Below are 288,358 nucleotides of genomic sequence, written 5' to 3' on the forward strand. Positions count from 1 at the left end.
ACAGGGACAGGGGAGAACTTTAAGCAGAATATGAAGTTGAGGTTTTAGCATGGTTTTAGCAAGTCTTATATTAAGCCAAATGTGACTGAAAAGGATTGAGATGTCGTGAAGGGAGCCCTCTACCCACGGCAAAAGGAGAATTCAACAGTGCATGGGCAGCATCAATTACTGAAAAATGAAAACCATCCACCGGTGTATGTTGTCTATACTTCAACAACAACTGGTTAACAAGGCCCTTCAAGATGAGATTCCTGCCCATGTTTGTGCCTCCTCCTCCACCACCTCCTCCTCCATCTCCACACTTCACCCTTGACTCTCCCACAATTCTTTGTGCCTTCCAGAATGTGCAGTGTCCTCTCAAGCTTATATGCCTTAGCTTGTCCTGTCCTCTCCGCGTAGGATACCTTTCCTCTCTCTGTTTGCCGAACTCCTACTCATACTTCAAAACCAAGCTCAAGCACCTCTTCTGTCTTGAGTGCTCTCTGTGTTCTCATATGCCCCAAAATGTAAGCACTTTCTATGTCTCCCAGCACTTACTGCAGCACAATTTTACACTGATTTGATGGCAAGGAGATAAAAACTAGGAAGATGCAAAAAAGGGACGAGAGGGAAATTTTTCACTGTGCATATTTTTTATATTGATTGATTTTTGAACCATGTGAATGTATTTCCTACATGAAGAAAATTAAAAATACAATATGATAAAATACAAGGATTGTTCTAGCTACTGTGTGGAGTATTCCTCAGCTACAAAAAAGGAAAGAATTATTGATACACAAGAACTAATCTCAAAAATATAAAAAGCAGATCAGTGGTTTTCTGGGACATGTGGAGGGTGAAAGATTGACTGAGAAAAGGCATCCAGAGAATTTCTTGGAGTGATGGAATGTTCTATATCTTCATCTCAGTGTGGTTGCACAGGTGTACACATGGATCAAGACTCAGTGTACTGTACATTTTAAACATGTGCATTGTATTCCACATAAATTATACATCAATAAGGTTGATTGAAAAATAATGTAGGCAAAAGAAAATCCAAGGGTACCTGGAGCTTAGAGTTGTGCAATGCATCCGTTGTATTTGTGACCCAACTTAAGATGGGCTTGCAGGATCTAAGCGGAGAATGGTGGATTCCACACAGCTAGAGTGAAGGGCTTGAGCAGGCTGGGACAGGGAAGATCCTCTTGGGGAGATGTATTGCAGCCAAGTTGTGGTGGCCTTTACTGCCAGGCTGGTGTTTAGACTTCAGTCTGTAGATAATGAGGAATGAATGGACAGTGTTCAGCTAGAGAGAGGCATTGGAGGGAGGCTCCTCTGGCAGCATTGGGCTTGGAAGAGGAAGAGATTGGAGGTGTGGCAACACTTCCGTTACTCTCAGGCCACATATAAACCTCAAACAGTTTCATAAGCAACCTTCTCCCTATCTTGAGTTGCTGGAAACTGGATTGTCCAAAGCCCTGAACTTTCACCGGCCCTTCCCCTCCCCATCTGGCTCGATTCCTTATTTGGCCCCGGGCTTTATAAGCACCTCAGTCTCTGCTGTCACCTTCAGTAAGGGAGATTCCTACAAAGAGATTCTGACCAAACTCTGCCCAGGAAAGATTAGAGGACAAGGATGATGACCAGACCGTACTGTGTGGTAGTGGCCCTACTGCTGCTGGCAGAGGTCTGCAGGTTTGGAGAAGGGGCCTCTAATCCTGGGATCTTGGCCAGGATCACTAGAAAAGGCCTGGAATACGGTAAGGGGACTTGGTTATTCCTTCTGTTACCCATTGTTGCCCTCCAGAATGACATGGTAACAAGGACAAGGAGTCACAGGCTGGGATTCTGCCACTGCCTGGCCTAGAAACCTTGGATATGTCACCCTCTGGGCTTCAGTTTCCCCATCATGAATATCAGAGGGTAAATATAAAAGTAGATCAGCATTTTTCCCACATTAGGATTGCTGAGATAATGTTAAAATATAGATTCTGGGGATCCACCCAAGATTGACTGAGATTGTGCCTAGCAATCTGCATTGCTAACATATGGCCCAGGCAATAGTGAAAAACCCTAAGGTTTGACCACACTGCAGCAAATGATTCCTCAGAAGCCCTCCTGTATTCCATCATTGTTTCCAAGATCTTGCTGAATGAATAAATAACAATGATTGCCATTTACCTGGCACTTTGAGTTCATGATCAATTTTAATTCTCAGGGTCAGGTCAGTATCATTATTGTTACCATTTAACAGATGGCAAAACTGAGGCTCGGAGAATTTAAGGGACTTGCCTGGGATTACACCAATAGTAAGTGGGAAATCCTACATATAATCCCAGTGCAAGAAATTCAAAAGTCCAGCCACCCAACTGTTATGCTAAGCTATCTCCCAATGAATGAACTAACTCAAAGATCTCTTTCTCCCCAGCCCACCAGTATGGAGTTGCCATCCTGAAGAAGGAGTTGTCTACCATCAGATTACCTGATATCTCAGGAAGTTTTCAGATTGGTTGGGTCAGAAGTGTGAGCCATGAGTTTCACAGGTGAGGTCTCCTTTCTCCATCACAGGCACAGCAAAGGAGGAAGGATAGGGGGTCACAGGGGAAGGGGATGAACATGAAGTTATTACTTGGACTAAAGACAGAGGGATCATGGCCAATTCTTGTGAAGTAGACAAATTTCTTGTCCTCCACTTATATTAATCCTTGTTTTAGTTTTACAGCTAAAATATGTTGGTTGTAAGGAATATCTAAAGGTTATGTAAAGGGTTAACAGCTCAATGCATTTCTAAGCTCCATGACTCTGCAGTTTGCCAACTTGTCAGCTCTTCCTGTATGGATGAGAGACTGGGTTGCTCTCTAGCTCGAGTTGCAGAAAGCCCCTTAACCACATCCCCCATCTCCGTGACCCAGTTTTGCCCACCTGGTGAAGCCCCCTACCCAAAGTCCCTTACCCACCTTTAACCACCTGGCAAAGACCCCAATTTGGGTGACTCTGCCTGGATACCGACAGAGCCAATAGAAAAGCTTGCTTGCTTGCTCAAGAAAGGTATATAACCCCAGTTCTCCCTGCATTCTGGGCACAGGTTTTTTGAACGTGAGTTTGCCTGGGACTGCTAGCACAATAAATCATCTGCCTTCTCTGTTTCTCTGAGTGTCTGTGTTTTCCTTGGCGACTTTTTCTGTTACACTTGTGGGGCTTCTGGAAGGTGTTATGCATTTCTTGAATCATCAGGGTAAAAGAGAGACCCTTAGAAATCATTCACCAGCTTCTAGGTCAATCCTGCAGAGACTGTAGCCCTGGAGAGGTTATCTGGCAGGAGCTGGCCCCACCACGGAGGTGTAACCACTGCCAGAGACATAATTCCTGACAGAGAGAGAGAATAAATACCCTGGCTTCTCCCCTCTTCCCATCCACTGATGCTTCCCATTGGCCAATCCTAATTAGAAGCCAGGGCAAAGGAGCCTGGGAAATGTAGTTTGCACAGGTCAGTCCCATCCGATGTAGGTCAGAGCAAGGGAAGGACAAAGAATGGATCTGAGAGCAAAGAGGCAAATGGTGAGTGTGGTGCTTACCTGGAGGGCACCTGCCCCATTTAAGGGGGGCAGCTGCTACTCATCTGCAGTTGATTGATGTTATAAGGGATTTTGGTTTTTTTCAACAGAAGCTAGAGATCCAGTATTTCTGTTTTTTTTTTTCACATATTTAGTGTGAAATTTCCCAATCTTAAAATGTTGGCAACTAATTAAAAATTTTTAACACTATGTAGAAAAAGAAAAGAAAAAGAAACAGGATGCATGATGCAAAGCCAGCTCACTGGGTCCTCGAAGTAGTGAGGGTCCTCGAGGTGGTGAGGGTCCAGTTAGCAGGACTGACAGGAGCAGCTAACAGGGTGTGTGTCAAAGAAGAGAGGAAAGTCTCTGGTCTTGGGAGGTTGGGGAGGGCTTCCTGGAGGAGGTAGCACCTGAGCAGACCCTGGAAGATGTAAATGAGATGATTTGATGGTCCTTTGTGGTTTAGGACAATACATTAGAAAGAGAGTATGAGAGGCTGGAGGGGACTGTCGGGAATCCCTCAGGGAACCGACGTGCCCCTGGTTTTTCTGGCTTTGATAGTCTTTCTTCCTTCCCTAGCCTGAGGATCCAGCACTTCGAGCTCCAGAACTCGAACTTGAGTCTACTCCCAGAGAAGGGTATAAGAGCCTCTCTGTCCGATAACTACGTGTCTGTCAGTGGGAACTGGGAGGTGAAAAAGGCTTTCATGTGAGTAGCACTTGAATTAAAACGTCCCTTAGCTTTGGGCAAGAGCATGTCCTCCCACCTTGGACTTCCGTTTCTGGGTTCTTAAATGTCTGGTCAACAAAGGACCCAGATCTCACTGCCCTCAATCTTCAGTTTTATTACCTGTGAAATGGGGTTAATAACAGATGTTTATTTAGCACTGTGCCTGGCACACAGCAAATACTCAGTAAACACTGGCTGTTTTAATTAATGATAAGTTGAGGCCCAGACAAAGTACACAGCAACTTAGCAGAGATCTGGGAGGCAAACCTGGATCTGTATTCTTTTGGCTCCTCTCCCTGAAGGTAACCCTGATTATACAGCAATTCGCTTCTCATTTCTCCCAACCAGCACCCTATGCGGCACCTTTGATCTGACTGTGGATGGCATTTCCATCCTGGTTTCTCTGAACTTGGGAAAAAATGTGTCTGGACAACCCACCGCCTCCGTGGCCCAATGCAGCAACTCCATTGGCCATGTCAGGATTGATATTTCTGGAAGCTTAAGGTAAGTGACTCCATACAGTCACTGGAGATAATCAGAGCTGCCTTGGCGAACAGCTCACCCCTAACCCAGCTCACCTAATAGGACATAAAAGCAAGATCCTGAGACCTGTCGAGAACAGAAATTAGCAAACTATGGCCTACGGGCCACATCCAGCCTGCCTTCTGTTTTTGGTGAATAACATTTTATTGCAACACAGCCACATTCATGCATTTACATTTTTGTCTACAGCTGTGTTAGCACTACAACTGCAGAGTTAAGAAGTTGCAACAGAGCCCACATGGCATGCAATGCCAAAAATATTTACAATATAGCTGATAACTAAAAATTCTGCTCTGACCAGGTCATCTACTTTATAGTGCCTTGGAGGATCTGGGGTAAGTCAGGAGTCACATCCACCTACGCTAAGAAATGTTATCATAAGACCGTGGTTACTTAGAAACAGATAGGATGGCACCAGAAAGCCACAAAATGAGCTAGAATGCTTCTTGTGACCTTTACCCCAAATCCCTGCACATAGGATGTAACCTAGTAACAATCCCAAATCTATATGTGATGTACAACCAATAGAAAACCTGATGAAGTAGTCAGGTGGGGCTTTCTCTCTCTCTCCTCTTTGATCCTTCCCCCTTCCTGTGATTATAAAATGCTAAGCTCTGCTGGCCCTGTTTGGAGTGCATTTCTCAGGGCGACCTGACCTATGCATCTCCCCAGTTGCAATCATCATATTGGCTCAATAAATCCTTGCAGTATGTATTTTGCCTCAGTGCTGGGATAGAATGAGAAAGTTCAGATCCATGGGTGGTCATCCTCTTGGGAGTCTCGGTTAATCATAAAATGGATCCTAACCCTCTTTCTCTTTTCTGCGGCTGGATCCTAAACCTCTTCCATGAAAGAATTGAAAACAGTATCAAAGAGGTCTTGAAACAAAAGGTAAACAAAAAATAAGCAGATTTATAGTTAGCACACAGATCATTGACATCTATACATCTGATATTTAGAAATGGCCTTTTCTCTTAAGTATGTTGCCATTTGAATTGGTTTAGTGAAGTCTTCCTTATTCGTGGTGCAAATGCAAACTTCAAGGTTTTCCCAAGTTGGTATGATTATATAAGCTAAATTGGCATTGGGAACCAACAAAGTGTTATTTGATTATCTAATCATAGGCAATATTAGAGAGATATGGGGAAAAATGACTTTGGATCCCTCCCTCACACCATACATAAGAATCAACTCCAGGTGGTCTAAGGATATAAATGACAAAACAAATCTTAAAACTTTTTAGGAGAAAACCTAGGATATTTTTCTCACCTTGAAGATAGGAAACTGTTTTCTAAATAAGAGCCCCCAAAAATGTATCATGTTGAGAACAGCAATGGGGATGGCCCTCAGTACCTGTCACTTCTGGAAAAAGTTTTGGTCTGTGGAGGCGGAGAGGTGCCTCTTCCATGTACCCTCTCTGTATCTTGGGGCAAGTTGATGCACCCCCTGGAATCTCCATCTCCTCATTTGTGAAATGAGGACAATGACCCATACCTTGAAAGGGGTTGGTGAGGATTCGATTAGATAGCCACAAGGAGTCCCTGGGACACAAGTTGTGTTCAGAGCACTCACCATTTTTACTACTTCAGAGCCATTTCTCAGCTGGATTCACCTCCTTGACTCTTCGTTGTTGAGCACATGAGCTCTGCACTCAGACACTCTGGATTTAAATCCCAGCTCTGCCACTTTTCTGGCTGTGAGGTCTTGGATAACTGACTTAACCTCTCTGAGCCTTAGGATTCTTATCTACAAAAGAAGAACAATCATAACATCTACCTTGCAGGGCTGTCTTGAGGACCCAATGATGTGATATGCATAGGCACTTACTAACACCTGGTACAGAGTAAGAGCTGGGAAAATGGGAGAAGTTCATCCCCTTGCCATTTATGCTCCCCAGTATCCCCATGTGGGTGGTGTTTTCTGCCTTACAAATATAGAAAACATAGGCTAGAAAAATCTAGATACCACACATCCAGGGAGAGTCAGGTGCCAGGGAGGCTAAGCCCACAGAATTGATTGTTTCAGATGTGGTCATTGACTTCAGTCCCCATGGGACTGTGAAAAGTTCTGGGTGGCTCTGCAGAAAGAGGACCTCTGGCTGAGGGAGGACATGTAATGCAAGCCCTGGGAGGGCTGACTCCCTGAACAGTGCTGCTATTCTTGGTGCTCCAGCAGAGGCCAGGTCAGGCCCACCTGACAGCCTTTGGCTAGCTTGGAGTTTGCACTAAAACAATGCTTTTCAAAATGGAGAAACATCCCATAAACAGGGAGTTGATTTTAACTGATGCGAATCCTTAGTGTTAAATTATGCAGAATGACAGAATGAACAAGTAATTCCCTTTACGGTCTTCTTTCTCTTTCTTCTTGTCAAAGGGGAAGTCTCAGTTTGGGGCTAAGGTATTCTGAACACTCTTTTTTTAAAACAAAAAAGAAGCATTATCTAACGAGGCAATAGCACCAAGCCAGATTTCCAGAGCATTTTTCTTTTTTTTTTTCTTTCTTTAAAGATGACTGGTAAGGGGATCTTAACCCTTGGCTTGGTGTTGTCAGCACCACACTCTCCCAAGTGAGCCATGGGCCGTCCCAGAACGTTTTTTCAATCCTTCATACTCATTTACCCAGTTACATCCTATTTATGCCAAGGGATGCCAGTTTTCCATTGATAAGAGTGATATAAAGTTACCGTATTTTTTATTAAAAGTATACAATTTTTAAAAGGCCACTTGGTACAGAGAACATATTAGGTAAATAAGAGACAGGTAAAAGGTAAGAAAGTCAAAATCATGCGGATGGTGTAGGAATTCCTGAAGTTAAGGAAGTGAAAAACTAGGGGCTTCTGGGATCTCCCCAACCTGGAATTCCACGACTTACCTGGGAGTAAGTTGATGGCCAAGGAATGGAATTTCCGGATTACACTCTCCTTCTGGCTTTGCTCTGGTTCCCTCTGGTGGCCCTAGTCAGTACTGCCTGCAGGCCACATGCCATGATCTTTTATGGATCCTTCTTATTGCCGGACGGCCAGGTAATGGTGAGATTTCAGGAACCTGAGTAGGAAGAGGAGGCAAGGGGCTGGCGAATGTGGGGTGAAGCCTCTGGGTCAAGAGCTGCCTTCAGCACCTAGGAGCTCTTCTGCTTGTCCCCTCTGCTCTCTAATAGATACATCTATGTGCTGCATTCTGAGGACTGTGACAATAGCAGACCCTAGGGCAGTGCCAACTTTACCACTATCCACTTTTAACGTGGGTTCCAGAAAAATCCAGGAACTTGAGCTGGGCCAACCTGTGTGAAAGGCCAGCCCAAATGGGACAGTGACCAAGTGCTGTGTATTAATGAGGACAAAGGCCTCATCTTCCTTTTCACTGCACTCCCCACCCACACCCAACACACACACACGCACAGGTACCTATGGGGTGGGGATAGAACCCATGGTTCCTGGAGGTGGAATTAGGAAAGGTGAGGGGCACTGCCAAGGAGAGAGGCGGAGGGGGGACTCATCTGGCTTTCTCACCACTTTTGGCAGATCTGCGAAATGATCAGGAAGTCAACCACCTCACACCTGGAGCCCTATCTCCAGACTCTGCCAGGTTTGAGCCCCCTCACTTCTAGGGGTACCATAAGATGCCATGGCACTGGGTAATCCTGGAATCATCATCCCCTGAGGCATCCCAGGGAGAAAATCCCCCCTCCAAGTATCTCTCCGTCCTACAGAGTTAGATAAGGGGTGATCACCTTGGGGTCTATTCTCTGGAGATGGGGGAGCAAGAAGATCAAGGGTGGTGACTCAGAAACCTTCTGGGAGCATGAGGCAGGCAGAGGATTATGAACGCATGGAGGAATCAAGTGTTGGCTATGCTGGATGCTTTAACAAAAGAGGGGTGCTCTCAGCTCCCTGGGTAGGGCTGGGGGCTCTCCCAGCCCTGCCCCTCTGGCTGCCACAGGGACCTTTTACAATCACACATCAGAACAGGTTACTCCCTCTTCTTGAAATCCATCAGAGACTCGTCTGACTCTCAGAATACTGAGCCCAACCTCAGGTGAGAAGGCTGTGTTTGGTCTGGCCCTGCCCACCACACCCTGGTCTCCAGCTTCATCTGGCCCCAATTCATCCAGCCACACCAGGCCCTCTTAGTGCCTCTAATATACCATGCTTCATACTGCTGCACAATTTTTGCATGTGTCGTTCTCTTTGCCACCTCCACTCCCCTGCCCCACCTCCACTTCTCTTTACCCAATCAACACCTGCTCCTCCTTCAGATCTCAGCCCGAGCAACACCTCCTCTGGGAAGCCTTCTTTGACTCCCTGTTTCAGTCAGGCTGCCATCCCCCACTTTACCCCCTGTTATAGGGCTGGCTTCACCCTATGGACTTTTGCTACCTAACAGTTGCAATTTTACATTTATTTTCTCAAGTATGTGTCTGTTTCAAATCTGGAATCCGTGAAGACAGGGTCTTTAACCATCTCACTCAGAGGAGTTTCTTCAGCCCCTAGCATCATGCCTGGCATATAGCAGGTGCTCGATAAAATGTTGAATGAATGAGTCAATGAATGAATGAATGAATGAATGAATAAAGCAATACCTCTCTGTGGCTGAAGGTATCATGGATCAGTCCCAGCCCCATTTTCACTCTCTGAAGGTTAATTGTCCATGTGAATGGAGCTCCCTAGAGTTATGCAGTGCATGACTTGCACAACTGTGTTTGGCTACCCTATTCATAAGTCTGCCTCTTTCTTGTTTCACAGTCACTGTTATGATTGACCAGATTGCTGGCATTGACTGCAGCTTGGTAGGAGCTCCCCAGGTGGCCTCTGAAGGCTTGGACCTGCCCTACAAGGTGAGGGGCTGTGGGGACAGGGCCTTGGGGCTGAGGACTAGTAGGAAATCAGTTTCACCTCCTGGAGTCAGCTCTTCCTCTTCCTTTCCAGTCCATCTGCCTGTTAGTTCACATCCTGACCAGTGACCACAGTGGGCAGATACTAGGCACATGTGGTACTAGGCACTGCAGACCAAGACCTAAGACAGGGTCTGTGAACCAATATGGTAAATCTTTCTGGAGTCCAGAAGACCTGAGCTCGAATCTTTACTCTACCACTTATGTGCAAGAGAACCTTGGGAGAGTTACTTAACCTCTCTGAACCTCTATTAGGAATAGTAATAGCCTTACCTCATAAGGTTTTGCAAGAATTAAGTGAGGTGATGTGCATAAAGTGCTTAGCAAGTGCCTAGCACATACTAATTTACAAGATAGCACTATTATTACTACCTGCCTCGTCCCCTATAGTAGACTGAATAACAGCTCCCTATAATGTCCATGTTCGAATCCTCAGAATTCGTAAAGGTTACATTACATGGCAAAGGGGACTTTGTAGATTTAATTAAGTTGAGGATCTTGACATGGCAAGATTACTCCAGCTTATCCAGCTGGGCTCAGCGCAATCACAGAGGTCCTTAGAAGAGTGAGGCAGGAGATAAGGAACAGAAGGCAAAGTGACAAAGGAAGCAAGAGGTTAGGGTGATGTGAGGGAAGGGCCACAAGCCAAGGAATGCAGTTGCCTCTAGAAGGTGGAAGAGGCAAGGAAACAGTTTCTCCCTTGAAACTTCCAGAAGGGGCGCAGGCCTGCCAACACTTTATTTAGGCTTCTGACCCAAAAACTGTAAGCGAATAAATTTGTGCTGTTTTAAGCCACTGAGATTGTGGTCATTTGTTGCAGCAGCCATAGGGAACTAATACACCCCCTCTTCATTCCCATTGTCCATTCCACAACTCCCTGTAGGTTGAGCCAGGCCGTGGAGTTCCACCTCTCCAATTTTATTTATATAATGAACATGTATATGCTTCTTACTATGTGTTAGTGAGCGCTTGTACAAATATTAACTTATTGAAATTTCATACACTTCTATGAAACAGAAACTATTAGCTTCATCCCCATTTTACAGCTGAGGAAGGTGAGGCACAAGGAAGTTGGTGATTTGCCCAAGGTCCCAAGGCTAGTAAGATCCAGGATGCAAACCCAGGCAGTTGAGCTCAAGAGCCCATGCTTTCCACCACTGGGCTGTGCTTCCTCTCCTATGTCCTGTCCTGTAAGGAGCTCAGATCACACCTCCTACTGCAAAGGGATGACGCCATAATAGGGGGATTGCAGACAGCTCTCAGGACCTGGATGTTGTGGGGCCAGAGGGAATCTTTCCGCATCCCTGGCCTCACATTCTTGAGAGGAACTGCCACCCCAGCTGCCTCCCAGGGCACAGGAGGCCTCCCTTAGGCAAGCTTTGAATGCATCTGTCTAATACTCTCTCTGGTAGGAACCGTGTGTGCCTCACATGTCCTCTGTCTCCAGGGTGAATTTTTCAGCCTAAGCCAGCACACCCCCATGCCTTTTGATGCTCCAGCCATCATGCTACCCCAGCAACACAACTGGGATGACCGTATGATCTACGTTGCAGTTTCTGAATATGTCTTCAACACAGCCAGCTGGGTTTACTACCAGGGTAGGCCCAAGAACTTCACCATTCATGACAAGCATGTGAGTATGGGGGGGAAGAAAGCTGGGGATCCCAGGAGAGAGCTTCAAATGGGACTGTAGACTCACTGTAGGTACTACAGTGGGCCTGGGGAAGAATGTGCAATTGGAAGCTTGCCAAAATGGGTTAGAACCCAAACTGTGCCTCAGTTTCCCTGTCTATACTTGTGGATCCTAATAGTGCCTATTCCCAGGGATTATATGAGATACTGTCTGTAAAGGGCTTGGTGTCTGATGCATAATATATATTAGCTAATTGTTAGCAGTGCTTTAAAAAATAAGACTATGGTATATCAAATCAAGTCCTCCAGGAAGCAAATACCAAGACAGCATTAGACTTGTAAGAAATTTATTAGAACAAACCCTATGAAGAATAAAGGAGAGAGCAAGAAGTAATAGGTGGGGAATGCCTCAGGCTTCAACACAATACTGACACCTGTGAAGGAAGAGAGGGAAGGAAGCAGGACGGGGTAGGAGGAGCCTCAGGCTGCTGCAGAGCTCCAAGAAAGTCTCAGCCAAGATGATGGGGAGCCACAGAGCAAAAATGGCTTATTAGAGGAGTCCCATCTCAAACAGAAACGTGGAATCTGGCTCCAGGCTAAAATCATATGCATGATCTTTTATGCCCAACCAAAGGCAATTACAAAGATATACCTGGCGGGTCTCACCAGACCAGACTTGGTGCATGGCTAAGACACTGCAGTCTTTGGAGGAAGCTGCAAGCAAAGACTCAGACCCTCACCCCCACCCCCAGCCCAGGCCAGCCAGGCACTTCTATCTGCAGTCCTAGCCCAGGCACCTCCTTTCACAGGCCTCCTTATTTGGGGGGGGGAGGGGGTGGCCATCAGCTGAGGTGCTGTTCAGGTGCCCCTGCCAATACACCTCTTGGGGGCCCTGAAGATGGTTTTTCTCCACTCTGACTCAATACTCTTTGCTATTAGACTCCTAGCCTTTCCCCTTTTCCCTTACTCCCCTCTGCCCACCCTTCATAAAACAGCAGATGCCTTTTGTTTGGGGCTCCTTGGGCAATGAGATGATCCCCCCATCTGCCTGATACAAACCCTGGCCAGGTACAATTCTGTGGGGGGCAGTGGAAAATGGGGGGAGCCAATGCCCTTTCCTCTTTCACTTCTTACTTATACTATCATAGTAAGCGAATGAAGTCTTCATTGTTACTTGCATTTTGGCACGTTGTCTTAGTTGACCATCTGGACACCTGGCAGCTGTCTGACAAAATTACCTAGCTCACCCCTGCTGTGCTCAGTCATGGGCTGGGGGCCTTCTGGAGAGCACGCAGCCTCAGCGTGAATGGTGTGGGGGTCTGAACGTGAGGGAGCTGGGGGCTGTCAGCCAACTGCACTCCTTGCAGCTGGTCCCCCAGAAGGGAGGTCCGAGCAGCGTACCTCCACCACCAACCACTGCGGTGAGTGCTTAGGAGCAGCCCAGGTAAAGCATGGGAATCTTGAGGAAGGAGTGCGCTGTGACAGGTCTAGACAGGATTTGCCAGGCTGAAAGATCAGCATCCCATAGGGTGGGTAGAGAATGGGCACCTTGAGAAATGGCTAGAAAAGGAGTTCAGGGAAGTCATATTGAAAAGTACATTAAATGCCAGCTTGTGGAGGTCATTGGCTCTAGTTGACCCCTTGGGGGATCATCCTGAGAAATAAGAAATAACAATAATAGACATTTACTGGTCACTTACTATGTGCCAGGCACTGCCTTTACTACCTTACCCATATACTGTGTCATTTAATCCTCATGCCATTGTGAGATAGGTGCTATTATTATCCCCATTTTACAGATAAAGAAGCTAACAAAGTTTGCTAACAATGAGTCACCTGAAAAATGGCAGAAGCAGAATTTGAACCCAAGCTGTCTGACCTCAAAATCCAGATCTCTAACTGTAGGCATGTATCACTTACGAAGGGGATACATTCTGAGAAATGTGTCATTAGGCGATTTCATCACTGTGCAGACATCAGAGTGTACTTACACAAACTAGATTGCTATAGCCTACTACACATTTAGGCTTTTTGGTATAACCAATTGCTCTGACTGCTGCTGTGTATGTGGCCCGTTGTTGACAGAAACATCATTGTGCAGTGCGTGACTTTACCATGGTGTCCTGCTTCTCAAGTAACTTCCTGCTTCTTCTGCCTCAGATTCCCCTGGACTCTGTAATCCACCTGAACACAAGCTCATTCCGGACCATAGTTCCTCAGGTAAGCCCTCTGCACACTCATCACAGAGGACAGACAAGCCCCTTGACCTAGGCCAAATTTGGAGATTATATTTGGACATTGATGGGTTATGTGTGGGTCAAAATAAAAGCTATTAAACTAATTTTTTGTATGAAATTCCAATCATTCTTTGGCTCCTTGTGGCACAAAGATGCAGGATCTGAATTCAGATTGCCTGGGGTTGTATCCTAAGTCTGCTATTTTGTAGCTTTGGAACTTAACCTTGCTGGGCCTCAGTTTTCTCATTTGTCAAATAGGGATGTCAATTGTATCTGCTCTTCTGTGTTTCTAGGAGGATCAAATGGAAAATAAAAGCACTCATCCAGTGCAGATGTACAAAGGTCCTTCCAGGGCACAGACATGGGCACCCTGAGCAGGCTAATAGTTGGGTGCTAAGCCAATAATCATCAACAGGTGTGTGATGCTTATCCAGAGGCCTAGCTGGAAAGTGGTGGGGCAGAGTGACGAGCACTGAGCCTCCTCCCTTTTGACCCAGGCAATTCCACTCTAGCCCCAAATTTGCACACCAGTCAACACAAGCTGGCCTGCACAGGAGGCAGTATGGTAACCGTCCATTGTTATTTGAACAGGCCCATTGTTGTGTCTTGCCTACCCCACACACTTTATCAAAGTGCCCCTTCCAACCACGACAGCCATCTCATGGAAAGAAATTCTAGAAAATACAATTTTCTCCATCCTGTGATATTTCCTCTGCTGATTTAGAGCCCTTAGAGATTTGGGCCTTGGGGACCTGCCCATGTGGCCTTCTGAGTACAGTTCAGGTCCCTCTGTTTGTCTGCCCTCCCCTGAGTGTCTGCCCTGTCTCTCTCTAGCTGGCCAAGTTGTACCCTGATACAGAGATAGAGCTTGAGGTGTCATCTGAATCAGAACTGTTTGTAATGTTCACCCCTGGAAATGTCACCCTCATGCCTGTGGTGGACATCCGAGCCTTCGTTCTTCTGCCCAACTCCTCTGACCGTGACCCTCTCTTTGAACTCAGGGCGGTAAGTCTGATCCTGACCAGAGTGGCAAAGAGCCATGCTTGCCCTGGGTCTAAGCCCCTCCCTCAGATGAAAGACCAAGAGCCCACACAGTTGACAGATGCTGAAGGCTATTTACTTTTACCAGCAGCTATAGTGGGCCCTACCTTTCTGGTCTGCACAGCCTGAGCACGTAGTTCATCAAATTATATACTGTCAGAGTGGCGAGAAGTATAGTCATTCACTCCAGCTGAGTTGATGATTTTAACTTTCTAACTGTTGTATTTACTATTAACAGTTTTGTTTTTTTTTTTAAAGATGACCAGTAAGGGGATCTTAACCCTTGACTTGGTGTTGTCAGTACCACGCTCTCCCAAGTGAGCCACGGGCTGGCCCCAACTATTAAGAATTTTTTAACCTAAAGTATAACTGCATTTAAATTGTTATAAATAAAAATCAACAAATTACGTTTTTAAAGAGGGTATAAAGAAGGTGTCAGCATTTGGCAGTATTCTCTAAATTGATTTACAAATTTAGCATGATCCCTATCAAAATCTCAGCTGGCTTTTGTGCCAGCTGACAAGTTGATCCTCCAATTTATATGGAAATTCAAGGGACCCAGAATAGCCAAAACAATCTTGAAAAAGAAAAATAAAGTTGGAAGACTCATACTTCCCTATTTCAAAACATACTATAACTTACTAAACATATAGATCAAAGGAATAGGATTAAGAGTCCAGAAATACACGCTCATATTTATAATCAATTGATTTTCAACAAAGGGACCAAGACAATTCAATGAAGAAAGTACAGTCTTTTCAATATAATGCTGGGGCAACTGGATATGCACATGCAAAACAATGAAATTGGACTCCTTCCTTATACCATATGCAAAAAATTAGCTCCAAATGGGCATAGACCTAAACATAACTGCTAAAGTATAAAACTCTTAGAAAAAAACATAGTAGTAAATCTTCATGACTCTGGGTTAGGCAAAACTTCTTAGATATGACACCAAAAACACAAGCAACAAAGTAAAAAATAGATGGACTTCATCAAAATTAGAAACATTTGTGTTTCAAAGGACACATTCAAGAAAGTAAAAAGATAATCCACAGAATGGGAGAAAGTATTTGCAAAACATATATCTGATAAGGAATTTGTATCCAGAATATATAAAGAACTCTTACAACTCAATAATAAAAATAGACAAATAACCCAACTTAAAAATGGACACTTTCACTTCTGGGAAGATACAGTAAATGTACATTTCCCTATTCTTCCTGCTAAGTTCAACTAAAAACCCTGAACATTATATATCAAACAAATATAAGACAACTCTGAAAGGCAGAGAGAAGAAGGCGGACTGGCTAGGGACCTTAGGTTTAAGATCTTAAGAACAACCGGGTGATGAGTACACTGGGTTTTCTTTCTGCCTCATATACCTCCAACTGGGGCTGAAGAAGTCAGCAGCCCTGAAATGTCAACAGGCACATGGAATAAAAAGAAAACCTCTTGTCTCTATCCAAAGGACCAGGAAAAGGAGAGCCAAGTAAGGCAGACAATAACTGCTCTACTAAACACCAGAGAAAAAACTGTGGTCCCCACCCCCACCCAAGCCAACAAAGGCCAGTAGGGAAGTGTAGACTTCCATTCCCACAGGCTTTAATGAGGAACCCCCAACAACCCTAGAAGTGTGGTGTCAATGGGACAAAGGAAAGAATAAGTGAACTAGAACATGGAACAACAGAAATTACCCAATCTGAACAACAGAGAAAAAATAGACTGAAAAAAAAAATAAAATGAACAGGACCTCAGGGACCTGTGGGACTATATCAAAAGATCCAATATTCAAGTCATCAGAGTCTCAGAAGGAAAGGAGAAAGAAGGAGGGACTGAAAAATCACTAAAAAAAAAAAAAAAAAAAAGTTTGAAAACTTACAAAATTTGACAAGAAACATAAGCGTACAGATTCAAGAAGATGAACAAACTCCAAACAGGAAAAACCCAAAGACATTTATGCCAACACAGAAAATAATTTAATTTCTGAAAACTTAGGACAAAGAAAAAATTCCTGAAACCAGATGGAGAAAAATAACACCTTACCTATAGAGGAAAAATAATTTCAATGCAGCATCTTTTCCATCAGAAACCACAGAAGCCAGAAGAAAATGGCACAATATTTTTCAAGTGCAGCCTTAGCTCAGACTGCCATAACAAAATACCATAGACTGGATGGCTTAAACAACAGAAATGTATTTCTCACATTTCTGGAGGCTGGAAAGAGAGCAAGGTGCCAGTCAATTCAGTTTCTGGTGAGGGTTCTCTTCCTGGCTTGCAAATGGCTGCTTGCTGTGTCCTTACATGGTGAAAAAAGAGAGATCACTGGTATCTCTTCCTCTTCTGAAGAATACTAGTTCTATAGGATCAGGGCTCTATCCTGAAAGAAAGTGAGCCAAGACGCCACGTACCATTCAAGCTTTATTAAAGGAAAAGAATCTGCCAGCCTGCACTCAAAGTGACGGGCAGCCTGGATGGGGGACAGCACGAGGTGTGGGGGTAGGAGAGCTTATACAGTGTGCCAAGGGCTGGCTGATACTATCAAGGAGGGGCATTATGCTAATGAGGAAACTATGAGACCAGGGTGGAGAACTGCAGCCTTGCAGAGGTAAAAGGGTTTCTGTTTAAGTCACGAGGCTTCTCGCAAAGGGAAGGGGGGAGGAGTTTGGTGCCAGAGTGGAAGACAAGGCCGCCAACTATTTTGTGCTTATTGTGTGCACAATGGCTCCGGTCACGTCCAAGATCCATCACACCCTTATGCCTCATTTAACTTTAATCACATCCTTAAAGTCCCTGTCTCCAATATAGTCACATGGGGACTTAGGGCTTTAACATATGAATTAAAGGGGGAGACACAATTCAGTCGATAGCAAGTGCTGAAAGAAAAGAACTGTCAACTCAGAACATCTAGTGTTCCTAAGCACAAGAAGGCTGTGATGTGCCTTAGAAAATACGTGTGTTAGATATGCTTCATTAAGGTGGGAGTTATAGTGCTGTTGGCCATGAGTTCAATGTTACGGAATCAACAATATATTTAGTCATGCATCACCTAACAATGGGGACAAATCCTGAGAAATATGTCGTTAGGCCATTTCATTGTTTTGCAAATATTGTAGAGTGTAGTTACATAAATGTAGATGGTAGCAGCCTACTACACATTTAAGCTATTGTGATACAGCCATTATAATCTTATGGGACTGTTGCTATATATGCAGTCTGTCTTTGACTGAAATAGAGTTATGCGGTGCATGACTCTATTAAATAAGGTGTCTTTAAACAGAAACACACATAAAACAAGATTATGTATTGGTCAGTTGATAAAAATATGATCAGTGGCTCACAGGAACTTAAACCTGTATTTCCTATAAGAGCAATAACTCAGTATTTAATGATTCTGTGTTCATACCAATTTATAGAACTTAACTCCCCCAAATAACAAGAATTGATTGTAGTTGGAGACTTCACACTCCCTCTCAACAACTGATAGAACAACTAGCAAGAAATTCAGCTTGGATATAGAAAAACTCAACAACACCATCAACCAACAGGATTTGATAGACGTTTTTAGAACATTCCAGCCACAATAGTGGAATATACATTCTTTTCAAATGCCTACAGAACATATCCCAAGGTAGACCATATCCTGGGCCATAAAGCAAACCTCAAAAAATTTAAAAGAATCGAAATCATACAGACTGTTTTCTCCAATGGCTATGGATCAAACTAGAAATCAGTAACAGAAAGATAACAGGAAAACCTTCCAACACTTGCAAACTAAACAACATACTTTAAGAACTCTGTGGATCAAAAAGGAAATCTCAAGAGAAATTAAAAATACAAGGAATGGAATGAAAATACAACATATCAAAATTTGTGGTACACATCTAAAGCAGTGCTGAGGGAAATATATAGCACAAACTGCAGAGATTAGAGAAAAGTTCTCCAATCAATAATCTAAGCTACCAACCCAAGAAACTAGAAAACCCAAGTATCCATGAACTGATAAATGGACAAACAAAATGTGATATAGCCATACAATGGAATGTTACCCAGCAATAAAGAGAAACGAAGATGCATACTACATACTGATACATACTACAACATGAATAAATTCTGAAAATACGGTAAGTGAAAGAAGGCAGTCACAAAAGGCCACATACTATATGATTACATTTATATGAAATGTCCATACTAGGCAAATCATAGAGACAGGAAGTAGATTAATGGTTGCCTTAGTCTTGGGGGTTGGGGAGAATAGGGTTTGAGTGTTAATGGATACTGGGTTTCTTTTGGGGGAGATGAAATGTTCTAAAATTGATTGTGGTGATGATTGCACAAACTGTAAATATACTAAAAACCACTGAATTGTACACTTTAAGTGGGTGAATTATATCTCAATAAAGCTGTTTTTAAAAAGTAAATAAAATTAAAGAACTCAAAAAACCTAGTTATGGGCCAGTCCCGTGGCTCACTTGGGAGAGTGCGGCGCTGCTAGTGCCGAGGCTGCGGGTTCGGATCCTATATAGGGATGGCCGGTGCGCTCGCTGGCTGAGCGTGGTGTAGACAACACCATGTCGAGGGTTGCGATCCTCTTACTGGTCATAAAAAAAAAACAAACCTAGTCATAATCAGGCATATGTAGATAGGGTGGGCTAACTGCTATGATAAATCACCTCCAAATTTTAGTAGTCTAACCCAACAGAAATTTATTTCATACTCACATGAAGTCCAATCAGACATTTTTTATCGGCAGGTGGCCTTCCAAGTGGTTATTTCAGGACCTGGGCTCCTTCTATCTTGTGACTTCTCCCTCCTCTAGGGCTTTGGAGTCCTCTCCATACAGTCAATGAATAGAAAAAGTGAGTGGAAGATCGTAGAGGTGTTTTCACGGGCCAGGTCTGGAAGTAGTATCAAACATCATTTACGACCACATGCCACTGGCCAGACCTCAGTCTCATGGCCACACCTAACTGCAAAGGAGGCTGGGAGATGTAGTCCAGCTGGGTGCCCAGGAGATAAAGGGAATGAGTCTTGGTAAACACATAGCAGTCTCTGCCACAGCACCTTCCTTGTCCTTTTTCAATACTTCTTGGTCACTACTCAAGCTGATATTGACCTTGTCCACACCTGAACAGAAGCCAGCCTCTGTCCTTTGTCTGGCACACAGTTGTGTTCCCTTTTTCCTACCACAAGTCTCTGGGACATTAATTATGTTTCTAAGTAGAGCTGTTCAATGATGCCTCCACAAGCACTCAGCTAGGTGTTGCAGGTAAGAGCTCACCTCCTGGTGAGAAGAAGTGGACTCAGGTAGAACAGCTACCACTGTAGATGGGACAGAGCTTTAAGAGGTCTCCAGATTCAGTTACCTGGTTCGACCCTATCCCTCAGTGGGCTAGTCCTCACCCTCAAAGACAGGTGTCAGTTGGTGGTGTCTTTAAATTTCTCCAGAGCTCAGGGGCTCTCTGAATGTCCCTCGGTGGCTTACTCCAAAGTTTTCAGTAACTCTTACAGGGAGAAGGTATCCCTATTCAAACACTCCATGTTTTCAGTTGGGGCTTATTCTCCCTTCTTGATGCTTCCATTAAAATGGAGACCTCTGAAACCTCAAGCTCACCTTTCCTAACGTCAGCTGTGGAGTCACCTGCTTCCTGTACCCTCAGTCCATAACCCTTGGGCAGCTGCTTTTCACTTAGATATCCCACATCTGCTTGGAGTTACTATTTCCAGAGATCTGACTCCTGGATCAGGAGCCAACAGGATGCCTAAGTAAGTTGAGACATCTGGGTCATTTCCTTTTTCTTTTCTAGAAAACCAACATCTCCGCCACCATCCATGTGAGCTCCAGTAAGATCACTGGTTCAGTGACCTCAGGAAGGTAAGAGACCACAGGTCAGGGGAGGAATGTGGGTGAAATGGGGACATCCTGACAGTGGCCAGAGAATCTAGCCTGGTTCACTGACAGGGCTGAGGGTGACCCTTGGAAACAGATCTCCACCAAAGCTGGGTCATCCTCTAATTCAGGAGCCCCTCTGGAAAAGGCATATTGATAATGCCTTGGGAGGGGGGAACCAGAAGGTGAGAAGAGGTGCCAGGTAACAGAGATTGCCTTCAGGCCCCCTCTCACCCTGGGCTCCTGACTTCCCTCTCTCAGGCATCAGTGGAGGCTGTAATTTCTGCAAAGGCAGGGACTTAGGCAAGATAGTCTAGCTGGGGGAGGTGGGGCTTGAAGCTGTGTTTGCAAGGAGTTTACATCTAAGATTGAAAAAAACTGTCAATTGCACACATCAAAAAGTGGTGGAGATTTTGGATAGAGGATTAAAGCACTTCAAGCCACTCCTTACTGCTCTGCTGCTCAGGTACCCAATCAGTATGCTGTACTTAATCAGTGAGTCAGTGGGGAAAGAGTTTGGGCTTTGGGCAGCAGGGACTATACCACCCAAGGCCCTGGTGGTGTCTTCTGTGCCCATGTCTTACCTTCTCCAGGCGCTGCTCCCTGCTGAGGTACAGATGAAATGGGTTTATCAGATGAACTACTTCCTGGCCTTAGGGCTAGATGCCTGTCGACTGATAGAATGCCCTAACCCCATTAAAATGAACATCTCCTTTAGAGGTCTTTAAAAAGAAGCTAATGGTGAGCATTTGGGGCAGTGTGGCAGGCTAGTGGGGAGCTATTTGGGGCCTGATGGACTTTTGGAGGCCTCTGGAGTTTGCATTTATGCATAGGCCTCCTGGCCTGGGGGTCTCTGCAGTGTTAGGAGGACAGCCAAGGGCTTAGACTATGAGGAGACAGCAAAGTGATAAGGATTTGAGAGGATCTCACGTGATGATTTCATGAAGGAATTATAAAACTACTCTGTCCCATGAGAAGAAAGCAAAGAGATCTGTCCAGGGTCATTAGAATTCCTGAAGAAAGGAACCAGGTCAGCAGCCAAGAGGAAAGTCTATCAAGAAGAAGATCAGTGGGGGAAATTGGGGTTTAGCTTCTACAGTGACAGGGACCCAGTACCCTGAATCACTCTGCCTTCCTTTACTCCAGTGGATGCTTTACCATTTGTATTATCTCTTTCCATATGGTAAAAATAATGCATGCTCATTGTAAGAAAAAATTGGAAATTACAAAAGTATATAAAAACAAACAGAATCACCCATAACCTTGCCACATAGAAACTATCACTGTTAATAGTTTCATGTGTCCTTCCAGTCTTCTTTTAGTACATTTTTTACATAATTGGAGACATTGTACTCCACTTTTTCAACTTAATATTTATATCATCATAATTTCTTCGAGTTATTATAATGCTCAGCAAACATTACTTTTAATAGCAGCACTTCTTCAATCCCAGTACATGCTTAAAGCCTTAAACCCCCAAGCAACACATTGCAGAAGAAGCCCTGGGTGCCTTTTCCCTCAAGCACTGCACACGCCACTGGGGTGTGGAGTGATAAAGTATCAGCCATGACCTGGTGAGCCATGCTTCTCTCTTTCTAGACACAGTAAACTGGAACTCGAACTGAAACATTCCAACGTGGGTTACTTCAATGTGAGTTCTTTTCTCTTAGCATCTCTTGAATTTCTTCTCCAAGCTGGGTTTCATGGGATTCCAGGAGATGAGGCGAGGTTCCAGATAGAGATACCCTGCAGGCTCGAAGAAAATGGGACACCCACATCTGAAAGTTAACCACGCATGAAGTGCACTGTTTGAGGGCTAAATGGGTGACAAGACATGGACATTAAGGGCATGAACTTTGGAGTAAGATACGAGCTCTGCCACTTGCTGGCTGTGTGACCATGGGCAAGTCACTCAACCTTCCTGAACCTCAGTTTCATTGACTGTCAAATGGAAATCATAATAGGATCTACCTCAAATGGGGGCTCTAATATGAAGCGAGACAGTGAATTAAGTAAGACACCTTGACAAAATGTCCCCACACAGTAAGCTCTCAACATATGTTCATTATTGGAGTAAGAGTGACCCAGTCACACGATCCCTTATCCAAACCCCTGAAGAGTGATGGGTTTAAGCACCATATGTTATTTAACACTTCCAGCAGGATCCAGGGAAGCAATCTATAATCAAACCCATGAATATTTCTGCAACAAAATTTTTAAGTAGTCACTTAAAGTGGAACCAGGTAACACTGAATAGCCTCCTGCTGCCCCATAAAATAAGCTTATGTTCATGTGTGGAGAACGAAGCTCAGAGATTTGGGTTGGAATTGTGAATAAGGGGCTGTTCATCTGAAATGGTGGTAGTCATGGTCAACATCTATGTTTTAAATGGGATGACATGTCCATGTTTCTGGAGGTGGGGCCAGGTGTTCCTTCCTTTGGCTCTCGTTTTGATTCATGTCTCCTGTGATGCCTTTGCCCTGGCCCCTCCTCTGCTCCAGGTGGAGTTGCTGGAAGCCATCTTAAAGGACCACGTGCTTAATATCACACACCCGTCTCTCAGTGGTAAGAATAGCTGCTACTGGCTGATCCATGCAAAGACTGAACTCTGCCCTTTCTGTAGGATTCATGGTTCATTCATTCACTCATTCATTTAACACATTTAGCCTCTCTTCTGTGCCTCCTGGGGTATTGGTAATCCACAATCCTTGCCCTCGTGGAGTTCACACTCTGTTAGGAAGGCAGACATATAAGAGGCAATGACAAAACAGTGTGATAAATGCCACGATGGAAGGATGTACAGGGGTGTCTGCAGGAGCTGGGAGGAGGCACTGAACACAGACTTAGAGATCAAGCAAGGCTTTCAGGAGGTGAGGGCTAAGCTGAGTCTCAAAGTATAAGGAGTGAGGTCAAGGAAGGAGGAACATTCCAGGTGGCGTTGGGCAGAACACCTGGAGTTAGCACCCCTGGGCTCTGGGCCAGGTTAGATGACCTTGCTGGGTGACCTTGGTGGAGGTAGTGCCTGGAACAGTGGCTGCCTGAGAATCAGCCTTGTCCCATCGCAGAACCCTCTTCAGCTGACCTCACCATCTGCCTTTTACGACCAAGAGATAGGAGCAACAAAATTGGTCTGGATAAGAGAAAGTGGGGGCACAGTGTTCCTCGGGGATGAGTACCTGAGTGCAAACACTGCACACCCCAGCCCTGGCCCCTAGGGGTGGTGGGTAAGGGAGTGCTTTTGAATGGGCTGGCAGAGGCTGTAAAGGCTGTCCACATCAATGCACTCCTGAAGAGGCTGCATTTCCCAGGCCTTTGCCTCAATGCCCCCCAACTCAGCCCTGAATCCAGTACCCAGCAGCAAATGCCATGCTCTGTGTCTTCACACCCTCAAGTCTTCACTGTCCAGCCCACTTCTCTCTACTGTTTACCTTCCAGCAATGCTTGAGAAGGGCTTCCTGCTCCCTCTTCCAAGGGACGTACATCTCAAGAGCACGGAGCTCCAAATTCACAAGGTCAATAAGAAGTGGGGTCTGGGTGGGGACCTGCTAGGAGGACTGCTTTAGGGGCTGGTGGATACTAGGGGGACCCCTGACACCCATGTACATCTTGAACCTAATTTTATAGAAAAAAAAAATTTGAGGCAGAGGTAGAAACAACCAAAATACACTTTATGATATAAATCCAGAGGTTCTAGTTTGCCAATGTCCTCACTGTTCATAATATGTTCTTACTCCAAGGTAATCCTGGGCAACACTCTCATAAATTAACTGTGTGAGGGGAGTGAGGTCAGGAAGCACCCAGGTGTGCCTTGTTTTCCTGGGAGAAAAAACTTTTGGAGGAGGAAGGTGACATCTGTGGATGTCTTCAGAAATCACCAGTTCAGGAAATGCAGATAAAATCATGGGGGCAGGCAGCTGGTAGAGACAGTGCATTATAAAAGCCTCCAGGCCCATGGACTTGGTTTCTGCACTGACCTGGTTTTTGGTTCGAGTTAGAACTCGCCTCTCTCAGTCAAGGTTTCCCTTGCAGGAAACTTGTGTGGCTCAGGAAACGATCTTTTTGTCTTTTTGCCTTCTCTCTAGAACTTCTTGCTCTTGGGGGCTGACATTGATAAGGTTGAATTTTGAGGAGGAGGAGCAATTGTGGCTGGAGCAGTGGACCACGCTACAGCTGGACCTGCCCGTGACCTCGTGGAGGGCCAAAGGCTGTGGCCATTCTGCTTCCTCTTCCTCAGTTTTAAAGAAGCGTGAGCAGTAGTCAATCACCATGCCACACAAAACATTAGATGCAACACTAAACATGTAAAATGACTTAGTTGTACAGTCATGTGTCACTTAACAACAGAGACACGTTCTAAGAAATGAATCATTAGGCAATTTTGTCATTGTGTGAACATCATAGATGTACTTACACAAACCTAGATGGCGTACCTACTACACACCTAGGCTATACGGTATAGCCTACTGCTCCTAGGCTACAAACCTGTACAGCATGTGACTGTACTCAATACTGTAAGCAATTGTAATACAATGGTATTTGTGTATCTAAACGTATCTAAAAATAGAAAAGGTATAATATAGTATAATAAGGAAAAGAAATTAGCATACCAAAAAGAAATCTTCACCCCCATGTTTATTGTACACTATTCAACAATAGCCAAGATATAGAATCAACATAAGTGTCTATTGTCAGATAAATGGGTAGAGAAAATGTGGCATATATGCACAATGGTATAATACTACTCAGCCATGAAAAAAATAATGAAATCCTGTCATTTGTGACAACATGAATGAGCCTGGAATACATTATGTTATGTGAAATAAGTCAGGCACAGAAAGATAGATATGCATATGTGGGAGCTAAAAATCATAAGTTGAACTTTTAGAAGTAGAGTGTAGAACTGTGATTACTAGAGGCTGGAAAGGGGATGGGGAGGGAGAATAGGGAAAGTTGGTTAATGGACACAAAATTATAGCTAGATAGGAAAAATAAGTTCTAGTGGTGTATACAGTAGTGCCAGGCATCTAAAATTAACAGTAATTTATTGTGTGATCTCAAATGGCAAGAAGAGAGGATATCAAATATTCTTGTCACGAAGAAATGATTAAGTTTTGTGATGATGAATATGCTAATTACCCTGATTTGATCATCATACATTGCATATATATATATTAAAACATAATTCTATACCCCAAAATATGTACAATCAACACATTCAATTAAAAATAAAATCCTTTAAAAAATACAATATTATAATTTTATGGAACTACCATAGTATAGGTGGTTCATTGTTGACCGAAATGTTGTTATGCAGTGTATGTCTGTATATATCATTTAATGTCATGACAAAGGGAAAATAATAGATTGAAACAAGATATGTAAACTGCTCAGGACAGTTCTTGGCTCATACTGAGGTAGGTCAATAAATTATAGTTACCATCCTCATCAGCATCATCCATTCCTATTAAAGATTCATTAGGGGCTGGAGGAGTCTGAGGGGGAGGGGGATGAGAGAGATGGGGGGGTTGAGAGATCCTGACGGGGGAGGCACCTGGGGCTGGTGGGTTCAGGGGACCACAGCAGATGGGAGATCGTGGGTGGGAAGATTCCCCCCCAAAATTCATTAATACACCAGGAGTAGAATGACACATTTTCTGATTTAAAAAATGAAAAATCTCTCTTAAACCATCAATCAATATTATACATAATAGAGGTCTGCTTTTATGGTGGAAGGACCAGGAAATTAACCAGCGATGTCTGATGACCTTGGCCAGGAAAACCAAATTTTTCCTTGTGAAGAAGTGAGATGGTAAAAGATAATGAACCAAAGCAAATATCATCCTGGAATGCTCAATTAACCGGTGAAGAAAGTTACAATTTTTTTTCCTGCAGATTACTGTATCTACATTATTGCCCTGATCATGAGCCATAGGAAAGAAAATAATTTATCTCATAAAAACTGCCCATCAGCCAGAATTATCGTGACACCAAAGCCAGGCAAAGACATTACAAGAAAAGAAAACTACAGGCCAATATCCCTGATAAACATAGGTGCAAATATCCTCAATAAAATACTAGCAAACCAAACCCAATGGCACAATTAAAGGATTATTCATCATGATTGGGTGGAATTCATCCCTGTGATGCAAGGATGGTTCAACACATGCAAATTTATAAATGAGATATACCACACCACATTAACAGAATGAAGGACAAAAACTATACGATCATCTCATTAGATGCAGAAAAAGCATTTGACGAAATTCAACATCCTTCCTTAATTAAAGAACTCTCAACAGATTAGGATTAGAAGGAACATACCTCAACACGATAAAGACCATCTATGACAGTCAGCCTGCAGTTAACATTATATTCAATTACAATTAAAAAGTTGAAAAGTGAAAAGTTGAAAGCTTTTCCTCTAAGATCAAGAGCAAGACAAGGATATCCACTCTCACCACTTCTATTCAATATAGTATTGGAAGTCCTAGCCAGAGCAATTAGGCAAAAGAGAAATAAAAGCCATCCAAATCAGAAAAGAAGAAATGAAATTGTCACTGTTTCCTAACAACATGATTTTATATAGAAAACTAAAGACCCCACCAAAAAAACTGTAAGAAGTAATAAATGAATATAGTAACTTTATCCACAAAATCAACATATGAAAATTAGTAGCATTTCAGTACACTAATAACAAACTATCTGAAAAAGAAAATCAAGAGAATAATCCCATTTACAATAGCTACAAAAAAAAATACTTAGGAATAAATTAAACCAAGGTGATGAAAGATTTATACATTGAAAACTACAAAACTTTGATGGAAGAAGATACAAATAAATGGAAATATATTCTGTGTTCATGGATTGGAAGACTTACTATTATTAAAATGTGCATACTAATAAGCAGATTGTATAGTAGTCTAAAAAGTGATAAGTACTGTCTCCCCACCCCCACCTTCCCTACTAGAATGTAAGCTCCCTGAGAGCAGGAAATGTTGTTTGTCTTATTCACTGATGTCTCTCAAGGCTTAGAATAAAGCCTACCACAAAAGATAGATAGATAGATAGATAGATACATAGATAGATAGATAGATAGATAAAAATGTGCATACTACCCAAAGTGATCTACAGATTCAATGCAATCCCTATCAAAATTTCAATATCACTTTTCACAGAAATAGAAAAAACAATCCTAAAATTCATATAGAACCACACACACACACACAAAACCAAAACCAAAGAGCCAAGGCAATCTTGAGCAAAAAGAACAAAGCTAGAGGCATCATACTATTAGACTTCAAACTACATTAAAACAGCATGCTACTAACACAAAAATAGACACATTGACCAATGGAACAGAATAGAGAGCACAGAAATGAACCCACTAATTTATGGTCAATTGATTTTCAACAAAGGTGCCAAGAATATACAATAGGAAATGGACAGTCTCTTCAGTAAAAGATGTTGGGAAAACTGAATATACACATGAAGAAGAATGAAATTGGAGCCTTATCTCACACCATATACAAAAATCAACTCAAATTGGATTAAAGACTTCAACACAACACCCAAAACTGTAAAACTACTAGAAGAAAGCATAAGAGGAAAACCACATGGCAATGGTCTGGGCAATGACTCTTTGGATTTGACCCCAAAAGCTCAGGCAACAACAACCAAAATAGACAAATGATGTTACCTCTAACTAAAAAGCTTCTGCACAGCAAAGGAAACAACAGAGTGAAGAGACAACCTACAAGAGTAGAAGAAAATAGTTGCAATTCATAGTCAGATAAAGGATTATTATCCAAAATATACAAGGAACTAAACTCAACAGCACGAAAACAACCCAATTAAAAGATGGGCAGAGGCCGGCTGGTTAGCTCACTTTGGAGAGCATGGTGTTGGTAACACCAAGGTCAAAGGTTTGGATCCCTGTACCGGCCAGCTGCCAAAAAGAAAAAGAAAAAAATAGAACAAAAAACGAGCAAAGAATCTAAACAGACATTTCTCAAAAGAAGACATGAAAATGGCCAACAGATATATGAAAAAATGCTCAACATCACTAATCTTCAGGGAAATGAAAATTAAAAACACAATGGGACATCACCTCACACCTGTCAGAATGGCTATTATTGGGGCTGGCCGGTTAGCTCAGTTGATTACAGCACAGCCTTGTAACACCAAGGTCAAGGGTTCATGTCCCCATACCGGCAAGCTGCCAAGAAATAAACAAGTAAAAGAACGGCTACTATCACAAAAATGAAAGATAAGTGTTGGTGAGGAAGTGGGGGAAAGGGAACCCTTGTACACTGTTGGTGAGAATGTAAACTGGTACAGTCATTATGGAAAACTGTATGGAGGTTCTCAAAAAACTAAAACTAGAACTACCATATGATCAAGAAATCCCACCTATGGGTACATATCCAAAGGATTTGAACTCACTATGTCAGAGAGATGTCCGCAGTTCCACGTTCACTGCAGCATTATTCACAGTAGCATTATAGAATCAACCTAAGGGTCCAACAATAGGTAGATGAAGAAAATGTGGTATATATACACCACGAAATACTATAAAGTATTTTATATTTCCCTCCCAAAAGAGGGAAATTCTGTCATTTGCAACATCATGGATGAACCTAGAGGACACTATGCTAAGTGAAATAAGCCAGGCACAAAAAGACAAATATTCATGTTCTCACTTATATGTGGAACCAAAAATAATCAAACTCATAGAAGCAGAAAGTAGAATTGTGGTTACCAGAGGCTGGGGGGTGGGGCAAATAGGGAGATGTTGGCCAGAGGGTACGATGTTTCAGTTAGACAGGAAGAATAAATAAGTATTTGAGATGATAGATATGTTAATTAGCTCGATTCAATCATTCCACATTGTGTGTATGTATACATATATACACATATCACTTTTTACCCCATAAATATATACAACTATAATTTTTCAATATTCAATAAAATACATTTTTTAAAAAAAATTGTCCACCTGGCTCCTCAGCCTATATTATATATGTATGCATGCAGATTGACAAATGAGGGCTGAGCCGCCGAGAATGGGCTGTGTTTGAGAGCTGTGAGGCTGACACAAACCTTCATTTAAAGAGTTCAGAGGGTCACCCTGATTGCTGCATTCCTCAGCTGGCTGGGCCAGTGTCACAGACAGGCAAGTCTTCCTAAAGAAATTCAACATTTGCTGGGCCTCATGCAAGGATTGGGCCCATAGTAGAATACACTAATAATAAGTGGTCATGTTTGGCAAGCTTAGAACAACTCAGCCTTTTAGCCATAGTGCTTTGAGTTGTAGGTGACAGACATTCACCTTGACCAGGTGTATGCAGAAAATAGGAGGCTTTATCAGAAAGCTTATGTAAGCAAAGTTGTGGAAGGCAGGGGAAAAGACGAGCCTCCAAGACAATAAGTACCAGGGATTGGAACTCCACTAGGACTCTGTCCTGCAGCTCTGCCTCCCTGTGTGTATGTGAACTTCTTCTCTCACACCCACTCCTCTTTCCTCCTGTGGAGCACAGTGCTAGACTCAGCCCAGGACACGCCTCCATCCATCTTCCAAGGTGGGTAGGCAGGACTGCCACATGTGGTTGTGCAGGTTGTGCGCTGCACTACGCTTGGGAGCACCATTCACATCATGGCCTATAGTTGAGATGCAAAGATGCCAGGGGCAACACAGAACATGTTTGACTTTGACCAATGTTTCTCAGCCTCAGCACTATGGATACTTTGGGCTGGATAATTCCTTGTTGTATGGAAACTGTCCTGTGTAATATAGGATGTTTAGCAGCATCACTAGCCTCTCCCCACTAGATACCAGTAGCATACACATCCTCACAGTTGTATCAACTAAAAATGTCTGCAGACATTGCCAAAAGTCCCCCTCAGGTGGGTAAAATAGCACCCTGTTGAGAACCACTGACTTGAAAGAGGTTCTCCTAGCATATGCTCCTCTGGTGGAAAAGGGTGGCCCTATGTTAGTCCATCCCAGGGGAGGACAGAGAATCCCAACCTAACCTTTAACTGGCTGACTTAAAATTTTAGGGGCTGGCCCATGGCTCACTTGGGAGAGTATGGTGCTGATAACACCAAGGCCACGGGTTCGGATCCCTATATAGGGATGGCCAGTAAGCTCACTTGGGAGAGCGTGGTGCTGACAACACCAAGTCAAGGGTTAAGATCCCCTTACTGGTCATCTTTTTTAAAAAAAAAATAAAAAACAATTTTAGGAATGAAAAGTTTACATAGGACAGAGCTGGGATTAAAAAGTTAGAATAATATGGATTACTTATTGCCTATAAAAGTGTGAACTTTGATAAAATGAAAAAAAAACTTTGATAAAATGAACTTTGATAAAATGCCCCTGCTTTATCCATCTTAAATCTTACACGCTCATTACATTGGCAGAGAGGCTGCACAAGGCTCTCCAAAAAAGACTTCCTCTAAAGAAGGTGTCCCAGAAACACTCTCCTTTCATAAAATGAGCCTTAAACTCCTCATCTCCTGGACCAGTGCTGTCTGAACTTCTTGCAATGATGAAAACACTATGTATCTGCACTGTTCAACAGTGGCCCCTTGTGGCTATCAAGAACTTGAAATATGGCTGTTGCAACTGAAGACCTTGATTTTAAAATTTTATTTAAATCAATTAAAATAGCCAGATGTGGCTAGTGACTTACTATAAGGGACAGCAGTTCTAGATAAGCTCCATGCGGCACCCTGTTTTGTTCAGCTATATCCCCAGCACTTACACAGCAATGCCTACCAGTAGTGGATAGATACTCTAAAAACATTTGGTGTATGAGCAGCCATTATTACCTATACACTTATCTGGAATCATCTTAAGGGCACAGATTCACTCATGCTTGTATCCCTATTTCTAGCTCGGTGTTTGGCTTATAAGCAAATGCTTACTGTTTTTTGAGTAAATGGATCTCATTCTGTCCAGCTCTCCATTCTCTTGGCTCTCAATTCTGCTATGGAATCTCTCATTAGCTGCTTCTCCAGGCCCAGAATATTTCCCTGCAAGAATCATGGCTTCTTAACTTTAATCTTGGCTCTTGGGTCACTTTGGTCAATGGAATGCTCTTCTCCAATTTCCTCTGGCCCTGAAAACTTGATGAGAGGCATGGGTGCCGGGTGTCAACATGCAGACTTGTGAAGACTGGCCTATAGTCTGCTGCTATCCCCTCCCCAGCAGCAGATATTAATCATCAGTCACAGCTGTCTCAAGTGGACCCAGACTCCTCCTCTTGGCATCTTTTCAGGCAGCTACAACCAGTTGACTAAAGGTGGCAACGAACTCAGAGGATAGTCCGTGAAGAACTGGGCAAAGCAGAAAAAGAACCTTTGACTTCCAGATGCTCTGCCAGGAACTGGGTGGCAAGGTGGAGCACTTCAGCCATCAGGAATGCCTGCCCCTGGCAGAGGAGACCATCAAAGTGCCAAACTCATCATGGCAAGCTTGACAGCTGTAATTCCACCCCAGCCCCCGCCAAGGTAGTTTCAATTTCAAATACAGAAATGGGGGCAATTTACTCCACTCTTTCATCACGACCCTTGGGACATTTGTCCTCTATGTAGACCCTTCCCTCTGTAAAATGGGGGTGAAATGGTTCATGCATGTGCATCGTGAGTACATCATCTCATTGCTGCAATTATTGTTTTTCTTTTTAAATTTTTATTAAATCAAAATTGATTATACATATTTTGGGGGTTCAACGTTGACATGTTGGCAAAATCAATATTACTAGCATATATATTGCTATGAATCATATTTATTCTTTATGCCCCTTGTCCAATCTCACCCCTTCCCCCCTCCCTTTCCCCTCCCCCCTCTAATTCCACTAGATTTCTTCTCTCCTTCTGAAAGAATAATGGTTACTCTGTTGATTTGTTGCCTAGACGATCTGTCCAATGATGAAAGGTGTGATCAGGTCCCCCAATATTATTGCAGAGCAGATGATTCTTCTGTCACTCTGAAATGGGCTTTGTGGAGAGATATCCTCTTCTTTTCTTTCTCTCTGCTGGTTACTCTCCTTGTGTGAATGCACTCCAGGGTTGACGGACCACCTGCGTGGTGGTTGTGGTGTCTAGCCACTTTCATAGCAGCCATGGTTATTGTGGTAGCTGTGGTAGGCCACCCACATGGAGGTGATGTTTTTGGAATGCTCCTTGGCGCTGGTGGTATGCCTGGTTGTGGGGTGTGTCTGGTCCCCTTCTCCATGCCTCTGGTCCATGGATGGGCCCTGAGGTGCTGGCACTGTGCCTGGTCGTGGGAGGGGGTTCCGGTCCCTTTTTCAATGCCCTGGGTCCCTGGATGCACCCCAAGGTGCTGGCATGGCATGCTGGTTGTGGGAGAAGGATCCAGTCCCATTCTCCATGCCTCGGGTCCCCAGGTGGGTCCCAAGGCACTAGCACAGTTTGCCTGGATGTGGGAGTGGGGTCCAGTCCCTAGCTTGAAGCCTCAGTTCCCAGGCAAGCCCCAAGGTGCTGGTGGTGTGCCTGGTCTGGAACTAGTTTTTTGTCCTTTGCTTACTTCTAATATGGGGGAACTTCCTGTGGGAACCAGTACTTGAGCTGTGTGGATGAGTTAAATTCCTGCTTTACTGCTGTTTCCCTCAGGAAGGCCTTTTGTGCAGCTCACGGTTTAATAGTTGATCTTATAGGTACTTCTGGCTCTCCAAAGACCCAGTGGATCTGGGTTGTGTAGACACTCTTATCTGGGCCTGAGTTTTTTATCAAACTGCACCCCATTCAATTCTGCATTCCCAACCAGTCTTCTCTGAGTGATCCTGTGCTGATTGAGGGGCAGATTGGCTGTCCTTGCTGAGCCCATGTTCTCCCAGTGGGCCCGTCACCCCCACCACCCGTGCTCCAAACACTTCCCATGGGACGGTCCCTGCGCTGATCCCTTGTGATGACTCACCGGCCTCTGAATGGCTCCCTTTTTTCAGTTGTTCTGGCTCCTTGCTCCTGCGTGGGTCCAAGGGAACCCCAGTAGTGGTCTTGCTGTCCTGGGGGCCGCCAATGCCCTCTTCTCCCCTGCTGCCTCCAAGTAACTCCATCTGAAGGGCACAGCTGCGGCTTCTGCCGGCTCCTGCTCCATGCGCTCATCAGCTCAAGCCTTAAAGCAGCCACAGCCAAAACGCTCAGAGCAGTTTTTTGTTTGTGGTTTCTCCCAGCTTCATGAACTCCATAGGGTCTCTCCTCCTCTTCCCTCGAGCTCCAGCGGCCCCAGCTTGGCTGTTGTTACGTTTTTGTAGTTGTAAATTGGTTGATTTGTGGGAGTGATGATGGGAACCCTCTATTCTGCTATCTTGACCACGTTGCTGCAATTATTGTTACTCCAATTATCTCCAAACTTGACCCTGGGGACACCCCTCAATGGCAGCTGCTCCAGGTTCACCCTACTCCCACTTTACTCACCAACCTGTCCTCCCAAGCTGGCACCATGTATTTTACATTCCACATAGGCTGACAAACTCACCCCACTTTCCTGGTTTAAGTAATGAAAAATCCCACTTCCTGGGAAACCCCTCAATCCCAGGCAAACTGGGATAGATGGTCACATAAGTAGGCATTTACTTATGAGCCAGGTCCCAGAACTCCAGGGCACTCCAGCCTTCCTTAAAGACATCAGACCCATCTCACTCCATAGTCCATTCTGACACCAACCACCCTTCCAAAGCCCTGGCCTGAATATTTCACAATGCCCTCAACTCTCATGGGTCCTAAATGTGAGCCAACTACCAGCATTTGTTCACTTCCTGCTCCTACTAGTACCCCTCAAACACCATCCTACGTGCCAAGCCTGAGAGTGTGTTATGAACAGGAAAGGCTCACGGACTGAAAACAAAATCTGTCCCACTTTCTCCATCCCCCGTCTTGTAGGTTCATGGGTTGTCACTGATTCAAAAGGCAAGCAGAGCAAGTCTGTAATGTTTATTGAATGGGTTGGGTGGGAAGTGAACAACAGCTACAAATTAAAGGAAAAACTCTTGGTTATTAAAAAGTCATTCCAGGTCTGGGCAAAAGGACATGGGGCTGGCCTTCCCTGTCCATGGCCCTCTGATGCACTGCTGCCAAATCTCAGAGCCAGCTGAAGTCTCCCATGTCTGGACCCCAATGCTTGTGCAGAGTGAATGGTTGTTCCATGATGCTCTGAGCAGGGTAGCGGCTCTGGTGATGCTTCATGTGGCGACCGCACTTTCTACTCTGCCATCTGGGTGTCCACAAACAACACCAAGAGAATCTAAAAGAAAGCACAGGTGAGACCAATGGTTTGGAGTTCCCATCTGCATAAACACAAACCAGCTTAACCTCTGACTGTGGATCTCCAGCCCTTGGCATTAAACTCACCGTGGTAAGAAATAACAGTAAACCCAGATCGCAGGGCATCCAAAAGGTCACTGACTCTGTGGCCTTGGGACTTCCTTCAACAGTCTCTGGACCTGAGGCTGAGACCTAGGTTGGTGAGGAAGCATACAAGTATTTAGTCTCCAGTGCCACCTTCTCCTCCCCAAGCTGACACGCTGAGAAGGTTCCAATCTACCAGGCCCATGTTCCTAGTTTATGCACACCAAACTAGAAATCCTAAGAAGAGAAAGGGTGAAAAAGGAAAAACATCTTAGAAGTTCAATTTTTATGGTGAATGGTTTTCTTTCAAGCAGTTCACAAATGGGGCAACTGACCAGTAGAGGAATCCACAGAAAGACAGCCCAGAGCTTACTATCAGGGGTTTGACACTAAAGTTCTACTGCCTTGCTCAAGGGACAGATCACCATTACCAGTAGCTCTCCCACCATATTGTCATTACCTGTCTGCCCAGCCTGTCACAAGGCCCTCGCAGCTACCATCTTATTTACAAAGACCCACTCAATCTGATCCAGCCAAGAAAGGCAAATTGAAGATGACTTCCAGCAAGACTCACTAGGTGCCTAGGTCTTTGTAGATTCACAATGCCAGGCCAATTTGAATGAGAAAACTTCATCGGTGCTTGAGGACATTCCACAAGTGAACCCCACTCAATCTATGGGACTCTACACCCATAGGTTTAGATCACCAGGTCTGGCATGGGGGAAGACAAATTGTTATTTCAAAAAGGTCACCACTGTCCACTAAATCCCCATACCTGGCCGAGCTGAGCAGCCCCAGGACCAGGTGCACCAAACCTCTGATGCAAAGGGGGCAGGGGAGCAGGCAGGGTTGAAGGGCAAGGGAAAGGCCAGGTTTATTAGTTTATTCAGGTGGTTCACCAATACTGTTCTCACTGTCCTCACATCATTGTGACAAGGGAACAAAAACATCTAGTGAAACAGGATCCCATCTTCAAACACAAGAGAACTGAATGTGGAAGGAAAAGGATTTGGGACCAGATAGGAGCCATCACACCAAAAGTGGGAGATCGACAGGACAGATACCTTGACTTCCCACCTCCAACCTCACTTCACCTATTACCTGAGGCACCGTGTTGCACCCTCACCTCCTAGGGAACACGCCTGGAGTGCACAGATGGAAAGGCAGGCAGAAGGCCGGCCTGCCAGTTGGTGGGAGGCTACAGGTCTGGGGCAAGTCAGCAACACAACCTGCTCACTCATGGGAGCCAGAAAGTGAGATGGATGGCATAGAGAGCGCATTGAGACTACGAATACAAATTCAAAGATCCACAGGCCTGAGAATGTCTTCTGTGGCGTCACCCTCTTCAAAAGAGAACCCACAAAAGCACAAAGCACACACAAAAAGCCAGTGAAAGGAGGACTATGAACAGGTTAATCAGCGTACTCCTCCCTCATCAGTGACTGACAAAAAAACTACTCAAGCTTCTGGTGAACTGTAAAAGATGAAAACTTTTTTTCTCCATTTATTTGACATTACTGCTGGCTCCAGGAGAAGCAATGTACATTTTGTGTGCTCAAGAAAGAGAAAAGAAGCAAAGAAAACACAAATGGACATTTAACTCACAGGCCATCCTGAATAATGTATTACCTGGGTTTATCTTCCATTCCTATAAATTTCATAAAGCAGACCCATGATTAACAATTCTCAAGTGTGCCCTTCATACTATCTGAATTTATTCCAGTGAGGGGCTCAAGTGGAAAATTCATAGACTGGTTTCTGGCAAGAGGATCCATAACTTGAAAAGACAAAGTGAACCCTCACAAGTCAGGGAGCTGGTCCAGTCACTATCACGTAGGGCCAGCCAATGCCCAAGCTCTGAAAGGCTGGCTGAAGGGCTGGAGTGTGGGAAAGCTCCAGGGTTCACAAGGGACGGCTGGACCCTCCAAACATGGGGAAAACTTTCAGCATTCCTCTCCCTGCACTACCAATGACCAGGGCACAGGCAGCCCTTGATCACTTTCAGATGCAGGAGCAGAAAAGGACAGGAAGAGAGCCAGGAAAGAGGGGAGGCTGGTGCCAGGGTCTGGGAAATGGCCCAAGGTGGGGAGAGCAGCCCAGATGAGTATAGAGCCCCAACAGCTGCCCTGGTGCCCTGCAAAGATCCCACAGGAAGACAGAAGACACTTTTGGCATAAAATTAGAAATGTTTTGGGGTTGGAAAAGGTTGGGAGCATGTGGTCACAACAACACAAAAACAAAATGAAAACAAAAGACCATTGCTATCTCAGTTTTGCTTGTCAGCTGAAGAAGTGGAGGCTGAGAGCAGGTCACAGAGCTAGACAGGTTCAAAGGTGGGACTAGAGGAGCTGGGGCCTGTAGCCACCTGCTTTCCATCACAGCACACTGCTGACACACCAGCGCCCTGGATGGAAGGAGATGCCCCAAGGAACTTTCTTCACCCAAGCAGGTCTCTGGAGGCCCCTCCTCTGCAGCACCCACTGAAGGCATGTGAGGAACTGTCCCTCAGCAGAACCAAACAGGGAACTCACAGGATGCCACTTTTATCTCGCTTCCCTTTTTGTCATCACTGAAGCCCCAGGGACCACGCACACATGACTTTATAAGATGCAAAAACAATATTTCAGAGAAGGGTCCAGAAATCTTACCTTAGGGCCCCACAGTCTAGCACCCTGCTGCTAATAAGATGACATGTCCCATGTAGCCTCTGCACATAGCAGACCCATCTGCAATAGACACAGAGAGAGCACTTGGCACGGTAGCTGGCAGATTATAAGCATCCCACAAATGCTGGCCGTTACTATTAGTACTTAACAGCCATGCTATTATCTCAGGAACAAGAAACATGTAACTCTAGGAAGGGGTCTGCAGACCACCTGTGAAAGGAATAACATCCATGTTATGCTATGTGCCAACTGTGATCAATCTGTTGCTAATCAGTGTGTGTTAAAAGTATGCCAGGACCCAGCAATCCCTCTTCTGGGTATATGCCCAAAGGAGATGAAACCACCACCTCCTGAAGATGTCTGCACTCCCACGTTCATTGCAGCATTATTCACAATAGCCAAGATATGGAAACAATCTAAGTGTCCATTGACAAATGGGTAATGAAAATGTGAGTAATAATTGAGTATTATTCAGCCTTAAAAAAGGAGAATCTGGCAACTGTCACAACATGATGAACCTAGAGGACATTATACTAAGTGAAATAAGCCAGACACAGAAAGAAAAATATCGCATGATGTCACTTACATGTGTAATGTTAAAAAGTGGTCAAATAGAATAAAACCATGGGCAGGGGTTAGGGAGGAGGGAGGAAATAGAGAGATGGAGGTCAAAGCATATAAAATAGCAGATATGTAGGATGAACAAGTCTAGAGATCTAACGTACAACATGAGCACTATAGCTAATAAAATTGTATTGTATCAGGGGTTCTGTTAGGTAAGTAGATTTTAGCTGCTCTTGTCTCACACACAAAAAGTAACTATGTAAGATGACAATATAATCTGCTTTGCTACAGTAACCATTTTACTATCTATATGTATCTCATAACATCATGTCATAAACCTCAAATATACATAATAAAATTTATTTTAAAAAATGCTAAGGCCAGGAGGTTTGGGGGAGGGTGCCATGGCTGGCAGCAACCGGCACAAACCCAGGACAGGTACCAGGTGGTGGGAGAGCCCCACATCTACCATTTAGTTTATAAGGGCTGCACTCATATATCTGACTATAGGGTGCTTTGCCCACCTCCATTACTACTACTCCAGTTTCTGCCACCTTAATCTAAGGCCAGAGGGAAAATCAACCCTGGTAGGCCATAGGCCATTTAGTGGCCAGGACTAAAGGTAAATTATAATAAGTTTGGTCACCAGAGAAACACTTCCAAAGAGAAAAGAAAAGGAGGAAAATGACCTCAACCCTGGGCAGTCTAGCTTGCTCAAGGGTATTTTCCCCCCTGACTCTGGCCAGTGCGGTGAGCCCTATCACCTTACAATAATGTGTCTTCTCCTCATTTTTTTTTTTGTCTGCACGCTACATGTCAGGCACCAGGCACAATGTGAAACAAGACAGAGGCATTGCCCTTAATAAGCTCACAGCACAGGGGCATGATAAGCAGGCGTGATCACTGCTGAGGGCTGGGGCTGAGAACAGGGGAAAGGGTGCAATGAGAAGGAGGGTGACCACTGTTGTGTCTCCAAAACCAGCCCATAGACATAAACTCCCTAAGGCAAGGTCCTGTTTCACCATCCCTTCCTGAAGCCTCTGCATGCCCTGTACCCTCCTGGGCAGAAGGGGCACTCACTGAACTGTACAGTGCTGAGTACCAGGAGATAGCAAAGATGGGAGAAGAAAGAAATGTATGAAAGCTCCAGAGTCTGGAAGGGACGGGAGTGGACCCTCCAAACACGGGGAAACGCTTTCAGCAATTCCTCTCCCTGCACTATCAATGACCAGGGCACAGACAGCCCACGATCACTTTCGAATGCAGGGGCAAAAAAGGGCAGGTGGGCCAAGAAGGGAGGCCATTGCCAGCAGCTTAGGAAAGGGCCCAAGCTGGAATAAGAAAGAGACCAGGAGACAAGTCAGTGACCAGATTTATTGCCTATAATTGCAGCAGCTGCCGATGGTCCTGAAAGATTCTCTAACATGGTGCTTCTCAAACTTCTCAGTAAGAATTACCTGGAAAGCATGGTAAGCATTTCTTACAAGGTCTCAGGTAGTAACACTGATAGCACTGGGTTCAGGGACCATAATTTAAGAACCACTACTTTAATGCTTCCCTAAAAAGAGAATGAGAGGGAAAACCAACTTTTGGGGAAATATTGAGAATTCACTGGGTCAGGAAGTCTGGAATTGTGTGATAGTCCATAATTGGTGATAGAGTTTGGATGTGCTGTCCCCCCAAAACTCATGCAGAAATTTGATCCCCAATGTGGCAGTGCTGGAAGCTGTTTGAGTCATGGGGGCGGATCCCTCATGAATAGATTAATGCTCTCCCTGCAGGAGGGAAGCCTGAGTGAGTTCTTGCTCTATTAGTTCCTGTGAGAGCTGGTTGTTTAAAGGACCCTGGCACCTCCTCCCTCTCACTTGCTTCCTCTCATCATGTGATCTTCTTGTACCCCCTGGCTGCCTGCCGCTTTCTGCCATGAGTAGAAGCAGCGTGAGGCCCATACCAGAGGCAGTTGTCCTAGAACCATAAGCCAAATAAACCTCTGTTCTTTATACATTACCCAGTCTCAGGTATTTCTGTTATAGCAACACAAAACGGACTAATATAAGTAACTTCATAAGTCCACTACGGTGACTTCATAATAAGTATTCCCACCAAGGTTCAGAGAAAACCACTTAGCTAATTGCCTGACTCCAAAATGCAACCCTCTTCCCACTTCAACAAGCTACTGCCAATGCAAATTAGCACGAAGGGTACTTGGCTTCCCAGAATTCTCAGGACCCAAGAGGAGCTCTGTAAGCTCCTAGTGTTACTTCACATTGTGAATTCGTAAGAGGGGAAAGAGGGAGTCACATGTCTCTATTGGCCTCAGTTGGGGAGCGAGCACTGAGAAGCAGACTTTGCCTCTCTTCCCATGACCTCAAGGCCTTTGGCCTTGCAGCCTGAACACGAGTACACTGTTTAGAAGCATCTGGGAGTCGTACCTTTCAAGCATCATGGTCTAGACTCTTCTTGAAGATACTTCCCAAGGGGCCGCTGGACACACAGGACAGAGGTCAGCTGACAATCTGCAATGAAAAGAAGCCACACACCTCATTTCTTATAACATATCCAGCTACCTAAGGTGTTCAACAGGGGAAAAAACCACCTTTCAATTGGGAGTGAGAGGGGCTGGAAGGTGGTTGCATTAATGGCTTCTCTTTGATCCTCCCTCTCTAGTTTCACTCTTGATCTTACAACTTCATCCATTCTTCCAGGGACAGCTTGAGAACCAGTCATTCTAAGGCGAGCCCTGAAGGCCAGGACAAACAACAGAGAAATGAATAGCTGGGAACAGTGGCCAGTGAGCAATGCCAATGTACGTTTCAAAGGGCCTAGAGGCAGGCAGAACTCTCAGGAGCCCTGTAGGCTGGCAAGCGAAGGATTACATCTCAGAACTGAGCTGCTCTCCCCTTGCAACAATGAGTACTTTCCCCTTCTTTCGATGACCCTCAATTACAGGCCAACAACATGTAAAGATGCTACCCTACCCTGTCCCTGACACATGCAACCCTCCCTAACCCAGTCTTGCTCACTCCAGCCTCAAGGTCTCCCTCATGTCGACCCCAATTCCCTGGCACATATCCCCATCGCCCCTCCTACTCAAGTGTTTTAGAAACTCTCCAGGATGGCTAGCTGGTTAGCTCAGTTGGTTAGAGCATAGTGTTGTAATACCAAGGTCAAGGGTTTGGATCAAAAAAAAAAAAAAAAGAAATCTACCAGACACCACCACACCACCTTCAGGAAGCTGCTCTTTGGAAATTCTTTGGAAATCACTGTATATGCCGACACTGTACTTATTCCTAACTGTGCTATTCACTGCAATTCCCTGTAACTACTTAAACACAACACTCCTTCCAAGCAGGACTTGATGTTCTGTAATCCTGAGCCCTCCTTCGCAGTGTTGTACCCTGTGCTGGACAACAACCCCTTAATACAAAGACACCCTAGTTTCTGGAAACAGGTTAGAGCCCAGCTGAGAAAGGCCTAGGTACAATGCTCCCTGGCACTGACTCTTATGTGGCAACCCAGAAAGCACCAGATTCCTAAAAGGGCTGACAGAGAGAAACAGGAATGTGTGAAAGCTCCAGGGTTTGGGAGGAGCAGCTGCACCCTCCAAACATGGGCAAAACTACTTTAAGCAATTCCTATCCCTGCACTATCAATTAATGGGGCTCAGGGAGCCCATGATCACTTTCAGATGCAGAGCAGAAAAGGCCAGAGGGAGAGCCAGGAAGGACAGGAGGCCGGTGCCAGAGGCCTGGAAAATGGCACAAGTCAGGGAGAGCACAGGACTCCTGAAATTGCCATCTGTCCTGCAAAACCCCATAGAACCTAATTGCCTAGGAGCATCAAAGGGGAGATGCTTCTGACAAAAACACTGGAAAAATCTGGAGGCTGAAGTTCAGGATCATGTGGTCATGTCTGTAAAAATCACTCCTGTCACAGCTTTGTTTTCCACATCAAGAAACTGAAGTTCAAAGCAGGTCAGACTGGCCCTTGGCTGGTGTCTCGGAGCTTGCGCTCAGTGTTCCCAGTCAACAATTAGCTGATCAAAGTGGTTCACTGGACCCTACGAACAATGTGGTTTAGGGTGAACACCTGCTTTCCTGCTGGGAATCTGGAATTTCGGAACATGCTAGGCAGAAGGTATCTTCATGACCAGCCCCAGTAAAAACACTGGGCACTTAGTCTCTAACAAGCTTCCCTGGGCAGAAACACTGTACACATGTTGAATGCATTTTTGTCGTTGGGGGAAGAGTGGGTTCCGTGTGACTGTTGAGAGAAAAAGAGAGCATAAGGAAGCCTGCACATGGACTCCTCTGGACTCAACCCATGTCTTTGTTTCCCTTATCACTCAGCTGGGTATCCTTACTATGTTGCTATGACAAATCTTAGCCATTGAGAACTAGAAAGAAAACAGTCATAGAAACAGATGGTGGCAGAGGAGGAATTAAGAGCCACGTGTAAATATCTCTGATGCCTAAATCCACCCATTTCCCATTACGACTTGCTGCTGCTGCTAATCCAGTACAGGAGAAGTTGAAGCCCCAGAGCTCTCTACCCAGGCACGTCCCTGGAGGTGCCTCCTCCATAGTCCCTAAAGGCAATATGAGAAGGGCCAGACGTGATCCAGGATTCCTAGGGAAGGACAGTCTGGATCTGGGGATCCATGGGACGTCACCCCTCTTCTCATCCTCACCTCTCCCCCCACATCCCCACCCAAAGCACCAAGGAAAAGAAACATAACCTTACAGGGTGCAAATAGCCACAACTCCAGAGAATGAACCAGAAACCTTACCTCAGGCCCAGTGGCCTGACAGTTCCTGAATGACAACACATCTCACCAAACCTCACTGTACACAGTGGTGCATAAATGCTGACTTAACTTTTACTATCACCACTGAACAGCGACAACAATTTTTTTAGGAACAAGAAAAGCTTACCTCTAGGAAAGGGACTGGAGATCTTCTAAGGTAGGGATGACATATCTGTATTATCTGTTGTGCCAACTGTTACTAAGTGCTACATTCAAAAGGATGTCAGGGCCATGACATTCTGGGGAGTGTGCCATGTTCCTCTAGCAGCATCTGGCATGGACCTGGAAGAGGTAGTGGGGCAGCAGGAGGGCTGTGGGAGGGCTGCATCCATAAATCCTTCAGTGACATTCTGCTCTACCCTTGAGGTCCTTGCCACCTCACCAGAGGAGGGAGAATCCTTCCACAGTGAACTGGGCCCATCCCATGCCAAACAGCCACACAAGGCAGAACAGCCAATGGCAGAACTGGGTCACTTGAAAAATTCTTTGCAGAGGAGGAAAACACCAATCTGCACCTGCCCCTAGCCTCTGCACAGGCTGCTTATTCAGAATTTTCCATCTGATGCTCCATGATGCAATGAACACTGTCCCCTGACAATAAGGGGACTCTCCCTGGATTTTCAATCTGCACCTGCCCCTAGCCTCTGCACAGGCTGCTTATTCAGAATTTTCCATCTGATGCTCCATGATGCAATGAACACTGTCCCCTGACAATAAGGGGACTCTCCCTGGATTTTCACTTGTCCAACACTGAGGGCACACAGACCATCAGCAGACAGAGCAAACCAAGGCACAAAATTCAGATGCTGCATTCAAAAAGCTCACAACAAAGAGAGCTATGAGACAAGGTAAGCAACAATGTCCATGAAATATAATCAGTGCCAAGGCGGGTGGCTAAGGGTGTGGAAGGAGAAGCGTGGAGGCAGAGAGAGCTTCTGGGAGGAGGTGGGGGAGGGCCCTTTTACGGTTCCACACCCAGCCCATTTACTCCTTGGGGCTGAGCCCCAGCTTCCACATCCTGTCCTTATGTCTCACAGTACCCTGCTCTGGCCAGGGAGAGCACTCAATGAACCAGATGGGGCTGGCCAGTTAGCTCAGTTGTTCAGAGCACAATTTTATAACACCAGGCCAAGAGTTCAGATCCCCTGCACTGGCCAGCCACCAAACAAATTTAAAATAACAAAAATTTTAAAAATTCAGCTAGCGCTGCCTCCCAAAAAAGAAAGAAAAAATAAACTAGATGATGCCAAGCACCAAGAGACATCTAAAAAGGTGGTGGGAGGGAGAAGGTGTGGGAAAGTTCCAGGGTTCAGAAGGGACAGGAGTGGACCCTCCAAACACAGGGAAATGCTCTCGGCAATTCCTCTCCCTGCATTATCAATAACCAGGACACGGGCAGCCCACAATCACTTTCAAACACAGAGGCAAAAAAGGGCAGAGGGCAAGCTGAGAAGGGGTGCCATTGCCAGCATCCTGGGAAATGGCCAGATTTACAGCCCGCGATTACAGAAGCTGCCTCTGATTTTCACAGAGATCACCTACCACTCCCTGCCAAGAGCTGAAGGGAAGGTGAACATTGGCAGAAATGCTGAGAATCCTTGAGCTCTAAAAGATTGGGTTTGAATGGTAGCAGTATTGAATATCTGACACTGAAGCTCATAGAAGACCACTCAGCTGGACACTGGATACTTATCTAGGTTTGACTCTAATATGCAGTCCTCTGTCCATTCCCATACACTGCTGTTTTCCTCTCAACATCACAGCAGCCTTTCTCAGGGACTCTTGGAGCCCAAATCAAGCTCTGGAAGCATTTCCCTGCAGCAGCCCTGCCAAGGCAGAAGAAGGCCCATACCTGTGTCTGCCAGTGCCAGGGGCAAAGCCAGAGCAGAGGGAAGCAGCCTTCACCTGTGTTCTCACTCCCCACTCAACAGTGCCTAAACACCTCTGGCCTTGAAGCCTGCAGAGAACTTGAGCTCCAGAGAAGCAGGTGGGATACCACTCATCCGGGACCTCACAATCCACGCTCTCCCTGAGGACACCTCTCACGCATGCAGCAGCAGTCACAACATACTCCTGCAGGGGACAAGAAACCAGCACTTAATCAGCCCACCTGGCACTGCTTAAAACAAGTCCAGGAAACCACTGCATTCATCAACAGGAAACCACCTGGGGAATCAGGGTCTCAGGAGGTGAATGCACTGACAGCTTGTCTAGTGCATGCTCCATACACTGCCAGTCCTCTAAGTCCATCCTGTCTGGAAGGGACAAGAATGGATCCTCTGCACATGAGGAAAACCTTGCAACTTTTCCTGTATTACCTACCAATGACCAGGACACAGGCAACCTGTATTCACTTTGAACATGGGCGCAGAAAATGACACGGGGCTTGTTGAAATTAGAGACCAGTGTCAGAAGCCTATAAAATTACCTGAGTTGGGACAGCAGCAGCCAGCTGGTCCTGCATAAACTTAACATGCCCCGCCAGGAGAAGCAAAGGGAAGACACTCCAGATAAGAGAGCTGGCAGAATTCTCAGGTTATGTAAGACAGGGGCTATGTGATCCTAAGAAAATTCACCTCACTGTATTCCTATTTCCAGATGAGGAAAGCGAGGATCAGAGAAGGTCCCAAATCTAGGAGGTGGCGGTGAAGTGATTGAGACCTGGGTAGAGGTGGATTTCATGCCAAAATCCTTCCTGCTTTTGATTCTGACATTCTGCCGCTGACACGCCAACGTAAAAAGGGCTCCCTGAAGATTCTATACTCAAGGAGGCAAATAAAGAGGAACCAAATGCATTCTTCATAACTTCAAACCCCAGAGAGGGTAAAACGAGGGACCAAGACAAAGCCACCCTCATCTTGTCTCTATCTGCTTCCCAGACTACATCACACCCGGGAGACCGCATGCATCCTTGTGGAACATAAAGCCCCACGTCTCCAGAGGACAGACCTCATCTTGAGAGCGCCATGGTCCAGCTGCTTCCTGGCAGGATGGAGACACCTCTCATCGGTCCCCTGCACTGAGCTGCCTCCTTTGCAATAAACAAGAAGCCCCTGATGGGCCACCAAGATGTCACCTGGTCAAACCCGACCTGGAAAGAACATGGAGCATATATGGCACAGAAGTTGCCAGCTGGTAAATGTCTCACAAATATGGGCTGTTATTATCTATATAGCCAGTCTATTGTCTCAGTACAGTAGGGACCGAGCATCATCTCCATCAGGGATGGCTTCAGTTTTATCTCCCACACGCACTGATTAATTTGCAGTGGTCCTGGAGTAGTATGGTGAACAGGGCTCTGAACCTGGGACAGGTTTGGGAGTGTGCCACACAAGCATGGCAGAGTCTAGTGCGGACAGGAAGCGTTACTATGGGCAGGAGTGGCTCATTTCTGTCTTCGGGGGGTAAGGGCCCATTGCACAGCTCATTCAATTATGTCGCCCACGCCTAGTTGTACCTCTGCTTTGGTCCCTGGCACCACAATGATGATCCACAGGGAAATTTATCCTGGGCAGTGGAGAAAAGCTCTCACCACCCCCACATGGGTTGCCTTGCTCAAAAGTATTTCTCTGACATGCCACAATGTGCTGAGCCCCATCACCTTACAGCAATGGTTCTCCCTTTTTCTCATCTCCTGTTTTTCTTTTGTTCCGTAACTGATGAACACTGACCATCTGACAAACACTGGGTAAATCAAGACGCAAGACTCAGACACTGCCCTCAAGGTCACAGTAGAGACAGGCAATGAGACAAGCAAACCAACAACTGCCACAAGTACCGGGAGGTAAGGGATAAAACAGTGACCTCAGCTGTAGCTGCAAAACCAACCCAAACATTCCCTGAGGCAGGGATCCAGCCCCATACTCCTGTGTTAAAGCGTCACAGACCACAGCACTGTAACTCGCAAAGGAAGCACTCACTCAGCCATACATCAGGTGCAGGAGGCATCTAAAAGGTGATGAAAAGGAGGTGTGGGAAAGCTCCAGAGTTTGGAAGGGACAGGATAGACCCTCCAAACACGGGGAAACGCTCTCGGCAATTCCTCTCCCTGCACTATCAATGACCAGGGCACAGGAAGCCCATGATCACTTTCGAATGCAGGAGCAAAAAAAGGCAGGAGAGCCAGGAAGAGAAGCCCATTGCTATGGTTTGAATGTCTCCCCCAAATTCACTGAAGACTAATCCCATTGTAACAGCATTAAGAGGGTGGGATATCAGACCATGGCAGTGTTAAAAGATGGGGCCTTTGGGAGGTGACTGAGTCCTGAGGACTCTGTCCTCATGAAAGGGATAATACATTCATGAATTAATGGTTTAACGGGTTTTCAGGGAGTAGAGTGAGGGCTTTAGGAGGAAGAGAGAATGTGGAAATGAGCTCTTGCTCAGCCCTCCTTATGTGATACCCTGCTTTGCCACAGAACTCTGCAAAGAATCGCCATCAAGAAGGTGGCCTTCAGGGCCGAGCCTGTGGCGCACTCGGGAGGGTGCTGCGCTGGGAGCGTGGCGACGCTCCCAGCGGCCGCGGGTTCGGATCCTATATAGGAATGGCCGGTACACTCACTGGCTGAGTGCCGGTCAAGAAAAAGAAAAAAAAAAAAAAAAAAAAAAAAGAAGGTGGCCTTCACCAGATGTGATCCCTTAACCTTGGACTTCCCAGTCTCCAAAACTGAAAGAAATAAACTTCTTTTCTTTATATATCACCTAGTTTCAGGTATTCTGTTACAAGCAACAGAAAACACACTAATACACCCGAGCTAGCTCCAATTAATCACCCAGGATGGGGAAAACTGCCCAGCGAAGCCCAGGATCCTGAGTGCTATCATGTAAAGAAGCCATCTGCCCCCATCAAGAGAATCCACAGGAAAAACAACTGGTAAAAATGCCTTAGTTGTTCTCATTACGTATCCAGGCATCGTGGGTTCAAAAACTAGAAAAACAGTCAAGGTCCCTGTCCTCACAGAGCTTTTGCAGTTTCCCTACTTTACAGAAAGTAAATCTCAGGAGAATGAAGCAACTTAGCCAGGATCTAACCTCGGGTCTCTCCGACCCCAAACCCAGACCCCCCAGCTCCTGCATCAGGCTTCCTTCTGCACAAGGGCTTTGCCGGCCAGTTCTCAGGACCCGGTTGAGCCCCATCTCCTCCATCTCCTCTGCTGGTGCCGGCCAGGAAGGCACCCCGACCCCGTGTTCAAGGTGCTCGTGAGCAGCGGCACTTACCCAGGGGACATCCTCACCCCCTGGACAATGGGAGCCCAGCAGGGAGTGTGGATCAGGGTCCTGCAGGTGACAAGGGGGCGCTGGCCGGTGCAGAACCAGCGAAGCCGTCCCAGGGAGAGTTTCCATCTTCTGCACGAGAACCGCAGAGCCCGCGAGGCCTGTGCGGGGGAAAACGACGGGGAAGGGCTTTAGTGCGAGCACCGGGACGGGAGCCCAGACTCTGCCCTCCACCTAAACCTCGGCCGTAAAACGGAAGTTTTAACACTTGCTTTAAAGGTTATCGAGGGGAAAACGAGTTAACTGTCCTCAGGACGTGGCACAATGACCGACACTTTGGAGACGACCGACAAGTAGCATCGGGGGCTTCAAACACCGACGGTCACAGAGATCGGGGACGGGGCTATGCAAGCCACGGGGCTCTGGCGCCCCTCAGCCCGGGCTCACAGCGGGCCCCGTTCCTGTCACTGACGGGCACTAAGCCTTCCCGCCCGGGGGCTGGGCGGACAGGGGGTCTGACGTCCGCCCGGGGCCAGCTCAGCCCCGCGTCGGCCGAGGGCGCGGTTCACCCGACAGTATCTTTCCCGAGGACACGCGAACCCCGAAAGACCCATACCCAGTAGAGGGGACGGGGCCCTACAGCAGGGGCCGGGTCCGGGCTCGGGCGCTGGCCTTCGGCGGCCGGCTCTCCCGCCCCGCTCCGGATCTGTTTCCCCTGATATGAGGGAGAGGCGCAGACCGCAAGCCTGGCAGCGGACTCACTCGGGCGCCCTGGCGCTGGTGGACACAGAGCGGACAGCGCCGGAAGGTCCGAGATGCCTGGAGATTTCGGAAGATGGCGTAAGGCAGCAAAGGAAAGCGAGCGACTAAGCCATACGACAAGAAACCCCACCCGCCGACCGGACGCCCGCGGAAATGCAGCCGAGAGCGGCGCCTCCGCCTGGCGGGACCTGCGCGAGCGGCCCTGCAGCGCCCCCTGGCGTAACCTAGCTCAACTGCTGGCTCTGCAGGGCTTGGCATACTTTTCAAAAGCAATCAGCAATTTGGAAGTAAGCTTCCCTCCTTTGCTCTTCTGATTGTTCTGAAGGGGTTCCGTGGTCACTGATTTGTCATTAATCTGTAGGAGTCGTCAATTTTCCACAATGGAAGCTGTAACTAGAATTAGCTGGAGAATTGTGTTTAGTTTGGACTTCTTTTTACAAGGGCCCAATGGGCATGGGTATGATTCACCACTGTATTCACAGTACCTAGGTCAGTGGCTGGCACAATTGAACGAATGGATGAATTCTAACCGTATATTTCTTTGGACATCATCAAACTGAGATGTGAGTCATGCATGAGATTGGAATGTGAAGGTGAGAAGGAGATGAGCCCAGAGAGGAGGGTGGGGGATAAATGCTTTGCTAGAGTTGGTCCTGAAAGTCACTAGGGCTGGGGACTGGAGAGAGGCCTTGAAGCAAAAGAGACCTGGTCAGATGTGCATTTGAGGAAGTGCTCCCGACAGCATACTGGTGACAGGATTGGGAACTCTCTCATAACCCCCAAATCCTCACCAGCACTAACTCTGCCCATATTCTGATATGTAAATGGCTCACCCTTGGGCCGGAGGCGGGGCTCTCCCAGTGAGATTCCTGATACTCACTAGGTCAGGAGGGTGAGGAAATCCAGGCCCAACCTATGGTACTGTGAAAGAAATTAGGGACCCTGAGGGTGAGAAGGCACCATATTCTGTATGGTAGAAGCCCATGGATTCTAAGACTGTGAGGATGTTGGGGGTCTCTGCAATGGGGAGGGCCCATGACATTCTGTGGCTGAGAGGACGCTGGATTAGGAGGTCAGGTGTGCACACTGTGGCCACATAGTCCTCTCCTGCCTCTTGCTCTTGCTCTTACTGTCCATGTGACCTTGGCTAAGTAACCTAACCTCTCTGCCCAGCTGTAGTTTCCTGCTCTGAAAAATGGGCAGAGTCATTCATAGTTCCTGCTCAGTGGGCCGACCCGTGGCTCACTTGGAAGAGTGTGGTGCTGATAACACCGAGGACACAGGTTCGGATCCCTATATAGGGATGGCCGGCTAGCTCACTTGGGTGAGCATGGTGCTGACAACACCAAGTCAAGGGTTAAGATCCCCTTACCAGTCATCTTTAAAAAAAAAAAAAAAAAAAAAAAGTTTCCTCCTCATAGCCTTGCTGTGAGAATTCAGCGAAATGGTTTATATTAAGAGCATAGCGCAGAGCCGATGTCCAAGGTGTGGTGGTTGCTATATTTAGTTTAGTATTTCTGAGAAAGCTGAGGGCCTCCGTCACTGTGAGAAATCTATGGGATTCTTTACAAGGCAGGGGGAGTGTGCTGTATTTGGAAAGTCTAAGGCAGCACTATCCAGTGGAAATACATGGGTACTTCAAAAAGTTTATGGAAAACTAGGATGAAAAGATAACACAAATCTTTCCAAGACTTTTTGGAACCCTCATATAAGGCAAGCCACACATGAAATTTTAAATTTTCAAGGAGTCACATTAAAAGGTTAAATAAAAGGGCTGTCTGGTTTGCTCCATTGGTTAGAGCACATTGTTGGTAACACCAGCGTAAAGGTTTTGGATCCCCATACTGACCAGCTGCCAAAAAAATACAAAAAAAACGTTAAAAAGAAAGTTAATTTTAATAATATATTTGATTTAACTTAATATAACCAAACCATTATGTCAACGTGCAATCGATATTTTAATTCATTAATAAGACATTTATTATTCTTTTTCCTGTGTGAAGTCTTTGGACATGTTTTACATTTACAGCAGGCTACAATTTGGAATGGCTGCATTTCCAGTGCTCCGTAGCCTCACGTGGCTGGTGGCTGCTGTGTTCATGAGCACAGGTCAAAGGCAATCTGGCTTTGGAACTGGAAGAGAGAAGCAGCAAACAGAAGGCTGAGAGCATGTCCCTTCCATAGCCCCCACCCCACCCCCCACAAGCCTGGAACATCCTAGGAAAGGCTTGGCCTCCTGCATACTTCCAGCCTCATTGTCCTGAGCTGAGGATTAAGGCAAAGATTCCCTCAGAAAGCTGGGAAGGGGCAGAACCACAGTTCGAACCCAGGTTTTCTTTTGCATTCCTTTTTCCCATACACCAGGGAGGGCATCTTGGCCAGTTCATTTCTGCATCCCCAGGGTCTAGAGGAGGCTGGACCTATGAGGAGTGGTTGATACTTGTTCATTGTTAGTGCGACAGGATGTTAAAATGGATGTTCCAGCCAAGGCACCAAGATAAAAGGATGAATCGTATAAATTTGCTGCTGTGGTAGATAAAAAATGATTGAATATTGGGAATTTCTTAAGGTTCCACCTGATAAAATGGCAGCTGCCTTCCAAAAAAGGTGTTGTACCAGATGAAGGATGAAGGGAGGAAATAGCTAAAATATAGTTGCTTATGACTCTTGAATCCTTTCTTCCAATTTAAGGGTATTAACAGCACTGAATTAGAAATTAAAGATTTTTTAAAAAAAGAAATTAAAGATGGCCGGGGAGAACAATAAAATAAAATAGAGAGGGAATTATGAATTATATGTCTTGAGAAAAAGCAGGGCTGTGAGTCTCACCCTCTGCCCCCAAGAGGGAAAGATGAGCAGGGAGCCTCTGCATCTCATCTCCATGTGGTAAGAAGTGTTTCAGCGGTCATCAGGGAGCTTGATATTTGTCATGCAGGGTTGGGAAGCACAGGTGGCTGAGGCCTAACCAAAGCACTCTTGTTCAAAGGTTCATAGTTTCCTTCGGCAGGTGTAGCATCTATAATAGGAAGTCTGTCTGGTACCCAAGAGGTTCTGTCCAAGAGGAAGCCTGCTAGGGTGAGGGCATCCTAAGAAGAGGGTCTGTGCACATCAGGAGGGGTGCAGTCAAAGGGTGTCAGGAGGGGGGGGGTTCTCTAAAGAACCTATGAAACAGGCTGGAGAGAAAGACTCAGCATTAAATACGTACCAATCCTGGAGAGTGCATGAGCTTCTTACAACAGTACCAGACAAGAGAGAAGTCTCCCTCTTCCCTACTCTTTACCCCATCTGTTTTGATCCTGTAGGTATGGGGACTGGGTGAGTAGACAGAAAGCTCCTAGTGAGGAGAAACACATCTGGACAAGTAAAGAGAGAAGGCCCATGTCCCCTCCCTAGCAGACAGCAGCCCACCCTTTTCTCGGCCCCAACTGATGGAGACTTACCTATGAATGATTATTGAAAAGTCTTACCTATGAATGATTATTGAAAGCATGACTAAGGCATTAGACTGGATATGTAAAGTTATTGAATGGAAACTATGTTTTCCATTTTTAGTGATTGCAAGACTTTTTACTACCTGAGAATGATCAGAAAAGTTATGAGGCCTGCCTGATATTTTTCTAGGGGCGGGGAAAAGATATTTCAGCACGTCTAAACAGATTGGGGAAAAAATTTATGATTGCATTATCAGGAGTCCTGCTTTCAGTATATTGGCTGGATTAATAAAGGATTGGGCTGTAGCTGGGAGGACAATATTCCACTACCTGGGAGTTTGTGACCTCATAGTGGCCCATGGCCTGGAGAGATCTCCATGGCCTGGAACACCTTTCCTTAAGGAGATGGAATCCTGTCTGGATGGACATATTTTTCCAAAAGGTGGTGCCCAGGGCCCAGAAAGGAAGTCAGCAACTGACCACGTGAGGTCTGCAGGAGCTCCAGGTCCCATCCCTGCATCAGGAATGACTGTGCTGGAGATTTTGTTGTATCTTTTCATCCTCCTCCTCCTCTTCTTACTGTTCCTCTGTTACTGAGTCTTTCAGCAGCAATAGGCTGAGGCTCCTGCAGGCTGGGATTGAGGCCTGATGGAAGCCTTGGCTAGCCCAGCCCCCCAGAGCTTCTCAGACAGGATGGGCTCTTTCCAAGCTGCCCCGTGGCTGTGTCTTGTCCTGTTTGGGGGTCTCCAGCAGCCTCCAGCCTCACTGGATATCCTGGCAGACTGAGATAAGACAGGGGGTCTTGCCACCATAGTCAGCTCCCACCCAGGTCTCAGCATCTCCTTTTCTCTGGGTCTCCTAGCTGGATTCTTCAACCTCCACACCTTTTCTGTTGTTAGTTTTGCTTCTGGTTCACTTTTATCCTGTACTGAAGGCCACTGGCTCTGGACAAGAGATCAATATGGTGCTCAAGAAAGGTATAAATGGCTCAGTCCTCTGCCCTGAGGACAGGCATGAGCAGAGGTGACCCTCTCCCTTGGAAAGCTGGAAGTGCTGGACCCTGGAGAGCTGGAGTCCTAGCTAAAGACTGAGAACCTCAGCCAGTGACATTGGACTTTCCTTCTCTCCATGGTGGACAATCCTAGGAAATCGAACTACTTGACTAATGAAACTGAATAGTCTCAGCTAATTACCTTACACTTCCCTGAACAACTTTGGACCTTCCTTGCTAAATAACTGAGATATTTCTGGCTAACTACATTTTTCTGGCTTGAAAATTTTAATTTTTTTTTTTTTTTTTAATACTTAGGCATTCCAGAATAGTGATACTCAACTTTGGTTCACTATCTTTCACCGTGGTGGTGAAACTGACCACATCAGTTCCTCACTCTTAAGGCCTTGGGTTTTCCTAACTTAGGGCATTGGACATCCCTGGCTAGTTTTCTGGGCATTCTAGGATAAAAATAGAAGAAAATCTCTATGATTTCACTATTACGTATGATTTTGGATGATGGTTTAAGATGTATATTCTATTCCTATAATTTTAAGAATTTTTAAAAATTTTTAATGGATATTAAATTTTATCAAATATTTACTGATGGTGATGATAACTACAATTTATTAAACTAGCTTGCTATAAGCCAACAATTGTGCAAAGCACTTATGGTACCGTGTTTCAATGTATTATTTTATCTATTTTTTTGAATTTTTAGTTGCGGTAAAATACACACATCATAAAATTTACTATCTTAAATCCATTTTTAAGTGTATAGTTCAGTAGTAAGTACATTCACATTGCTGGGCAATCAATCTCCAGAATACTTTTCATCTTGCAAAACTGAAACTCTATATCCATTAAACAACAGCTCTCCATTCCTCTCTCCCCCGAACCCCTGGCAACCTCCATTCTACTTTTTATCTCTGTGAATTTGACTATGCTAGTCATCACATGCAAGTGGAATCATACAGTATTTGTCTGTTTGTGACTGGCCTATTTCACTTAGCATAATTCCTCAGAGTTCATCCATGTGTCAGAATTTCCTTTCTTTTTAAGGCTAAATATATTCCACTGTTCGTATGTACCACATTTGTTTATCCATTCATCTGTAGGTAGGCTCTTGGCTCGCTTCCATCTTTGGGCTATTATGAATAATGCTGCTATGAATATGGGTGTACAAATATCTCTTTGAGGTCCTGCTTTCAGTTGTTTTGGGTTTATACTGATAAGCAGGATTGCTGGATCATATGGTAACTCTATTTTTAATTTGTTGATGAACCACCATACTATTTTCCATAGCAGCTGCACCATTTTGAATATGTTATCTATTTTAAAGTTGAAAAACTGAGGTTAGGAAAAATTAAGTAACTTAGTAATATGGCTAAGATGTGGTAGAGAAAAATTTTAAGTACATTGTTGTACTAGTTTTCTAGGGCTGCCATAACAAAGTACTGCAAACAGTTTGGCTTAAAAGAACAGAAACGTATTCTACCACTATTCTGAAGGCTAGAAGTCTGAAACCAAGGTGTCAGCAGGGTCATTCTCCCTCTGACACTGTGGATAGAACCCGTCCTTGCCCCTTGCTAGTTTCTGGTGGTGGCCATCAATCCTTGGCATTCCCTGGTTTGCAGCTACATCACTCCATTGTAGTCACGTGGCCTTCTCCTTGAATGTCTCTCCTCTCCTTGCTTATAAAGACATCAGTGCTGTTGGATTAAGGGCCCTCCCTACTGCAGTATGAACTCATCTTAATTTACATCTTAATTACATCTACAGAGACCCTATTTCCAAATAAGGTCACATTCATTGGTACCATGTGTTAGGATTTCAACATAACCTTTTTGGGGGCACAATTCAACCTATAATATCTGTCTTGCTCCAGACTCTGTGACATTTACCACATTTTTGACCTCCTTATGTGATGTACTTCTAGACCTCCTAATATAAAATCATGCTTGTGTTCATGGAACCAAGTTTATTTCATGTTGGTGGATTACTATGCTAGGCTATAAGCTTGGAGGAAGGCAGACACCATGGGTTTGTTTCATTCATTTCTTTACCTCCCTGTCATTATACCAAAAGAAAAAAAATGGTTGTTAGAAAACTGGTATAATGCCAAGGTGAAGGGTTCAGATACCTGTTCCAGGCAGCCACCAAAAAAAAAAAAAAAAGAAAGAAAGAAAGAAAAGTGTTATAGCTTTTCAAGTGCCTTTATGGGGAAAAATCATTAACTGAACAGTTGTTTTGGAAGTTGTTTGGGTAGTAGTTTTTTTCATTCCTTTTTCAGTTTCCTGCAGAATCAGGCTTTGGTAGACATCTGTTGGGCACACCCACTTCTATTTCTGAGCTCTGTGCATAGTGTCACATAGAGTAGAGATGCTCAATTATCATGCATTAAATGAATGGATGAATAGAACACTCATAGGCTCAGCAGTGCCCCCACCACTTTTTGTTGCTACTGCTCTGTCTTGATGACCAGTAGCTCCAAATAGCTGGTGGCCTCTTCCTCCCCCTACAACCTCCTCAAGCCCCCCATGCCCATTCCTGAGAGAGCTGTGGTCCAGGCAGACCTAATTGCCAATCTGGGTAAGCAAAATGCACACGGTGCCTCATGCAACAGTCAAACACTCAGTGTAATTCCTTAATAACTGGCCATTTGGGGAAAGTTAAGGAAAAGACTCAGGCTTTTCGATAGGGTGTGTGGTGACAGAAACCTGACTTATGCTACAAAAGAAATACATTATTAGAAAACCTATGTAATCAAATAAGGAGAAAAGGCAGAGGTCAAGCTGGGCCTCTAAGACAACAAAGACCAGTACTGGAATTTCTTCCCTATCCTGCATCCCTGCCTCTGTGTGTGTGTGTGAATTTCTGACTTCATAATCACTCTGGTTTCTTTCATATGGTGAAGGACATGTGTCAGGTTTACCTTGGGGCACATCTCCATCCATCTGCCACTGAGGGTAGGCAGGACTGCCACATATGGTTGTGCAGGTTGTTTGCTGCACAACCCATGGGAACACTTTTTGCATCAGAGTCTGTGGTTGAGAAATAGAGATGCTGAGTATGCTTGGCCAAGCTGATGCCATTGGAAACACTTAACTTAAAAGAAAGAAGGTATTTTCCTAGTACATCCTTCTCTGGTACAGCAGGATAACCCTATTTACACCATCTAATCCTTAAATGACAGATCCTTCTGATAAAGACCCTTGAGAATATCCTGAAGGGTAACACTTTGGGGGAATTTTTATCTCAAGCTACTTGAGGTCAAGCAGAAGACCTTAATTAAACCCACGACAGTGAAATCTGTGCAGGGACATTAGAAAAACAAAAAGGTTTGTAAGCAGTGGGGGGCTTTCTGAGAAACTCAGCCCTTAGCTCCACAACATTTCACACTCTAGCTCTCGATTCTTGAAGTTACTTCCTGAGCCAACGGAGAGGTACTTCCACCCTTTTTACAGCTCTTGGAGGAGTCACCATTTCTGGGGTCACTCAACTAACTTGTCTCGTGTGTGGACTGGGAGGTGTGGAGCATGCACAGGTCACTCCTCAGGGTCCCTGTGGTTCACCTCTGCTTGGGATGCTCGGCTGAGTCTCTGCTCCTTCCTGGGTAGGCTCACCTGGCAGGCCCTGTCCAGTGAGGTGGTGGTGGTGGTGGTGAGGCTGCAACAATGGTGAAAGGAAGAGAGAGCAGTGATCAGGCACCTGCAGGTGGTCGCATATGGGATGGAACCTCCATCCAGCTGTTGCCATTGATAAAAATGCAACTGATTTCCATCTTCCCAGCTCTGGTGTCCACCCCTCCCTGTGGTGGCCTCAGAAGGCGTTCACAGGGCAGGAGCACTCTTCCTGCCTTTCAACGTCACTGGGGCCAAGGTTGTTTCCACCTCAAGTTTGCTAATATATTTTTAGGATGTTTACATCTACATTCACAAGTGAATTGGCCTGTAATTTACTTTTCTTTTATTGACCTTATCTAGTTTGGGGATCATGGTTATTATGTGAAGTGAGGGCTATTTCCTCTTTTTCTATTATCTGGGAGATGTTGCGTAAGGCTGAAATAAACTGTTTTTTAAAACGCTTTGTAGAACTTACCTATAAGACACCTGGGTATGATGTTCTCTTTGAGGAAAGATTGTTAATTCCTGATTCAATTTTTGTTAATGTCATAGGATTTTCCAGATTTTCTATTTTTCCTTAAAGTAATTTTGTTAAATATTTTCCAGGAGCATATCGATTTTACCTGTTTGAAGTTTTACGGACAAAAAGTCAAACATTGCTCTCTAACTTTTTACTTTGTGCTCTGATTGTAGGACTATGCCCCCTTTCTCATTCCTAAAATTGTTGGGCTATGTTGCTTTAAATTTTCTGCCATTTTACTTTATGCTTTTGTTGTTTTATTAGTTTAATTTTATTTGGAGCAGTTCAGTTGTCCTTTTTCTCATTTTTTTTAAGCCCCCAGGAGCCAAGAGCAGACTGAGAGACGAGGAATTTGCATTTCAGAATTGTGAGCCCTTTTCCCATTGGTACCATGAGCATTTCTTTCTTCTCTTATATCAGCACTTAAAGATCATCTATTACAGGCCACGCAATAAGACATAAAGGTACTACCCCATCCAATTTCTAACATTTTCATGTACCAATACATGTATCCACCCCCCCAATTGTTTCCCTCACTTCAGCTTAAGGGTCTTCCTCTTCCTTTCTTTCCCTGAACACCTTCCCATTGCCCCTCTCTGTTCGAGTCCTTCAAAAACCCACTGAGGCAAACCACCTCCAAGAAGCCATCTTTCTTTGTAAATCCTATGGTGATAACTATATACACATAACGTTGTGCTTACTCATACATGTGGCTGTCAATTACAATTCACCTGGTTAGTGAAATATTACCTCTTCTATGTAGGGCTCATGCTCCATGATCCTCAGCAGTAGCCAACCCTGTCCTAGGGACCAAATAGTCCTTGAAATACACAGCCTCGTTTTTGTCAAGAGGCCAAGCTGAGACAGGACAAGCAACAAAGCAACAGCCCACAATGCCCCAGAGGTTTAAATGTGTTAGCAGAAATGAAGCCAAGTGTGTGAAAAGCACCACGGTTCCCAAGGCTGGGGATGGACCCTGCAAACACAGAAAACACTTTCTGCAGTTCTTCTCACTGTGCTATCAATGACCAAGACACCAGTGATCAGTTTCAAATTCAGGTACAGAAAAGAGCAGAGGGTGAGCCAGGAGGGAGGCTGATGCCATTGGCCAGTGTTACAGAGAGAAGCCTGGTGAGCACAGAGTCCCAGCAACTGCTATCCTGTCCTCCAAACCCCACAAAATCTCCCAGCCTGGAGGAATTAAAGGGAAAACACTTTCAGTAAAACAGAGGGAAAATCTTTGCACTGGAAAAGATCAGAATCGTAGTTATAGTAACAGGGACAACAACAACTATAAAAATTCCTTTCTGCCACAGCTTTGTTTTCAGATGAGTAAACAGAGATAGATAGTGGCAGAGGAGGAGTGGGACCCAGGAGTCTCTGATGCCTAAATCTACCTACTTTCCATGACAACATGCTGCTGCCAAAGCTCCATAGATGTCCCCATAACTCCCCCAGGTAGCTCTCATTACCCAGATAGACTCTGGGGGTGCCTCCCCTGCAGCAGCCACTGAAGGCATGTAGCAAGGAGACAGATCAGATCCAGATAGTGGTTCAACAGGGGGAAACTGAGGACCAATGGGTCAGCACCTTCACCTCCCCTCACGTCTCAGCCAAAAGCCCCAGAAAGCATGCACACAACTTTATGCAAGGAACAAATACTCTAGAGGATGGATCACAGATTTTACTCAAGGACCCTGGGTGTAGTGTCCTCCTGACATGACAGTGGCAACTCCCATGGAGGCTCAGCACACAGGGGACTTGACACCAACAGACAGGAAGCCGTGAATGGGCACCTGACCCAAGGTAGGCCCAGGAAAACTGATCAGCACTGGGTTGCTAGATAGTAAGCATTCCACGAAGTTCACTGTCGTTATTACCTGAACAGACACAGTATTTTCTCACGAAAAGGAAAAGCAGTTGACTTTAAAGAGGGAGACAGTGGATGGTGTATGGCAGGATGGCCAATATGATAGGGGTAAAGGATGTTGAGGTCAGGTTCATGGGAGTATGCCCTGGCTAGCTGGCCTGGCAGGGATGCTAACAGCAGGAGGGTCTCAAGTCGTCTCCTGCTGCTGTGCAAGGGCTGTGTTCATAGATCCCTTGAATATATTCTGCTCTGCCCACATCTTTACTGCTCTGGTCCTTACCATCTCAATCAAATGCAAAAGGCAAAAATCTGTCCCTGGTGGGCCCATCCCACACCAAGTAGTTTCACAGGGCAGGACTCAAGCCAGGCTCTGATGAACTATGACAATGGAACAAGAACACTTCCAAAGGGAGGAAACAGAGCGGAATCTTTCTCACCCCCGGGCAGCTTGGCTTGCTCAAGGTAGTTTTTCTTTCCCTTGACACAATATAATGTGATGAGCACTATCACAGCCATGGAGATCTCACTTTTTTCTCTTTCCTTTGTTGGCCTATGTCATTGGTTCTATAGTTACTGAACACCAAACACTTGGCAAACCAAGAAGTGAGACTCAGACACAGGCTTCAAGATCCTCAAGGAGTGTGGAAGAAAGAGGCCAGAAAACCAACCATTACAATGAGATGTGATACTTCTCATATCTCATGGGCCAAGGAGGGGAAAGGGGTTGTGGGGGTGGTGGGAAAGGCTTCTAGGATGTAAGGTTTTGATTGAAGGCTGATTCCACTCATGGTTCCATAACTAGTCTTCAAACTCCTTCACGACTTAATGCTTTCTCACACTCAAGATATAAATACAAAGAAGAAAGTATAATTTTTCCCAGCTTGGATTCCAAGCCTAACCCTTTGTCAGGGGAAGGGAGGACACCATGACCAACATTCCCAACAAGACTGAACTCAACAGGAATAGTGGTACCACAAGAAAATCACAATCTGTCTCAGTTTGTTCAAGCTGCTATAGCAAAAATTACCATATATTGAGTGGCTTAATCAACAAACATTTATTTCTCACAGTTCTGGAGGCTAGGAAGTCCAAGATCAAGGTGCCTTCAGATTTGGTGTCCAGTGAGGGCCTACTTCCTGCTTCATAGATTGACATCTTCTTGCCCTGTCCTTCTGTCATTATTACCTGAACAGACACAGTATTTTCTTATGAAAAGGAAAAACAGTTGACTCTAAAGAGGGAGAAGGTAGAAGACAGAAGGTAGAAGAAAGCTCTGTAGGGACTATTATAAGCACACTGTTCACCAGGGCTCGAACCTCTTGACTTCATCTAATCCTAATTATATTACAAAGACCTCACCTCCTAATACCATCATGTTAGGGGGTACGGCTTCAACATACGAATTTGTGTGTGGAGGACACAAGCATTCAGTCCATAACAATTGGTATAATGATTAAATGGATCAAAATGCCTGAAATATTGTGTGTGCTCAAAAAACATTAGTTATAATTTAACATATAGTTTTACTCCTCTACAGCACTGATGGGAGGCATTGCAAATACTACTATGAAAAACATTGTTGACCTGCTTCCATGAACTTAATATCTTCACATTGTTTTACTTTTTACATATACTCCTGAATGTAATCTGCTAATCATCTGTGACTCATTGCTTCTTTTCCATCATGTTTTAGATTAAATGTCATTTCCTCAGAGAGGCCCTGCTATCCACCCTGGCTAAATAAGCCATCGCTGTTATTTCGTATACCACCCTGATCATTTCTTTTGTAGCACTTATTATGATTTTCAGTTATTGCATTTACTGGTTCACTTATTATTCCTACTAGAAGATAACCAACATAAAGTCAGAAATCATGTTGTCTTCTTCGTTATATTTCCAATGCTTATATGGAAGTAGTTGATCAGTAGATTTTCTGAATGGAAGGATGTCTAGATGAATAGACCGATGAGAAGATGAATATGTAGATAAGAGGATGGATGTATGAGTGGATGGGTGAATGGATGGATGGATATTTAGGTGGATGAGAGGACAGATGGTCCTATAGAAGGATGGATGAATTGGATGGATGAGGAAGCTGATGGTCCATAAATATTTTCTGGATAAGTGGATGGGTGGATGGATGGGTGGGTGGAATGATGGACGGATGAAGGGATGCTTGGTTGGATGGAAGCCTGGCTGATGGAGGATATTAGTGGTGGGTTAGCATTTCGGCTCCGCTCCACCAGGGGGCGAGGGAGGGCCGCTGGCGCAGGTTCGGCCCCGGAGAGGCGCCGCTCTAGGCTGCAGCCGACGCCCCCAGCCGCATTTCCGCCTACGCTGAGCGGGTGGGAAGAGCTTCCCGAGGGTGCGACCGAGTCCTGCGTCGTCCCACACTTTCACGCCCGGTGCCCTCTGTCCCGCCGTCGTCAGTCCTGGTGCGTCACTGAGGGATCACGCTCAGAGTGTCATCTGCGCAGGAACCCCAGGTGGCCTCCAAGGCCGGGGCTGCGTCTCCCCCATCAGGGGAAACTGAGGCCCGGGGCGGAGAGAGCCGGCCGGAGGTCAGCGCCCGAGCGCAGGCCCGTCCCATTCTGCCGGGGTTCGCGTGTCCTCGGAAAAGATACCGTCGGGTGAGCCGCGCCCTCGGCCGACGCGGGGCTGAGTCGGCCCCGGGAGGGCGTCAGACCCCCTGTCCGCCCAGCCCCCCGGCGGGAAGGCTTAGTGCCCGTCAGTGACAGGAACGGGGCCCGCTGTGAGCCCGGGCTGAGGGGCGCCAGAGCCCCGTGGCTTGCATAGCCCCGTCCCCGATCTCGGTGACCGTCGGTGTTTGAAGCCCCCGATGCCACTTGTCGGTCGTCTCCAAAGTGTCGGTCATTGTGCCACGTCCTGAGGACAGTTAACTCGTTTTCCCCTCGATAACCTTTAAAGCAAGTGTTAAAACTTCCGTTTTACGGCCGAGGTTTAGGTGGAGGGCAGAGTCTGGGCTCCCGTCCCGGTGCTCGCACTAAAGCCCTTCCCCGTGGTTTTGCCCCGCACAGGCCTCGCGGGCTCTGCGGCTCTCCTGCAGAAGATGGAAACTCTCCCTGGGACGGCTTCGCTGGTTCTGCACCGGCCAGCGCCCCCCTGTCACCTGCAGGACCCTGATCCACACTCCCTGCTGGGCTCCCATTGTCCAGGGGGTGAGGATGTCCCCTGGGTAAGTGCCGCTGCTCACGAGCACCTTGAACACGGGGTCGGGGTGCCTTCCTGGCCGGCACCAGCAGAGGAGATGGAGATGGGGCTCAGCCGGGTCCTGAGAACTGGCCGGCAAAGCCCTTGTGCAGAAGGAAGCCTGATGCAGGAGCTGGGGGGTCTGGGTTTGGGGTCGGAGAGACCCGAGGTTAGATCCTGGCTAAGTTGCTTCATTCTCCTGAGGTTTACTTTCTGTAAAGTAGGGAAACCGCAAAAGCTCTGTGAGGACAGAGACCTTGACTGTTTTTCTAGTTTTTGAACCCACGATGCCTGGATACTTCATGAGAACAACTAAGGCATTTTTACCAGTTGTTTTTCCTGTGGATTCTCTTGATGGAGGCAGATGGCTTCTTTACATGATAGCACTCAGGATCCTGGGCTTCTCTGGGCAGTTTTCCCCTCCGTGGGTTAACATGTTAGTGATCATGGGCTTCCCGTGCCCTGGTCATTGATAGTGCAGGGAGAGGAATTGCTGAAAGCGTTTCCCCGTGTTTGGAGGGTCCACTCCTATCCCTTCCAAACTCTGGAGCTTTCCCACACCTCCTTTTCACCACCTTTTAGATGCCTCCAGCATCTGGTGTGTGGCTTATTAAGTGTTCCGTGTGTGAGGCTCAGTGCTGGTGTCTGAGGCTTTAACACAGGAGTATGAAGAGTGGGCTGTGTCTCAAGGTACTAGGGGATGGTCGTGGAGCCACTAAATGGTTATTTCTCATGAAGGGCTCTCTTCCCCTCCCCTTCCAGGTCATTAGCCATTGGAGTTCCTGGGTGTGACGTAGTCTGGGAAGTGGATTGACATATGATGACACTAACATACTTTGTGGAAATTGTTGCTTTTCTTGTTTTTTTTTTTGCCTGTCTCTTCTGATCTTGAGGTCAGTGTCTGAGTCTCACCTCTCCTTCATCTCAGTGTCTGGCTGGTATCCATTAGCTGTATGACAAATGAAAAACAGGAAAGAACCATCTTTGTAAGGGGGCATGGCTCCTCCCGTTGTAGAGGATCAGGGAAAGACTGCTTGTGAGCAAGCCAGCCGATGGGAGTTGAGGGTTCTTTCTCTATGTACCCTTCCTCTTGAAATTGTTCTTCCCCCTTAGCCAGGATTTATCCATTTGAGGTCAGTTGGCATGAGATGGATCCCAGTCCACAAGGGGAGGAGTTTCCCCATTGCCTGTGGTTATGGTGGCAGGAACCAGAGCAGTGATGAAGTTGCATGAAGCTGGCTTAAATAAAACTGGACCTTACCTTCGCAGGCGGACTGGAGGCACTCCTGCCCCATTGTCTTCTCTGTTCATGCCAGGCACTGCCTGTTCATTGCCGCACACTCCCAAACCTGTCCTGGATTCCACATCCTGTTCAGGATATAGCTTCTGGAACCTCAATTTCATCGGAGTTTGCACAAAAGATGATCTGAAAGGCCCTCTCTGCCACAGATGATCTCTTGTCTCCTATAGAATTATCAGCTTCTTTCCTTGTTCACAAGAAAATGATGTGGGTTAATGATAACAGCCCACATGTGTGAAGCAGCTAGCTTCTGCGCCAGATAATCTCCATGTGATTACCAGGTTGAGTTTGACCGGGTGACATCTAGGTGGCTCATCCGGGCTTCTTGTTTATTGCAGAGGAGGCAGTTCGGTACAGAGGGACCCATGAGAGGTGTCTCCATCTTGCCAGGAAGCAGCTGGACCACAGTGCTCCTGAGGTGAGGTCTGTCTTCTGGAGAGCTGGGATTTTGTGTCCTACAAGGTTGTGTGCCTGTTGCCCAGGCATTATGTAGTCTGGGAAGTAGATAGAGATGAGATGAGGGTGGCTTCTCCTGGTCCCCACTTTTACCCTTTCTGGGGCATTTGAGAATGCATCTGGTTTCCCTTGAGGGGCTGGTTTGGGTTCTGAGAGTCTTTGGGAATCCCTTCTTTGCATTGGTGTCAGCAGCAGAATGTCAGGATCGAAAGCAGGAAGGATTTTGTTATGAAATCTACCTGTGCCCAGGTCTCAGTCATTTCACTGCCACCTGCTAGCTTTGGGAGTTTTCCTCATCTGGAAAGCAGTACAATGAGGTGATTTTTCATAGGATCACAGAGTCCCTGTCTTCCACAAACCTAAGAACTCCACATCAGTTTTCTTCCAGAGGTGTCTTCCCTTTGCCTGTCCTTCTCTGCCCCTGCATTCGGAAGTGATCATGGGCTCCCCATTTCTTGGTCATTGGTAGTGCAGTCAGAGGAAATATGGAAAGAGTTGCCCTGTGTTTGGAGGATCCACCTCCTTGCCTTCCAGTTCCAGGAGCTTTTCCCATACTTCTGTTTCTCAACTCTGCACATACCTCAAGCCTCCAGGGCATCAGGGGCTGCCACATGTGTGTGACTATCATTATTGGGGCTTTCACTTCCTGCTCCCTGCTGTTGGAAACCAGGGTATGTGTGTTGCTTAAGTTCCCCTTGTTGAGCACCAGATTCACTGCCAGTCAGCCATGGCACACTGCCACATACTTGGCCTTGGCATCCTTTTTAGCCTATTGCTTATTAACTACATATTAATCAGCGTTGGCCATCTGCCATAGACCCTCCTGTCTCTCTCTTTTGGGTTAACTGCTTTCTTTCTCATGAGGAAATGGTGTGTTTGCTCAGGAAATAATACCATCAACATTTGTGGAGTGCTTACTGACTGGTAACTACCGTGCTGAGTCCTTTCTTGGTGCTTACCATGCCCTACTGTGTGCAACTCCCTGGGTGTTGGTAAGCTGGTGCTTATTCAAGGCTTCTTGTCTGATGCAGATGAGTCCACTGTGTGCTGGGGCACCATGGGCATTGTCAGGAATATTCTAGACCCTGGAGTCCTTGAGGTAAGATCTCTGGTCCATTCTCTGGAGTATTAGTTCCTTGCTTCCAATACAGTCCTGTGCATGTTCCCAGGGGGTTTGAGTGATGATGTAGAGGAGCTGAGAGGTGAGATGAAGGTGACACCATAGGTCCCCAGATCTGGTGCCCAACCCAGCCAACCTAGATCACATGTGACCCTTCACATGCCTTCAGTGGCTGCTGCAGGGAAAGAACTGCAGGGTCCCACTGGGTAATGAGAAGTCTCCAAGCTATCTGCCCTCCCTCCCTTCCTGAGCATTAGCAGCAGCATGTTATAATGGAAAATAGGTGGATGTAGGCATCAAGGACTGTGGTCCCTTCTGCCACTATCTCAGTCAAGGACCAATTGGGAACTTAATTTTCTTCATTTGAAAAATAAAGTTTCACTGTGCTGGCCAGCCACCAAAAAAAGAAAAAAAGTTGTGATGGAAGTGACTTCTATTATACTTGAGACCCCATGATTCCAATCATTATCAACCCTAGTATTTTTTTTTTTAGTGTTTTTGGGGGGGGCGCGGGGGTTGGTGGCTGGCCAGTATGGGGATCCAAACACTTGACTTTGGTTTTTTTTTTTTTTTTTTTTTTTTTAAAGATGACCGGTAAGGGGATCTTAACCCTTGACTTGGTGTTGTCAGCACCACGCTCAGCCAGTGAGCAAACCGGCCATCCGTATATGGGATCCGAACCCGGGGCCTTGGTGTTATCAGCACCGCACTCTCCCGAGTGAGCCACGGGCCGGCCCTGACTTTGGTTTTAACACTGCATTCTAACCAAATGGTCTAACTGGACTGCCTTTTTTCATTGTTTTTGCCTTAAATGACTTCTCGTTAATTCCTTGTGGCAGGGAAGTTCTATTGGGTTTTTGCAGGACAGAAGGGCCACTGTTGGGGTCCTTTGCTTGGCTTGGTTGTTTTCCTGGACTCAAAATATTCCACAGGCTGCTGGCATCTGCTTCTCTTACTGGATCTCTCCCTGCCCTTACATGCACCTGCATTCAAAAGTGATCATGGGCTGCCTGTGCTCTGGTCATCAGTAATGCAGGGAGAGGAAATGCTGAAAGCCGTTTCCCGTGTTTGAAGGGTTCACACCGGTCCCTTTCAAATGCTGGCGCTTTCACACACTCCTTCTTCTCTCCTGCCAACACCTTCCCTTCTGAGGCATTGCAGGCTTCTGTGTGAGAGTCAGTGATGGGAGACGTTTTAGCTTGGCCTCCTGTTGCCAGAGACCAGGCTATGTCTGGGTCAAAGTTTACATACTTAAGGGGCTGGAAGGTGGCAGGACGAATTATGTATAAGGAATAAGTGTGATGTCGGGTGATGTACAGTCATTGCCTTTTTGAAGGTCATGAGCCTGGGCAGGCCTATGAAAGAGTGGGATGTCATGGGCAGTGGGCAGGCATTCTGGGGAGGGAGTGGGAGGCAACATGAGGAAGACTTCGACACTGGGGTGAGCTGGAACTCCCAGTCCCAGTGGGGAGACAGATGTTCAGGCAGATAATGACAGCAGAGAGGGATGGCTGCTGGGGTGATCCTTCACTCCCGGCAAGGCATAGTGGGACCTCAGCAGGAGGAGCCTTGAGTGAGCTGTACTCATTACACATCTGCTCAGTTGCTCTGCAAGGGGCCGTTTTAGACTTTTAAGACAGTTTTCATTTAGTCTGTTCTCTGGAAGCATTGAGATTCTTTTTTGAGATGCACTTGGTGTCAAAAAAACTGGCAGCTCATACCTGATTAATTGGGGGCGTTCTTGATGTCAGCCTGAAGAAAGGTGAGATAACACTGGGGACCAAATACTGGTAGTAACCCCTGCTCTGTGGCCTCCTGATCACTCTAGGGATGCTGCCTTGCATCTGGAGATTGTTGAAGGGAGCCCCGAGGGACAAAGGCACCGACTCTCAAGATAACGACCTGGAGACCCAGTGCCCCTGGACAGCCCTCCTCACGGCGAGTTAATGCCAAGAGGCTGAGTCGGCCTGCATTTCTCAGGTGGATATTCCAAGCTGCTGGCCTCATTTGACCTTCTCCGTTAGACTGTTTTGGGGTTGATCCTGGATGCTGGCCTTGCAGAGAGCGAAGAGTGATGTTGCCACATGACACAATGCCAGACTTTCTTGCCCTGTTGCCTCAGCACAACATGGAACAACTTTTCATTTTGCATGAGCAGGACAGAGGGAAAGCTTTGCGACTCTGGAGAATTGGGGTCTAGAGATGGAGACCCTTCAGCTGGCTCTGCCCTGCATCAGCAGTGCCACAGAGCGCCATGGACTGGGAAGATGGCTTCCTTTTGTCCAGGCCAGATCATCCAGTGGCCAGCCTCTGTGTCCTCTTGCCTCCTCTGGGTGTAACTTTTTACAATCAAGAATTCCTGTTGCAGTTTTCTATGCTGTGCACCATTGTCCTCTCAGTGAATCTTGAAATGTGCTCTGCTGCTTGTTCTTTGGCATTTGTTTGTTGGTTTTATCAATACATCTGTGTGCCAGCAAAGCTGGGTGTTGAGGAAGTGGGTCACAAGGGTAGATCTTCCGGTTTTCATTCATTGAGACTTTACACTTGGCACACTCCTAAGGCTTGACCTAGGGAGTGTGAGATGGGATGTAGGATTTGGACTAGGGTTGAACGATCCCAAGTGCATATGGGGGCTCAGGTTTAGGAGAGAAGGGAACAGCTGGAATTGAGTTGTCTGGGGAACATTTAGAAGACAGGGTGATGATAGGGTTGGACTTGGGGACGGAAGCAGGAGGTGAAGTCCTTGAGGAAGGCAGAAGTGTCCTGAACTCAGGCGGTGAGAGTACACCCAGTAAATTTAGAGAGATGGTTTTGAGCAAAGGTGGGAGTGAGGGGTATGGAGAGCAGCTGCCCTTGGAGAACTCTGGGGATGTGGCAGGCAAGTGCCAGGTGGTGGGGTTTCTATTACCACAAAGTAGACATGGTCTTTGGGGATTATGTTCAGTAACAACGATCATAATGATGTGCTCTTTTTTGCGTGTATCACCACCTGTGTGTCCATGTTACGCTGTCCTCATTTTTCAGGTATGGTCCACACAGGATCTCTCCCAAAGGCTGTGGTAGAAAGGGAAGAGTTGATTGGTCCATTCCTTCAATTGAAGTCGAAATCACCGTTACAGGCTGAGGTGGAAACGCTGTCAGGAACCTTGTTGGCCTCTGCCAGCAGGAAATGTTCTTGGGGGCTGAAGAGCACACTCTGCCAGCCATTTCCAGCAGAGATCCTTATTTCTGCATGACCTGCCTCCTTAGTTCCTACCTAAGGACCAGCTGACATCTCCCCTCCCATCCTGACCCAACCCCTCTCTGGCCAGTTTTATCCAACTGTGGTCTTTGGCCTTTTTGAGAAATGAACACATTTTCCACAACTTGGCCAAAATTTCCCCCTTTTCTGAGCCCACTGACTATTTTCAGTGAAATTTTACTGTTGATTGGTGCCTTGACATTGGTAGACCTCTATCCTTAACAGCAGCTTCCCATCAGGTATTGGGAACTGACTATACCCCACTCTCCTCCCCTTTAGTTTCTTTTCTCTCTTATAGTTTTCTTGACCTACTGTCTCAGCCCCACAGTCTGGGAGTCCCTGCTGCACTGTTTATTCCATGTTCTTTGGGAGGGGACAGTGATGGAGTACTGGGAAAGAATGGAAGAGGCAAGATTGCAATGGTCTGATTACTTCCTGTGGCTTGGCCCATGGTTGCCAAAATTTCCTTCCTATTAAGCCAGTCTGGTTGATTTGTGGAGGGGTCCCTCATTTCTTGCCCTGTTTCCTTGCATCCTGCTGTGAAGGTCAATGAACTAATGTATTGGAAGCACTTAGCATAGCACTTGACACAGAAAGCACTCAGTAAAAGACGGAACCCATGATCTTGGTGTTATAAGGCTGTGCTCTAACTGAGCTAACCGGACAGCCTCACTTTCAAATTATGGGTGATCCTCATTGTTGGCCTAGCCTCTTAGGTCTTCCTTCCCCTGCCCTCTGCTGCCCTTGTCCCACCTGAATTTCTGCCTGCAGCACAGACTTCCTGTTCTCCAGAGGAGACCTATGAGGCCCTCTTCACCCTACCTGTGGCCAGCCTGAACACCCTTATCTCACATGGCACTCCCCACAAGCACCCTAGGCCCCAGCTACACTGCTATTTAAGGTTCCTTTTCCTGGCCTATGTGCCTGGAATGCTTCCTCCACCTCAGCCAATTCAGCTTGTGTCACTTCCTTGAGGAAGCCTTTGCTGGCTAAGCCTCCACCCAGACTGGATTCACTGCCCCTCCTTTCTTTCAGGCCAAGTATCAAGTATGTGCAGACACAATTCTAGGAACTGGTAAACAAAACAGACAAAAGATCAAATTCCTGCTTCCATAGTACTTACATTTTAGAGGACAGGGACATAGCATTAGCAAGAGAAAGTGCTATAATATGTAGAATGCTAGGGAAATGTTAAGGAAAAAAAATCATACAGCAGAGAAACCAGATAGGAAGTCTGGGGCAATCGGGGGAGTGGCATTTTAAGTTGAATAGACAGGAAGGCCACACCTGGGAGGTGTGATTTGAGCAAAATGAGGCTCTCAACTCTGGGTGTTCACTGCAGCCTGTGCAGCCACCATCACAGCATAAACCAGGGATGATAGGAAGCTTCTGCTTGGATACAGACCCCATGAACCAGGGAATAACAGGAGTCAGGCCACTGCAGTGCTGCTCCTGATTATGAACATCTGCCAGGCTGTGGTGAGGGTGGCAGCCAAATCAAGCCAGGATTAACTAGGGTACAGGCTGTGCAGGTCTAGAAGCCATGCTCTATACCCGTCAGTTCTGCATCCCTCTGGCCCCCAACCACAGCTCAGTGGACTAGGGAGGCCCGGCAGATTTTTTGGGGAGGGAGTTCTGCAAACGAGGGGTCTTCAAAAAGTTCATGGGAAGATTCTTGTCTTTTTCGTGACCTGCACTCAGCCAGTGAGTGCACCGGCCATTCCTATATATATAGGATCCGAACCCGCGGCGGGAGCATCGCGGCGCTCCCAGCACAGCACTCTCCCGAGTGCGCCACGGGCTCGGCATGGGAAGATTCATATTCTCTTTTAATTCTGTTTTCCCAACAAACTTTTTGAAGTACCCTCATATGTCAGGGGCCTAAATAATTGGTTGCAGGATCAGAAATAGGAAGAGACAGAGTAATTGAGTCTTAACAGCAGTGCCCAGAGGTGCAGAGCATTGAGCTCCTGTTGTAGGAAAGAGAACTGTTTCTAGAACTCTTATAGGTGAGGTTCTAGAATTTTCCACTTTCCAAACCATATTTGTGCTCCACAAGACCTGGCTGCAAGCAGCACTAAGGCCCAGGGGTTCAGCTTTCACTGAATTTTTATAGGTGTGTCCACATGACCAAGATTCCTGTCTTCCCTTTTATTTTTTAATGAGAGAACTTACATTCACCACCATGTGGCCATTATTAGAGGGAGCAAAATGAGTCTCTGCTTATTATAGTCAAAAGGCATTCCAGCATAGTACTGTGGAAGGTGCTCAGTCAGAATTTTGGGATGAGTAATGAGGCCCATGACAATGTGCACCAGGAATATCTCACGCACACCTCTATGCCTCTGAGGCTACAACTGCCATGTCACCAGGATGCCCGACTTGGCATATATTGGGAGGTGGCCTGATGAAATCATTAAGAACCTGTCAAATTTTAATGTGGCCACTTAATTGCTATCGGGCCTGGAGCATGTACTTTTGCCTCCCTGAACCTCAGTTTCTGGCTCTGTAATTCGACCATCAGAATAGCACTTACCCCAAATAGCAAGGATTAAATAAAATGATGCCTGTATTAAATGCATACCAGTACTTGCCTCATGCTGAGTGTTCAATAAATGTCAGCTATTTTTATTTGATGAGTATGTACAGCTTGTTGATAGTTAAAATGAAGAACAAATATAAAATGTCATTATGACAGATTCATCTGTTAAAGCAACACCATGAGTACAGTACTTTCTTGTTTGCTAATTTGCAGACATCCCATTGGTGCCGATGTCAATCATTGCTACCATTGATTGAATTTTTATTAAATGCCATGGACTATATTAAGCCCATATTATAATGACCTCATTTAATCTTCACAACAACCCAATGGGGTAGATGTAATATTTTCCTCCATTTTACAAATAAGGAAACCAAGGATCAGAGAAATGAAGGGATCTGTCTCACACCTAATGAGTGGCTCAGCTGGTTTTCCATTTCCTGATGTATTAAGTAGCAAAAAAAATGTTGCAGGCTGATTTCATAAATAGCATGAGCATATCAGGCTGTCAGATGCTTGTTTGTACTGGGAAACTGGAAATTAGGATATTTTACTCTTCCTACCATCTGCTTCACATTATTGCCTATTGTTCAATCTTCCTAAAATATTCCCCATCAGTCTTGCCAGTTGAACTTGTGAACCTGACATGTATAAGGACAATAGCTGTGTTTCAGTTAACACCCATAATATCAAGTGTCCCTTCCATTACCGTTGTGTCTGAAGCAGGAGTCATCCCAGGTCTCCAGAGCTTGAGGAAACCTGAGAAGGGTATTACTGAGGTGGCCCAAGAACCAGAATTAGTGTCAAGAAGAGCCATGATCCTACCAGGAAATCATTGCCTGGTACTGGAGGCTCTGGTGAAGCAGGTGATGGGAAATTTCACAGCAGAATCAAGTTGGGAGAATGGAGAGCTGGACAGAATGAAAGTTCATTTGTTCATCCAAAAAATGTTTATTAGGCAATGTGCTGGGAATAGAGATACCGTGGTGAATAAGTTTCTGCCTTCCAGAGGATCACATGCAAGTATATAAATAATAAGTTCTGTTAGTTCACACTCCAGTATTTATGGAATAGTAACTGTGTGCTGGGCCTTGCTCTAAGCTGGGCATACAGCTCTGAACAAAGCAGATGAGGGTTCTCATGGAGCTTATAGTACGGAACAGTGCTGTCCAATAGGAACACAATGTGAGCCATATATGTAATTTAAAAATGTCCTAGTAGCCACATTAAAGAAATGAAAAAAAGCAAGTGAAATAAATTTTAGTAATTTATTTAACCCTCTACAACAAAAAATATTGTCATTTCAACATGTAATCAATATTAAAAATTATTAACAAATAGGGACACCTTACCACTTGGGGTCAGGAAAGTAGAGTTAACCGAGCAAAGGAGGAGAGTATTCCATGTATAAAAGCAGTGTGGAGCATGCAGGGAGGGCCTCAGAGATGGCCAGTGTGCATGCAGCTTGCTGTGGGAGTTAAGAGCACTGGTTTTATATTAACAGATCTGAGCCAACGCAGCTGGGCGCCCTGGGTGAAAAGTTTCAACCTCTCTGGGCCTCAGCTACCTCCTTTAGAGGGATGTGGTGAAGATTAAACAGATTGATGTATAAAAGCTCTTAGTATAGCAGATGACCTGAACCATTCTTGAATTATTGACCTCTGTTATGGAGGGTTCTTCTGCACCATACGAAGAAGATGGCGAAAGTTTGTATTTGTCTTTTTGTCTTGATGACTTCGGGATTGAAGGCCCCAAGGTAGAAGTTTCTAGAGAAGTGGAGACAGACCCCTTTATTTTTTCCCTTATTGTTATTAGAAGATATGAACAGTACAAGTAATAGACTTACTTTTTACTTTGGAATAATTTTAGATTTACAGAAAAGTTAAAAACCTAGAACAGAGTTCCCATATGCCCTTCACCCAGCTTGTCCTATGTAACTATGTGTCAAAACTAAGAAATTAACATTGGTACATTACCATTAACTAAACTACTAACTTTGTCTGGATTTCACCACTTTTCCCACTGAAACCCATTTTCTTTGCCAGGATCCCATCCAGAATACTATATTACACTTAGTCATCATGTCTCCTTAATCTCTTCCAATCTGGGACAGTTTCTCAGTCTTTCCTTGTCTTTCGTGACTTTGAAAGTTTTAGAGTATTTGTAGGTATTTTGTAGAATGTCTCTCAATTTGGTTTTTTCTGATGTTTTCTCATGATTAGATTAGAGGTTCTGGTTTCTGGGGAAGAACACCCCAGAGACGGTGAGCCCTTCTCATCACATCATATCAGGGTACACAGTATCACCATCACCCATCACCGCGGATATTAACTTTGATCACTTGGTTAAGGTGGTATAGTAGTTCATTTCTGTTGCTTATAACAGAGATTCCTGAAACTGGGTAATTTGTACAGAAACAGTATTTATTGCTTACATTTTTAGAGGCTGGGAAGTCCAAAGTCCAGGGAACACATCTGGTGAGGGCCTTGTTGTTGATGACTATTCAGCAACGCAGGGTGTCACATGGCAGATGGCTTGAGCAGAGAGAGGAACCTCCTCCCTTTCCTTTTAAAGACATCAGAGCCATGCCCATGACCACCATTAAATTGTCAATGGACTAATTCATTCACTAGGGCATGGTCCTCATAATCTAATCACCCTCATAAAGGCCCCACCTTTCAATTACCATAATAGGATTTCCCAGTCTCTTAACACTTTCTAAGTGGGGGTTATGTTTCTAATACGTGAAACTTTGGGGGGACACAATTCAATCCATGCAGGTTGTGACTGCCAGAACTCTCCACTGTAAAGTTACTACTTTTCCCTTTCCATACTCTAATCTTTGGAATATAAGCTTGATTTTAATAGATTTTTTAACATAATTAGAAATCTTTACCCAACATTGAAAAAGTATGTATTTTTCTCATACACATTTAGAGCATTTACTAATATTGTTTGCATATTTACGATATTTATGAATACTACTTGCAGCATAAAACGTAGTAACTTTTATGCTACAAAGCAAGTCTCAGATACCAACACATCAGTATCATATGACTACAACATGTGACTACAATGTAAAGTCCAAATAAAAACAAAACAAACTTTAGAAAATACTTATACCTGAATGACAATGAAAATGTGACATATCAAAACTTGTGGGATGTAGCTAAAACAATATATAAGGAGAAATTTATAGCCTAAAATGTTTTCACTGAGAAAGAATTTCTCACCATAAGGGAGCATGTGGTTCATCCCATGGTGTAGATGGAAGTTCAGAGAGTTCTCCCCAATCAATGTTCTGGTCTTTGGCATTTCTCCAGGACTTTTGCAGCATCTTGAGGGAATCAGAGCCCCAGTAACCACTGAGATTGAATGGCCCACCAGTTCAGTAAAATGGGGACAGTGAGCTGATATTTGATTCTAGAAAGAAAAGGAATGAGGTATTTTCTCCACCCTAGCTTTGTGAAATAAGTTTCATTTTCTTTGGAGGTGCTGAAGAAAACCAGGCTTTACGTTATGTTTGATTTAGATCTGCTAGAGACACTGTTTTGTTTGGGGCAAAAGTTTTGTAACAAGAAAAACTGCTGTCCTTTCTAAATCCAAAACAGACAGCTTTTCTATAGTGAAACAAGTCACATGGGAATATAATTTTGACCTTCCCTTCCCTCCCCCAAAATATCTAAGTAACTTTGAAGTTTGTCTGCTCTGATGTCATAGGTGTTTCCATTAATGCTACGTTTTTCAGAAAGCCCACACTTCTTGTATACCTCTCTCCATTTCTAATAGTTTCTGTACAGGTTTAACTGTCTTCTGCTTGATGTGAGTCAAGCCTGGGAACATAAAGCTTTGCAGAGCCAATGTCATTGAGTGATTCCCTGAGAGCTTTATTAGGGAAGTAAATCATTAAGGGTTAAGGTGGGATTCCTTGACCTCTCTTGGAATAGGCTTGTCAAGGGCCACCCCTGTCCTCCAGAGAAGAACATGCTAGGAAAACCTATCCTTTTCTTTCAAGTCAAGCATTTTTTATGGTATTGGCTCAGCCAAGCATCCCCAGCATTTCTACTTCTCAACTGCAGGCTACGATGTGAATGGTACCCCCATGAGTTGTGCCGTTCACAACCTGCACAACAATATGTAGTGGTCCTGCCTACCCTCAGTGGAAGATGAATGGAGGTGTAAACCTGGCACATAAACCTCACATATGCAAGAAACCAGAGTGAGTGTGAAATTAAAAGTCCACACATAGAGAAATGCAGAGACACAGGACAGGAAATCCTAATGGAATCCCAGTCCCTGGTGCTGTCTCGCAGGTCCAGCTCAATCTCTTCCCTCTTCTTCATTTGATTATATTGCTTCCAATAAAAAGGTTTTTGTTTGTTTGTTTTTTAACAAACAAGTTAGGTTTCTGTCTCCAGTGCGTCTTTTCCTTAACTTGCCCCAAATGGCCAGTTATTAAGGAATTCCACTGAGGGTTTGGCTGTTGCATGAGGCACTGTGGACATTTTGCTTATCCAGGTTGACTTTCCCATCTATAACACTGGCCTACCTAACTAAGGATTCCAGCAAACAAGGCAGCATGCTGAGCTCTCAAAATGAACATGTTTTGATAGGCTTTGCTCACAGCATTCAGACAACAGTACATTCTTAGTGGCTTGCTCTTATTTGTTGATCACTAAATGTATCTCTTGGCATTAAAAAATAAAACAGTGAGGGCTGGCCCGTGGCTCACTCGGGAGAGTGTGGTTCTGATAACACCAAGGCCACGGGTTCGGATCCTACATAGGGATGGCTGGTTCGCTCACTGGCTGAGCGTGGTGCTGACAACACCAAGCCAAGGGTTAAGATCCCCTTACTGGTCATCTTTAATAAATAAATAAATAAATAAATAATAAATAATAAAATAAAATAAAACAGTGGGCACACTGCCTTTAAGCAGGGGTGTGTGTGTGTGTGTGTGTGTGTGTGTGTGTGTGTGTGTGTGTGTGTGTGTGTGTGTGTGTGTGTGTGTGTGTGTGAGAATTGGGCCTGTTTTATGAAGGGTGTTCTGGGGCATGAGTGAGGGCCCAGTTGGCAATTAGGATTACCTGGAAAATGGTGCTCTAAAGAGTGGAGGAAGTGGGCTCAGGGGAGCTATAGGGGACAAAGGGGTAAGGGGAAGACATCAATCAAGGCAGTCTTAGGGAGTGCAAGGCCAAAGGCAAGTATTTTTTGCATGGCCCCTGTCTCTTCCTATTCAAGTACAGTAACCATCTTTTCATGTTTTTTTTTATCATAAAATATGCCATTCCTGCTTAATGTCTTATTTCTCACCACACACAAAAAAAGGTACATTGTTTGGAACCTGTTATTGAAGCAGTATAAATCTTCTTGCCTTTGCATTTCCCCAATGCATTTATTTAATGCTGGGTATATCATTATTCATGATGCTGTATCCCATGGATGGATGACTTGTTCTCAAAGGTTGTTACCGTGCTTCGCTGATGAGAGCTATAAATATGTTTTACCCAGAATATGCAGGAAGATGTGAATGATAATTTATTTTCTGGTCTTGTTAAATTTACCATTTGGAATTTTGTTTCATAAACATAGAGCAACACATCTTCCAACCATGTCTTGATCTCTTTAGGCCAATATCACTGCATTCCTACAGTGTGATTGCTTTCAATGTTGACTGCACCCCTCCCTTCCATATGCCACCACCAGCAGTGAGCACAGCAAGGAGCCTGTGAGTGGAGTGAGGAGAACAGTCTCATTCATGCAAGATACATCCATCTCTTGTTCTCCATGGCTTAAGACTGGTGAGAGAACAAAGTCATCTCATTAATGGGAGGCGAGAAAGTACATCTATGGGAACTGCACGTTGCTGTCATGGAGCAATGTCTCAAAAATCCTCCAAGGATGTTATGGACTGAATGTGTGTGCCCCCAAAGTTCATATGTTGAAGCCCTAACCCCCAGTGTGATGATATTAGGAGATGGGGCTTTGGGAGGTAATTAGGCTTAGATGAACTCAGGAGGGTGGTACTCCCCATGAGGGGTTTAGTGCCCTTATAAGAAGAGACAGCAAAGCTTCCTCCCTCTACCATGTGAGGACAGAGTGAGAAGGCCAGCTGGGAAGAGGGCCCTCACCAGGAACCAAATCAGCTACCACCTCTTGGATCTTGGACTTCCCAGCCTCCAAAACTGTGAGAAATAAATGTCTGTTGTTTAAGCTACCCGATCTGCGGTATTTTGCTATAGCAGCCTGAACTGACTAAGACAGAGGAGATAGGCTCCTGGAGGATAGACTGACAGGTGGTGTAGCGTCTGCCAAAGGGTGTGAGTCAAGCACTCTGGGGCCAGCTAGGGAAGGGGGTGCACAGGTGACGGATGCCTGCCACACACACTCTCCTCTCCAACATCACCCTGGCTGCAGTAGGGCAGAGGTGGCACTGCAATCTGAACACAGAGGTACAAGCCAAGGCACGGCCCCACACACGCAGCTCAAGCCCAAGCATTTTCAATGGACCATTTGGTAGTCCAGAGCCTTGAACTCATCTTGTGTCCAATGTGAGTGAGAGTTATCCCAAATCAGCATGTCAACACCACTTTTGATAGCCTAGTCTCACATAATCTGGTGAAAAAAATACTGAACCAGCCAGCGGGAGTGAGCTGCTTGCCAGGCTACCCTCTTTGAACCAGAGCTGGCCATGATGACTCCATAGGCATGAATCCTGGAGCCCCTCAGGGAATCTGGTCAACCCTACATACATATGAGAGATGAGAAGGGGTGAGCGAGAGAAGGGAAGGTGTGAAGAGGAGAAAGGGCAAATGGGACCCACAGGGTATGGACTTGGTCTGGGGCTGGGTTGCCCTGCCTGGATAGCACTGCTGGCCCTGGCCAGTCCCAACCACTGGAGTGAGTTTTAAGAAATTTCAAGATAGAAAATTCTGGCCAAAGAGACCCACATGAAATCTGTTCTAGACTTGGGGCACCCTTCTTAGGTGGCATTGCTAGCCCCAGAAAGGCACTCAAAATTTTTGAGGAATACAGTACCAAGGGCAGAACCCTTCAAGGCACAGGGTCTGGGACAAGGAGCCCCATTGCCTGGATCCAATGGTGTTACTGACACTAGCCACTGGATATTATTCACTAAGACTTAACAGTAGCAGCAAAAAGGTGGGTTCAGTGCTGAACCAATGGAGCTTCTACCCATCCCCTCCTCCATCCATTCATCCATCCATCTAACAAGTGTTCACTGAGCACCTGCATTGTGCCCATATTGAGTAGGTTCAGAAGAAACAGCAGTGGGTCTGCCTAACTGTTTATAACCCAGGCTGTTTCTGCACAATTAAAGAAGAAGGAAAAAGAAAACAAGAAAAAATATTGGCCACAGATGTATTTCATATATAGCTGTTCAGTTAATAACTTTTCTTAATTATGGGTCTCCAAAAGTGTTCCAGTTACAATGACTGTGTACACTTTACCCTAAAACTTAGTGGTTAAAACAATGACAATATGTATTTTACTCATCAATCTGCCATATGGGCTGGGCTCGACAGAGCTAACTTAGTCTCTGCTCTGCTTGGTATCAGGTAGGAGTGGGGGCTTGAAGCCTGGCAGCTGAAATCATCTGAAGGCTTCCTCACTCATATGTCTGGCCATTGATGCTGACTGTCAGCTGAGACTTAGCTAGGGCTGTCAGCTGGAACACCTTCAACTGGTCTCTTTATGTGGTCTGGGCTTCCTTCCAACATGGTAGCTGGGTTCCAAGGGTGAGCATGGTGATAGGCAGCAAGCCAGGTGGAAGCTGGATCCTTTTTATGACTTGGCCTCAGATGTCATATAGTATCATTTCTTGCTTACTGGTTGGCATGGTCTTAGACTCTACCAGACTCAAGAGGAGGGAATATTATTCCATCTCTCAGTGGGAAGAGCGTCAGTTACCTTATAAGAAGAACCATGGGATGGGTCCTACTGATTGGTGTGGCCAACTTTGGAAAAAAGTCTGTCACAAAATCTTATATCATGGCTCCTTTTTCCAGTGTGATGCCTTTCCAAACACACTATAAAAGTGATATTCTGACATTACAGTTTCATACTAAGACACTCCCCAGTTTATTCTGTTTCTAGTCAGAGATCATGCTGAGTAATAAATTTGAGCTGTGCAGTTTGGAGAATCCAAAATGTCTTACTCTGTACAGCAACTCACATGTCTCTACAGTTTATCGTATGTGTATGCTTTTTTCTCTCTCTATCTCTCTTATTTTTGGTGGTGGGCCAGGGGGCAGGTGACCGATTCAGGGATCTGAACCCTTGACCTTGGCATTATAACCCTGTGCTCTAACCAAATGAGCTCACTGGTCAGACCAGTATGCTTTTCTCATATGTTTCAAAGTATTTCCATTTTCAGTCTTTAATTTTCTCTTAAGGTGTGTGTTTGAATATTTTATTTTTATGTTGATTTAAGTGAAGTCTTCAAAAGTTTTCAAAAACTAGCAAAGAAAAGAATGCAGAAAAAAGTATACCACCTTTTAAAGAATGACTCACTTGTATCTCTCCTGCATTAACCCTCACCTAATATTATTAAATCTTGTCTTCTTGGCTAGATCAATAAGTATTTTTTTTTTTTTTAAAGATGACTGGTAAGGGGATCTTAACCCTTGACTTGGTGTTGTCAGCACCACGCTCACCCAGTGAGCTAACCGGCCATCCCTGTATGGGATCGGAACCCGCGGCCTTGGTGTTATCAGCACTCTCCCGAGTGAGCCATGGGCTGGCCCTGAGATCAATAAGTCTTTATACCTTATATTTTATGTAAAAGCCATATTTCAAGCAAGATTATTTTTTGCTTACATAATTTTTGTTTGCATCGATATATTTTTATGTTAAAAATATTTAGGTACCTTAGATCGAAATTGAACACAATTTTTTCCAAATAAAAGAATGGAAATAGGCAATTTTATTTAACAGCTTTTCACTTAGAGGCAGAATTTCAGGAATGAATTAAAGCCAGCAGGAGGTGAATAAATGTATTTTTATCATCTCCCCAAGGGCTTTTATTTTATTTATTTATTTTTGAACATTGAAAAAAATTATTATTTTATTAATATTATTTTTTTTTACACTCTATGATGTTGTTGCAGAGCAGCTGGGAGGAAGAGGGACAGGGGAAAGGAGTAGAAAATGTAATGGAAGAAGGAGGAATGAGGAGGGGTGGGATTGGGGCCTGTGGCACCCCCCAAATTCCCACAGGGGAGACCAGGGGGCTTCCAGCAGTGGCTTGGTCATGAACGGCTGGGTGCAGATGTCAAGGGGGAGTGGCAAAAGCCCTCGCCCTCCACCACCCCAGATTGGGAACCTGTGGCCCTTCTTGCTGCAGCTTGGTGATCATAGCTGGGCTGGTTGTTCATGTCAGGGGGTGCGGGGGGGGGGGGTGGCCAAGGCCCTTTGGTGTGCTTTCTGCAGTAGCTCAGTGGTCGTCACTGGGCTGGCTGCAGGTGTGGGGGAGCGTGGCTGAGACCCTTGGACCTCATCCTTGGGACTGGTTGCAGTTGTTGGTGGGGCGTGGCTGAGGCCCCGGGCCCTCTCCGCTTTCTGGCTTGGTAGCCCAGGGGACTTCCGGTCCATCTAGGTGTTATAGGTGTTCTTTAGTGAAATGAGACCTTTACTAGTTAATATCAAACTTTGTCTCTGGTTGTAGGTACTTTTTCTTTCAGTTCTGTGTTGGATTATTTGCTGTTCCCACCACTTAAACTCTGTGCTGGAACTAATTTGTTGTCCTTTGCTTACTTCTAAAATGGGGGAACTTCCTGTGGGGACCAGTACTTGAGCTCTGTGGTTGAACTGAATTGCTGCTTTGCTGCTGGTTCCCTAGGGAAGTCTTTTTGTGCAGCTCAGGTTTTAATCGTTGACTTCATATGTACTTCCGGCTCTCAAGAGATCTGGTGAACCTGGGTTGTGTAGAAACACTAGTCTGGGCCTGAATCTTTTCATCAAACTGCACCCCATGCAATTCTATATTCCTAACTGGTCTCCTTTGAGTGGTTCTACACTGACTGGGGGGCAGATCAGCTGTCCTTGCTGTGCCCCAGTGTTCCTCTGGTGGGACCATCTCCCCTACCACCCATGCTGCAAACACTTCCCATGAGATGGGCTATGCTCAAGTCCCTTGTGATGACTCACCAGCCTCTGACTGGCTCCTTTTTTTTCAGTTGTTGGGGCTCCTTGGTCCTATGTGCGTCCATGGGAACCCTATTAGTGGTCTTGCTGCAACCTCTAAGGCCCTCTTCTCCTCTGCGACCTCCAAGCAACTTCATCCAAAAGGTACAACTGCAGCTTTTTGCCAGCTCTGTGCTCTCAGCAGCTCCAGCCTGGAAATGGCCAGTGCTCGAAACAGTTGGAGTGGTTTTTTCTTTCTTCACAACTCCTCCTGCCTTCATGCACTCCACAGGTCTCTCCTCCTCTTTCTCTGAGCTCTGGCAGCCCCAACGTGGCTGTCATTGCTTTTTTATAGTTGTAAATTGGTTAATTTTTGGGACAGAGTGATGCTGGGGACAGTCTATTCTGCCATCTTGACCTCCCCAAGGGCTTTTAGACAGCTTCCCAGTCCTCTGTGTCTGTCACTTTTCCTATTTCCATGACCAGTTGCTCTTCTAATTTGTCACCCTTATCTGTCTGATATATTACAGGTGTTTGATATTTATTGTGTTAGGAATGCATCTGGTTGCAAGTAACAGAAAACTCAACAAACTGTGGTATAAATAAGACCCCCTCCAAAACAAGAAGGTAGTACAGGGCTTGTGCAGCTGCTTGATATGTCCCAAAGAAGCAAGATTCTTTTGTCTTTCTGCTCCACCTTCCTTAGTATAGTTCTCCTTATGGTCTCAAGAGGGCTGCTGCACCTCCAGGTGTTGCATCTCAGTTCCAAGCATGAAGTAGGGGAAAGATGAAGGACACAAACTTCTCCAAGGATTTCCTTTTTATTCTGGAAGGGAGGGTCTCCCTTGGGACTTCTGCCTACATTTTATTGGCTAGGACTTTATCTGACTGCCACTCCTAGCTACAAGGAGACTGGGAACTGTGTGCTTTGCTCTCCAGCCTCTGTAATAAAGAAAGTAAGGGAGAGGTGGTTGGAATAGATATTGAGTGAGCGTCCTACAGTATTTGTCACACTGAGTTTAACTGAAATGTATTGCATTTATCCACAAAATGTCCTGGATATAGCCCTGCTCCTGCCTTGGTACATTCTTACCCCCTTTTCTCTCCCTTCCTGTAGCTACTTTCTTAGGGGATCAGGTGTGGTCCTGAGGAAACACTCTTCTCTTTTATCTTTTCTGTGAGGATACCAGTTTCCTGGTCACTTCTTTCTCCATCGTCTCTGAAAGAAAGCGAGCCAAGATGCTGGTACCGTTCAAGCTTTATTAAAGGAAAAGAATCTGCCAGGCTGTGCTGAAAGTGGGGAACAGCCTGGGGCTGTCTTCAAAATGGAAGACAGCACCAGGTGTGGGGGTGGTAAAGCTTATATAGTGTGCCAAGGGCTGGCTGATACCATCAGGGAGGAGTATTATGCTAATGTGGATCGGGGTGAGAACTGCAGAGAACTGCATCCTTGTGGAAGCAAAAGGGGTTTCTGTTTAAGTCAAGAGGCTTCTCATAAAGGGAAGGGGGGAGAGGTGTGGTGCTGGAGTGGAAGACAAGGCCAGCAGCTATTTTGTGCTTATTGTGTGCACAATGGTGCCGGTCACGTCCAAAATCCATCAGTCTCTTCTAACCGAGGGTGAGTAGTCAGCGTCTTCATTGCTCCCTTCTGCTCTTTTCAGACAACCATGCCTTCGGCATTACTCAGCCCCCTGATTCCTTCCTCTCTGAATATCCAAGGTGAGTCTCAAGGCCAAGTCCTCAATGAATTCCACTATACCTCCCTCCTCTTCTCTCTCAGTCCAAGTTTCCTCTTTTACATTTCCAAGGCAGTTAAGTTGTACTTCTCTAATAGTATTATTTTCTTCGTTGAAGTTGAAACCAAATTATTGAACGTGGTAGTGTTTACGAAATATCTGGTGCATTGCAGGTGCTCAAACTAGTATCTTTTGCGATTTTTCTTCTTCTTAATGTCTTATCTCCTGTATCAGACTCAGCTCTTTAATGAGAGGCTCTGAATCTGATGTCTGATTCATCTCTGTAACCCACACTAGGCCTGGCATACAGCATTGCTCATTATTAATGCTGTGCCCATGTAATAAGTGGCGGTAGTAAAGGGCATCATTTTAAAGGAAAGGTACTATAATGGTGGGATGTGAAAAATTCCTAGAACCTGGGGGGAGCCAGACTCTTCCAGAGAAGACCCTTATTCTGTCCCCACCGAAAACAGGATGAACGTGGACTGTACGATTTACAGGGAGGGAGGTAGATACCACCCGGCTGTACAGCGATGAGATGTGTGCATCCGTCACTTAATTCCTCCCTCTTCACTTGATCCGGAAAGGGAGGGGGGAATCCGCTCCGCGCGGCGATCTGGGATAGCTGCGCACGCGCAGCTTCCGGCTCTCTGTCTCGGGAATTATTTGACGCCATCAGTTTGGCCTCGCAGAAGTCTCTGATGAAGGGCATTGCGCACGCGCACTGGCCCATACGGCTGGGGAGTTATTTGACGCTGCCGCCCCTGGCAGTCGGAAGTTGCCTGAGCAGAGCCCAGCCGGCCGGCCCGACCGGCTTTCGTCGTCCCCGGGCGCCCTGGGAGACTCGGTGACGGTTGGACGGACCGACTGCCTGAGGACGGCCGGCTGGGGCGGTGAGAGCGCCGGCCTTATGGCGCGGGTCGCGTGAGGCGGAAGGCCGAGTGCGGCCGACGGCGGCGGCGCCCGCCCCAGCGATGCGGGCCCCGCCCGTCGCCTCAGGTAACCGGGCGGCCGGCCCCGCCGCGGCCGGACCCTCCTCTCTCCTCCCCTCCGGGCGGTCCCGGGATGGCTGAGGGTTGTTTCTCGGCTCTGGGGCTCCAGGGGCCTGGCCTTTGGAAGTGCATCCCCGGATTTTGGGGGGCCGCGGGGGCGGGAAGAGCTTGGCCCTGGAGTCGGCCGCTTCTGTCGGGTCTGTGCAAACCCAGTGTAGTTCTTGGGAGCTGCCCCGGCCGGACGAGGGTATCTCCTGGCAACCTGGGGGAGGGGGCGGGTTTGGAGCGGAGGGGGACAACTCCGGCGAAGAATTTGGTCCAGCAGGAAGGTTGGTCGAGTTGCTGCCGCCCAGTGGGAACGATGCTGCCTATTGCACTGTGACACACAGATGAGGAAGAGTTAATGATGAGAGTAAACAGCAAACCCTTATTAAGCGATTACTATCCGTCAGGCGTTGTGCCAGGCCATTACGTTCACCACGTCTAGCTTCACGACAACCCTGAGAGGTAGGATTATTATCCCCATTTTACTGACAAAGCAACTGAGGCCTTGAGTAGTTAGGTGACTTACTTGCCCAAGGTCACATACCTGGTAATTTGAATCCAAGCAGTCTGATTCCAGAGTCCAAGTTCTTAACAATTAGGTCGGTGGCTCTCCAACTTTGCTGCACGGTAGAATCACCTGGGGAGTTTTTAAAGATTTCCAATACCCAGGTGGCACCCCAGACCAATTAAATCAGAATGGAGGGTGGAAGCCAGACATTAATATTTTTTAAAGATTCCCCAAGTGATTCCAGTGTGCAGCAGAGTTTGAGAAGTGTGACAGTTGCTAATTCTGCATTTGAAAAGGTGTGTCAGTGTTTTTCTAGTTTAAGTGTGCAGGAGAAATATCTGGGAGCTTGTTAAAAGTGAGAGCTCTACCCTCAGATCTTTTCATTAGGTCCACTGACTTCTATACCATGTGAAAGGCTGTTGGGGGTGGGAATTAACTTTCTCTGCAGGAATTCTCAGTCACCTGGCCTTTTAAAATGTATACATCTCATGCAAAACTGTTGGTTTGCAATATCAGTACTCATGGGGATAATGTCTGGAACCTGTGTCCTCTGTGCATATTCTGTTCTTCTGCCTAGACTGTCCCCCATGCTTTCTTGCCACTCAGCCCAAATGCATACACTTCTCTCTCATACATGTACACATATCATTTTCTTCTTGTCTTTGGCTGCATGTCTCCCAACATTCCCTTCAAGATGCTTCTGTCCCTGACCCACACCCACCTTGGGTCCTTCCTGTCTACTCTTTAGCACTATCGTAATGGAGTTTACCAGTTTTTTTCCTGTGTTGTAATTCTATCCCTTCTATTAGATTATGAACAACTTGAGGGCAGGGATAATGTTTTTTTCATCTCTGTATTCCTTCCAGCGCTTTGACATACAGAGTCTTAGAGCTTTTACTGAATGGAATGTTAGAATCCTTTTTATGTCATAGACCGTGCTGCAAACAGATTCCTCTCTATTTCCATTTTTGTAAAAGATGTTTGGTAGTTCTTAGCCTATAGTGTTTTGTTCTTTTTGCTTGGGAATACTTTAGTTAGGTCCTTTAATTTATTCATCCAGAATTTTAACAAACACATTGACTTTTTACCAGTGGCAAGGCACTAGGTAGGACTAATCATGTGCAGTCAACATGGGTCAGTTTTTAATGTCTGATTTTATCATGATCAGACACAATCAATTCTGTAGCAGAAGCCTTATTATCTTTAGGCCTTTTCATGTGCTTCTCACTTCATTGTCCAAAAAAGTATTTAGTTGTCATCCACTAATGCTCTTGCCTTGTTGGTACGTGGTGAATACAAGTAGACGGAATTGCTATTGATATTAATTCAGCCTATTCACAAGGAGAGATGACATAAGAAGTACTTAATGAAGAGTAAAACCTTGATGTCAGAAGAATTGATAAACTATATATTTATTGCAGAGTGCCTGAACTGCCATTGCCTCACATGTTTACAATTTTTAAAGGAAGGCAGACCAATAATTCAGATTGTATTTGTTCTTGACTGGTCTTAAAACCATGTAAGGTTTCTAAAATTGAATGAGTGAGAAAAACAAATAAAAGAAAAAAATTTTAAAATATAGAAAAAGAAAGATGAATGAGTGAGTATGTGCGTGAAGATCATTATGAAGAGGTTTTTGCACAATAAAGATTTTTTTATAGCAATTAAATATGGCAAAGTTAAGCAGATTGAAAAAATACACATTTCATATATCATATTCTTTACATTATAAGGATTGTTGTAGAGAACTTTTCTTGGTTTAGTTTTGTACTGTTGGCACAATTTTTAGGCTAACTCTATAGAAACCGATGGGACAATTCATGTTAAATTCAGATACCCAAGAAACCTTCCCTTGTTTCTCTGATCAGATGTGGACAGAATGGTATCCAGTTCTGGCCTCAGCACATGGAAGAAACTCAATCTTTAAGCTGGAGGTTTAAGTCTCTAGTTAACACCCAAAGTAAAGGTGAAAAATTCCACATGCTCGAAGACCAAAAGTGACTCTAATTGTGATAGCCTGAGACCTAGAAATGGATTCTGTTTAATCTGAAGTACCCATCAGTGTTAGCCGGTGTGTTCCATGACATGTACTGAGACCTTTTGGGCAGAATACATGATTTCCTTTGGTGAAAAATGATTAAATTTTTAGAACTAAGGTATGTGGAGTTTAATTCTAACTTCTTATAGATGAAGAAAGCAAGTAATTTGCCCAGGGCCACATGGTTAGTTTCTAACACCTTCAGGACTAGACAGCAGGCCTCCTTCCTCTGGACACAGTGTCCCCTTTCACACTATTCCACCCCATGTGAGAGGATGTCTTGTTTATTGTTGTTTTGTGTGTGCATGTATGTTTGTGTATGTGTATGTGTTGGGTATGGCGAAAGTGGACAGACTGGTCTGCTGTGTTTGAGATATTTAATTAGACATATAGTGAGTGCTTGGTGTGTGACATGCACTTTGCTATACGAACTGGGGCTCTGAAGATAAATAAGACACGCGCCTGTCCACAAGGAGTCTATCATCTTGTCAGAGTTGTAATAAAAATAATAGCATAGTGTCTAAAGCATCTCTGTCAAAGAGAATGTTCTGTAATGATGGAACTATATCTATCTTTTCTCTGTCCAATTGGTAGCACTAACCATATGTATGTGATTCTTGAGCACTTGGAATGTGACTAGTATAGCTTAAGAACTGAATATTTTTTGTTTTTGTTTTGGTGGCTAGCAGGTACGGGGATTGGGACCCTTGACCTTAGTATGTTGTAACATGGCGCTGTAACCAATTGAGCTAACTGGTCAGCCGCTGAATGTTTAATTAAATTAAAATTTAAGTAGTTACATGTGGCTATAGCTACTATATTGAACAGAGCAGATCTGAGGCATAAAATAAGAGAACTGGTGGTACTGATGAGGTGCAGGCAGCACTTTTGAGGTTTCTTTGGGTAGACTAGCAAAAACTACTGGTTTTTACCTTTGGGGAGAAATGCAGGCAGAACCTGTTTTTCTTTCCTGTAATTCAGGTGTTTGATAGAATCCCTAACAGTTAGAATCTGGTGCACAGGTGAATACATTCCTTTTTTGCCAACTTGATTGATGTTTGCCTTGTGTGGTCAATGGGACTACCACAGAAATATGAACTGTGGTACTTTTGCCTTTATTAGTCATAAAATTATGTGGTGAACTTGAGTGCACCTGTGTGCCTTAAAATCCGGCACAGTTCATTTATTTGCTCAGTGTTTTGGCACCCTTATCCTATATTTCCCAAGAGAAACAGGCATGCCTTATAATATGTACCTTGCCTTTGTACATCTCAAAGTATGTTGACTTAGGTTGCTTTATTTGATCTTTCTGCCAAGTCACTTTAGATAGGCACTGCAGGTATTCTCCCTGTTTTACAGATGAGGAAACTATGACAAAGAAATGCTGAGTGACTTGTCCAAGGTCAATATGGTGAGGTATGTAGTCAGGACAAAAGGAAGAAGTACTGGACTTCGAAGCAAGAGGTGGGGTTTCTTGTCCCAGCTCTGTTACTTGACGTGACCCTGAGCAAGTCATAGTCTTACTTTTTTTTCCTTACCTAGTGACTAGGGACATCTGTCTTAGTTAACCTTCCGGGCTTGTTGGAATAAAATGAAATAACATGTGAAAGCTCTTTGAAAATGATCAGTTATACAAAGGTACATTCTTATTAAGCAAGATCTCTAGTAGATTTTCTGTTGTATTATGCTGCTTTCTAACTTATTATATCAGTTATATTGAATACTATGGTGTCATCATTGATTTATCTTTCTCACTGTGAAACCTCTTGGGCGGTATCCATTGTGTTCTGTTTATATTTGCATGCCTAAATCCTAGGACAAACCTGAAATGTAGCAGGTGTTTAATGTTTGTTTAATGAAATAACTGATGTCTGTATTTACTTCACAAAAGTTTTAAAAATTGTTCTCTGTAGTTAGGCTTGAAGCTTACTGGGAACAGAAATCGTGCTTATTCACTATTATATTCCCTGTGCTTGGTGCATAGAAGGAATGTGATAAATATTGGTTGAATCAATTGATGTAATTAATGTCAGGCTGCGGTCGTAGTATGTCCACCACTGTATTGATTATTTTGGTAATTTGTCATTTAGACCAAACTTACGTGTTACTCTGTGGTCGTACTTACAAGATATAAGCTGTTACCTAGCACACAGTCACCTGGTAATAGTGACTTCTAATGATAACACCTAGAAAATGCGTACATGTAGAGTTAGGTACGAAATTAAGGGATCTGCAGGAGAGCATTGTCATCTTCTTTCCCTTCCTCCTGTCATATTTACTTCTGGACCATTTAAGGTGGAGACTTCTGTGCTAGCGGTTAATGTTGATAGCAGACAGCCTATCTGGGGAGGAGACTTACAGGGTTCTTAACATAGCAGTCAAAGCCCTTAATCATCTGTCTTCAGTTATGTCTTCATATCTTACTACAGTGCCCAGCCCTCCTCCCCACCCCACTACCGAATATATTAACCACACTGGAAATTGCTGTTTTAGTGTCTCTTTAGGCTATCTTGGACACTTCCATTAAATTCCTTTAATGGAAATTCAGTTCCTGATGTATCATTCCTATGATAAAGGTAAACTTTCTCTCATTCTCTGGCTCCAGTTTTTGCTGAATTAATTACAAATCTTCAATCCTAGCATTCACAGTACTTCAAAATTGGTCAGTGTTTGTCTTTGAAACCTTACCACCTTCTATATATAGCCTTTCCTGTCACTCTTGGTTTAGTGTCTGGTGCTTTTTCTGTACCTGAAGCAAGTGTCATTCCTTTTATGAATTTTCTTTCTACCTGCTCCTTCTTAGTCTCACTGTTATCCACTCAATTTTCTTACCTCAGTCAAAATTGTAGCTTCCTTTCAATGTCTAATTCATATGCTCCATAGCTGTAGTCTTCTCTGATCTTACTCTATTGCTTTCCATCTCAGCCCATCTTTCAATCAAAAGTAATCTTTTTCCTCTTAACTTTTACAAGATACCAAGTCCTTTTAATCAACTCCTTCATGGTCTTAGCACTGTGCAATGTATGTAGTAGATGGTTAATAACTATTTATTGAATAAGTCAACTTGGTGGTTCCTGCCAGTGTCTGAATGTTCACATATACAGACAGGATGCTGATAAATACTTATCACTTCTATGACATGAAGATTTAATTACTAAAAACTTACTAAATCAAATTGTACAACAGTTATACTGCTCAAAACTACTTGCTTTTCTGTGATCCTTCTAATCTTTAGTTACATATATAAGTTTATCTAGTTATAATCATGATATATGTATTTTTCTCCCTCCAAAAAATGGCTATAATTTACTGATTGCTTACTATGGACTAGGGTATGTTCCAAAAATCTTACATAAGTGATTCCTTAATTACCACAACATGGAATTAGGCTACTGTCATCCCCATTTTTGCAAAGGGGGATGCTCAGACACAGGGGTAGAGTAACTTTTATAAGGTTACCCAGCTTGCAAATGGTGGAGCTGGGATTTGAATCTTAAAAAGTCTAGTTCCAGAGCCACTTTTATGTACGTTTTCATATTTCTATGTAATCTCAATGTTTAATGGCTACATTATATATATAGTGTTAATATGTAATTATGAAGTTATCTCATTATTGATGGGCAGTTAAATTATGCCCGTTTCTCCATCTTATATATAATCCTACAGTGAATGTATTGTTCATCTTTTTCTATCAAGTTCTTCTATAAGGATAAATGTAAGTGGTATTACTGGGTCAAGGCACCTGATATTACTATATCTACTGCTATGTACTGGTCAAATATTCATGCTGTCCTTGAGTGAATGATTAGAAAAATGACATATCAACCTGAGGTGCCTTACAAGTGTGCCAATTTATTGACACGGCGGAGCTACAAACAGCCCAATGGCAAGTAGACTAGGGAATCAAAGCACAGCAGGGTTCTGCCATGGTCCTGTCTTGAGAGGTTGATGCATATATGGATATTCTTGCCCAGGAGGGCCTAGGCTGTGTGGCATTTCTGGCTCCTGAAAGTAATGATGTTCTCTGTTGGTTTTGGACAGCCTGAGCTGCCACAGCAAAAGGAGGTTCTTATTAGTGTGGTTGAGAGTAGGCTGGCCGCTGACAAAACAGAACTTACCCTACCCAAATCTGTGTCACTACACTCTGCCCTCATCCTTTTTTTCTCCTAACAGCAACAAAAATGAAACAAAATCAAGTTATAGGACCTCCATAGTTAGGTTATAAGCCCAGTCCCTGCAGCAGAGATGGGTTGGGGTGATTTCTAGAGCAGCAAACAGCTAATCTGTTGTGTATGCCTCACTCTCCTCCCTTCATAAGGATCGTGCTAATTAAGTTACCAAAACTAGCGATTTCCTTTGTCTTTGATCAGAGGCATAAATCGAACTATAGATGAGTTCTTCTTTAGCCCACACTGTGGGTTTTTTAAAACTTGAATTTAGTTGCCAACATTTAAAGAGTAGGAAACTTCACAGAAATGTTCAGATTTTCTGCATCTCTTGAAAAATTGGATTATCTGGCAATGCTGGGTCTACATTTCTTCAAGGTGATAGCTAGGGCTGAGTACTAGCTTTGCCCTTTAAACAGAGCCATAGTGCCCACTCTACCCACTTCACTACTTATTATGTTTGATTCCTATACCAGTGTTTTTCAATCTGAGATCTAATACTCAGTAATAACCACTTTTTTATCCTGAAATTAATAGATAATATATAACCTACAAACACACAGAGTTTTAAAAAAATTGATGAAGCTCTCTAATTATTACAAATGAAAAATATAAATTATAGTCTTTCCATTAAAGTAGTATTTCAATAAAAATACTTAGGCACAACTATACTAGAGGGAATAATGTAGCAGTCAGGGCCGGCCCGTGGCTCACTCGGGAGAGTGCGGTGCTGATAACACCAAGGCCCCGGGTTCGGATCCCATATACGGATGGCCGGTTCAAAGTCAAGGGTTAAGATCCCCTTACCGGTCATCTATAAAAAAAAAAAATAAAAATAATAATAATAATAATGTAGCAGTCAGATGCTTGCGTCTATTTCTAAGTTGAGGAGTAAGACAATAATATGACACTTTTTCTTTATATTTGACATTTTGAAGTAAGGGCAAATAAATATATATGTAGTCCCTGTGATTGTGTTCTAGACTCCATTGTGTGGTATTAGCAACTCAGATGCCACAAGTGGCATGGCCATTGATGATGTGATTTTTCTAAAGTGGTGAACAATTCTTGTCATAAGGTCTAAACATAATGAAGTTGTCTTTCTCGATTTACCCAATTCATTGCATTACTGGAAAATTCAGCATAACGTATATTGTATTTATATGTAAAATGGAGTTAAATTTTTAGGCTTAGACAATTAAGAACAGAATAATTTCCTGGCAGATGTTCAAAAGTCGTGTGAGATGTAGCATAATTGTTCATTGTATAGGACTGTCTCATGCATTGCAGGATGTCTAGATTTCTTGACTCTGCCCATAAATACCAATAGCCTGTCCCTGTCTGTGTTAACCAAAAGCACACTTAATATTTCCACAGGGCCCCCTAGGGACGAGTTTTTTCTTTTGGAAACCCTTACCCCAAGCTTTGAAGAGTGCCCTTACCTCCTGATCAGAGTTGAGTTTTATCACTTGTTTTGCTATTTTAATAGGTACAAAATGATATTTTAGTTGCTTTTCTTTGATTTCTTCATGTTTGTTTCTAATGTTTATTTTTTCTTCATTGTTATACTTAATATGCCTGTGATTATAATGTACTTCTTTGTCTTAATGTTTTTTGTCTATCTGTATTTTGTTAAAATTTAACATCTTTTTTCCCATTACATATATTTTAATATTTTAAACTTTTTCATTATACTTGTTCTATACCTTTCTACCTTATGTTTCTTGAAAGCATTTATTTTATTTTCTTATGTTTAACCATTTAAACATTAATTCATTTAACGAATAAGCATTTCTTACATTTAAAAACTTTTAAAAGTTTTTAAGAAGGATTTAAGACCTACAAAACGTGTTTTGATTGGTCTTTCATAGTGTTTTTAAAAGAATGCTACTCCTCTCTTTACTTCAGAATTGGGAGGGATGGTAGTTATTTCTTAAAAATGCAGATTGCCAGGCTTCAGCCCAGATCTAGAGAATTGAGGTCTCTAGGGATGGGGCCTGGGAACCTGCATTTTCAACCAGAGCCCCTGAATGATTCTTATGTGTACAGTAGAGTTTAAGAGCTAGTTTGTCCTATTAAAACATTTGCCTTCTTAAAACATTTGTTTTCTGGATGGTTGGCTCAGTTGGTAAGAACGTGATACTAACACCAAGGTCTGGGGTTCAATCCCTGTACTGAGCAGCAAAAAACAAAAAGACACATTTTTTTCCCTCTGATAATGTGTTATCTGGAATGTACACGAAATATTATTTAAATATTTCTTAAATATTTGGAAACCATCCAACTTTTTTTAACTAATAATTACTTTAAAACAAATGGCTATTAAAAAATTTTTATTTGTATATGATATTCAAAATTTTGAACATACTTCAGCAGAATAGAGGGTGCATCTTCTGACATCTTCCTTTCTCTCATTGGTAAGCCTTGACATTCTAAAACGTTTATTCAGTATCCACTGTATGCCAGGGACTACTCACAAGATTGAGGTGGTAAGGTTTCCACTCCAAAAAGGCTGGCACTCTTGTGGTCAGATAACTGTACGCAGCTAACCATCTAATATGAAGCTTTATATGAACAGCCTGTAATAGGCACTCAGAGTTGGGAGGAGCTGGTTTGAGGAGTCGAGAAAAGTTTTACTAAAGAGAGGACATTTGAGTTGGGCCTTGAAGGATGCGTACCTCATAAAGTGGATCCAGGTGGGAATGGCATATCAGTCAGTGGGAGTAGATAAGCAGTAACATAGGGTATGAAAGAATTTGTTGGATTTGAATCATCAGTAGTATTTCGTGGTCATACCTTGGAGTGTTTGAAAAAGTAGCAGTAGCAGATAAGGCTGAGAAGGAGGGGAAGCAATTTTAATTAGAGTTATAGCACAGTTTTGTTGTTGATTTTTTTGGAATTTGTTAAAATCATAAATTTTATATAGAAGAATAAATTACTGGCATAGCCAATAAAGTTTTGAAAAAAAAATAGTGGGGATGGAAGGGGCTTCTTTTCCTGATATTGAAACATTCTGTAAAGCCACTAAAGTTAAATCATTATGGTATTGGCATAGGAATAGACAAATAGTTGAACAGAACAGATTCTTAATAGATTCCATTACAAATGAGAATTTAATATATTACAAAATTGGTATTTCAGTTTAGTGGGGAAAGGATGTATTTTTGATGAATTATGCTGGCACAACTGACTATACATCTAGAAGAAAATAAAATTGGACTTTTTTTATACCACTTATAGAAGTAAATTCCAGATGAATATAACATTTACATGTGAAGAATTAAACAGTTAATCTTGCGGAAAAATCTAGGAGACTACATAATACACATTAAGGTTATATTTTCGGGCCGGCCTGTGGCTCACTCGGGAGAGTGTGGTGCTGATAACACCAAGGCCACGGGTTCGGATCCCATATAGGGATGGCCGGTTAGCTCACTGGGTGAGCGTCGTGCTGACAACACCAAGTCAAGGGTTAAGATCCCCTTACCGGTCATCTTTAAAAAAAAAAAAAAAAGTTATATTTTCAAACTTTTGGACCAAGACCCATAATAAGAAATGTATTTTCATTGTGACCCAGAACATATATATATTTCAAAAAATGAAGCAAGTTTCACAGAACAGTGCTTACCTTTACTGTTTGTGGTGCCCTTATTGTATATCTTATTCCATATCATTAAAAACAGAAGTATTACCCATTACATATATTTTATGACCCACGGTTTGAAAAACACTGATAGAGGAGGTGGGAGGAAGAAACCTAAGCCAGACTCAAAACCAGAGCTATAAAATAAAAGTAAATATTTGGCTTTAACAATGAAATTTTACTTTACTTTATACTTATAAATAAATAATGCTGATTCCTGGAGGGTAGAGAGGAGGGAAGGGCTCTCATCCATTCCTAATGTAGATGGGAGTTATTACAGCTTTTTTGGGAAACAATCTGGCAAGACCTATTTACATAAAAAATACATAAACCATTTGATCCAACAGTTTCACTCTTGGGAACTTATTCCACAGAAATAAAATAGCCACTGCTTAAGGATATATGAACAAGCATGTTTGTTGTGTCACTATCTCCTGGTGACAAAAATAAAATAGGAATGAAGTGGATGTGCATAATTAGAAGACTGGTTGAGTAAATTATGCCACACCCATATTATAGAATTCTTCACAGCCTTTAAAAATAATCTGTTACTGGTTGGAAGGATATTCGTGAAGTTCTGTTGAATGGAAAAAACAAGATATAGAAAAATATACAATCCCTAGCTATGCATGTTTACAAATTATTTTAATATGATTGAGTTAGAGTGGAGTGGAATACAGGAGGAAATGTTAAGTTGTTAACATGGGTTATCTGTCCAGGGAAGTGAATTATTTGGACAGGGAATGAAGCTAAACAAAAAATGAAAGCGCTGAAAATTACACTAAAACAAAAGTCCCTGTAGTATAATATTCTTGTGCATTTATGTAAGAGACTATATACTGTGTATATATTTACTGTATGTATACTATATGTATATGTATGTACACACAGCATATTTCAAAAAGTTTGTGGAAAGGTTTGTATTATCTTTTAATTATATTTTTCCACAAACTTTTAGAAGTACCCTCATATTATGTTTGTGTGTGTATATATATGATAAGAAAGAAAGGCAAGAAAAAATATGTGGTGTAGGAATAAGTTGTCTTCCGTTGGTGATGGCTCCCCATCACAGCTTTCACTTTTTCCTTTTCCATATTTGAGAGTTCATGTTTCAAGGGGGCATCAGGATATCCTTGGGGGAACTCCTTGTAAATCATAAGGAAACTGAAGCAATTTTAGTAGTTATGTACATCCACCTTTCCTTCGAGTTGTAGGTACCTTGTTAGATACTGGCTCATCCCTCCTGCCCTCCTATTTTCGGGGAAAGATCCAGAGTAGAAGAGGAGATCAGAGATCCTTATAGGGTCATTGAAAGGAACCTGGGCCCAGAGTCCCTCAGACTCCAAAGGAAGCTGTGTAAATTGAATAGGATGGGAGAGGAGAAACGTGGGTGGGGGGTGGGGGGGTGGATTTCTGTGCATGGAAAGGAGAAAGAAAGGTAGTTTGGGACCAGACTGTGAATGACTTTTACTCTCATGCAAAGGAGTTTGATTCTCATTCTTTAGGCTCATGATTCTCAAATGCCATATGCTCTTGAAAAACACGTTTGGTGAGCTGGAATGAAGTTTTCCAGGATAAAATTAAACAATGCTAGTCTCTTTCCAGTTTGAAGAAAAAGTAGCTTAAGGGATAGAACTTTTTAAAGATTAATTGTACCCATGCATTTTGCTTAAACTGCTGGCTGGACAAACATTGCAGAACAAGTAGAAAATGGAACTTAACAGAAATGAATTGGAAAGGACTTACATCCTTGATTGTCTTCATGAATATGGCATTTATCATATTTACATTGCATTCATACAGATATGTTTTCTGCAGCTAAAATTTCTCATTCATGAGGTAGGTTTAGATATCATTTCATGATGAGTGTACCTCATAGGCAGAAGCAGTACAGGCCATGGAGTATGTAGGATGGGGAGAGGCAGGCAGTACAGGCCATGGAGTATATAGGTTGGGGGGAGGCAGCACAGGCCATGGAGTGCATAGGATGGGGAGAGGCAATACAGGCCGTGCAGTATATAGGATGGGGAGAGGCAGTACAGGCCATGGAGTATATAGGTTGGGGAGTGGCAGCACAGGCCATGGAGTAGCATTGGAGTGCTTCGGATGGGGAGAGGAGTACATGCCATGAAAAGCATGGGCCTTGGAGCCCAAGAGATGTGGGTTCAAAACCCAACTCTACCCCTGTTGTAGCTCTGAAGCCTCAGGTAAGAAGCAAACCTCTCTGTGTTCCAGTTTTTTCATCTGTGAAATGGGGAATTCATCTGTGAATACATTACCCAGTATTTGTAGGGTTGTTTTGATGATTGCATGAGTAACATGTAGTAAATGCTTAATAAGTGGCAGCTCTTAATATATTTTCTAGAGTACACTGTGACTTCCAGGTGTTCCATTACTGGAAGTTTGAGCACCACTGCTGAAGGGAATGAAATATTCTCAAAGAATTTTGTAAGTCTAATTCACGGACATTGATGTGAAATTGTAGGCGTATATTTGTAGCACATAATAGGTACCAGAAACTGCTGACTGAATAATCTGTGTCTTAGAGTAAACTTTTTCCATTGTCTCTCTTTTACACTCCATTCTCCCATTTTTTTCTATGCTGGAACCATTAAACAGAGAGGATTTCCTCATCCTATGAGTGTCCCAGATCTGATCATTTTATTCCCCTGCACAATGCCTATCTTTGCCAGCTCTGCTCCAGAGCTTCTGAGGGCTTTTTTGGGGAGATACTCAAACTGCTGCTTCTCACCGTTTGCCTTCCTACCTAATCTCACCATAAAGCTATTTTGGGACAGTCCCAAAACATTTAGATATGTTTTCTTCAGAAACAGTATGTTTGCAGCCTTCTTTATCTTGCCATGTAGAATAAATCTGTTTTACTTGTATACATTAATTTGCAATATTATAATTTAACATGCATTTCTTTTTTATCTTTTCAGGTGCCATTTGGATAGTACTTTAGCGGCACGATGTACTCTGAGTGGAGGTCACTGCATTTGGTGATTCAGAATGATCAGGGCCATACCAGTGTGCTGCACAGCTTTCCAGAGAGTGTTGGGCGAGAGGTGGCAAATGCAGTAGTCCGTCCTCTTGGGCAGGCGTTAGGTACCCCTTCAGTGGCTGGTGGTGAGAGTTTGTTAAAAACTGACAAAGAAGTAAGTGTTTCTTCATTTCATTCTCTTATGTGAAAATATACATTTGTTACTGAAGAATGTATTTAATGTTAACTTTTTAATGGATTTCTGCCCAGTGTAGTGTGACTTCTCAGTTTTGATCTCATTTGGGTTGAGGGCTGGGGCTGAGGCAGTTTGTTTATCCTCCCTAGGCCTAGCAGAAGGGTAAAGTCCCTCAGTCTGAGGAGCAATTTATTTTTCTTCAGAGGATCCCAGACTTACTTCTGAGGACCAGCATGGGCCCTGTTGCTCTTCTCTTGGTGTGATCGTGATCTCTTGCTGCCTTCTTCTGGGAAGAGATTGCATTTAGGTAGATAGAGGTGCTCTGGTGCAGCCCTTTTTATTCTCCTTTCCTTCCCTCCAAAAGATATGATAGAATAGTCCTTAAATCCAGTGTCCTCTTGAATTTTACAGTTAAACTACTGTGTGAAGATATTACCAAAGATACCTTTTCCTTTGTCTTTCATTTGATAATTAGGGACCTGTAACAACCTCTTAAAATTCATTCTCTTACATGGCTGAATCCCACCACCCCTCTGCTCTGAATTTGTCACAGCTTCACTGTGCTGTTATAGACTTATTTACTATTTATTGCTGTTAAACCGTGTATTTTCTAACCTCAGCCTTTGTTGTTTTTGAACTTAAATTCAGTACATGTATTTATCTTGTTTGATTCAACTTTAGTTTTAAACTACTGAAGTCTTTTTGAATCCTGAATTTCTATCCAAGAAGGTGGCCATCCTTTTTAGCTTTGTAATGTGTACAGATGATCAGCATATATTCTGTTTTTCTTTTTTTTTCCCCTAAGGTAAAATCTTGGCAGGGCCTTTGGCATGCCACTGGGTACCTTTTCCCAAAATAATCTTGGTATATTAATCAACTGTTATTCTCTCATGTGGTGTTCTGACCAGTTATAGATCTAGCCATTCTATCATTGTCTGGACCATATGTCTCCTCTTGTCCACAAGAGTATCCTGCATCTGACCAAGTTTCTTGCCAAAGCCCAGATAACCCTTTGCCAGAGAAGGCAGTTAATGGCATAGTGAGAATAGCTTCAAATTTCTACTTGGAAGACCAGGGTTCAAGTTTTCAGACCTACCATTTACAAACCAGGGACTTGGGCCAAACTGCTTAATCTTGCTAATAAGCTTCAGTTTTCTTATGTATAAAATGAGTGTGGTATACCCTCTCACACAGGGTTATTGTGTTGGTTAGATGATATATATGAAAGTGCTGTGTAAACTGTTAGGGCTATACAGTTGTCAATTGTCAGAGTAACCCTATTGATGAAGGGATGAAGCTTGCCTGACATGACTTGATCTTTTTGAGCAGGCTGGTTCTCAGTGATCATGCTTCTTTTTTTTTTTTTTTTTTAAAAAAGATGACCTGTAAAGGTATCTTAACCCTTGACTTGGTGTTGTCAGCACCACGCTCTCCCAAGTGAGCTAACCGGCCATCCCTATATAGGGACCTGAACCTGTGGCCTTGTTGTTATCAGCACCACACTCTCCCAAGTGAGCAACGGGCCGGCCCTGATCATGCTTCTTTTTTGCAAGTGGTCACTGGTCGCCTGCTTAGTAATTTGTTCCAAATTTTTGTCTAGAATTCACTTAAACTTTCCAGTCCAGTGTCTGGAATATAGTTGCATCCTCTTTTGCAAATTGGGGTATTTCCCCTTTCTCATAGCACTTTACCCATTCTTTATGACTGCAGGCAGTGGTTCAGCAGTCTCTTAGTCTCTTAATCTCTCAACCCTTAGCATGTGATTCAGTTGGGTCAGGAGGCTGGCACTCATTTGGTGTGGCTAAGTGCCTTGTTAAGATTTTACCCAGCTTCAGTCTCTTTTCACCTGTGTTGTTTGTTCTCTCCTATCCATTTTAAATATTAGTTTCCTTGTCAGGGAAAACAGTTGTAAAATAGGAGTTGAACAGTTCATCTTCCTTCCTGTCATTTATTCATGTTGTGTAATCTGGAGAAGGAATGTAATTGACTTTATATATATATGATCTCCTAAAACGTACACATATCCATATGCAAATTAAGTGGACAAAAAAAATCTAAATTTTCTATTTTTGCACCCCCAATTTCTGTGGAAAATCAAAATGATATATACTTACTTTTCATTTCACAGAGCAAACAATAATAATGTCTAAAGTGTAAAAGTCAGCAGAGGCTTGATATTTAAAAATAAGTAATCTATTGGGCCCGCCCTGTGGCTCACTCGGGAGAGTGTGGTGCTGGTAGCGCTGAGGCCACAGGTTCGGATCCTATATAGGGATGGCCGGTGCGCTCACTGGCTGAGCATGGTGCAGACAACACCATGCTGGGGGTTGTGATCCCCTTACCGGTCAAAAAAAAAACAACAAAAAAGTAATCTATTTTCTTCTTAAATATTTTACTTGGGAATTGTTGTATGAGTATGTCTGATACATGAAAGATGCATTCTCTAGAATAAATCTGTTATATATGTTGTTATGAATATACTGTCAATTTAGAGGTTTTTGGCAATAAAAGAAGTTAACATTTTAAATCAGTGTACTGAGATATAGATAGGAATGTATAATAATCCCAAATGGATATTTTCTTTTGTTCAGGTAAAATGGACCATGGAAGTAATTTGCTATGGACTGACCCTTCCATTGGATGGCGAGACTGTAAAATATTGTGTTGATGTGTATACAGACTGGATTATGGCTTTAGTGTTGCCGAAAGATTCTATTCCACTGCCAGTTATTAAAGAGCCTAATCTATATGTTCAAAGTATATTAAAACACCTGCAAAATCTTTTTGTACCGAGGTAAGCTATACCTGTCTGTCTGGCCTGTCTCAGTCCATTTTCTATTACTATAACTGAATACCTGAAATTGTGTAATTTATAAAGAAAAACAATTTATTTCTAACGGTTCTGGAGGCTAGGAAACCCAAGATTGAGGGGCCACATCTGGTGAGGGCCTTTATGCTGGGTGGGTATTCTCTGTAGAGTGTCAAGGTGGTGCAGGGGATCACATGGCGAGGAGGTTCATGACAGATGGCCAAACTGGCTTTTATAACATACCCACTCTCTTGATAACTAATTTACTCCCTGGATAACCCATTAATCTATTAATCCATGAATGGGTTAATCCATTCATGAGCGCTCTGCCAGTCACAAAGGTCCCACCTCAACACCATTGCATTGGGTACCATGTTTCTAACACATGAACTTTTGGGGGTGCACATTCAAAGCATGGCTCATTATCAAGATTATAGTAAAATATTCATAAATGTTACTGTTTTATATTATAGGAGCTGATTTCATTGTTAGTCCTTTGAGTAGTGGCTTTAATTGTATGTTCAATTAAAGAGTGTGTTAATATGAATGGTAGAAGAGATGGGCTTATATAATGTTTACTAGGAGTTTTTAATAGGTATGTATTCATTTTAATTTATTTTTATTCTTATTTTTACAAAATTAATTATTATTTTTACATTCTCAGATGTTGTTGTAGAGCAGTTGGGGTGGAGGGGGAGAGAGGAATGGGGAGGGGGATAGGGTGGGAGGATGAGGAAGGGGAGAAGGGGTTGTGGTCAAGGCCTGTGACACCCCCCTCATTACAGCAGAGGAGCCCAGGGGGCATCTGAGAGTGGCTTGGTTGTGGCTAGGCTGGATGCAGATGTCAGGGGGATGTGGCTGAGGCCCTCGGCCCTCCCTGCCCGGGGCACTTCTGGAGGCGTCATGGTGGTCATTGCTGGGCTGGATGCAGATGTTGGGGGGCATAGCTGAGGCCCTCAGCCCCCCACTGCCCCGGCTCAGGAGCCTGGTGGTCGTCTGGTGGTTGTGACCAGTCTGGGTGCAGACTTCGGGGGAAATGGCTGAGGCCCTAGGTCCTACATTACCCTGGCTCGGGAGCCCCGGGCACTTCTAGCAGTGGCCTGGTGGTTGTGGCTGGGCTGGATGCAGATGTTGGGGGGGCATGGCTGAGTGTTCAATTTAAAGGCTTTTGGCTTTGCTTTTAATAACTGATAACTGTTAGATTTAAAAATACTGTGAAATCTTTCCGTTCTACTAAAACAAACAAACAAACATACTTTTGCCTATCATAATTCTTGTCTCCACTTAAGTTAAATGTAACCAAGCCTTCTACCTTAAAACGAATCTTTCCTATGAGAGATTGAAGACATTTAAATAAGCAAACTTGAAATTATTATGGGCAAATTTGTGATAGGTCAATAGATTACTCTTGACACGATATTACTAATTTCTTGTTTCCATCTTTGGAGGCAAAAGTCTTGAGTATCATAATGTAAGATAACTGCCTTACTTGTGCTTACATTCCCCCCCCCCCCCCCCGATTGTGAAAGAATTGTGAATTCTTGTAAAGATTTTGGGAAATATAGAAAAGAACAGAGAAGAAAACATTAGTTTCCTGCACATATGTGAGGATGTGTTTTCAGCTATGTTTTATATCTGGTGAAAGGGGCAGTGGTGCTTGTCCCCTTCTGGAAAAGTTCTGGTTAGAGCTTTTAGTCTGTCAGATGTTGAGGGACTTTGAATCACTCAAAAACCAGCTCTATAAATTTTAACTTTCTAAATTTAGAAGGAAGATTACTTTGGAAAATCTGAATTTAGAAAGAGAGGTCTCCATTAAGAACACTGGTCTGTAGGTTTAGGTGTAAACTCCTTACCTTGCATGAAATGCCTGCTGTAATCTGGCTCCTGACCAGACTAGCTGCTGCCAATTCTGTATGAGCCTAGTCAGACTCATGAATTAAACATTCCTTTAAGGCCCCTTAAAGATATTTCCCATCATCATCTGCCCTTTTGTCTTCTCCCCCCTACTCTCTGTCTCCCAGCTGTTCACATCTCACTTACTTGGTGGGTAGTCCTAGGTTACAATTTGGGAGGCATGCAGTGTTATTGCTAGCTTGGACGACTGTCAATGCTAGGACTGCTAGTGGTATTTTTATTCTGGGCTTCCTTTTATATGGCTAGATGAGATTTGGGACTATTACATAATTTCTTATTCTTCTTTAAGTGAGCCAAGCAACAGACACAGGCTTGAGCCTTGTGGCTTTACATGGACTAGATTCATCTCCAGCTGAATGTGGGATATCTTCCTACTCTTGGGGCTGTTTAGCTTTACTTAGGCTCATCATTTTGCTTTAGGTCTGACTTCTTTAGGGAAAATTTAGTGATGTCATTTGTTTGCAACTCCAGGGTAAGTGTCCAGTTTTCTGAGTCATGGCCCAGAATCTAAGAATCTCTATTCTGAAGTCGGGGTGAGTGTTCTAGAGGCACTCACTTCATTTTCTGGAATTTCCTGAGAAGGATCTGAGATTCTCTACTCTAATTCAGACATGTCTCTCTCAGTTCTTTGTAACATAACAGTATATAGAAACTTGGCTTCAAGGCTTATCTTGGGTTTCACATAAGAGGTCTGGAGGCGAGCTCACTATTTGCTAATACAGTGGGTTTCCTACTATTCTCGAAATTCTCAAGTGGTTTACTTTGGAAAGTGGTGATAAGGGCTGGGGCTTGGACCTCTATCTTCCTCTTCAACCCCAGCTATAATACTTTGATCTATTTTATAAATTGGCCTTCTTTATAAGATTTTCTTTGGGAAAAAATGGTCCTGAGGACTTAAGAGAGTTTTAAAACTATTGTTCTAGGGTATCTTGGAAAACTTTGGAGCCCCCATCTTGGGTTAAGTTGCCTTTTTTATTAGAGCAGCAGTAGTAGGTGCTCATTTCTGAGGCAATGCTTACATACCTCACCAATTTGGGGGACCTGTTAGGATATTTTATTGGGCCCATAGCCTCTCTGGCAGACATTAGCTTTGGAAGGGACTGTGACCAGTATGAAATCACATGTAGAATTCTTATGAATGTGTATTTTAAAAAATTTAAAGGGAATCCAAAGGCCATTGTATTTAAATGTGAATAGCAGGAATGGCTGTGGGTATTTACTCATTCATTCAGCAGAAACATATTGAGTGCCTTCTGTTAGTGCTAAGCCCATTTTAGACATAGAAAATCCAGAGGTGAGGTTTACATTCTAGTATTCACCCTTTCTCTCAGAAGCTTTCCAAGTTTCAAAGGAGTGGCAAGTTGAGATCCCAGAGTGCTGACTTGTATAACAGGGAAGAAGTAGCTTTAAACTTAAGAGGATGTGCCTAGCCCTGTCTGCTGATGCTATTAGGGAGCTTCATCAGACCACTGCTTGCTGCGTCCGTAAGTTGCCTGTCCTTAAGCTGTTGCTGTCTCTCCTCCAGGCTTGTCAGTGATATCTGTCTGTCTTCTTCAGACAGGAACAGGGCTCCAGTCAGATCCGACTATGCTTACAGGTCCTGAGAGCCATTCAGAAACTGGCACATGAGTCATCCATCATGGCCCGCGAAACCTGGGAAGTCTTACTGTTGTTTCTTCTGCAGATTAATGACATACTTCTGGCCCCACCAACTGTTCAAGGTTTGTTTATTTTTAAAAAATTGATTTCTAAGCTCCAAATACAGTTCATCTTTAAATTCAATGAGTGGTAGACTTATTGGAGATTTAAATTTTGGCATGACAATTGTCAAACCAAGGTTAACAATTCTTAGAATGGAAACCCTCAAAGCCACAATATGACTTTAACACTAATGAAGTTATTTTACCCTCAGTGATGATTTTGCTAATGTAGGGAGGAACTCAGTGAATTATGCATGATTTATAATGATAGGAACAGCAACTTATTTAGTTTATTATGATAGAGCCTATATAAGAAATAACTAGCTAATTAAACTAGGGCCTATATATAATGTACCTGATTACATAATAGTTATCAAAGTACAATGTGAAAAGTTGATAATAACAGAAAGTATTTTGTTAAGCAAGTGAAAACACCAGGTGCTTCCAGGGCTCAGAACTGAGGAACAGCTCTGTTCTCATGTTTAAGGGGCTCTGTCTTGTCCGGCACCAGTCTTTTTGCTTGCTTATTTGTCTCTCTCTCACTTGAAGGGTGGCTTTCAAACACCTGGAGCATTTTATGGCAAAGTTTGGAGGTAGAAAGACCTGGATATTTGTTCTGATTGCTTCACTTATTGGCTGTGTGAACCTGGAGTAGTTGCTTAAACTTGCTGAACCTAAGTTTTCTGATCTTCAAAATGGGTGTTATTTACAATTGATAATAGGTATTACAAATACCTGCCCTGCAGAATTACTGTGATGATTATGTGAGATCATGTGAATGAACTGCTTGACACAGAAATTGATTCATTGTAGCCACTTGTCCTTTCCCTTCACCCCTGTGTGCCCCTGTCCTTGCTAGAAGATTAGGATCTTCAGTAAGAACTGAGCAAGGCAAATTTAAAATTTTCAAAGTAATAATTTGCTGAGGTATTCATGATTTTCTTCATAGGAGCTCCTAAGACTCACTTCTCATTTTTGCTAATAAATAGTTATTTGAAAGTCAAAAGTTAACGTGCAGTTATTTTAATTTTTTGACAAATCAAATCAGCGAACTAAAGACTCTGATTTGAGAATACGTATGCCAAAGATATGTTTTCTTTTTATTGGTAAGGTGGCATTGCCGAGAATCTAGCAGAGAAGTTGATTGGTGTTCTCTTTGAGGTGTGGTTACTAGCTTGTACTCGGTGCTTCCCAACACCTCCTTATTGGAAGACAGCGAAGGAAATGGTGGCTAACTGGAGGCACCACCCAGCAGTGGTGGAGCAGTGGAGCAAGGTGATCTGTGCGCTCACTTCCCGGTAGGTTGTCATCATTAGCTTACTTGCCTTCATCCGTCTGATCTCAGGTGGCTTTTCCCTACTTCTGTGTCTTTCTGGGATCCATGGAATACACCTTTTAGAATAATCAAGTATTTTTGAGAAGCAGATAAATTCTGCACCCTGTTTCCCCTCCCCCCAATCCTACTCTTAATTCTGATTATTAAAAATATGCATGATCATTATTTTAAAGAAACAAACCATAGAAAGGTATAACAGAAAAGTTTACCAGAAATCCTACTATATATGTATATAATTTTATAGAAATTGGACCATACTATAAATGCTACCTTGTAACCAAAGTAGGCATTTTTTATAATAATAATTTTACTGTTTTACCATTTATATATAATACCATCACTGTTCTGTGAGTAAACTGTTAGGTTTTATTTTTTTTAGACTTTTTTTCATTTCAGTTCTATGTATTTTAATATATAACTCTAAAAGATAAAGGTTCTTTTAAAAATGTAATCATAATATCATTGTCACACCTAAAAAAGTTTGCAGTTCTTTAATATCAGTTAACCAGCTTTCAGATTTCACTGTATGTCTCATCTTTTTTGTTACAGTTGATTCTATTATATCGGAAAGCAAAGTTCAGACATTGCGTTTAGTTGACATGTTTCTTAAATTCTATTTTAAACTATAGATTCCTGCTCTCTCATTTTTATTTCTTTGCAGTTTTTTTTGTTGAAGAAACTGGGTTGTTTGTCTTATTGAGTGTTCAACATTCTCTATTTTTCCAAAAATGTCCTTGTTGTGTTAACGTGTTCCCCTGCCCCCCATATTTTTTGTAAACTGGTAGTTAGATATAGAGACTTGATCTGATTCAGGTTTGCTTGGGGGCAAGGGGAAGGGTGGCAGGAACAAATACTTTAAAGGTGGTGTTACGTATCACAGGGTAGATTGGTCTTTTCCTGCAGTAATAAAATGTTTATATCTTTATCATTTAAACTAAAAGATGAAGCTTTGGAATATCTTATTGATTCTGGTATATCATGATGAATGAATATTATGAACCTATTTTCAAATAATGCTTTCAGGGCCGGCCCGTGGCTCACTCGGGAGAGTGTGGTGCTGATAACACCAAGGCCACGGGTTCAGATCCCATATAGGGATGGCCGGTTAGCTCACTGGGTGAGCGTGGTGCTGACAAAACCAAGTCAAGGGTTTAGATCCCCTTACCGGTCATCTTTAAAAAAATAAAATAAAAAACCAAAAAAACAAATAATGCTTTCATCTTAATTATATAAGTAATAGGTGCTTGAATAGCAAATTTGGAAATATTCATTATTTAGAGATAACTAGTATTAATATTTTAATGTATTTTTTCCATTTAGTTCCCTTTTTAAAAAAAACAATTTGAGATTATTCTATATAGTATTTTTTTTTTTTTTTTTTTTTTTTTTTTGTCTTTTTGTTACCGGCCGCACCGCGCTCAGCCAGCGAGTGAACCGGCCATCCCTACATAGGATCCGAACCCGCAGCGGGAGCGCTGCCGCGCTCCCAGCACTGCACTCTCCCAAGTGCGCCACGGGGTCGGCCCTATTCTATATAGTATTGTTATCAACTTTTTTCACTTGATGTCTGATTCTTGTCACTTTAATTATATGTACTTTTTTTTTCATTCTTGAAAGGGTCTTGAGATCATATTTTTAATGGCTTTGTAGTTTTCCATTATATAATTGGAAATATAATTTATTAAATAATTTCCCTATTGTTTTGATATTTATGTTCTTTGCAGCGTTTTACTTTAAAAATATTCTTCATATGAATACCGCTAATATAGGGAATTTTGAGTAGTCTTTGAATGCATTCTGATTGTTTTATTGAGATATAGTCCCTAGATATAGAGTAATTGAGTCAAAGGGCTTTGAACAATTTTAATACATTTAATACATTTAAATTAAGTAATTGAGTTGTTGAATTGAATTATTTTTATTGTACACTGTAAATTTTAACTTCATGTAAAGTTATTATGAATAAATTATAGCTTAGTTAAGTTGAAGGAGTTTGCAGTAGGATGAATCTTTGAAAAAAAACTTAAATGATTTATCTGTATTATAATTTTTATTGTTATATGATTATATAATTATAAATTCATTACATATTATATAAATAACTACACTATTATATATAAGTAATATAATTAATAATAAATTATTTAAACCAAAAAAATTTGTGTTTTAAATAATAATTTAAAAAATCTTTTGAAAAACTGGAAATCCCCTTCTGTTTGTCTATTTTATAAATGAGGGTTTTCATATATCTTGTTTTCTTAAGGTAGATGTTTCATCTCTTTTATATTTCTATGCTTGGATATTTTTTTCATTCTGTTCAGAATAGACTTAGTGGTGTGTTTTATTTTCTAGATTGCTGCGCTTTACATATGGTCCTTCATTTCCTCCATTTAAAGTTCCTGATGAAGATGCCAGTCTGATCCCTCCAGAAATGGATAATGAGTGTGTTGCACAGACATGGTTTCGTTTTTTACATATGTTGAGGTATTGTTCTTTTATTATTTCACATGCTTGTTACCCAGCAGTGTCTTAGGGCAAGAACCATGCTGTAATTCTCTTGCTGGAATTCAGAATGTGGTTCCTAAGCACAGTCCACCCAATGAAGCCAAATTGGACAACAAGCACATCTACATCATGTGCCTCCTGCTTTCTCCGTTCTAGCCAGGTTAGGCTATCCTCAGCTAGGTTAGGCTATCCTCAGCTACTCTTGGTTTATACGCTCTAGGAACTTGTTCCCTGTGGTAGTGGTAGCACTTGTTGTCTTGCCTATTGCTGCAGCCTGCATGATGGTATCTCTCCCAAGACCATGTCACATTCTGTGGGGGCTGGAGACTGTTTTGCTCCCCTCTGTGTCCAGTACCAACTAGTTAATCTGGCTCTCAGGGCCCTCTTTTAGTACGATTGTTTACAATTTCACTGAAAGATATGCCCTAAAATTTCACAGAGGGATATACCCCTACTTCCTGCTGTCCCTTTCTTTATAGTAATTCTATTCAGCTCAGTTTCATCGCTTCCTACTTGTCCCTCTTCCAGCTCCATCCATGTGCTCTGTGGAACTTTTATACTGTTATAAACTTGATGATTCTTAAAAGTTTTTTCTCGCATATCTTCTCTTTCTGGTTTGACTAGCTTCATTTTTATATTTGTGTATTAGTGATTCTAAATTACTCTGTATGACCTTTTTATAAATTAGGGATATTAACCATTTTCTGTCATTGCTTTCCAGTTTGTAGTTGTAGTTTATGTTTTTCAGCTTTCAGTGATTTTTGTTTTAAATGTCTTTTTCTGTGATCATTTTCTATTTCCTTTAAGATTAGAAAGTTTTTGTATTCTTTAGTCAGATGGATATTAATGAATGATTTCTTCTAGTTTTGTTTTCTTTGTGATATTGAATACACACCAAGATCTGTCTTTAGTTTGTATATTATTCTATTAATTTCTTAATTTATTCTTATACCAGATTCACACTTTTAATTATTTTAACTTTATAATATTTACTGATATTTAGTAGGCCTAATTGTCTTTTTCCATTTTTCCTTCTCTTAGAATATTCTTTATCTCTTCTTGCCTGTTTAACATTTTTGATGAATTTAAGAATCAGTGTGTCAATTATTTTGTATATTACAATATACAAGCAAACAGAAAAACCTCACAAAACCTTTTGTGTTTTGGAGTGTGTATTAATTAGGGTAATGAACATGTCCTGCTTTAGAAATTGAACCTGAAAGTCTTTCATAAAGTATGGGGTGGAGAGAAGCTCTGCTCACATAGTCGTACAGGGACCCAGGTTGGCAGAGTTTCTGCCGTCTTCAATATGACTCTATTAGGGCCTCAGCATTGTAAGCAGGAGCCTTTGTATCTGGCTAGCAGATAGGGAAGAGCAAGCAAGGAAAATTGTGTGGAATGTTTCTGTGGGCCAGGCCTTGAAGTGATGTAAATTGCTGCTACTCATATTCCATTGGCCAGAATTCACACACATGCCACACTTAATTGCAAGAGAACATATGAGGAAAAGAGAGAGAGAGAACAGCTATCCAGACTCCACCAAGATGATAATTGTTTTCAGCCTCTATTTATATTTAGGAAAAGCTGATAATCTTATATCGAGTCTGCCTTTCTGAGAGCATGTATTATTATTTTTTAGAGTCTTTTTTATCTTACACAAGTGTTTTGTACAGTTTCCTTCGCAAAGATTTGTATATTTCCTTTACCATTATTCCTAGATATTTATTGCTGATGTTGTAAAAGCTAACTTTTTTCTGCTATCGTATCTTCTAGGTGGCTATTGCTACTGTAAAGAACATTTTTTACTTTATTTGGTATTTGTATACCGTATATGGGCATTTATTATTATTTTGGGGGGCAATTGGCCAGTACAGGGATTGAACCCTGGACCTTGGTGTTATCAGCACCATGCTTTAACCAACTAAGCTAACGGGACAACCCTATATATGGGCATTTAAAGAGCCCTGGGTATTTCACTGATTCTTCTGAAATTTCTAGATATATTGGACACATATCTTTAAATAAGAAATGTCTCTTTTCTGGTAAATCATTCTTAAGTATTTAGTGATTAATCAAAAGTGCGATGGGTGCAGTAATACCTAGACTTGAGTTCAAGTTCTATTAGTTTTTTCTTTGTGAATTTGAGCAAACATTTTAGTTTCTCTGTGCCTCAGTTTATTTTCAATCTATGAAATGGGGATAATTGTACTCATCTTGTAAGAATTTTTTTTTTATTTTTATTTATTTTTTTTTTTTGTGCGTGGCCAGTACAGGGATTGAACTCTGGATCTTGATGTTGTCAGCACCATGCTCTAAACAACTGAGCTACCTTGTCAGCTCCTTGTTATAAGAATTAAGAAAGAAAAACCTTATAAAACTGTGCAATGCCTAGTACATGGTAGCTGCTTGAAAAGTTGCTATTATTAATTATTTCTGCATAGTATTTTACTGCATTTGACAGAACTTCTAGAACACTGTTGAATTAAAATGATACTGTTTGGCACCCTTCTTTTGTTCTGATTTTCATTGAAATGGCTCTAATATAGGGAATTTTGAGTAACATGTTTGTTGTTGATATTAGATTTTTTTTATGCTCCTGGTTTCCTAAGCAATTAAAAAATTTTTTAAATATAAATAAAATTGGGAATAGTATTGAATTTTTCCCCATCATATTTTGGGAACTATTTAAGCAATTAAGTGGTTTTTCTTCTTCGACCTATTGTTGTGATATGTATTAATTTACCAAAGTCAAACCATCCTTCATTCCTTCATTTGCTTGCTTATGGGATGCTATTTTAATGTTTTTCTGAATTGTTTCTAGTTCTATCTTTTTGGCTTAATTTATGTTTTGGTAACTTAAAAAAAAAGAATAGGAACAATTTCTGTCCTCTTTTATGCTCCTATTATGTGAAAGTTATATGTTCCTTGAGAGTTTGAAATAAATGACCGGTAAAACTCTAGTCCTGGACTCTTTTTTAGAGGTAGTTTTTGGATCATCTTTTCTCATTTCTTCACTCTTAATTGATCTCTCTTCAGGCTTTTTCTTCTAGAGCTGACTTCGGTGTTTTACTCAGGGTTCTTTTGGATGTAAAGAATAGAGACCTATGTGTGCAAATGCAAGTGTAAAGGGAAGGTTATTATGTGATGATAGAGAGGTATCACTGGCCTCCAAGAAGTGGTAAACAAACCAGCCATCATGTTGGGGAGGGATCAAGGCAGCCTTGAGACAAGGCACTCTGTCATCTGATCCTTTTAGCTTTTTTGTTTCTCTTGTGCAAGCACACTATTCTCTTTCTCCAGCAGGCTTCCCCCACTAAGTCTCTGTTTCCTTTTGCCTTTTAGGGCTACATGCAACCCCATAACTCCCCAGTGCTGTAAACAGCTGTGATACTGTGTGACTTCAACTCTAGCCCTTTCAGTTCACTGGGGCTTCCCTTTTCTCCGATTTTCCAAAGGGATAAATTGGATCAAATTATTTTTGTTAATTAGGCTACTTTAATTGTAGTTCTCTAGGAGACATCTTTTGGACAGTCTTAAATGAGCTGTGGGTGGATGGGAGGATTACTCAGAAGGGGCTACTGTGGTCATTGGGAAATATCCTTGGAAGCAGGCTAAATATTATGGGGAGGCAGACACCAAAATTTTGTCTAGAATGGTAATGCTTTGTCTTTTTCCAGGAAAAAGAAAAAATGTTTCCCGTTGATTTTACTACTACTGTCCTCAAATACTTGTCCTTGGACTTGTTTGTCCATGACCACCTGCCCTTCAGGCCCCACCTGGAGATTCTGTTTCAGTAAATTTAGGTGGAATCTGGATATTCAATAGGTTCCCCAAATGCGTCATGTACACAGGGCATTGGGAACTGCAGGAATGCCGTCTCGATATCCTTTGTTATCCATTCTCATTTCAGATTTTATTTATATTCTTAAATCTTTTTTCTGAATATTTAGGTGCCAATAAAATCATTTCTGGTTTATATCTGGAGGAGCTGGTATAAGCCTTTTTCTCCCCAGCTTTTAGTGTCTAATAGACATAAATTTAGCAGAGTTCTGATGGACTGAGTTGTATTCATTGCAACCTTACTCTCTGTTTTTATAATTTCTTAACAGATGAATTACAACCTCCAACAAGCACTGCTGCTAGAGACTTCTTAACCTGCTCTACCCCACATGACAAACTACAGTTCTCTGTGTGCTACCATTAGAATGCCATTTTCCGTACAGGCACATGCTCTCCCCTTTCCTCACTAACTGTTACTTGAAATTGAGTCTTTGGGTGGAAAAGTTTCAAAGGGCAGAACATGTATGAACCACTGATTTCTATTTTTTCATCCTAGTTCTTTTGCCTTGTAGCTAGTGGAAATTCTTTCTATCAGTAACAATATACTTTGAGTTGGAGAGGCTGTTTAATCAACAGCTAAGAAGACCATTTTGAGTGGAAATCTAAATCTATTTTTTAATGGAAATATTTAAAATTATTTGTGCATAAAATGTAACTCAAGCCCAAATACATTGTTTTGAAATGTGTGGCTTTACTACATATACATAAACACAATATAACACTGTATATGTAACTATAACACTAATCTTGAATTCCAAATAGTTTTTTAAAAATTAGGAATGTTAATATTGAAGTGAAATTTTCTCCTTGGGGTTCTTGTAGACTTATTTACAGCTTTACAATCCCATTGCTTAATTCCATGTATTAAAAAATATCCATGTATTCATTCTCTGAATAGGCAGAATAAGTTCATGTAAACACACTACAGATCTTCTATAATGAAGTGTTGATGTTTGAATGCCTAGCCCATTAAATACAGATCCTCTCTGAATCAAAGAAATAGGCACAAATGTTCTTGTTCTTAAATTAGATTACGTGCATTTTATTGCTGTAGTAATTTCTAAATGTGTAATTATTTCTTCTCTCTCTTTTGATAGTAATCCCGTGGATTTGAGTAACCCAGCCATTATAAGCTCTACTCCCAAATTTCAGGAACAGTTCTTGAATGTGAGCGGAATGCCGCAAGAGTTGAATCAGTATCCCTGCCTTAAACATCTGCCTCAAATATTTTTTCGTGCCATGCGTGGAATCAGCTGTCTGGTGGATGCATTCTTAGGTGAGTTTTGTGTATGTTGCTAAATGTATAAAGAGCTACATTCAGATAACTCTCATATCTAAGAAGTTACTGTAGAAAGTCCAAAGGAAAAGATGAACAGATTTGATGACAACAAACTAGAAAAACTTATGTGCAACAAATATAGTAGCTAGAGGGTTATTGTTGTCTTTGTATAAGTAGATCAAACAAAATACTAAGAAAAAGAATAAGACCTCGTAGATAAATGTACAAAGGATATGAATAAATGATTTGCAAAAGAGAAAAGTGTTCATTCACAAGAAAATACAGATTAAAATACAGTAGGGACCATTCTCATGTGTATCATTAGAAAGCAAATTATACCTTTTGTGAACCATTGTTTTAAAATATTTTTCCATTTAAGATAAATGAAAAATCAGAATTTTTTTAACCTATTAAAAGGCAGTGATATTTAATATATGTCATTTTCTAAAACATTTGTTACGTGCACTTGTTAATGTATTACGCAGTTAATATATTAGTTGTGACTAAGTTTGGCTGCCACATAACAACCAAAAATCCCATTGGTTTATAGTTTATTTTCACACACGTTAAATCAGGGCTAGGTGTTGCAAGGCTGATATAGCAGTTCCATCACGGTCAAGGATCCAAGGCCCTTCATCCTTTGTGCACTGCCTCATGGGCCATGAAAGTTGAGTGAGTTCCAGCCATCCTGTCCAGGAATTAGGGAGGAAGGAGAGTCTATACCTGATTGGTTCTTTTAAGGAGATCTCTTAGAAGACCTACCTAACAATCACCCACTTCTCTGTGGTCAGAACACGGCCACATCTAGCTAGCCGCAAGGGAACCTTGAAAATGTAGTCATTTATTCTGGATACCCATGTCCAGCTAAAATACGTGTTCTGTTATTCAGGAAGAAAGAATGAATGGGTATTGGGAGGCAACTAGCAGTCTTTGCTATAGTCTGTGTGTCTCAAGCTTTCACTTGTGTTGCTTGGGGAAGATTTTCTGGTCACGTATTTTGAACTATGAAGAATAACTCCATTTGTCTTTTTTTTTTTTTATAAGGCATTTCTAGACCCCGATCAGACAGTGCTCCTCCAACACCCGTAAATAGATTAAGTATGCCTCAGAGCACTGCTGTCAATACCACCCCACCACATAACCGGAGGCACCGGGCTGTTACTGTGAATAAGGCTACCATAAAGACAAGCACAGTAAGAGTTTTCATCACCATTGTTCTGCTGTAAAAGGTTGACTTTTTAATCTGCTATTCTTTTTAAAAGTCCTGCCATTTTCTCAAACTTTTTTGGGTGTGGGTGTATTCTTGTGTTCTTTTAATAGGTCAGTACTGCTCATGCCTCGAAAGTTCAGCACCAGACATCCTCCACCTCTCCTCTGTCAAGTCCAAATCAGACTAGTTCAGAACCCCGGCCACTGCCTGCCCCTCAAAGACCAAAGGTTAACAGCATCTTGAATCTCTTTGGATCATGGTTATTTGATGCAGCATTTGTTCACTGTAAACTTCATAATGGGATAAATAGAGACAACAGCATGACTGGTAAATATTGCTCAAGAAAAATGTTATCATTTCTTTTCTTTTCTTTTTTTTCTTTTTAATCTTTCCTACCTGCAAGATTAATATGTATCTTAAAAAGCTCTCTGTTTCTGACCAAGCAATGTCTTGTGCTTAACCCCTTCCAGCTGAAGTAAGAACTTTGGAATTTTTCCTACCTGTTCTTTTTATGTGTGTTCTATGAGGTTGGCCTTTTGTCTAGTTTTATTAGACACACTTCAGGTTAGTCACTTTTTGTTGAATCAGATTACTTTCAGTAGGTGACCTGGAAGTTCCCTTCATGTCAGCCAGGATAATATTCATATGAAGAATTAAAGATTTTGACTGGAAATGTACTCACAAGAAGTGTGTTCTTAGATTTTGACAGCCCTTCGCTCATTAGTACAAGTAAACATTAGAAAATACCTGCTTCTCAATAGACTGTAACCTGTAAGGTTTTAGTCTAGAGAATTACCATTTGCTTTGTGACTTGGTAAGACTGGTAGAGAATTAATAGCTCGACCCTGATATCTTCATTTAGATTTTATTATAGAAATGAAACTGTCTAAATAAAATCTGATTTATTTTTGTCATCTCACCATTATCCTTGGAGGTAGTGTTGTAAGGTACAGGATGGATGGGTGGGGTAGTGCATAATGTTTTGAATATTTTGGATATGTCTTTTAGAGCTGGAAAATAATAATGGCTGGCACTTATTGCGTTGCAGTTACTATGTGCCAGGCACTGTGGTGTATGTATTAAGGAGTGTATTGGTTGTTTAGTAAGAAAACACTTTTCCACTGGAGTTGGAAATAAATTGAGATTAAAAGATATTTAATTGCATTAGTTTATGCATCTCTAGGGAAAATGTTAATTCTAAGAATTAAAGTAATGTAACAATCCTAAGGGTCTGTGGTTTCTCTCAGAAATTCATTCTTAGCTATTTAGTATCATCTTAGAATTAGGGTCTATGTCTGTGAACATTATACACATATAATTATTTTGAATGTTCTTACAAATCTTTTAAATAATTTAGAGAAGTTGCAAATATAAAAATTTTCAGGAATATGATTTGAGATGCATGCTTGACTTTAGGGATTCCTTTGCTTACTTTATTTTGCTCAAATTTAGACACTTTATATTCTTCCATTTCCATATTATAATTTTATTCACAAGTTTGAAAGTAGTGCTTAGTTATGTATAAATAAATGTGCTTGCTTACAATGACTAGGTGAACATTTTTTAAAAACTACTTTTGGGTTATATTTTCTTTATGTTCATGTACCTTTTGAGTTTTCTGAATCATGTTTATGTTTATTAATTGGTATTGTATTTTCTAGAATGAGTCAGCCTTATTTTAATTTTTTATTTTTATTAAAATGTAATTCTTACAATGTAACTTTTGGGTATATAGAGCTATTGACACTGAAATACCTGAATCCAGAATGGCTCAACCTGCTGCTTCGTTGGTGGGCTTGCTTTAAGGGAATTTACAGATCTTCTGCTCTCTAGGGAGTTTGTAACAGCTTTGCTCACCCTCTAGCACCAGAAGTTAGAAACCAGAATTCAAATCATGTGAGCAACATCTTACTTTTAACTCTCAATGTTGTTTTTGGTGGGGAAAGGATAGAAGTTCCTCTTCTCATTGTGTTTGGAGATGATAAAAGCTGTTACATTACCCAAGAGATAATGAAGTGTCCAAATAGTTGAAGGGGTTAGAGTGCCATTGGGTAGCAGTCTTGAGGTCTTGGGGATGGTAGTGGGAGGCTTGGGTATACTAACCGTTTCCTAAGTACTGGCTGCCATCAAGGAATTCTGCCATGTAGTTCACCTCTAACTTAAAATGTTTGCTTCTTTGAACTGGTTAGCTTTAGATTTACGTAACAGTACGTTGTGCTTTGTAAAAGTAATATTGAGCTGGGAAGGGTTAATGAACTAAAATTTTAATGCACGTCTGGGCAGTTCAAAATCTCAATTCTTTGTAGTTGTGTAATTTTCTTCTTTCATTGTTTTGCATGATACAAAAATCATAATTTTGGATCTGAATGCACACTTTCCTATGTTTTTTAACTAGCTTGTGGTATTGTAAAGCTTTTAACCTAACTTTTAAAAAGCTGAAAAGCTTCTTAACTTACTGTAAAATTTCACCATCTTTAAAGTATTTTATAATTACTGCTGTCCTTTGATTTGTTTCCATTTATTTCTATTATCTTGCAGCATCTTTTATCCAAATTCTTCTTTCTTATAAATCTTGTAAGTAGGAATCAGAAGCTTCTCCTTAATTGCAGTCATGTTTTTATTTTTTTCATAATTCCATTAAAAAATTTGATTGTCATTGTCTCTTGTAGTTTTTGCACTTGGGAAGAAAAATACTTTTCTGTGTTTTGAATGGGGAAGATTGTTGGCAAAAGCAAATTAATCTGCCTGAATCAGTCCCATTATTTCTGTATACTAGTCTGGTCATGTCATGAATTCCAGGACTTTGCACTAACTGTGTTTTGGCTTTTTTTTTTTTTTTAAGCTTTAAGATTATTTTTATACAGATTTAGTGTTTGATTTGTATGCATTCTGCATGTAGTGTTTTCCAAATGTATTATTGCTGGGTTTATTCAGGACTAAAAATGGCTCATGGGAAGTTGCATAAAGATTTATGCTTGATTTTGCATTCTATTAAATCTATATCACAAAATAATTTAAACATTTCGTGTAGAGTAATAAAAGATTTCAGAGTGATTTTCAATACACCGTGAAATCTTTTGTTAAAAATGAAAGCAACTTTCGAAGGGCTTCTGTTTCAGTGACAATGAATGACCATGGTAATCTTTCTTACCAATCCAATTTTCTTATTTATCAATCTCGAGTTAGCTGCTGTCTGTGGTTGTTAAAATTCATTCTCATTTTGCTTTGTCGGGCAATTCTTTGGTGTGTGTTTTGGAGCTGGGTGGGTGGTGGGAATGCTCTCTCTTCCTCCATATCCATTTCTTGTCCTTACTTCTCCTTCTCCCTAAAGTATACAAACTGGCATGGGGTTGCCCATTTAATTATGATGTCCATCTGGGGTAATATGCAAATTGCAGAAGCTATTTTTCTTAATGTTTAAGCATCATTCTATAGGGGGAGGAAAAACCAAAATAAATAATAGAAAATCCAAATTCTGTATTATATATCTGTATATAAATACAGATATATACAAATGTACTCTTCTGATCAAAAATTCAGTTGAAAAATGCTTATTATAGAATCTGTTAAACTGACAATACCACTGTAAATTGTTACCCACTTTCAAAGATTTCAGAGAGCCCTTTGTTAAAAAAAATTAAGACATAGTTGCTAAACAAAAGCATTATTGGATACTATTGAAGTAGCTATTTAATGACACCAACATTTGATCTTTGTGTCCAGGGTCCCATGAGCCTATTTGGCCTATGGATAAATATAATAAAACTCTCCTTTTCTCTCCCCAGCCATTACAACACAAGCTAGCATGGAATTTCGACGGAAAGGGTCACAAATGTCCACAGACACCATGGTTTCCAATCCTATGTTTGATGCAAGTGAATTTCCTGATAACTATGAAGCAGGAAGAGCTGAGGCTTGTGGGACACTGTCTAGGATTTTTTGTAGCAAGAAGACTGGAGAAGAGATTCTGCCAGCTTATTTATCCAGGTCTTAGAATTTTTTGTTTGTTTTTCCATTCATATAGTTTTAATAGTAAAACTTTATTGTAGTGTGACTCAGTAGGCTGAATTGATAAGTAAATGTTGATCTAAAATATCTGCAGATGTCTGTAAATAGTTGAAATTTGCTTGAACTCTTCCGTTTTATCTGCCTCATCAGATTTGGTGAAGTTCCCTAACAATTTTTATTTTAGAAATGTTTCATCTTATATGAATTTTATTAATTATGGAGATATTTGGAAGGACCACAATAATTTGTTAATAAATTTTTAGCACAGTATTAGGCACTGCAGATAGTCCAGAAATAAATCATCTATGAATCCTGCCTCCAAGGAGCTTATTTTCTGGAGTGACCACAGCCATGTACACAAGTAACAATGATCTGATAGGAATAGGAAGTTGGTAGGAGAGGGGCGCAGATAAAGTGCTGTGGATATTCAGAGGAAGAAGCAGCACACGCTTACACCGGGGGGTTCAGGAAAGGGTTACAGAGGATTGGATGATTGGGCTGGACATATAAAGGATGGGTAGAATTTAGACTATGTTAGGAAGTCATCTTATCCAAATCTCTGCCTTCAACTGTTTTTGTGAATGGCTCTGCCATTCATTTAGTTACTCAGGCCAGAAACCAGGAGTTATTTTAGATTCTTCTTCTTTCCCTCTGTTTCTTTAGTTGGTCAACCAAGCTTTCTGCTGCTTAACTCTCTTTCTAATCCCTCTTTCCACTTGGTCCCCACATGACACTTCAAACTTTGTCACTTTTCTCCTAAATTAACTTATAATGGCCTCCTGTTACTTGCCCTCCTCAATTTGATCACACAGCTGCTGAAGTGAGGTTAATATCAATAAGAGCATTTAGGTATCTGTACCTGCTAGGTTCTCAGGAGAGAGGAGTAAACTGACTGTCAGAGGGAACCAAGTACAGAAGCTTTTAGGCATGAAAAAGAATGGCATATGCAGGGAACTAGTCATGAGTATCTTAACCATAGGCTCTTGGCTTTACAGCAACCCTCTCAATCTTATTTAAGTAAAGAGAATGAATTATGAGAAGCTAGTGATATTTAATAAATTCTAAGGTCAGTAAGTACAGCAAAGCCTCATGAAGAATAGGAACCAGCAACTGGCAAGTATTCAAGTATCAAAACAACCTTTTTGCTTTCTGTTTCCTCTGTCTTCATGGTCTCCCAGAACTGTTTCATTCTTTTCTTTTCTGCAGATCATTTTTTTATATTGCAGTATGCTTCTGAGCTCCCAGTTTCCATGGCCTTGGTCTAGGTGACCAGTAGAGCCAGTTAGCATCTCTGAATTCTAATTTCAGATTCCTGGGAAAGAGGATCCGATTAATCAGGTGTCTGTTGTCTGTCTCTGGTCTAATCAGCTATAGCTGTGAGTGTGTGTCACAGAAGAGTGCTGGTTCTCACCCTTTGTGGTGAGGGCACTTTGTTCAGTAGGGAGACGATGGGTTGGGGAGATACCCTAAATGGTGTCAATATGTGTAAGGGAGAAGGCTTTCTGACTGACCCATAATGCTGGATTGGTGGTAGTATGACAAACCAAGAGAACAGGTTTATGAGAGGACAAATGATGAATTTAATTTTGAACTTACTGAATTTGAAGGGCCTTTGGGATATTTATCAACAAATATTTATTAAGCACCTATTTTGTGCCAGATGTACACAGGAATACTATAGTTATCAATAGACATAGTTTACCCTCAGCTATCCAGTAAGCTTTTGGCTAACAGAAGTAGTAGTAGAAGAGTATACCAATATAGTACTCTTTAATGACAGGTGATTGAATGCTTAGTGAGTTGATTGGGAGTGGGGGTTAAAAAAGTAAGACATGTTCAGGTATATTAAAACAATCTTATTCAAAGTGACCTTTATATCATGATGAATAGCGTTGAATGAGATTTCTTTGTTAGTGTCTCCCCAAAAATAATGGCAAAGAGGAAAAAAATGCAAACACACTTCTTCTTTCCCCTCAGGAATTGTAAAATGCTGCAAAATTTTATTGCCATGGAATTTAGTAATTTCGCCAGTTTATTGATAAGTACTGCAGCCATTTGTTTGGTTTTGTTCTGTTTGCCTCATTTGCAGGCACCTGTAACATTGAATTGCAGAGCTTAAAACTTTAAGGTGTAATAGAAATGAATCTTTTTTCTTCCTTCATTAGGAAAGATAACTTAGTTCTTAGTGTATGTGATACTGAATTGTTTTAATTCCAGTAATTATTTAAAGGATAGAAGTAGTGAAGAGTGCAAGTACCCTTTCTGATGACTATGTAGAAAATAATAATAATAATGAAAACTTTTGATCAGTTTGTTTAAAATTTTTTTCTTGCTTTCCTAGATTTTACATGCTTTTAATTCAAGGTTTGCAGATAAATGATTATGTGTGCCATCCTGTCTTGGCCAGCGTTATTCTAAACTCTCCTCCTTTGTTCTGCTGTGACTTGAAAGGGATTGATGTTGTGGTTCCTTACTTTATTTCAGCTCTTGAAACCATTTTGCCTGACAGGTAAGCTATCATTCTCCTATTGTATCAATTGTCTGATTTGCCTGGTTTGTTTTGGTGCTTCTTCCCCAGTTTCCTAATGTATCCCATCCAGTTGTCTACATAGTCTGAAGGGACTCGGGCCACATTAAATGAGTGTAGAACATCCAAACCCACCTTAGTTCTTATTTGTCCTTGGGCTTGTTGAATCTTTTTTTGGCCTGGTCTAGAAGGGTAAGAGTAATAGCAGCCCAGAGTTCTAGCTTCGTATAGGCCTTACATTTTAAATGAAAAAATAAATCAATTAATTCTAGTTTAATTGAGTAATACTTGAACATAGAAATTTAAACACACGCATACACATACATAGTGCTTGGATTGTGAAAAATTGGCATAATTTTAGCCGTAGCAAAAAAATTACTTTAGTTCAAAAATACTAATAGTTTTTTATTTTTTGGCAGAGAACTCTCAAAATTCAAAAGCTATGTAAATCCAACAGAATTGAGAAGATCCTCCATTAATATCCTACTTTCTTTGTTGCCCCTTCCTCATCATTTTGGCACAGTCAAATCTGAGGTAATGTTTTATTAAAGTTTTTTATATTCTATATCCTGCTTTGTATGCTAATTTAAGTCAAATCGTATTTTAAAAAAAATGGAAAAGAAGCTTTTTTTTTTTTAAAACCCAAGTTATTTCAAGTGAATTAATGAAGTTGTGATATTTCTTATGTCAGTCTGCCAGCATGCCTTGGCCTACCATTTCAGGTGGTTATAGGCTAGTGCTGTCTGATAACATATGTTGGTTGAGTGAGTTAGTGACAGACTTAGCAGTGGCTAGTATTAGACTGAAAGCCTTGCTCATTAGACCGACCTTAGTCCATTCTAGCTATTCCTACATGGGCATAGTGTACCACAACAGTTGAAGTTAACTATTACTTGTTTTTTTTCATAGGTGGTCCTGGAAGGAAAGTTTAGTAATGATGACAGCTCTTCTTACGATAAACCGATAACTTTTTTGTCCCTGAAGTTGAGACTTGTGAATATCTTAATAGGTGCCTTGCAAACGGAAACGGACCCCAATAACACCCAAATGATACTAGGTTTGTGTTCACACATTTTTTTGTAAGTGAAAACCCAGGTACTGTTGACCCCAGCCATACTGAGGAGGCAGCAACCAGTGGCAGGATCCTAAGCCTAATGCAGTTCTACTTATTTTTCTAAATCAGAGGCAGAGATTATTTGCTTTTTAATGTAAAAAAAATTAATAGGTTGAGATGAGGGAAGGAAAGCTTTACAGTTGTCTTGGTTGGTCATTTTATTTGTGCTTTTTGTTTTTCTTTCTCCCTCCCTTCCTCTCTCCTCCCTTTTTCTCTCTTCTTTTCTCCCCCCTTCTCCTTACTTCCCCTTCCCTCCCTTCTTTTTCCTTTCCTTTTCTCCCTTCTTACTTCCACCTTTTCCTCTTCCTCTTCCACCTGTCTGTTACTTACATATGAAAAAATTGGGGGTTGGGTTTTCAGAACCCTGCCAAGAAGAAATTATGGAGTAGCTGTTGTTGTGGTTCTTCCCTCTTTCCTTATTGTTTCCTTTTGGTCGGTCTCTTAATCATACTGATTCTCTGTCTTAAATGTCTCCTCATCATTATGGCCACAGCCATATTTTAGATCCTCATTACTTCTTAACTTGATTACTGAGACTATCTTATACTTCTGGCTTTTCATCAAAGCCAAAGGCATGGTCCTAGGTACAGGTTCTCTCGGGGGAATACTAGAGAAATGAGTGGCATGGTTCTTACCCCTGAGCAAATCTCATTGCAGAGATTTATCACAAAGTAGTCACATAACAGCAGAAAGCAGTGCTGATTGCACGTCATGTTGAATGCCTTCAGGGTTGAGAGAGAAGAAACTAAAAGGTCAGGGAAGACTTCATAGAGGGAAGTGGGAGTTAAATTGGATCTCGAAGGGCAATATTTGCATAGGCAGAAATGAGGGTAGGATTTCATTCTGGGAGAGGAAATGACATGCCTAAAGAATTGGTGATGGCAGTAGTTATTAGAGTGGGTGTGCAGGAAGTGTTGTATGTTATACAGTGAGCAGGTGGAATAAATAGGGAAGAGTAAATTCTTTCATTTTGGAAAGGAGTTGAAGAAACAGATTATAACATATCCTCCATTTTATTGTTGACAAAGATCTAGAAACTTACGAAAGAAAAAGGGAAAGGAGGAAAATTGGAACTAAGAGAATTTAGCCACTTACACTTTGCAGTTGCATGTAGATTTTATTTGCTAGAGAAATTCTTTAATCTAGGGAGTGGGATTATAGTGTTTACCATGCAGGGAATTGTCAGAAATAAGAGAATATGTAAAATGTTTAGTCCAGTGCAATAATGTCTACTGTTACAGTTCACTGAGTATTAGAAGCAAATGGTGTCTTGCACAGGAACACTTTGGATGGGCTGGCCGTACTTACCCTCATCCTAGACCATCCTGATAACATTATCTCCTTCTGGCTAAATACGCACATTGGTCACGTTCAGCTAACACCCGTCTCAGTTCCCTGTCCTTCTTAGTACCATTGATCTTTTTTCATTTCCCACTCCAGCCTTACCTTTCACATGATCCTTTGCTAGGTCTTGCATCACTAAAAACTGAAATCTCTACTATCTTAATTTCAAAGTTCCATTTCCTGTTACCATCTATCCTTTCATTTAATTTACTTTACTCTTAACTCCAGCAATTTTCTAACACAGGGATTAGCAGACCCTCAGCCCACAGGCCAAATCAGGCCTGGTATTTTTGTAATAGAGTTTTCTAGGAACATAGTCATACTTGTTTGTTTGTTGTCTGTGGCTGCTTTTGTGCTACAACAGCAGAGTTGAACAGTTGTGACAGAGACCATACAACACCAAGTCTAAAATATTTACTACCTGGCCTTTTGCAGAAAAAATTGACCAACTCCTGCTCTAACCTCTAATCCACTGACCCTACGTCTTTTTCGGTATCTCTCATGTCCCCTCTTACCTCCTTACCCAGCTTAGATTCCGTGTCTCTTACCACTTTTAAACCCCATCTCTGCTTAAACACAACTGTCCGTCTATTGCACACTTGCATCTGAGTGGTTGAGCAGTGCTGGAGAAAAAAATCACACACAACAGGGCTGACTAGACTTTTCAGATTTATGACTGTAAATCTCAGGTGGCACTTAACACTGACAGTTGTACTACACTTTTCCAGTAAATTCGCTTTTCTCTCTCTCTTACCTTGTATCTCCACCTCTTCTTTTTTCTTCTACTTAGTTGATCTTGCTGCATATTTCATAGAAAAAAATGCATTAGATGAGAATGATCTCTTCTTCCCATTATTTTCACCAACTACCCACAACCTACCCAGAGTTCTTTATTTCCTCTTCTTTCACTCAACAAATATTTGAGTTCTGTTATGTGTTATGTGCCAGGCACCACCCTAGACTCTGGGATAAAACAGAAAACAAAATAGACAAAAAACATTGTGCTGAGAGCAAGGAACAAACAATAAATAAGATAAATAGTGTATTATATGAGGGAGAAAAACAAAGCAGGGAAAGGAGATAGAGAACAGGTGTAGGGGTGTGTGTGTGTCATGTGGCAGAGGGGAGGGGGCTGTTCAATTTTAAATAGAGTGTCATGACAGCTCTCACTGAGAAGGTGAGGGAGTGAGTCGTGGAGATAACTGGGAATAAGAGTATACCAGACAGAGGCAAAAGCAGGAGCAAAGAACCTGAAGCAGGAGTGTGTTTGAGGACCAGTGGGGAGGCCAGTGGAGACAGAGTCAAGAGAACAAAGGTGTAAAAGTAGTAGGAGATGAAGATGGAGGTAGCCTCAGCCTGTTATAATGTTGCTTCACTTGTGCCCTAAATCCTATCTTTCTTTCCTTCTCAAGGACATCACTCTTTTCTATCTGGTCAGTTTCTCCCTCTTTACTAGATTATTTGTAGTGACATAAAAAATATGCCTTAAATAATAGCTTAAATACCTCTTTCTCTTCTACCAGATAGCTAGGTGTTGGAAGCCCCCAAGATCTCTTCTTGGATGTCTTAACCTAGGTGGTCTCATCAATCCCATGGCTTTAAATATCATGTACAGGCTGAATATTCTTTGTGCTAGATATCTCCTCTCAGTTCAACTTGTGTTGCTAGCGAACTGCCTACTTGATATCTCCACCTGGATATCTGAAAGGCAACTGTAACCTAACTTGCCTGCATCCCACATTCCTACCCTAAATCTGCTCCTCACCAATCTGCTTCTTCATCTTAGTAGATGACGTCCTTGTATATACCTAATTACTTAGGCCAGAACCTATGACTTATCTGTCTTTGATTCTTCTTTTCTCCTTATTGCCCCACATCCAGATCTATTCTTAAGTTCTGTCAACTCTACTACTGACCAGCCTTACCATCTCACACTGAGAACCCTTGTCCAAGCTACCTCATCTTTTAATTTGAATGTTACCACAGACTGCTAACTGGTCTCTCTGCTCCTTTCTTGCCGCCCCCCCCCCCCCCCAGTTTATCCTCCCCATTTAAGCTAGAGTGATGGTCCTAAAGGATAAGCTAGATAATGCCAGTTTCCATGCCACTGGCTTCCTATTGCACTTAGAATAAAATCCACATTCCTTACCCCAATCTATGGAGACCACACATTTAAACGTCTCACCCCTGTCTACCTCTCAGATCTTGTCTGTTTGTACTTTCCTTCTAGTGTTCTGTGCTCCATTTAAACTGGACTTTTTTTCCCACCCATTGAACACATACAGCTCATGATAACTTAAGAGCTTTACTTACTATTCCTCCTTCTGGAATATTCTTTCCCTAGATATTTGCTTGGCTTTTTCCTTGTCATATTCTTAGACAGTCCTTAATAGACCCTGCTAAAGATGATCTTATTTCATCATTTTTTCATAGTACAGTACCTGAAATTATCTTATTTGTTTAAATGTTTGACTCTCCCATCTAAAATATATCAAAAAGTATTTGTTGATTAACTAGCAAACCCAGTGGTAGCACTAAAGACAGTCTTACCTCCCTTAAACGTCTTCAGAGGGACCCTGATGAACAAAGGGGCCTCCTTTTTCTTCCCTCAATCCAATGCTCAAATTGTATAAACAGCAACTTACTATACTAGAAAGCAAGGGGTTTTCAGTTATCACATCTGTATCTTAGTACCACTGAAGTTCAGCCTTGGATATCAAGATCCCCACCCTTGACAGTGGTAGCTCTCAGAAAGGTAGGCTTTCCTCAGCCACCTAACAGGGGTCCCCACTGAACCAAGTGAATGCAAATACCAACCCTAGGTCTGCCAACAAACCAAGGTGGCAGATAGAACATCCTGCTTCTGTGGCAATTGATCCCTCAGAATGCCTTGACTTTGGCAGTGGTTAGAGGCTTCCTTTCTCCTTTTCATTAGCAAGACCAGGATCGGACTGCTTCTTAGTATCTTAGATCCTTATTTGTTCAAAGATGGGATCAGACATTCCCATTAAAGCCCTTATATCCCTAGGGGAGGAGGGAAATTCATGTCCTTTCAGCAGGAACACAATCCTTGAGATGATTCTAAAAGGCCTCTAAGACTGAGAGAAATTGATCCTAAAGAGATAGGTCACAGCTGCCAAGAACAGTATTTACCCAGAGACACCAAATTAGTAGGTAACTGTAGTTGTACATAGCTGGGTAAAAAGGTTTATAATATCTCAAAAATCTCAAATGCCATTAATTGCATTAATTTAATTGTGGGCATGATTTTCTAGATTCACAAATGTAGTTTTTTGCTCTCTATGTTCCCAGTTATAAAATATAGCTATGTTCTTGTTAGGCTGGGTTTTTAGAGACCTGAAGTTAGTATGTTTGGTCTGATAAAGGTTTGGAGCCACAGTTCACCAGTGGCATCAACACTATCTCAGATTCATTTGGAACCCAAAGGGAGTGTGTGTGGAGGGGGAATGTTTTGATATGAGAGCGCCTTCAAGATATGGTGTTGTAGATTATTCTACTAACATAATTTCACTTGAAATCAGATCATTTCTACAGTTGATAAGAATATTTGGTTTTGCTTTACCCTTGCTCTGAATGTTCCTCATGTATATTCCAAGAATCAGTTGTCACTCTTGCCAATACACATTGGCAAAGCTGTTTCTATCTTCTCTTTATCCATTGTAGGCAAGAGCACTCCCCCACTAGGATGAGAAGCAGTATGCTAGGCTCACCATCTCATTTTTGTCTTAGCCTTTCCAGGGCTATAGGTTCCTTGATAAATAAATGCGGCTTACTTTTAGAATATGCAGACATGGGCAATTCTCAAACCATGTGGCTTTAATCATTCTTGAAAAGCAGTATGGTCACAATGGTATAGCTGCAATTTTTATTTTATTTTTTTGTTTTGTTTTGTTTTTAAAAGACTTGGACCTGTATCCATAATATTTTCCTTAGTTTGTATTACCCTTGAAATCAAGATACTTACCTTTCACATCAATTAAAAAAATCTGATACTGGGTATGTTTTTATATAAAGCAAAGTTTGACCTTCAGATTTATTTTAGAAAAATGTGCCTTTGAAACTTTTGGGTTGGATCAGAATTAGGGGATTTCTAAAGAAGGTCTTTTCTGACTGATCAGCAGATTTATTAGTAATTTTATGGGAATTTCAGGAATGCTCAGCCAAAATTATATTATCTCTACTATTAATCGTATGAGATACTTTAGCCACTTTAGTGTTCTTGTGGTATATCTTATATAAAATGCTTTCTTTTTTTGCTGTTGCAGGGGCAATGTTAAATATTGTTCAAGATTCAGCCCTTTTAGAAGCCATTGGTTGCCAAATGGAGATGGTAAGAAGCATACCACATATAACCTGTCAGAATATCAACTACTGATTTTATATAAATTACATTTCGACATGTGTGTCCTTGTGATTTTTAAAGGCACTTTGTTTATTAATGTAGGTCACTGACTCAGAAGGATCCTATTTTATTTTATTTTATTTATTTATTTTTGGTCGCTGGCTGGAATCGGGATCTGAACCCATGACCTTCATGTTGTAACACCATGCTCTAACCAGCTGAGCTAATCTGCTAGCCTGGATCCTATTTTAAAATACCATATGTTTTGAGGTTTCTTACCTTTCAGTACCTCATCAGCTGTACATCAGATCCCTGAGAGAATCTGCATGAGAAAAACTTGAGCTAAATCCAGTCTTTATTTCTGGATAGTGTCTACTTACTTAAATCTTACTTGTTTTACTGTGCACATAAACTGGATTGAGATCTAGGAAAAGCCTCCTACTCCATTATTCCTGCCATCCCTAATAGATCTAGTGCTGGTTGCAAACAGACCTCTAGTTTATTTTTTTCTATCTCATCCTTTCTTTCTAGCTCCTCTAGACCAGAGTTTACAGGTCATACCCTAAAGTACTAGTGCTTCTAAATCAGAAAAGCTTCCCAGAAACTTCCAGTGCTCCTTGAAAGAGATACCTGGAGTAGAGGCTGGGGAGTGAGGCAATTAACAGGATATACTGGGGTTGAGCTGGATGGATGTAGGATGGGTTATCAAATTATTATTAAGGAAATTACATTCATGTCTCAGTAGATGGCTTTTAATAATTTACTGATCTGAATATAATGAATTGTGTTCATATGGGGAAAAAAATGAGGGATATCTTTAACACATAGGTTTATTAACCACTATATATATAGGAGTTAATCTTTATACTAACTGTAGTGTTTTATTTTTTGTGTTTTGTGATATAAGTACATTTGAAAGTTGCTGTTATTTGTTTATTTGTGTTTTTTAAGTTTGTATGCTTGTTCTGAACTTTTGCTTGGGAGGTAGTACGGTATTTTCTTTTAGGACCCAGCGTCATTAGCCATTGAAGTCTAGTGAAGATGAAAAAGGTCCTGGGCTGGCCCTTTCCTTGTAAACAGCAGCAGTCAAGACCCCAGTATAGGCACCTGTAGTCATTAAACCCTTCATACCTTCCAGTAGATGGTGTCTATGCAAACACTCCATAGCATTTTTAATCCCTTGTCAGTTTGTTTCTGTGTATCAGTTTGTGCTATTTAGTTAGCACATTCCATTTTATCAACATGATTATAATGACTTTATCTATATTTTGCAAACTGTGGTGTAGCCTTCAAATATTTTACTCATTTTCATCTGACTAGGGTGGTAGAGAAAATAACCTGAAGGGTCATAGTCGCACTAATAGTGGTATTAGTTCAGCAAGTGGCGGAAGCACGGAGCCCACAACACCTGATAGTGAAAGGCCTGCTCAAGCACTCTTAAGGGATTATGGTAAGATATGTTTGGGTTTTTCGTTTTTTTTTTTTTTTTTTTTTTTTGCAATTCAAAGTTTTACAGAATAACTTTAATGTTCAGATTTTCAAATAAAACAAAACAGTTAGAAAAAAATTTAATGTTCAGATGTTTTTATGTACTTAAGTATAATAGATGATGTAGTCTAAAAAGCTAAGAAAAAGAAAACAAATCCTTTTAATTTAGCTGTACAGCTTTTAGTACTTGGATTTTGGGTAGTTTGTTAGATTCTATAAATGATTGTCATGAGTAGTCAGAAGACATTTCTGGATTCTGTACCATGTGCTGATGATAGAGTCAAATAAAATGTGGGTTTCCTCAGAGCTCACAGTCTAATGGTATAGATGTCCAATAAATCAGTTATTGCAGTGTGGTAAGGGGGGTGATGGGTTGTGCATTAGATGGGAACCCAGTGGAGAGTCTGTCTTCGTGTTAAAATCTGTGTACCCTACTATATCTCTCTTGAATTCTTCAGTCACAAATTTTAAGCAAGAGTAAGGAGACATTTCTATTTTCTGCCCTGTCAAATAAAACATTGCCAGCAAAGGATTCTATTCAGTGATGTCCTTTACCTTGGGCAATTATTTTATGGGTTCTGTGAGTTTGTGGGTACCTTTATGTTTTCATACACAAAAACAGTGTATTGAATCTATGAGCATTTATCCAACTAGATTGGAGTGATATCCAGATCTTTAGATGTGAGTTTAATTTTTTAATCATGTAGAGAGTTTGTAAGCCATGTTCATGAGTTCATGAGGCATGTTTCTGTAGTTTAAGTTCGCAATAAGTATCCTTGAGCATGTCAGACACTCAGAATCATGATGTGGATATTCAACACACACAAATATTACATTTATAAAGAAGTTATTTAAATTGTTATCTTATTCATTGTGTATGTAAATTACGTATATTATAGGTCAGAAATTTGTTTACTTTTCATGTTTCTAAAATACTTCAAAGAAATTTTTGCATTACTGCGTGTGTTCTAATATAAATGTTTGAAGTGATTATTGTTTGTTTCAGCATTTTGAAATGATGTTAGTGAGCTCTGCTTGTAATGTCATAAAATATTTTTTACTAAGAAATCCAGATTTGTGTTAGTGTCGCATGAATGTCTCTCTTTAATGATCATTCCTTTTTCTGTTGTCACTGCCCTCTTTCTGATAGGATCGACAGGTATAATGTCCCTAAAGCTTCCTTTATAAATTCAGTTTAATTTGTCCTATTTTAATTTCTCCTGATTTACAATTAGCTAAATAGTAATTACTTTTAAGTACAGAATTAGAGGCGAAATAAAAACACAGTGGCTTGATTATTTAATTTTTTTTAGGAGTATTAAAATAGTCTTAAAAGAGTTAAATGTTCAAATTTGTTTGAAAAGCCATTGCATGTGATTTTTGATGGTTTAAACCCTGCAAGTAATTTCAGCAGATGCTTCAGGGTAATTCCCAGCATCTGAGGAGGCTGTAAAATTTGAATTCTTTCCTCTGTAAAATTCCAGGGAAATAATTGATAGCCTTTTCATCTTTTTTTCTTTTTTTTCCGAAAATGTTACTCTTTGAGTTGTTAATTTAGAAATTTAAAAATTTACATTGTTGTAAGAATGATACTGAAACTGCCAAGCTCCATGATTGTCTGTGAAAGTACGTGAGCCGGGAGCTAGAAGCTGCTCTGATCCAGCCTGTGTGCCCTGTGCCTGTTCATTCAGGCTTGGCGCTCAGGCCAGTGGGGTGGGGAGTATAGCGCTGTGTGGTGCCCGTCATGCTCACTGTGGCTGCTGTGGTCTGTGCCTGTGAATGCTGTGCTTCTCGTTACTAATGCTTAGTTGTTTTTCCTCCCTGTGGGATGTGGCATTGGGGTTATATCCTAGCTCTTAATACAGATTCAGCTGCTGGACTCCTGATTCGCAGCATTCATCTCGTTACCCAAAGACTCAACTCCCAGTGGCGGCAGGACATGAGCATATCACTGGCAGCTCTAGAGCTCCTTTCTGGCCTGGCAAAGGTGAGGAGGATAGTTCTTGTAACCCAGCAGTCTTGGGCCATGGCTCTTTTTTCTGTGTTTCCCAACCCCTTGGTATGGGTATTACAGTGTTGGTAATACTCAAACATGGTTTATACCAAAGTATGAAAAATTGAGCAAATGAAATTTTACAAAATAAACTTCACCTTTTTTAATAGGTTCAAGAAAGATATTTTTGCTGTTAAATTAGAGAAGACATTTTAATACTTGCTATTTATGTATTTGTACATAACGATAGAACACCTATTCATTTTGTAAAGAGTGCTTATTCTAAAATTTGCCATTTGGAATTATCTGTGACTCTACTGTCTTATCAGAAATAAGTCAAAATTAGCTGTAATTTCAGTATTGTTTCACAGCTCTTACTTTAGTTTTGTGGCACCTTAGAGCGGGGTGGCCATTTGTGCTTTTCCAAGTGTTTTCTCTTTTTTTGAGGTCAGATTCACGTAATGTAAAATTAAATATTTTAAAGTGAACAATTCAGTGGCTGTTAGTACATTCACAATGTTATGCAACCACCATCTCTAGATCCAAAATGTTTTCATCACCCCAAAAGGAAACCCCATATCCTTGCTTCCTAGTCCCCAAACCCTCACAAATCTGACAACCATGAATCTGCATTTTGTTTCTATGGATCTACCCATTCTGGACATTTCACATAAATGGAATCATACAATATGTGATCTTTGGTGTCTGACTTTTTTTCACTTAACATAATGTTTTGAATTTCATTCATGTTGTAGAATGTGTCAGAATTTCATTCCCTTTTATGGTTGAATGATATTTCTTTATATGTATATATCACAGTTTGTTCATTCATCAGTTGATGGACATTTGAGCTGTTTCCATCTTTAGGCTATTGTCAGTAGTGCTGCTGTGAACATGTGTGTACATGCATTTGTTTGAATACCAGTTTTCAATTCTTTTGAAATATACCTAGGAGTGGAATTGCTGGGTCATATCATAATTCTAGGTTTAACTTTTGAGGAACCAACAAACCGGTTTTCCTCAGTGATTGAGTTATTTTACATTCCTACCAGCAATGTATATGGGTTCCAATTTCTCCACATCTTTACTAACATCTAAGTGTTTTCTTGTTAGTAAAATGGGCAGGATTATTTTATGTGTAACACCTGGTGTTGTGAGGACCAAATAAGATGAAATACATAAAACACTTTGTGAAGAAAAAGGTGATATGCACACATGAGGCGGCACTGTTTGGGATGATATAGTTCAAGCCCTTGTTTTACAGATGTGTAAACAAGTGATCAGAGGTTGTTACTTACCTAAGCCACGAGAGACAAAATAGAGAAGAAAACTTAAGATGTTCTCACCACCACTTAGAGCTTACCTCAGAGATCCCCAGGGAGGGACATAATAGTTTCATGAGGCACAGTTACCGATACAGAAAGTAAGAACAGCCATTTATGAGACATGCAGGAACACACTGTCTTTGAGAGCAAGGTATTGTTTTCTGTGACCTTTAGTACACTTTCAGTAGTAAGGAATAATTAGTCTTCGATGGAGCACTGCTGTGGACCTGCCTAACAAATCATAAAGGACTAATGCTACTTGATTTCATGACTTACTGTAAAGCTACAGTAATCAAAACAGTCTGGTTTCAGAGTAGGGTTGGATGAGTATATCAGTGGAATAGAATAGAGAGTTCAGAAGTAGATCCGCACATGCATGGTCATCTGATTCTTGACAAAGGTGCGAAAGTAATTCAACGTAGAAAGGATAGTCTTTTCAACCAGTGGTGCTAGAACAATTGGATATTCATATACCAAAAAAAACACCCCAAAACTTTGATTTATACCTTACACTGTGTACAAAAATTAAGTCAAAATGAATTGTAGACCTAAGTGTAAAACCTAAACTCTGAAACTTCTAGAAGAAAACATAGGAGAAAGTCTTTGTGACCTTGGGTTATACAAAGATTTCTTCTATATTACATATAGAAGAACAAACTGGGATAAATTGTTCTTCACCTAAATTAAGAACTACTGGTTCTTCAAAAAACATTGTTAAGAGAAGATGACTAGTCACAGACTGGGAGAAAATCTTTATAAAGCATATATCTGATGAAAGACTTGTATCCAAATTACATAAAGAATTCTCAAAACTAAACAATAGCCTTTCCTTTTGGTGGCGTGTGGCAGCAATATGGTGGTGCAAATTTCTAAGAAGAGAAAGTTTGTCGTTGATGGCATCTTCAAAGCTGAACTGAACAAGTTCCTCACTCAGAAGCTTGCTGAAGATGGCTACTCTGGAGTTGAGGTCCGAGTTATTCCAACCAGGACAGAAATCATTTCCTCCAGGATGCAGAGTGTTTTTGGTGAGAAGGACCAGCAGATCCTTGAATTGACCAATGTAGTTGAGAAGAGGTTTGGCTTTCGTGAGGGCAGGTAGAGCTTTCTGCTGAAAAGGGGCTTACAAGAAGTCTGTGTGCCATTGCCCAGCAGGGTCTCTGTGTCACATACTCCTGGGAGGGTTTGCTCTGTGGAGAGTCTGCTACATTCATTGTGGAGAGGGGGACAAGGACTACAAGGTCATAGTATCAGGGAAACTCTTAAGGACAGAGAACTGAATCCATGAACTTTGTGGATGGTCTGATGATCCACAGTGGGGACCCTGTTAACTACTGTTTTGTTACCATCATCCACTGTGTACTGTTCAGACAGTGTGTGCTAGGCATCAGAGTGATCATGCTGCCCTGGGACCAAGTGTTAAGATTGGCTTTAAGAAGGTCCTGCCTGACCATGTGAGCACAGTAGACCCTAAAGATGAGATACTATCTCCCACCCCCGTCTCAGGACAGAAGGTTAGGAAGCCAGATCTGCCTGCCATACTCTAACCAGTCCCCACTGCATAACAGGGTCTGCTTGGCAGCTGGGTCTGGAATGTGGATGTTGCTTCAGAAAGACCTTTAATAAAATTTAAAAAAAAAAAAATGACAACAAAAATCCCTCAATAATAAAACAAATAACCCAATTAATAAGTGGGCAAAAGATTTGAGGAGGTACTTTACCAAGGAAGATACACAGATGACCAATAAGCACATGAAAAGATGCTGAAGGGCTGGCCAGTTAGCTTAGTTGTTTAGAGCATGGTGCTGATAATACCAAGGTCCAGGGTTGGATCCCTTTACCAGCCAGCTGCTTAAAAAAAAAAAGAAACTCACTATCATTACTTATTAGGGAAATGCAATTAAAAACACAATGAAATACCACTACATACCTGTTAGAATGGCTAAAATTAAAAAGACTACCCATACCAAATGTTGTGAAGATGTGGAGGAATATTAAATGGAACAACCATTTTGGAAAACAGCTTGGAAGTTCCTTAACAAGTTAAACATATTCCTATCATATGACCCCAAATCATTCCACTCCCAGGAGGTAAGAGATCTTATATTCATATAAAGACTTGTGCATGAATGTTTATAGCAGCTTTATTTGTAATATCCAGAAACTGGAAATAACCCAGATGTCCATCAACAGGTGACTGGATAAAGAAATTGTGATATATCCATGCAATGGAATACTACTCAGCAATAAAAAGGAATAAACAATTGATATACGCAAAAATGTAGAGAAATCTGAACATAATTATGCTGAGTGAAAGAAGCCAGGACCCTGAAAAAAGTACATACATATGATTTTATTTATTTAAACTCTAGAAAGTGCAAGCTAATCTGTAGTGATAGCAGATCAGCAGTTGCTTAGGGAGGTGGGCGAAGAAGAGTAGGAGAAAGGATTACAAAGGTGCATGAGTAGATTTGGGGAGTAAAGGATATTCTCACTATCTTGATTGTGGTGATAGTTCACAGGTATGTACTTATGTCAAAATTGATCAAATTGTGCACTTTGAATATGTGCAGTTCACTGTATGTTAATTATATCTCTAAGCAGCTGCACAGAACTTTGTGAAGGGCATAGAGCATCACTATAAGGGTGCGTTAGGGGGCTTAAAAATGTGCGCATGTTCCATTGCTAGCTATTCTTTCAGTCTCTGGCAGTGATGAATAGGTGCACCCAAGGGTTTTAGGGCATGAAAAACTATGCTAAAATGAAATACTTTTTTAGGATTTGAAAAATGCCACTATTTTTGTAGGGTGTTATATGATGATACATCTGAAATATTCTATTCCTTTATATAATAATATTTAAAAAACAAAGCTTCCTGTGGTGTATCACATTCTCAAATAGGCCAAGCCTCAGTTAAATGTTTTGAAAGTGTTGTAGTGGTACCTGGCTAACTGTTTTTGTTCCCCAAATGAATATACTCAGGTGAAAGTGATGGTTGACTCAGGAGACTGGAAGCGAGCCATCAGTTCCGTGTGCAGCTACATTGTGTACCAGTGTAGTCGGCCAGCTCCTCTTCACTCCCGCGATCTGCATTCCATGATAGTGGCGGCTTTTCAGTGTCTCTGTGTGTGGCTGACAGAGCACCCTGATATACTTGATGAAAAGGTGAGTTTATTTAATCATAAAACATTTAAGTAGAACTAAAAATGTATGTTGGGAAAATGCCTTTTAAAAGAGAATATGTAAATTTAAATATTGCTCATTTTAAACTGAATATACTTGTTAGATTTTAGGAGAACACTTGTCCTTTTGAGCACAACTTGAAAACTGTCATCATGCTTATACTTAAGTACAAATTAACCCATAGAGAAGTTCTTTGGAAAGATGGCAGGGGACTTGACTAATTTATCTGAAGTATCAAGACTGTTCTTTCCTGAAAGGATGGTAGTAGGCATTTTGGTCAACTGTCACCAAACCAAGAAGGGCAGTTGATTGCTAGGCTGCAATCTGCAGCACAGCCTGTCCATAAGCCTTGCTTCTACCTAAAAATTTTATTTCACACGTTTCTCTGCTTTTTTTTTTTTTTTTTTTTTTTTTGTGGCTGGCCAGTGAGGGGAACTGAACCCTTGACCTTGGTGTTACAACACTGCGCTGTGACCAACTGAGCTAACCAGCCAGCCCCTTTCTCAGCTTTCAAGTAGTGCAGATATCTAGTCTGCTTTCCCTGCCATTGTTCCATGTAATGCCTTTCTTATAGAAAGACAGGCATTATAAAGAATTCACAGTGTAAATAAAAGAAGAGATACCAGAGTCATTGAATATTTATAGAGAGCTTTATATTAGTTTTGGGTTTTTTAAAATTTATTTTATTTATTGAATCAAAATTGATTATACATATTTTGGGGGTTGAACATTGAGATGTGTTGATCAAATCAATATTACTAACATATATATTGTTACAAATCGTAATTATTCTTTATGCCCCTTGTCCAATCTCTCCCCTTCCCTCCCTCCCTCCTCCCCCCTCTAAAATTACCCTAGATTTCTTCTCTCCTTTTGAAAGAATAATGGTTACTCTGTTAATTTGTTGCCTAAATGAACTGTCCAATGCTGAGAGGTGTGATCAGGTCCCCCAATCATAGAGCAGATGCTTCTTCTGTCACTCTGAAATGGGCTTTGTGGAGAGACATCCTCTTCTTTATCTCTGCTGGTGACTCTCCTTGTGCGAATGCACTCCAGTGGTTGGCAGACCATCTGCATGGTGGTTGTGGTGTCTAGATGCTTTCATGGCAGCCATGGTTATTGTGGTGGCTGTGGTGGGCCACCCACATGGAGGTGATGCTTTTGGCATGCTCCTTGGCGCTGGTGGTGTGCCTGGTTGTGGGGGTGTGTCTAGTCCTCTTCTCCATGCCTCTGGTCCCTGGGTGGGCCCCGAGGTACTGGTGTGATGTGCCTGGTTGTGGGAGGGGGTCTGGTCCCCTTCTCCATGCCCTGGGTCCTCAGGTGGGCCCCGAGGTGCTGTTGTGGTATGCCTGGTTGTGGGGGGGCAGTCCAGTCCCCTTCTCCATGCCCCAGGTTCCGGGGTGGGCCCCTAGGCGCTGGCGCTCTTTGCCTGGATGTGAGAGTGGGATCTGGTCCCCAGCTCCAAGCCTCCACTTCCCAGGCAGGCCCCAAGGTGCTGGTGGTATGCCTGGGCCGGAACTAATTTGTTGTCCTTTGCTTACTTCTAAAACAGGGGAACTTCCTGTGGGTACCAGTAACTTGAGCTGTATGGTTGAGTTAAATTGCTGCTTTGCTGCTGTTTCCCTAGGGAATAATTTTTGTGAAGCTCAGGGTTTAATGGTTGACCTGACAGGTACTTCCGGCTCTCCAGAGACCTGTTGGATCTGTGTTGTGTAGAATCTCTGATCTGGGCCTGAATTTTTTCATCAAACTGCACCTCATGCAGTTCTGCATTCCTGACCAGTCTCCTCTGAGTGGTCCTGTGCTGATTGGGGGGCGGATCCGCTGTCCTTGTTCTGTCCCAGTGTTCTTCTGGTGGGCCCGTCTTCCCCACTGCCCACACTCTGAACACTTCCCACGGGATGGGCCCTGTGCTGGTCCCTTGCGATGACTCACTGGCCTCTGAATGGCTCTCTTTTTTCAGTTGTTCTGGTTCCTCATTCCTGCACGGGTTCATGGGAACCCTATTAGTGGTCTTGCTGTCTTGGGGGCTGCCAAGGCCCTCTTCTCCCCTGCCACCTCCAAGTAACTCCATCTGAAGGGCACAGCTGTGGCTTCTGCTGGCTCCTGCTCCATGCGCTCATCAGCTCGAGTATTAAAGCGGCATTAAAGAGGCCGTGGCCCAAAATGCTCAGAGCAGTTTTTTCTTTCTCTCATTGTGGTTTCTCGTGCCTTCATGAGCTCCGTAGGTCTCTCCTCCTCTTCCCCTGAGCTCCAGCAGCCCCAGCTTGGCTGATATTACATTTCTATAGTTGTAAATTGGTTGGTTTGTGGGAGAGAGTGCCACTCGGAACTATCTATTCTGTCATCTTGACCAGAACCAAGAGCTTTATTTAGTTTTTAAGATAATATTGTCGATTAAATCTTAGTCATTTTCATTATGGCTTCTAAAATCATGATACTGGAAATTGCTTAAAAATGTCAATCACAGATGAGTTTCCCTTTGGGTAGTCTCATATGTCTTAAACCATCTCAAGTTTAACTGAATTGCTGTTACATCTCTCTTGCTTGTGCTGTTATGATTTATAGTCCATGGTAATTTTACAAAAATTGTGACTGATAAAATTGAGTTGAATTTATCCTTACTTATTATTTAACCCTGTGAACACTCAAATTTAGTTCTGTAAAGTGAAATTTGGGGTGTGTGTATAAAGTTTGTTATATTAACTGTGAAATTAATATATAACTAATAAAGAAAATTAGAAAGAAACTGGAGCCCCACCACTGAAACACAACCAGTTAGCATTTTTCTGGATTTTCTTGTTTTCTCATAAGAAAGATATAAAAAATTGATCTGCCTTTCCTGCTTTTAGGACTGCCTTAAGGAAGTACTGGAGATTGTGGAACTAGGTATCTCAGGAAGTAAGTCCAAGAACAGTGAACAAGAGGTCAAATACAAAGGAGATAAGGAGCCAAATCCTGCATCTATGAGGGTAAAGGATGCTGCTGAAGCCACCCTAACATGGTATGAAAGTGACCGCACAGGGATTGTGCCTAGGAATTAGATGGGGTTAGCAGTGATCCACATTGTTTCCTCTCCTTCCTGATAGTTCAGCATTAAGTGACTTAGCCCCTTTAGGATACATACTTTTTCTCCAGAAATAAAATAAAAAGAAAATAATCTTTTTTTACCTGTTTTTTAGAACAAAAGAAACCAGGAACTTGGGGCTGAGAGTTTGAGTCTTTGTTTTTCTCTACTCGTTGATGTTAATTCAAGTCATATTATGTTAGAGCTAGAAAGGATCTTGAACAGACTTTTTATACCCCCTCCCTTTGATGGCTGTGTCTGAGACAGGATCTTTCTGTCTGTGGTAACACTATTAAGTCTCCTGCTTTCCAGCTCAGTGGTCTATGTTCTTTGCTACACCATTTATATTATATATTATAGGTTCATTAAGCCAAGATTTATGAACGCTCTCTTAAGAACTTAAGAATCATAAGGGTAAATGAGATTCATCACCACCACCACCACCTCCACCATTTTGTCCAGTAGGGAAGATAAGATATGAACACAAATAGCTATAACATCAGGTGGAAAACAAGTGCTTCAAAATGCTGGAAGTTCGAAAGAGGAAATGAGTACTTCTGGATAAGGGGAAATCAAAGTAACATTCCCGGGGAAAATGACGTTGGACCTGACTCTGACAGGATGGATAAAGTTTGTACCATATGCCAGATTACAGGGTTAAGAAGGCACCAAGACTGCTGTTTCAAGCATTTTGGTAGTAAAGGGATGGAGACAGAGAGGTTGGTACCTTAAAAAAGCAGTAGAGAGGAGTACCTTAAAAAAGTATCTTAAAAAAGAACCAATTCGAGAGAATTCTTGTTTGGCTGGTAAGTGAAAAGAGTGGAAAGAGAGAAGGAAGGCAGTTTAGGCCCATTTGTGGACTGGAGGGAACAGTTAAGTGGACAAGATTAGGTGGAATCACAGTCCAGATGGAAAGATGGGGCTTATGAAAGGATAAGTGTGGTTGAAGACCCAGAAAAATATAAAAGCAGAGAGGAGGAATGTCAAGTCAGTTTGGGTTGGCTCATCTTGGTCTTCTTAGTAAATTGGCAGGCAAATTGGCAAGTAAGACCGCTTGATTTATATGTAAATCAGCCCTTAGGAGATCCCACTATTTTTTGTGAGTTCATTGGCCTGTTGTTTACTTGAGATATGCACATTAAAGTTGGATTTGTTTCTGTTCCTCTTGGGCATCAGTGATTGAGTACATCTTAGAAGGGTACTTGCTTTAGTTTGGTCCCGCTCACTGTGCTAATGTTGGAGTTTCAGTGACTGGAGTTTTGGCTAATAGCTAGAAAATCAGAAAAATGTGAATGCAGCTACTAAAGCACGTGCTTATGTAAATCATGAGTACAAAAAGTAATAAAAGCTCAGAGAGAAGACACTTTAAAGTGTCATAGAACTGTGCTTGATACGTGCCTTGAAGAATAAGAATGACATAGAAAGAATGGGGAAAGACATTTTTCACTGGGAACTCTTCATTATACAAAAACAAGGTTGCTCCATCCTAGCCTGGATGGGGTGTTCCTATGCAAGAATGACTGGCAGTGAAGATTGCATATTTGCTCAGGATGAGACAAGAGCCCTGGATGCCTCTCCGTGACCTATCCAGTAGTTGTCTAGATGGCTCATCTGTTTTTCTTCAGCTGTCTTGTCTCTGCTGGCAGCTCCACAAATGGTATCTCCAGTTTCCAGTCTTGAATGATACCTTTAAGAGTACTGTCATCATGAAACATGTCCCTAACCAAATTTCTCTGTTCTCTCACAATTGCTGCTTTATGTCAGTATCACCACTGTTTGCCAGTTAGGCAAACACAGAACTTTGGCTTTTTCTCTGAGTTACCTCTGTCATTCCCCTTATGAAACCAGTGAGTGAGTTGAGTAGACTTTATTTTTGTAAAGTATTTCTTCTGTCTTCTCTAATCTTAGATAGCATCCTAGCCCAGGCCCTTCTCACTTCTTGCCTGATTTCTGCTTTCAGTCTCTTCCTGTTCATCTTGCATTCTGTTGCCAAACTCATCATGCTTAAGTATGATGCTTAAGCATGCATTTCAGTCACTGCTTGAGTGATTGAAAACTTGAGTAGATCTGTTTCCTGCCATGTCATCTGAACTCCGTGGTGTTGTTTTCAAGGGGACTGTCTGATCTTTACCACTGCTGCTCTTCAGCACATTCCTTCTGCCATTGTTGGGCTGGGCAGGCCACTTGTGGCTGTGAACTTGGCATGCTCTTACCTGCGTATTTTCCTTCCCTGGGTTTCGGGGCCTCTCACTTCTCCCTTTGGCCACATCCTCCACTGTTCAGTGCTTGTATCAAATCTGGCTGTCTCCATGGGACCTTCTTTGGTTATTCTGCTTCCAAAGGATGACTGTTTTCTGTACCTTTGTGCTCATTATGTTCCACCCTACCACACAGCATGGAATTCTGTACTGTCATGATCATACTTGGTTATATTTGACACATGCTAGCATTGCCTCCCCAATCTGAGCAGAAGCCACATTTTTGTCTCTGAAAAACCTCACAGTGCTGAGCATATATAGATAATTATGGAGTATAGATTAGCTGGTTGGATTTTTTTTCCCCTTGGCATACCAATACAAATTCAGAATTAGGATTCTCGGAAGTGATTTTAACAGCCCCTCTGCTTACGTCACCTTTAAGACATATTCATCAAGTTATTTAATCTCTAACTTTGGGATATTCTAACTTCCAAGGTTGCCCATTTCATTTTAATTGTTAAAAACTTGATGTTTTACATTGAGCTAAAATCTCTCGCACCTTAACTTCTTCCCATTGGTTCTAATTCAGACTTTTGATAGTGAAATCCTTTTTTTCCAGGTAGTAATGGCATCTGCAGACAATGCTTATGTTCTGTCTGATTCATTTCTGCCAGTACCTTCAGATATTTTTCATATTACAAGGACTGAACTACCTTTATCATCTTGGTCCTTCTCAACTGGTGCACATTTGTCTATATACCACTTACAGGTCGTTTACTGAGTACAATATTCTAGATGTAGTCTGATGACCTTTAAACTCTGTAGAATATTGTATTTTCATTAAAATGTACTTGGAGATTGTGTTGTATTTTTGAGAACCTGGTGATTTGCATTGTCAACTAAAATCCTTGAGTCTTTTCTACATATTTACCTTTTGTCTTTCTCATTCTGTACTTATTTGTTTGTGGGTATTTGAATGGTATGCACAGAACTTACATTTAAACCTGAAATTTCTTTATGTAAGATTTACCTCATTATTTTTAGTCTTTTAAGATTCTTTTGGATCCCAACTCTTACTCTGATATATTATCTTTGCAGCTCAACTTTGGTCAACTGCAGATTTAATGAGCCTGTTCTGTGTGTTCTAATAAAAAACTTGATAAAAATATTGAACACAGACAGACTTATAATGCACATCAACAAGAGAATTTCCTTCAGGTTCACAGGGATTTTTAAATGTTGTCTACAAGTTTATCATGATACACTGTCAAATACTTGCGTGTCTTGATTTCAGAGATTGTTAGCTGCCCTTCCAGTCTAGTCACTATTAAGAAGAGAAAATATGGTTAGGCCAGTATGATTTGATCTTAGTGACCTATTACCTTACCAGCAACCTATTTGGTAATATAGAATGTTGCTTGGAGCACGACATGCTTACTTTGGTCCATATGCTTTGTGATATCCATCTCTGTCATGTTTTAGAAACCCAAAGCAACATTGTCTCATTACTGATCTCCTGGTGTTTCTCCTATTTTCCACAAATCATTAGAGTCCTAAACTCATCATCAAGTTCTTTTGGTCCTTGAAATTCTTACGCGGTCCTCTTTCTAGGAGGAGAGACAATGGAAAAAAAATATCTGTTGAGCAATGTGGTCTTCCATTATCAGAGATCTTTGGGTTCAAGCCTTAGAATGAAAGAGAAGAGGACAGGCCACTCAAGCTGAGGATTGAATGGTGTCATGGAGTATTAGTTTTCCAAATGAGATGCGTATGAACGATCAAGTGATATTAGAACGACAAGATAATATCTTTATGTTTTAACTACAAGATACTTTCTCTCTGTGCTTCAATTTCTTCATTATAAAATGAGAATAATAATGGTACCTATTTCATAAGGTTGTTATGAAACTACATGAAATATGTAAAGTGCTTAGGATAGTGCCTGGCACATAGTAAGTGCTGTATCAGTTATTGTTATTCATTGAATGTAGGCAGGAATCTGTATGGATATAAACATATCTGAATGTTCCAGCTTGATCAGTTGAATTCCAGTCCATTAAACTTTTTTTTGATGTATACTTTTCTTTAATAATTACGACAGTTTTGTGAGATGTAACTATTAGTGCCTCAAGTTCTTTATCTGTAAAATGAGGATAATATCTACTCATGGCCACACAGAAGCATCAGGCCCTGGTTTCTGGTCTTTTAACAATCATCTATCTCTTCAGAATCTGAGTTTCCTCATCTGAAAAATGAGGCAGTTTGGTTGGTTTTTGGGTCCTTTTCTAGGGCTTGAATGTTTTAGTTAGCATAATTCTGAAACCTGAGGCACACAGATTTTTGGATATATCTTTAGGAGCTTCATGATTTGGAAGTGTGATTAGTCATGTTCCCGGGGTAGTAAACTCTGAGAGAGAAATTTACTTGCAAGAAGGTTATTGGAAGGTACTCTCAGAATCTATCTGTATGGCAAGATGAAGGAAGCAGGATAGGGCAGAGGGAGGAACTAAACTGCGATGCAGTTGCCACAAGTGCTCTGGAGCAAGCTTGACCCTCTAGAGTTCTCGAGCTGGGGTGAGGGCACTGGGACTCTATATCCCTGTATACTCCTGTATTAACTGTTCATTGGATGGGGCCTGTCCCAGAAAGAAGTTGTGCTCTTGGGTGAGGTGGTTCTCATTGACCAAGGGCAAGTCCTGGATAGAGACTCAGCTGAAAGCTATGGCCACCATCTACCTATATCTGGGGAAATGGACCTTTCAGTCTTGGAGGGGAGAATCTGGAGAGCACATCATGGCACTCACCACAAGGACTAAATTTGACCTGTAAAGAGGAATCATTGCTGTGGTCAGTTAAAATTCAGAAAAGTGGAAGGACACATTGATGCATGAGGTAAATTTAAGATTTTGCTTTGGGAATTAACTGTTATCTTTTTTATTCTCCCTAGTATTATGCAGTTGCTTGGTGCATTTCCTTCACCCAGTGGTCCTGCTTCTCCTTGTAGTCTGGTGAATGAAACCACTTTGATTAAATACTCTAGGCTGCCAACCATAAACAAGCATAGTTTCCGGTACTTTGTCTTGGATAACAGTGTCATCCTGGCAATGCTGGAGCAACCTCTTGGAAATGAGCAGAGTAAGTTTTAGCACTCTGAGCCTTCTCTACTGCTAAATCAATATGCTCATCAGTACTGTTAAGCTGTTCCCAGGATCAGGGAAGGAAAGACTGCAAATTCTGAGTAATTCTACATTTGTCAAATATAGTTCTAACTTCTAACTTCTAATAGCACCTGAAAAATAAAGGGTCATAAAATAGCATACACATATTAAATAGAATCTTTTAAAGGTTCTTTCTGTGCATCTGAAATATCAGAAAATTGCTCTATAGTTTTATAAAAAGTTAATTTTAGTGGGATATTTTATGTTGTTGACTGTGTATGAAAATCATTGTCACTCTTTCTTCCCTCTTGAACTTTGGTTCCTGTCCCTCAACCCTCATTGTTCTATTTCAGTTATTGGTGCCACCCACACAGGGTAAAAATTTGAGGAGTCTCCTTTGCTTGCGCCTTTCTATTACTCCTGTTACCTGCTTTATAATTAGTTTCCAAGTTTCCACCTCTCCAGTGACTCTTGAAACTCTCCTTTCCTCCGTGTTCCTCTCAATACATCCGACTACAGGGCCTTACGTTTTCTTACCTAGATTATTGCAGTTGCTTGTTACCTGGTCTCATTCCCCGCACCCCCTTTCCCAATCCAAAATTTGTTTACCCTTACCTCCGTCATATTTGCTGCCACCATAGTATTCATCCTTAAATTCAGATCTGACCATGGCAGTACCCTATTGAAAATTCTTCAGTGATTGTCCATTGTCACAGCATATACTGTTTTCCTTCCTTCCTTCCCCCCAATTATAAACCATATCAGGGTCAGTGATTACCAGTACAACCAAAACTACTCAAAGTACATTTTTTCCTGATGGTAATCAGCATCAGCCAGTATTTAGAGGAAGCATGTTTTCAGAGAGACTCTTATTGATGGGAAGGTGAAGCCAAGTGAAGGTTACAGAATATGTGGGCATAAAGGGACCCAGGGAATCACTTAGTGTGTAATTCCCTCATTTATAGGTGAAGAAACTGAGGCTTAGAGAGGGTGTGTGACTTGTCCAGGTTAACTTGAGAAGTACATGTTATGGCTAGGACTAGAACCCAGATTTCCTAAACCCTATGTTGTCCCTTTCTATCATTTTCAGACAGTGATAGGATTTGCTCAGTAATTAAAGACTTTCCTTCTTGCCTTTGCAAAGGTAAACAGTCTTAGAGTCTCATGCAAATTCTGTTAAATATATGAGTAGGATCTCGTAAATCCATAAAATGAAAGTGACACATTGAGATGGAAGAATACCATCACAGATTTCCATTATGTTGTGGTGAGATAACGGTGACTTTAATATAAAATAGAATGATACCTTTTATCATTGCCCAACTCTGAAAGTGCTGGTCCCCCGAGTCTTTTCCGCAAGTACCTCTTCCATCTGTACCCAAGACATAGGGCTTGCTTGGCTTTCTTCCCTAACCTGTGCCTATTGTTTATGATCCTCCAACCTCCTACTTCCAAGCCACCTGCTAAAGAGTCTGCAAGATCCCATTGTCCACTTCAGGCTTCCTGGTCTTTTTCCAGGTTTGTTAGGAATCCCCTACCTTCATTCCAAGTAATTTCATTGCATAGGGAGTCCACCAGAATATAAACAATTGGAATTTTATAGACTTACAGGGACATTTTAGTAGTTTATTGTGATAGTTAATACCAGAAGAAATGAGAGAGAGAAGTTTGACCAAGTTTGACTCCCACACCTGAGACCAAAAAAGGGAATAGAAAGAAGGATCTGGATAACTCAGGAAGTCCATCTGGAGTTCTTTCCTCCTTCTGCCCACCCCCACCCCTCCACTGCCCCTGAACTTCTGCTGGGATGGAAATTTTGCCTGCCTGTGGTAGACAATGGTACACAAAGGCATGAGTGAGTGTAACATCAACACTGAAAACACCCAGTCTATCTTGCTCTATTTAGTTTGTTCCCAACATTGGGAGTTAAGAGTACTTGCTAGGGCAGAGTTTCCCGAAAATGTGTACATGTACCACTGGAGGTATGTGAGGTGATATTAGTTGATAGTTGGTTAACATTATTTTATGTATTTTTAAATGTGTTTTAAGAATACATAATTAGCACACCAAAATTCATAATTTTCCATTTAGAGTAGAGACGCACAATTTCCTTTTTAAATTTGAGTTAAAAGTAAAAAGTGGTTGATATAAAGTAAGATAATAGTTCTTGTGGTATATGGATTTGGCGGGAACCACAAAGGTGATACACAAGGATCAAAGCTTAGAAAACACATGTGCCAGGGCTTTGATTATGAGAAGCTCTGCAGTTGGTAACAGGTTTATTTTAAACAATTTTTTTCTGAAATAAAAACTTTAACACAAACATTTTATTCCAGATGATTTTTTCCCTTCTGTCACTGTGCTGGTCCGGGGGATGTCTGGAAGACTTGCTTGGGCACAACAGCTTTGCCTTTTACCCAGAGGAGCAAAAGCAAATCAGAAGGTATCCATCAGAAGTTATAGGGAAGTGACTAGGAGTGAGTGAGTGAGTGAGTGAGTGTGAGTGTGAGTGTGAGTGTGTGTGTGTGTGTGTGTGTGTGTGTGTGTGTGTGTGTGTGTGTGTTGTGATATAAAGGTTAAATAACATTTCAACAAAAATCACAGATAAAATAAATATTTTTGATCCCTAGCCAGGTTCTCTGTCAGTGGGTTCATGTCAGAATCATCTTAGGAACCTAGAATTCCAGATCTACCGAATTGCTCTTTAAAGGCATCTTCAAGGCAGGTGTATTTTCAAAAGTTTTTCAGGTGATTGTGACATCCACTTAGGAGTAAGGACTACTGTTCTGAACAATGGCTCCAGTTTTTTCCATACAATTTTAAATATAATAAAAGTCAGATTCACACCATATATAAAAAAATTTGGCCATATACCTTTGATGTGTCTAGCATTAGGACTTAGTTTCAAGTTTTATATTCCTCCTACCGGCCAGCTGCAGAAACAAAAAAGAAAATCAAATTGTTTTATATAATTTATTTCTCTATAATTGGTTATTTGCTGTATAATATTTTATATTGTATAGTTTAACGAAATCTTTAGGCATGGCAGAGTTTATTTTCTTTATGACATTTGTAATTATGTGAATGATACTCATGGGAGAAAGCTGGAAAATTCAGATAATAAAGACGAAATTTAAAATCACCTGTACTCATTCTCCAGAGGGAGGTAGCCACAGTTATTTTAGTGGATTTCCTTCCAATCTTTTTTTCTCTCCATACACAATAGCACTTAAATAGCATTTGAATCATTTTGTATACTGCTCTTTTCACTTATTACATTGTAAGCTTTTACTTATGCTACTAAAAATTATTTTAAACTATGACTTAATAAAATGTCACCAGCATTTAAAAGAGACATGCACAGAATTGGAGGATGTGCCTAAAATAATTTTAACATCCTGGATGTCTGTTAGATGAAATGTTATCATCACCCTGTGAGAAGCATACATCTATTTTCTCTTGGTGGCATTATGTTGGCACGTTATGTGAGCAGTTCTGTAAGCCACTAAGTTAGCATTAAGGACTGAGGAGGAAGGGGAGCAAGAAAGGAACTAAAATTTATTGATGGTTCAGTAGGTACCATATCATATTAAAGCAGAGGTTTGGAGCTGAAGACCAGCTTTGGTGCCCATACTCTCTCCATTAAGCCATGCTAAGGTTCTACTTGAACTAACTTTCTAGAGATGCCCATTGGGCCTAAATTTGTGCTTTCTTATATGGAATGACTTGAGAGCCCCTGAGGAAAAAGGAAGTTTGAGTCTTAAAGCTTTGAAATGCCCTACCCATTGGTTTACCACTGAACATGGGAGATTCAGGCCTGGAGCAGTAGAGGTCCACAACCCACTTATCAGTCATGAAATCTGTAATGAATTGATGAGCATTTTTAGAGAAATAAAATAGACTTCACAGGTACACAGGCTGCTAACCTTTACTGTCAGCTGTAGCATTTGCAGATTCTTACTGGATTTTTGTGGCATGTAATCCTAGGGAAATACAGACATCTAAGAGACCAGGATACATGTCATTACAGATGGGTATTGGACCATATGTTATGAACAGTGTTATTTGTTTTATTTTAACAGCTTTTTGTGCCTGAGCTTCGCCCAGTTCCTAAAAACGACGTTGGCTTTAAATATACTGTGAAACATCGGCCATTTCCTGAAGAGGTGGACAAGATACCCTTTGTGAAAGCGGATCTGAGCATTCCAGATTTGCATGAAATCGTCACTGAAGAAGTAAGATAAATTATTTTTTGCTGTTGATAAGGAGATCAATATAAACATTTTTAAATGACTTCATGATCAAGACACTGCCTTTAGTGTTACTGGAGGTAGTTTATAAGATGACTTGGTTCTCTTTCACCCAGAAGGTTACCATGTAGTAAGACAAATATAGATTGTGGCTGATTGAGATGAACTGGACATCTCTTAGAGGTGTCACTGGGCTGCCTGGGCGTTCCATGGTAGGTTTTATTTTTTTAAAAAGATGACCGGTAAGGGGATCTTAACCCTTGACTTGGTGTTGTCAGCACCATGCTCACCCAGTGAGTTAACCAGCCATCCCTATGTAGGGATCCGAACCCGCAGCCTAGGTGTTATCAGCACCACACTCTTCCTGAGTGAGCCACGGGCCAGCCCTCATGGTAGGTTTTAGTAGTGTAGTAAAATGATCAGACTCTGGTAGTGGAGGATATTTGGAGAAGAGAGACCAGTTCAGAGACTGACAGTTCAAGCAGAAGAAAGGAAGTACTGTGTCACTGATAGTGGAAGTTTAATATATAAAATGTATTGTGGAGGTAGAGCTAAGCAGTCTTGGACTGATGAGGGAAGGAGAAGAACCAAAGAATTTTAGATTTTGAACTCGAGTGACAGATATTGCTGCCATTTATAGAAATATGGACATTAGAAAGAAAGTGCGTTTGGGAAGATGGGAAAAATTTATTTGGTTTTAGACTAATTTAAGTAACTCGTCTCTTAAGTCAAGGGAAAAGAATTTCAACAAGTGGGGAATAGAGGTATGTCAGGGCATGAAAGAAAAGAAGGGCAGGAATAGAGGAGGGGCTATACCATCAAATGCTAGAGAGATCAGGAAGAAGAAGGAGTAAATGATCTTTGAGAGCAGGTACAAAGAAGTGTAAAGTGGGATGCAGAGTATAAGGGGCTGGAGAGTGAATATAAACCATATTGTTAGCAGTAAAGGGAAGGGTACAGAATGGATAATAGTATGAGGAAATAGCCTAGCTAAGGAAAGGCAAGGCTAGTTTTTTTTTTTCTTTCTTTTTTTTACATTTAAGAATGAGAGCAATATGAACCATGCTTATATATTGAGATGTGAGATGGGCAGGGAGAATTATAAGTAATAGAGGCAGAAGGGTTGAGTCTAGGTGATCATATCTAGAACAGGAATACTTCTGATAAGACAGGAGTAAAGAAGAAGAGTAGGTGAAGGTTCAGACACTTAGAGTAGAAAGGAGGGAAACTAAAGAAGTTTATGTAAATTTTAATCTTAGTTCTTAGTAGTATAATAGGGGATCAATGGTGGTTCTTAAAATTGCCACGCAGTCCAGCTGAGGTTAAGTAGCATCGTCTGTAGTGAAGTTATTTAACTCATTCTTCTGACTTTATACAAAAGTCCTTGGAATCTGGGAGCGTACGTAAAGAATTGGAGTGGTATGGAGATTGATAGGGGTGGGAATTTGGAGAGAGAAGGTTCAACACAGGAGAAGGTATTAAGTTGTTAGATTTGGGGAATTAAGCTTAGTTGGGAACCAAATGAAGCCAGATAGATACTAATGGTGTGGGAAAATAGAGGGAGGAGTTGAATGCCTCATAGTGATGGTAAAGCAGAGGCTCAGGGAGCAAAAGTGTGGGAAGCTACAGGAATGGGGCTTATGATTGAAGAGAGTTTCTGAATTACAGTCCTTGAAAGTCATGAAGGTTGAGGAGGTTGTAGGATTGTGAGCCAGGTCGTTAGAAGGTTGTTAGAAGGATCATCGCTTACCAGAGGAAGGAATTTTAAACTAGGGTTGATTGGAAGGCAAGGGAAGGGTGAGAGGAGTCTTGAAGAGTACAGTCAAGTAATCCACGTAGATAAGGACTTCAAAACATGACGGGCACCGCAGGGTGAAGGTAGACAGTGATCTGGAAGTGGGGGTAGGAGCAACAACTCTGTCCTGTTCTTTGCCTGTTTGAAGGGGGAGCAGAGACGGAATGGTTTCATTTACAGCAAGAAGGTAATGGAGCAATTGTTGAGTCTATAAGAGAGTTTCTTAGAAACATGTTTGCTTAATTACATGGTATATATTGAACTGAAACCAGTGTTGGTCACTGAAAATTATCTTCATTTTCTTTGTCGCTTGTACCTTTATTTTCATTTTAAAATCAAGATTGGTCCTATTACTTTTATAATAGTTCCAAAAAATGAAATACTTGGTTTATTTCAGTTAGAAGAGAGACATGAAAAACTGAGGAGTGGCATGGCTCAGCAGATTGCTTATGAAATACACCTTGAGCAACAGAGTGAGGAGGAACTGCAGAAAAGAAGTTTTCCTGACCCCGTTACGGATTGTAAACCCCCACCTCCTGCCCAAGAATTCCAAACAGCCCGCCTTTTCCTCTCACACTTTGGATTTCTGTCCTTAGAAGCATTGAAGGTAATTTTTATGAGAAAATATATTCATAAATTAACATTCAGCTGATGATAGCTAAAATATTTTTATGAGGTTAGAAGAAAAATTTTTTAAAAAACTGGTTAAAATCTTACCCTGCATGCAAGTAAATAATATTCTGTGCTGCTGTAGGTTACAGTATGAGCTCCAGGGCAGTTCATCCCATGAGTATACCAGAGTTCTTTCTGAAGGGACTGTTTTGATAATACACCCAACTCTGAATTTTCCTGGGTAATGCAGCACTCTTATTATACGTACAAATGAAATCTACAGATAATTAAAAAAAGAGTGTTAAAAATCTTCTCCAGTAAACTTTGCTACTGAAAGTGCTGCTACAACTGACTGCTCTTTCATGCCACTTTTAAAGAGGAATGAAGTTAATACTGTAGTATTTGTAAGACAGGCACTTCTTATGTTGTGCAGTTTGTAAGATCAGACTGTCTAGGTTTATGTCCTGGGATCACTGCTTAGGAGCTGTGTGGTCTTGGGTAAGTTATCTGACTTTTCGTGCCTCATCTATAAAATGGGGATGATAAAGGTATGAAAGGTACCCATCTCATTGGTCATGTGAAGATCAAACGAGTTAACACGTGTGAGATATTTTATGTAGTACTTAGCAAAAACGTAAGCCAGCCTGTAAGGTAAATATTGCCATTATTCTTAATAACATTATCCTTAAAACAACTATACAAGGCAAGCAATGCTATCCCTGTTTTACACAGAGGCTCAAAAAATATGAAATAACTTGCCTGAAGGTAGATTTGGGGTTTATTCTAAGGCCTATTTGTTTTGAAATGTACAACTGAAGATTGCCAAGCAAGAAATTGCTTATTGTATGACTTGTCCCTTGCCCTTAATCCTTAGCAGCTATCTGGTTATAGACCATTTAACATTTTAGGAAAGGAAGGGGGACACTGCTGTCTGATTTTGAATTTCAGCATGTAGAGGGAAAATATTTTACACTGTAGCAAACTGCGTTTGTGCTGAGGAGTATGAACCTAAAATCTCTTAAAATACAAAATAAAAGAGCAGAGAGAAGAAATAATAAGAAATACAGTGGTAAAAAATATGGAAGACAAGGAACAAAGATTTAACCTTCAAATGATTAGTGATACTCCTAGTGGAGAAAATTGAGCAGAGTAGAAGCAGTAAATAAAATATGCTAGAAGAAAGTTATTACATCCCATGGACTGCAGAGAGCCAGGAAGAGCCCTAATAGCCCTGTAATTTCTATTTGTGTTATCTATTATAGTTGAAATTTTTTAGTTTTCAAGAAAATAATTCTCATGCTTTCACATCTGTATGAGAACATAGGAAAAAGTCAGAAAACTACTGGGTTTATTTTACAAACCCTTAATATTTTTCTGATAACTTAAACCTGACAGCACATGCATATAAAAAACCTACAAACCACTCTTACTTATGAAGACATAGACAAAAAGTCTAGGGAACTTCAAAAAGTTTGTGGAAATATAGAATTAAAAGGTAATATGAATCTTTCCACGAACTTTTTGAGGTATGCTCCTAATTAATAGCATGTTAAGCAAAGCTTCCGCAGCCAAGTAAGGTCTACCCCGGGAACTCAAGAACTAATTGTTGGGAAACATTAGTAAAGCTATTAAGAAAATAATTTGATCCTATGTAGCAGATCAATCAATAAAACAGTAAGTCAATATTTAATAGAACAGTATAAATTCTGATTAACGGGCCAGCCCGTGGCTCACTCGGGAGAGTGTGGTGCTGATAACACCAAGGCCACGGGTTCGGATCCCTATATAGGGATGGCCGGTTAGCTCACTGGCTGAGCATGGTGCTGACAACACCAAGCCAAGGGTTGAGATCCCCTTACCGGTCATCTTTTAAAAAAAAAAAAAAAAAAAAAAAAATTCTGATAAAAAAAAAAAACTTAGTGAGGACTAGTAGTGTACGTTGCTATATTAACGATCTAACTGTCAGTCCATGAGCAAACTAGAGGCACCTTTTATTAAAATCAGAAGTAAAAGATATCTACCTTAACCACTACGTATTTAACAATGAGAATTTTTCAGTCAATGAAGTTTTGTTATCAACTTTTTAGTTTTAAATAATTAGATTAATAATTAGATTAATAGGAAGTTGCAAAATTAAAGTGTAGAGAGGTTTCCTTCAATGGTAACATCTTACATGTACAGTATCAAAACGAGGAAAGTCAGTGAAATATTAAAAGAAACTCAGAGGTAAAAATCACTGGAAACAAGGAGACAGTTTTGCAGGTAATAATATGACTTTTAATTAGACAACCATAAGAGAATCAATAAAATATTTAAAGTAAATGAGAGAGTTAAGATCACCACACAAAAAAGTACAAAAATTAATGACTATACCAGTTAAAATTACAATGCAGAAATTCCCCATTTACAGCTGTGATATTGACGAAAGTTACCTTAACAAACTATGTACAAGACCTAGAGGAAGAAACTTTAAAAAGTTATTAAGAGATACAAAATATGTACATGTTATGTTCCTGTATTAGAAGATCATTCAGAAGAACAAGCTGAGGACTACCTTAGTTAAAAAAGAGAAGAATTACGACGCTTTGCCCTACAAAGTGTATTGTAACGTGCTACGGGTCCACAATTCCTCACCCATGATTTCAGAGTAAAAACTGAAAACCAGGTTTTTTGTACGTTTGTTGTAAATCCATTTATCAGCAAAATCTTACCTGAATTGACACTAGGCTATTTGTAGTCGTTACTTATTTCACTTAGTGTGAATATTGTTCTTTTTGACTGCAGAAATATTAATGTCTTTGATTACAGAGTATTGCCCCAGACCTTGCTAGGAATGTTATATAACAGACTAGAAGACCAGGCTCACAATCTTTGCCAAAGTGAACAAGAACAACCCTTGCCATTTCTGGGGGATGCTTCCTTGAAAAATATCATGGTTGGCAAAACCTTGTTTGGCAATATCGAGATCTCGAAGATAAGGGATTAGGAGGAAAACGAAATTTAAAAATGCATTAAAAAAAACTAATAGGCTTTATTTTTTTTTTAGAGAAGTTCAAGGTTTACAGAAAATTGAGCAGAAAGTATAGAAAGCTCCCATAAACCCCACCCCTGCAAGTTTCCCCTATTATAAATACCTTGCATTGATGTGGTGCATTTGTTATAATTGGTGAACCTGTATTGATGCATTATTACCTGAAGTCTGTAATTTACATTAGGGTTCACTCTGTGTTGTACAGTTCTTAGGGTTTTGAGAAATGTCCACCGTTACAGTATTTTACGAATAGTTTCATTCCCCAAAAAATCCACTGTGCTCCCCTTGTTCTTCCCTCCCTCCCTCCCCAACCGCCCCCACCCTCCTCATCCCTCAGCATCCACTGATCTTTGTTTCTTCATAGTTTTGGATTTTCCAGACTGTCATATAGTTAAAATCATTTAATATGTAGTGTTTTCACACTGGCTTTTTCACTTAGCAGTATGAATTTAAGGTTCCGCAATTTCTTTTTGTGATTTGATCGCTCATTTCTTTTTATTGCTGAATCATTTTCCATTGTATGGATGTTCCACAGTTTATCCATTCACCTATTAAAAGAGATCTTGGTTGCTTCCAAGTTTGAGCAATTATGAATAAAGCTGCTATAAACTCATGTGCAAGTTTTTTTGTGGACATATGTTTTTAACTCATTTGGAAAAATACCAAGCAACGTGTGCAACTGCTGTACTGTATGGTAAGACTATGTTTGGCTTTGTAAGAAACTGTCAAACTTTCTCCCAAAGTAGCTGTATGATTTTGCATTTCCAACAGCAATGAATGAGGAAAAAATGCATTAAAAAAGAGTTCTAGAAAGCATGATATTATAGAGAAAACAGGACCCACCATATTTACAGTATAATCTCAATTGTCTTTAACAAAAAAAGGCAAAAGAATTGGAAGTATACAAAAATGTTAAATTCTTTAGGATTATGGTCGTGTTTATTTCTGCCACTTTATAATTTTTTTTTACTTAATTTTTGTTAAAACATGAGCAAGTATTGCTTTTGTAATTAGAATAATGGAAAAGAGATAATAATTGCTCTATTCTTCCTTTGGTGGTAGGAACCTGCAAATAGTCGTCTACCTCCTCACCTCATTGCGCTTGATTCCACGATACCTGGGTTTTTTGATGACATTGGGTATCTGGATCTCTTGCCATGTCGTCCTTTTGACACAGTTTTTATTTTCTATATGAAGCCAGGTCAGAAAACAAACCAAGAGGTAAGAATCCTGAAATTTTTTTGGTAATTTTACATGTTTTGCACTTGTCCATGGTAAGAAATGAGTATTTTATACTTGATACTTAAAGACTTATTATGAACCAGTTCAGAAACTGAATTAATTAAAACTATGATGCTTAGAGTACTGCATCTTTTGACCTTCAAGGAATATGATTTAGATAGGACCTGTAGCATGTTTTTCTTCCCCATAAGGAGTTCAGATTCATAAAACAAAAGAAACTAAAATACAGAAGGTAGCCACAAAAAGTTGAAGCTAGGCCTGATTGCTCAAGAAGAGTAACATGACAGCAACAAGAATTTATGGAACATCTTCCCTATGGTTCAGTGTGGCAAGGTATGGAAGTGAGTAACAGACTTCTCTTGAGGAGCTCACCTTCCATGTAATTTCACAAGCAAATCATTTCAGCTGAGGCATGCATAGTGTCCAGTGGGGGAAATAACACCTGAAATAAAGCAAAGAATAAAAACAGAAGACTAAGTAAAATACTATTGGATCTGTGTAACAGAGAGACTAGAAGGATGAAGAAAAACATAAGAAAGGTGAGAATGGAAAACTGAGAGCAAATGGCTGAAGATTTGAACCTTCTCTTGGAAATGAATAGTTGAAACATGAGGTGCGCAGGCAGATACCTATTGTGACTAGGAAAGGACCAAAGAAAGATCTGTAAAATATAACATTCAGATGTATAGAGTACTATGACTATCTGATCTTGGAATTTTACTGTAATCATTGTAAGATTAAATTAGCACACCTTAAGAAATTGACCAAATTCCCAAAATGTTTACACTAGAAGCACTGTTTTAAATTATTGGTGAGCTACCAGAAAAGAAAATTGATTTATGAGAGTTCTTCTCATTTCATGTTATTGATATTCAATATTTATCAAGTGTCTGCTGCCTATTAGGTGCTAGGGTTACAGTAGCGAACGAGATCTACAAGATTTCTGGCTTCTTAGAACTACTATCCAGAGGGGAAGACGGACAATTAAATAAGCAACCATAGTGAAGTATGCTAATAGGGACATTTAAAGTATGTTATAGGATCCATAACAGGAAAATGTAACCTGGTTTTAAAAAGGTGTCCTGGAGGAAAAGATGTTTAAGCTGATTTTTGAGGTATGCATTGACTGTTGGTAAAAAGGCAGAAGCCTATTGTTACTGAAGTAGTAACATGTAAATTCCCCAGAGGTGAGAGAATATTGCGTCTTCATGATATTCGTTATGGGGTCCAATATGCTTGGAGCTTGTGAGAAGGTGGGCTGGTGGCAGCTAGGGATGAGACTGACTGGTGGACTTAAGTCTTTTTTGGAAGAATCTCAGTAAAACTGGATTAATTACTGGGGTATGGGATCTGTTTTGAAAGAAGTCTAGTGCATTCTTCATATGAGAAGAATGGGGCTTTTTTCTCCTACGTGTGAAAGAAGACACAACCCCCTGATGCAGTTTGTAAATCAGTTCAATTTCCTCAGGTTTCTAGGGGCTGAGGGTGACTAGGAAACAGAAAAGATTCCCTGAGGCCTCTTTCGGAATGACTGAGACCTGCCTTCCCTAGCCACAGGGTAGATTTAGATAATTTCTGGCTACCAGCAAGGAGACTGCAAGTTGAATTTGACTCATTCATGCTTCCTGGCTAAATATTCAGAAATAGTTTATTTAAAAGTTTCACTTCTAAGTAAAAATTTTAATTGCAAAAACTGGAATTTGTCAAATCAGCTTCCTGGCACCTATAAGAATATGAAGGGATATGGGTGAACTAAATAGGTGTACTTCTAAAGAGACTAGCTTTATGTTTGAGGTAATGACCTGATAATGATGCCCAGTGGATTGAGAAGTAATGGGTGTTACTTTCCATATTTTGACTGTCATAGGCCTCCCTTTGGTCTTGGCATAGATTAGCTTTGTATGAATGACATACTGGTCTGTGGACTGGCTGCGTCAAAGTCATTTGGGGGAGCTTTTAAAAATAGTGATGCCACGATCCTGCCTTTGCTGATTTTGATGTAGTAGGTCTGGAACAAACTAAGGGAATCTTATTTTTAGAAAATTCCCCAGATGATTTTAATACACTCTGCTCTCTGTCCCCCTTTTATTTTTAGTTTAGAGAGAAATTTCTTATTTGCCTTCCCTGTAGAACTGAGTTTTTTAACAGTAGTACTATTAAGATCTTGGGCCAGATAACTCTTTGTTTTGGGGCCGTCCTGTGTATTTTAGAACATTTAGCAGCATCTTTGACCACTCCCCCCTAGATCCAATAGTGCCCCACCAGTTGTGACAACCAAAAATATCTCTGGACATTGCCAAATGTCCCTTGAAGAGCACAGTTACCACCAGATGAGAACCACTGTTTAAGAACGAAGGACTCCTAGAAAATAAAGTAAAAAAACTAAAACTAAAATAAAATAAAATAAAACTGGAATGAAGGATTCTCCTTTCTGAGGCCAGTAGAAAGCCCAAACATTACATTTGGTACTTAGTGAAGAGGAGAGAACCTTCTGGTCACTTCATTTTTCCTGTAATGGCTACATTCTCTCATTTGGACTAAGAAAAAGATATTTTTATAGTCATTTATTAATTACCCTTAATCTTTTTTGAATTTTTAATAGGTTTGTACTTGTATAACATTAGTCAACATTTGTATCAAATTACTATGTAATGTTTATCATTAACGACCCAGTAAACTCTGTGAAGGCAAGGATATGGTATCTTTTATTTATAGTAAACATGTCTGGTTTAGTAATTGTTTAGCCAGGAAGGGGAGCTCAGGGCTTTACTTGAATTATCTCATTTAGTCTTCAAAACCATCATTATTTATTTATTTTTTTCCCATGGCTGGTTGGTACTGGGATCTGAACCCTTGACCTTTGTGTTACAACACCATGCTCTAACCACCTGAGCTAACCAGCCAGTCCCAAACCATCATTATTATCTCTACTTTATAGATGAAGGGTCTGAGATAGCGATTTTTTTTTTTTTTTTAAAGATGACGGGTAAGGGGATCTTAACCCTTGACTTGGTGTTGTCAGCACCACGCTCTCCCAAATAAGTTAACCGGCCATCCCTATATAGGGATCTGAACCCATGGCCTTGGTGTTACTAGCACTACACTCTCCTGAGTGAGCCATGGGCCAGCCCCCTGAGACAGCGATTTTAAGAAACTTGCTTAAGGCCCAGCCAATCCAAATCTGTCTAACCCCAGGGCATGCATTTTTCACTACAGTGATACACTTCCAAATTTATTCTAAGCTTGAACTTGATTTGTCAGAAGTTTCAAAGCTAACCAATTTTTATGAAGATTTATTTTGATATGTTCTTTTGTTTCCTTCATTATAGCTGATGATTGGTATGTATTTCAGATTTTAAAGAATGTGGAGTCTTCCAGAAATGTTCAGCCACACTTCCTAGAATTTTTGCTCTCCCTTGGCTGGTCAGTAGATGTCGGCAGACACCCTGGTTGGACTGGGCACGTTTCCACCAGTTGGTCTATTAACAGTTGTGATGATGGTGAGGGATCTGAACAAGGTGAAATTCATAATGTTCATTTATTTATTTCTTGTTTTATTACTCTTGATTTTTCCCACTTTATTATGAATTTGTAGTCTTGTTTAAAAAAACCGAAATACAAAACCAAACAGAGGTATATAAAGGAAAAGTCTCCATATCCTAATCCCAATTCTCATAGGAGTCACTTAATAATAGTTTGTATATTCTTCTAGATGTTTCTTTTATTCCTGGGCTCCCAAGGTCACTGGAAAGTTACTATTATCTCTCTGAAGTGGGTAATGCCCGTGTCAGTGCTTTGAATTTTCAGAATTCTTGGGTCAAAAAGATTACACTCTCAAGTTTTCCCATTAAATACTATTTTGACTTGACCTCTAGCTTCTTCTAATTTCAACCAAGGTTGAAGTGCAAAGTATTTAGGGATATACTATAATTTTAGTTTCCATATTCCCTTGACTATATGCTTGAGTATATCTGCAGACTAAATTCCCATAAGTAGAATTGATAAAGAATGTGCACGTTTTTCATTTTGATAAATATATCACTTGGATGGTTATTGTTGCGAGTAACAAAACCTAACCCATACAGGCTTAGATTTTGAAGGTCATCTGTTGCCTCATGTAATGGAAAATTCCAGGGGTTGGTTAAGTTTGTGGTGTCATTTGATCAGCAGTCCTGTTTTATTTCTTTACAATTTTCCTTTAACTCTACTCTCAGTATGTTAGCTTTGTCCCCAGCTTGTCTTCTCTCATAGTGCAGAAAGGCAGTTCCAGGCTTTATATTAACATGCCACATTAGCCCAAAGAGGAGAGATTAGCCAGGTCTCAGAATCCACTTACTCCCCAAATCCTGAGCTACACAGCAATTGGACTACCCCAAATCTGTCCTTGTGGCAAGAGAAATGGATAGAGAGATATAGAGAAGTTAGACGTGCTATGAAGGGTCAGTCCTACCTGCACTTTATTCCTGCTACAGAGTAGAAGCAGGTGGAGCAGGTGCTGGGGCAGTAACCATAGTGTCTACGAAAACAGATACAAAGTGCCTGCCCAAAGTCTAAACCAGGAGTCAACAAACTACAGTCCATGCCCTTTTTTGTAGAATACTGAAACTCAGCCACACTCTCACTTATGTACTGTCTATGGCTGCTTTCATGCTACAGTGGTAGAAATGAGTAGTTGTGGCAGATACCATATGGCCTGCAAAGCCTAAAATATTTACTATCTGGTCCTTTAAAGAAAAAGTTTGCTAACCTCTGGTCTAAACTTCCTGTTTGCCACGTCTTCACCAGCATTAGAGAGGCATCTTCCAATCTGTTAGGTGAGAAATTTTCTATTTTTAATTATGGTTAAGAGAGTATCTTTTCATATCTTTCTTTCTTTTTCTTTCTTTTCTTTTTTTATTCCTTTCCTTCCTTTCCTTCCTTCCCTTCCTTTCTTCCTTCTCTGCCCAAATTTTTGTCTGGTTGTTGGTTTTTATGTATTATTGATAGGACATTGTGTTCATTGTAATTGAAAACTATACTGGCTTTCAGGAGTGTTTCTTTTATTAATTTAGTCTTGCTGGCTTAGACTATATACTATTACCACAACTGCCTGTATGTTTTTATATCACTGACCATTGGGGAAGGTGGAGCAGAAGCACAGCTGAGGAACAGTAAAGAGTGACGAAAAGCAAGAGTACACAGACACATGCACACACCCTGCCCCCACCCCCTTTAGAAAGACTCTAGTGGTCTTCCTTTTAATGATTTACCTGTTTCAAAAGGACTGCCCCCCATAATCTGTCTCATACAGATGAATTAAAGGCCCTGCTAATCAGAAGTGGCCTGATATAGAATAGTTTTAGAGGCTGTAAAATTAAGATTTTCTGATTTAAAGTTAGTATAAAGACATTTAGTGAACATTTATAGTTTATTCTTCTTACAGACTAATTGGTTCTTGTTGGAAACATATCTTCTATTTCTTTTCACTTTATTAAACAGTTAACATTTCATGAAGCAGAATGACATTGATTTTTTCCACTTTTTAAAGCAGTGATGTATTGTTTCTTGTTCTTAGATGAAGTGATTTCCTCTGAAGATGTTGGGGCTAACATTTTCAATGGACAGAAGAAGGTGTTGTATTATGCTGATGCCCTTACAGAAATAGCTTTTGTGGTTCCTTCTCCTGTGGAGTCCTTAAGTAAGAGCATTTTTTGAATTGTGCTGTTTTAGGATCTAATTTTGTATTCACAGCTTTATGCAGTGTTACTGCATTGAAAGAGATTTTGAAGTTTTCTAAGGCATTCATCAATTTCTAAGGCATTATAACTATTAGATTATGCAAAGGGTATAAGAAGTTATCTTCTCTTAACTTTCTTATGAAAAGTAGTTAAGACTAGCAGACTGACCCTCTAATAATCTTTAACTAGTGAAGAAGTCCCACTTCAACCTACTTTTTGGCTTTCTTTAATTAGCTTAATCAATACATAGAAACCCTGTTTTCCAGTTTGTTCATTTCTTTCTGTAATTGTGAGTGAACCCTCATCTGTTTCCCTATTCTCATGTGTGAGCCTTTATATGGAACCTTATAGACTCCTACAGCTGGAAGGATCTCATGGTGGCATCTGGCCGATCTTCAAACACTGAGCAGAAGAAACCTCAGCAGCTTAGAAAAGATGGCAGTTGAGACTATTCTTAAGGATCAGGAGTGTTTGTAGCTTCTTAGTCTGAACTTAGTCTTATTTTGCCTTGAATCTTTGCATTTTTCCGATTAAGCCTTTTTCTTCGTGCCTGACCAGATAGTATAGGTCAAAAATTTCACCTTCTTCATTGAGACCATTTGTAGGATGGGATACTATACATCACACTTTCACACTCTCATCTTCAGGCTAATGACTTTTGCTGTGCCCTACTTTGGCAGCTTCCTAACTCTTGTACTTGGACCCTTGATTTTGTACTCTAGACCCCTCCCTGAGTCATTCTCTGGGACCAGTTATGTCCCTGGAAGGATGGAACTTCCATGGGCTAGGTCGGTATCATAGCAGCTATTTGCCTTCCTGTCAAGGCCATGATCTACCACCCTAATTCCAGAAGCCAGGCCCTATCTTTCCTCTATGGGCTGAGTACCTGCCTGGTTTCTCTGGCCCAGCCTGTTTGTACCAGCCAAGTCCTCCCAGAGATAGAGCTTTGTTCTTGCACTGTAGCTCCTGCAGTTAGGTCTTTGTCTCCTGCCATGAAACATTCCCCTATGCCAACTGTGCCCCACTCCAACTCAGCTTCCTCCTGTTTCATGATATTTGTATTTCTTTGGCCCTTTTTTTTTTAGACTTTCAGCATGCTTTTCTCCAACCAGATTGTTCCTTAATCACAGAGACTAGGTCCTCTGTAGCTTTTGGATGTCCCAGTGCCTACTTGGCATAGAGCAAAATGATAGAATATGTAATCAAAATAATTCAGAATATAACAGATGACTTAATTATATTCTACATCTGTGAGAAGTCAAATATTTTCTAGTCTTGCCTCAGTTATCCTGTAGAGCAGGAGCCAGCAAACTACAGCACACAAGCCAAATTCAGCCAAGAATGGCTTTTACATATTTAAAGGGTTATAAATAAAATACAGAGAAGAATATGCAAGAGAGACCTGTATGGCCAGCAAAGCCTGAAATATTTCTTATCTGATCCTTCACAGAAAGGTTTGTCAGCCCTTGCTCTAGAAGCAGTGCTTAAAGTGACTTGTTAGACTAGTTAGCATAATTAGTTTAAAGACTTTTGCTGCAAAGAAGTACTAGGTGTTATAATTGATTTTTTTCTTTATCCCATAGCTGATTCATTGGAAAGTAACATCTCAGACCAAGATAGTGATTCAAATATGGATCTTATGCCAGGAATTCTGAAACAGCCATCCCTGACGCTTGAGCTTTTCCCCAATCATACAGACAATCTTAATTCCTCACAGAGGGTAAGTCACTTTGTTGATATACCTCTAAATATTTTTAGTGAAATGGGGATAATTATGGAATCATGCCTGAAAAGCTTTTAACTTTAACCTATAGAGTAATTATAGCAGAGTACTGATTCATTAGTAGTAATTTTTAAATCAAATTCTCATGATTCTTTTTTCCTCAGTCTAACAACATTCTAAGACAGCTTTCATTGTTTCACTTGATACCACCACTCTGGTCCCATACTTGGTTCTCTGTCCCATTTCTTTTAAGTCCTAGTTTTTATTTGGTTCCTGAAATATTCACTAAAGGGACAGCAGTAGCTATATATTCCATATCCTCAATCATGCAATGTTCAACTTAATCAAGTGTGACCATATAAAAATGAAAACATGCTGGAGAATAGTTCAGTATATGAATAAGTACACTGAGTGAGGCTCACAGCCCCTCCAAGAAAAGAGCTTTTGTATGCATGTGTGATAAAATAATACATTTACTGGTGTTGATAAAACGAGAGCTTTTGCTTTTATATTTTTTTCTTACCTTATCACAGTTGTTATTTTTTTCTCCCCTCGTCTTGATAAATGTATGACTGGGTAGTTTTATTAAGTCAGATCTTTCTTTCTTTCTTTCTTCTTCTTTTTCTTTTTTTTTTTCTTTTGGTGTCTCCTCTTCTTCATATAGCTCAGTCCCAGTTCCAGAATGAAGAAGCTGCCTCAGGGTCGCCCTGTGCCTCCCCTTGGACCTGAGACAAGGGTTTCCGTAGTCTGGGTGGAACGCTATGATGATATAGGTACTGTATAAGGACTTTCTCCATAAATAAAATGAAAGTAGAATGATAATGACTTGCTAAATGTCTAAAGGGAATGGCAGTATAGGCATGGTGTGGTGGCCAAGAGCTGGGACAGGAGTACAGCAAGCCTGGGTTTGCATCCCAGTTCTACCACTCAGTTTCTTTAAGCCCTTGATTACTCATCTGTTAAATGGAGACAGTCATGGCACTTATTTCATAGTTGTGAAAATTTGATGACACTGGTAGGTACAAAACTTTTAGCTATTCATATTGGTATTACAGTTAATGGTTAGTTGCCAGTTGGTCCCAGTCATCCCAGGACATCTGGAAAGTGGAAGAGGAAGCACTTTACTCACCCTCTCTCCACACGCCCTACTGTCTAGTTTTAGTGTAAAGGTTAATTTGTCCTTAAGAGTTCTGGTATGGTAAGTTTCTCATGATTTTTATGTAAGCAACATGAGAGCATTAGGAGTATATACTTAGCCTAGAATCCCATCCAGCTCAGAGTTTGTGGGAAAGTGTGACTGTTGCTTTCCAACCAAGCCCTCAAAGACCATCAATCATGTTCTCTAAAAACCCTCTGCTTTAGATGAACTTAGCTAAAATATGTCATTTGTGGGGAATAGTTAGGATTATATATTTTAGTATAGCACAATCCATATACTTATTGCCTGCTGTGTAAAGAGATTAGGAAATTAGATTTCCTATTATTTGTTGGGAAGAATAAGGGAGATATTAATTGTAGTGCTATTATTTTCTTTCAGAAAATTTTCCCCTCTCAGATCTGATGGCAGAGATCAGTACTGGTGTAGAAACTACTGCAAATAGTAGCAGTTCTTTGAGGTACACTCTTTATTTACTTGAAGTTTATCAGCATGTCAACTTTTTATGTTGGTTACAGCTTAATAAAGAATTATAATGAAACAAAGGGGTTAAAGGCAGTAAGAAATAAAAATAGAGAAAAATAACAAAGAAAGATATTTGTACATAAATGCACAAGGTTATCAAATTAGCAAGGATTTTTTTCTTTTTTTTTTAAAGATGACCGGTAAGGGGATCTTAACCCTAGACTTGGTGTTGTCAGCACCATGCTCTCCCAAGTAAGCTAACTGGCCATCCCTACTTAGGGATCCGGACCTGTGGCCTTGGTGTTATCAGTACCACACTCTCCCAAGTGAGCCACAGGCTGGCCCCAGCAAGGACTTTTTAAAAAGCACTTTATTGAGATAAAATTGACATACAAAAAGTTGTACATATTTAATGTATTCAACTTGGAGATAAGTATACATCCATGAAATCATCACCATAATCTATGCATAAACATATTCATCACCTCCAAAAGTTTCCTCCTGCTTACTTTGTTATTATTATTATTTAGTGATAAGAACACTGAAGATCTACCCTCTTAGCAAATTTTTAAGTACACAATACGGTATTATTAACTATAGCCACTATTCTGTACAGTTGATCTCTGGGCCTTATTCATCCTGCATAACTGAAACTTTGTACCCTTTGACTAATACCTCCCCATATCCCCCTTGCTCCAGCTCCTGGCAACCACCATTCTACTCCCTGCTTCTATGAGTTTAACTACTTTAGATTCATCATACAAATGGTGTCATGTGCGATTTATCTTTTTGTGCCTGGCTTGTTTCACTTAGCATAATGTCCTCCAGGTTCATCTGTGTTCTTGCAAATTGCAGGATTTCCTTCTTTTTTAAGGCTGAGAAATATTCTGTTGTATTATATGCCATATTTTTTTTATCCATTCATCCATTGATGGACATTTAGATTGCTTCATGTTGTGGCTATTGTGAATAATGCTGCAGAGAGTATGGGAATGCTATTATTATCTCTTTGAGGTCCTGATTTCAGTTCCGTTGGATTGCTGGATAATATGGTAGTTCTATTTTTAATTTTTTAAGGAATTGCCATACTATTTTCCATAATGGCTGCACCAATTTACATTTCCACCAACAGTGTACATGGATTCCTTTTTCTCCACATCCTGACTGACACTTGTTATCTTTTGTTTTTTTTTTGAAAGTGGTCATCCTAACTGGTATGAGGTGAAACCTCATTGTGGTTTTGATTTGCATTTCCCTGATGATAAGTGATGTTGAGCATCATAGCAAGGATTTTTAAATGGTATAATTAATTGCTAATTTACATTTATCTGTAGCAAAAATTAAAATAGAGAAGTAGAGGCAATTAAGTATTAATGAAGACCATTATAATAGAGTAGCAATATTAGATAGAAATAATGGAGCTAAATTGGTCAAAACATTCTGGATAAATAGCACTTAAAATATCCTAATCATATGAGCCATTTAATGGAAAAATATTTTTAAGTAAAATGTAATACTAACTTTATTATCATGTTAAAATTTCTAGTCTACCTGCCCATATACAAAAAGAATAAAAAGACAATAATCTGATTCCAAGAATAGTAGCAATGTATTTGTATAGGTTTTATAGTTTCAAGGCTTTTTGCTTGCTTGTTTTTGGTTTGTAACTCCAAAAATTACAAATATCATCTCTGTTTACCAATGGGATAAAATAGGCTCATAGAGGTTTTTTTCCTCAGTATCACACATCCAGTAAATGCAGGAGAAAGTGATCTGAACCCAGGCCTTTGAACCCAAATGCTAACCTCATTTTTCACATCAGAGAAGTTTGTTACCTCAAACTTGGTATTTTAAGTTCCTTCTACTTACATGATCTAATTTTAATTGCATGTAAGAAGAATTTATTCTACTGTGTTAGATTATTGTTGTTGAAACGAAATCAGTAGAGATGTTTTATTTTAGCATCATTTTTAAGAAGTTTCTAGAAGAGGGCAAGTCTTAAAACTTACATTTTTTTATGCTGAAGTATTTTAAAACAAATTACAGATACTTTATTCTAAATACATCAGTGTGCATCTCTAAAAAGTAAGAACACTTTTCAGATAGCTAAGGATAATATTAGCACAGTAATAAAGTTAATAATAATTTCTTAATATCATCTGATAGCCAGTTCATATTAAAATTTCTCCATTTTCCCTAAAATATTCTTTAAATTGGTTTGTTCAAACCAGAATATACCCCAGGACCATGTGTCTGGTATTAACTCTTTCAGTCTTTTTAAATCTGGAACAGTCCTTTTTCCCTTTTTTCTTCATGACACTGACTTGCTAAAGAGACCATAAAATAGTTATCATGAAGTAGACTTTTCTAGAAATAATTTGGAAGAGAACTTCAACTGTCTTATACTGTTTTTCATGTTTTAATCTTTTTAGGTCAAAAATTGTAATACAGTTCAACTATAAAATTTGTGTTTTATTGGTAGATTAGCAAAGTTTAGAATTAGTCTTTGGGACTAAGTTATTCTAGGATTGATTTTTTGTTTTTTAAGTTCTTAAAAATTGACTCTACATTACTTTGGTCAAAATCACTTTACCTATATAGAAAGAAAGCTCATTGTGTTGCAAAAAAACCCCAACATGTAGCATCACAGAATAACGTGAGTACCTCTAGATGGGTTGACCTATTCCTGACATGTGATGTGTAACTCAAGCTTCTAAAGGCGTGGTTGTTGACCTTTAGCATCTGCTGCCTGGTCAGAGGCTGTGAGGGCTTTTGGCCCCGTTCACCTCAGCTGAGGGAAGACACTTGTAGCTGGCCCAGACTAATGGCCCTCACAACTTCCTCCCTCTGGTTCTGGGGAAAAAAAAATTATATCAGGATTCCCATAATGGGTCTAGACTGTCTTCCTGCTTCTGCTCTGAGATGCCAGCCTTGATTGTGCTGGAATTCCCTGCACTCTGGCCAGCCATACTTTTGTTCCCTACAAGAAGGGAGAACTAAGTGAAAGTCCCATAGCTGGTTCCAGGACTGTTGGTTACCCACAATAGAGTTCTCTGGCATTTTCTTCTACAACGTGTCCCCAGTGGTTTTCCAAGTATATTTTTTCAGCTCCTTTTTGTTAGCTTAAAAAGCCTGATCCCAATAATGGGCATTTTGGGCTAGGTGTTATAGGGGGCAGCAACATGGGCCCCCAGGAAGATAATTTTGAGCAGACTGACTCCTTGGCTCTTCTCAAACCACTGCCTGGCAACAGGTCCCGTTGGTATTTCTTATGCTACATATGGGGAACTTCAACTCTTGTGTGTCTGGGGTAAAAAGAGTTTTCTTTTCTTAAGATCTACGACTCTTGAAAAAGAAGTTCCTGTCATCTTCATCCATCCTTTAAAAACTGGATTATTCCGGATAAAAATTCAAGGAGCCATGGGAAAATTTAACATGGTCATTCCTCTTGTGGATGGGATGATAGTCAGCAGGCGAGCACTTGGTAAGGTCTTCAAATGTAGCCAAAGTGTTAAGGTTTCTTTCTTTCTTTTTCTTAAATATTTTTATTTTCATTTTATTTTTTAAAAGATGATCGGTAAGGGGATCTTATCCATTGACTTGGTGTTTTCAGCACCACACTCTCCCAAGTGAGCCATGCCAGCCCTCCGTTGATATTTTTATAAAGAAGTAAAAATAAGGAAGTGATAATATCACTTAATAGGCTCCACATGTAGAAAATGCTATGGCTCTTGTTAAAAAGGGAGCATGTTCTGGTCTGTTTTAAACTATCCTTATTCTGATAAGTACAAGTAGAACTTTACGAACTTCTAGTATTAGAAGATGAAGATAGCTCTTTGTGATCCATGGCAGGAAATGGATTGTCAGAGCAGATTTGGATTCTATTTTCCCTTGTCGTTGTGTGTTTCTTCTGACACTTTTATCTTAGTGCTGTGTCTGTCTCTCTGGGAAGTTTTGCAAATAGAATGGAATAGTTTGAGTATGCAGAGAATAGTTCACTTGGATACTGATAGTTTACCTAGTTGGCTAGTTACTACTAACATTTATATTCAACCTCTCTGTTTTCAAGGCTTCCTGGTGAGGCAGACTGTAATTAACATTTGTAGAAGAAAGAGACTGGAGAGTGACTCCTATAGTCCACCACATGTCCGCCGGAAACAGAAAATCACCGACATTGTCAACAAGTACCGGAACAAGCAGTTGGAGCCAGAGTTTTATACTTCACTTTTCCAGGAGGTTGGACTCAAGAACTGCAGTTCTTAGACCACTGTCTGTCTAGGACTATTGAACTCCAGTTTGGGGCTATAATATCAAAGCAAAACAGTTCAATAGGTGATCACTGTAAAAATAAAAATAAATCACTCTCTGAGTCCTTACTGTTTAATCACCAGAATAGAAGAAACACATTATAAACTCATTTGATAGAAGACTTTTGACTTTCTAGTGAAATGGGCTCCCAGACACAATCATATTCCTGCTGGTAATGACGGTATACATTTTAGCCATAAACTTTCTTTTAAAGGTGACAATTTTAGTTAAAGATATAAGCCTTTTGAGTAGAAAGGCTTTTATGCATCTCAGTTCTGCATTGGTAGCATAAACAAATTTGCTAATTAGAAGTTGAAGATAGCTTTATACCTCACTTTTTAGGAGGTCGTATTCAAAATTAAAATCTGTCTCAGACCGTTTCAGGACATTTATAGACTCGTGTTGATGGCATGGAGGAGAAGGAAAGAAGTCTCCACCTCCTGCTCACTTGTAGGTCCATTTGTTATCCAACTGTCAAACTGACGAAAAGACAAGAACATAAATGTTTTTTGCTCAGATAAGAAGTCTGATGTTAAAATATTTCATATTTTCTCTCCACATTTCAAGAAAGTTGTCATTCTCATCACTGTGCAGTCTAAAGGCTTCGTTTTGGGGGCAGCCCAGGAACAGGTCTAAAGTGGAGGCATGGCCTTCTCCTTTAATGGGGATGCAAGTGAAGTTTGTGGGGTTACAAGTTATTAGACCACACTGATGCCTCCACTCCATCATTGTTCATTTTGCTAACATAATGACAGGTTAAACATTTGTGGTTCCTTAATTAAATATCAAGAAATGTAAAAATAAGGGTTGAAAATTATTTGGTTTCATCCATTGTCTCTTAGTTCAGGACCAAGCCGTAAATTGCAATCGTTTATGAAGGATTTTAATTTGGGATTCAGGAAGTAGCCTCTCAGTGCTACTAATTCATATCTCTCCCAGAGAGCTATTGGATTTTATCACAATTGACAAACATTATTGTATGTTTGTGTGACAAACGTAATTGAAAAACACCTCCTTGGGTGGCTGCTGTTGCATGTTTTCTGGACTTCGCCAGCTGAAGGCACAACAAATCCCTTTCAGGGTTTTGGGAATACTTCTGTTACCTCGCTGCTACTTTTCTGCCAGGAATAAAAGTTTGAGGTGGCCAGACACAAAACATCCTTCATTCCTGTTACAGTGCTACAGTATACACTGCTCATTTTTCCTATTTTTATGTGCTTTCTTCTTTGGTAAAATTATTTTATGTTAAGAAAATAAGTGATATTGAAGTCCAAAGAGGAGTGATCACAGTTGTATAAGGGGTGTTTTCCCACTTGAACTCTCATGTCAGTAGATTCTGTAGCAGGGCTACAATGGTCTGTTTGGTTTGATGTTTTGATAGTCTACTTAGGGGGTCGGGATAGTATAGGACCTAATTCCCTGTGCAGATATCTTTATTTCAGAAGTATGTATGTTGCCATCTATGAGCAAGAAATGTGGGCTCAGCAGCTCTTGGTTTTAAGTTTGCCATACCCTTTTCTTCATGTTTGTTTTAAGCTCAGGTAAAGACAACCTTCTCCATCTATGACTCCAGTTTCTCTTCAGGGTATATTATTATTATGATTAATTTCTTTTAAAGCTGGGCAGTAAGTTTATGTTTTCAGATGGTAGCATAGGAGAGGGGATATATGATAAAGATAACAAGTTCTACCCTGGAAATGATTTAGTAGCTCAGCAGAAATAAGGTGAGGTTTAACAATTTTCAAGGAAATTCCAGATTGACATTTCAAAGGGAAAACGGGCCATTGTTTTAGTTGAAGTGAACAAGGAAGGCTATAAATTGACATGCAACTTATAACATTCCAGAGGTTAAAAATGACTGATGTAGATGTACCTCCTCATTGTGATTCTTCAGACAGACTTTTATCTTTAGCATAGTTTTAATGTCAGAAAAATGTATGGTGTGTGTGTGTATTTGGGTGGGCTTGCAGATCCTTCAGTTCTGATTTCTGGCAACTCTGTTTTAATTCTGGTGATTTTGATAAGTTAACAACCATGTTGAATGCAGTTTGTGATCTGGGAGAATTCATGGTCTTCCAGGGAACAAGGGATGTGCTGCCCCTATAAGCATGAAACCCCATTGTGTACAGAGCCAACAGAATATGGGATGTGCATCCCTTGCCAGGTGCTGGTTCCTTCTGCTCAAAATAACATCTACCCAAAAGGGAGTGTAGTAAAAACCCTTGGGCCTTTCACTAGTGTGGATTTGAGTTCATGGTCACCCAACTACCTGGTTAAATATCACTTTGAATAGGATAATGCCGGAGGAACATACTTAGTACTTAATAACAATTTTTAGTAGTCCACTTGATTAATTTTCCAGCATATGTTCATGATCTTGCGGGGCTGGGGGCGCCACGCAGGACCACTTTGATCTGTAGCTTAAACAGTTCTGTTGCTGTATGTGCCAGGTGCGCCAGGGAGTGGATGAGTGTGGTGTTCTGTGAATAGCAAAGGGTTACCCAAGAGACAGAGGCAGGCAGGTTGCCCCTTAAGTTGGGGGGTGGTTTCCTCCTCCTCCTCCTCTAGGGTTGGGAGCACTGAAGATAGGAAGGGGGCTTTTACCTTTTTAACGCTTTCCTTGTTTAGCCAGCTCTCCCTTTTCTCCAGGGCTTCTTCCTAAGACCTTCCTGTCCATTGACCCTTTGAAAGGAATAATTACATGGTGAGTTGACACACACACACCCATACACTCACATGCACTTACACACACGCAGTCACATGTGCAAGCATGCAAGCATTTTCCTCCATTTCAGGTTCTGTATTTCAGGGTAGCCGATTCTCCTCTGTACTTGTCTATAAATACAAAATACCTACTACTCCTTTGGGCAGTAATGTCAGTTGCCTACAGCTTGTGTGTGTGAGGGCTTCATGAACAGTTAGCTTTCTGCATATGCTGGGGAAGCATTTGTCAGGCTCTGCAGACTGATTTCTAGAGAGGCAGTCTTTGTTTCTATCAGAGTATTTATTTCTATTGGAAGGTGGAACTTTACGCAAAATGAGAGTCAACTTTGCCTGAAGACATGTTTTGTGGTATACGGTAAAAATGTATCAGAGGTAATTTGACACTCCTGCTGGCAGCAGTTCTCCATTCAACATTTAAAAACCCATTCATGTTATAGCTTCCTAAAAAGAATTGATTTATATGTTTACATGAAATGATCATTGGGATTAGATGGTCTGTTTTAAAGATTTCCATGACAGCCTCTTTTCCTGAGATGAAGAGATTGGAGGTGATCGATCTGTATAATGTGGAATCAACTATCAGTTTCCAATAGCTAAAGAAGCCATGTACTGTATAGTGTTTTTCTCAGAATATCAACCTGTGTTCTTCAAATGCTTTTCTTTTTTTAATGGTGAGGGAAAAGGTATAATTTGGGATTCCACAGTGCCTTGCATATAGTAGGCGCCCAATAAATACTTGTTGAAGCAAACCAAGTTCCCCAAGTCCTCATCTCTTGCAGTGACCAAGACATCTTCCTCCTCTGAAGGGCTTGGCAGTTGTGGCTGAAAAAAAGCAGTATCATTATTTGCTTGAAATCATATATACAGTTTGTATGAATTTCAGTATGTTGCCAAGACATCTTTTTCTTATTGTATTTTCTGTAAATATTTCTGGCACTGAACTGTAAAGTAAAGGCGAAATGTAAATATGAAGGTGTCCCTGTGTCCCCTCGCCTCCTGTGTTTTATCTTCGTCGGTTAGGGAAGAAGGCCCAGAGGTTTGTTTGTATTTATGCTGATCCTTTGTCCAGAAGAAGCCCATGGAATATTGAATGTAATACATTTAGTCTATTAAATTTTAAGGAGATTCTTATGTAATAACTTCGTGTGTGCTTTTGGTTATAGGCCGGGGGTTTGACTCCTGCATGGGTGCTCTTAATTTACTCTTTCCAGGGGATGTCTACTTGGCTTTGATTTACCCTTCATAATTTAGATCTCTGGGTTTTTGCCCTGGTTTTGTAGAGTTTCTTGAAATACTCAGAATTCTGTTCTAAGAGAAAAGTATGTGGCTTTCTATGCTGGAAGGAGCTTGTATAATTAAAACACTGCCAACAGCGGCTCACCTTATAGAGGCAAGGAGTTGCTGAGGGGATGGATGGCTGTCTGTGTCTTGGGAACAAGGAAGTGCCAATCATGCCTTCCTTCTGCAGAAAATCTGAGCTCTGCCAGGACCAGGCAGTCAGGAAAGTGGGGAGGTACAGGGGGGTTACCCCTGCCACCCACTGCCCCTTTGCGTAGGGCTGGCTGCAGAGGTTTCCATGGGGCCAAATTAGCCCCGTAATGCCTAGGTCACACACAGTGGGGTGGTGGCCCACATGAGGAAACATCAATGAGAACTGTTATGGTGCATGCCTCTGCCAAGAGTCACCCCTCCAACCTGGCACAGACTCAACGTGACAGTGTACTATCCCCTGAACTGTGCCTGCAGTGTGTCCTGCTCTGTCCACTCATCACAGGACCTCCAGCTGGGCCAGGGAAGCTGATTGCACAGTGGCCTTGTGTTGGTGTCTGGAAAGGTTTCATAGATGGAAAATGTGTGTTCAAGCCTTTCCCACCTATGCTGCTCAGCTGTCTCTCACTCCATCCCCTTCAGGACCCCATACCAAGAAATCCCTCCAGCCCCGACCACCCTGCTCCTGGTCTTGGTCTCTGGGCCCTGTGTCTGGTGCGGCCTACCAGGGCTCTTCTCTTCTTGGGCATACATTCTAATACCATTTGCCCAGCCCTCCCTTCTGAGGACTTCAGCCATCCCACAGCTGGGCGAGGACTCCCTCTAAACCAAGCCCCAGCTGTCCCCTCCCCTCCTCTATTTTTTCCTGTGGCTAGCCCTATGTGTCCTTCTCCCTGGACTGATACCTTCTATAACGTGGTCCTTTTACCTCACTCTTCCTCTGGGTCTACCACCTACTTCCTGCAGCTCTTCGCCCAGCCTGGAACTAGATCTGCCTGACCTTTCAATGTGTGCTCAAACCATGAGATGCTGTGCTCTCAAAATCAAGAGTGCAGCAGAATTGCCCTGGTTGCTCATCAGTGTGTTGAGTTCTGAGCTTCACCTCCCCAGAGGCTCTGACTCGGTAGATTAGGGCGAGCCTAGGAATTGGCATGTTTAATAAGTACCTTCCAGTCCCTACCCACCTGCTGACAGTGACTGAGGCAGGTGAACCAAGGATCCTCCTGCAGGATACCATGCAGCAGCCACTCCTCCTATGGGCTTCCCTGTACCCATCAGGCTCCCAATCTGGAGGGCTTCAGCTTAGGGACTATTGGGCCCTGGGAGGCCCGGAGCCTCCCTCTTGCCATGGGGCCTGGCACATGGAGGTTTACTAAATACTTCATAAATGAATGAATGACAGGTGAGGTGGAAAAAGATAAGAATGGCATTTGGAAGTGTTCTGCCCACTTAGGAGAAAAGGAACAAGGTTAAAGCCTTTAGAAGTCCCTTGCTGAAAACTCTAATAAGGAGAGGTGCAGAAGCTTCCAGATTAAATAATAACCATTTAATGAAAGCCCTATGTGTTAGAATGTTTTTTAATGGCAGCCCAGTGACCCAATCCAGCCTGGCAGACAGGTTTTGGTTAGCCAACAATGTTATAACAAGATTGGTTCAATAAAACTTGGGAGATTTTATGTAGAAATCCAGACTTTTTGGCTCTCAGAAATGGCAATACTGGACCTGTATTTCGTACATAGCAATTACTGGCTGGACCAACTACAGCTGCTTTAGATGCACTAAGCTCCATCCAGTTTGCCACAGTCCCCACAAAGTAGATGTGGGCATATGAAGCTGGAGTTAAGGCCCAGGACCTGGTTGGCTGCTAGATGTATCTGTAACCTCAAATATATGAAAATCTACCCCGGAGAGATTTTTGTCCCATCTATTTTTCTAGTTTTCAGATTTATTTCCATCTCATAAGAAAGAAGCTCAGAGGGTTGTCACATAAACCCAATAGCTGCTGAACTGGGATTTAAACCCAGGCCTGCCTGCCTGGGCTTTTATTCTCAGCCAGACAGTCTCATGGCCCAGCCTCCCACCCATTTAACCAAAACAGCTCTCCCTCCAGGTCTCCCCTGCAGGCTCTGCCTGAAGGACACTGTGAAAGTGCCTTGGTACATCACTGCTCAGTCACAGTTGGACTGAGAGCAGAGCATGGCCCAGCCCACCAAGGCACCAAGGCAGCCCAGGCTGGCCTGGCTTAGCCACACACACACCATGAAGTACCCTCTGGTGTCACCGGTGAACGACCTCACATTTTCTTTCCTGGTTTTCTGGCTCTGCCTGCCTGTGGGTTTGCTGTTGTTCCTGCTGATCATCTGGCTACGCTTCCTACTTAGCCAAGGGGAGCTTCTTACCCACCCTGGCTGGGCCCTAATCTTGGAGTTAGGCAAGGGCCCAAATAGGCCAGGGTGTCCTGAAACAACTGCAGATAAGGGGGTCTTGTTCAGGCATTTTAAGTGCTGGTTCAGATACAAGCAGTCAACTGTAAGAGAAAAGAATTGGTTTGGTAGTTCAGGCTTTCTTAAACTAGAATCCAAGAACAAACCCCTGAGTTTGACTGTGAAGCAGTATGTTTGTGTGTGTCTGTATTCCCTCAGGGCCACCGCGAGCACATGGGATCTTTTGTACAAGTTAGGAAGAGGTGCTTCTCTGGGCAGATGAATTAGAAAAAGGTGCTCCTTCCTGGACATAAGGCTCTGTGAGCAGATTCCAACCCCATTCACCCCTCAGCTGAGTGCTTCTGTGCAGTCAACAACTGGCACAATGGGATCTGGCAGCCTCAGGCATTTTTTCAGGTGCCCAGAGACCACTCACACCGTTTTCTGCCCAGACCATGTCAGAGAGGACCTGCTTTCTCTGGGACACAGGATCATGGAAGCCAACTGACATTGGTCCTTACCTTGGCATGCCACCAAGAGGAGCAAGAGGCGGGGCAAACCTGGCAGCAGGTGGGCCAGGATATGGCCTGGCCATGTGAAAGGAGTGATACTTCTGCTCCTCCACTCTCCTATCTCCCTGGGCATTCCCTTCCTTCACCCAGGGTCCTCTTCCTGGGGACTGCTTGACCTCCCACCTGCTGCTCCTTAGCTCCTGACTTTTGGACAACTAGGCAGCGAGGGTGCTGAGCATACTGCCAGCTCTGGTCAGATGTCACTGAGACAGGGTTAGCAATCACCACCCCCTCCCCACCCCCAGCCAGCCCTGTGACTAAATGTTGGTAATTGTGTAGTTACTGGAAGTTCCTGACGAGACCCTAGAAAGTCCTCTTGCTTCCAGAAAATGTTTGTTTAAAGTATGTTCTCCTCATATTTCCAGGGCAGACAGCAGTCCTCCCTGAGGGGCACAACTCGGGCATAGGGCCCCGGCAGCTGGGGGAGTCAGAAGACTTGTTCTGTGTACTGGCTATAAAAGCCATCTCCCTGGGGACTAGAAGACTTCAGATTTCAGCATTGCCCCTTAAAAGTTCATCCTAACAGCTAACCTTTTTGAACACTATGTACTAGCTCTTGTGCTGAACACATGATGTGCATTATCTCATTTAAGCCTCAAAATAACCCTGTGGAGGGATCCTTATTTTACAATTGAAGAAACTGAGGCTTGGAGAGGAGAAGCAACCTGCCCAAGGTCACACACCTATGACATACTTAAGAGAGCCGATTGTATGGCTTCAAATCCTGCCTCTGCCACCTACCAGCTATGTGACTTTGGGCAAGTCCTCTAGGAGGCTAGTTTTCTCATCTACAAAATGGAGACTATAACAGTGACAACCCTCAGGGGATGTGGATAGGCTTCAATGGCTTGATGCCTGGCAGAGGCTTACAGGACTGGGCACAGAGTACATGCACACACGGGACACAGTAGGTGCTTGTAGACTGAAGAAATAATCCAGTCGGTGTTGGTTTTGTCAATGTGGAGGAAGTGTAGGAGTGGCTTTAGATGGCTTCTCTGAAGGGGGCGACACCTTACCTACCATCCAGGCCAAAGTCTATGGCATTAATCTCCTCCAGCAATTTAGCCTCTTTGGAGGCCCTGCTCTAAAACTGATGTCGGAGGAGAGGGCCTGGGGAGGCCTGATAGCCGACCTCAACCAGCCTTGTCCTCTCACTAGGTTCTTGACTCTGCCCCAGTAAAGAATTCAAGAGCAGAGTCACAGTAGAAAGTGAGAACAGGTTTAATGTAACTGATAAGAAGCACAGATTTCACATAGAAAGTGCAGCCTAGCTCCAGAAACTGAGCAGCGCCTTCACCAAGTTTAATACAAGACTAAGAAATACACATTCACAGACAAAGTGTGGGCTGGCTCTAGAGTGAAGAGCAGCCTGCCAAAGGCAAGTTTGATACAAAAAGAAAGAAATACACACCTCAGGCAAAGTGCAACCCCCCCACCCCCCATCTTCTACCAATATTCAGCTTTTATAGTTTTGCTATCTAATACATATTCATGATATCTAATGAATAGCCAGCTAAGAGGCTGGTTCCCGGTTATGTAACCTAGTCTTGCACATGCTCAGTTGGTCTCTTTTAGAGCACGCTCATTGGTCAAATTCCATCACATGCATGGAATACATTCAAATATATTCTGTGCTCTCTAGCACCTCCAGTGGGAGGTCATTCAAGGAATAAACTCCTTTTTACTGAGATGTCCCCTGTGGTCTCAATCTCTGGGTGATGGTGCCAAAAATAGGTTCTATAGGCCACCATAGTTCAGGACTCAGAGGTGGAACGTGAGTTCTGGGGGTGTGGCCTGAAATCCTGTCCCAGTGGGACTGAGCACCTCCTGTCTCAAAACCGTCCACAACCTACACCACCCCGACCCCTTCTCACACTTTCTCCTCAGAGGCTGTTTACTCACTGACATGTAATGTGACATTTTGAAGTAAGTCCTTTATTAATTTTGCAATGAAGACAAACCATCCTCAAAGTGGGGTGGGCGGTCCTCCCTCAGGGTCCCCTTCTTGGAACTCTCAGTATTATGGATGTTTTGCTCTTGTGCTGGGAACTAGCCCAAACTCAGGGTCTGGGCCTGTCAGGGTTTGGGGGACTGGGGTCTCGGGATACACAAACGTGTGGTTTTCCATTCTGCTGTGGATCTTTTTATCGGAATCAGTGTAGCCTGGAATCCAGTAGGAGAAGCAGCAGGAGTAGCTCTGACCCCTTCTCCCCACACTCCACACTCCCCCACTCCTGCTGGGCTCAGCAGGGGAGGATCAGGGCCTGGAGGGAAGAGCACAGAGCATGGAGTAGCCAAGAGGATGCAGCTTCTCAAGTGCAAGGAGGGGCGGGCAGGGAGGAGAAGGGAGCTGCCTGGTGAGACTGGCACCGAGGCAGCAAAAGATAATGCGCAGCTCAACTTCTGGGAACACTGGCCAGTGAGGATAGTTCTGATCTCTGGCCATGACATGGGGAGAGAGGATGGGGCCACACACACCCTTCAAGGGGAAGATGCCCTGCTGCAGGGGCCTTTTCTTTTTTGTGATTTGAAAGGAGTTTGCAGACAGAAGAAAGGAGACCTCCAAAGAGAAGGATTTCGTGCTGGATTTAGGGGGTGGCACAATTGGCCATGCCTGCTAAGGGTCCTGCCCACCCCTCATGGTGGTCCTTGGAGCAAGATGTTCAATTCAATGCTGGCTTTAAATTCCCTGACTCCAAACAAATGCACCCAATGGAACTGTGGAACCAGGAGGCTGAAATTAGATCCAGTACTACGTGGTGAGCCCAGACAAGTCATTTCACCTGTCTGAGCCTTGCTCATCTCTAAAATATGGAAAAATACTAGTAATTGCTTTCAGGAAGTTAAGAGGATTAAATGGGAAAATGCACATAAAACACTTAGCACATAGTATATATTAAAAAAATAATCACCATCTCTAGTGAACAGTCACTTCAAGCCATCATACTGATCTGTAAGTTGCAATAACTGCCAACGTTGAACACCTGTGCTAGGCCCTGTGCATGTCTTACTTCAGTTAATCCTCATGATAGAAGATGCTATTATTATGCCCATTTTACAGATGAGGACACTGAGGCTCAGCCTTTTCTGTCTCCTGCTCCTGGACTGTAATTTTTTTTTTTTTTTTTTTTAAAAGATGACCAGTAAGGGGATCTTAACCCTTGACTTGGTGTTGTCAGCACCACGCTCACCCAGTGAGCAACTGGCCATCCCTATATGGGATCCGAACCCGTGGCCTTGGTGTTATCAGCACTGCACTCTCCCGAGTGAGCCACGGGCCGGCCCCCCTGGACTGTAATTTGAGGGCTCTTTACAGCCTCCTTTACTTCCGTGCAACCAGTGAAGCAAAACAAGAACACACTGAGAAAAATAATCCTCTCCATGCCCTCTCCTTTCTCACCTTGTCTTCCCAAGATAAGCCATGTTAGCAAAGTCATGCACATGCTTAATAACATATGTAGGTTTTCAAAAAATTTGGGGGGAGGGTGATATTTATTTCTCAAAAAAATAAAAGGAGATCTTTCCTTACATATTTCTCTGCAACTTGCTTGTGATATACCATGAATTATCCTGCAAGTCAAAAGATACAGATATAATGCAATTATTTTAACAGCTTCATGATATGACCTTGCACAGATGGACCACGTCTCTATGCAGTGTGTGTGTCACCATATAGTCAACTAAACATCTTGTGATAGATATGCACATGGTTTCTAGGTGTTTTATTTTTCTCGTGTGTGTGTGTGTGTGTGTGTGTCTGTGTGTTGCCACAAAACAGTGCTCCAGTGGAAGTTGTTACCTATAGACTCAGATATTTGTTAATGAAAGAACTAGTGGACGAACGGATGGATGTATCTCCTCAGTGCCTTCTCCTGGACTATACCCATCTCCAGGGTCCTTCCTTCTGTAGTCGATGGATATGGCCACTTTCTGAGTCATAGGAAAACCTTCTTTCTTGGTCCCTGGTCATCATTTGAGGCCCCAAATTCTTTCTGAGGTCTCAGGGCTGGCCCATATGTTATGGTTCTGCCTTGGCCCCCTGGCCTCAGACAAGGCTCCAGGGATGCCCAGGCCTGGCAGGGGACTCCTTTTGGGTCAGGGGTAAGAGACAGGATGTGACCACCCAAGAGGCCTTGTCTCATACTTCCACAGATTCAGAGGAAAATGACTCAGACTTAGGATTCGATTGGGAACCCTGGAGCAAAAGCCCTGCCAAGTTTTGCTGTGAGGGGACACTCCGGAGCCAAAAGGAGGAGAGGCTCTGCTGGTGAGCCTGCTCTGCCAGGTAAGGCCCTTCTAAGGGGTAGGGGACCATAAGGGGGAGCCTTGGGCTACTGCTGTGTTGGAGAGCTGGCTCCTTTGTCCATGCGGGAGGACAGGCTCACTTCACCATGTTGCAGAACCTTCGACCTCATTGTGTTGGCGACTTGTTTTTGCCTTGTTGGAAGCAGCCACCTCTGCCATGAAGAGTTTCCTTACAAACATCCCCTACCCTTTCCTCTATGACCTCACCTCCCACCACTCTCCTTAGGGTCTTTGCCTTGGCTGTTCCCTCTGCCTGGAACCCTCCTTCTTCAGACATGTGCTTGACACACTCCCTCACCTCCGAGGTTTTGCTCAAGTGTCGCTTTGTAAGTAGAAATTGTCACTTTCTGCCCTGACTGCCCTGTTCGATATTGTACCCCCACCCCATGGTCCCTCTTACTCTGCTCTCCCTTTGCCATTGCATACATCACCTCCTAACATGCTAGATGATTGATGTGTCCAGAGCACCCAAAGCACTGCCTGACTCACAATGGGGCTCAGTACATATTTGTAGAAGGAATGACATGATATTAATAATAATATTAATGGCTGACGTTCATTGGGGGCTTAATAGGTACCATGGCCTGCACTAAGCATTTCCCTTTCATAAGCTCATTTATGAAATCCCACAGAGGGTGTTATTCTTACCTTCATTTACAAATGACAGCTCTGGGTGTCAGGGCCGTTAAGTGATTTGCCCACAGTAACAGAGCTCTTGCCCCTGTTGAAACCTAGGAGACCTCATCCATTCCAAAGGGGTTAAATGTCACCTCTATGCTAATGACTTCAAAATGTGTGTCTCACTCTAATCCTCCTTTTGAGCCCTATTATTGTCTGCTTGACACCTTCTCGTGTCTAGAATGGATTCTTGATTCCCATTGCTACCCAACAAAGCAGGACACAACACCCTGACCTTCTGCAGTGTCTCTTCCTCTCCATGAACAGCACCGTCAGTGATGAGTCCAGTTGCTCGAGCCACAATGCTGGCGGTCGGCCTCCATGCCTTCCCTCCCAGTCCGCATCCAGTCTATCAGCAAGTCCTAAGGACTCTAGTCTCCATCTCTGTGTGTCCACTTCTCTCTGTCCCCACAGCCACCATAGCCTGCCTTCCTCTGAAGTCGCCCATGCAACATGTTCATGAGCCCCCCACTTAGGCCCCGGGGTCACAACTTGGTGCCCCTGTCTGTCTGAGAGGAGGCAGGAGGTGGGGTTGAGAAGCAGAGTCCCTCACTTAACCTTGGTTACAGTGATCCTTAACCTCTCTGGGTCATGATCTTGACATTGAGGGCCCTTTCACCAGAAAAACTCACACGTATGCATGCGCTCACACACAGGGCTGGCTTCACAGTGTGTGACCCACAGTCACACAAAGTCCCCGGCTTGGTTTAATGTTCTGCTGTTGCTGTCTTGGAATTCTCAATTTTAGAACAAGGGGCCTCACATGTTCATTAGCTAATGGCCTGTAAATTATGTAGCCTGTCCTGTTTGTGTACAATTACTGTGGTGAGGAAACAAGATTTTCAGACTCTGAGCAAGACCTGGTCCCATTCATCTAGATCCCTTCCCACCTCCATCATGTGTCTCTTTCTTACTCTTTCATTCCAATGTCATCCCCAGACCCAACCTTCCCTTTGTCTCTACCTTCATTTTCCTGGAGTCAGCTGGGCTGTGGCCTTGGCCGGAATGGACAGGAGAGACTTGCCACGGAGGGAAGACGACTTTGGCCACAGGGGTGCCTCCCTGGAACCCCAACTCGCCTGCTCCCCAGATGGACACACGAAAGCCTCCTGAGGAACCAGCTATTCTCCACCATCACAAATGGTTGCCCAGGTCCTCCAGGAGGAGCCCGATTCTGGGAAGACAGTATGAGCAGGTGCTTGGGGAGGAATTGGCCAACTGAGTTCAGAGGAGGTCCTAGGGCAGGGCTGGGCTAGAGGATGTGGTTGCATATTAAAGACACAAGGGGGCTCCTGTGCTCAGAAGACCCCTGACAAACCTGCACAATATAAGTGCTTGACGTGTGTTATCCCACTGAATCCTCACAGGCACCCTCAAGACAGGCAGGATTTTCATTTAAATAATGAGGAAGCTGTGACTCAGAGAGGTTAAGGCATTTACTTGAAATCACACAGCCTAAGTGCATTGCTGAGGGTCCACTCCAGGCCCATGTGGCTCCACTACATCACACTGGGTAGGACAGTACTACAGTGGGGAGTGGAGCCACTGGGAGGGGCAGAGAGATGGGAGGAAATGCTGAGCACACAGCATGTAGGCCCTGGGGGGCTTTCTGGGTCGCAGAGGCACAGAATGAGTCGCCACAATAGTGAGAGGGTTGGCTGGATTACAGGCTGCCCCAGGAGGTGGTGGCAGGCTGCCAGGATGCAGGGCCAACAGGTCTGACTCACTCCGCTGTGACCTAACCGGCCTGGCCGATACTCCAGGGCTGGGACAGGGCATAGCTGGGGCTGAGGAATGCTGCCTGGTGCGTGGGTACACTCACTTCTCCAAGCTTCATTCTGAATACACACGGCTGTCCAGGAAGCCAAGAGGTGGTACTTCCTTAAAGAGTCTTGAAAGTGCTGCTTGCCCAAGATTCAGGCCACTCTCTCTTCCTTCTTGCTTTCTTCCAAGCTAGGTTTTAGTTCTGGACTAGAAGTTCATTTACTCAGGTACTAACCTGTTTACTCACTCAAGCATTTATTTATTAATTCATTCATTTACTTATCTACCCATTCACCTAATGGCTCACTCACTCATTCATTTGCTCACTCACTCAATCATGTTTCCACACATTCATGTACACAGCCATTCACGCTACCATCTACCCATCCACCCATCCATCCAACGATTCATCCTCCCGATCAATTGTCTGCCCATTCATCCCTCTTCTCTACCTGTTTTTCCATCTAACCTTTCATTCTTCTTTCCTTCCATCTATCCATCTGCCCATCCATCTATCCATCCATACATCCACCCACCCATTTATCCCTCCTTCCATCCACCCATCCGTCCATCATCTATCCACTCATCTACCCATCCATCCATCCGTCTACCCACCCAACCATCCATCCATGCAGCCATCCATCCGTCCATCCCTCTATCCATCATCCATCCACTAATCTATCCATCCATCCATCCAACCTTTATAAGCACCTACCATGTTTCCCACACAAAGCTCCTTATGGCTCCCAAAGTAGTTTTGCACTCACTTTCACTGATAATTCAACTTACATATGGGGAGGGGGCCTCCACCAATGGGACGCCCAGCTCCTCTGCCTTCTGGCAGCGTGTTTCCATTGTCTCTTCCTCAGGATGAGGCTCAGGAAAAGTGGCCAGTCAGTCACCTGCATAGGCCCAGCCTGCATGTTCAAGCCACAGATGGCCGTCTGAGACTTGGGGTTCCTGAGGGCCCTTTGTCCTGTGGGGCTTTTCCCATCTTCTGAGGCCAGGACTATGCATAGTTCTAGGCACTGTGGCTCCAGTGGAGCAATATTTCCAGTTTCTCAGGCCCCATTTCTTGCCTCTCCCAGGCCAGAGCAGAGCGCCACACCATGGTGACTGACCCATCGACTTGGGGCCCCTCTTTGTGGAGCACTCTGGGGCCTCTCAGAGTAAAGGCAAATATACAGCCTGGGAGGCTCACTGATACCCAGAGCCATGGAAGAGGGCACAGCAGGCCAGGCTGACCTGGGAGAAAACCGTGCACTCTGTCCCAGCCAGAGAGCAAGAGACAGGACTCATGGTTGGTAATAGATGCAGGGAGAACACAGCCAGGGAAGCTGAGACGAATGTCTTCACATGGCCCTAAGTGCCCCGCTTCCACCCTTTGCACGTGCCATTCTCAGCACCCAGAACCCCTCCCCAGTCTCTCCCACCTGATGTTCAGCTTTCAGTGCTCCTCTCAGCTGAGAAGCCACCTCCCTCAGGAAGCCTTCCTGCGACCCGACCCGTGGTCCTGTCTTCTCTCTCACACGCGGTGCAGCTGCCCCTAGCAGGGGCTCCACACGTGTGATTGAATGAATGAGTTCCCATTTTACAGAAGAGGGAATTAAGTTCCACAACTTCTCCCCTCCCCCAGCCTTTTCCCAGCTCCTACTCCTTCACATCCCACCCAAAAGGCCAATCCCACAGAGAACCTTCTGGACTCCCACACTCGGCTGCTCCTTTTTCCTGCTCCCTTGGCTCGCTCCTACTCTGTTCCCACTGCCTGCCCTTTTCACACCCCGGACACCTTCCTGCTTGCTTGCTGTCTGTCTCCTGGCAAGTGCCACCGTCCCCATGCCACAGAGGAGGAAGCCACAGCTCAGAGAAGCCCTGAGGGAATGGCCAATCCGGTGTGAAGACCCGGGTCACGACCGCTGGTTTCCACCCACATTAGCAGGTTCTTTATTCACTTGGCTTTATTTTTAAATCAGGAGGGCTGTAGGTAGTAACAGGTGCAATGCAAATAATATTTCATGACAATGTTTTAAAGGTGCCGTTTCTACTTCATGACTCCGGGCCAGGTGGGTGGGACTCAGGAGTGGAGTGTGTGTGTGTGTGTGTGTGCGTGTGTGTGTGCGTGCGCTTGCGTGTGCATGCACCTGCTTGTAGGTGGCCCTGGCTGAGCCGGCCCTGCCCCAGGAGGAGGCTGGACACTTGTCCCAGTGTTGGGTGTGCCACAGGGGCCCTGAAGCCTTCTTCCTGCTCGCATTGCCGATTGAGTCAACCCCACGGCAGCAGCACAGCAGCTCACCTGGGAGCCTCGAGGTGCTGGCCCATGGCAGAGCCCACACTTCTCCCCATCACCCAGATGGAGAGGCTGGCCCCGGCACCCCTGGCCCCACTGTGTCCCCGGATCCCACGGGCCCGCATCGCCAGGCAGTCGGGGCGCTGTGCCCAGCACTGGGCTGACCTGGGCTGCAGGTACAGACATCACCAGAGGGGAGTGGGAGGTTTGGACCTACTCTGTGCCAGGGGCATATGTCATCTCACTCCATCTTCACAACACCCCTGTGAGGTAAGAATTTTCCTCCCATTGTACAGATGAAGAAACAGAAGCTCTGAGACTCAATGGGCCAAAGCCGCCTGGCTGCCAAGTGGTAGAGGGTGCTTCCGACTGAGGTTTGTGGGACTCCAAACCCAGGCCCTTCCTGGTATGCAGCACTGCCGTGGGCTCTTCTGCTGCCTTCTGCAGGGATCACTGATTTTCGGATTCTTAGAGATGTGTCAGCCCCAATAAGTGCCATTTCCCCTTCCCCTAGGTGTAGAGAGTATCAGGGATCCAACATGTCTGATTTGGGGCTCAGAACTCAGGAGTCTAGCTGGGTCAGAAGAACGGTGTCACCCACCTTGCTGCTCAGTGTGCCACTGACAGCCAGACCAGAATTCTTAAAAAGTCATTTCCCCCACTATGATTACAACATATTACAATATGATTATTATAGAAATTCAAACAGTATAGAAATATTTATGTCCATTCCTGAGAACTACTGTTAAAGTTTTGACGTGTACCTTGGGAGAACTGTGTGACATATATAAACCTAAACATGTATAGGTTTACACAAATAGGATCATGCTATACACGCACTTGCAGGCTTCCTTCTATCTCTTAATTAATGCTATGGACATCTTTACATGTCAGTAACATAAAGATCTAACTCATTTTGGTGGCCTGTCAGAATCCAACTTTATGGATGTACTTTGGTTATTTTAAACCAACCCCTGGCTAATGGACATTATGTTGTTTCTAATTTTTCCAAGTTTTTTTTGGGGGGGGGCCCCGTATCGCCAAGGTCTTCCTGTCACACCCAAAGGGGGTGTGCAGCTGGCCAGTCTGGGGATCTGAACCCTCGACTTTGGTGTTATAACACCATGCTCTAACCAACTGAGTTAACCAGCTGGCCTACATTGGTTCTAATTTTTAACCATTCTAAGCAATACTGCAATGAACATCTTTGGGAACTTGCATTGGTAAAACTCATTCCTAGATGTGTAACTGCAGGTTTAAAAGGAACATTAGAATCTTGATAGATCCTGCCCAATTGCTCTCCAAAAATGTTCTAGCTCAGAGCACGCCTGCCAGGGCTCTTGTGTATTGGTTCACAATGCCACTAGGTCAGGTCTTCTCACTCCGAGTCTGTTCATCTCACTGGTCAACTCACTCAAGAGTCATTTATTTATTCACCAAATTACAGTGGGACTGCAACCTTCAGGATGCCAGGCTCAGGTCTGCTCTGTTCAGTTGTGCATCTCCAGCGCCAGCACAGGGCTGGTCTGTCGTAGGTGCGCATGAAATATTTGCTCAATGAATGAAACACTTACTGCCTCTAGGTGAAGTCTCATGATGGGCATGAGGGTGTGAGGACGAATATGTTCTCTCAGCCCTTGGGGTGTCCACAGATGGGTCCAGCAGGAAGAAATAGGACTGGTCCAATGTGACAGGATGCACTACATGCTGATGGGAAAGGTCTGAATTGACTTATACTATATAGACTATTTTGTAAATGACCTTTCCCACTTAGTAATATCTTTTCCTGGAAATACACAGAGATCTAGACTGATCTCTTTAAAGGCTGCATGATATTTCATTTTGTGACTGAATGGTATTTTTGTTAATGAGCCTCCTACTGATGTAGTTTTAGGTTGTTTCTTTTTCTTTTCCTTTTTTTTCCCTTTGATTGCTACTATACACTATACTGTAATATTCTTGGACGTATGTCTTTGTTTAGTTATCCTTATGATGAATTCCCAGAATAGGAATCATTGAGTTCAAAGCTGCATACATTTAAAATTTTGAATCGTATCCTGGGAGGTGGTTTTCCAGGAAGGTTGTTCCCATTTACAGCCTCACTAAGGAGGTGCGAGATTGTTTTCTCGTATTCATGACATTCTTGACTGGACATAATTGCTCTTTTTAGTCTCTGCTAATTGGATAGAAAGAAACTTGTATCTTGTTTTAATTCACCTTCCTTTTGTTATTAGGGAGGTTAAGCATCTTTTCACATGCTCGGTGTCTGGCAGAATTTTAAAGGTGGATCAGAGAGACAGGAAGACCAGTTTTGAGTCTAGTGCAACTCAGATTCTCTTAATCAATAATGGTTAAGTGCCTGGGCTGATTGCACATAGGTAGCTTGTGAAATAAATCACTTTGACAAAATCCACCTTAACTCATATTTTGCTCATGTTTAGCTCAAATCTCAGTAACTGAGATATAAGTATCAACCGATCTCTCCAGCTATCATGTACCTTTAATCCTCCAGACACATCCCCCATATGTGAACCCAAGCATTGAATGAATCACCCCCACACAGTGGGTTTTGAATGTATCCATGGTAGGAGGACAGCCAGGATCTCAGATCCCAGCTTCACCACGTACCAGCTGTGGGCCTCTGGAAAAGTTGCTTAACCTCTCCGAGCCTCAGTTTCTTTCTCTGTAAAATGGTTGTGAACAACAGTTCTTGACTCATGGGCTTGCTGTGAGGATCAGCTGAAATTAATGCATGTGAAGGGCTCAGCACAGGCTCCTGCTGCGCAGGAAGTGCTCAGTGTGTGTCGGATAGCCGTCGTCAGCGGGGAAGTTCTTGGTGCTGACTCCAAAGAGCACAGGTTTGTTTTCGTGTGACCCCTGTCTCCCTGGAGTGGTAGAAAGATTTGCACCTGAGTCCTAAATCCTCCACTCATCCTTGGGAAAACAATCTCGCCTCTTTGTAGAATCACTTGCAGAGTCTGTGCCATTCTCACAGGGGCTGTCGTTCACACACACACATCCTGTGTCTTCACCATGCAACGGCCACCAGGTACTGCAACCCTGGGGCTGCAGCTTGGTGCTTCCGACCAGCTTTGCAGCAAAAGCTCTCACAGGCCTGTTCTCTCCAGTAGGAGGGGCCTCACTGATCCCTGCTTACAAACCAGCCAAGGGCGGGTTCCTTCTGGCAGGACTTTGTATTTCCTCTCTTGCCTCACGATGAAGCAGGAGAAGAAGGCTCTAATTACACTGAGGGATCAGGCTGCTGCTCTTCACTACCCTGGGATTCTCATCCTGTCTGCAATGTGGACGCCACCTCTCCATTTCCCTTACTGGCAGGTATCACCGGCTCCACCTGGGCTGGCCAGCCCATGCTTACACGGTGTGAGAATGTCTTTTTCGTGACAATTGCCAACCCTGAGGTGTTAGTAATCTTTTTGGTGTTTGCCAGTCTGATGGATGACAAATATTTTATCATTATTTTAATTTGCATTTCCCTAATTACTCGTGACGTTCAACATCCTTTCATTTCATAGATGGCATTTGTGTTTTATCTTCAGTGACTTGTTGATTTGTATCTGCTGTCAACTTTTCTATTGGACCTTTTGGCATTTTTTTCTTATTACTTTCTAGGAACTCTTTACATAAACTAGATAGTAACATTTTATCATTTGTTGCAAATATTTCCTCTCAGCTGATCACCGGTCTTATGACTTCGTTATTCAAAAGTTTTAAATTTTGATATCATCATACCTTAGGTTTTTTTAGTTAGGCCTCTGGATTTTAATTTGCTTGGGGAGATGTTCCCCAGTACCCTTTATCTCTTCCTGACTTTGTTCTTGTCTAAACCCTAATGTAGGCTCCTATCCACCCAGGGAAATTCCTTTGCACTTACAGCATAATGACCTGCTCCCCTTCCTGTGTGCTTTGCATATCTCCTTGCCACCCTGACGGTCACTGACTGCACCTTTAAAATTGAGTTTCAACACCACCTCCTCCAGGAAGCCCCTCCTCAGCCCCATCGCATTCTGGTTACTGCTCTATTCCTTGGGGCCGTTTGGCCCATGTGAGTGGGTTGTAGGCTGCTCACTGGTTGGAACACAGTTCTGCATTTAAACAAGTTTGGAGCCCTTACCATGGGCCAGCTGTTTTACAGGCATTACTCTATTTCATCCTCACAGCTGTGCATGCTAGTACCACCATCACCCTGATTTTGCAGGCCACAAGTCAAGAAGACAGAGCAGACCCAGACAGTCTGACTCTGGGGCCTCAGTCCTTAGCCACTATATTAAATCTTTCCTATTGCTGCTGTAACAAATGCCACACATTTAGTGGCTTAAATAATATAAATTTATTTTCTTAGAGTTCTGGAGGTCAGAAGTCCAAAATGGGTCTCACTGGGCTAAGATCAAGGTGTTGGCAGGGCTGCATTTCCTTCTGGAGGCTGTAGGGGAGAATCTATTTTCCAGCTTCTAGAAGCTGCCTGCCTTCCTTAGGTTGTGGTCTCCTTGCACCTTCAAAGCCCGTGGTGGCCAGTCGAGTCCTTCTCATGCTACCATCTCTCTGATTTTCATTCTTCTGCCTCTCTGTTCCCCATTTAAGGACCCTAATGTGTACATTGAGACCACCCAGACAATTCATGATAATCTTCCCATTTCAAGGTCAGCTGATTAGCAATTGTAATTCCATGTGCAACCAACCTTCATCCCACCTTTGCCATGTAATATAACATGTTCATAGATTCTGGGGATTGGACACAGGCACATTTTGGAGAAGGGAGTGTTTATTCGGCCTACTGCAACCACTCTTCCATATTGCTTTTCCAAACTTTAGTCACCTGCTTCCACCCCCAGGGATTCATCTCTGCCTCACACTCATGAATCTGTGGGTTAGATCAGTGCATCAGAGTCACCTGGAGGGCTTGTGCAAGCCCAGATCCCTGAGCCTCATCCTCAGAGCTTCTAACTCAGTAATTTTGGGGCAAGGACTGAGAATTTGCATTCCTAACAGTTCCCAGGTGATGCTGAAGCTGCCCATCTGGGACCACACTTTGAGAACCACTGAGTTAGATCATTCATTCATTTATACTTTAAGCATTTACCAATATCTGCTCTGTTTTGGGAACTGTGCCCATGCCATGATAAGTAAGAATATTTCTGGCCTCAAATAGATCCCAGTCTTAAGGAAAAAGCAAATAGTCAGGCAGTTCCTATGGAGGTGGTGAGTGCTATGATATGTACAAGCTCAGAGCCTTACAGGAGGGCTGCAGGGAAAGCTTCCTGGAGGAGGTGATGCCTGAGCTGAGTCCCAAAGTAGGCACTAAGCAGGCCAGGGGTGGGAAGGAGGAGCGTGTTCCTGGCAGTAGCTGCCCCTAGGCAAATCTCTGGGGCAACAGGGAGCCTGGTGCCTCCAGGAAGTGTAAGAGGTTCACCCTGGCTAGAGCAGAAAGTGGGACAGAGGAAGGATAGGATGGAGGTCTGGTTTCAAGCTCTGAGCTCAGCTCCAACCCAGGGTTCAGACACCTGACCTAACCTTAGGGTGACAATCTGGCTCTTAAGCCCTTGAGGGCTCAGGTGGAAGAGTGGGAGATGGGAACCACTAGGAAGAATCATGCAGCAAAGAAAGGGTTAATGAGATCATTCCTCACCCTTAGGGCAGAGAGGAGCTATGATCAGGCAACAGGCTTGGTGCACTTCCCACTGGAAATTTCTTTTTTTTTTTTTTCTAAAAAGATAACCGGTAAGGGGATCTTAACCCTTGACTTGGTGTTGTCAGCACCACGCTCTCCCAAGTGAGCCACAGGGCCACAGGCCGGCTCCCCACTGGAACTTTCTGAGGCTTTAAAGACCAGTTGTTCTTAACCTGAGGTTCGAGGAAGGACTTTCAGAGATCCGAGAGCAACTAAAATCATTTGCTAAATTATGCATCTGTCCATGTGTGCAGTTTTCTGGAGACAAGGTCCACAACTTTCACAAGATTTTTGATAGCTCTCCCCACTACTGTCTAAAAACTGGTTAACAATGTGTTTGTTATAGTTAGGTAGTACCCTTAGGGAGTGATGTGGTGCAGTGCGATATTCCAGGGCTTGGTGAGGATTATGGCAGTATGAAGGGCACCGAGACTATTTAAAATTTTTAATAATGCATTTTATTTAACCCAATATGTCCAAAATATTTTAACAGGTAACCCGTGTAAAACATTATTATCATTATTATTATTATTATTTTTAAAGATGACTGGTACGGGGATCTTAAACCTTGATTTGGTGTTGTCAGCACCACGCTCACCCAAGTGAGCCAACCGGCCATCCCTATATAGGGATCCGAACCCATGGCCTTGGTATTGTCAGCACCACACTCTCCCAAATGAGCCATGGGCTGGCCCTGTATAAAACATTATTAATGAGATATTTTACACTTTAAATAGTAAGTCTTCAAAATCCAGTGTGTATTTTTAAATTATCCAGTTTCAAATTTAAATTAGTTAAAATTTAAGTAAAATTTCAAAATCGATTTCTCATTCATACGAACCACATTTCACGTGCTCAGGTCACCAGCATGGTTCCATATATTGCCCAGCATGTAACAATCTGATTAAGTGACTCAGGAGGGGACGAGCAAGTGTCTATCTACAACCTTATTCGAAGGAAGGATCAGGGCAGGCCTCAAGCCACATCAGAACTTTCAGAACTTCTCTGGCAGGCTCCACAGGGCTGTACTGCTGGATGGGGACGTTTTAAGGGACAGCCACCAGCTTCAGCCAATTGTTGTCACTCAGAGACAGAGATCCAGGATTATCATCATCTCCTCTGATGATTTTTTTTTCCTCCTGAGAGAAATTAGAACTAGAGAATTTTCTAATGTCAAACCTCCTCATTTTCAAATGATGGCAAGCTATGTAAAAAGTGTGAAGATCTAGTGCTGGGTGGGGGCAGTTTGCTATTCCAAATGGAGATTGGTAGATCTTGATCTTCTGGTTGGGAATATTTGTCATCTCAGAGGTCATGGGCAGTATCTAATCTCCCACAGACATCTCAAAAATGCAAGCTGCCCCTCCCAGAAATGCCATGTGACAATTCCAATGCAATCCATCTGTTCCCACCCCACTCTTGAAAGCTTCTGTGCAATTTGCTGAAACCCGGCAGCATAATGATGTTCCTGGCAGGGCTTCCCAACCCTGGCTGCACAGTGGAATCGACTGGGCTGCTTCAAATAGTACCGATGCCCAGGTCCATGCCCAGCGGTTTTGGTGTCATTGGTCCAGGGCATTGCTGGACGTTGAGGTTTGGTAATGCCATCTGGAAGATTCCAGTGCACAGGCAGGGTGGAGAACCACTGGTTTACGAGCCTGGTCTCCACTGTAGGGTGCAGCTCCTCAGGCCCAGCATGAGTCTCCTATGAGAGGGTACTTCAAAAAGTTCTTGGAAAAATAGAATTAAAAGACAGTACAAATCATTCCATGAACTTTTTGAAGTCCCCTTGGATTTTTCTGGTTCTTGCCCACCTTGAACAGCTGAAGGGTGTGTGCCTTTCACTGTCTCCTAGTCCAGCCTCCAATTTGATTCAGGAGGCTAAATTATATTGATTATATTTCAGAATTCTTTTATTCTGGCTGTCCATAATGCAAAATAGCCATGCTTGTAAATTCCGCAGTGCAGAGATCAGCTCTAGCAGAATTATTATGTGGAATAGATATGGTGAGCATCGTTAAACTATTCAAAGAATGGGCACACTGGCTGGAATGAGCTGGTCTTCTTTGTCTTAAAGGGAAAGTTTGTTGCTTTAGAGGGATTTTAGGAACTCACTGAAGATGATACTAAAAAATGTAAATGCAGGATTTGCCTTTTATAGTGTCTCATTCCTGCCTGCTGCCACCCTGTCCCCACAGGGATTGCTTCCTAGATGGCAATGTTGTTGTGTACTGATGTTCAGGTTTTGCACTGCAATCCAAAGGGGCACCATTCACCTTGTGGTCATATACTATGTTATATGAGAATCCATGGGTGGCCATGGAGAATCCAGATCTCCTGGCAAGTCCTGAAGCAGCAGAGGGGAGGCTTTCTTCATAAGCCTGCATGGCACACATAGCTGTGTATACACTCATGGGAGAGTCTGCACCCGCACACTCTCTGGCACACTCATGTGCACATGGCTGTGCCCTAAGATCACATTTTAACCTCTGCTCTCAGGGACCTGATTCCTGCCATTCACTATTCCTGACTCACAGCCTGATGTGTCATTTTATCTGGGGGCTGGAGATTGGGTGGGACATGGAGGGTGCACACTGCCAGTGGCATGTGTGCCTTGCATCTGGGAATGTGTGCGAGTGGGTGAGAGTGGGCTCACTGCTCCTTTGGCTGAGCTGCTTGGGTTGTTCAGCGGTACTGCATCGGTCAGTATTGCTGTATAACAAATGATCCTGAACTCAACAGTTAATAAGAACTCCTGGACTTATTAAAGCAACATCACTTGTTCATGCTTATGTGTCTGAAGGCTGGCTGAGGATTAGCTGAGCTAGCCTAGTCTCTGCTGGTGACTCTATTTCAAGCCAAGGGTCTGGCTGAATGTTCCTCCTTGCTTGTCTGGCTCTGGTCTGTGCCACATGTGTTCATTCTGGGACCCAGGCTGCAGCTATATGGGCATAGCTCTTCTCACGGTGATGACAGAGGTACAAGAAGGCCAGCCTCATCACCCGGGCACATTCATGCCTGGGCTTGCCCAAGACCAAAGGTGGGTCACACACCATACAGCCACTGTGCCCTCCATGCCCATCTTTGGAGGTCAGCTCCCCTGCCTCCCTCCCTCCTTTCTCTTCCCCCTTAACTGCTTACCTTCCCTGATTCCCCACTTAGCAGAGTCAAGCTAGGCATTGCCGCAACAGTGGCTACTTATTGCTCCTCCAGCATGCCCTGCTGGGGATCTAACTCAGCCCATTGTGCCCCAATATATCGTCACCCAACAATAATCTTGAGACAAAATAGCCGAACAGCTGTGTGGCTCGTATGATAGGGGGAAGGACCTCAGCTAATAAGAGGCAGAGCAAGCTGCATCCAGGCTGGTGGTGTTCCCTCTCCAACCTCATGCCGCATCCAGCCAGTGAAAGAAAAGAAAAAACAAGTCATGATTAAGGAAAAAGGTTGTACATAGGGTTTATTGCATAGTGGTTAAGAACATGGGCCAAGAAGCCAAACTTCCTGGGTTCAAATTCCAGCCCTGCTATTTACTAGTTAGGTAACCTCAGACAAGTTACTTCATCTCTCTGTGCCTCTGTTTGCTCATCTGTGAAATGGGATAATAATAATAGAAAGTTGTGAAGATTGGATGAATGAATGCATGTATAGCAGTGGTTCTTGACTGGGGTGACATTGCCTCCCAGGGAATAATTGGCAATGTCTGGAGACGTTTTGATTGTCACAGCTGAGGGGGATGCTTTCGTATCTAGTGAGTGAAGGTCAAGGATGCTGCTAAACGTCCTACAGTGTGTAGCACAGCCCCCACAATGAAGAACGATCCACCTGAAATGCCGTAAGTGCTGAGGCTGAGGAACCTTAACATTGTGTTCAGAGCAGCTCCTTGCATGCGGTTAATGCTAATGACTGCTGGTTATAATATTCAGTTCCCGCTCGCTCCAGGATCACTTGCCACTATGGGTCACCTGCCACTATGGCCATGTGACCTGTGCTTGAGCCTAGAGCCTTTTCCTTAATTCATTGTAGCCTGTAACATTTATAAAGAGGGTAACAGTGAATGCCGCTACTAATTAAAGTTATTGCTGTTATTATAACAGTTCCCACGTTTTGTGCACCTGTATAAGCCTGACATTTTGCCAGACTTCTGATTTACATTTCTTACAATCCTCACGGTGAGAGTAGCTCTGATCATCCCCCACTGTGCAGAGAGGCGAGAATCCCACCCAAGATGTCCAGGAGTTGGTATAGAACTCAGCCATTTATTCTGGAATGCCATGCAGGGAACCACCGCCTTTTTCTGCCAGCATTTCATCAGAGTCAGGGTAGGGAGGGCGAGGCTGGCACTCTGAGTGGAACCGAGGGCTGCCCCCAAAGCCCTGTTGCCACTTTTGGGGGAAGCCCTTGGATGGGTTGCCGATCTGCGCTGGCCTTGCCAGGCTGCTGGAGAAGAGGCCCGGCCATGCCTGCCTGATGCACTGCATTCTTGGTCCCTCAGTCATGCTGGCTCTTGTCTTCTCTGAGCAGCTCTCATTTCTGTGGGCTCTCAGGTAGGTTTCTGCAGCACAGCCCTTTGGCTGAGGCCTTTGCCCCACTGTCATCTGACTCTTGGTGCCTGCCGTGACGTCACAGGCAAGGATATTGCTAAAATCATCAGGCAAAGCCCCCATGCCTATCCATGTCTTCCCATTTTACAGTTATGGAAACTGAGGCCCAGAGAGGGAAGAGGACACAGCACACAGAGCATGAGTAGGGGAGCTTGGACTGGAGCTGAAGACTTCAAGGGCTCTGCCTCCTTCCTCAGGCCACCTGGAAGGAAACAAGCTCAAGGGTGTGGGAGAAGGGCTTTGCATCCAGGAAATCTCTGTGCAGCTGGGAGGACTCCGGCCATCTGACTGATGGTGGGGGGCAGGAGGCGTATTTATTTCATAGGCTGGGCTTGTAAGCCTCTGGCCACTCTCTGTGGGACAGGAGCCAGAGGCCACTCACCAGCTGGGAAGTCTTGGGCCAGTCACTAGCCCTGTTGGAATCTCAGGTGGGAAAAGCCCAGAAACAACACATATTTATCAAACTAACATTTATTGAGGACTTCCTGTTCCAAGCACCTTATGTATGAGGGTGCTTCAAAAAGTTCATGGAGAGGCTAGAGCTGCTGAGTGCATGGAGCAGGAGCCTGCAAAAGCCACAGCTGTGCCCTTTGGATGAAGTTGCTTGGAGGTGGCAGGGGAGAAGAGGGCCTTGGTGGCCCCCAGGCCAGCAAGACCATGAATAGGGTTCCTGTGGACCCACACGGGGACGAGGAGCCACAACAACTGAAAAAAGGAGCCACTCAGAGGCCAGTGAGTCATCACAAGGTACCGCTGGGCAGCCAGTCCCATGGGAAGTGTTTGCAGTATGGGTGATGGGGGAGATGGGCCCACCAGGACAACAGGTACAGCAAGGACAGCTGATCTGCCCCCCAATCAGCACAGGACCACTCAGAGGAGACTGGTCAGGCATACAGAATCACATGGGGTGCAGTTTGATGAAAAGACTTAGGCCCGGACCAGTGTTTCTACACAACCCAGGTTCACCGGATCTCTCGGGAGCTGGAAGTACCTATGAGGTCAACCATTAAACCCTGAGCTGCACAAAAAACCTTCCCCAGGAAATTAAAAGCAAAGCAACAATTTAGCTCAACCACAGAGCTCAAGTACTGGTCCCCACAGGAAGTTCCTTCATTTTAGAAGTAAGCAAAGGGCAACAAATTAGTTCCAGCACAGAATTTAAGTGGTGAGAACAGCAAATAATCCAACACAGAACTGAAAGAAAAAACAGAGTACCCACAGACCAGAGACAAAGTTTGTTATTAATTAGTAAAGGTCTCATTTCACCAAAGAACACTTATAACACCTAAAAGGACCAGAAGTCCCCTGGGCTACCAAGCCAGAAAGAGGGGGAAACCAGGCACACCACCAGCACCACAGGGACTGCCTGAGGCCCTGAGGTATGGAGCCGGGGACCAGGCCCCCTCCCACAACTAGGCACACTGCCATTGTTACCACCAACTAGGTAAGGAGCATGCCAAAAACATCCCCTTCGTGTGGGTGGCCCACTACAATAACCACAGCTGCTGTGAAAGCAGCTAGACACCACAACCACCACGCAGATGGTATGCCAGCCACTGGAGTGCATTCACACAAGGAGAGTCACCAGCAGAGACCAAAGAAAAGAGGATGACTCTCCACAAAGCTCATTCCAGAGTGACAGAAGAAGCATCTGCTCTGCAATAATATTGGGGGACCTGAACATACTTCTCAGCATTGGACAGATCATCTAGGCAATAAATCAACAGAGAAACCATTATTCTTTCAGAAGGAGAGAAGAAATCTAGGGTAACTAAAGGGGGGATGGGGGAGAGATTGGACAAGGGGCATAAAGAATAAGTACGATTTGTAACAATATATATGCTAGTAATATTGATTTGGTCAACATATGTCAACATTGAACCCCTAAAATAGGTATAATCGATTATAATTCAATAAAAAAATTTTTTTTGAAGTTCATGGAAAGATTTGTATTATCGTTTAATTCTATTTTTCCATGAACTTTTTGAAGTACCCTCGTGTATTAGCTTTCTAGTAGCTGGCCATAGTAGAGGCTCAATAAATACTTGCTGAATGAATGAATTGGCTGTTAAACTATACTGCCTTAGGTAGTCTCCTTTAGCCTCATATTAGGATCAGGTAGCTGAGGCTCAGCCAGGATCTGTGACTCTCCAACATGACCTCACTAATAAATGATAGATGTAGGATTCAAATTCAGGCTTGACACTAGAACCAAAGTTCTTGACTTCTAAACTTATGGAACTGGTTATCTATTGCTTAGTGGCATATAGCAACCACAATTTATTCTGTTCAGGGATTCTACATGTCAGGAATTGGGCCAGGGCAGGTGGAAGTGGCTGGCCTCTGTTCCGTGATATCTGGGGCCTCAGCTGGGAAGACTGAATGGCTGAAGCTGACTTCATGCTGGGGGCTAGAATCATCCGGAAGCTTCTCCACTCACCTGTCTGAAACCTAGCTGAAATGACTTGAGGGCTAATTTCAGCCAGGGCTGTTGACTGGAGTACCTACAAGTGACTTTGCACTTGCCCTAGGCTTCTCAGTGTAGCAGCCAGTTCCAAGAGGGAGCAAGTAGACAGCAAAAGAGCTGGGTGGGACCTGCTTGGTCCTTATGACTAGACCCAGAAGTTTCATAGCTTGACTTCTGCTGTGTTCTATTGGTTGATGCAGCCACAAACCTTCAGATTCAAGGGGAGGGAGGGGACATAGAGCCCATCTCCCCAGGGGAGGAGTGCCAAGGAATTTGGGGGCCATATGTTATAACCGCCATATCTTCTATGTGCCAGCCAGTGTTTTAGGCACTGGGGAGACAGCACTGAATAGGGAGACAGGTAAATATTTCCAATAGAAATGAATGAGTGTTATGCAAAAGCAAATAGCAGAGAGCTAATCCAGGTAAGAGACAAGAGAATGTGTGTTTGAGGAAGTGATCTTGAGGCTGAGACCTGAAGGGTGGTTGGCCAGATAAGGGAAGAACATTTCTGGCAGAGGGAAGAAGGGATGAGAAATGAGGCTGGACATGCAGATGTTAGACCCATGCCATGGCAAGACATTTGCATTCTATCCTCAAGGTCCTGGGGCACCATGGAGGATTCTAGAGGGGACTGACAGGCCAGCTTTGTGAGCTTGGTAGGTCTTTCAAAACCAGATAAGGGCACCTAACAGACACGTAGGAAGACTGAGGTGAGGCTGTGGTCCAGGCAAGAGGTGATGCTGGCTTGGACCAGGGCAGTAGCCAGGGAAATGGGAGAAGTTGGTGAATATAAGAGATGTAGGAAGATGTAAGAATTCATTAGTGGTTAAAAGGATGTCAAGAATTTCTAGAAGGGTTGTCAGGAGCAGCTGTTGGAGTGCTTGATGGTGAAGTGCTTGGTGAGACAGGGAACTCAGAGAGGGGAACAGGGTTTATGATGCAGAAGACAACGTGTTCTGATCCCTTCATATGCACCTCAGGGCCTCCCTAAACCATCTGGCACAGCAGCGAGGATCACTGGTGCTGCAGCTCGCAGCCTGGGTTCCAATCCTGGCTCTGCCACTTGCTAACTGGACGAGTCAGGGTGGGTCCCCTAGTCCTGCTGGATTTGTTTCTTTTTCTATAAATTGGGCACAACAGCACTCTCCCATGGGGTATGCATGAGTATTAAACCAATGCTTGGATCTGTCTGCTGTTGGGCACATGAGAAGTGCTTGGTCAATGTTAAAAAAACAAATTGCAACCAGAGACAGTTAATCATCCTGTACACTTATGATGTGTGCACTTTTCTGCATATACTAGGCATCAGTAAGCTGTTGAAAACAAAACGAACACAAAAATTGGTTGTTTGTGAGTCTAGACACACATTTGTGGATGTGCTGAGCACCTGTCGTTCTCTTCCTATAAGGGGCACTTGTGGCCACACTGCAAAATGCGAGCTTGGAACAACTGCTGTTTTAGAACTGTAGCTGTTTAGTTTCTGCTCTTTTCCCCTGCCCCTCCCTGACCTTCTCGGAAAACTCACCCAAAGAAATGATTCCTCCCTGCTCACTGCTTACCTGTCAAACCCGGACACAGTTGGCGACTTTTGTTTTGATTTGGTTGCTGCAGTTTTCAAATTGTCAGGTGAACACACAGATGCTGGTCATTTCCAAGCGAATAGCAAAGCAACTAAAGAAACGAAGCTGTGCACCAGCATGGGGTGCTGAATAGATTTGCAGAAGGCGCCGACTAGCAGTTTTCTGGGAAAGCATAAATAGAGCGGAACAGCCAATTTTATAATTAACTGGGACTCGTTCTCCAGTTCAGCTGCTCAGTGAAGATGGCTGAGCTATTGCTGCCAGGAGAGAGGCTGTGAGCCTTGTCTCTTCCTTCAGGCACTGGCAGACCGGAGATTTCTTTCTTTACCACATTTGAGTATGTTTCAGGATGGCATGGCTTGTAACTCGGAGTTGAGCTCAGCATGTGGGGAGGACACTTGGGAGGAAGGTACAGCCAGGGTCTGTGGGTAAAAGACTGGCGGGACAGACCTCGCACCAAAAGATCATGGGAAATTATTTGAAAATTATTAAGAATTTTAAGATGGTGAATGCAGAGCACTAAACCAAACGCAGGGCTCTTCACGCATGCGCCCTGTGTGACGGCACTGCACAGGTCGTACACCACGAAGCTGGCCCTGGGTCCTGGATCAGCCTGCAGAGGTTGAGGAGCGTTTTTGGGTGGGGGTGTCAGACTGAGGGCAAAACACAGCTTCAGGGACTCCAGGGCACAGGATCCGACAAGAAGGGAGTCCAGGGAGGGAGCAGGAGCAATGTCAACACAAAACAAATAAACAAAAACCCAGTAGAACAAACCTTTTCAAAGGTAGTTTGGCAAGAAGTGTCAAAATTTTACAAATCTTTCAAAGCAGTGTTTCCACTTCTAGTATTCTCTTCTACTATTCCCTCTGCACAAAGGTGCAAGGTGACAAATACCAGAATGCGTGTTGCAGTATTGACAACGGAAACAGCCCAAATGTCCATTAAAAGTGGATGGTTTTAAAAAATATGATTTTATAGGCCTATGAGGGGGCAAATATTTGAGTAAACAGCACTGGATGGGTCACCTTCCTTGTGAGCCTCCAGCCCCCCAGCCAAGAGCTGTGAAATGTTCTGCATGCCTGGGAGTCTAAGGGGCTGGGGGAGAAAGTGAGTTCCGTGCTTGGCTGAGGTGAGCCAGAAACAGGGTCAGGTTGAGTGAAGAAGAGGGAGCCTAGCTTTGGGTTGAATGTGCCTGCAGAGAAATCGGAGATGTCTGCACACCACCATGTCCACGTGGATAACGTGGTATAGTTGCAGGGAGAATTATCAATTTCCTACTTTATCCACTGCAGTGTTGGGAATTTTTGTAATAGCTGCATATTGGTTTTATAATGGGCAAATAATTAATAAAAATATGTTTTAAAAATCTCTAAATATTTTAAGTTCTACTGGGAGAGCAGAAAGAACTTGAGACAGGCAACCAGCATTAGATCTGGGTCCTCCGCAAATGAAATGTGGGAATGGTGTGGCCTTTATTGGAATTCACATACCGTACACCTACATAAAGTGTAAAGTCAACAGTTTTTAGCACATTCACAGAGTTGTGCAGCCTTCATCACAATCAATCTCAGAAATCTACCTTTCCTGCTCACCCAGCTCCCATTCTAAGATTGTTTCTAGGGCAACAAGAGTGGGCCAGATCTCATGTAAAAGGGGCGCAGTGGCCAGGATACTGGGAAGCCCATCCTCGGCAGAGGAGACGAGGTTATGCAAAGACATGGAGGTATGGGAGGGATAGTTTGGAGAACTGGCGAATGTGATAATTGGAAAGCAAGGTTCGTGTGGAGAAATGACGAGTGATGAGTCCAGTCTATTTCTGCCAATTTCACATTTCTAGCAGATTCGTGTATATTTTTTGCTATGTTATTTGGTGCATAAAAATTCCAACTGTCATAGATTCTTTAACTCCCCCACCCCATGCTTCTTAGTCTGGCAGTAATACTGATATCTGTGTCCTTTTGTTAGCGTTTATCCAATAGCGTTTGCCATTCTGCTTTTAAGCTTTGCCATTTCGTAGTATGTGTCTTTTAAAGCACCGTATGGATGACTTTTTTTGAGTCTTCTGTTTTAATAGAGCAGTTCAACCCATCTATGTTTATTGTTTTCTTTGCCTTTTGTCTGTTTCCAGATGGAATAGAGAAATCTGTTCTAGAACCTTACCTGAGATCAATATTGAGCTCAAATACCTATAGAATTTGCAGAATATGTGATTTTCCCATTTGAGGCAACTGGGGATATAGTTTCCTGCAGGGGTAGTTTACGGTTTGTTTGCTGATATGTGTCAGGGTCTATGTGGATTCTACTGTAGTATTTTGGGCATTATTACCAACCCCACTGTTTCTCAAGGATTTTGCCTGGCAGCATAGGCATTTTATCCCCAACCTCATTTGAAGGCCTGAACTGTCATTTATCTGGACCAGGAGCTTGTACTGTTTTATTCTGGGATTATTTGATTCAGTGTAGCTTGGGAAGAAAAAGGGGATAGAAGGGAAGGATGTAGGAGTCGGGGCACTGAAGGTAAACCCCACAGACTGAGTCATGAGAGGGTGCTGCAGCTGGGGCCTGGAAAATCAAGCTGAGGTTACCCCTGCCCCATTTCTCCATAGCTGCAGAGGTCCCTTCTCTGCTTCTCTTGGAAGACGTGCCACTCTAGGCGGTGGAAGCCCCACCACCTCCACACACTTCCCAGGTCACACACCTGACACCGACCCCCTCAAGCTCGTGGTTCAACACTGAGAGAATCAGATCGGCTCACTTGAAGGATAGCACCCCTGTGGTCTGGTACTTCACTCTGTCCAGATCTGGCTGGGAGAGGGGAGGGGAGGAGGTGGTCATACATTACAAACAGGAAAACCAGGGCTGTGGCAGTCAGATGCACAAAGAAGAGGGTGTAGGGGGAAAGGAGATAAGAGACATTTTGGGTAAAAAGTCAGATTAGTTATGTGCTGCACTGTGATTTCCTTACCTGTCCTGGTGTTTAATTCCCTCTATGAATGTTGACTCTACCATATGTATGTCGAAGATTGTCCCCCCTGCCCAAGAAGGTGGAAGGAAGCAGAGCAGTCTGGCCCTTCCTCTGTCCTTCTCAGCATTGCTTGTTTCCAAGGATTCTGACGGGCGATGCTCATCAGTTGATTTGCTGAGACTAACTATCCACCTGTCATCCCTGAGAAACCACAAAGCGTCGGGACAGACCCCATCATGAGCGGTGCTTTGCCTGACTCTCCTCTTCCCTCCCTGCTTGCTACAGCTCTGGCCCTTCCTCAAGCCGAATGAATCAGCGTCCCCAGAGGAATCCCCTGCAGCCACAGCCTACTGGCTGCTCCCACTCCCGGCTGTCCTCGGCGGAAAGCTTGTCCATGGATGGCTTTTGGATGGAGGTGGAGCGGATCCAACAGAGAGATGAGCTGAAAGAGGAAGACAGCGGCAGGGTCGAAGGCCAGCTCCCAGAGGGTGAGAGACCCTGGCTGGGGCCTGCAGGAGCGGATGGGAGGGCCTTATTCTAGGGGGAGAGTTGTGAGAGCATCCAGACATGGACCAGACATGAACAGTGTTTCTCTCGCCTGGACTCTTGCCGTATCCTCTTCACTGGTCTCCCTGTGTCACCTTTGTTCCCTGCCGTCTCTCTCCATGCCGCAGTCAAAATGATCTTTTACTAATGTAAATCAGATCATGTCCCTCCTTAGATCAAGTCACTCCAGAAATATTTATTGAACGTCTATTTGCCAGGCACTGTTTAGGCCCTGGGGATAGAACAGTGAACACAAAATAATGTCTCCTCTCTTGTGGAGCTAACATTCAAGTGGAATTCTGAGTCCTTTGCTCAAAATTCTCAAATGCCTCCCCACCCCTCTCAGAGTAATAGACAACCATGTGTCCCCATTATCTATTACTATGTAACAAATCACCCCAAACTTAGCAGTGTAAAGCAACAACAGTCAATTGTCATTATCATCATCGTATTTCACTGTGCTGGGGGCTGACTGTGCTCAGCTAGGCAGTTCTTGCTCAGGGTCTCTCGTACAGTTGCAATCAGATGGTGGTTGGGGTTGGAGTCATCACCAAGGATTTCTCACTCATGTGCTTGGTGGTGGATGTGAGCATCAGCTGGGCCTCACCTGGGACTGTCATCTGGAATACCTACATGTGACCTCTGCATGTGGCCTGGGCTTCCTCACAAAGCAGCTGGGTTCCAAGAGCAGGAGTCCTGAGAGAGGGCAAGTAAAAGCCGTCTCACTGCCTAGGACCCAGCTCTGGAAGGAAGACAGCATCCCTTCTGCTGCATTCGATTGCCCTATATGCAGCCCATATTCAAGGGGAGGGGAATTGGACCCCACCTCTTGATGGGGTGAGAGTCAAAGAACTTGGGGATGGGCAGTCAAAACCACCACATCATAGCCTACGAGGCTTTACAGAATTGGCTCTGTGCCTCCTCTCCTTCTACCCTGTCTTTCTGTCACTCCACTTCCACCCCTTGGGCCTCCTTGCTGCTCCTTGACCATAAAAGCACATTCCTGCCTCGGGTCCTTTATCCTTCCTGTTCTCTCTGCCTGGAATGCTCTTCCCACAGGTATCTACATGGCTCTTTCTCTCCAGTCAGGACTGGGCTTAAATGTCACCTCCTTCAAAAGATCTTCTCACCAACTTCCCTACATAAAATACCATCCCCTGCCTTCGTCCTTCACTGCCCCTTGCCCTGCTGTATTCATCGTTACAGCAGTCATCGCTACCTGAACTTCCTAGTGCATTTACTTGCACATTTATCTGTGTTCCTCACTAGAATGTAGCTTCCACGAGGCCAGGGACACTGTCAGCCCTTTTCACTGCTGTATCTTCAGTGCCTAGAATAGAGCCAAGCATCCCCCTACCCCATCCTTACTTGTTCAGCACGTGAGGGAATGAGAAGGACATTTGCATGGAAACTTCCTTGGTTTGGCACATAATTCAGCTGTGCTAGCCACGGCTGACAACACAGCCCATATGCAAGATGCAAACCTCCTCAGGGCTGGATGGCCTAGTGCAGTACCTTCAAGCATGGAATGCAAGTCCCCCGTGGTAGGAGAGGTGGTTTTAGGAGATGTCCTCCACTAGTGGCAGCCTGTCCTCCACTATGGCCAGCAGTCTAATTTCAAACGAGACAGATGGATTGGAGTCAGAGTATATAAGGGAGAAGCCTCTATGGACAGCTAAATGAAAACAAGAGCTATTTTTAGACTTGCAGGACAGAGGGAGCCTCTGGGTGACATGGAGACAAGAATGTTAATATGTTCATTTTTCCCATTAACTTCTACTTATGGCACTTGATATTGGATGTTCCGTTTATGGTGGGGCTAGTGTTTCCTTTTAAAATAGATTTGTTCTAAAAATGTGGCCCACAAAGAGAAAACAACAACAACAACAATTTAAAAAAATATGGCCCATGATTAGGGAAAAAACATTTGGTAAATAATTATGCAGGGATAAGTAGATACAGATAAAAAATGATAAGGTTGGTAGGTGAATGCCTGAATTTCAAGAAACACTGGCTTATCGAAAGGCTCCTGTCCAAATGAAAAAGTCCTGATATCACAACAGAATCAGTGTTTCCCTGGCCGGCACAAGTCGGGGTGGACTCACAAAGTTGTGACTGCCCTGGCGACATTTGTTCTGGTTCCCAAGTGCAGGGAGAATTTTTGGGAAAGACTTCCATGTTTGTGTTATTTGCACGACCCAGGCTGCCATGAAAGCAGTTTTATTTGGGGTTTTTAAACCATCAGTACCTTGTTGACTAATCTGATCAACACTGGGTATAACTAAATACACCCACCACTCCCCTCGGGCATGTGTACAACTTCCTCCATAAGCTCTTGTCCATTTCCCCCACAATAAGGCCAGTGTTTCTCAAGTGTGATCTGAAGAGCCCAGTGCATTAGAATAATTAGAGAAGGATATTCCTAGTGCAGATTCTCAGGCTCTGGGCCTGAAACTCCCAGAGCAGAATCCCTGGAGGTGGGACCCAGGATTCTAAAATCTCAACTGCCTGGATGATTTGGATGAATGATTTTGCTGTAGGACCATGGCAGTTTCCTTATGAAGCACAGTTGAGGGGACTATTCCAACATAAATAAGATCTTAAATGGGGGGGGGGGACTTCCCCAGGGGACACCAACTGCTTGCCTGCGCAGCTGGGCCCGTATGACCCTGTGGAGGTTTCTGCTAGATTTATACATTGCTACATTCCAGATTCAGAACTTACAGCGCCCTTCCATAGCCAGCTCTGTTTCCAGGGATGGCAATGTTAGAGTTTAAATCCACATACTGGCTAATGCTATCAGTACCCCCACAAATCCTCGGATGCTTTGTTAGATCTTCTCTTCATGAAGAGTTCAGTTGGTGTTAATGGACCTCACGATGAGACATGCAGAGGCTCCTCGTGTCCCTGTGAGTGTGTGCTTCTAGGTGGGGTTTTGGTTAGTGTGTGTGGCTGAATGTGGAGCTGTGTGTGTTCATCTGGGTGTTCTCCCTCTGCTGGCAGAAGGGGAAGCCGAATCCCAGTGGCTGCAGGACACAGGCCTGTCAGGCCTCCTTGGTGGCTCAAGCTTGAACGGTGGTCACCGGGGGCTCTTGTCCACCCTGACACAGACCCAGGTGGCTGCTGTGTGCCGACGGCTGGACATCTATGCCCGCTCAGCCCGAAGACGACACAAGGCACCTATCAGGGATGTCAGGGACATCTTTGGGGTCTTCAATTCAAGGGTAAGTGGCATAAGGGTCACTGCTGGCCCTGTCTGCCTGGAGCCTCGTGATGCCACCACAGCCTGAGAGATGCAGTGATTCTGCTGCAGGGCCACGTTGGCATGTGTGTGTATATGTGTGTGCATGCGTGTGGGTGTATAGAGTGCATGGGTTTGCACATGTGTGTCTCCTTACATGTCACTATGTCCCCATGTTGCATGCCAATGCATATATGCCTGCTGCCACTCTGTGTCCTTGGTGGGCCTGAAAGCTTAGGTTCTCTCTATGTAATTAGCATCCGTACAACTATAATACTCTTTATTGTCACTTTCATATCCTGATGGCACTTGAAGCCTGACAGTTTGTGAGCATCTTCTTTCTTGGAGTAGATTTGAAGTGGCATAACACGGTGATTAAAACAATAGGCATTGGAGTCAGACAGACCTGGGCTCCAATGCCCACTCCCCCCTTAGCAGCTGTGAGATTTGTTCAAGCAACTTAGCCTCTCTGAGCTTCAGCTGCTCTATCTGTGAAGAAGGGGTCATGAATGGCTCCTATGTCCCAGGGTTGTGTGAATATCATTTGCTTCCTTTATGACTAACTGGGTACTGTCCGTAATTTGCATAGGAGGTGTCTTCAGAGAATGTGGACTCAGGAATGAAATGCACCCAGCTCAGGTCCGAGGTTTCTAAGTCTCCTCCAAGTAAGTGGCCTTTATTCTCCTGGGAGTCCTCCAGGCTGCATGAAGGGCTGCTCTGAGAAGTAAGAGAATGTGTACCTCTGAGCATTTCCCTCTTGCTCCTGGTTCCTTGCCTTCCCTGCTCAAGGGCAGATGGAAGGAACCCTAAGGTGACAAGTTGGGCTATTGCCATCAGGTCCATGAGCCTCAGCCCAGAAAATGATTTCCTGGGTGATGGGTCTTAGCTAGAAATCACTTCCTGGGCAATGGGCCCGAGCCCTAAGCCTAGATCTCACTTCCTGGTGCCAGTTCTAACCGCCTCTCCGGTTTGTTTCCCCGCAGCAGCAGAGCCCGGGGGGCGGCAGGAGCAGGCTGGGAGGGAGGAAGCCTTCCACATGGACTCTGCCTACTCAGAACAAGCGGCTGCGCTCCTGCAGAGGGCCAGGCTGTCCCCGGGAAGCACCTGCGCCTGGGGCAAGGGTTCCCTGCCGGTGAGGACACTGCCCAGAGGGCTGGCAGCCCGGGCCATCCTCGGGCACCAGCACATCCTGCCCCCACCCTCCTCACACCTTCCTCTCTGCCAGGCACCCAGCAGGAAAGTTGTTGAATCATTTATTTAATTCATACCACAAGTAATTACCGAGTGACTGCTGGTCGAGGCTGGGGGCCGGGAAGACGAGATGACAGTCACCTCAGTGCTTTCAGTGATGTTCTTCTCTGCTTTTATCCTTAGAAAGTCCTTCCCTCGCCCAGCACACCGATACCTAGCCATCGACGTATGTTTTTCTAGTTATTTCTAAAATTAATTTTGGTGCCTGGTGTGAGAGACACCCAGCTTTTTAGGGGTTTTTTCCCTAATTGTTTTAGCACAGTTCCTTTCAAATTAGGATGTAATCTTTTACATTTAGGATTTTAAATTGAAAATTACTGTGAGTATAGCTCACAGAAAAGTGTGCAGAGATCTACCATGTACAGCTTCACATGTGTATCTATGTAACTACCACCCCAATCAAGATATAGAAACTTCTGTCCCCCCAAAGGCTCCCCAGGCCCTTCACAGGTAATCCCCCCCCAGCTCAGGTAACCACTATTCTAACCTCTACCACAGGTTCCACTGTTACTAAAGGGAGGGTTTCTTCATTGGCCACATGATGACGTGGTTTTATAATCCTAGTGACATTCCACGAAGGGCTGCCCTGGCAGTGTTCCAGAGGCTCCCCGTGCACTGGCTTGTTTGCTCGCCTGGCCCTGGGAGATGAGTGCTGTCGTTGCTGCACCTGTTCATGACAGAAAAAAGGGAAGTGAGACTCTGGGAGGAGATGTGCCAGAGCCATCTGGCACTGAGGCCAGGACTGGGACCCCCAGCACCTTCCCGACTGACCACTACCCTCTACTGCTTAGGAAATTTGCCCCCACCCCTGCAATAACCTCTATTCCAGGTGGAAGTACTTTCACTCATTCAAACGAAATTTTCATTCATTCAAATGAAATTTTAACTTTTTATTTTGAAATGTTAGACTCACAAGAAGTTGCAAAAGGAAAATAGTAGAGTTCCTATGTACTCTTCACCGTTTCTCCTGGTGATAATATCTTACATAACTATAGTACATCAAATAAAATTTTTAAATAATGAGTTTTTGTTCCAAAAGCAGCAGGGATGATTAATGCTCAACTCTACCTTGTCTTCTTTCTCGATGATTTTTTCCCCATTGAACTATGATGTTGATGATATTTAATAATGCTAAAGATGTCACATATTAATTTTTTACCATGGTCCAGGCATTATACCAAGTGCTTTACACACATGATTTAATTTTATTTAGTTATGTTGGTAGCAATTGTCTGTGTAAACAAACTAGAAAATAGTAATAGTAATTATCAAGAACTCATGATGTGTCAGGTACGGTGTTTTATATGCTTTATTGAATTTAATCTTCCCAACAGTCCTGTGATGTAGATACTGTTATTAGTCCCATTTTGCAGATAAGGAAATTGACACACAGACAGGTAAAATTATTTGCCTAAACTCACAGGGTAAGATTTGAATCCAGAAATGTGACTCCACAGCCCATGCACCAAACACTGGGCTGAATTATCACCATGACATTATTAAATACAACCACAGCATGCTTCCTTTCCTTCTGAGCACTCCAGTGGGGCACTGTGGAATAATCTGGTCAAGTCCTCCAAGCAATGCCAGACAAAGCTGTCCCTCCTGCTTGCCGGTTTTCACCTCTGGCCACAGGACTGCCTGGAGCTGCCTGCAGATCCTCCATGTGGCCTCTAGATGGCGCAGTCGAGCATCATTTATTTTTCGATTAATATCTGTCATTATTCAGGGTGAGGAAGAGAAGCGCTAGAGCCTGGGTAGGATGGCCAAGGGTAGGGACAGATGGGGTGAGAGAGAGGAGCAAAAGACAAGAATAGAAGCAATGATAGGTGGCCCATGGGGTGATTCCTCTCCTCCAGGCCCTCTTGTTGGAATGCAGGTAGTAAACACCACTTCCATTTACTGGGGTCTCGCTATGTGCTTAGCACTTGATACCCAGCAGCTCATTTTACTCTCACAAAGACCATATAAGGTAGGCACTATTTTATGTTTGCAGATGGGGAATCAGAGGCTCAGAATGTCACCAGTTTGTAAGAGGTGGAGCTTGGACTCAAATCTAGGCAGGAATCCTGAGCCCTTACCCTATCCACTCTGCTCTTCCTCCTGCCTAAACGCCTGGGAGGGATGGTGGAACCTCCACATACATGTCACACATGGCCTGAGAAATTGTCTCTACTTCCCTCTCTAGAAATTCAGAATCCCCAAAGGCAGACTTGGTGTGACGAGGATTGGAGACCTGTCCTTGCAGGATATGAAGAAAATCCCTTCTCTGGCCCTCATAGAGCTGACCGCGCTCTGTGACATCCTTGGCTTGGAACTGAAGAGGAGCAAGGCAGGGAAGTGGAAAGTGACAGGTCAGCAGTCCCAGCTCAGGAGAAACCCTGTGGCTCACATCCTGGCTTTCTCATCTAGGGAACTAGCTGCATAGGGACCCTCCCACCAAAACATGCTTAGCTTTTGTATTTCTCCTAGTTATATATATTTTTTCTGCATATGAAAACAATTTCTGCTCATAGTAGGAAATTTGGGAAATAGGGTAAAATACAAAAAGGAAAAATATGACTCAGGTATAAACACTGTTCACTTTTAGTGAATTATCTTCCATTTGTTGTGTATGTGAATATCCTTTTTTCATTTAATATTATAGAATTATGGACATTTCCCAGTTAGTGTATCATTCACCTATTGCCACAGTAATGCTGCGTAACAAACGATACCCAAACTCATGACTTAATAATTTTTTACTCTTGCTCATAATGTTTTTGGGCAAACTAGGGGTTGCTTGGCTAATCTAGACTGGGCTTAGCTACAAGCTGTTGGCTGGGTCTAGGTCTGCGTCACAGGTTTCCCATCCTCTTTGGACCAGAATGCTACCCGGAGCATGTTCTTCTGGCAATGGCAGAAGCACAGAGGGTCAACGTACCATACTACAAATTTTAAGACTCTGCTCCCATCATGTGAGTTACTGTGCCATTGGCCCAAAGTATTCATATGGCCAAGCCCAAAGCAAGAAGTGGGGCAGTACACTCTGCTTCTCCAGTGGGAAGAATTGCAAATTTACATGGGAAAGTGTGTGGGTACAAGGAGGGGTAATGAATTTGGAACAATAGTGTAATTTACCACAACTATTAAACATTCCTTAAAAACATGATTTGTAATCACTGCACAGTTGTCCTCCTTATGGATATATCCTAATGTATTTAACTATTTCCCTATTAGTGGACATTTATTATTTCCATGTTTTTTCTATTATAAAACACAATTGCTATTGCTGTACATACAACCTTAATGCATCTTAGATTATTTTAGGACATACTTATGAATTAAGTTTTTGATACATATTACCCTTTGATAGTGTGTGAAAGTGTTCTTTCACTGCATCATTGTCAACATCATGCATTGTGATTTTTGTTTGTTTGTTTTTTTGTTTGTTTCTTTAAAGACAAGAGGATGGTGGATAAGAAAGACCAGGGGTAGGGATCTAGCAGAGGCAGGGTGTGCTGCTAAAGGGAAAAGGAAGGAAGCTGTAGAGAAGATGTGGAAAGAGGAGTTTGCCCAAGAAGACCTCAAGCCAGGAAGATTGAGAAGACCTGGGGATATATTCCTTAGGAACTGGACCCATCCCTGCAGACTTAGACCCCTTATCTTAGGCTGTTCTTGCATATTGGACCAGAGCTCCCTCGGGCAGCAGCATGTTTTTCTTTCAATACGTCTTCATCCAGCTAAGATTTTCTGCTCTGTGACTTATCTAATGTTTTTATTATTGCTGAGGCCAGTGTTCTGCTCAAGAGATGTGGGGAAGTCAGGGTTCGGCCATTCTCTAGAGAGCTCAGTCCTACGGGGAACGGAGTCTGATTCTAGTTGCCCAGGAGGTCTTGCGGGTTGGCGCCCTGTTATTCCAGGAAGTGAAATGCACCTTCTGCTCTTTTGACTTCCTGCAGAAACTCGCATTTTCGGAGTGCCCCTCGACAGCATGCTGGAAGCTGACCACAAAGTCTTTCCCAGCACCCAGGTCCCACTGGTCCTTCAAGCCGTAAGTTGTCCCCAGCTTGGGCTTATTTTACCCTTGAGAGGCTGGCTCTGGGTGACATTGTTGGGAGATGTGAAGCAGAGGGTAAGAGTATGTGCTTTAGAGTCACGAAGACCTGGGTTCAAATTCTGGCTCTGACACTTGGTAGCTAAAAGAACCAGGGTGGATTTTGAGCCTCCAAGAGCTTCCCTTTCAATGTCTGTAAAGTGGGGTTATGATAACAGTATTCTCCTCTTATTAATGACTAAGTGAGAAAAATGCTCATGAAGCTCTCAGTCCAATGCTTGGCTCCTGGAAGTGGTCAGGAAAGCTGTTGTTATTTTGAAGGAAACCCTTCTCTTAGTACTCCTTTTCCTGGTTTTGATGGGAGAAAAACACACCAGTTTGAATCCTGCTTTTTAACGGTTGCTGGTTTAAATGCTGGTTTCTTTCTCTGATAGCTGCTGTCCTGTTTGGAAAAGAGAGGGCTGGATACAGAAGGCATTCTCAGGGTGCCTGGATCCCAGGCCAGGGTCAAGGTAACGTTTGGCTCACTCCATGTCATGGAGGCCGTATCTTCCCACGCCCTCACATGTGTGATCAGTCGGAAGAGAGTCCAGTTCATGGCTCGTCACTGTTCTGCCTTTGGTCTCTGTGTGGCCACGTGACTCCAGGGGGGTTTGGAAGGGTGGAGGTGGCACCAAATGGCATGGTGTTTGAGAGCGTGGGCACTGGAGTCAGGTTGCCAGCATTTATTGACGGAGCCCTGTGCTCGGTGACTTACACACATTAGGCCACTTAATCCTCATATCAGCCCTATGAGGGAGGTCCTATTTTTGTCCCCATTTGCAGATGGGGAAACTGAGGCCCAGAAAAATGTAGAGCAACTTCTACTGGAACTTTGGGCCAACTTCTTACTAGCACCCCTCCTGCCTTCAGGGGCTGGAACAGAAGCTGGAGAGAGACTTCTATGCCGGCCTGTTTAGCTGGGATGAGGTTCACCACAATGATGCGTCTGATTTGCTCAAAAGGTTCATCCGGAAGCTGCCGGCACCTCTGCTCACAGCTGAGTACCTGCCGGCCTTTGCTGTGGTGCCCAGTGAGTATGCGGAGCCCTTGGCCTGCGGGCAGGAGAGCATGATGTCACTGGCCTTGGCTGGAGTGGGAAAGTGGTGCAAGGACAGGGCCACCTGTTCCTGGGAGTGTCTGTTCCCTGTGCTCTTGAGCTGACTGGGGAGGAAGTGTGTGTGAGCACTTGTGTACATATGCATTTGTGCATGTGTGTGACATGTATTGAGTGTGTATGTGTGTGCACATGCACATGTATGTACATGTGTGTGTAGTGTGACGGGGGAGAGGAGGCTAAGGGTTTGAACACGACAGTCCCTATCAGTCCTTGCATGGACCAGTGGACCAGTTTCCTCTACTTCTTGATATCCATGAGGTTGAGCTTATCAGATTCGTTTGTATATCTGTGGGCACATGAGTGTGTGCGTGGCCATCTGTCTGTGTGCACGTTTGCAGATCGGCATGTACCGCACAGATCCCTCTCTATTTATATCCTGCATATGTATATGTTCCTGTCTGGACTTCTTCACAATCCAGTGTGCAAACCCAGTCACTTCTATTTTTCTCAAAAGAATAAAGCAACCTGCCTGAGATCCCACTTGCGACCTTGACGGAAGCTCAGGTATGCTGTCTGTGTATTTTCCAAAAATCTTCAGGGCTCAGGCAGTCTGATTTCCACTCCCAAGCCAGAGGGCAGGGACCCTGAGAGGTCCCCTCCAGCCTTCGTGTCCCATTACCTCATTTTAAAACATAAACCAGCTGATGTCTCTGCACTGCTTCACACCCTCCACAGCACACTTGAATCCGATCTCACACCTTATCAGCCCTGGGGGACTCTTTGGCCCAGCCCTGCCCGTCTCTGACCCATCTCCTCCTGGTCTCCTTCCCGCCCACCCTCCAGCCAGGCTCTCCTGCTCTGAGTACCTCTTCCTCTCTCCTTCGCTGGGTCTCTGACTTGCTGCTCTCTCTGCCTGGAGCACACCCCCACCCCATCTGTCTCCTTCTTGCCATCAGACTCAGCTTGACATCAGTGCCTCAAAGAGGCCTTCCCTAGCCTGATGCGCCATGTTGCCTGCTTGGCCTATGTAATGATGTACTGATGCCTATCGTTCCTCTGTTTTGTTTTCTTCATAGGACCAATTAGTGTCTGGAGGTATTTAGTTATTTCTTTGCTTGTTTGTTGTCTTTCTTCTCCCCTGAAATATAAGCTCCACGCATCTCTGACCTTGCTTGATTCCTTCACTGCAGTGTCCCAGGCTCCTGGACAGGAGCATGACATCTAATAAGTACTTGGTGGATATTTGCTGAGAAGTGAATGAGTGAATGAATGAATGAATGAGTGCCTCATGGGACTCTTGGGATGAAGCCCTGGGCACGCAGCCTCTTGGTGCCCTTTGCAGCTATTCCCCAGGTCTCAGCTAGCGCTCAGCCGATGGGTCAGTCTGGCTCTGGAGAACTCTTTCTTTGAATTCTATGACTGCCATCCACCTCCTCTCCCTGGAGATCCTGGCCCCAAGTGTGGGACAGCTTTTCCTTTTCAACCCTCAGAATATACAGGGTTTTGTTAAACCTCTCATTCAGGACAGCTGAGATATCACTGTCCCCACTAAGGATGATTTGCTGGCTTATTGCTCTTCTGATCCTAGGCTATAGCTTTCAGACTGCCTATATGGGTATGTGTGTGTGTGTACACATGCGCATACGTGCACGCACATGCACGTGTGTGCTTATTTTTTATTCACAAAGTATTGAGAGTGAGCCTCTCGGCCAGCACTGGTCGGGGCTCTGTCTGAGCTGACATTAATTCCAGGTGCTAGTTCGTTAGTCCGTAAGACAGTCCCAGGCCTTAAGAAAAAGGGGTTCCTGACTGTCCTTAGACTTTCCAGCTCTGTGATTTCCCCCAGAAGAGGCCAGACCGAGACTGAGGCCCCCTCTTCCTGCAGACATCCCTGACCTGAAGCAGCGCCTGCAGGCTCTTCACCTGCTCATCCTCATCCTCCCAGAACCCAACAGAAACACCTTGAAGGTAAAAGATAGCACCGGCTGCCTGACTCTGTCACCTCGGCCCACAGCCACAGCAGTGGTTCCAAACGTGCTCGTTCATTCACTCGTTCATTTGTTCAACAACTATGTCAGGTGCTCGGGTGCAGTGATGACCAATGCAAACCTTTCCTGGGAGTAACAGGTGTCACAGGGCAAAGGGCTCTGGGCCCAAATAAGATGAGGAAATGCAGAGTTAAAGAAACAAGGTTAGGGATAATTCTTTCCTAAGGATGTCCTAAAGCCTTTGATATGCTGAGGTTTTGTGAATCTCCAGGTAGGATTAGAGTACGTAGCACTTTCCAAACTCAGTGGATCATGGACCTCTTTTGTTGTGGCAAGCACTGCTTGTTCTGTGGGGGATCAGCTTGGAACACACTCCCTTAGAGAATTCCCACTGTGTCTCATGGGAGTGGGTTCTCAGGGTTGGGACTGGGGAGCAGCCTTGACTTAGCTCCCTGCGTCCTCCTGGCTGTCCTTGGGTCAGGCTCAAGATGTACCTCTAGGGTGGTGCCATGAGGAGGCCTGGGATCGTCCTCTTTGGGTTTCTGTTTTCTTTTCAGTAAACTGAAGCTAATGATAGCATCTTGTCTGATTGTTTTGGGAATTATAAGAGTTGACACATGAGAAATCATGGAGTAGATGTGATACTTTTCAGGTGCTCAGTATATGCCCGCCCCTCCACCCCCCCTCCCTCTTTCTTTTTTCTTCCTTCCTTCCACCTATTCTTCCTTCCTTCCTTCTTTTCATCCCTCCAACCCTCTCTCCCTCCCTTTGTCCTTACACGTGACCCTCGGCACATTCTCCCAGCTAGTTTTCTTCTCTATAAAATGGGTCCAGTAGTAAAATCTACCTTACAGAGTTCTGAGGATTAAATGAAATGAAAAATGCGTGCGAGGTGCCATTGAAAGGGCCAAGAACAGAACGGATGCTTAGTAGATGGCAGCGATTATCCTCTCCTGCCTTTCTTCCCAGTGTCTCTGCTTCCCTATTCTTCCCTTTGCATTTTGGATCCAAATTCCAGAAAGAATGAGCTGTCCCAGGGCTCACTGGGAAAAGACTTGTTTTCCAGACCTGTGACTCCTTTCTACCTGAAAGTTGAAGACTGACCCAGATGTTTCAGTCTCTGAGGGAGCAGAGAATGGAAGAGTTTTGGTTCTATTTTGCAGAGCAGGAAACTGAGACACAGAGTGGTCATGGAGTGGACTGATGGCAGGGCTGGAACTGAGACCCCTATTCCTGCCCTTCCAGCTCCTGTTTCCTTTCTTGTGCCCTCATGTCATGCATCGGATATTCTGGGGAAGGTGGAGAGACACCAGGGACATGCTGAGATTTGAGGAGGTTCTGTGTCCTTCCCTAGGCACTCCTGGAGTTCCTTAGGAGGGTGGTGGCCCGCGAGCAGCACAACAAGATGACCCTGTGGAGCGTTTCCACGGTGATGGCCCCCAATCTCTTTCTGCATCAAGGGCGGCCCCCCAAACTGCCCAAGGACAAGGAGAAGCAGCTGGCAGAGGGGGCAGCTGAGGTGGTGCAAATGATGGTGCACTACCAGGACCTGCTCTGGACCGTGAGTGCTGCTGGGCCAACAGTGAGCAAAAGGGTGGGTCTCCACCAGGGGGCATGGACAGGACCCTGCCCTCCTCCAGCTGCAGCTGCCCTGCTGCCCCTGTCATTCAGGATCATGGGTACTGTCCTTCCAAATCCCAAGTTGTGTCTCTTCTGGGACCTTTGTTGGACCCTATGTATAGGCCAGTGTTTTCTTCCTTCCCCTGCCTTAATGTCCAAGAAGACGTGTCTACACTTTCTGTCTCCACTGCCACACCTCTCAGTCAACCCACAGCCATCTGTCTGGTCTCCTCCAGACAATGGGTGTTCCCTGAGCTCCCACAAAGCCCCACCCCTGAGGCTCAGGAACACAGGGCCTGCCTAAGACAGAGGCAAGAAACAGATAATAGGGATATCCCTGCCCCCACCATGAGTTCTGCCCTGAGGGGAGGGGCAAGAGCAGGGAGAGAGACCCCCTCTGTGGTGTCAGCACGCACAGCATGCTGAAGGTGAGGGTGAAACAGGAGTACTGAGAAGACGCCTCCAGCACTGGAGGCTCCCATGAACATGAGGCAGCACCACCTGCCATGGCTGATCAGGCCACTTCCTCGCTTAGAAACAAGTAGCCTCTTACATCCATCTGTCCATTCATCCTTCCACTTAGTCTCCCATCTGTCAACCCTCTCATCCACCTACCCACCAATTCATGCATCCATCTACCCACCCACCCACCCATCCATCCATCCATACACCCATCCATCCATCCATCCATCCATCCATCCATCCATCCATCCACCCATCCATCCATCCATCCATCCATACATACATACATACACCCACCCATCCATCCATCCATCCACCCATCCATCCATCCATCCATACATACATACACCCACCCATCCATCCATCCATCCATCCACCCATCCATCCATCCACCCACCCATCCATCCATCCATCCACCCATCCATCCATCCATCCACCCACCCATCCATCCATCCATACACCCACCCATCCATCCATCCATACACCCACCCATCCATCCATCCATACACCAATCTATGCATTCATCCACCTATCCATCCTTCCTTCCTTCCTTCTTCCTACCCCTCCCTCCATCAATAAAATCATTAGGTTAGATTTATTATTCCAGAAACTGCAAGTGAAGCTTGCTCTAACTGTTCAGTTTCTCTCCAGGCCTGCCCAGACAGTCTTCTGTGCTCTAAACACACCAAGTACCAGCTGGCTCTCCAAGCTTGTCCTGTACTTCACATGTCTGAGTTTTCGCTTATGCAATTCACTCTGCCTGGAATGTCCTTCCCTTTGTTTGAAAGGGCAGAAGCCTGGTGCCCTCTACTCATTCTTCAAGACCTAGTTCAAGAGTCAACTCCTGCGTTGAAAGTCCCCTACTCCTCCCCAATGCGCCCTTCACACCCCCATAATTTCTTTCTTCTCTGCACTCAGTCCTCTCAGGTAATGTTGCCACTAAAACACATTGGATTATACTACTTTTTATTGTGGGGAATTTTAAAAATTCAAGAAAGTCTTAAATGTCTTCTTGTTACAAACGTTTCGGACAACACACATGTAGATAAAGTAAAATGGGAGACTTCCACATCCACCTCTCCCTCCCCCACATACATCATCTTGTTTAGGCTCAGACATGTAGCAAAGAGAAGAGCCCAAAGTCCAACCCAGATCTGTCAGCCCCCAGGAAACAGGCTGGTCATTATCAGGGTCCGCAGCATCTGGATTCTCTGACTGTCTGCTGGGATCTGACTCTACAGAGGAGCAGGGGTTGATCTGGAGGTCTCTGTAGGAATGGCTGGGGGTTCTCAGAGCAGGAACCCACTCAGGTGTGTTCTCAGGGACACCCCTGCCTGAGTGTTCCAGTGAAAAGCTGTCCCATAGCAAGTGCAGGACCCTCCAGTCTCTGCCTGGGAGGCTGCTGTCCACTAAGCCCCATGGTAGGCTCTACTCTCAGAGTCCTTTACTCCAAGGTCCATCTTAGGGGCTAAATGGCCCTCGTCCCACCAGACTAGTGCTCAGTTCCAAGTTAGCAAATTTCCAAGCCCTACGTGGAGTGCTGGGACAGGGAAGAGGCCACAGTGACCCTGGAGGGGGCTCTGCCTCTCACCCCCAGCAGCCCCATGCCCCTGCTAAGACTTGATTCTTTCTGGTCAGGTTGCCTCTTTCTTAGTCGCCCAGGTGCGAAAACTGAATGACAGCAGCAGCCGGCGCCCCCAGCTCTGCGACGCGGGCCTCAAGACTTGGCTGCGGAGGATACACGCAGACAGGGACAAAGCGGAGGATGGCCCTGAGGCAGTGAGTGTCCCCCCAACCCTGGGCGGAGAGAGAAAGGGCCAGAGGTGGTGGGAGGACACCTGGGGCCAGGCACGTCCCCATCCTCTAGGTACTGCCACCAGGCTGCCGGGAGCGGCCGGCTGGGGACAGCAGGGGGCGCCCTGGCCCCATCGCAGCGAGCGAGAAGGCGGGGGCTGAGGAAGAAGCTGTGTGGTGAGGGTACTTCTAGAAGCCATCTCCCCAGCCGCACTTTCAGGCCATCCCTTGTGTTCCTGGCGGAGGATTGGGAAAGTGGGGGTCACTTTGTGGGGTGTGAGGGGATTGGGGTGGGAAAGGGGTAGGAGAAGGGAAGGGCCTTCAAGTGAAGAAGGGAGGGACTGACCAGTGCCAGGTCTGCGCTGCACAGATGTGTGGGCAGTGAGTCTTCATAGAAACCCATGTGCACGCGTTTGTGGGTGCGGTGCCTGCTTTCCTGTTGCATGTGTGAGCGTGTGTGTGCTGCATGTTTCCATGGCTGTGTTTGTGTATGTATGTGATCTGTGCCCAAGCAGCTGTTGTGTACGCCTTTGTGTGTGTGTGCATCATGTTATTTTTAGTGTGGATATCTAAGAGCACATGCTTGCATGTTATGCACACATATTTGATCTCCAGGCATGCATGTGGTGCCTGTGTATATGGATTTTCTCTCTCTCTGCAGACCCCCCAAATAGCAAAGATCCAGGTTCCTTGGCCTATCAAGGACCCCCTGAAGGTGCCTCTGACCCCCAGTACCAAAGTGGCCCATGTCCTGAGGCAATTCACAGAGCACCTCAGCCCTGGCTCAAAGGGTCAAGAGGGCAGTGAGGACATGGACGACCTCCTCCCACAGTAAGGGACGCCTCCCAGAGGCGGGATTGGGGAGCCGGTGCAGGGAGGGGTCAGCCGGTCCGTTGGAATGGGTTCTCCAATCTTTTTAGAGAGCTTCTTCCCTCCAAATAATAATGATAATGGCCACCATTCACTCATTCATTCATTTTAATAAGTATTTAATGAAGGCCTGCTTTGGGCCAGGCACCATGTGGAATGCTGGAATAGCAATGAAAAGAACAGAGGCACTGGCCTTACAAACTCACAGCCCTGTAGAAGAGATGGACACAAATCAAATAGCTATGAAATAAATAACAAATTACAAACTATTAAATTTTATAAAACATACAGGGAACAGGGCTGGCCCGTGGTTCACTTGGGAGAGTGTGGTGCTGACATCACCAAGTCAAGGGTTAAGATCCCCTTACCAGTCATCTTCAAAAAAAAAAAAAAAAATACAGGGAACAAAGTGAACATAAAACAAGGTACCTGATATACTCTGGGGAGTGTGGTAAGGCTTCCAGGCACAGAAAACTGCACGTGCAAAGGTCCTGAGGCAGCAAGGAACATAGCATGGCCAGAGAGCAGAAAGAAAGTCAACGGGGCTGATGTGTAGCGTCATTCCAAGGATGTGAGAAACAGCCTAAGTCCTCAGGAGCCTCCTTCATGGGGTTGATGCCAGAGACTCTTGGACTGTCAGTCCTGAGCAAATGTCTGGTTCAGTTCCTTCTTGTACAGATGGGAAAACTAAGGCCCAGAGCCACATGGCAAATCAGGGGCAGATGCAAGAACTGGATACCCATAATTATTATATAATAATTATGTAACCATATATGATAATTATAATTATCATACATAATCATACAATATCCATAATCCATCTTGACTCGGAATCTGCTCCTTGAAGCAGGCTTCTGTCCCCATCGTCACCCCTCATCCCATCGCCCTCATAGCCCAATTCTGATGCCCAGCAGGAAGTGGCTATGTGGCAGGATGTATCCATACTGGTCCTCACTGAGTGCCATCCAGCTGCCTGTTCCCTGCCCCTTCATTGGCTCCAGCTTTCCCAGGAAGGTCCTTACACTTCTCCCACCTGGGACTGAAAAAAACAGTGAGGACCGCTCCTTCCAGGCCTGGGGTCCATAAGCAGTTGTTGGTCTTGCTGCCTCCAGAAGAGGTCAGCGTTTTTTTTCTCTCTGTCTTTCAGCAACAGGTCCATGGAGTCAGCCAGCATCTTCTTCTATGAAGTCGGAGGGAATATCAGTAAGTTCCCCGTGGGAGATGAGTCCAGAGCCCAGGGCCCTGTAAGCTCCTTGACCTTGAAGCCTTGTTGGGCCCATTTGGCAGAGGCCAGAGTCCACCTCAGGCCTCTGTCTCCATTGAAACCAGGTGGAACCCTGCTGTCAGGTTAAAGGTCCCCTGGGCACACCATAGGAGTCCATCCTGCAGTTTGGGGTCTTTCCTGGAGCTGACCTCGGGCTTAGAGAGAAGAGCAGAATTTCTTTTAGTATGAAGGTTGTCAGTACCACCAGTGAAACTGATGCCTCTGGGACACCCTATCTGAGGGGCACCTTCTCCCAGGCCCATGTACCATAGACTCCTTAAGGAATTCTGCAAACGCACATGCAGCTCTGAGAGGTCCCTGGCTTTATGAGAACCAAGGATGGGCAGTTGTTTCCAGCTGCATCCTCTGGAGCCATGATCCTCCAACTTTAGCAGCATGTGGAAATCCCCTGGAGGGCTGTTAAGACACAGTTGGCAGGGCCCTGAGAATGAGCCTAAGAAGTTCTCAGGTGTTGCGATGCTGTGGTCCAGGGACCCCACTTTGAGAGCCACTGGCCAGGAAGCAGAGGCTAAGACAAGGCTTCAGGAAGGAGCATGCAGTGCATTGAGGGAGTGCTCCCCGGGAAATGGAAGGGGGTGAAGGTGGATGAGGAAGGGAAGGGGGAGGAGCAGAGCCAGGATGATCCACCAGGGGGCTCTGGAGCGCACATTGCATCAGAGTTGTTCCATTATGAGGCTGGTGTTTGCATCTCTGTATCAGTCAAAGGCTGTGGGCTGCCTGGGGGAGGCCTACCTTCTCTGTCAGGGCATCTTCCATCACTGGAGGTCAGTGTTGCCGAGGGAGGGTAGCTGTGAGCCCTAGCGGCCAGGCTCACACAGCTGGGGGACACCAGGGCCACAGCATCTTCCACAGCTGCCCCCTCAACCTCCTTCGCCTTTTCTTCCCACAGGTGAGCACCGCCTGGATCCAGACGCCTACCTCTTAGATCTGTACCGCGCCAACCCCCATGGCGAGTGGGTCATTAAACAGAGCCCCACCTAAGACCTAGGACCCTACCAAGCAGCCCTGGATGCCTCACCCTCTCCCCTACAGGCTCTGTGCCCATGTGTGTGCCCAGCGTGGGAGCAAAGCTATTTAAGGGGGGGTCTGGTTCTTCCCCCAAGGCCTCTCTGAAATGCCTCTCAGATCCCGAAAAGGACTTGGGGCTGGGCTGTCTCCTCCTCTTCATAATCAAGCACACAAAGCCCTCAGTCCCATCCACGCTCCAGCCCTCAGGAGAGGTGGCTCCTACACCACTGTATGACCACACCACCTGGGGCACCTGGGTCTCCATGGGTTTTTGTGCATGATTTCTTAGATCTGAGGAGAATAATAAATACAGAAGGTCTGTCAAGAAGCAGTTAGGTTTTTTCCCAGGAAAAATTGCTTTGAAAGTGTCCCTATGATGCGTAGTGGGAACAGCACTGGAGAGGGAGCCAGGAGAGCTCTGTGACATTGGGCAAGCCCTTGCCCTCTCTGAGTCCTTGAAAGATGAAGGGTCAAGTCTCAGGAGGGGGAGCAAACTCCGTGGCTGCAAACAGCCCTGGGAGAACTGGACAGGGGAAAAACTCCCCTTCACAGCTCCCGTGTTTTAAAATGTTGGTTTGTACAATCTTGTCATTTTGTAATATGATATTTGAATTGTTCAAACATTGAAGGCACAACTTAGATGTCACTTCTACTTCCTTCAAGTTTGTTTCTGCCCAGTCCAGCTCTCGGTGGGCGTCATCCTTCCAGTGAGTTAACACAGGAGCGTGGTGAGGAGAGCATCTGGCCGCGCTTCCCAGGAGGCTCAGGCCAACGTGGTCCGGCCACACCTTGAACCTGTAGCCACCCAGAGGGTCCAGGAAGAGAGCTCAGAACAGGGAGGGATGGAACAATGACAACAGTTGCTGATGGGGGTGGCACTGCAGGGACAGTGTCTCTGGGGTCCTCTCAACCACCCCTCTCATCTCCTACGGTCCCAGATTTCTCCCTTCTTTCTTTCCACTGCCCTGAGTCTGTCTCCTCAGGGCAAGAGATGCCTCATTCATTCATTCATTCATCCATTAAACAATGAATTTATGGAGCATTTAATATGTACCAAGAGCTTTACAAGTTTCATCTTCACAATATCCAGTGCCTTAGTTTGGGTGATGATGGTGATGATGGCAGCTGTCACTAAGCAGTTACTACGTACCAGGCATGTGTCATACGAGCTTATTTAATGCTGACAACAAGGCTATGAGACATATTATTACTTCCTTTTTATAGAAGAGGAAAATCAAGGCTCAGAAATTCACATTCCTTGTCCACATGTTTAATAAGTGACAGGATTCAATTCCAATACAGGTTAGTCTGGTGTCAAGATACAACCTCTCAACTATTTTAGGCCATAAATCTGAACTATTTTGCCTTAAATATCCAGATTTAAAAGTGTTTTGGTGATGGTCACTTTCTAAGTCCTCTGTCTCTCCCTCCTCCTTTCATGATACAAATAGCCTCAGAACTAAAAAGAAAGCATTTCTCTTAAACCAACAGGACCTAGTAAGGAGAGGGTGACATTCATCCTGGAATTCCTTGGTAGGGCATTTGAAGCTTGCAGCTGATAAAAAGTCTCTAAGTGGCCTCAGTTACCCCAGCAGGCCCATTCGAAGAGACACGACTCAATGAAGCGAGAGTTTAGCCCAGCACTAGCCCCACCGTCTTATGAGGTGGATATTGCCATGGTTCCACTATGCATATAAGGGAACTGAGGTTCAGAGCAGTTAAACCAGGGGTTCAGTGTCACACAGAGTGAGAAGCTTGGATGCCTGATCCCAAATCCAGTGCTCTTCCAGTCACACCATGATTGTCTGAAGCAGGATCAGGACCTGGTAGGTGCTAGTGAGAGAGGATAGTCAAGAACAGAAGTAGGAAAATTGGACAGAATATCCAAGTGAGGGAGGTACCATGGGATTCAGCCAGGGTTGCTGCTTCTGTTCCCCAATTCCTCCCCACCCTCCATAATCTACCTACGAACCTGTTTGACCTCCCTTCAAAATACACCTCGATCCACCCACTTCATTCCTTTGCTCCTACTACCATCCTACTGTAATTCTTTGCTCCTACTACAATCCGAACCACTGTCATCTCGATTCCTTTGGTGATGATGACGATGGTGATGGTGGTGATGATGATGACGGTGGTGGTGAAGGTCGTGGTAGTGATGATGATGGTGATGGTGGTGGTGGTGGTGATGGTGGTGGTGGTGATGACAATGGTGGTGATAAGGGTGATCGTGCAAAGCCTGAATGGCTTTGATGCCTTTTAATTGCTTTCCCTTCTCGCCCTCCTATCTACCCTCCATGCAGCAGCTACTCTGGTCCTTTTGAAATTTAAATTCAATCCTATTGAAAGCCCTCCTACTGAAAACCTTCCAGAGGGATCCCATACCACTTAAAACAATCTCCCAACTCTTTACCCTGGCCTATGAGGCCTGTCTAACGTCTCTGATGCCACCTCACCCACACTCCCCCTCACTTTGCAGAGTCAACCACACCCTCCTGTCAATTCCTCAGACACCCCAAGTTCATCCCTGCTTTTGGGCTTTTGCACTTGCCATTCCCCTGCCTACAATACTCTTCCCCCGGCTACTCCCATGGCTGGATCTTTTCACCTTCAGGCCTCAGCTCAGACGTCCCTTCCTGCAAGAGGCCTTTTCTGACCACCCCATCTGAAGGTTCTTCTTCTCCCACTCTCTCTTGCATCACCTTAATTTTCTTCCTAGCAGCATTTGTCACTATCTGTAATTACCAAGTTAGTTTTTTATCATTTGTTTCCCTGACTAGGATGTAGCCCCATGAAGGCAGAGACCATGTGAGTTTTTTTCTCACCTTTGAGTATGTGATGGTCCTAGAAGGTGCTCAATAAAAATTGGTTGGATAAGTGAATGAATAAAGGAATCCCTCTTTCCCTTTGCCTGTTTGCTACAGAATCTGTTGTCCTTACCACCTGCTTTAAATCTGACCTCCCTGGTATGACATATGAAAATGAGAAAATGCATCTGAAGTACCCATGGCAAGTGCTCCGTTAGTGCTCTCATTATTATTATTAATTATTAACAAGAGCCAGGCAGCCTGAAATGGTGACGAATGATATTATCCCCCCATGGTTCCCAGTACCTGCGCTGGTCCCATTGCATGCCTCGCTTACTCTTTCACAGGGTCAAGGTGACAGGATGCTGTGTGGTTGAAGGGAAAGTCCTTTAACCTTGGCAGGGGGAGGGGCTGGTGCCTCTGTGGGTGCCAGGAACCCAGACCCAGCTGTGATAACTTTGCACTCAGAGTGGGCCATCAGCCATCACCGAGGATCCCAGTTTAATCACATGTCAGTTTCTCCATTCATCTTCGGTGCTATCTGAGGGCTCATCTTTTTCCACCCTGTGGCATCGTTGTGATTGATGATCCTGCACCAGCTCCACTGCTGGGTTAGCACAGCTCACAGTGGGTGCCCAGCTTCTCCAGGCTCTTTGCAGTCTGGGACTGGCATGGGCTGGGATCTTGTTTCTTTTAAGGAGCCCTGTTCTGAACTGAATTGTGTTCCCCCTTCCCCCACATTCGTATGTCAAATCCCTATCCCCAAGGTGATTATTTGGAGATAGAGCCTTTAAGGAGATAATTAAGGTTAAATGAGGTCATAAGGGTGTGATCTTGATCCAATAGGATTTGTGTCCTTATAAGAAGAGGAGGAGACACCAGAGCTCTCCATCCCCCTCCCCCCCCCCCCCCCCCCGCCCCGTATGGCAGCTCTAGCAAACTAATACAAGCCCCTTGATGCCTCCAGCTTCTGAGAGGAAGGAGGATGTGATTTGTAAGAATGTTCTCAAATGAGAGCATTACCTTGGGCAAAGGGCATATGACCCCTGAGCACAGGAGGTGTCTCAGCTGGCGTTCGGGAGTCTCACTTGCTGTGCAGGTAAGTGCTTCCCTGGGAGAAGCAGCATTTAGTAGTGGGACAGCAGGCCCTGGGCTCCATGCCACCTCTGTGGGCTGCAGGTACCTTGGTCCACCTCTCTATGCTCCTAGAGATTCAGTCTGCTGTTTCTAAATCACCCAAGAGGACAGTGAGGATGAAGTGAGGAAGTCTACAGTCACTCGACAGTTATAGTAAGTGCCTACTGTGTGGCTGGCAGTGAGCTAGGCTGGGGCCTGATTTATGAACAAGACAGGAAAGAGCCCAGCCTTCATAGGGCTCACAGACCAGCGAGAAAGAGACAAATACTAACTTAGAAATGAAAGATTCCAATTTGTGTTAAAATTCTGCTAAGAAGATAAAACAGAGAGGGAGGTGTGTGGGCAATATGGGTGGATTTTTGTTTCAAGTGCTCAGTAATGGATCTTAGAATGGGTGCCCCAGACCCTGAGCCAGGAACTGGAGGGTAAGTAGTTTATTGGGAAGTGATCCCAGGAAACCCAGTGGAGGAGTGGGAAGTGCGGCAGGGAAGGAGGAGCCAGTGGAGGGTGCGCTACTGAGCAGGAACAGCTCTGGGCAACTGGGGCTCAGTGCTGCTGGGGGTTTCTGGGAAGCCAGGTAAAACAGGCTTCGGGCATGTGCTGATCTGGAGTAAAGGAGTAAAGAAGAGAGAGTGTTATGCCCCAACTCCCACCTGTAACCGGTGGAGAGCTCCTCCCAGGGTATGAATGCCCTGGCACCTCTAGCCAGTCCTCCAGGCAGGCTGGCCGGGCACCCTCCTGTGTCAGAGGACCTTGGGCAGAGAGTCCAGAGCTGGCAATAGAAAAGCCATCAGCAGGGACTGGAACGGGGCGGGGGGTGCTGAGGGGATGTGGGTGGGGCAGATGTGGGGGTAGACAACCTCTCTGAGGAGGTGACACTGGAACTGATGCCAAAATGAGAAGGGGCCAGCCACAGGAAGAGCAGGGAGAAGAGATCAGTTGGTGTGTTCTGGTCTGGCTTCAGACCTTCACTGCCCCAGACACTCCAGAGGGGTCTTACATATTCTTTGAGGTCTTCACTGAAGTCTGTCCTCTCTGAGAAGCCTTCTAACCTGAAATCAGAAGCGACCTCCACCTCCTGAGTCCTTCCCAGCCCTTCGCACTGTGGCATCTGAGGGGCACAGGGATGAGGGGATATTCCTCAGGCTGCCACTGGGGGCAGGGCAGCCCAGGCTCTGGCTTGGGGAGAGGGTGGGAGGTGCTGCCTGGTACCTGGCTGTAGGCAGTGACTCCCTACTGCCACCTCCAAGGGTCCATCATTCCTGCAGCCCCTCACAACTGGAGACCACAGGATAGGTGCAATTGGGACTTTTAGGAATCCGTAAGGGACTTCATCCACAGAGTTGCTGGGGAAGGGTCCCCTGTCTTGGTTTTCAGGCCTGGGTGGGGAAGGAGCGAATGACACTGTGCTTTGCACATCCCTGGAAGCAGGGCTGGGGAGGTGGTAAGGAAAAGGATTCCTGGCAAACCCACCCTGCCGTCCCCTTTCCCTTCCTGGGGCTGCCGAGGGGGGGAGATGCTTTCTATTGAGAACTCCCCACCCCCACCCAGTCACTTTGCATTCTGGGGGAGGGAAATGGGAGCCACTTGTCATTGTCCCTGAACACTGGCTGGCAAGAGGCCCAGGGAGGGGGCTCCCCAATAGGGAATCTGCAGCTGCCTGTCTTTAAGGTAAAATTACCGTAATTACCCCAATTACCAAATCCATCAAGAGCTGTGGACTGAGAAGGCCTGGAGAACAATCAGGCCCTGATGGATCTGAGGAGTGTGAGTCACGGGGGTGGGAGCACCATGGAACACCATTTATTCAGGGGATGGGGGGAAGGTGGTGGGGTGGGGGGATGGAGGGGGCGGGGTGGCAGCTGACGTTAAACCAGACTCTTGACTGGGGCAGGGATGGGGAGATGCTGAGAAATCATGATTAGCCAAGACCCCACTTTCTTCCCTTAGTTAAATTTTTCTATATTTCAAAGAAAAACAAACACCAAACTCTCTCTAGCTGCTTCTCCTTTCACAGAACCCCATGCCTTTTGGCCACCTGACTTGGACCTTCTTACCTCCTGTGGGAGAGAAAAGTAAAAAAAAAAAGCCAAGAACAGCAGCCAGCATCTACTGGGTCCTTGCTCTGTGCTGGGCGCTGTGCAAAGAGATTTTTGAGCTTCATCCCATTTAACCCCACGGAGCAGGTGTAGTCCCATTTCATAGATGTGGGCGTCACAGTTTCCTCTTGGTCTGGGCACTCCAGAGACCAAATCTTGGCCCTGGTTTGCCTCTGTAATTACCCTGGGTCCTCCTGGTAACCAAGCCTGGTGTACATGCCAGAGATGTTTGCTGAAGAAATGAAGGCTGGTAGATTAGGTGGGTTGCTGGGAAAATCATCTTATAGGACATGCCCCCTGCAATCAGCCCATCTCCCCCTCCATCCAACCTCCTTCTCCATCTAACTTCCAGCCTAAACATTTACACTTGGATCTCCTAATGGGACTCACCCAGCATGGCAGACTGCTGCAGCCACCCGGCCCACCCTGCTGCAACAGGAGGGTGACCCTGATCACCCACGAGAACGATTTCAATGCTATGGGGCTTGGGGTTACCTCACTCATCCAGGCCTTCTGCTGGACACTCAGGTGAGGCTCAGCTCTGCCAAGAACTCCTTTACTGTGCTGGAGGATCACTTGCCAGTTTTCACCATTCTTTATTTCTGGTAGACTCTCACCATATTTGAGCAGCAGTAAAAACGTTCAGATTCTTCAACTAGGTTGATCCAGATTTCTAGCCTAAGGATATAATCTCTAATTGGGGAAAGGCCTTGTCATGGGGCTAGTCCTTACAGCATTGTTTATTTAGTTGGCTGCACACTTTAATCTTGAAGCATTGTTTATTTAGTTGGCTGCACACTTTAATCTTGAGAGGAGGTCCAAGCTGCCAGCCCCTCTGTATTACATCTCCAGGAGGAGTTATGTCCAAAAGACCCTGAGACCCCCCACTTGGCTGAAGTAGTCTCAGTCCAGAGTGGGGAGGCAGGTCTGGGTTTCCAAAGTAAGGGCCAAAGCCCCTGGCTTGTCCTCTCTGCCTATATCTCCAAGGTGATATAGGACTTGCGGGTGCTGGTTAAAAATCTAGGATCTTGGGATTCAGGCCAAACAGCTTCCTAGCTCATCATGACTAATATGATTAACATGGAAAATTGTGAAACAATTTAATGTCCAAACACAGGGAGACTGGTGAAATAGGTGAAACCTTGTGCAGGCTTTTAAAATAATCATTAAAAGGTTTCTTTTGAAATCTGGGGAATTAACAGCAAGAAGCTTACTATAATGCTGTTTTAACAGTGAAAAGTTGAAAACAATGTAAATATCCAAAAACAGGAGAATCATTAAGAAACGTACAGTACATCCATGTGATGAAATTATATGTGGTCATTAAACATGATAAGACAAAAAGTGTTGTGGTATGGAAAGATATTAATATGTCCTCAAACATTTTATGATGAAAAATTTCAAACAAAAATGGAAGAAATTGTAAAATCTCATATACCCACTAACCTGATTCTACAATTGACCATATTTGATTAATTTGGTTAATAATAACCAATTTTACTTTAAATATTTTTTTGCTTTAAATATTCTAACCATCTATCCGTCCATCTTTTTTTAAATGCTTTTTTTTTTTTTTTTTTGCAGTTGGATGGTACAGCGATTGAATCCTGGATCCTGGTGTTATCAGCACCACACTCTAACCAACTGAACTAACCGGCCGGCACAAATGCATTTTAAGGTAAATCGCAGTAAGTTCAAGTAAAGTTGTTCACCCCTAAACACTTTGGTGTGCAATGATATATATGTTACCATTTTACTGGTGTATAACTTACATAAGATAAACTACGCCTCCTTGTGCACATAAGAGTGTACCCATGAAACCATCACAGCAATCAAAATATGGAACAATTCTATCACCTCCAGAAAACTTCCTCATGCCTTTTTGCAATCCCTCCTTCTCTTTGTTCCTGTCCCCAGGCAACCACTGATCTGTTATTTGTCACTATAGGTTAGCTTGCATTTTCTAGAATTTTATATAAGTGGAAGAATGTAGATGCACTCATTTTTGGTCTGGCTTCTTTCCCCCAGCATAACGCATGTGAGCTTCATCCGTGCTGTTGTGTACCAGTAGTTCGTTCCTTCTCATGGCTGAGCAGTAGTCCATTGCATGGGTGTGCCACATTTTATCCATTAATCTGTTGATGACATTTAAGTTGTTTCCATTTGGGGGCTATTACAAATAAAGTTTCTATGAATATCTGTACAAGTCTTTGTGTGACTGAACCCAAGTCCAGCCGCTGCCTCACACAAAAACAAATGACTCATAAGTCAAATGTTGGTGAAAATGGAAGTCAGCTTTACTCAGGAATACTGGTGACCTGAGAAGAGATGTGAGGCTAACCCACGTCTCCAGTAAACCTGAAGGAGCAAGGCCAGACTAAAGCCATGTCAAAGACTCAGATTTACTGAGGGGTTTTTAAAGAGGCAGCTGAGGGACTGGAATGTGGGAAGTGAAAAGCAGGAGGGAGGGGGACATGCAAGGGGCCAGGTGCAAATACTTGCCAAGGCTCCGTGTGGTTTCCGTTCTTGTCTTTGACATTATCTCAGGGTTCTGATGGATTCTGATTTGCTTCAGGGTGGAATCAGCACAGCTCTACTGATGTCTTCCTTGGCTTCTCAGGGTCTGGATAGTACGTGTCTCGTTGCAAGTCTGCAGCTCCAGGCTGCCTGGAAAACAACTTTACATTTCTGTAATAATGTCATCTTGCCCCATAGCCAAGGTTAAAAATATCAAATAACCACGGGAAAAGAGGGAACTCAGAGAAATACATGCGAAGAAAAAGAACCGTCTTTTAAATTTTCCTAAATGCCATGAGGTTTTAGGTCCCAACGTGGCTTCAGTCCTACTCGCTCCAATGTTCCTATATACATATGTTTTCATTTTTCTTGGGTAAATACCTAGAAGTAAATGGCTGGGTCATATGGTAGGTATATGTTTAACTCTTTAAGAAGCACTATTATATATTTAAGTGGGAGAGTATAATAAACAGTGTGATTTTGTCTCCATAAAATGATGGTAGTGTGGAAACATGGAAACCGCTTCTGAATTAGTATTCTAAAGGCATTTAAAACTTTTCTGGCTTTAAAAATATATGTGCGCAATAAGCAGAGTTGAAAATTACATCTGCGTACATAAAAGCTTTGCATTCCACTGTGCGACGTGGCTCCTCCTTACTTCCTTCAGAGACTGGAAGGGGCTGATGTTTGAGTCTTGGGCTTCCCAGCAGGGTGGGGGACTGGGCTCCTCATTTAGGGAGGAAGACACATCAGGATTCCTAGTGGAAGGGACCCTAGGGCCCAGAGAGGAGAAGGGAAGAGCTGGACCTTCCCCTAGGCCTGTGCCAGTCCCCAGGGGATGACTCACTGCCTCTAGAAGGCCTGGGCTCAGGGAATGCCCCTGAGCCCTGGACACCATAGGGCAGTATTCCTTGACAGTTTCCCATCCAAATGCCTTTAGGGTAGCAGGAAAGTGCAGATGAGCCTGGGGCAGACATGAACCTCTCATTCCATCATTCATTCATTCATTCAGAAAATAGTTCTCAGGGTCTTCTCTGTCTGCGGCCCTGTGGTGGGTCCTGGGGATACAGCTGTGAATCTAGCAGAACCAACTGCCCCTCAGGGCTTCCAAGGCCACACAAATAGCTCCTTTGTAAACACTCATGATTTCATCTTAAAAATTCATGTGAATTTTGCATCCTATTTCATAATGTAGCCATGTTTGTTTTTTTAATTTTAAAATAATGTTTTGCACAACAATGGGAATGGTGCTTAATTCCAAGGAATTGTACACTCCAGAATGGTTAAAATGGTAAGCTTTATGTTAAGTCTATTTTACCATAATAAATATATATATGATAAAAATTTGCCATTTTGATTATTTTTGAGTGTGCAGTTTGGTGGTGGCATTAAGTACATTCACACTGTTGTACAACCATCACCACTATCATCTCCAGAATTTTTCATCTTCCCAAAGAGAAACTCTGTACCTATTAAACACTAACTTCTCACCCCTCCTCCCCTCAGCCCCTGGCAACCATCACTGTACTTTCTGTTTGTATGTACCTCGTATAAGTGGAATCATACAGTATTTGTACTTTTGTGTCTGGCTTATTTCATTTAGCATATGTCTTTGAGTTTCGTTTATGTTGTAGCACGTAACAGAATTTCCTTCCTTTTTAAGTCCAAATAATACTTCGTTGTATGTATGTGCCACAGTTTGTCCATTCATCCATCCATAGACATTTGGGTTGTTTCCACCTTTTGGCTATTGTGAATATTGGAGTACAAATATTTAAGTCCCTGCTTTCAACGCTTTTGAGTATATACCCAAAAGTGAAATTGCTGATCATATTGTTATTCTATGAATAATTTTTTTTTTTTAGGCAGCACAGGGATCTGAACCCTGGACCTTGGTGTTATAACATTATACTCTAACTGAGCTAGCCAGCCAGCCCCTTCTATGAATAATTTTTAAGGGACTATCATACTGTAATATATATTTTACCATAAAAATTTTTTTTAAAAAGCCTGTGTTCACTGTCACATGTTTATTTCTCCCATACTCTTTGAATTAAGTGGGCATTCCAAGAAGGGGCACCTGCATCTCTGGCACTCTGGTACCTTGCCAGAAAAGCATGGCTATCATTGATTGATTCATTCATTCAATCCACAAATATTGGTTGGGTACCTACTGTGTGCCAGGAGCTCTGCTGGATGATAGGAAGGTGAGCAAAACTGGATAGAACCCCAGCCTCCAGGAGCTCGCAGCCTAGAGGGGAGGCAGGCGTCAGTCACGGGACCTCAGTCCTGTGGTGTGAGAGGCCCCACCGCCATTCTGAGAGTCCACACTGAGAGGCACAGCCTCAGCCCACAGCAGGACTGCTTCTTGGCAGGCTGGCACAGTCCCTAGTGTCCCCTTTCCTGAATCTCAGGTCTCTCATCTCTAAGAGAAGGAGTAATCACTGTCCCCTCCCAACCTCATTGGCATGGCAAGATGGGTTCTGTCAGGTCCATGGAGTCCTCACTGGGATCTTTCACAGGACAGTCCCCCTCCCATACTGACCAGACACTGGGTCCACTGTCCTGCTGCTGGTCCCCCTCAACCTGCAAGTTACGTGCCACTCCTCCAGCTGGGCTCCTGCTGTATGTCGTGTGTTCTGGTGTCCTAGGGCAAAGACAAGGGGCCTTGCAGGACCCTCCCAGGACAACTCCCCTTTACCTGCTTCCTCCTACTAGGCAGCGCCCCCTGGGCTCCAGCTGGGGCAGGCAGGACTCCCAGGGCCCCACAGTCACACAAACCCCAGGATTTAGTTCTTTAGGAAAGTTACTGGGCTTTTCTAAGTCTCAGTTTCCTCATCTATAAAATCCCACCTCTGATACTCTGCCAGGCTACTCAGATCCCTCTTTGAAAAGCATTCATTCATTCATTCCTGATGAGCAAATTGTACTCACTTGATGGAATAGTACCATATTCATCAGCTAGGGCAGCCATAACAAAACATCACAGACTGGGTGGTTTAAACAACAGAAATGTATTTCCTTAGAGTTCTGCAGGATGGAAGTCCAAGACCAAGGTGCCAGCAGGTTTGGTTTCTCTTGAGGCATCTCACCTTGGCTTGCAGATGGCCGTGGCCACCTTCTTACTGTGTCTTCGCCTGGCCTTTCCCCTGTGTGCATGCACTCCTGGTGTCTCTTCCTCTTCTTATAAGGACACCCGTCCTATGGACTAGGGCGCTACCCTTCTGGCCTCATTCAACCTTAATTACCTCCTTAAAGGCTGTATTAGTCAGTTTCTGATCCCTATAACAGAATACCTGAAACTGGGTAATTTAAAAAGAAATAAAATTTATTTCTTACAGTTTTGGAGGCTGGGAAGTCCAAGGTCCAGGGTGAGAGCCTTCTGGGTGGGAACTCTCTACAGAGTCCCGTGGTAACCAGGGTGTCACATCCCAAGAGAAATGGCATGAGTACTTCTCACTTGCTCTCCTTTTAAAGACATCAGAACCATGCCCACTACTCCATGAATGGATCCATCCCCTCACAGTCCTCACAATCTCATCACCTCTTATAGGCCCCACCTTTCAAATACCATAATCTGATTTCCCACCCTCTTAACACTGTTACAATGGGGGTCGTTTCCAATACATGAACTTTTGGGGTACACATTTAACCTGTAGCAAAGTCCCTATCCCCAAATACAGTCAATTTGGGGGTTAGGGCTTCAACCTATGAGTTTTGGGGGGACACAATTCAGTCCATAACAACAACTCAGCAATGAAAAGGAACAAGCTAATGATAATCAAGAGAAGCCAGACACAAAATGTACACACTGTACGATTCCATTTATACAGAATACTAGAAAAGTCAAAACCAATCCACAATGACAGAAAGCACATCTGTGGTTACATGGGGCTGGGGGAGGGGAGGATCTGTGGGACAATCCATGGGAGGACTGACTGCAGAGGGGTACAATGGAACTTTCTGGGGGTGATGAAATGTACCTTGATTGTGGTGGTGGTTACGTGAATGTATACCTTTGTCAAAATCTATTGAGCTGTGCACTGAAAAGAGGTGCATTTTATTGCTTGAAAATTATACCTCAATAAAATAAAATTTTAAACCCTACCTCAAAGGGTTAAAAATAAGGTTCAGGTTAGGAGTAAATGAGTTAATGCCTGCAAAGTGCTTAGCTTGGAGCCTGGCACAGTGTAAATGGGCAAGTAAATGGTAGCCATGGTAACCTGAAAACAAGATTTTTGCTCAGTAAGTGGGGCAAGAAAGAGAAATAAACAGAGAGCACATTGCAAGGGGGTGGAAGGTGGGGGGTGGGGTGGGCGGGGTGGTGCTGCTTCTTCTGGGCCCAAAGCAGACAGGCAGGGGCTGTGAACCCAGCCTCCTAGGGTCATTGGGTAGCTCTCTCCTGGCACAGGGGAGGATTCCATCACCTGTCAGTGCGTTCTGGGTCCTGGGACCAGCCACCTGCAACTTAGCCCCTGCTCAGCCTGATCCTGGATTTTTAATTCATTCATCCATTCACTGAACATGCACACTGGAGCACCACCTAGCACAGCAGAAGGCATCAATAGCTGCTTGTATTTACTGAGGGCATCTACTCTGTCGGATACTGGACTCAGAGCTTGACATTTTGGATTAAACCAAATGAAAGAGCCAATATTTGACAAGTTTTCACCTGCAGAAATAGCAGTTTACTATGGTTCAACCTAATAAACGAGCTTTTTTTTAATCCTTGTGACAAGTCTTTAGAGTAGATATTAGTATTCATTTTGTGGCTGAGAAGACTGATGTTCAGAGAGGTAATGTGACCAGCCTGGTCACACAGCTATAAGTGGCTGGACTTGAACCCAGGTTCTGAAACCCATATGTTACACGTTGCTTGCCCTTAAGGAGTCCCAGTCTAGTGGGGGGATGAACACCTCAAATATGGCCCCCTGCGACTTGACCACCAATCTCCTGACTCCCCAGACAGGCTGCCCTCAGCTTTTCAGACCCTGGACATGAGAGTCTTTGGCCCTCATAGATACCAAGGTCCTACCAGCCCTACATACATCTCCCCTGCCCACTGGGACATCTTGCCTGGCCAGGCCTAGCCTGGCCTGCTTCTCCCTGGATCTCGGAGTCTGTGGTACAGCCTGTGCTGGCTGCATCCATGGTGAGAGCTGGACCTGTGCTTCTCTGTTGCCCCAGGAGCTGGCCTCATTCTGCCCATCTTGTCCTCACTCCAGGCCAGCCCCTTGCCAGCCTCCCTCCCAGTTCAGGTTTGTCGTTAATTCACAGCTCACTAGCAGATCAAAGAGGATGGAGACACCCTGAGTCCACAGGACCCTCAGGCAGCCCCCTCCTCACACTCTAACAAGGCACCCCCCTTGGTAGGAGGCAAGGGGCTCTCTCTTGGGTGTTTTTCATGAAGTGAAGAGAGGGGGCTGAGACTTGGCTCCAGGCTCCCCCATTCTTAAGGGGGCCAGAGGTTCAACTGATGGGGGCTAGGAGGCAGCATCAGCCCCTCCTCCAAAGACTGAGCAGGACAAGGACAGTTAATTCCTCTGGTGTTATCAGCTGGGCACAGGCGCTGGTTGCATAGCAACCCAGATTGCTCTCTGTCTCCAGTGCTCCAAAAACAAAAAAAAAATCAGCATTTTCTCCAACTCCTCATCAATGAAATGGAAATGGGCCCAGGCTCCCTGCCCCCAAGTGTGGCTCATTTGCAGGCAGCCCCTACCCATACCCCTTGGTGGGGTCCCCACTCTTGAGGCCTCCACATGCCAGGCTGAGGGTAGGAATTCACCCGTCACACTAACACTGCAGCGCAGAGTTGAATCAGGAACTAGGTCTGAGCTTGTTCAAGGAAATGCTGGACAGGCCTGGGATCTGGGTAACATAGCATGAACTGGGGGAGTCCCAGCTGGTCCTGGCAATAGAATTGATTTATTCATTCATTAAGAAATGTTTATGGAGAACCTAGTGGGTGCCATAACCCTAAACTCCCAAGATTTGGTGGATTAAAGATGGCTTCAAATTCTTCACCACTCCTCCCATGGAGAGGTGGAGTCTATTTCCCTTCCTCTTAAATTGGGGCTGGCTCTGTGGCCTGTTAGGCCAGTTGAATGGGACACTATATAACTCTGAGACTGCGCTCTAACAGCTTCTGCCTTTGCCACTTGAAATGTTCCTTCTTAAAACCAACCACCACGATGCGAGGAACCCAAGCAGCCAAGTAGAACGGCCTTCTGAAGTCTGTATCATTGGCCAGCCACAAGAGTAAGGCCATATGATGTCGTGTGAAACAGAAGAATCATCCAGACCAACCCTGACCAAATCCTTCACCCACAGAATCATGAGCAAATAAAACTATTCTCTTTAAGCTAGTAAGTTTTGGAGTAGCTTGTAATGCAATAATAGGTAATGGAGACACCAGGAGCATTCACTATTTCATTCACAGACTCTCAAATATCAACAAACATGGGTTAAGTACCTGATGTATGCTAGGTCCTGTGCTAAGCTTCAAAGCAAAATGCCACTCAAGAGAGCAGCAGTCCAAAACGTTGGGGAGCTGGGGCATTGGGAGATGGGAGATGGCACAGAAGCAGGAGAATGGAACTAAGAGCCCAGAGATGGAAGCAGACAATTAAATACAAGCAATCTGCAATTACAGGGTCACAAAAGGAGGTAGGGAAGGCAATCTTAGTTACTGACCAGACCACATAGTTGTGAACTCAGGTACCAACTCTGCATATTTGGAAGTGGGTGCCTGGACCAAACGGGAAAGCTTCTGAGGCTAAATCTGCTCTCCAGAGTAAAGAGGAGTATGATTGATGAATAATGTCTGCCCTGGGTGAGGAGAGAATAGAGGCACCTGTGCCATGCACGTGCCTGTTCAGCCCACGCTGTCTGCTGGCCTGCGTATCTAACTCTTCTGGGCTTGCTGAAGCGGGGAGAGAGGCTGGAAAACAGGTCATTCAAGCAGACTCCATGGGGCTGGAGCAGAGAGGACCCCAGGAGTGCATTCACAATTTTCCATCTGGAGTTATGGACCTCCTTATAAACCAACAGGGCAGCTTCAGAGGGTTTGTTTTTAGTTTGGTTTATTTTTATCTCCTAGTCAATTCAGCTCAAAATTCTGTTATCTCATTCTGTGTTCTTGGGTCAGACTTTCATCTGGCTTTTTGTTTTAATACTGATGTCTGGGCTCCACCTTTCTCCCTGTTCCTGAGCCTGGCATCAGAATTTTACAAGTCCCCAGGTAATCCTAATATGCAACCAGAGTTGACAAAACAGCTACCTAACCCCTGGAGACAGCTGAGCGTAAAGTAAGGCAAATCATAACTAAAGCCAAAATGTTTCATTATTTTAGCTATTATTTTAGCTATTATTTTAGTTATACTAAGTTTCCATTTATGTTGTCAGAGCTAGGGCTCAGACCCTCCAAGCCCATTGTACAGACTGGGTCCCCAGACCCCTCACACGCAGGTCCATGTTAAGTAATTGGGAAAGATTCCAGGAGCTGTTGGCAGATGACATGAGCTCAGTCCTCAGCTTCCTCAGCAGCAGCAGCTTACAGGTCTGGCAGTGGCAGGGGCCTTGCAGAGGGTCCCAGGGGCACTAGCAGCAGCAGCCTCCAGCAGCAGTAGTGGCCTCTCCATGCCGCCCCTCCCCCCACAGGGGGTAGCCCGGGAATGGGAGAGGCCGTGGATCAGAGCCACTCATCCTTATACTTAAGTCCATAACCCAGGACACCTGGGTGCACATGTGCAATTACACTAGACGATAACCAAGGAACACCTGGGCGCACGTGCCTATTTACATCAAATGCTCAGCAAGATTCTGAACATCTAAGGGGCCCTGACCATTTTTCCTATATTTTCCCAACAGCTGAGAAAAGGCAAGTTTCAGTCCTCAAGAAATAGTCTTGGTTGGGGGGTGGGGTGAGTAGGGAGGCAGTCTTGTGCTGGTAAATGCTTTCCTGTTTTCCATGGAAAAGAGGTCTGGTATATAGCATTTGCTGATTTCCATGATGTAAGTACTTTCATCGTGGTGAGAAATGCTCTACCTTGCACTGCAGGTGTGTCTGAGGACCAATGGCCTTGGCATCACCTGGGAGCTGTTTAGAAACACAGATTCTCAGGTTCACCCCAGACCTATCAAATCAGCATCTGCAGTTTAGCCACATCTCCAGGTGATTCATGAGCACATTCAAGTTTGAGAAGCATGGATCTAATAAACAGAGTTTTAAATAAACTTTTCTGGGAATACAGAGATAGTAATGACCATGCCTTGAAGGGTCACAGTAGGCTTTCTAGGAGGAATGGTGTCAGCATTGGCTTTCTAAGGATGAGTAGATTTGCTGGCAGATAAGAGGTGAGGATGCAGAGGGGAATTGTTGGTAGAGGGATCACGGTGGGCAGCGGCATGGGGTAGGGAAGAGTGTGCTGTGTAGAGGCATGGGGTGGAATGGGAGAGGAGGCTGGGGGTCTAAGTGAGGCCACTGCAGAAGCAGCATCTGCAGCATTTTCTCCAACCCCTCATCAGTGAAATGGAAATGGGCCTGGGGCAGCCCAGGCAACTTGCCAGAAATGCACATTCTCAGGCCCCACCCCAAACCTCCTGAATCAGAAACTCTGGGAGTGGGACCATAGTCTGTGTTAGAACAAGCCCTTCAGGTAGTTCTGACACAGTGCTCAAGCTGGAAAATCACTGGGCCAGGAGGAGCAGGAGGTGGGAGCTGTGGAAGGTCCGATGCGTGAAGGGAGGCATTCCAGGCAGTTTTCAGGTCTAGGACTTCCCCTTGCTGCCTCCAGAGTCTTCCTCCTTTGTGGAGATGCCCTGACAGGAGCTCACAGGAGGAGGCTGCCCTTTTCTTTGGTCCCTTTTGGCCCCACCTGATGCTAATGTTGTCCTGGTCTCTCTCTCCCCCTCGAGGACACTTTTGCTGTGTATTACAGCATCCATCACAACGACATAATCATGGGTAATTGTGGGCAGTTCCTTTATTCATCATGTGCCTGTGTTGCGTATGAGTGTCACATTAACCCTGATGTCTGAGAGACAGACAACTGCATGTGCATGATTGACGAGCGGGCTCTGCCAAACACCGATGGATGTGCTGATGAGACAGCTATTGAGAAGAAACCCCTTAGAAGCATCCCTGCCCCTTTACCCCCACTTCTGTCTGATGAACTCATGTCACTCCTGACCCTGACTGAGATGCCACTTCTCCCAACCAGCTGCCCCCCATCACCGCCACCCCACAGCCCCCTCCGCCTCCACCAGTGTAATGCCTGCTCACTGTTCTCTAATCGCTTGTTTAACTGTCTCTTCCTCCATCACAAGTCCAGGACCTTGTCACTTCAGCGTGCCATCCCCACCACCCTGCCCGAGGTCACCACCATTCCAGCAGCTCACTCTGAGCACTTACTGTGCATGTGCCAAGCGTCACGCCAAGGGCTCTATGGGCACTGTGTCTTTTAAACCTAAGTGCCCTGTGAGATGGGTACTGTTGTTTTCATCCCCATTTTACAGATGAAGAGACTGAGGCACAGGAAGGCAGACACAGGGCCTAAGGCCACGTGACTGGTGAGCCACAGGCAGCCTGCCTCCAATAGATAGGCACATTTTATTGTTGTTATTGTTGTTTTTGTTGTTGTTCCAGGACAGAGGGAAAAGGGGGGGGGGATAAAACTTTTCCTGAGGGTCTTTCATCACCCCTAGGTTCTTCAGTACCCTGCCAGACCACTGGCCTGAAGTCCTGGCTATTCTCCCTTCACCGTGAGGGACACTGAGGAAGGTCCTGGGAGAGCTAGGCCTTGTTCAGAACCAGGAGCTGCTTCATTTGGGGGCACAAGGAGCCAGTGCCTCTGCTGTGACTCAACCATTGCCCAGGGATCTCAAGGGAGAGGGGACCGTCTGCAGGCCCTGGCTAGCAACTCTTGGCTAACAATACCTTTCAGCTCCCTTCACTCCATCTCTGTAGCCATTAGCACTGCAAATTAGCATGGAAATTGCCTTTTAACTATTCATAGCTGTGAAAGAGACCAGGCTGGCCCCACCTCTCCCTCCCCTTCCTCTCTTCTGCCTGGAGAGCTGCTTTGGCCTCCCTCCCTCAGCCCAGGGTCTGACCCCTGCTCACCTTCCCAAGAAGGAACTTCACATTGCTGAGCCTCAGTTTCGCCATCCTCAAGTGAGGGTGATAATCCAAGCTTCGAAGCCTTGTTGCGATGCATGTAAAATGCCTGGCACACTGTGAGTAATGATAGCAGTTGTGTTTGGAAACCCAGGAGTGCAAGGGTGTTTAAGTTGGGTGCATAGCCAAGGACAATACTCATGCACCCTTGACTCTGGGCTCAAAGCTCTTCCAGTCCCACCACATCAATCCTTAAAATTTACCTTTCCCTGCCAACGATGGCTTGATTATTTATAATCACATTAGCAGACAGTAAAAATGTCTTTAGACCTTGCCTAAAGACATTCAACTTTCTCATTGAAATTAGAAGATTTTTATTATGAAACAATTATGCCTTATTTAATAGAGGGGCTTTACCCCAACCATGTTGTAACTACTGGGTCATCTAGTTTGCCTCTTACAGATGTGAACACTAACATTTGAGATGCAGCAGAATAGTGGTTAAGGGGGCTGATGATTCAGCTGCCTGGATTCAAATCCTGTTCTGCCGTTCCCCCCAGTGTGGCCTTGAGCCAGTCACTTAACTTCTCTGTGCTTCAGTTTCCCAGGCTGTAAAATGAGGATGAGGATAACAATGTCCTTCCTATAGAGTTGTCATGAAGTGTACATCGGTCAGTATACGTGAAGTGCCTAGAATAGTGCTAAGACATGGGAAGTCCTGGGTAAATGTTTGCTCTTAACACTTAGGAGTCTGTTGGCTTGCTTGTATGGCTTTTAAACTGCAGTTTGGGGAGGGAGTTCTGCAATGATCATCAGCAAGATGCTTTTGGGCCAGTCACCATCACATGGACTAGGGACAAAGTGCTTTGTTGCCCTTGGTTTCTGCTAGAAACTGACTCAAAATTCAGGCTAGGAGTCACAGTCTGGCTCCATTTACAGATAGGAAAACTGAGGTCCAGGAAGGTTAAATGACTTCCACAAGGTCACACAGATTGTAAATAGTGGAACCTGGCCCTGAATTCGGTTGTCTCCAATCTAGAAGCCAAGTTGCCATGCCTCTCAGTGGGCCCTGCATGTATCTTCTCAGAACTCCCGCAGCCCCTGCAACCAACATCTCCGTTAGAGGCAAACACCACATCTTTCCCTCCAGTCAACAGGCAGTGGTTCAAAGCACAAATAAGCAGAGATTGATATGAGGATTAGATAAACTATAGTGACTAGCCCAGTGCATGGCACATGGAAAGTGCTCAATAAGTAATCTTTTTTATTATGACTATTGCTATTATTTAGCTCAAATCAGTTCTTAATGACCTCGCCCAATACTTCACCTCCAGGCTTGGATTTTAAAACTCCTGTACAATTTAGTTCTTTGCTCTGGCTTTAAATATGTAAATCCTGCTGTGAGAAAGACACCTCCTGGGGATGGGGAAGGGATGGGGAAGGGAGGAGGAAGCAGCTAACACTTGCTGTCGCCAGCTGGGGAATTGGGAAAGAAATGAACAAAAAAGAGGAGGCCGCTGCTCTCATGAGGCTTTACAAATTTGTATATAATTACACAATTTGCTACATGCCTTGAAAGAGAAGGGAATAAACAGAGTGATATCATAGAGAATAATGGGGGGCGGGAATTCCACTTCTGATATGATGGTCAGGGAGGGCCCTCAGAGGAGGTGATATGTCAGCTGAGCCCTGAAGAAGCCAGTCATGCAGAGTACCTCAACAGCTTTCCAGGCAGGAAACAGGAAAGCGATGTGCTAGTCCGAGGAACAGAAAGGACAGTGGACGTGTGGGGCACATTAAGGGGCACCGTGGTACGAAAGCGCTTGGAGCAGTGGGCTGGGGCCTGATGCACAGGGTCTTCTGGGCCATGGTGAGGAGTCAGGGTTTTATTCCATCCTAGAAGTCGGAAAGGATGGCCCAAGGATGTACCATGTTAGGACACTGTCTGCGTCCGGAAATATTCGAAATTGGGCCCTGTGTGGCAGGATCGTGGGGCCTTTGGGGGCCCGAGAGGGACACTGTAAGCTTCAGGGTCCAGCAACGGGGTCCGTACTGCCCAGCCCCCCCGCTTCCCCGGGTGCGAGACCCTGAACTCACGTCCCTCTCCGCTCCCCACCCCTCCAAGCGGGGGTGGGAGGGGACGCTAGCGACAACCCGATCGGCGTCCTCGCCCCTTTCCGCCCCTGTGTAGTCACGATGAGCTCATCTTCTTCGCAGCGATCACCAATTTTCTGCTCGGCCCGGCGCGGGCCGGCAAACGCGGAGAAGGGCCTCTCCCGACTGCTGAGCAGGGCGGCGCGAGCTGAGCGCAGCTGGGACCGAAGCGCGCGGGGTCGAGCGCCAGCCGGCCGCGCAGGCGCAGTGCGCGCGGCGGGGGCGGGGGGGCGCCTGGCTGCTGCTCGCTCCGGCCCTTTTGTTCTCTGTCGCCCGCTCGCCCCCAGCCGGGGCTGCGAACGCTCGCCGGCCGCCGGCCCCCGCACCTAGGTCCTTTCCCTGCCCAGGGTGGGGGATGGGAAGGGAGTTTTAAATTGAATTCCAGCCCAGTGCTCTTCCGCTCCACGCGTTCCTTCGTTCTATGCGGAGACCCGTATTTAAAATCCGGAGAGGATCCTCAGGGCACCCCCAAACTCAGCATGTGGGATCCGGGAAGGCCTCCTGGAGGAGGAGAGCTCACCAGGCTCAGGGCCGAGGATGGAGGTGGAGAGCCTTGAATTTGCAGGCAGGGGACCTGGGACCATACCTGAGAGCAGCAGGGATCTGCAGGGAGACTGGGGTTGCATGTGGGTAGGGGGTCTTGGTCACATTTATGTTCTGCAGAGATCCTTCTGGCTTTCTTTTGGTGCGGGCGATGTGGGACTGGAGGCTGGGAGACTAAGGAGGAGGCCCCTGCTGTGGTCACCTGTGGTGGGATGGGTCTGGGGGACAGAAGGAGAAGACTTGGAATTAGTTAGGAAGAAAAGTCTACAGAACTGGTGACTGGTTATGTTTAGGCGTGAAGGGGAAAGTTGAGGACACACCCAAGATTGTGACTTCCATGACCACGTGGACAGTGTGCCCCTCCTGAGAAGTAGGGAAGCAGTGAACCTCTCTGGGTTCTGCAGATGCACTAAGGGGAATCTTCCTCATCCCCAGTTGGAGCCCTCCCTCCCCAGACCTGCTTCCTAACCTCTGCACTTTCCACATCTCACTAAGCAGGCTGTGAGCCCTCTTTCCCTCCAGGCCTCTGTTCCAGTATCCCCTCCTCAGAGATGCCGTGGCTGACCATCTTTTGTAAGATCACTCCCCAGCCCATAACCCTGCCCATTACTTCTTCACAGCACTGACCACCTGAACTTGTAATTGGATTTGTCACTTGGTTTCTTGTCCATCTCTCCCACTAGACTGTGAGCTCCTTGAGGACAGGGGCTTTATTCTGTTCTCTGTAGTATCTCCAAGACCTGGAGCAGCACTGGCTAGTATCTGTGGAACGAACGAACGAATGAATGAATGAATGAGGCAGTGCAGGGACCAGGCCTTGCTGGTTTATCACCGAATTCCAGCCTCAGCACTCACTAGCAGTTTGTTCAATAAAGGCATGAATGAATGGATGGTTGCTTTAAAACCTAGCAGATAAAATCTAGAGTCAGAATATGAGAAGCTACTGTGAGATACCATCAGAATAATAGATTAATTAATAACAGCCGGTGTTTGTTTGTTGAGTGCCTCTTTCATCCTGGGGCTATGCCACCTGTTGCAAATGGGTTGTCTCATTTAGTACTCCCATCAACCCTGTGAAGAGCTGCTGGTGACCTCATTACACAGATGAGGAAACTGAGGCCCAGAGAGATAGAATGTACCCAAATTCACACAGTTAGTAAGTGGCAGGGTCAGCATCTGAACCCAAGAACTTGGCTCCACAGGCTGCACTATTACCAAATCACAGCACAGTCCATGAACGCTATGGCTTGCTGGAAAAGGTCAGAGACATCTTCACACCCACCACAAGGCTCCTTCTAGCTAAAATGATTCCTTCCCTAGCAGTCAGAGGCCCCATGTTGTCTGGCCAGGCCTAGAACAGCAGCAGAGTTCTGAGTGAGTGGAGAGATGCTAGCACTAAGTCAGCCTGCCTTGGCCTTCACTGTGGGGCCGTCACTCTCCTTTGTGTGTATTACAACATTTAATCTTCACAGCAAACTCAGTGAGGCCCCCACTGTTACCATTATTCCCATTTTCCAGATGGAGAAAGTGAGGCACAGTGAGGTTAACCAGCTTGCCTAAGGCCACACAGCTATTACGCGCGACAGGTGGTGTCCAAACCCAGGCAGATTGACTCCAGATCCCACCTTCTGGGCTTCCTTTGCATTGACCACAGGAGGAGGCTGGGTGTAGGTTGTGCCAGGCGGTGGCTGTCATGTGTGGCTGGAGCAGTGTTTACCCTATGGCCATCCTGCCTGTGCCCAGGGAAAGGGCAGCCCCTAGGAGCATCATTAACCCAGCCCAGGCTGAACTGAGATAGCAATCTGCGTCCTCCATCCCCTGTCACTGGACATCCTGTATTCAATCACCCACATATTCATTTCTTCTAATCGTTTTCTTCTTGACTGTGATAAAGTCATGTTTATAGCGCTGAGAACGTGCATTTCATTTGAATTAAGCTTGCTGGAGTGGGTCAGTTTGTGTTGGAAAATCAGGCTGATAAAGAAGGCATATTTTAGCGGTCCCTTCCTTTTATCTGATTATTCTCCAGGACTCTATTGTAAGAATCTCACTGGGGTGGGGGAGAAGTGTATGTGACAATCTGCATACCCACTTCTAAAACTCTGGGTTGCTGGAGAAGGCCACCTAGAAGCCTGTCTATAGGAATAGTCTGGGCCTCCCGTAGAGAGATGATGAAGGGGACTCTTATTATCCCCATCAAGTGGTGGCTGCCCAACCTCAGGGAGTGGCACCCTGGGAGCGCAGAGAATTCACTCTCCTGTAGAAGGGCCCTGAAAGTCTTGAGTCTAGCTCAAGGCCATTGGCTCATGCCCAACAGGGTACAATAACAAAAACTGACTGATTTGAATGCCTACAGCCTTCCATCTGAGGGAAGAGGGGAGGCAGACGGTGCCAACCTGAGAGTTATTATGTGCTTATAGTCTTCCTTTCCTGGAAGCTCTTTGACAATAGTCCTGTTCATCACTGCATGCTCAGTGCCTGTCCCATTGGTGGCACTCAGTAAACATCTGGTGGATGAAAGAATGGACAGAATGAGGAGGGCTGGCCACCAACACCAGCTCTCCACCTGGACAAGGTAGAGAAGGTGCCCCAGGAAGGGCAGGCCCAGCAAAGGCCCTGGACATCAGGGTTTCCAGACCCAGCAAAGGTCCAGGGCCCATGCTTGACATTCAGGCCTCAGAAGCGCCTGCCTCAAGGGACTGTGAGAGTTTGGACTGAGCATTTCAGTAGTGACCAGTGGGAATGGAAGAAGATTCTGCCCACACGATCTGCTCTGAGTAACCCCTTGTGACCGTTCTTCGACTGGCAGGGGTGGAGGTGGGCGTGAAGAAGCTCCATTATGACAAGTTGAATTTTCTTCTCGGCCAGCTGGATGGGGATTTGAAACTGATCACATTTGACTTAAGGAAAAAAGTGATGTGACAGTTCTTACTCCCAAAATTGTGCAGATAATTCAACTTATTTGAGGGGTAATGAGTTTGCATAGTGCCCCTGGTCCTGGAAGAACCTCTTTTAAATTTCTCCATGATCAAGCCGACTGCTTTGTTTTGTTATGAGAGCTGGAATCTTCAAGAGGCCATGACTGCTGGGGCCTCCTAGCCAATGGTGCAATGAACAATCTGCAGCCAAAGGGAGAGAACTTTTAAAGCATGTCTAGGGATAGCATGTCCCCAACTCCCACTCCCACAGCCCCATTCTGCCTTGGTGGCCTTCCTTACCTCCTCTCCCCATCCATGGATGGACTTCAGCACAGAAGCCCCCAGAGTGAGCGACAGCTATCAGGTATGTGATTATGCATGTGTGTCCAAACCCCCTATGTGAGTGTGTTCTGTGCATTTGTATGTGTGCACTCTGTGTGTGAGAATGTGCATGTCCATGCATTTTTGTGCCCTCTTATGGATGTGCATGTGTACGTAGTTTAGGCTCTGTGTACATCTTTGTGTGTGTCTTTGCATACGTGTACACTGCCCTAATGTGTATGTCTGTTTGACCACAGGATGTGGGGCCCTTTGATGATGGAAAGAACTCCCCCACCACTTCACCCATATGCAGAAGCAAGAGGGCTTGTGTTGGCAAAGGACTGGCCTTCTGGAGGAAAGGGTCACCCACTGAGAGGCCCGGGAGGCCCTGGACACAGCCAGAGATCAGCTGCTCTCCTGCCTCAGAATTTTCCTGGGTGGTCAAACCACTGAGAAGCATGTGGTTCCCACAGCAGGAAGAAACAGTGACAACTTCAGTTTCCTTACCTGAAGGGACAGTGTGGTCTTGACCCAAGTTGATGAGGATTCTAGTGTGCAGATGGGGGGATATCCTTCAGGCCACCCACTGCTGCTTTCTCCTCTACAAGCAGGAGAGGAGACTGCATCAGGCAAAGGGCCAGCAGTATTTTGCTTTGTCTTGCTTTGTTTTGGATCTGAACCCTTGACCTCAGGGGCCAGCAGTTTTCATCCTGGCTCTGCCAAACCCTTCGGAAAACCATGTCACCTCTCTGAGCCCTGGTTCTCTTATGAGATAGAAGGCCTCACAAGATTGTTAAGAATTACATAAAATTAAATCCTGTGCAAAATGAGAAAATGCCGTCTGACTGGGCACTTCCTGAAGGCATGGGCATGTCTTCTTGGTCCTCTAGAGCTTTGCCAGGGACCTAATGTATGGCAAACTCCCAATTCACTATTCTGTAGTTAAACAATTTTGGAATATGGAAGCCTTTGGAGAATCCAAATATTAATTAATTCAGTGTACTTTTCTTGAGCATGTTCTGTATGTCTGGCACTGTTTGGGGTGTTGGGAATACAGCTGTCAATAAAAAAGAAAAATCCCTGCCCTCACTGAGCTTACTCTCTAGTGCATATTAGCATATTACAGGCTCTGAGAAGTCCAGCAGTCTCAAGTTTCTGGTAAACTTTATTTAACCCAACATTCTCCATATTTATTTAATTATAGAATCCCCCCAGCCTTTTTTTTTTTGATAAAATGCAAATTTTCTCCTGCTCATTCCTCATTACTTGTTATACTCACAACTCAAAGCACCCTCAAAAGGGCTACAAAATACAGTAATTAAAATGACTAGTTTTGGAGCCAGACCATCTGAGTTCTGAATCATATCTCCACCACATACTAGCTATGCGACCCTGGTTAAACCTCAGTTTTTTCATGTGTAAAATGGGGATAATGGTAAGGATTAAATGAGATAATGCTGCATCGCCAATGCTCAGCATTATGCCTGGTATGTAGAAATTATTTAAATAATATTTATTATTTTAGGTCTCCTCAACACCTACAGGATAATGGTAACCAATGTCCTCCTCACTTCAACCAGAAGCATCTGAGATTGTTCTCCCCTCAACTCTCTCTTATGATCTGGTTATTCAGGACCACTTGCCAATCTCCATGGGTCCCAAACAGCCCTGTTGTTTGCTCTCAGGCTAAAGTACTCTTCTCAGTGCTTCCCAGCTGGAAAACAATATCTATCTTCCCTACTACTCCCTTGTATCACCACTTCTGTTAAATTTATACTCACCCCCTGAGCCTCCAGCCTCAACTAATCTGCCAGCTGATTGCAGTTGCGTAAGTTATCCAGGCAAGACCAGTAGAAGAATCACACAGTCCCTCTACAGAATCGTGAGAAATAATACAACATTATTGCTTTAAACCTCTAGGTTTTGGAGGTGGTTTTCTTTGCACAATAGACAGCTAATACAAGCTCCTTAGGGCTAGTGACAACAGGTTCTCTTTCATCTTGTGCATTGTCATGCAGAGAAGTACATGGGGACCCCTAGAACAACTGGTGAAACCAGAAGAGAGTGAATACCCTTGATTATCTCCATTCCAGACTATAACTAGGATAAATGAGGAACCTCCCCTAAATCATCAATGGAAGGACCCTAGTAAGAATGAGAACCGTCAGAGAGTACTTACCCACAGATGTATGGCAGACACTGCGCTGTCCAGGTGCTGAGCCCTCTGTTCCAGGGGTACTCAGCGTTATTCTCTGTACTGGGCCCCTCCCGCTCCAGGGTCACCCTACTTAACCCCCACCCCAGGCTTGGTTGTTATGCTGGTGTCTGAGAGAACCAGCCATGTGGTGGGAATGGAGGGTTTGACAGCATCTGCTCAAATTGAATTAAAGTAGAACACTTGCTCCTTCGTTCTTCTTTCTCCTTGCACCCTCCCTCTCAGGAAGCATCTGACCATTATAATAAAAATCCAGCTTTATGTAAATACCCTATCCTCAAAGTAATAAATGCCATTAGCTGAGCCTGTCTGAGCAACCGCAGGCTTTTAAACATCCATTTGAAGATCTTTGAAAGCTCTCTCGAGGCTCTTGCTCATAATTCACTAAGTGAGAGTTGGTAATAACTGTGTTAAATGGCCAGGCCCAGCAATTCACAGGAGGTGTGTCTGTTTGTGTGTTGGTGGTGGTGGTGGAGTGCTGGGAAGAGGATGCCTTCCTTCCATGCTGATCAGTTACTTATTTTAAGAGTCCCCCTGGGGGCTCACAGTCCTTTGATGAGCTACTAATGAAAGAGCCAAATCTGACAATTAATTTCCCCATAGTTATTATTTGTTGTTTTGGCAACAATCCTCTGAAAAGCCTTAATACTTACCTGGCTTCCTGATGGTTGAGGAAAGCCATGAATTGAGGAGAGAAAAGGATTCTACCTGTTTATTTAACAGTCATAGATTGAGCACCTACTGTGTGTCAGGTACTACACCAGATCCAGACACACCCCCTTTCAGGGAGCTCCCCACCCATCCCCCGAGACTGGTAGGGGACAAGATAGGGAAGTGAACAGGCAGTAACTATGGAGGGAACAACATAGAGGGGCTATGGAGCCAGGGATGGCAATAACCCAGATTAGAGTCAGGGAAGGTTGCCAGGAGGAAGAATCCTTAATGATGACCTAGAGCTAGCAAGATAAATAAGAAAATAGGAAAAGGGAATGCCATAGGAAGAAAGACCAGCATGTTCAAAGACCCTGAGAAGAGAAAGAGCATCCATAAAATTCCAGTGAGATGGAATACTAAGAATTCTCAGTCATTGCTGGTGGGAATGTGAATTGGTATATCCATTTTGGAAAACAGTTGTACATTACCTACCAAAGTTGGAGATATGCAAGTCTTGTGACCCAGCAGTTCCATTTCTTTCTTGAGGTACTTGTGAATACAACATTAGGAGACACTTGTATACATAATGATTATAGCAGCATGGTTTGTAGTGGCCAATAAGTGGAAACAACTCTAATACCTATCAAAGGTAGAATGATTAACTGTGGTGTAATCATACAACAGAATACTAGGCAGCAGTGAAAATGAATGAACCACAGCGATGTATAGCAACTGGATAAATCTTGTATGGGCACTAACAAATATACATACCAATGTATATTTATATTAAATTCAGGCAGTCAAAACTAAAGTAGTTTTTGGGGATCCATACAAAGGTGGTAATGCTATAAAAGAAAGCAAGGAAATGGTTGACCATAGAAAGCAGAACTGTGGTTTATTCTAGGAGGAGGAAGAGGGAATACTCAAGAAGGATCACATGGAGGTTTAGGCAATGTTCTATTTCTTGATTTAAGTAGCAGGTACACAGATATTTACTTTGAAATTATTAAATGAACCGTGCACATTTATATCTTTTAAATGTTTCTAGATTTGTGGTATGTTTCTTTTTCTTTTTTGTTAAAAAGGGTAAAAAATAAAGCACCACTATAGCCTCAGTCCCTGGGTCTCTACTCTGGACATGAGCATGAGAAACCTGACACACCAGAGGGCTGAAGGTTGCTCTCAGGGAATCTTCTGGAGCCAGCATTCTGCGCGTGCGTGCGTGTGCGTGTGTGTGTGTGTGTGTGTGTGTGTGTGTGTGTGTGTCCGTGTCCGATAAGCAACTCTTACAATGCCAAAACCAGGGGCTGCCTAGGACCTGAAGTCTTCTGAACTTGCCTTAATTATCTCCATGAGATAGAACATGGCTAATTCCCCAGAGAATCCCAGGTGAGTATGACTTTCACAGGGTTAGAAAGGAGCCAGGTGCTGCTTTGGGAGAACCTGAGGAGAGACAGATGTTGCTTTGTCTTTTCACTTGCCGGTCCCCAGGATGGGTTAGGAACGGGAGGTGTAATCTGGTCACAAAATCTGACTTCAGCAAACTGGGTCTCTCTCTCTCAGGGCTCTGCGATGGGTACACTAGAATGGACATCACCTTGAGGATCTGGCCTAGTTCTGGGTGACTCTGAATCTTTGATATTAATGGACTTTGGCTCAGGTGGGGGAAGGAGATGGGTGTCCCAAGGTGGTCAGAACTGAAAGGGATCTAAGTGATCCCTTGAATTGGCCTTTAATACTTTTTGGCTCTTGCCTAAGTCTGAAGTCAAGTTTATAACTGTTCACTCATAAGAGTAATACATTTTTTTGGAGCAAGTCATACAATGCGGAAATAAATAAAAGTATTATAAGCACAGTTTCACATTCCCCTTATAATCTCATCTTGCGAGGGAATCAATGTTAATAGCCTGGTATATTTTCTTCCACACATTATGCCAAGCTCATGTACATATATACTGAAACAGTCTGGAGCTTTCTTCTTTTTATTTAAAAAAAAAATTGGGATTATATTATACTTGTTACTCTGTGATTTGACATTTTTACATTACAATATATCATGGACATTATTCAAGATCAGCCCTTCTAGATCTAATAAATTTTTTTTTCAATAGCTGCAAATATTCCTCAGTTTGAATGTAGCAGAATTTATTCAACCAGTCCCTTGCTGATAGACTTTTAAGTAATTTCCAGTTTTTGCCACCACAAATAATGTTCACCAAACATCCATTGCTTATATCCACATGTCCTGATGCATTTCTCTCTAAGGTAGATTCCCAAAGCCAAATTGCTGAGTGAAAGAATGTACTTTTTTTTTTTTTTAAGATGACTGGTAAGGGGATCTCAACCCTTGACTTGGTGTTGTCAGCACCACGCTCAACCAGTGAGCGAACCGCCATCCCTATATAGGATCCGAACCCGTGGCCTTGGTGTTATCAGCACCGCACTCTGCCGAGTGAGCCACAGGCCAGCCCAAAGAATGTACTTTTTTATTCTAATTAATCCGGACAGATTACTGTCTTAGAATGTTGTTGTCATTCACACTTTCACCAATAATATAGGGGATTATCGTTTCTCCACACCCTTTCGGTGCTGGCTGTTATCAACTCACAAGGCTCTCTCCTAATATGACAACCAAATGAGCAAAGAAGAAAAAAGCAGAAATAAAAAACAACAAAACAAAAACAATATCAAAAATCCTACTGTTACTTTAATTTGCACTTATCACTAGTAAGGTCAATTATTTTCTCAAATGTTTTTTCGTTGTTTATATCTTCTTCTCCAAGAAATGCTCACTCATGTCACTTATCCATCTTTGTGTTGGGTGACTTCTCTTTTTATTATTGATTTGCAGAAAATCTTTGCATGTTAAGATCAATAACCTGTTGTCTATTACAGGACCCTTCATTTATAAAGGTAGAGAAGTGGTAACCCAGAAGGGAAATGAGTCACCCAAGGACACCAGAGTGCAAGTGTCAGAGCTGGACAGGGCTTTACTTCTAGATCCCCTGTACAGAGTTTCGTCCCTGGCCCACTCCATAGCTCAGAACCCTGTGGTCAATTTTCCATGAATTCCTAGGGCAAATCTTCTCAGAATATGATCTAAAGACTTCCTTCATCAGAATCATTGCATGCTTCATTAATATTCAGATTCTGTGACCACACCCCAAACCTATTGAATCAAAATCTCTAAAAGTGGGACCAAGGAATCTGCATTTGAAGAGAGCTTTTTAGTTTTGTCTTGTATTCACTAAAATTAGTGAACCATTACCCTAGAAGCTCAAAGTCCTTGCATAGACACAAAAGGCACTGTCTGGGAAGACAAGGGTGGGAAAGTCAATGGGAAAATGGCATAGTGGCTTCCAACACCACCATCACCACCAGCTGGAGAAAAATCCCTCAAGGCTAAATCATCAAGACAGGTCTATCACTGGGGACCTTTTGGCCTAATGCTACCCTTAAGCCACCATTAAGCTTTTGTGGCAATAGGGGTGAATTTAATATATCACTTGCGTGCCCAGTATAAAGGTGTAAATGTCAATTTCTCCTTCTTTTTGTGAAGATTTGACAAAGCACTTAGAACGACACCCATTTTAATCAACAAAGCAGCCAGAAAGATCACAGGGCAGCAAGTGTGCCATATCCTATCTGAGCTTTGAGTAGATTTGAAAATTGCACTTTTAATTAAAATCGGCATTTCTGAAGCTCGGATTGGAGCTAGCCATTTTGCTGGGGAATTGCAGACTGTGAGGCAAACAATCTGAGAGGGATGTTTAAGAGCGCAAAGAGGAAAGCTTGTGTATGAACAGGAGGCACTTGTTTAAACAACGAAGTGGAGAGAAGATAATGTAAAAATGCCTTTGTCTGTGTTTAGTTAGGTTTCCTCCGAGACCCGGGTAATTGCTGTTGAGCTGTCCGAGGTGCTGACGGCAGGAAGCGAGGAACGCTCGAACGTATCCACAACGCCCAGAGGTAAGTGCCTGGTCTACAGTTCTGTCCTTCTTTGTGGGTTTCTTTTCTGGCCAATGACAAACTGCCAGGTGTTGTGCTACAATATTATTCGTCGAGTCAGTCCACAAAAGTTACTGATAACCTACTCTGTATACTGCATGGTGCTGTGAAAAATGGAAAAAATGTCAACCCGGAAAGAATCACTGGATCCTTTTATTGTAATGTTGCAGTGAACCTCAGAGTTGATCTTGTTATGAAACTGCAGAATTTTGTAAACCAGCAAAATGTCAAGCAATCAAGCACAAGGCCAAGTAAAAACATTTAAGCATAACCATTATCACCTACTGTCTCCATCTCTTAATAAAAACAAAAGACATTTAAAATTTAAAAAGTAGGAAGACCATAATCTCAGAACGAATAACAGACATTTAAAATGGCCTTATAAAAACTTACTTCTTTGCCCATATTTTTCTCATTTCATGGAGAATCACAGAAAACATCACCATGCACTGGTATCAGTTTTAGAGCTGTCATTTGGGAGTCGTTGATCCAGACTCTCAGGAAACCAATAGAATCTCTCTGTAAACATACTGACCAGAGAGAGGTCTTCTAACTTCTGGCCGCACATCTAACCTCCAGGGTCAGCTTGTGATAATCTCGTTAGAAAGTTCTTTCCATAGTTAGAGTGGCTTAAATATGGGTGGGGAGAGTGTCTACGATGGTGAGTGGAAGGGGATGGAATTAACACTTGTTGAGAGCCTTTTATGTGCCAGAATTTAAACTGTGGCAGATGCTGTGCTTACTTTACGGTTTTCACTCTTATTTTGTGATACGACATCATTAGCATCCAAACTTAGAGATGCAAAATGTGCTACACATAAAAATTTAATTTCTAATGAAAAAACTTCCAACAATCAATTCAGAGGGGAAAAGTTTGTCAATATATGGTATAAAGATAACTGATTAGGGAAAAAGTCTATTTTGACCTTTATCTTAGTCAAATAAATCAAATAAATTCTAAATGAATCAAATACTTAAATATAAATAACATAAACATATATTTTTAAAGCATAGAGAAAAAACCTTAGAAAACATAAACTTGAATAGTTATCAATTCTCAGAAGGAAAAAGGATTTCCAAAGCTTAGAAACAATTGAAAACAAGAGAAAGATGAACAATTTTAATTGCCAAGATAGAAGGATTTTATTATACTTTTAAGTTGGTAATTCATAACAGTTAATATTTAAAAAGTGGTTACTTCTGGGACAGAGGAGTTGACTGGGAGTCTTATACAGATAATATTCTCTATTTTGATTTGGGTGAAAATTAATTGAGTTCGTATATATTTGAGATTAGCACACTTTAATGTGTGTTAGTTATAACTTGATTAAAAAGTAAAAACAGAAAAAAATTGAAATTCATTCTATAGCCTTATTTTGGACTATTTAGGGGAGGGTTATCAGGCCCCTGTGGCAGTAAAACCTCTTGAAACCATTGCGGCTTTGTGTGAATTCAGGTCACACAATACTGATTTGAACCCAGTTCACATGAAAAAGATATGAAGGTTCTAATTGACCACAAACTCAAGAATGTCGACCACGTGATTCAGCTAGTATCAAGAGAATGCACAACCCAAGGTTTTATTGGTAAAGGCATGGTGACCCCAACAAAGGAAGTCATAGACACCTAGTTTAGTGACCATTTCCCTGCCAGACTGGCTAATTTTCAAGTAAATTAATAAAATTGTCTGATTGTCTTATATGATAAAGTGTAAAGAGGAGGTAATCCAGCCTAGACTTTGGAGTAATATTGGCCTGGGTTTGAATCTCAAATCTACCAAGTACATGTTGTGTGAGCTTGGGAAAATAATGTCACTTTTGTAAGCTCAATCTGCTTATTTGTAAAATGGGAATAATAATAGTACCATCATTGAAAAGCTGTTGTAAGGACTAAATGGGGTACTGTATGTAATACACTTGGTGTATGCTTGACACATTACAACTTCCCCCTCCCTTCAGTGTTAATTATTATTAGTGGTATTATTAACCATGTGTTCCAGGGTGGAACCCTCCCTGTATGTTATCTCCATGGGATGCCTGGGAAAGTCCTTTTTGGGGGAGCTAGGTAAGTTGTGCAGTCTTGGCCAAGAGAACCAAGTTGCCTTTTCGTCCCCCCACCCCAGCACTGACCTAGAGATACCCCAGAGCCCTTGTGGTCTCATTTCACTGCACGAGCTGCTGCAATCAATGTCCAAAGCAGCAAGCCAGGCTGGGAGGGGGGCTGTTCAGGAGCAAGAAGATGGAGAAATCGAGAATCCGGCACAGCAGTGACAAAAGCTCATTGACTCCTTCTCCCTAAGGACCAGCTCAGGCAGCTGGAGAGGCCTGTCATTAACTCTCTTTATTATCTACATTTTCTGCCTCACTGGCTCATCTGAGGAGGCAAATGGGACTGACTTTAAGTTGCTCCTTGCACACACCTTGCTTTGTTGGCTTCTGGAACTGGGAGGAGCTGGAGGAGCAGAAAACACGGATGCCCAGAAGGCATTCAAAAGTGTGAGATGGGGAACTGGGTGTGCACATAACATGGGGTTTGTCCTGAGAATTCATCCTAAAAGGATCATGGTAGTTTCCACTCTTCTAAGCCCAGAGTCTCCTACCACTGATCAGTGTATTAGTCCATTTCTGTTGCTTATAACAGAAATACCTGAGAGGGGTTGGATGTTTAGCTTAGCTGGCCAGAGCACAGTATTGATAACACAAAGGCCAAGGGCTCAGATCCCCTTATTGGCCAGCTGCCAAAAACAAACAAACAAACACCCCCCAAACAATAACAAGACTATAGACATAAACAAACAAACAAACAGAAATACCTGAAACTGGGTAATTTCTAAGAAACAGTATTTATTGCCTACAGTTTTGGAGGGTGGGAAGTCCAGAGTCCAGGGAACACATCTGATGAGAGCCTTGTTCTTGGTGGAAACTCTACAATGATGCAGGGTATCACAGCATACATTACAGGAGCAGAGAGAGAGCTAACTCCTCACTACTTCTCCTTTTAAAGTCCTGAGAACCACACCCATGACCACCATTAAGCCATGAATGGATTAATCCATTTACCTGGGCATGGTCCTCAAAATCTAATCACTTCTGCAAGGCCCCACCTCTCAATGACCATAATAGGATTTCCCACCCTCTTAACACTGTCACAGTGGGAGTTAAGTTTCTAATACATGGACTTTGGGGAACCCAATTCGATCCACAGCAATCAGCCTTGTCCTTTCTAGCCAAACTCATATAGCTTGCCCTTGCATTTTTAAAAATGTGTTTATATGTCTTCCCCCACAAAGGTAGGGGCAGTGTGGCATGAAATTTTCCTATGTAGTGATGTGCTGCTTACAAACCATGGGACTTTAGATTCTCTGAGCCTCAGTCTCTGTATCTGTGAAATGGGGATGATTACACCTGCCTTGAAGTGTTGGGTGGGGATTAATAACATTATTCTTCTCTGTTGAGCATTTACCAGACCCTAGTGCTTGAACACTAGTTATCTCAATCCCTTCCTTAGAACAATGAGGTAGGTATTATTATTATCCCCATTTTGTGGATGAGGAAGCTGAGATACGAGTTAAGGAACTTGTCCAAAGTAACACGTCTCTCTCTCCCAACCTCCCCCCAAGAAACTCATCCATTCCCATGGCTTACAATATTATCTACAGATAGTGGCTCCTTTGTTTATTGTTCCAGCCTCATTCTCTCACCTGAGATCCAGCCTTGTCGTATGTAATGGCCTACTTGACTGATTAACTTGGGGGTTAAATAGATCTCTCATATTAATCTCATCCAAACAGATGAAGACTCTGAAGAAACTTGCCCAAGGTCGAACAAAGAGGGAGTCACCAGAATTTGAACCTGGGTCTCTCTTTGTCTTCAGAGCTTGCACTCTTGGGCACACACTATCTATCTATGAATTAATTCTCTCTTCAAAATACCTCTCTCCATTCCCGCCTCACACTCTAAGTCAGATCTACTAGACCTCATCCCTGGACCACTGTGATACTCACTAAACCCTACAAACTACTCTTTCCCCCTGGGTACCAGCCTCATGATGTGTCCAAAAAGAAACCATTCAAAAGGGCAAAGGGGATTCCCAAAGAGGGCTCATCAGAGAAAGTCATGGGGAGGAAGAACTGTGAAGACGTCTTGTCTCTTTCTATGGAAAGTTACTCTCTCCTGTTCTGTGGCTCAGGAATTATGTCCCTGAGGATTTCAATGTGTGTGTGTGGGGGGGGGGCGGGTATTAGGGAGGATCTTGAAGCTTTCCCAAAGACAGTGTATGACAACTCTCATTTATCAAGGTTGCACAAGGCTCCTCCATCTGCCACCCACCTACGCCCTTCTTGTCCAGTGTTAAGCTACTCAGTAGCAGATACTCTGTCATCTTCTTCAGTGTCATCCTCAGTGTGGACCACAGGTGCAAGCACTCAGATAGGGCTATGGCACAAAGTAGTGAAGCCCTTCTTGAACTTCCAAAGAAAATAGATGGAGAAAACTTAACCTTATTCAATGAAGTGTGCCCAGTATCTGGTTGTTTGAGGTTGTGGGGCCTCCATGACTTCCCTCTGTGGTCTAGCGAGAAGAGAGGATTTGTCCAGTGCCATTGAGAGTTGACAGCAAAGATGGAGCTCGACCTTGGGTGGGTGCTGCTTTCTGACTATCCTCTTCACCTTGGATCAGCCAAGTGTACATGGAGCGTTCCTGAGATAACCTCATATTTGACAGTTTCAAAGTTCCATTTATAAGCATTCCAGTCTTGCTATCTCCTCAGAAATCAGCCACAGTGCGACTATGGGTGGCAAGTCAGACCTTGGGGCCTTCCCTGAACAGCCCCCTTTCTGCCTCATGGAACCAAACCATGCACTGGCTGATTCCAGCCCAGGAAAATCCCAAAGAGCTTTTTTTTTTTTTTTTTTTTAAAGAGAGACTGGTAAGGGGATCTTAACCCTTGATGTGGTGTTGTCAGCACCACACTCTCCCAAGTGAGTTAACCGGCCACCCCTATATAGGGATCTGAACCCATGGCCTTGGTGTTATCAGCACTACACTCTCCCAAGTGAGCCACAGGCTGGCCCTCCAAAGAGCTTTTTAAACTGAAAGATGGAAACCAAGACTCTGCTTTTGCAAACATAGGGATATGTGAGCCAGTAAATTTAAGGAGAGGACAACTCTGTATTAAAAGTTTAAAAAGATACCAGACACTCAAAGAGGATGGAGAGTGGTCAGGAAGTAAACCTTCCTCATACTCTGTTTCCTCATTTTGTAATATAGGGGTGATGACCTTAAAAATAAACTGAGGCCAAATATATAAAGTACAGTTTATGTGGGCCAGGGCATTGCATTTGGGATACACATGCCATAGTAAACTATGTGTATATTCAAGGAGGTAAAGGAAGACAGTAGGTTTTAAAAGAAAAGTGGTGGAGGATTACATAATTTGGGGGGGGGATAATTATCCTTGGGTACAAGGATCAATAATAAGGGTGACATCAGTTTGAGGTTGGGCAAACACTTGTTGGGCAGATGTTCTCACAGAAGTATTCTTCTGTATAAGGTTGCAGTGGGCTTTGTGTAAGGTTGTGCTTTTGCAGGGTCCTTTGTGATCATTTTTGTTATCAGGCATTTGTGCATGAGAATCCTCCCTTCATGGACTTCCCTGGCTCTATTTGTTAATTTTTCTTTTTTCTTCTTCCTAACACAAGCAGCTCCATTTTGATTCTGTCAACTTTCACAGGGGATTTGAAAGCACCTGTGTCACGAGGTTGGTGGGTGGGTTAATTGAGTCATGGCATACAAAGAACTTAGCATGGGGTGTAGCACAGTACATTCTTGCTTTTATTATTGGTGCCACTTCCTTCAAGTTCCTTCTCCAGCCTCTTTTGGTGTGGAATACCTAATTGCCCCCAAGTCCTTCTTTATCCAAGGTCAGGAGGGCCTTTAATCTCACTCACCCTGCCTTGGTCTAATAGTTGGTCTTTCCTTCAACCACTGGACAAACTGAAAAGTAGAGACACAGAAACACCACACCATTATTTGGCCTGCAAAGAAACTCTCCCCTTCTCTCCCCATTCCCTCTCCTTTCTCCTCCCTCCTTCTCTCCCTCCCTTCCTTCCTTCCTTCCTTCCTTCCTTCCTTCCTTCCTTCCTTCCTTCCTTCCTTCCTTCCTCCCTCCCTCCCTCCCTCCCTCCCTCCCTCCCTTCCTTCCTCCCTCCCTTCCTTCTTTCCTCCCTCCCTCCCTTCCTTCCTTCCTTCCTTCCTTCCTTCCTTCCTTCCTTCCTTCCTCCCTTCCTTCCTTCTTTCCTTCTTTCCTCCCTCCCTTCCTTCCTTCCTTCCTTCCTTCCTTCCTCCCTCCCTCCCTTCCTTCCTCCCTCCCTTCCTTCCTCCCTTCCTTCCTTCCTTCCTTCCTTCCTTCCTTCCTTCCTTCCTTCCTTCCTCCCTTCCTCCCTCCCTTCCTTCCTTCCTCCCTCCCTCCCTCCCTCCCTCCCTTCCTCCCTCCCTCCCTCCCTCCCTCCCTCCCTCCCTCCTTCCCTCCTCCCTCCCTCCCTCCCTCCCTCCTTCCCTCCTCCCTCCCTCCCTTCCTTCCTTCCTTCCTTCCTTCCTTCCTTCCTTCCTTCCTTCCTTCCTTCCTTCCTCCCTCCCTCCCTCCCTCCCTCCCTCCCTTCCCTCCCTCCCTCCTCCCTCCCTCCCTCCCTCCCTTCCCTCCCTCCCTCCTTCCTTCCTCCCTCCCTCCCTCCCTCCCTCCCTCCCTTCCTTCCTCCCTCCCTCCCTCCCTCCCTCCCTCTCTCTCTACCTTTCTCCTTCCCTCCCTCCTTCCTCTTGGTGAAAAGAAACAAATCCCCACGAGGCGCTGTCCTTGGTGCTGGCCTGGTTTCCTCCCTTGTTCAGCTGGGAGAGGAGATCACGTGTGCAAATGAAAGGCCTGTAATGTCACACAGCTATTGAGTGTTAAAGCTGGGGACATTCCCCAGGCTAAGCTCTGTGCCTTTGGTGTAGCCAGGGTTGCCACAGTGCCCCAGAGATGCGGGCCTGGACCAAAGACGCCAGCCTGGGCTCTGTCCTTCCCTAACAGCCATTGACTTCAGAGCCCCAGGGCATGAACAGCTAGTGCCTTATCCGGGTGCTCTAAGGACTGCTGCTGGCACAGTGATGACCCCTCAGGGACCTAGAACGTGGAGCCCAAGCAGGATATACAGGCTGGAGATAAGGCCAAGAACAGATTTCCTTTGGCGCTCAGGCGCTGTTCCTCAGAAATCGACAGTCCCACAGCCCTGGCTGGTGACAGGCACAGGATGATAACAATAGCATGTGATCAGCAGCCTTGGAGGCCAGGCTGTCACTGGATCCCAGAGATAAGAGAACAATGAGCAACCCCTCCGGCTAGGGAAGGACCTGCATAGAGCCTCCAGGGCAGGAGCCAAGCTCATCTCTGACCCTTACACTTCACCAGGAGCCCCTCCTCCTAGCAGGCTCCCAGAGCACTCTCCTGTCACCCAGGGACCCTTGGCCCCCATTATGCACCCAGTCTTCTAACCCCTGTTCTCTGGAGTTAATCATCTTATCTCTAGAGCACAGGTGTTAATGGATGATAACAGACAAGAGGTTCCCTCCCCATCTCACGGTCCCAGAGAGGCTGCTGAGGGAGTAGAGTGGGGGTGTGCAGAGCTTCCTCCAGATGGTGTATCCAGGCATGAAGTCAGCATTAACAGCCTCTCTCCAGGATCAGACTCTTGAGGAATCAGAAGGGCAGGCATGGAGGGGCCGCAGCGAACATTTCCTAGTTTCTACCCCCATGGAGCAAAGCTGCTGACCCACACCTGGGCCCTACTTTGGAGATGGGTTCCACTGGCCCTGGCTCGGCTCTACCATCCCCCCACTACTGCACATGCCTTTCCCCACCGTGGCCCCCACAACCATGAAGTGGGTAGTCAGCATGCCTGGATTCTAGTCCCTCCTTTGGCCCCAGCTTGATGAGTGATTTAGGGATCATGGACAAGTCACTTCACTAACTGGCCTCAGCTTCTTCAACTGCAAACTGGATTACTAATGTGCGGCTATCTGATCTGCCAGGTGGTATGGATTTCCAGTGAGATAAATATATGCGTGGGGAAGGGAGGGAGGTCTGAGATTTGCCCTCCACCCACCAGGCCCACTGAGCAGAGCTGGGTCTCAGCCTGGGGGTCTGTTCTGCCTGACTCCCTGGGTGGGGAGACTGCCTTCCTGTTTCTCTTTGATGCTCTTGCTGTGCCTTCTGTAAGCCTAGGCTGAGATTTCTCATTGGCCCAGCACTGAGCTCACCTGTCCTGCCCTGTAGAGGATTCTTAAAGCAAATGTACTTCACAGGGCCTGGTTTTCTGAAGCCTTGGAGTTTCAAATATTGACTTTGCAGAGGACTGGAAATTTTCCTCAGTCTATAAAGTCTCTGGTGTAAGATAAAGATTTGTGGCACAGCAAGGTTGCTGGCTCAAGGACAGACAGGTTACTGATTGATATGTGTAGATACTGGAAAATGGTTGAAGGGAGAAGGAATGTTTGCTAAGATCAAGCTTTTGTTGATAGGACCAATTGCCTTACTGGAATGTCATCTGGCTTGTTTCACTGAAAGTTACCAGCCTATATTGTTAAACTATCACCCCACCTATGTTCTCTTCCTGTAACTTCCTGGTCTGGTAAATAAATGCAGGAAAAGAACCCCAATTTGGGGTTAATTTCCCAAGGAAGGGATGCCTCTCGCTTGAGGGTTCCAGCAGGAGATTAACCACTTTGGGGTCTCTCACTGCTCAGAAGAGATGGGCTTTGAGTAATCCTTTGTGGCTCCATCACCCAGGGGAAGTGGGGTGACAAATCCATGGGGGGCAAAGCAGCACTGCCCTCCTGTTTTCTATCCTTCCATTCCTGTCACTCAGTTGCATCTTGCTCTCACCCTTCTGCTGATCTTTCACATACATCTGCAGACCTCACCCTGCGTCCTCATTGGTTCTGGCTGTCGGCAAAGGCCTCAATCCTCCCCACATGGACCTTTCCCTCGGCCTGCCCCAGGGTCCTAACAACATGGCTACTGGCTTCCCCCAGGTAAGTGATCCAAGAGAGAGCAAGGTAGAAACTGCAACGTCTTTTATGATGACGTAGCCTCAGGAGTCACATATTGTCATTTCCACAATAACCCATTGGTTCTACAGGTCAGCCCTACTCAGTGTGAAAGGGCACTACATAAAGGCATGGAGAGCAGGAGGGAAGAATCCCTGAGGGCCACCCTCGCATCTGGACACCACTGTGGGAGATGCTCCCAACTGGGAAGCTGTCATGCTTGTGTGTCTCAGTCATATCTCCCTGTGCTCTGGGGGGCAGCTGTTAGTCCTTAATTGTTCATTTCTCTTTGCATTCCAGCTCCATGAGGCTAACTAGCAAAGCATATGCCTCTTCTGTTACAAATGCAGGTATGTAAGTTATCACTATGCTAGGGATAATGATAACAGCCAATCCTCACGTAGCAGTTACTACATGCCAGGCACTCCCCTAAGGACTTTACATATATTAATTCATTTAACCATTTGAAAACCCTGGGAGGCAGAAGTTATCATTGCCCCCATTTCACAGGTGAGAAAACTGAGGCACACAAAAGCAAAGTAAGTTCTCCACAGTCACACAGCTAGCGAGTGCCAAAGAAAGATTTGAATCAAGGAAGTCTAGAGAGTATGTGCTCTTAACCACCACACCTGACCTCCAGCAGAAGGAGTGGTAGCTGGCGTGGGATGTGGGAATACTCAGGTTCTCCCAGGAGTGCTTAGAAAGGGTCCATGATGGAGAACTGGCAAGCACCAGCATATGTGGGCGGCAGCAAAGGAGGAGCTCGGGAAGGAGATGGGAAGAGGCAGACTAAGAGGCAGGAAAAGAAGCAGGAGATGGGTGTGTGCTGGAAGTCAGGTGTGAGGGGAGGGAATTTGGTCAAAAGCAGCACAGGCTACAAAGTGGTTAAGGAGAATCTGGATGACTTTAGAGGCCCCAGATGAAGCAGTTTAGGAGAGTGGTGTGTGGCAGCCAGATTGCAGCTGGTTGTGAGTGGATGGGAGGTGAGTCAGCAGTGTAGACCACTCAGGAGAGGCTGGCTGTGAACGAAGGTGGAGGCCATGGGGTGAGTGGGGGAGACAGGGAGAAGGGCCATCCCAGCATGACACGAGGCATCCAGGACAGATCCCAGCCTGAGCCCTGGCCTCCCACCCAGGCCAAGCCAAACAGACTCTGCCTGGCAAAGGCTTGTTCTCAGTCCCAGAAGGAAACCCCCATCCCAGTAAGTGCCAAGCGAGGCCTGAGCACACAAATATTTGTTCGGCTTCTGCCCTTCTTGTTCAAATAGGGCATTGGCTTTGGGGATGGAGGCAGGCTGCTGTAGCAAGGACGAGAGAACCAGCCAGGGTGGAACAGTGTGAAGGAGGTGCTCTTGGGGCCACAAATGAATCCCCCATGCTCTTGAGCTCCTGGAATCCATTAGCTCATCAAAGCAGCTAAATAATACCCTGGCTCCTTTGTGAGACATCTGTTCAAACAAAGCCAACCTTTCCCCTCACCATCAGAGGCCGTTGCGCTCCTGCCTGCCTGTTCTGTCTGACTGCGGCTGAATCAGTGGAGGTGGGGTTGTATGTACTGCCCCTCTGGACCCCAGGCTGGAAGACTGTGTGTTATTGTGAGAGGGTATGTTGTTATGTCACGACCATGACCGTGTGTTACTCTGAGGCTATGCTCTGTGTGGGTTCTTTTTGCCAGTACATAGGAGTCTGCGTGTACTGCGGTGGACTTAGTTGCTCTGTGTGTATGTGTACACATGTGCGCCCATGTGTTTATGACACTGTCTTGCTGTGTAACTGTATTGCATGGTGTGCGGCTATGTCACTAATAAGACCACATGTCTGGGACCATGTGTTGCTCTAACAGGGTTTCTTTCCATGCTGTGACAATTTGTGTGCCCTTGTATTATTGTGAGATGGTGTGATACTGTGTGTGATTTGGTGGTTCACTGTGATATGCCTCCTCTGTGTGTGCACACACACTGTAAAACTGTCACTGAGTTTGCACATGGCTATCTTATGCTGTCTGGTCACGGACAAAGGTGCCTGTAAAATGATATAACTGTGTGTTACTCTGTGAACTGGATATTGTGTCACACACAGTGAAGTCATGGGACACTGTGTGTTTTAGTAGGACACTTTGTTGTGACTGCTCAGGTGGACAGAAAGATCTAAATCTCTGACTTCCCTTCCCAGTGGACCAGGGCCACCCTGAGGAGCATCTGGCCAGATGTGGCAGATGTGGATCGATGGTAGGTGGGATGGGGCACAACTGCTCCTCAATTGCTGGATGAAGGTCCAAGCCCTAAGTCTAGAAAGGATCAGTCCAGGCAGAGGCAACACCCAAGAGGCAGCCAACCCAGTAACTGGAAGAAAGAAGGAGCCTGGAGGGAAGCGAGGTGGTCAGCCAGTGGCAGCCACGCCCAAGGAGGCAGGCGGTCAAGTGGGGGCAAGGGCAGGGCCTGGAGGTTCCAAAACTGACCAGCAAATCCCTGCTTCCATCGTGAAGCAGTGGGGTTAGACTAGCAACTTCCACATGCGTCAGAAGCTCTTGGGATGTTTGTTTAGATGCAGACTCCCAGGCCCATAACCAGTCTGAGACTTAATAGGGCTGGGGAAGGGGCCTGTTATCCACACTTTATACAAGAATCCTGGGTAGTCAGGGCACCACACTTAAGAAACACTGGGTTCCAGAAACGACTAGGAAAAGATGCTGGAAACATGAGACATAGCAAGAATCTAGAGGAGAACAGGAAGAAAGCAAAAGGGGAAAAGGAGAAAGGTGACGGGGTGGGGGGGTGGGGGGGTGTGTCTTCCAGGCTCCTCCTCCCATTGGCTGTTGGAGACCCTCCCCACTTTGGGAGGGCTCCAGCTGCCTGATCAGGCCCCCTGAAGAATAAATGGTGAAGGGTCTCTCAATATACCTGCTTCCTCTCTGGCCTTTGTGGTGCCTGATTAATCTGACTGATCCTTGAACGTCTCCACTTCCAAAACATCATTCATGAGGCCAAGGACTGTTGCCCCCCTGCCTGGCAGCCAGCAGTTCCTCTCAAAGTCACACTTCACAGGGCCATTCTCAGTCCCTGGCCTGGGGAGGCAGCACCAAGCTTGGGCAGGATCTGCCAAATTCTCAGCAGCTCCAGTTCTGGAGTCCTCCTCCCAGCTCCATCTGGATGGAATTCCTTTGCTCAGATTGTTTGGAAGCAGTGTCTGCACAGTCAGATGCTGCTATTCTTTGGTAAACCCAGCCTGTCTCCCCTGGGCAGCCCCACCATCTGCTCTGGCAATTTCCTGCAGGAATGGACTGCATGAGAAAGAACCCTCTCAAATGGGACCCAGGTGCCCAAAGGTCAACCTCTGCGAGTAGAGTCCAGGTTTTGTTCTGGGGTCTGAAATGACCCCAGAAATGAAAGGAAATGACATGACAGCCTCTGGCAAGAGTCTGGCACTTCTCAGTACATACAGCACCATTCCAGCCCTTCCCCCAGTGCTGGAAAGTCTGATCCACAGGTCCATGGGTCTTCATGAGAACAGCTGATATTCTCTGGTGCCAGGAGCGCTATCCCAGCACACTCACAGTGCAACCTGGAAGTGCCAGAGATTTAACACCCTGCAGGAGGAAACCCTGAACCTAAGAGGGATGGAAGTCAGTGGATAAATGCTCCAGGTCCCCCATCCACTGGAGGGACAATTCTGAGGCACATTCTACACGATTCCCTAGAGGGTCTCTAGTGGGATGGAGCCCCAATTGCTCACAGCGGTGACTCACTCACAAGCAAACCCTTCACTGGCTTTCTCCCCCTTCCTCCAGCCACACCTCCCTTCCCCACTTTCTCACCAGGCTTCTTGGAAGCCCCTCACAAATAAACCACCCGCAGCTGGCAGGTTGGCTCATTTGGTTAGAGTGCAGTGGTATAACAAATAAACCACCTGCACCCAAGTTCTTGCTTTGGCGGGAACCCAAACTAAGACCAGAGTGATGGCAAATGTGTCTGTTTCCCAATCTGTAGGGGTGGTGACAATGCTTAATGACATCAACTCTTTGCAAGCACCAGGCGCTGGGGCTGGGGGAGGGGGACAGAGGCAAATGTGTCTTTGAGAGGATTGGTCTGTTGGGGCTGGTGGATACCCAAATAAGTAACATCAGCAATGTGTGTGTTAGTGACACAGAACAGGGGCAGGTGGAGAAGGGGGCAGTTACCTCCGTGTGAGGCTAATAAAGATTTCAGAAGGAGGAGACAGGAGCTGAGACTTATTTAGCATGGGAATTATTCCTTGTCCCTTATGTCCATATTATAGTGTCAGCTCTTCTTCCAGGAAGACTGTTGTCACCTCCTACTTCCTGGACTGGGTCACATTCCCCAGGCATGGACTGTTTTAGCTCCTGAACCTCCCCTTCATGGTGCTCCATGGCACAGGGCAATTTGTTTGGTTATTTGACCAAATGTCCCCTACTAGATCACAAGCTCCATGAGGGCAGGGACTAGATTTTGTTTTGCTGACTTGTCAGTCCCCAGTACTGAGTTCACTTCCTTCCTGTTCCCTCTCCCATTGCCTTTGACCCGTTGTCACCTGGACAATTGTACCAGCCTCCTCACTGGTCTCCCTTCCCCTCGAAGCTACCCCGAACAGACTGCTGTGTTCCCACCTCTCCAGACCCTAGCAGCAAGAGATGGTCCCCCTCCCTTGCACAGAGGGGCCAATTCCAACCCAGATGAAAAGGTTTAGAGAATCCCACTCTCACCAGTGGGATGAGAATGTAGAAGCTGGGATGATTTCTACTGCCAAATTGTTCACAGGCCCCAGGTAAGTCCTGGACACCTACGTCACCCACTGAGCCACTGTCTTGCCCCAACAGTGTTCCATGTACAAGTTGGTAAGCTTTTCCTTTCAATTTTCTAGGATTCTCTTGGATTTCTTCTCCAGGAAGCTGTGTTAGATGCCTCCTTGGTACGTCCCCTGCGCTTCCCTCCAGCACAGTCCCTAAAGCACAATGCATTTCATTCATTCACTCATTCAACAAATACTATTGAGCCCCTGCTATGTGGGAAGCACTGTTCTAGGAGCTGGGGATATACCTGTGCTCATAATAGGAAAAACTATTTGCTCTCATAGAGCTTCATTCTAGTGGGGGGACATAATAAACAAGATAAATAATTTCAATATGTATTATATCAGGTGATAAATGCTATGAGAAAAATAAATCCAAGACGAGAGATGGGAAGTATGGGCGCTGTTGTAACTTTTAAAAGGTGGAGCCAGAGAGGGCTACATTGAGAAGGTGGCATTTGAGTAGAGTAGACTGAAGGCAGTGAGGGAGTGAGCCGTGTGGATGCTGGGGGAGAGGGTTCTGGGCAGTGGTAACAGCCGGTCCAAATCCTGAAGCGGCAGAGAACCGGAGTGACAAGTAGCAGCAGGTTCAACGTGGAGAGAAAGATGGGAGGTGAGGTAAGAGCAGGAGAGGCAGATCCTGCAAGGCCTAGAGGGCTCCTGGGAGGAGATGGGAGCCACTAGGTTTGAGCAGGGGAGGCCAGGGTCTGACCTGTGTTGTGACAGCCTCCCTCTGAGCACAGACTGCAGGAGGGGCCAGGGCCAAAGCAAGGAGACCAGACAGCAGGCCTTGGCAAGAATCCAGCTGAAAGATGCTGGCGCTAGTAACATGAAGTGGGGTGAGAGTAGCATGAAGGGACCTACCTCTAGATCGCAGATGCATGGAACCAAGCAGGCTGACTTTCCCTATTTCTCCAGGCCCCACTTTCCCTAGGGGCAGTCTCCATTGGCCCCAAGCCCTGGCCCATCCCATATGGTGGGGTCATGGTGTTGCTGCTCCTCACAGAGTCCTGCTGCCAACTCACCCTGCTGTCCTGCTGCATGCCCTAGGGTGGATTCCTGGGACACTGTGCTCCAGTCCCTCAGGCCTCTCCAGTCCTGAGGTGTCTGGCCCTGCAGCAGGCCAGCTCCCTAAACCCGGGCCCTACCCCCCTCCTTTTAACCAGCCAAGTTGCTTGGCCTTCCCTTATGCACAGAAGGTCCTGCTCCTTTCTTCATGTCTGTCCGAGGCTCCAGCCACACTGACAGGCTTGCAGTTTCCCAATGCGCCAGCCTTTTCCCATCTCCGGACCTTGTGAGAATGCCCCTCACACACCCTCTTCACCTGGACAACTCCTACTTTCTCAGGACTCAACCCAGGCGTCACCCCTTCCAGGAGCCCTTCTGAGACCCTACTCCCCGCCCCCACCCTGCAAGCTAGGACATCCCTTTCTCCCATTCTTCTGGCAATGAAACTCTTTCTTCAGTGGACAACTTCTCTCCCATATTACTCTACACCTAAGTTACCTAAGGTGAGCCCACCTCCACAGCCATGTTCCAGAACCATCAATGGCTCCCTGATGCTATGTGTTTAGAATACAAGATGACTTCATCCTGCCTTACAGCTCCACCTTCCACGCTTGCTTTCTACATTCTCTAGCTCCCTTCACATTTGCATTCGCCATTCCAGGACTTTGCCCTAAGCTTCCCCTTTCAGTGAACAAGATGAGGCCAGGATGCCCCCATTGACACCTCAGTAGGTGCCCTGTACAGAGAGGGGTGGACTGGATTTTTCAAATGCCAGGGATGAGAGTCGAGGTACCTGCATGGGAGTGAGATGAGACAAGCACTGTCCCCGTGCTCCTAGGAATGTGCTGTCAGACAGGCCTGGGGATGAAACTCAGAGCTGCCACATACTAGCTGTGTGACCTTGGCAAACCATTTCAAGTCTCTGAGCCTTGCTTTTCTCCTTGGTAAAATGGAAATATGAATACCTGCATGGGGTTGTCTCACTTGCTGTGAAACAAGTGAGAGCCCAGCGGCATAATGAGCACAAAGTGTTTAGCACACGCCTGACATATAGTGACAGCATCCCCAAGTTGTCATAATAATTGTTGTGAAACAAGTCAATTGGAAAACCTCTGCGACTTTTCCAGCCAGAGCAGTGGCTAGGGAGTGGATTTTGTGCTCAGACCTGACAGTGCCTGGCTTGTGATGATTCAGGATCCTTCAAGACCTAGCTAGGGAGGGTTGATGACTAGTCAGATGCAGTTTAACAATTTTGTGTTGAGGACCGGGGTCATGGAACTCTGGAGGGATGAGACTGTTTTTCTCAAGATTTCCCAAGATGAGGCCATGGGAAATCTTGACCTTCAGGTTGCAGAGGGGAAGAATCCAGCTCAGCCTTTCTCTTATCCTCATCAGAGTAGAATTTTTAGGACATAAGTCTTGACCAAAATGCAAGCTCCAAGGTGAGAATGGAGGATGTGAGTCCGGACATCCATCAACCAGCAGTGGAAGGACAGATGGGGACCACCCAGGCCAGGGCCCAGATACCTCCTGTTGTCCCTTTGGAGCTTCCTGCCAGTTTTTTTGCAGGAACTGCAAGTCTTAAGAATGTAGCATCTTCTTGGGATTTTTTAATTCTTCTCTTAAGTCCAGGCCAATCTCCCAACTTTTGGTGCAGGAAGGATTCCCATAAATTCTGGCTTCGACTGGGTAAACTCACCTCCGTATCCGGTGGGTCCCTGTTGATCTCTAGTTTGAGGTCTCATGTTTGCTTATAATACCAAAGGTGTCAATTAGTCCTGAGCCTTCATTTCCAGTCCAGGAGTGGTGAATACAGTGTGACCAGTATATGACTCTCTCCCCTCCTGCATCCAGAGCAGACAGTTAATCATGACAGTCCTTCCCACTGAGGATACACTCAGCCTCAGAATCCAGGGCTCCTGCAAGCCACTGTCAAACAATGAGACTCATTTGCATTTGAGCAAATGTTTTTGGGTCCACATGATAGCAATGATGATGACATGATGATGATGATAATGGTGACGGTGATGATGCTGATGATGCTGATCTTATTTGCAATGTACCTCGTGGGTTGAGGCTTGCAAAGTACTGTCAGCTACGAGCCTGCACAGCTTATTCCTACAACTGTCAAAGATAAGTGACTATATTATTCAGTCCTCTTTATGTTGTGAGAAACAGTATTTTACAATTAAAAATGGGCAAAGGAGATGAATAGACATTTTTCAAAGGAAGACATACAAATGGCCAACAGGTACATGAAAAAATGCTCAACATCACTAGTCATCAGGGACATGCAAATTAAAACTACATTGAGATACAACCTCACCCCAGTTAGACTGGCTATAATCAAAAAGACAGAGAATAAGAAATGCTGGTGAGGGTGTGGAGAGAAGGGAACACTCCTACACTGTTGCTGGGACTGTAAGTTAGTACAACCACTATGGAAAACAGTATGGAGGTTTCTCAAACAACTACAGGTAGATCTTCCATATGATCCAGCAATCCCACTTCTGGGTATATATCCAGAGGAATGGAAATCATCATGTCAAAGGGATACCTGCACTCCCATGTTCATCGCAGCTCTGTTTGTAATAGCCAAATATGGAACCAACCTAAATGCCCATCAATGGATGATCGGATGAGGAAACTGTGGTATATCTACACCATGGAATACTACTGTGCCATAAAAAAGAATGAAATTCTCCCATCTGCAACAACATGGATGAGCCTGGAGAAACTTATGTTGAGTGAAATAAGCAAAGCACAGAGGGATAAATACCGCATGTGCTCACTCATATGCAGGAGCTAAGAGAGAAAGAAGGAAGGAAAGAAAGACCACAGTGGCGCACTGGCCTTGCAGAGGGAGAGAACATACCCAGGGATACAAAGTGGAGTGGGGGAAAGGGAGAGGGGGAGGGAGGATGGGGATAATTGGGTGGGGGATGGGGAATAATCACAATTTGTGGTAATGGGCATGCTGCCAGTATGGATCTGGCCGTCACATCTTGGGCACGAGTTGTGACAATTAGCTTTGTATTCCATGAATATTCATAACCAATAAAAAAAATTAAAATAAAAAAAAACAGTATTTTTTCTCAATCATACTAGAAAAAAGCCTCACAGAGAATGCTAATATCTAAACCTGGGTCAATCTCTGTCCCTGGGGTCGACGGGGTCGGCCCCACTCATACCACATGGATCAAGAGGGATTATTACCACATGGGGAGTGGTGATTCTCCAAGAAAATGGATTCTGGAGGTGCAAAAAGCACAGGCCCACAAGAGTATGATTGCCTCCCCCCATTTTACAGAGGAGGAAAGTGGTTGCTCAGAGATAGCATGGGCCCTGTCCGAAGTCACACAGCCAATGAGTGGGAAAGCCAGGCTGAAACCCAGGGTTCTAAAACTCTGAGTTCAGGATGCTTTTCTTGTCACCAGAGCTGCTTCTCAGAGGCTAAAGCAAAGCGACCCTCACTACCTTGAAGAGATCCTCCATGGGATAGTCCTCTGAGGAGGTATTTAGTAATGCTGGCAAGGGCCTCAAGTATTTTCATCACAGTGGACAGATGGGGCTTCTACTGCTGCCACAGTCCCTCCCAAACTAGCCTGGGCATGGATTCAGGAAGAGAATGGTAGCAGGACAAGCAGGGACGCTCCCCTCCCAGCCATCAGCTGACCCAGGCCCAGGCGAACTGTCCGGTGTCCTCCCAGCCAGGTGACAGCAGGAGTCCAAATAGGCAATTAATTACTGCCTGCTGGGCCGCTGGCTCTCCTCCTCTGCTCAGCCGAGTGTGTAATGGAAATGGGACTGAAACAGACTCGCCTGCCCAGAGGGACCCTGGCATGCCCAGCAGAGGATGAGCTACAGGGGAGAAGCAAGGGGGCCTGAAATGCAGAGGTGAGTTTATTAAAACAATGAGCTTCCCCTGACCCCTCATCCTTCACCTTTCCCTGCCTCTTGGCTGCAGGAGACAGCTTTTCTGGGGTCCTACCTGGCAGCCTGAGTGTAGTGGTATCGTTGACATTAATCTTAGGTAATATTAATAACAGTGTACAGACGGTTCCCAACTTACAATGGTTCAATTTAATAATTTTTTGACTTTACAATGGTGCAAAACCATCACAATTTGGTGTAATGTACAATATTCAATAAATGACATAGGATATTCAACACTTCATTATGTAATAGACTTTGTATTAGATGATTTTGCCCCACTGTGGGCTAATGTCACCTGTTCTAAGCACATTTAAGGTAGGCTAGGCTAAGCTATGGTGTTCAGTAGGTCAGGTGGGTTAAATGCATTTTCCACGAGATATTTCCAACTTACGGTGGGTTTATTGGGATGTAACTTCATCGTAGTTGAGGATCATACGTATTAGGCAGTGTCCTACATATGTTACAACATTCTGTCTTTAAATTCTTAAAGCAGTCCTTTGGGGTAATCTTTTATGTCTATTTTACCTATGAGGAAGGTTGAGACCCAGAGAGGTGCCATGGGCTCTAAGGGGACGGTGGAATGCAGTGGCTGGAGTACTCGTTCTGGATCAGACAGACGCTTTTATGTTGCTAACTAGTCATCTGGCCTAGGCAAGTGACTTAACTTCTCTGTGCCTCAGTTTCCTCATCTACAGAGTGGTGATGACAGTCATGTCCACCTCCTAGGGCTGCTAGGACAGTGACTTTAGAGGGTAGACAGTGCTACACCCTTGTTCTACAATAACAAACAGTAAATGCATCAGGTGCAGAGAGTGGATCATAATACCCACTATTGGCCCCCTACATACATAACAAACATCACAAGTAACTAAGAAACTTTTCCTTCCCAAAATTTCAGGCACATTCTGAATCCTCTCACTCTGCCTTCTACCTCCCTCGCCAGCCAGCAAGCTCAGTTGGGATTATTTTCTGTTCTTTGTATTGAGTACATAATAGAATTTTTGTTTGTTCCCGGAAGAGCCATTTACATTTTGATGATGAATTTGCTTTTATAGTACTTAGACACACTCCCCTGCTAGAGAGCCTTAGAAGTTCCCCAATTCTAGTTAAAAAGTCACTGCCCCCAGAGAGGTGGAGACTGATCCCCTCTGGACATCCAGATGGGTGGGCTGGGAAGTGTGTGGCCACAATGCAGCAAAGGAAGAAAAGAGAAAAGCCAGGTTCAGATCAGTGGCAGACAAAAGGCAAGGCACAGACACTAGAGCGAGCCAGGGACTGCCACCTCCCTCCCTCATGACTTGCTAGGTGTGACTTGTCTTCCCCCAGCCTCTGAGCCCCAGGGAAGGGGACTGGGCTAATCCCTTTCTGCAACCCCAGCCCCCAGCACAGAGCAGGGGATCAGGATTGGTGAATGCTGAATAAAGGAACAAACATGTGAACAAATGAATGAATGGCCCATTTGTTTGGGGGAAAGCTATAAAGTTTATAGAGAAAAGAAGGAAGAGGAAATAAATAGAGAGAGCTGCTTATTCTCAGCTCCTTAAAAATGCCGAATAATTTCTGTATTCTGATGTGAAAGATCTCCAAAGATACAGTAAGAGAAAAAAAGCAAAGTGAACAGGAGGTAGAATTGATGTCTTCTGTGTTAAAAAAAAAAAAAAAAAAAAAAAAAAAAAAGGAAGAGGACAGCAAGAATATGTACTTGTATTCGTTTATTCAGTTGTGCTTGTTCATCCAGGCAAATGAGAGGCTACTAAGAAAGCCAGTCACAGTGGTTAGGGGAGAATCAGAAAGTAGGCGGGTGGGAAACAGGAGTTAGAGGGAGACTTTTCACTATACACATTTTAGTATATATTTTTATTTCTGAATCACGTGAAATAAAAATAAATCAAGAAAAGGAAAACAAAAAATATATAGGAAATTTCTGCTCTAAGAAAATGCAGAATAAGTTTCTCCTTCTTGCCTGACTCTTTGGGAGGAGAGGCGATGCTGAGTTAATACCTACTCGCAGCTCATCTGCTCAAGGATTCCATGCAATTAAGGGCTTGGTGATCTCCTAATCTATTGATTTTGGACCAGAAAGCATTAGATGAATTCCCAGGAGCCTCGAGCTTTCTGAAATTGTTTCCCTAAATTCCACATCTCTCTTGCTGGTAGCCAGTAGCCTCTGTATGCTCCCGTGATGGTTGAGGGGTAGAGTTGGTGGTGGCTGCTGGGGCTAGAGACATCAGAAAAGATTTCCTGGAGGCGTTGGAGACCATCCTTGGGAGGAAGGAGAAGAGGAGAAGCTTAAAGACCTGAATACAAGAGTCAGAGGAGGCATAACAATGTAACCTTGTACCTGACTTCACCACACCCCTTCCAGACACCCACCTCCTAAGAAATGACAAAATATCCAATATCTTGTAGGAGACTTCCATCACCCATGGAATTGGGTTGGGGGCAATCCTGCATGGGCACCCTCTGACATCAGGATTACATTTATAACAGCCAAATGTGGAAGTCCCACAAATGCTTTCAAGGAGCATTGAGCACTGAGCGCCCTAGGTGCTGAGCCCAGGCACCATGAACTGGGAGAATGGGGGTGGGGTGGGGGGTCTGCAGCACCGCATCTGTGGTCAGAGTTGATTCTGGAGCCAAAGTGAAGGGACCAGTGGCTGCATCTGGTTGGCCCAACTCTGAGGAGCTTGGGCACTATCCAGGTACAAGGATCACTCCCTGTCTTTGGGATCTAGACAAAGAGACCCCACAGCAGGGGGCCTATGGCCTTTGTGTTCCTGACATGGAGGTATGCCCTCTATACAAGGCCTTTGGTGAACACATTCATTTGGCTTTTAAATCTTTGCATGGAAGAGGCCTCCTAACCCTTTGATGACTGTCATGTTGATAGACAAGCCAATGAAGGCTGCGAGTCCCTAAGAAGAAAACCCCAAACTTGGTCTGAAGCTGCTAGGCTCAAGGGCAGAGGGAGGCCTCCAGCAGGCTGTACAAAGCCCCGTCCTTTGAGCACTGCCCTGGAGCCTGCTCATCCTCCTGGCTGAGGCGACAGGCGGTCTGGGGCATGGTATCCTGTGTGAGCAAATGCCCTTTTCTTCACAGGGTTTATTCATCCTTGGAAAAGAGCCTTATCTTTGGCCTGACATCTCTCATGGGCTGCAGCCTCATGAACCCACCTGCAAGTGCCACCACCCTCTCAGGCTGAAAATGGTCAAAGCTGGCAGTAATAATAATAACAGTATTAATCACAGCTGCCATTTACTACATGGTCACTAAAAAGCACAGGACTTCATGCGCATTATCTCATTTGATCCTCACAACGACCCTATGAGGAAGTTACCATTATTGACCCATTTTAAAGATGAGGAAAAGGGCACAGAGAGGTTAAATAACTCCCTTTGGCTCTCACAGCCAGCAATGGTAGTGCTGGGATTCAAATCAAGGCAGTCTGACCCTGGATTGGGTTCTCTTGACAGTGATGCTATCTTGAGCTCTCATTGGCTTTCTTTCCTGTATTGGGCAAATCTTCTCCAGGATCCCTATCATGGGCTTTGGAACCTCAGAATCATCTCTGAGAAGCAGTATAGCTTCGGTGACAGACAGACATGGGTTTGAGTCTCAACTCTGGCTCCTGTAGCTGTGTGGCCTTGGGCAAGGTGCTGGTGCTCTCTGTTCCTTGGTCTCCAGGTGTGGGAAAGATCAAGCACGCCTGCTCAGGTCCTCTCCTTTCTCTGAGAACTGTCTCCCCCAACCCCTACTCCACGGGGCCATAGTTGGGTTGGCCATAGTCTTATATGACATTGACTCTCTGACTATAATGATCTGGACCACAGGTGGGCACTTGATTCAAGCTGGCCAAAGTCCTTCCCTGGGATATCTCAAGCCAAGCCAAGGACAAACAGCCAGTCCCACTCCAGAGGTAAGAGCTGTGAGATGGAAGTCTTGGGGGTAGTTAGCATCACATTTACTTCAACATGGAAAAAGTCAGCTCCCAGCAGAAGAAAAGAAAGATGATATGCTGAGAGAAGCAGAAGTCAGACACAGATAGGGATCCCTGGTCCCAGCCCACCTGAGGCCATGCTGCTTTCTGCTCTTCTTGTAATTACCCGAGACCCCAGCCTCCTTCCCACAATGCCCCTTTGAGCCTAACTAGTGGCTGAGGTTGGAGGTAAAAGGAGATGATACGTGAGGGGTACTTAGCACATTACATGGAAAACATACGTCCTCAATAGGTGTTAACTGTTATTAAAAGAGCACAGACTTAGCTCAAATACATACCCTGAGAGGAAGTCTATGGCAGGAGAGAGGGCAAATTCTATTTTCTATATGCCACTGTGAGCTGGGCTGGTCCAGAAAAGCTCCTTGGACTAGACAGGCTTGAGAGGCCAGGAGGAGGGTGGGAGACATCCCAGCAGGTGCTGAAATGAGAAGGGTCCTGCTGAAGTACAAAGCTGGGTGGCTTGGGGACTCAGCCCCACCCCCGCTGGTCCAGGCCCTTCCAGGCCTCAGAGGTGTGCTTGGCATCTCCATCCAGCCCTTGCCTGGCTGTCAGCACAGTGGTTTGTCCACGGGCCTGTGGAGCACCTTGTCTGTGGCAGGCTCTGTGCTGACCACCAGGACACAAGGATAAGAAAGCCACAGGCCACACCCACATGTACATGCAATATGCCGGGGCAGAGCACAGAGGGTGGTAGCACTACTTAGGAGGGGCATACCCAAAACTCAGGGAATCAAAGAGGGCTTCCTAGAGGAGGTGACATCTAAGCAGTGACCTAAGAATGAATAACAGTACTAGCTAACGACCGTGAGGGATGTATTACATGAAAGATGTTTTAGATGCTTTTTCTCCTTTAATCTTCTCTGCCACCTTGAGAGGGAGGTCTGATTATGCCCATTGAACAGATGAGGAAACTGAGGCTCTGTTAGGTGAACTGAGTCTCCTGGTCACACAGCTACAAAGTGATGGAAATTAGATTTGACCTCAGCTCTGCCTACCTTTAAAGTGTGTGTTCTGAGCCACAGAAATAAGTTAATGGAAGTTGGGATGGGAAACAGGTCACTCCCTGTCATCAGAACTAGAGATCCAGCTGACTTGCTGGAGAGGAGGCTGTCAAGGCAGGCTGGGGTCAGGACGCACAGGGTCGTGTAAGCTATGAGTGGGGGGAGGGAGATTGCACTTCATTTTGAGGGCAGGTTGATGACGGAGAAGGTCAGACTTGGCTTTAGAACTCTAGCAGGTAAGCATCATGCCCACAGATGCACCCTGCAGTGGTGGGGATGCCTGTGTACAGTCCTAGAGGCCCATACTGCCCTGAGTGACAGGGTCTCTTCCTGGGCCCCAGCCACCTGTCACAACCTCCTTCTGGTCCCTGTGCTGGAAAGAAGGAGCCGAGGGATTCAGAACCTCTTCATTTGGAGTAAGGAGCGAGCTGGGGATTCTCAGCCAATCACCAAGCCATCCCTAAATGAGTCATAATGACTCCTGATTGCTCCTTTGTCGCTGGCTGGGCTGGCTCTCAGACCACTTCCATCTGAGGCTGTGGGGAGGAGACCAGGGTGGCCGTGCAGACCAATGTGCATGGCCGGCTTGCTATTTGAGGATGAACACATGTGGTGGGATGTAGAGGGTTAGAAATCTCGATTCCTATTTGATTATTAGATAGGGGTTTTAGGTAATGCACGTATGGGACAAAAATCCTTGGATAAGAGGCAAGAGCCTACAGCTAGGGGGCAAGAGCCCACCAAATCAATTCTAATCACTGTTTAGGTAAGGGATTGTATACACTGATTGTTAATATAATGTGTTCATTGGAAGATTTTGTGGGAAGGAAACGCACAGGTCTAAAGCCTTTAATGTGAACAAGAGAATTGAAGCAAAACAGAGATTGTGCTGAGGGCAATAACCTTTAATACAACAAAACTTAAATGATGGGAAAATATGTGAGTTAAGGTTTCCAAGGATGTTCTGCTAGATTAGTTAGTATACAGGGGTTGTTTCACATTTTGCTTTAAGCTGTTTCTTTGAGTTTCTCAAGACGTCAGGCACTTTAATGATTATGTTATTGTTTCTTTTGCATATCACATAGCTTAGATTTATGACTCTTTTGATGGTATATTGTTTAAACTATTTTGATCCATGCAAGCTTGGATGAAGATTGTTACATAGCCAATTTTTTTATGTTCTTACTACGATTGATTAACCATCCGTTTTTTCCCTGTAATTTCCTTGTCTTTACAATAAAAACTGAAGCAAAACCCAACTCGGAGCAGTACCCAGTTTCTCTTTCTAACAGAGGAGTTGCTGAGGTGCAGTCCCTTTGGGCTTCTCATCGCATTCATGTTGCCTTGAGCAATCTTTTTGTGTCTCCGTTACACAGTGAGAGGTGTAACAGTGGGAACTGAGCACCCCTTGAGTTCTCAGAGATCCAACAGGCAGGCACAGATGAGTGTGGGGCTGAATAGGGCCAGTTCCCACAGTGGGCAGTACTTTACAATTGGCAAGGCACTTCTCTGACCATTGGGGCAGGATCATATCCCTATATGACTAATGAATAACTGAGGTTCAGAGAGGGTTAGTGTATGAAATCACAAACAGTAGACAATGAAACCAAGTGAGGTTTCATTCAACAAATATTTCTTGAGCACTGCACTAGGTGTTAAATATAAACATAGAGGTTTTCCAGTCATGAAAACAATAATAACAGTGGTTGGCGTTTATCAGGCATTTACTACGTGGCAAGTGCCTTGCTACTGACTTTTCATGTGATGTCTCAACAATCCTGCCACCAGCACTGTGAAGCAGAGTGAGGCAGGCACTCAGATGGGGCAGGAAGTGTTTCTCTCTGTCCCCATCCTGAAGGTTGGCATATGCCAAAGGTGATTAAAACAGATAGAGGCACTTGGAGGGAACAGGGTCTGAGGGGCTAAGGAGATGAGAGAGAGGGTCTGGAGGGGAGGGGTGGCCTCAAATGGATGATCACATGTGCAACTATAGGAGACCTGATCAAAGAACTCACATCCTGCGGAGGGTGGGAAGCCCAGGTGAGCTGATTAGAATAAAAGATACACGTACCCATCCATGGATTGTGTTGTATTGGAAGATGCTACTCAAACATGAAGTAAAAACCTTTCTACATCTTCCTTTGGACCCTATGTGCAGCTCCAAGCACTGACCAGTTTAACAATGAATGTGATTACTGTTGGGGCACAGTCCTAGGGTGATCCGTTCATCCCCATTTAACAGATGAGTAAACTGAAGTTGAGAGACCATGAGTCACCAGCCCAGGGTCACTCAACCAGCAAGGTCAGAGTTGACTCCAGAGCTGAGCTCTGAACCAGCATCCCCCTCAGGCTGGCCTTGGACCCGGTGGTCACAAGGCCAGCCGGGTGCCCCTTTGTATCTGGCAGGCAGTTGATGGAACAACCTCAGCCCCACACTGTAAAACAGCAAGCCCCCTCCCCCTCCTTCCTCTCCTCCTCCCCGCGGTCCAGCTCCGCTCAGAGCTATTAACCAGGTCACGTTGGCTTGTCCCAGTCCAATAGTTCCCTTAATTGTCTTTTTATAGCAAGTCGTACAACTGTTCATTACGCTGTCATATTTCCCTTGAAGGCAGCAGTGGGGGAGCTGAACTGAGGATGGGGACCCGGCCAGGTGGCTGGGGCTGTGTGTGGGGCACCAATGTGTGAAGCTTATTTTCTACTTGGTCAGAATGAATTAAGCGTGTGCTTCTCTCTCTTGAGTAATACACCAGCCACTTTTAAAGGGGAAAAAAATTGCAGCTCCCTCCCAAGAACTGACAAATCATCTTTATCACAATTTTACTGAAATACATACAAACATAAAGCTAGGTATAAACTCCGTACCCTTTTAGCTCTATACAACTAGAAAAGCTAAGACAATAGAACAATGCAATGAAAACAAAGCTATGAAACCAGGAATTTCAAAATAACGTGATTAATTTAATATGATGGATGATGTGTTGCTGAAATTAAATCACACTTGCACAGTGAATATGGTTCTGCATGCTTTAGCATTTAGCCCCCCTCTGTTCTTTTGTCATTGGTCCCATGATAATTAAAGCAGAATTTGGTCATCCAGGAGACCTCGAATCTGCTGGTAGATTTTTAAGATATGAAATAATATAAAATCAACCAATTCTGAGAGAGAGAGCTCACACACCTCAGGTTAGGAAATAATAAATGTCCCAGGAACCTTTATCAGCCATGCAGGTCTAAGCCATCCTATGGGGACATCCATGTGTTCTTGGGGCTGGAAAACTGAGGACACAGAGCACAGCCCACTGAGGCCAGACCTCACTCAGACTGCAGGGAAATCCACAAGCTCTTCTGAGTGCCTACTGTGTGTCCGGTCCTGTGCCTCCCACCTCCCAATCCCAGGAGTTGCCTATGCAGTAAGGAGGTAGATAAGGGTGGCCTAGAGTGGACATATACACCATCAGGGAGAATGCCCAAGAGCTGACATAGAGATGTGTTTGGCCAGAGGGAGCCAGATCCAGATTGCAGACCCTCCCTGAGCCCACAGACCCAAGCCCTTCCTGGCAGACTCATCCAGAGTGCTGAGGTTACTAGGACAGCTCTAATCCTGGGTTTGGATCCTGGATCCACCACTACCTAGCTGTGAGACCTTGGGCAAGTTACTTAACCTCTTTGCACTTCAGTATCCTCATCTGTCAACTGAACATGAAACCGACCCATGCTCACAGGACATTGTAAGTCTTGTACATGATGTTGTAACACAGGCAAAGCACTTAGCCTGGAACCTAGCACAGAATAAGCATTTGTTAAATATTAACATTGATGTCCCACCTGACTCCAGCTCTCAATAGAATTGGAAGACAAAAAAACTTCTAGATGGGGCTCTTAGGCTCAAAGCTATGGACTCATCATGAGTGGCAGTTAGGGGATGTGAAATCTTGTGCAACATTTTGTGTGTGTTTCTGGAGAGAGGATCTGCAGCCTCACCAGATGTTCACAGGGGCTGTGACCTAGAAAAATCTTTGGTCACTGAGCTAGTGCAGGTCAGAGGCTGGCAGAGGCATTTGGTGTTGTAGTCATTTCAGGCTGCCATAACAAAAAACCATAGTCTGGGTAACTTAAGCAGCAGAAATTTATTTTCTCACAGTTCTGGAGGCTGGAAGTCCATCCAGGTGCAGCAGGATTGGTTTCTGGTGAGGGCTCTCTTCCTGGCTTGCAGATGGTTGCCTTCTCTTCGTGTCTTCTCATGGCAGAGAGTCAACACTCTGATGTCTCTTCTTATAAGGACAGTCATCCCATTGGATCAGGACCCCACCCTTTTGATCTCATTTAACCTTAATTACTTCCTTAAAGGCCCTGTTTCCAAATACAGTCACGTTGCGGGTTAGGACTTGAACACGTGAATTTGTGGGGGACACAATTTGGTCCACAGCACTCAGTGAGGTGAGTTATTCTAGATATGGGTGAGGACAGGTCTTGACCAGCAAAGGCTGACCCTTGAAGCTTCTAAATAATGTAAAGATCACCTGCAGCTCCCCTGGCCCGACAATACTATGCAAACGTCCCCCCTCCATTATCCTCCCTCCCAACTTTCCTCTTCCCTGTTTGTGCCCATCCAATCATTCAGTATCATTTGCCCATGTCCAGTCCTGCAGGCCCTGCCTGAAACCTCCTAAGATGACAGTGATCCAAGCTCAGGACTGTGACTGGCCTTCAGCTACATAGAAGATGGTGTAAGCATTAAAAACAAATCCATTTAGAAGAGCTACAGAACTCGGAAGTCAGAGCTGGACTCTCGTCATTGTGTATGTGCGTTTCCTCAATGAATTATAGGAAAAGTTCGTGAGGGGATATGGTTTTGTGACATCGATCTAATTCAACCCTGTGAATGTTTATTGTCTACTGTGTGCTGGGGACCCAGTGGAGAATAAGGTCAACATGCTCCCTGTCTCCCAGCTTAATAGAAGGCTTTGTTCTCAGACAAGGGCAGGAGCCATTGGTCTAATACACCAAGTCAGGTCCAGGGCTCCTCTTTCAGTTCCAGACAACTTCTCCTGGTTTTAAAGGCTGCTGAGGGGAAGGCCTGGGTCCGCCTGTCCCCTGCTCCCTCGCCCCTTCTCAGAGCCATCAGCACAGAAGGCATGAACCTAGAAGCCCAGAGTCATGAAATCCAGCCTCCCTTGCTCTGAGGCAGGACTCCCCTGGCCATTGTTTTGGATAGGGCATCCAGTCTCTGCATGGACGCCAGAGATGGGATGCTCACTACCTCTGCAAGGAAAACTGCTAATATTTACAGTCATTAATTTATTTTAATGTTTTACCCTGGGCTAGGAGAGGCAGCACTTATACCATCCATGGTCCCACCTGATTTGTCTCACTGAAGGGAGAAGAATCAGGGACTTTGTTCCACACATGGGCTGCCCACTTGGAGCCTTCATCTTGCTGTCCTTCTCTGCCCTCGTGCCCACGGACACGACATCAGAAACTTGGGTTCTGCCTTGGGGCAAGGTGACTTTGGCTTCTGCCAGCTGTAGAAAAGCCTTCCCAATGGCCCAGCCCCAGGATGCTTGGGGGAGAGGGGGACTTATGGAGCCAGCACCTGGCCCCTCAGCAGGAAAAGGCTCACAGACAGACCTTACCCTGGAAAAGAGGGGCTTTGAGCCATAGTCTGGAGAGGAGGAGGGGGTCTGTCTGTGATCATTCAGCCCCGAAATGATGCTCATGATGTTGGCTTTCCAGGCCATTAATTCAAGGCCTCCAGGCCCCCCTTCCCCCATGTTGTTGCCTGCTCTGGGAGATAAGCCCAGTTCTATTTAACCCTATTTATTCTCCCAAAGTGGTCTCCATCTCAGTTAGCTAAGCGTTTAACCCCCTGGGTACTGAAGGCATCAAAGACAAAGAGATTGAGCTTATGGGGGGGGGGGCGGGGCGTGCATTTCACCTGGGCCCCAGCTCCGGGGGTCTGATGCAGATCTTTCCTGATCCAGAAGTTCTTGCTTCACCTTGTTTGGCAGGGGTCCTGAGAGTCCCTCACCCGCTCATTCTCAGGCAGTTCAGGTCCCCCCAAAGATGGTGTGTGTGGTCCAGGGAGGAACGCTTCCCCCACCCCCTGCAAATCCTAGGCTGAGCAGCAGCAACCCGTACTCCCTCCCCACACATCCTCCTAGTCCCATTTTCAGTCACAAGATCTGGGTTCTGGCATCAGCAGAGAAGATGGTGGTGGCACCCCTGTCTTTTTGTGTCCTGCTGGCTGGTGGCTCTGCGTGGCATAGTCTGCTCCATCGCCCTGCTACCCACTTCTTGCTCGTTTCTATTTTTTGTCTCCCCTGCCCCTTTCCTCCCTTTGTTCTCTCCTCTTTTCCCCTTCAATGATCACATAGGGGTATTCCTATCAATCTCATTGTGAATCTGTGTGTGGGTATGTATGTTGTTTCTTGTGTCTGTGGGTCTGTCAGCATGTGTATGACTCTCCATGTGTCTGTCTGTCCTTGTGCTGCTGTGTGTCTAAGCCTGTTACCCGGGTGACTCTGCGCATGCGGATGCGGATGGATCCACGGCTGTCTGGCCAGGTTTCTTTGTGTGGCAGGCAGTCTTAGCACAAATCTTGTGTGTGTGTCTGTGTGTCAGCCCTTCCTTGACCTGTGCGTGTTGCTCTGTCAGTTGGTGAAAATCTACCAGTGTGCTTGAATCCATATGTTGGTCTTCATTTATTTGTGCATCTGTCAGCTGGCTTGTCATTCTCTGTGCGTGAGTGTATGTGTTTGCTGTGTTTCAACTCAGGGGGCCAGGCTGCTGCAAAATCCTCTCGTGGGGGTGCCCCTAGAGGAGCAAAATAGGAGAATTTGGAGGTGGATGACTTCATTAGAGCACAGTCCAGCTCACTACTAGCCAGGTAAATCATCCTGTTTGTCTCCTAGGGCTGCCTGCCAGGTCCTCTGCCCTCTGCCCTACTCCTGACCTTTTTCTTTCTCTCCAAGTCAGCTCAGGACTGGAAGGGGTAGGGACAAAGAGAGGTGGAGCAAAGACAGAAGAGTGTACATTCCAATCCACTCAACTGTCAGATCCAGCCACAGCCATTTTTTTTTTTTTGTATACACACTTTTCCCCCCATACAATGAGAAATGACCATTGGGTATAACAACACCACCAATAGAATAATTGGTACCACTATTGGGCACTTTGGAGGTGCTAAGCATTTTATATACAAGATCTCCTTGAATTCTCTCAATAGTTTTATGAGGCTGTTATTATTATTTTCACATTTTTGTGACGAGGGAATGGAAGCTAAGAGAAGTTAAGTAAGTAATCCAATGTCACAGAGCCAGTACGTGATGGAGGACTGTCCAATATGGGGTGGGATGCTTGGGGGCTCACCACACTCACTCGCCTTCAGCTTGGGAAGAGATATTTATTGCAAAGAGCAGGAAAGGAGAGAAAAAGAGGAGTTCCTTCTCCAGCTGCTGGCATCTAACTGCAGCCAACAGAACTGGAATCTGATTTGGAATTTCATCTTTGGACAGTGAGGTGGTCAAATACCCAACAACAACCAGAGAGGATGGAAGGACAAGATGAGGTCACAGAGGGAAAGGCACACTGGAAAGAGCATCAGGATTCTTGGGTTCTAGTCTGGTTTAACCTGGACTCTGTGTGACCTTGAGCAGGACACTTCCCTGCTCCATCCTGGGTTTGCTTATCTGTAAAATTAGGATGAAAATTAGGCTCTGTTGGGATGTTTTAGGGATGGTTTAAGCATCGCAGAAAGCATAATTGGACTGGGTCCTCTCTGAGATCTCTCCCATACCCAAGAATCAGGGTGGGGAGTGCAGGCAAGGACCAGACTTGCATTGTCTTGAAGATTCCTGCAACAGCCAGAACAGAGTCACATGCATAGTAAGGGCTATGAAAAGGTTCACTGAATGAATGAATAAATGACCCCATTTCTCACTGATGAAAGAATATCACAGCCTACACTGGGTCCTACAGCAATGAAAGAGAAAAGAAAGAGGGGGTAAGAACTTTGGATTCACTTGTCAAAGAAGGCATCAATGGCCATCTTAAGGGCTGGGTGTGTAGGGGGTGGAGGGAGTCACTAGAGAACCCTATGAAGATACCCAGGCTCTGCCCAGATCATCTTGAGTGGGCCAAAAGAATTTTACCAGGAACGGAAGGGGAGGGAATGGGGATTAGACAGTGGAGATCTTTGTCTATAAGAATCTGTAGGGAAAAGGATCTCTCTCCCTCTCCTGCATCTGGGGTGTGGGGTGGGGTGAAGGTGTCTGCATGGGGCAAATCGCTGGATTGGGGCATAAATTCTATTTCAAAGCCTCTCTGGAGGAGAGAATCTCTGTGTTTGAGGAGGAAGAATCTGTGTGATCTTTGTTCTGAGTCCTATCCTGCCTTGAAGGGTCTGTATTTGGGGGAGGGCTCTATGGGAGGTTATTTTTTTCATAGTGCCTGGAGGTGAGGGAGAATTTTTCAGGCTAGGGAGAGTGTTTCTGTCTTAGTTTCAGGTAGGAGGTTCAGGCTTTCCAGAGCTGCTGGGGGAATTTAAGGGAGTACCTGGGAAAAGATTAGCAGCATCGCTGTCCAATGCGGTGGAGGTTCCCTATCTGGAGAGAAGGCTCCTCCTGGAGACTGTGAGGTGCTTGGGGTGGGGGTGGGGCTGAGGGGGAAGCCTGTCTTGTCAAGGCAGCTCCAGCTCCCTGGTCAAAGCCCTCAGGCCGCCCTACTTGTGCGCTGACGTGAGCTAATCTAGAAATACTGCAGGGGAGGAGGAGACTGGGATTCCCAGAAAGAAAGAGCCTCGGGAGAGGGGAGACTGGGGGCCCTTCCTTTTTCGTTTCCCTCGTTCCTTGCAGTCACAGCCACTACTTCTCCTCCACCTAGGCTAGGACTGTCAGGTCGAACTCTGCGATTTACTGCGTAGAAGGGTCAGGCAGGGAGCTGAGCTGGGGACATACGCAGGGACCCACACACAGCAACGGACCCCCACGGAGACTACAAAGGGACTCACGCAGGCACAAACGCAGGCAAACCCACTCGGAAATACATATACACGCGCAATTTAGCGCACAAGCTCCGCGCGTACACAGACTCCAACGTGCACAAAACCACACACACAATATACACAGTTACCAAACCTCATCCTCGGAGTCCACCAAGATTCAGCCTGTAGCAATATCTGATACAGCATCGACGTTGTCTCTGGGTCTCTTCCTCGTGGGCGCACACACACGCACCCCACTCAACAGACACAGTCCAGACTCTCACCAGCCGGTGCAGCGGTCCAAGCAGGGCGCGAGCGCACTGCGCACCCCCGAACCCTGGCCCGCCGCGCTATGAGCCCTTCTTTCCTCCGCGCCCGACACTGGCTGAGCCCCTCTCTGCGTGGACATTCGCAGACCACCAGGCTCACGAGAGGTGTCCTCACAGAGTCTCGCCTTCTTCCAGACTCCCCCAAACGAAAAGAGAGAAAAGCCAACCTTTTGCCTCCATTCTGCACACATTTGGAGAGCGGTTGGTGGCGAGCGACCCGCAGAATCGCTTCCATCGCTACGTCCCTGCACGGGAGGAGACAGCCTCGGTGATCGAGCCCGGGGCTGAGCATCCTTGAGAGTGATCCGTGCCGGTCACTTCTGCCTTCAAGGCAGGTTTAAGTGCGAGTGATGGGTGCCAGTGAGACAGACCGAAGCCCAGACGGCCCGCTTAGCCAGAGACAGGTGTCCGGACCAGTCCTGAGCCACACAGCTTCCGTACACTGGAGGGGTGGTCCGGCTGCGGGAGACCGCAAGAATCAGCCCAGCCCGGACCCCTCCCTCCCTGCAGCGGCGAGAGGGGAAGGGCCAGGATCTGAGTTTAGCACCTCCTCCAGAAATGCAGCACTCCGGCCCCCACCCCGCCCTCCCCCCGTCGCACGCGCCCGCACGCTCCCTCCCGCCCCTTCCCAAGGGCGCCCTTCTCCTGCCCCCATCTCACTTCTGAACCCCTTCGCGCCCCCTTTCTCTTCTCCTTGCCCTTTCCTCACGCCCCCCGCCTCCTGGTGTTTCCCCTCTCCCACCCCCACCCCGCACCGCCTGATTCCGAGGGGCGGGCGCGCACGGGTGGGGGCGCCGCGCCAGCTTCGCGTAGCTTCTGTGACGCCGCCACCGCCGCCGCCGCCGCCCTCCGCATCCCAGCCCGCGCCCCGCGGCAGCTCCGCAGTGCACTAGCCACAGCCGCCGCCGCTCCGCCAGACCCGCTGCCCGCCCGCCGGTCTGGCGTTTAGTGAGCCTCGAACGCCAGCCAGCCAAGAGGGTCATGAGCCAGAGCGCCCTGGGGCGCCACGGGGAGAGCGAACGGAGATAGCGGCCTCGGGCCCCCTGGACCTCACCTTCTTGCCGCGCGTCCCCAGCCCCTTCTGTCCTCTCCTCGAGCTCCGCCGCCGCCATGGCTACCCTGCTCCGCAGCAAGCTGTCCAATGTGGCAACGTCTGTGTCCAACAAGTCCCAGGCCAAGGTGAGCGGCATGTTCGCTAGGATGGGTTTCCAGGCGGCTACAGACGAGGAGGCGGTGGGCTTCGCGCACTGCGATGACCTCGACTTTGAGCACCGTCAGGGTCTGCAGATGGACATCCTGAAAGCCGAGGGCAAGCCCTGCGGGGACGAGGGCGCCGAGCCTCCCGTCGAGGGAGACATCCATTACCAGCGCGGCGGTGGCGTTCCCCTGCCGCCTTCCGACTCCAAGGACCAGGCTGTGGGGGCTGGTGGCGAGTTCGGGGGCCACGACAAGCCCAAGATCACGGCGTGGGAGGCGGGCTGGAACGTGACCAACGCCATCCAGGTGAGCGCAGGATTCCCAGCTCTGCCTTCCCTCCTCCCCCCCCGGCTCTGTTCCCAGGTGATCTCGGCTGCAAGACCCCCTCCTGTACCGGGAATCTCCCCTTCCCGAATCCCTCCCAGCCCTGCGCGCGGGGACCTACGCCCCCAGGCGGTGTCTTCCGTCCAGATCAGCACCCCCTCCCACCGCCCCAGTTGCTGTACAGGTTGGCTGAGGTTTGGTCGGAGACACACGTCCAGAGACCCTGAAAAAGCGAGGGAAACGAGGGGAGGGAGCGGGGAGAAATGAGGAAGAAAGAAAATCAGGATTGGAGGGAAAGGTATCGCCTTGGACTTCGGAATGGATTCACAGCTGCATTTTCGGGAGGAAAGGAAAAGGGGAATTCGCTGAGCAGGAGTCTCCTCCCCCGACACACACGCATAGATGCGCGCACAAGAACATAGGCAGGCACACATGTTCACAGCGCCCCCCCCCCAACGCGCGGGCACAGGAGCCCTCGACATGCATCTATTTATAGATCACAGCACTATCCCCAAACGCACCTGCGTACACCCCTACATTTCCCCTTTCACAGAGCACATACCTGTAGGTACCAAGAACATACTCGTTCGAACATAACACGCACACACGCATGCACAGACTCATGCAGACAGGACCCATCCTGCTCCCTCAGATGCAGCCCTGTTGGAGACATATAGGCGTACACACGTACGCGCACACGTGTGCTCACACAAGCACATATAATCCACGGAACTCCAGCGCTACCTGCGCAGACGCCCCTTTCGCCCGAAATCCCGGCTGCACCGAAAAGAGGCGGCCAGCTCTTCTGCCTGTGACCCTGGCGAAGCCCCCTCCAGAGGCTTAGAACGCCCCGCCACCTATCAATCCCCCACTTCCCACCAGGCAGCGCCAAACTCTGCTGGGAGCAGGTTTGGAGACTTCGCAACGACCCCGAGAGCTGGCAGGGGCGGGCAGGCCGGGGCTTGCGGAGGGGAGGAGGCTTCGGTCGCAGGCGCCCTTGGGCCCTGCGGCTTGGCTGCGCAGCGTCCCTAGAGCGCACAATCGTTGGGCCGCAGAACACAGGTTTCCCAGGAACGTGAGGCCGCGACGGGGGTGTTTGGGGTCCCGGGCCCAGCGGGATTCCGCGGGTACCTGTACACAAAGATGGCCCAACTCAAGGGGCTTCCCGCTTCGGGGCCCGGCGAGACCGCCTTGAGGGAACAGAGGCTGGGAGCCGCTCCCGCCTTCGTTGTCGCGTGCGCCTTCGCCAGGACGTCTTTCAAGGCCCCGTTCGGTAGGCCCGGATGGAGACCAGGGCAGGAGGCTGGAGGCTCCCAGGCCTCCGGGATCCTGGATTTCGTTAGCTCTGTTCCCCATGTGATGCCCGCCCGACCCCACAGCTTCTGCTTC

General features: G+C 44.3%; 5 protein-coding genes, 9 non-coding genes and 1 pseudogene across 18 annotated transcripts in view; 9 read left to right on the forward strand and 6 right to left on the reverse strand.

Moving 5' to 3' along the window:
• The first annotated feature begins 1,618 nt into the window (after positions 1–1,618).
• LOC134373937 (lipopolysaccharide-binding protein-like) lies at positions 1,619–24,058 on the forward strand. Its single transcript, XM_063092063.1, has 14 exons — positions 1,619–1,739; positions 2,408–2,522; positions 4,113–4,241; positions 4,611–4,766; positions 7,763–7,827; positions 9,547–9,638; positions 11,143–11,328; positions 12,695–12,748; positions 13,488–13,547; positions 14,399–14,569; positions 20,413–20,480; positions 22,095–22,146; positions 22,997–23,060; positions 23,931–24,058. Exons 1-14 carry the CDS (start codon positions 1,619–1,621, stop codon positions 24,056–24,058), a joined length of 1,461 nt encoding a protein of 486 aa, XP_062948133.1.
• Positions 24,059–36,751: 12,693 nt separating this feature from the next.
• Positions 36,752–36,881, reverse strand: LOC134365630 (small nucleolar RNA SNORA71). Its single transcript, XR_010022131.1, has one exon. It is a non-coding gene; the product is annotated as a small nucleolar RNA SNORA71 (small nucleolar RNA).
• Positions 36,882–39,232: 2,351 nt separating this feature from the next.
• On the reverse strand, positions 39,233–39,366 carry LOC134365611 (small nucleolar RNA SNORA71). The gene has a single exon (XR_010022125.1). It is a non-coding gene; the product is annotated as a small nucleolar RNA SNORA71 (small nucleolar RNA).
• Positions 39,367–41,660: 2,294 nt separating this feature from the next.
• LOC134365632 (small nucleolar RNA SNORA71) lies at positions 41,661–41,794 on the reverse strand. Its single transcript, XR_010022132.1, has one exon. It is a non-coding gene; the product is annotated as a small nucleolar RNA SNORA71 (small nucleolar RNA).
• A 2,401-nt stretch (positions 41,795–44,195) lies between these two features.
• On the reverse strand, positions 44,196–44,329 carry LOC134365621 (small nucleolar RNA SNORA71). Its single transcript, XR_010022128.1, has one exon. It is a non-coding gene; the product is annotated as a small nucleolar RNA SNORA71 (small nucleolar RNA).
• Positions 44,330–46,875: 2,546 nt separating this feature from the next.
• LOC134365614 (small nucleolar RNA SNORA71) lies at positions 46,876–47,008 on the reverse strand. Its single transcript, XR_010022126.1, has one exon. It is a non-coding gene; the product is annotated as a small nucleolar RNA SNORA71 (small nucleolar RNA).
• Positions 47,009–58,384: 11,376 nt separating this feature from the next.
• LOC134365642 (small nucleolar RNA SNORA71) lies at positions 58,385–58,510 on the reverse strand. The gene has a single exon (XR_010022135.1). It is a non-coding gene; the product is annotated as a small nucleolar RNA SNORA71 (small nucleolar RNA).
• A 4,441-nt stretch (positions 58,511–62,951) lies between these two features.
• On the forward strand, positions 62,952–63,089 carry LOC134365626 (small nucleolar RNA SNORA71). The gene has a single exon (XR_010022130.1). It is a non-coding gene; the product is annotated as a small nucleolar RNA SNORA71 (small nucleolar RNA).
• A 1,615-nt stretch (positions 63,090–64,704) lies between these two features.
• Positions 64,705–64,839, forward strand: LOC134365638 (small nucleolar RNA SNORA71). The gene has a single exon (XR_010022134.1). It is a non-coding gene; the product is annotated as a small nucleolar RNA SNORA71 (small nucleolar RNA).
• A 1,547-nt stretch (positions 64,840–66,386) lies between these two features.
• On the forward strand, positions 66,387–66,520 carry LOC134365619 (small nucleolar RNA SNORA71). The gene has a single exon (XR_010022127.1). It is a non-coding gene; the product is annotated as a small nucleolar RNA SNORA71 (small nucleolar RNA).
• A 17,336-nt stretch (positions 66,521–83,856) lies between these two features.
• On the forward strand, positions 83,857–172,004 carry RALGAPB (Ral GTPase activating protein non-catalytic subunit beta). 5 transcript variants are annotated; one of them, XM_063090272.1, is made up of 31 exons: positions 83,857–84,066; positions 97,402–97,617; positions 100,230–100,432; positions 103,919–104,082; positions 105,173–105,359; positions 107,750–107,881; positions 112,840–113,018; positions 114,066–114,214; positions 114,342–114,558; positions 116,770–116,805; positions 118,017–118,218; positions 120,581–120,748; positions 121,186–121,300; positions 121,676–121,823; positions 127,511–127,575; positions 128,908–129,037; positions 130,929–131,062; positions 135,373–135,555; positions 138,426–138,577; positions 143,786–143,973; positions 146,333–146,439; positions 148,079–148,231; positions 150,439–150,648; positions 154,747–154,905; positions 158,279–158,444; positions 160,481–160,603; positions 162,227–162,363; positions 163,031–163,139; positions 163,904–163,982; positions 167,323–167,471; positions 168,057–172,004. In XM_063090272.1, exons 2-31 carry the CDS (start codon positions 97,432–97,434, stop codon positions 168,248–168,250), a joined length of 4,524 nt encoding a protein of 1,507 aa, XP_062946342.1. In that variant the 5' UTR covers positions 83,857–84,066; positions 97,402–97,431; the 3' UTR covers positions 168,251–172,004. The 5 variants fall into 5 exon arrangements, with proteins under 5 accessions (XP_062946342.1, XP_062946355.1, XP_062946349.1 ...); XM_063090285.1 differs by having other exon boundaries at positions 158,279–158,426; XM_063090279.1 differs by having other exon boundaries at positions 130,941–131,062.
• LOC134362243 (small ribosomal subunit protein uS3-like) lies at positions 133,247–133,955 on the forward strand (annotated as a pseudogene).
• A 2,543-nt stretch (positions 172,005–174,547) lies between the features above and the next one.
• ADIG (adipogenin) lies at positions 174,548–179,554 on the forward strand. Its single transcript, XM_063088422.1, has 2 exons — positions 174,548–174,672; positions 179,434–179,554. The coding sequence occupies exons 1-2, from the start codon at positions 174,548–174,550 to the stop codon at positions 179,552–179,554; spliced, it is 246 nt and encodes an 81-aa protein (XP_062944492.1).
• A 4,793-nt stretch (positions 179,555–184,347) lies between these two features.
• ARHGAP40 (Rho GTPase activating protein 40) lies at positions 184,348–220,795 on the forward strand. Its single transcript, XM_063086467.1, has 15 exons — positions 184,348–184,493; positions 201,908–202,110; positions 205,172–205,392; positions 205,999–206,074; positions 206,393–206,541; positions 208,849–209,014; positions 210,602–210,693; positions 211,131–211,208; positions 211,609–211,768; positions 213,681–213,763; positions 215,138–215,344; positions 217,504–217,644; positions 218,321–218,490; positions 219,677–219,732; positions 220,704–220,795. The coding sequence occupies exons 1-15, from the start codon at positions 184,348–184,350 to the stop codon at positions 220,793–220,795; spliced, it is 2,040 nt and encodes a 679-aa protein (XP_062942537.1).
• A 65,763-nt stretch (positions 220,796–286,558) lies between these two features.
• SLC32A1 (solute carrier family 32 member 1) overlaps positions 286,559–288,358 on the forward strand; it is a 3,802-nt gene continuing 2,002 nt past the window's right edge. Inside the window, exon 1 of the mRNA XM_063115559.1 lies at positions 286,559–286,951. Coding sequence (XP_062971629.1) covers positions 286,559–286,951 — 393 coding nt within the window. The remainder of the gene's footprint in view (positions 286,952–288,358) is intronic.

This window comes from Cynocephalus volans, chromosome 1, assembly GCF_027409185.1.
Source record: "Cynocephalus volans isolate mCynVol1 chromosome 1, mCynVol1.pri, whole genome shotgun sequence".
Lineage (NCBI taxonomy): Eukaryota > Metazoa > Chordata > Mammalia > Dermoptera > Cynocephalidae > Cynocephalus > Cynocephalus volans.

What these genes read in the sequence shown, in the direction of transcription:
- ARHGAP40 (XM_063086467.1), top strand. Translation starts at nt 184,348, where the DNA reads ATGGCAGAGCCCACACTTCTCCCCATCACCCAGATGGAGAGGCTGGCC. An exon ending in TGGGCTGACCTGGGCTGCAG is followed by an intron (nt 184,494 to 201,907) that starts GTACAGACATCA and finishes TGCTTGCTACAG; the next exon opens with CTCTGGCCCTTCCTCAAGCC. An exon ending in TGAAGTCGGAGGGAATATCA is followed by an intron (nt 219,733 to 220,703) that starts GTAAGTTCCCCG and finishes TTCTTCCCACAG; the next exon opens with GTGAGCACCGCCTGGATCCA.
- ADIG (XM_063088422.1), top strand. Translation starts at nt 174,548, where the DNA reads ATGAAGTACCCTCTGGTGTCACCGGTGAACGACCTCACATTTTCTTTC. An exon ending in CTACGCTTCCTACTTAGCCA is followed by an intron (nt 174,673 to 179,433) that starts AGGGGAGCTTCT and finishes TCATACTTCCAC; the next exon opens with AGATTCAGAGGAAAATGACT.
- RALGAPB (XM_063090272.1), top strand. Translation starts at nt 97,432, where the DNA reads ATGTACTCTGAGTGGAGGTCACTGCATTTGGTGATTCAGAATGATCAG. An exon ending in TGTTAAAAACTGACAAAGAA is followed by an intron (nt 97,618 to 100,229) that starts GTAAGTGTTTCT and finishes TCTTTTGTTCAG; the next exon opens with GTAAAATGGACCATGGAAGT. An exon ending in TGGTGAGGGATCTGAACAAG is followed by an intron (nt 158,445 to 160,480) that starts GTGAAATTCATA and finishes TCTTGTTCTTAG; the next exon opens with ATGAAGTGATTTCCTCTGAA.
- LOC134373937 (XM_063092063.1), top strand. Translation starts at nt 1,619, where the DNA reads ATGACCAGACCGTACTGTGTGGTAGTGGCCCTACTGCTGCTGGCAGAG. An exon ending in TCTTATTGCCGGACGGCCAG is followed by an intron (nt 7,828 to 9,546) that starts GTAATGGTGAGA and finishes CTTGTTTCACAG; the next exon opens with TCACTGTTATGATTGACCAG. An exon ending in GCTTGGACCTGCCCTACAAG is followed by an intron (nt 9,639 to 11,142) that starts GTGAGGGGCTGT and finishes CTCTGTCTCCAG; the next exon opens with GGTGAATTTTTCAGCCTAAG.